Genomic DNA, 287487 nt, shown 5'->3' with positions numbered 1-287487 from the left:
GAGATCCTCACTGGCTTTATGACGGCTTGTTAAACTGTCTTCTCTGGCTTAGAACTGGTGCTGCCAAGCTGTGGGGTGTTAAAGGTTAAGCTTCTGCTCTCTTTCCAGCTCCTCGGATGACTGCCTGGCAGTGGAGGGTGAAATGACCTCATTCATCAGAAGGAAGACACAGAAAGAGGTTCTGAGACAAAAAGGTGATCTGCCAAGGAAAGACAAGGAGTTTTTAAGTTCCAATAAAAGCCAGTAGACACCCTTGGTGAACCCTAATAGGTAATGGTGGTAATTATAGAGTCCTGCTTATCACCCCACATATATGACAAGTGAACCCCAGTTGGCACATTTTCTGAGTCAGCTCCTAAAGATCCTTTAGAGAAATGGGTAGCTTCTCCCACTACAACCTAGGGCTGAGGTGTTATCTCCTCCAACCTGCAATGCACACCACCATTTGGTTCCCAAGCCAGATATGTTTTATAGCTTACAAAACGTGATAAGACTGCCACAGAGTCCAAGTGCTTGAGTCTGTTCTAAGTCCAGAGGCATCTCATACCTTCCGTGTTTCCATCTGGGGCACACAGTGCTTTCTTTGTATGTATTTCCCAGTGAACTTTATCCCAGAGCAGTTTAGAAGCTTCGTATCCTACGAGCTCATAAACAAAGCAATTGTACCTGGACAGCTTTTAAACATAAGACCTCGCCCACTCTCACTGAGTCCAAGACTCAAGGGCTAAGTGTGTTTCCTGCTAGGAGAAGGTTGTTGTGTCCCTGGAGTCTGGGTCACCTCAGTCCTAGGTGTGCACCCCAGGACATGTCCAGAGCTGGATTGGGTGTGACAGGTAAAGAACAGGAAGCACCAGGAGGAACTGGTGGCTAAGAACACTGACTGCTCTTCCAGAGGACCTAGGTTTGTTTCCCAGCACCCATATGATGGTCATAACCCAAGTCTCAGGGGATCTGAAACCCTCTTCTGACCTCTGAGGATACCACACATATACACGGTGCACAGGAAACACACATGAAATCGAAGTAGCTCACATATAAAATAATTTTAAAAACACACACACACACACACAAAGACGTGCCAGGAGCCACACACTTACATAGCTTCTAGGACATAAATGGACAGACATCTTAAATGCCTCAGCTGACTAGGGGGCTGAGGAAACGGGTCAGCTTGTAAAGTACTTGTGCTGCAAACACAGGGATCTGAGTTCAATCCTCAGAGCCCATGTAAAAAGCTACATACAGTAGATATGCTCCTGTAATTCCTGTGCTGGGGAGGAGGGAGGCAGGTGGATCCATGGGGCTTGTGGAGACTTGATAGCATCAGTCTGTCCTATTTAGCTACTTCAGTAAAAGACTCTGTCTCAAAAAATATATATATTAAAAGTTGATATGGGCTAAGAAATGATGCCCAAGGTTGACTTCTTGTATCTTATCTCTTCCCACCTCTCTCTGTCTCTGTCTGTCTGTCTGTCTCTCTCTCTCTTTCTCTCTGTCTCTGTCTGTCTGTCTGTCTGTCTCTCTCTCTCTCTCTCTCTCTCTCTCTCTCACACACACACACACACACGTGTGCACAAAGGAAAATTTTATTTTATGTATTCACCCTTGCTCTCTTCAGAGAGGGGGCATCAGACCCCATTGCAGATGGTTGTGAGCCACCATGTGGTTGCTGGGAATTGAACTCAGGACCTCTGGAAGAGCAGTCAGTGCTCTTAACCACTGAGCTATCTCTCCAGCCCGCAAAGGAAAATTTTTTAACAGCCTTGTGATTTACACAGTTGTAAGGCATGGGATTTTAAGTTTTTCTTACTGTTCTGTTATTCCAGTAATCAGATCTTGGCGTTAGTTACATTTTCTGACACCCTGGAACTTTCAAAATTGCAGAAGGCAACTCCTTTGCTTGATCCATGAGACCTTCAATCAGGGAAATCGATTCATATGAGGTATGTGGAAGTTACTCAAAGGCAGAGAGCAGAGAGGGTTCATCTGCGGAAGACATGGGCCTAGAGCTTTCAGGGCCAGCACCTTGTGGCAGACACTAGACTAAAGACCTAGAAGCCCAAAGGTCCAGATCCTGTTCTGAAAGACACCACAATGTAGGTGCTTGGCTGGAATTCTGGGAGGGCCGGGAGAGGGCGCACCGAGGTCTTACCTCCACCCCCAAGCCTTAGGTGAGGTGGCCTGGTCCATTGGGCCATTGGTCCTCGAGCCTTTTCGAGGGTACACTCCAGCCACCTATCCTTATACTGCTCCAGCCTCGCCCATCAGGGCGTGCTCAGCCACGCTCACCACGAGGAAGACCCTTCCATTCCCTGCCTGCCTCAGGCTGCCCAGACCACTCCATCCTCACTTCAGCACCGCCCATCAGTCTGCTAGACCGCGCCCACCGGTTCAATTCTGCGGGGCCAATCTGGAGGGCACAACTAGAGCCACTTCGTTCACTCCGTCTCATCTTGTTTTGACCACGCCCATCCGCCATCTAGACCACGCCTACCAACCCATTTCGGGAGGGGTAAGAGCGCGTCCCCTCCTCTTGGCTTCTCCCTCCTGTTGGCCTCTCAGCCCCCACCCCCGCTCCACCGCCTCATCTGGGGCCAATCAGTCCTACGCACTGGCCGGGCTTCTGCTCCGCTTAGCAAGCCTCTAGGCCACGCCCACCTAGCTCAACAAGTCGTTTCCCTGTCTTCTCCCCCATTCCCCCCTCGTTGCCCCAACAAATTGTCCCTCCCACCGTGAGGCAGCCCCGCCCACCCCAGTTTCTTCTGCCTAGACCCCGCCCACCTCAGGTGGGGCTGCCCCGCCCTCTGGCCGTTCAGCCCCGCCCACTCCGCCGGCCTCAGGTGGGGCTGCCCGTCCCTTTGCTAGTCCCAGCCGCGGCAGGCTACGTTTACCTCACAGCTTCTCCCAGACCGAAGCGCCACAAAGTTTTGACATTTTGGCAGCGGAGACGCGCACTCGCTCTCTCCCGCTGACAGCTGAGGCGGCGGCCGACTCTCGCGGGCCGCTCAGCCCCAAGTCCTAGGCGCTCCCGCCGCCCGGAGTCCGGCGGCCACGAGGCCCCGCCGCGTCCTCCCGCGCTCGCCCTCCCGGAGGCTGCAGCCATGTCTCGGGGGCCGGAGGAGGTGAACCGGCTCACGGAGAACACGTACCGGGTAAATGTGGGGCTTTGCGGAGCTCGGGACCGGGGAAGGGAGGTCCGGGACCCTGTGGTTCCAGGCTGAGGGCGGAGGCTGGGAGGCCCACAGACTTGGGGACTCCAGGGTTCGAGGCCAGGAACGTGAGCCCCGCCAAGCAGCTGACCATTGTCGCCAGCCGGGTAGGTGGAGATTCTTTTTCACTTTTGAGATAAAGTGGGGGCTTTACACGATAAGGGTCTCTCCCCTTCCCTCTTGGACCCTCGGAGACTCCCAGGGACCTCACATTTCCCGTGTTGGAGGACGGGGATTGGAGACGTGGACGACAATCCGCAGGGTCCCCGAGAGGTTCTTGTCCTCCCCCAGCTTCTCTTTGTGATCAGTGACTCTGCTGGTCTGACCGCTGGGGCTAAGCCCTCCCCAGATCCAAAAGAGAGAGAGAGAGAAAAGAGACAAGCTCGAGTTTCCTCAGAGAAAAGAAAGCGCTCAAGAATGTAGGGGAGAAACTCCTCCGTAATTAGGAATCCATCGCCAGGTGAGCCTGGCTCCCTCAGCTCAGGGAATTTTCTAGACTGCCAGGGAATCTGCTCTTGGGAAGACTTGAAACGCCTTCTCCCTCCTGGACTCTTTTATACAGTAGCTTATAAGTTCGATTTGGCTTTTCTTTTGATTAGTTTTTTGTTTAGCGTTTTGACAGCTTTATACATCTATATACAATTATTATGAACATATATATTTTATTTAATTTTATTATAATTGAGGCGGTTGGACTTTTTCTACGTCGATGATTTGGAGAGGTTATTGGAGTCAGAGAGCACTGAGATTTTAATAAGAATTGACTTAAGCTGACAGAGCGTGTGGTGATTGGTCGCTTAACTTGCATGTTATGTGAGAGAATTTTTCCAGAAACAGACATGGGATTAGTGGCCAGTTTAGTAAGTTTAAGTACTTATAAATGAATTCCATTTGAAATGAGATATGCGTTTAATCATCTGCTATTAATAGAATACAAAACAACTTTTGTTTTAATTCCACTTAGGCCCATTGAACCCCTGAGATTTAAAGTTCTCTAAATTTACTTGGAGTCATGGTTAAAACCCATTCTTTGGTCATTTCTCTAGATTCTTTTTTCCCTAAAATTGAATTGCTACATCTGCACGGTTTGAATTCCTAAAATCAGAGTTTATTGAGTTGCTGGAAAATCACTTTAAAGCAGCATGAAAATATTTTCAGAATCCATTGTAGCTCCAAAATTTATCCACTCCTCCATGTGTGTACTGTAACATTTATTCTAGATAGACAAAAGTAGACTGTATTATTATGATTTTGGAGGCTCACAACTGTGACCAAAACCTTTCTTATTGGTGTGCTTCCTTAATTAAGCGGCAATTTTTGGAAATGTTTAAAGCCTTATATTTGGATTGGCATTGTTCATACTTAAATGATCTGAAGACTGGAGGTGTGGGGTGCTAACAAAGCAAGGAAGTAAAATGCTCCAGGGTGGGGGAGACAAGATACTCAGATGATAGTTAAGGGAAAAGCGTAACTCAGGAATGTAGGTTATTTATTGTAGTTTGTGAGCGGAATCCGAGCATCTGCTTCAGTGGAAAACACAGGCACAGTAAAGTTTCTCAAACACAATTGATTGTTTATCTTGCTGGTCTGGTAAGAAAATGTCAACTTGAGACAAGCAATCAGATGCACTAAGTAAACTGCTTTTTCTCACTTCTGACTGAGAAACCTTTGGTAGGGTGTGGGCAGGCAGATTATAGTACCACAAATATGAACCACCTTGGCATGTCTTGTTACCCACAAAACTGGAGCAAGAGGAAAATTGTTGGTTTTGTTGTTTTGGTTATCCACATTTGTAGGCATAAGGCATAGAAAGTCTTTTGGGAGATGTTTTGTTTTTCTTTATTTAAAGACAGGGAGGGTCTCACTATGTAGCCCTAATTGGCCTGGAATTTGATTATGTAGACCAGGTTGGTCTCGGATTCAGAAGTCCACCTTCCTCTGCCTCCTCCCAAGGGCTGGGGTTAAAGCACTACAACGATTAGCTATTTTGTTGTTTTTGGTTGGTTGGGGTTTTTTTTTTTTCCTTATTCTTTTTTTTTTTTTTTTTTTTTTTTTTGAGACACTCTTGTGTGTGCAGTCTAGGCCAGCTTCCCTGTGAACTCACTCTGTATCTCAGGCTGGCCTCAGCCTCCTGATCTTTCAGCCTCAGCCTCCCCAGTGCTGGGATTGAAAGTGTACACCACCATAGGAGCTCATTTTCAGTTTTGAAAGGTTGTAATAGATTGAAAATCAGAAACCGGTGTGTTATTGGTTTCCATCCCCAAGTGTTGAAACATTTCAAAAGCTTGCTAAATGTCAATTGATTTTAACCAGCATCTTCTTGTTAATATTTTGGAGTCAATTTTTTTTTAATGTGGAGATAATGGGATTTAGAAAAATCACAGCAGTAGACAGGAGATTTCTGTATCTATAAAACAAAGTGAAGGCTGCTAGCCCATAATTTGACTCTAAGGACATGCACACTTAAATTTACATTTATGGGGTGATTGGAAGCCTGAGAGGCCTTTTATTATAATTGAGGCTAAAAACAATCTAAGTGCAATATTGCAAAAATTCTACTGGTAATGTTGGTCAATGGCATTCTATAAAAACAGATTTCTTTGTGTTACCTGGCAATCTACAATATTTTACTAATAGAAACACAACCTAACCAGGTGCATTTACAAAGGCCACCTGCAAATGAGATTTAATGTCTTTCCTCTCTGGGTTTTAGTTGTGTGTGTGTGTGTGTGTGTGTGTGTGTTGTTTTTTAATACTCAAGTATCTCTTAAATAAAGGAATAAATTCTTTAGGGCAATGGAAGATTAGTAAAGCAGTGTGATCCTCTATGCAGTATCAGTTATCCTTAAATATATATTTATACATTGACGTAGTTTTTTTTTTAATGTACTTAAACAAATGATTACTGGATATCCATGCTAACTCCCAGAAGGATGATGTTATGTTTTACTGTTTCATAAACAAATAGCATGATAATGAGCTTAAAAGAAAAAGTACTGTTGATCATTTGAGTTTAGCCAAAGATACCAATCTCCTTCCCATGCATAGCCTATAGTGTGCCCAGAATTTGCCCTCAAAAGCTTTCTTGTGACTTTTGCATGCTTTTCTGATATGAACATGCTTTAGTGGATAAGGGTGAAGTAAAGTTCAAAAACCTTTGCTTAAGAGGAACCACAACCTTCCTAGCAGTTAGGATTTTAAAGTCTTAGGAGATTGAGAAAGAATGGATGTGGTATCACCCAAGGACATCCTACCTGTGTGAATCTTAAGATGAGTGAAGGAGGAACATGATACTCACAAAGGAAAGAGGGAAAGGACCACAGACACAATCTTTATCCAGTGCCAGGAACATAATAAGAGCATTCTATTAAAGAACTAAGGTGCAGTGTGTACACGTTAGAGAAACTATGTATGGGAAAGCTGGAGAGGTGGGTCAGCATTGACTGCTCTTCCAGAGGATTTGAATTCTGTTCCTAGCATTCACAGAGGATGGCTTACAACTGCCAGTATCTCTAGTTCTAGGGAATCTGATGTCTCTGGGATTGAGGGCACCTACGCTCACACACACACAACTTAAGAGAATAAAAAGTAAATGATAACTCTAGGACAAACAAAACCAAATATATAATAGATTTAAAAAAAAAAGAACAGACATTTAGCACCAACTGTAATTTTAAAAGTTCTAAGATTGTAATCCTTTTCAATCGTAACAAAATTATTTATGGTACCATGAAACAATTGAAAGTAGTGTTCGTGTGTGTGCGTGTGTGTGTGTGTACACATGTGTATGTGGTGGAATACAAGGGGCTGCATCAACTGTCTCTCTCTCTCTCTCTCTCTCTCTCTCTCTCTCTCTCTCTCTCTCTTTGTTTTTTTGGTTTTGGTTTTTCAAGACAGGGTTTCTCTGTGTATCCCTGGCTGTTCTGGAACTTACTCTATAGAACAGGCTGGCCTCGAATTCAGAAATCTACCTGCCTCTGCCTCCCAAGTGCTGGGATTAAAGGCGTGCGCCACCACCGCCCGGCAATCAACTGTCTTTCTCAATCACTTCTCACCTTATTTTTGAGACATGATCTCTCGATGAACTTGGAAGTTTATCATATCGGCTAGACTGACTGGCTGACTAGTGAGCCCTAGATACACTCCTGCCTTTGATTTGCCAGTCCTGGGATCTTAGGTACACACTGCCTCCTCTAACTTTTTACATAATTTCTGGAAGTCTAAAGTTATTATGCTTCTAGAAAAACACTATCACCGAGTCATTTCCCACCCTCTCTGACTCAGGAGACAGGGAGGCAAATGGATCTTTGTGAGTTGAAGCCCAGCTTGGTTTGTAAAGTGAGCTCAGGGCAGCCAGGGCAACACAATAAGACCCTGCCTCAAGGGCGGAAATAATACAACAAAATGTTTCACATAAAGCAGTCAGTAAATGTCAGTTTTTCAAGAAGGCCTGCTTATTTAACTCTCTTAAGATTACCAATCTATCTTCCAGCCCCACCTTAAGCTACTTTGCCTTCTCCCCCATAAAATTTACAACTGTAAGATATACCATATGATATGTTTGCTCATTATGTTTGTTCATCTCTCTTTCCTCCCCAATGGGAATGTGAGCTGCTCAAGGTAAATACCTTTGTTTTGTTGTATTTCAAGCACCTAGAACAGTTCCTGGTACGAAGGTGTATTTGTTGAACCACTGCACATTTAATCAATTTAAGTGTTTAATCCTGTGTTCAGATCTCTGCTCCCTCCCTCCCTTAACTACATCTTCCTCCAAAGGTAGATGTGGATTCTTTATTACCATGTTCTGAAGATCTATTTAAATTTTTATTTTCTCTGTGTGAGTGTTTACTTGCTTGTATATATGTGCACCACATGCATCCCTGCATCCCTGGTGTCTTGAGGCTGGAAAAGGGTGTCAGAGCCTCTGGAACTGGAGTTACAAAGCAGTTTTGAGCTATCTTATGGGTGCTTGGAGTTGAGCCCTGCTTGTCTGCAAGGGCAGTGTGTACTCTTAACTGCTGAGCCATCTTCAGCACCATTCATTCATTCATTCATTCATTCATTCATTTAATTTCATATGTATTGCATGGATGACTGTGTGAAGATGTTGGATTAGAGACAGTTGTGAGCGGCCATGTGGGTACTGGGAATTTAACCAGGTCCTTTGAAAGAGCAGCCACTGCTCTTAACCTCAGCCCAGCACCAAACCATTTTAAAATTGAAAAACAGACCTGGAGTCTGAGTGACCATTTACACTCCTAGCCTCTGAATAGTGATTCCGTTTCTGGTGACCAACCAATGTACACAGCAAATACATTTTCATAATTTGGTGATCTAAAAAATGCCCCTGAAATGTTCTCTTGTCTGGAAATTCATCATCATAGACATGTCTTGATCAAACCTTTAAATAAGAAGTCGAGATGCCTTTGTTCTTTTACTGGGCAGAGAGAGCCATCAGGGCATGTGTTTCCTGTTTATCTTCTCAGCTTGAGTTTAATGGGGGTTGCATAAGTGAAAGGGTCAGCCTGGTCTTCAGAGTGGGTAGTCAAATCTGCATGGAAAGCTTAAAGTGCCTTTCTTTATAAGAACCCTTTCTAGCTGAGTGTATTGAACACAGCACTGGGGAGGCAAAGGCAGGAGAATTGCTGTGAGTTAAGAACAGCCTGGGCCACAGAGTAAGACACTACCCCAGAAAAGTAAAAACCAAGTGCTGGAGAGATGGCTCAGCGAGCCATTCAGGTATGAACTGCTCTTCCAGAGTCCATGCTGGGTACTCACAATTGTCTGCAGCTCCAAGGATCCTGTGTCCTCTTCTGGCCTTTTTGGGCACCTGCACCTGCACATACACAGACACATACACACACATGCGTACACACACACACACACACACACGCACACATACACGCACACACATACACACATCCTCACATACACACAAAAACAACTGATCTCTGAAGTGTACTTAGTGTGTTTATTCTGTAGCTCTTTGCACTGTATGGCATTTCTATCTTTTCCTATAACTCTTTTCCTTCGAGTATCCTGAAGGTAAAATGAGATTTGCAGAAGTCTAGACAACTTGTTGTTAATTATCCAATGACTAAAAAGGGGGTGTAAGAACACTGTGCCAGGGAATAGTAGGAAGAGTTGCCAGGTGTCAAATACAGATGGGAACAACCCAATATGGTAAAATAAAAATATAAAGCGAACAGTAGTCTGCTTTTTGCTATTAAAGCACGTTTTTGTTACTAAGGAGTTTAGCATCTATGTTAACATGGCTGTGCAGCATCCTTTAGTGGTGCACTGCAAGGGAAGCTGGGCCTACTTAGACCAATGACACCTTCTGAGTTTCAGTTAGCTTATTAAGTTTGTATTTGTGAACTTTTTCAGTACTTAACATTAACTCTGGCCTTGCACAGACCTGCAAAGGAAACCTAGTGCACATAAAATTGTAAGGACTAGCCGGGCAGTGGTGGCGCACACCTTTAATCCCAGCACTTGGGAGGCAGAGGCAGGCGGGATTCTGAGTTCGAGGCCAGCCTGGTCTACAGAGTGAGTTCCAGGACAGCCAGGGCTACACAGAGAAACCCTGTCTCAAAAAACCAAAAACAAAAAAACAAAAACAACAACAACAACAACAAAAAAAACAACCCAAAATTGTAAGGACTTTCTTTGTTCAGCATTCCATGTGGATATTTATAGTTGCAAAGTAAAAACTACAGTAACATTGACTTAACTTACCTTATAGTGACACAGAGAAATAACATTTATTTGTAAAACTTTTACTGAATTACAGTTTACATAGAGATAGATGTGCTTGACTTGATGTGTGTGTGGTGGGGGGGTTGGGGGGGGGACTAGCTCCCCTTGAAAGAGGAGACAGGTAGGGGAGTAGGGGGTAGAGTTGTGTGGGAGGGAACCTGGGAAGAGAGGGGGCTGGATATTGGGATGTAAAGTGAATGAATAAATAAATAAATAAATGGGAAAATGTGTTTTAGTGTATGTAGCTCACTACATTGTCACAAACTAAACACCATGAAAGCGGCACCCAGATCAAGTAGACTCTGACAAGCCGCACTGAGCTGCCCATGGGCTTCCTTCCTGTCACTATACTAGTGTGGGTACCATTCTTCCAACCTGTAATGGTATTTGCTGTTTTCTCTGCCCCTAACCCAGAGTGGTTATCAGATTCATCCACGTTGGTAGTAACTGTCATTGCTCGTTCTTGTTGCAGATTGATATTTTACCGTCAGGATATATCACAGACATCTGGGTTGTTTTCAAGCTTCTCCAGGATGACACAAGTGATGTCAGGGACACTCTGGTTCCTGACTGCTACTCACAGGCCCTCGTATCTCTTGGGTATGCACACAGGAGTACACTGACTAAGGGTAAAGCACTTGGATCTTGAGATTTAGCAGGAAATACTGAGAGATTTTTCACAGTGGTTGTTCTAGTTGACTGCTCCCAACTTCACTTAAAGCAGCCTATGATATCGTTGTTGCCTTTCTTCACTTTGCTCTCTGATAAGTATGTGTAAATGAAAAATTGATTTTCAATATTTGTGCCAGGCCTGCTGTATGGATCATCAGCCTACAGCCTCCTATGGAACTGGTAGGGGGATGACATTGCCAGAGACAGAATCAGGATCTAGGGATTGTGGGGCTCAGGATGTATTGTTATGGTTTTCACTGTAGTAAAACACTAACTTTATTAGACTCGTCACTGTCATGGCTGAACACATTAAAAAGTTTTATTATGAAAGAGATGTTCAAGACCTAGATGAGTTCTATGTAAATACACTGGAATACTTGGAATAGAATGTAGAGTTACAGTCGATTGGATTTTCTTGCTAATTGAGTTTTAATGAAAGTTCCTTTTTCTTTCTATGTAACCTTTGTTGGAAATGTACAAAATTTATTGCTATAGGCACAGTAAGCTAGTTTTTAAAGGTAGTTTCAGTGAGTTATAGTTTATTCAAGAAATTTCAGGACTGATATCTGCTAAAGGAAATTTTTGTGTCTCTGTCTATCTGATATTCTTTGGGGTGTGGGGGGCAGGTACATACATACTTCTGTGGATGTATCCATAATGTGTATGCATGTATTAGGAGACCATATGTCAACATCAGGTGTCATCCTCAATTACTCTTTGATCTATTTTTTTAGACAGGGTCTCTCACCAAGCCTGGAGCTCATTGACCATGTTAAACCAGCTGACCGATGAGCTCTAGAGACACTCTTGTCCCTGGGTCTCCACCCCTGATCTAGGATTATAGTCCTGGCTGCCATGCTTGCTGTTTACATGGTGCCGAGGATCCCAGCTTGGGTCCTCATGCTTGCTGGGTAGTTACTATATCAACTAAGTTGTCTCTGTAGTCCAGGAAATGTTTTGTTTGATGGTGGTGGTTGTTTGCTTGTTTGTTTGTTTTGAGACAGTCTCACTGTGTAAATTCTAGCTGGCCTAGAATTCACTACGCAGACCAGGCTGGCCTGAGACTCAGAGATTAAAGGTGTGTGCAACCACACCTGGCCAGAAATGTTCTTTTAATTCGTCTTTATCCTGATTGCATTGTAATTGTATATGCTTGAGAGAAAGTCCTGAAAAGTATATTTTTCTGCATTTCCCACAGTGTTTGTATATATTAGTTAAGTTAGGGAATGTTGAAAACAATTTTTCCTCTGATAGCAGAATATTTCCAAGATTTCTATAAAAATCTTAAAAATAAGTCATCTCGAATCTTATAATGCATAGACAATACTAACTCTTGTAGTCAACTATTTCAGTACATAGTTCCATGTAAGTATTTGGTGCTTCATCATTTTGATGACTCCGCAGTATTCTGAAACTCTTCATCACAAGTTATTGATCCAGCCCTGTTGTTAGATATAGATCATTGCCAGGAGGTTGCTATTAAGACATTGCAGTGGGCACGGCTGCAGATAAAGCTTTGCCCCAATCCAGGTTGATTTCTGAAAGTTAAATTCCCAGAAGGGAGCTGTGGGTCTGAGGGTTGCTGCATTTTAAAAAGAAAATATGCCCCAAATAATAATACTGAAATTTGCACTGTGTGAGTGCACCTTACACTGAACTCTCAGCTACAGAGATATTTTAAAACCACTTCCTTTTAAAAAAAAATTCAGAGAGAGATTTCATATATTTGTAACAGAAAAACATATCTATCAACAATGTATAGATTATGGACATTGTCTAGAACAACTGAGATTTCATGTCTACCATTATTAGTGTAATTTATCATTTGGAACTTCTGGGTATTTAACAGAGTAATCACACGGCATTGTGAACGTTCAGACCTGTACCCGTCTGTTCTTATTTTCATCAGCTTTAATTCAATATTTTCTGTTTCTCTGCTTTGATTCTCTTTCTGGTTAGTCACTAGTAACCTTAACTCAGATCTTTGTAGATAAAGGTGAGACTATTGTAAATGAGATGAAATGTTGCAGTTTTCTCTTTCTTTAGGAAAAATGTTGCCAGTATGTTTCCAAAACATGGAGTAAAATAGATGAGCAAACCTTGGAGATCTAAAGGGTTGTTTGCAGCCTGGAGAGCTGCACGGTTGACCCTAACAGCAGGGGGTTGAGATGCCCTCCAGTTTGTTGCTTCAGCTGATTTATTTGGTTCTTTGGAAATTGAAAGTCCTGAAGGGGCAACAATCCCATCACTATAAAACTGTGGTGTGAGAGCTGGAGAGAAGGCTCAGCAGATGGTAGCAACACTGTCCTTACAGAGTCCTTTAGTTCTAGGTTCTTAGCACCCAGGACACAACTGCTTGTAACTCCAGTTCCTGGGGGAGCCAACACCTCTTTTGGCCTCCATAGTCACTGCACTCACAGGTACACCTATGCAGACACACACACACACACACACACACACACACACACACACACACACGTTAAAAAGTAAATGTTTCAGAGGCAGGCGGATTTCTGAGTCCAAGGCCAGCTTGGTCTACAGACTGAGTTCCAGGACAGCCAGGGCTACACAGAGAAACCCTGTCTCAAGAAAAAAAAAAAAAAGTAAATGTTTCATATAAAAACTGTAAATAATCCAGAAAGTATTTCTGTGTGTGTGTGCTTTCATGCATACCTGCGAGAGAAGGTCAAAGGGCAACTTGTGGGGATTGTTTCTTCCACCATGTGGAACTGACTTTGGCTTGGATTAGGGTTAGCAGGCTTAAAGGCAAGGGCCTTTACCCACTGAAGCATTTCCTTGGCCCTAAAGTGATTACTTTTATGTTTCACTAAGAAATAAGCAGAGATGGATATATAGATTACATTTCAATTAAATATATTAAGACTGTGGTAAAACTTAGTACTTGCTACTTGTTTTGCAGGTTAACCTTTAAAGGTAAAGCTTTAAGATTTTTCTCTTAAGTTTCACATATAGAGATGCATTTAAGATGCTTACTAATCTGAAACTACAGTTGCAACAGAAATTAAAACACTGAAAAACATTCAAAGTATCAAGTATTAAAAATCTCAATTCTTGAGATTGTTTTAAGGGTTTTCCTGTTGCCAGCAGTTGATCTCTTTCTAGGTTAAGCTATGTCCTGAACACAGTTTACAGGATAACCTGTAAAAAGCATGTAAAAAGTTCATCTGATTAGAGCACACCACCCAGGGTGATAAGTGTGTAGGTGAGGAGAGATGACAGGTCAGACAACCACTACTCTAAGTGCAGAGCTGACCCTCTGGCTTACTAAGAAAAGTGCAGGCAACAATCCTGTCCCTTTCAGATGCTTATCAGACACTGACTCCTGAAACTGTGGGTAATGGACAGTTCACTTCTGACCAGAAAATATCCTCAAATAACAAACTAGGAAAATAGCCATGATAGTTCCTTTTACTTAAGTTTTGTTGTATGATTTTTTTTAATGAAATTTTGACAGTTGGTCTGGAGGTGTGGCTCACGGTAGAGCATTTGCCTAGCATTCATGAAGTCCTAGAACTAAAAATCATAGGGTCTGGAGAAATGGCTCAATGGGTGAGAGAGTGTGTTGTGAAAGCATGGGGAACTGAGTTCTAATTCCACTCCCTTAGAAACACCGGGGTGTGGCTACACACTTGCCTAGAACAGCAGCACTGTGCAGGGTGGAGGCAGGAGGATGGTAGGAACTGCTGGCCACTAACCTAGGTTCAAGCCTTGTCTCCAGGGAAGAAGACAGTAATAGAACAAAATACCTCATCCTCTCTGGCCCCACAGTGTACTGTACCCCATCCTCTCTCTCTGGCCCCTCAGTGTACAGTACCCCATCCTCTCTGGCCCCACAGTGTACAGTACCCCATCCTCTCTGACCCCACAGTGTACAGTACCTCATCCTCTCTGGCCCCTCAGTGTACAGTACCCCATCCTCTCTGGCCCCTCAGTGTACAGTACCCCATCCTCTCTCTCTGGCCCCTCAGTGTACAATACCCCATCCTCTCTCTCTGGCCCCACAGTGTACAGTACCCCATCCTCTCTCTCTTCCCCCACAGTGTACAGTACCCCATCCTCTCTCTCTTCCCCCACAGTGTACAGTACCCCATCCTCTCTGGCCCAACAGTGTACAGTACCCCATCCTCTCTGACCCCACAGTGTACAGTACCTCATCCTCTCTGGCCCCTCAGTGTACAGCACCCCATCCTCTCTGGCCCCTCAGTGTACAGTACCCCATCCTCTCTGGCCCCTCAGTGTACAGTACCTCATCCTCTCTGGCCCCACAGTGTACTGTACCCCATCCTCTCTCTCTGGCCCCTCAGTGTACAGTACCCCATCCTCTCTGGCCCCTCAGTGTACAGTACCTCATCCTGTCTGGCCCCTCAGTGTACAGTACCCCATCCTCTCTCTCTGGCTCCACAGTGTACTGTATCCCATCCTCCTCTCTGGCCCCTCAGTGTACAGTACCCCATCCTCTCTCTCTGGCCCCTCAGTGTACAGTACCTCATCCTGTCTGGCCCCTCAGTGTACAGTACCCCATCCTCTCTCTCTGGCTTCACAGTGTACTGTATCCCATCCTCTCTCTCTGGCCCCTCAGTGTACAGTACCTCATCCTCTCTCTCTGGCCCCACAGTGTACAGTACCCCATCCTCTCTGGCCCCTCAGTGTACAGTACCCCATCCTCTCTGGCCCCACAGTGTACAGTACCCCATCCTCTCTCTCTGGCCCCTTAGTGTACTGTACCCCATCCTCTCTCTCTTCCCCCACAGTGTACAGTACCCCATCCTCTCTGGCCCCTCAGTGTACAGTACCCCATCCTCTCTCTCTGGCCCCTCAGTGTACAGTACCCCATCCTCTCTCTCTGGCTCCACAGTGTACTGTATCCCATCCTCTTTCTCTGGCCCCTCAGTGTACAGTACCCCATCCTCTCTGGGCCCTCAGTGTACAGTACCTCATCCTCTCTGGCCCCCAGTGTACAGTACCCCATCCTCTCTCTCTGGCCCCTCAGTGTACAGTACCCCATCCTCTCTCTCTGGCCCCACAGTGTACAGTACCCCATCCTCTCTCTTTGGCTCCACAGTGTACAGTACCCCATCCTCTCTGGCCCCGCAGTGTACAGTACCCCATTCTCTCTCTCTCTGGCCCCACAGTGTACAGTACCCCATCCTCTCTCTCTGGCCCCTCAGTGTACAGTACCCCATCCTCTCTGGCCCCACAGTGTACAGTACCCCATCCTCTCTCTCTGGCCCCTCAGTGTACTGTAGTACCCCATCCTCTCTCTCTGGCCTCTCAGTGTACAGTACCCCATCCTCTCTGGCCCCTCAGTGTACAGTACCCCATCCTCTCTGGCCCCACAGTGTACAGTACCCCATCCTCTCTCTCTGGCCCCTCAGTGTACTGTACCCCATCCTCTCTCTCTGGCCTCTCAGTGTACAGTACCCCATCCTCTCTGGCCCCTCAGTGTACAGTACCCCATCCTCTCTCTCTTCCCCCACAGTGTACAGTACCCCACCTCTCTCTCTGGCCCCACAGTGTACAGTACCCCATCCTCTCTGGCCCCACAGTGTACAGTACCCCATCCTCTCTGGCCCCTCAGTGTACAGTACCCCATCCTCTCTCTCTGGCCCCTCAGTGTACAGTACCCCATCCTCTCTCTCTGGCTCCACAGTGTACTGTATCCCATCCTCTCTCTCTGGCCCCTCAGTGTACAGTACCCCATCCTCTCTGGGCCCTCAGTGTACAGTACCTCATCCTCTCTGGCCCCCAGTGTACAGTACCCCATCCTCTCTCTCTGGCCCCTCAGTGTACAGTACCCCATCCTCTCTCTCTGGCCCCACAGTGTACAGTACCCCATCCTCTCTCTTTGGCTCCACAGTGTACAGTACCCCATCCTCTCTGGCCCCGCAGTGTACAGTACCCCATTCTCTCTCTCTGGCCCCACAGTGTACAGTACCCCATCCTCTCTCTGGCCCCTCAGTGTACAGTACCCCATCCTCTCTGGCCCCACAGTGTACAGTACCCCATCCTCTCTCTCTGGCCCCTCAGTGTACTGTACCCCATCCTCTCTCTCTGGCCTCTCAGTGTACAGTACCCCATCCTCTCTGGCCCCTCAGTGTACAGTACCCCATCCTCTCTGGCCCCACAGTGTACAGTACCCCATCCTCTCTCTCTGGCCCCTCAGTGTACTGTACCCCATCCTCTCTCTCTGGCCTCTCAGTGTACAGTACCCCATCCTCTCTGGCCCCTCAGTGTACAGTACCCCATCCTCTCTCTCTTCCCCCACAGTGTACAGTACCCCATCCTCTCTCTCTGGCCCCTTAGTGTACTGTACCCCATCCTCTCTCTCTGGCCTCTCAGTGTACAGTACCCCATCCTCTCTGGCCCCTCAGTGTACAGTACCCCATCCTCTCTGGCCCCACAGTGTACAGTACCGAATCCTCTCTCTCTGGCCCCTCAGTGTACTGTACCCCATCCTCTCTCTCTGGCCTCTCAGTGTACAGTACCCCATCCTCTCTGGCCCCTCAGTGTACAGTACCCCATCCTCTCTGGCCCCACAGTGTACAGTACCCCATCCTCTCTCTCTGGCCCCTCAGTGTACTGTACCCCATCCTCTCTCTCTGGCCTCTCAGTGTACAGTACCCCATCCTCTCTGGCCCCACAGTGTACAGTACCCCATCCTCTCTGACCCCTCAGTGTACAGTACCCCATCCTCTCTGGCCCCACAGTGTACAGTACCCCATCCTCTCTGGCCCCTCAGTGTACAGTACCCCATCCTCTCTGGCCCCACAGTGTACAGTACCCCATCCTCTCTGGCCCCTCAGTGTACAGTACCCTATCCTCTCTCTCTTGCCCCACAGTGTACAGTACCCCATCCTCTCTCTCTGGCCCCACAGTGTACAGTACCTCATCCTCTCTGGCCCCACAGTGTACAGTACCCCATCCTCTCTGGCCCCTCAGTGTACAGTACCCCATCCTCTCTGGCCCCTCAGTGTACAGTACCCCATCCTCTCTGACCCCACAGTGTACAGTACCCCATCCTCTCTGGCCCCTCAGTGTACAGTACCCCATCGTCTCTGGCCCCACAGTGTACAGTACCCCATTCTCTCTCTCTGGCCCCTCAGTGTACTGTACCCCATCCTCTCTCTCTGGCCCCACAGTGTACAGTACCCCATCCTCTCTGGCCCCTCAGTGTACAGTACCCCATCCTCTCTGGCCCCTCAGTGTACAGTACCCCATCCTCTCTGGCCCCACAGTGTACAGTACCCCATCCTCTCTGGCCCCTCAGTGTACAGTACCCCATCCTCTCTCTCTGGCCCCACAGTGTACAGTACCCCATCCTCTCTCTCTGGCCCCACAGTGTACAGTACCTCATCCTCTCTGGCCCCTCAGTGTAGAGTACCCCATCCTCTCTGGCCCCACAGTGTACAGTACCTCATCCTCTCTGGCCCCACAGTGTACAGTACCCCATCCTCTCTCTCTGGCCCCACAGTGTACAGTACCCCATCCTCTCTCTCTGGCCCCACAGTGTACAGTACCCCATCCTCTCTCTCTGACCCCACAGTGTACAGTACCTCATCCTCTCTGGCCCCTCAGTGTACAGTACCCCATCCTCTCCGGCCCCACAGTGTACAGTACCCCATCCTCTCTGGCCCCACAGTGTACAGTACCTCATGCTCTCTGGCCCTTCAGTGTACAGTACCCCATCCTCTCTCTCTGGTCCCACAGTGTATAGTACCCCATCCTCTCTCTCTGGCCCCACAGTGTACAGGCACAAACCAGCTTCCACACAAGTATAAATAAGATAAACACTGGAGCTCAGTACTGGTCACATTCCTGTGACTACAGTTGTCCTGTGCTCATTAACCAAGGGGACTGAGACAGTGGAGGTAGTAAACCACTGCGTTGTTTCAAGCACCTGTTATCTTTTATGCATCTGCCGAGCTTACCACAGCATCCACACTTTGTTCAGCTATTTTCTGAAGTACCACAGATGTGCCCAGGCTCTGTGGTCACCACCAGAAACCACAGTGGAGAATAAATCAGTGTGGTCTGTATAGCTAATGACAGGACAATGGTGCCAGTGTGTCACTCTCCCAGCTCCTACCCTCGGCCTCGGCCTGCCCTCGGCCACCGATGGTTTCTTTGTTCCCAGAGGGTTGCTGCCTTTCTGTTCCCTTCTTTATCTTTTTTTTTTCTTTTCTTTTTTTCTTTCCTCTTTTCACTTTTGCAGTACTAGGGCTAGCATGACAGCCTCCTTCATACTAGGGAGTATTCACTCCTGAGTCACACTCCGGGGTACTCATGACAGCCTCCTCCATACTAGGGAGTATTCACTCCTGAGTCACACTCCAGGGTGCTCTCCTGCTGGAGCTACATTTCAGCCCTCTTTTCACTTTTTCTTTTGAGGCAAGGTCTCACTAAATTGCCTAGGCTGTCCTTGAACTCACGATCCTCTTGCTTCAGCCTTCTGGGTAGCTAGGATCCCAGGCCAAGGCCCAGGCCATTTCTTTTTGTTTCTTTGGACTTTGTTTTGTTTCCGAATAGGACAAAAGGAAATGATGATGTTTGAGAATTTTTTAAAGGCAACTTGTAAGATATTCTTGAGAAGTTGGATATTCAAAGAAGTAGATGAGACACAAAAATTATATACATTAGGGGCTGTAGAGATGGCTCCATGGTTAAAACTACAGAATGCCCTTGCAGAGGACCCAAGTTCAGTTTCCTGCACCCACACTGGTAGCTCACAACCACCTGTAACTCCAGATGCAGGGAATCAAACACCCTCTGATCTTTGTGGTAGTCACATTCACATGCACGAACCCACACTCAGGTACACATGCATACACATACATCTAAAAAAACCATATATTTAAGAGAGATTTTTATTTCTTGTCCTTCAATCTGAGAGTATAAGTAAAGATCATTAAAATTATTTGATTATCAATTTATTTTCCTCTAATTACAGGAGTGCAATTTGAATGTACATTAGAATGATCTGTCTCTTAATAATAATGTTAATTATTATTCCTTTTAATATATTATTTGGGGGTGTATGTATATGCAATGACACACTTTTAGAATTTAGAGGATAATATTCTGGAGTTGGTTCTCTCCTTCTGGCTTGTTGGTCCCAAGGATCAAACTCAGGTTATCAGGGTTATCAGACTTAATAGCAAGCCCCTTTACTGGCTGAGCCATCTCACTGGCCCCCATATATGCCTTTTCTACATAATAAAATCGCATATTTTCAAAATGATATGCAAATAACACTTAAAATATTTTAAATGTATATGCAGTGTGTGTGTGTGCTTATGTATGTACTACATACATACATGAGTCTAGTGTGTACTTGCCACAACACACATATGGAGATCAGAGGACAGCCTCCTGTGTCTGTCCTGACATTTTACCTTGTTTGGGACAGGTCTCTGTTGTTTTGCTGCTGTGTGGGCCTAGAAGCTTCAAGGAATTCTCCTGTCTTTACCTCCTGTAGGAGTACACTGGGATTACAGATGCCCACACTGCATAACCAGCTCTCATGTTGGTTCTGGGGGTTCAGACTCAGGTCATCTTTCTTTAGCCACAAGAACCATCTCCCAGCCCCGTGTTTGCATTTTTTATTTTCTCCCTCTCCATTTGGATTGCCTTGGTATTTTTCATACCCATCTCTCTATGAGGCCATGCATCTAGAAGTCTCTTCATTCATCTTTGTAGATGAATGGACCTAGCATACGGCCAAGCTTGAGGAGGGCTTCTAATACAGGTTACACAATTCCTAGTTTTTAATGGTCTTTTAAATATCTCAATTGGAGAACTTTATGGAGTTGGTAGAATGAAATTTAAGTACTCACACTCTCCAGTTCTTGCCATGATCCATTCGTTTTCATATTTATTTTTATTTCTGGAAAATACCAGAAGCAAAAGTACATTTTCAGATTCTGGTTGAAATGTTACTTCCACATTCAAAGTTGTCTAGTTGACAGTACTGTACTTTATTTAGACTAGGGAGCTTTGCACTCTGATTCTTGCAAACAAAACAAAACCTCTACAAGTCGATCAATAATGGAGACTACTGTTGTAGTTGGGATTTTGCGTAGTTTTTATTTTAGTCATAGATACTACTATTCTTCTCTCTGCAGTTCATACTCTAAAAGTTGGTTGAAGCCTGGAATAGGGTTCCAAAATCCCCTGTCCAGTGGGCCAAATATAGTTATATAGTTATATGTAGTTACATAGCATTATTGAATCTTCTAAACTAAAACTTAGTCTAATCACCTGTACCTGAACCATGGGGAAAGAAGCTTAGAATAATTCTTCCCTGATAACAAATTTTGAACTCTCATGTTTAAAGTAGAATGCAATTTTCTAGACTTTGAAAAAGTCGTCAATCATTTATTTATTCTTTGCTTTACCTCAGATGGCTATGAAGTCAAAATACCCATGCATGCCTCTCCAGTTGCTTTGGTTATTTAATTTTTGTTTTGGAGATGATGCCTCACTAGCCCAGGCTGGCTCTGAACTTTCAATTCTCCTGCCTCAGTCTCCCAAGCTTGTCAATATAACATATACCACCACAGCTGACTATAACATATACCACCACAGCTGACTATAACATATACCACCACAGCTGACTATAACATATACCACCACAGCTGACTATATCCTTCCATAGTTTTTCAATTTTCATTTTTTATGTTTTTCTAGTTGCTCTTGTTTTTCATTTAAATCATATGTGTAAACAGAAGCATGCCACTGTGTGTGCCTGTGTATGCACGTATATGTGTGTGTGTGTGTCTGTGTGTGTGTGTCTGTGTGTCTGTGTGTCTGTGTGTCTGTGTCTATCAAAGGACAACTTCTGGGAGTTGTTTCTCTCCATGTACCATGTGGATCCCAGGAATCAAACTCAGATCTTCAGGTTGTAAGCACCTTTACCTGCTTAGATATCTCTCCAGCCATTTTCTTTGTTTTTAGGCAGGGTCTACTATGTATTCCTAACCCCTGGAACCCACACTATATAGATATGTAGCCTTGAGCTTGCCATGATTCTCTTGCTTCTTTTACTTCTGTAGTGCTGGAATAACAGGTGTGCACCTCCGCATCTCCCATGGCTTTGTTTTTTGAATATTTGAGAACCTGGATTTTATACTAATGCATGCTGATTTGAATGCTCTAAAAAATAATTTTCTTAGCAGCCTTAAAAATTTTACTCAAAAGGCAGGCCAGCCTTCTCATTCCTACTTCTGTGGGGGAGGAGCCTCTTTGCTGGTTTTGTTGGGTTTTAGCTTCAGGCAATTCCTTGTTGCCTGTAGGAATAGGGAATACCTCACAGCAATCTGTTTCTTTATTGTTTATTTAAAGCAGATAGCCCTGGCTGACTTCCTGTACCAAAGGCTAGCCTTGAATTCCAGCTCTTACTGCCTCCACTTCCCAGGTGCTGGAATTAATTATAGGCCTATACCACTACACTTGCGTTCCATGGTTGGGCACAGCATGGTATGCAAGCACTCTACCAACTGAACTATATATACCCATTCCTAAAAGTTGTTTAGACAGTAGAATAGAAGTCCATAGAAAATGGGTCGAACCTGACAATATAGACCTTCTGTTCTGGGTGATCACACTGGCCTCTGATTTCCTGCTTGATTATTGGGAATCACAGAACCTAATAGGTGCTCCCTTAAGTGCCAATAACATTCTTCTACAACCAACAGAGGGCTGTTCCTGTGCTTCACTGTCCCAATAGCTTCTCCCTCAGGCCATGTGGCTGGGGACCTCCCACGTGACCTTTGTAGCCTAAATGAATACTCTGGCAGAAGTAATTCTGTGTAACCAAAACCTGGTTTATGGAAGAAGGGAAAATGACATTGAAGCCATTATGAATGATCAATGGAGGGTTTTCTCTGGGGCTGGATATTTCCAATGGAAAGTCCCTTTATAGAAAGAAGGACATAGTAAGGTTATATTTTCCTGGAAACAAATGTCTGCCAAACACCTTCTCCACCCATAGCTGGAAAGACAGATGCTAATCCAGCAGATCAGTCTCAAAATGGATGTGTTATCATTTTTTGCTAATGGGCCAAATTGATTTTTACTCTGGGAGAGGCAGTTGCTGCAAAGATCGACTTGGGCATAAACACTTTATAGACTAAGAATATTTTCTGCTCATCCTAAACCAATGTTCACTGAGGATAGCGGGTGACCTCATCTTGAGACATTTGAACTGTGGAAATAGCTCAAAAGGCAAGCATGAGAATCTAGGTTTGATTACCAGAACACAATTAAAAGAAAACTCAAGGCATGGTGGCCCACACTTCTAATTCCAGCCCTGGGAAGCAGAGACAGGCAGATCTTGGGTGCTCTCTGACCAGCTGTTTAGCCTGACCATGAGCCCCAGGCTTGTGACAGACTGTTTGAATGAATGAATGAATGAATGAGGTGGACAGCACCTAAGGAATGTTTGAGGTTGTTCTCACGCATATGTGCTCACTCTCCTGTGCTCGCTCGCTCTCTCTCTCTCTCTCTCTCTCTCTCTCTCTCTCTCTCACACACACTGCTCTCTCTCTGTGTTTCTCTCTTACACACACACATCATCTGTCTGTATGTGGACTGTTTACCACAACCAAGGAATAAGCAAATGCATTTCACCACCCATAGCATTTAGGATGTAGAGTGAATCCTTAGCAGCCAAAGTGATTTAACTTTTTTAAGCTGTCAATTTCTTTCATTTTTAATATTTATGCATTAAGGGGTTTGTATGTGCCATGGTGCATATATGGAAGTCAGAGGATAACTCTTAAGGATCATTTCTTACCTTCTACCATGTGGGTTCCAGAGGATTTAATTCAGGTCATCAGGCTGCATGGCAAGTGCCTTACCCTCTGAACTGTCTATCCCCCCATCCCTCAAAGGATTTTTCTGTTTGCTTCTTTTTCACTGTGTCATTTTGTTTAAGCCTTTGTGGAGTTGTAATTTATATAATGTAAAATTGACTCACTTAAAGTGTGCATTCCCTTCATGCCCATTTGCTACCATTCCTTTTTTATTTCTAGTTCTAGGCAACCAACCATGTATTTTTTCTCTATGAGCTGTCTTTTCTGGCCTGGCTTGGGAGTGAACACCTGTAATCCCAGCACTAATCCCTAGAAGCGAAGAGGTTGCAGGTTTGAGGCCATCATGGGAAACATAATGAGATCCAAGCCAGCCTGGGTTCTGTAGTGAGACCTTGTCTTTACTTCATATAGAGTCTCTGATTCTGGTTATTTCATATAAATGGCAATGTCCTCACCTCCTTCTCTTTCTTTCTGGTGCTACAGACTGAATCCAGGGCCTCCATGCTAGACAAACGTTGTACCATGAAGCTAACTCCTCAGCCCAGTATGTGGTGTTTTGTGACTAGCTTCTTTATTGAACATAATAGAATCCATCCATACTGGAGTACGTGTCTTACATAATGCCTTTTAATGGCAAAGTAATGTTGCATCGTATGGAAATACCACGTTTTGTTTTTATAGTCACTAGTTGATGGACATTCGGATGGCTTCTAATAAGGTACTCTTTTTTAAGAGATACATTAATGCCTACATAATAAGGTGATTTAAATGGAAGATAGGAAGGACACAGGGTTTGGAGGGAAACTCTGGTGTTTTCAGATTTTGCAAGCCTCTTAAACCTTAGTAGACAGAGGGCAGAGCCTTGTAACTTTTATGATTCTCTAGTGAAGCTTTTCTTTTGAGTTAATGAAGTTGCAGGCACTGGCCCCATTACCTCATGCTTGGTCTTCATGGCTAATTGGCCCACTGGGCCATCGTGTCTGTAGCAGTGTGCTCAGATGTGTCTGTGGAGCTGAAGGGACGGCAAGCAGCATATCCAGCACGGACACATAAGTCTCTATATTCCAACTTCCAAAACTGCCACCGCATTCACTGTGGGACACTGAAGGTTGACACTGCTCCTGTTCCTGGTGATAGCAATGCAGTGGGGGTTAAAATTAGGTCCTGACCTTAATTAATGTGTGCTTTCAAATAAGGTGACAGGGGAGTAAACAGATAGGTAATATCATGTACGGTAACAGCAAGCACTTAAAGAGAGATCCAGGAACACAGCAAAAGCAGGGAGAGAGGGAGGCTGCAGTTGCCCTGCCTGTGGGAAGAAGAGGGGTGGGAAGAAGAGGGCTGGGGTAGGCGTCTGAGAGCTGAGCTGAGACCCAGTGGGCCTCGTGTCCAGAGCCAGATCCTTCAACTGGGAAGAGCAAGTAGTATTCCCCATGGAGGAATGAATTTGGCTCTTTGAGATTTGTAGCTTATGAAGGACCTGGAACACAGAGGCTGGGGTGGAGTGTGTAGTTCAGTTGCAAGGAATGGCCCAGTTTGAAGTATCTCTTCCTCATACCATGCTGCTAAAAAGACAAAAATCCAACATAAGAACTGAAGATAAATCCATTGAGTTTACCAGGATCTGCCTTATATTGTGTTTTTTCTTCTGAATAGATGTGTTTAGATGAGTAGTCTTGGAGGGGGCGTTGCTTTTGTTTTTTATTTTTGTTTTTGGGTGCTGAGGTTTAAACCCAGAAGCTCGATGCATGTAAGTCAAGCACTCTGCTGAGCTATAACTTCAGCCACTAGGTAGATAGACTTTTAATACCAAAATTAGTAGTAGCTTTTGGTACTTTTGTAGAGGTCTTGCCCTTCACCTATCAAGTAGACAAACAGTATACTAATCAAAAATATAGGCAAAGATGTTTGGAGAAAGTATTGTTTGTGTAGAAAGTTATGGAAGTATAAATTGCTGCAGCCTCTTTCTTCTTTGTATGTAATAAAATCCATCACGCAATCTGTGTCTCAGATATTGTATTTTTAGATAAATTCTTACCTCTCCATATAGAAGGAATGCAGTTTATTACCACATGATTGATGGTTGCACAAGCTTGTAAGAATCAACTGTCTCAGTGGAGAAATAGATGGACAAAACGCGTGTGTTTATATGATGCATATCTATACATTTGTTTGTATGTCTGTTAAAAAGTGCAAAATGGCCGGGCGGTGGTGGCACACGCCTTTAATCCCAGCACTTGGGAGGCAGAAGCAGGCAGGTTTCTGAGTTCAAGGCTAGCCTGGTCTACAAAGTGAGTTTCAGGACAGCCAGGGCTATACAGAGAAACCCTGTCTCGAAAAACAAAACAAAACAAAACAAAACAACAACAAAAAAAAAACAACAAAAAAAGTGCAAAATGCAAAATGTTAACCAGCAGTGGTGGGATGCCTTTAATCCCAGCTCTTGGGAGGCAGAACCAGACAGATTTCTTGAGTTTGAGACCAGCCTCTTGTCTCAAAAAAACAAACAAAAAACGGGAAAAGAAAAGTACAAAATGTTTTAGGAAGTTGGCTTATATGGTTGTGGGAGGTGGTGAGCGAGTGCGGTGTTGGGCTGTTAGGTAACACGGTTCCCAAGTATCTCAGGGACACCTCGGTTTTGTTAAGGCCTTTCAGCTGATTAGATGACATCCACACCCACCCAGATTTGCATTTTCCCTCTCTTAGAAGATATTAACCATTTCTGCAAAAATACTTCTGCGACTAGGTCTCAGAAGCATAACTTTTAATAAAAAGGAAAAGAGAAGAGTGAAATGAATTGGATTATACCACAAATGTTTCTCATTTAAGTATTGTTTCAATATATAAAGCAAAAACATCTTAATCAGGACTAAATGTGTGTGTATATAAAGATATAAAACATAGGTTAGAAAGTCATCAGTAATCTTGATTACAGATTCTCTGAGGACTAGCATGGCGTCATTAGGGTACACAGTGATTTTGTCTGCAGTAGTGTGGGGGCTTTCTGCCAACAGACTGGTGAAGTGCTAGCCTTTAGTTAACGATCCTTGTCAGGACTAAGTGATTGTGAGTTGTTGTTGTTGTTTGTTGTTTGTTGTTGTTGTTGTTGCTCTTCTCCTCCTCCTCCTCCTCTTCCTCCTCCTCCTCTTCCTCTTCCTCATCTTCTCCTATTATGCTTTCTAAAACATGTACTTATCTGTACATGTGTGCACATGTGTGAGACTAGAGGACAACTTGCAGGATTCAGTTCTCTCTTTGTACCCTGTGGGTTCTATAGCTCAAATTCTGGTCAGCCAGCTTGGCAGCAAACAACTCTACCTACTAAGCCATCCTGCTGGCTCCAGATTCTTCTTTTTTCTTTCTCCTTTTGTTCTTTTTTTTTTTTTTTTTAATGGGCAACAAAAATGGGAAGAGATCAGAAATAACTCAAAAGCTATTGGAAGGTTAATTACAGTCACAAAAAATGGGTAGTAAGAATCTAAGAAAATATTTAAAAAAAAAAAAAAAAAAAACCTGTAGCTATTTCCTTAATTTCTCATAATGCAGTGCCCTGACATCAGGAAAGCATTTTTACCCCAATAAAAATGGGATGTGTTTCACAATGCACCCCAAGAAGCTATTGAGGCACCCGGGTGAGTGCAGAAGTTGGTAGTGAGATCTCTTGATGCCCATTGGATGATTACCAAGGTTTAAGATGTAATGCCTCAGAGTTTCTGGATCTCATCTGTAAAATGAGGTAGCTAATAACCAGGAGGTTAGGATCAAACAAGATCCAAGTCAGATGTTAAGCCAGGATCATAACACCATGAGAATTAACAGATATTTCAAATCTAAGCAATTAATAGAAGAACCATACCCTCTCAGCTGAAGAAAGCAGTTAAGAACCCCTTTAATTTTCTTTTCTATGGTTGGCTCCTTCTCTAGATACTTTGTGGTCATGACCTCTCCCATCCTGATAATGACATTTCGATGTAGGAGAGCTGACATATTTGTTTCTGTGTTATGTAAACAGGAATGGCCATCTGTTTGAAGCTCGACCAGTATTTTAGAGCTCTACTCTTGCAGTATTAGTTACAACTGGTTCAGTGTGTACCAAGGATCAAGTATTAGGAAGAGTGTGTAAGAGCTCCCTAGAGCTGGGGTGGGGCTTAGGGGCAGTGTGTTTGACTAGCATGCTTAACGTTCGGGGTTTGATCACAGAACTGCAAAAATGATATGTAATAAAACAATAAATAGAAGTTATGTTAGATTATCACATTCAGTCTTCATATTTATTAGAAAATAAAAATGATCACTGTTTCCACTTGTAAAGCAGACTAAGGCTCACAGAGGTAATGCTAATCACCCAGTTGTTCAAAATGGACCTTGTCTCTGACACTTGCAGTTCCATGGCATGTTACAGATTACAGACAACATGAATTACATATAATGCCATTTGATAAATAATATAATAGCCGGGCAGTGGTGGCACATGCCTTTAATCCCAGCACTTGGGAGGCAGAGGCAGGTGGATTTCTGAGTTTGAGGCCAGCCTGGTCTACAGGGTGAGTTCCAGGACAGCCAGGGCTACAGAAAAACCCTGTCTCGAAAAACAAAACAAAACAAAACAAATAATAATAGATAGCATAGATTTATGGGAACCAAAATGTTTTGTTTGTTCATTTGTTTTGTTGTTTTGTTTTGAAACAGGGTTTCTCTGCATAACTGCCCTTACTGTCCTGAAACACTTGTAGACCAGGCTAGCCTTGGACTCACAGACTTCTCCCTGCCTCTACTTATGCCTCTGCCTCTCAAATGCTGAGAATAAGGGCATGCATCACCAAGCCTAGCAACAGAGAGGATTTTTGAGTTTACATATTTGAATAAAGTTTTTATTTGTTTTGTTTTGCTTTTTGAGACAGGATCTAGCCTGGTCTCCAGCTCTCAAGCTTCCTGCCTCAGCCCCCTATGTGTTGGAATTGCAGGCATGTATCACCAAAGCTAGCTCAAATAAGTATTTCTGGTCTAGCTTAATGCTTACAAAGCCCCATCTCAGTTTTCCAGGTCTCCTTAACCAGCTTGTGTTCCACACCATGACGAGCATGGACAGTGTGACTCTTGTGGCCACCTGCTGGCCCTCAAGCACTTGTCTCTTTGCCAGATTTGCTTCTGATACTTTCCCCAAGGCCAAGGAGGTAATCAAATATTGGCAAGGTCAGGACAGGAGCAGCAGCTTCCAGCACCACTCAAGGAAGGAGGAAGCAAAGCTTTCTTCAAATGACGTCTGTCTCAGTATCCTCAGTTAACTCTTGTCACAGATGTGCCTGCCACACCACCTTAACATTTGTCTCCAGTCATACAAGGGGTTGTATAAAATGACATAAAATTCCAAGCTGTAGAACTTGGCATTTATTTAGAGACTTGTAAATCACTTAAAGATTATTTTCTGTAAATATTACTCACATTTTTGATTGCAAAAGACAAAGTACTAAAATATCAAACAATTTGCCCTTGATTATGTAGAGAACAGTCCTAGAAAAGCCCCCCCCCCGCCCCCACCCTACTCCAGATAGTTTCTCTGTGTAGCCCTGGGTGTCCTAAAACTCACCAGACCTGGCTGGTCTTGAACTCAGAGATCTGCCTACCTCTGCCTCTTGAATGTTGAGATTTAAGGTATGTGTCACTACCATCTGACAATTTTTCTTATTTTTAAGACATACTCTTGCTAAGTTGCTCAGGGTGTCCTTCACCTGCCTGCGCGTAGCTCAGAATGATCTCCTGAGCCTCCTCCTCCCGAGCCTCCTCCTAAGTAGCTGGGCATCACCGCAGTTTGTTTCAAATGGACAACCACTCGTTCTTCAAAGCTACTGAGGGGTTTTTGTTTGATTGGTTTGGGGTGTTTTGGTTTGTTTTGGTTTGGCTTTTTAAATAGAACCAAACCCTCTTCACATCAGATTTATCCCAAGTGGAATTATACTGCTAATACATTAACCTAGACTTTATTTTGTAACAGTAGGTATCCATACTTACTGAATGGAAAAGAAACATTCTAGTGGAAACTGGTTTGGTGATTTATACTAATTGGCAAGTAGTAACTGGTGGATACATACTAAGCTTTTTATTTTTTTTTCCTTTTTTTTCAAACAAAAGTAGTGTTTCTTGGCCCATTTGTATCTTTTCCATCCATTTCATTCTTAAGTCTTCTGTTTTTTCCTGTAAACTAGAAATGGAGTTGGTCTTTCCTGCTAATGACCTCCAGTTGTAGGCAGTGCCATAGCTCAGGTCTTAGCAAACCTGGCCACAGTCCTGGCCTTTGACCCCAATGACTGCCTTCCTTAAACATAGAGCCCATTCAACGTACAAGTGCGTGTGCTGCCTGCTGCTGTAACATCTTCCAGACTTCATAGTACAAAGGCAGTGTTGCTTTTTTGTTCTTCAGTTTAAAAATAACTTGTACCTCAGCTAAAATAACTAGATTCATGGCCAAAAGCCAGTATAGAAATGGATTTTCCATGGTTGAAAGGGGCCAACATTTCTGTAGCTAAACCTAAATATCAGAGAACTAGATGACATGTTGAACTTTTCTAGCTTAAGAACTCTTAGTTTTCTTCAAAGCTGGATGTATAGTCTTAAGTCTCAGTTAAAAATCTATGAATTATTTAGAGAGTGATTCTCATTTCTTGGCCTTTTAGCTAAGACTATGTGTGGATAGTGATTTGTGTATGTTCAATGCTCATCATAAGATGTTAGGGTTATTAGTTCAAGAGTTATCTTTTTTTTTAAAAAATCAAATTATGAGTCAAATGTGGTGATGTACACCTTTAATCCTAGCACTTGAGAGGCAGAGGCAGACAGATCTCTGAGTTCAAGGCTAGCCTGGTTTACATAGTGAGTACCAGGCCAGCCAGGACTACATGATGAGACCCTGTTTTAAAAGAAAAACAAATTAAGAGGCCAGAGGAGATAGCTCATTTGGAAAAGCACTTGCCTACAGCATGAGGAGTTGAGTTTTATCCCCAGCACTGACATAAAAACCTGGGCCTGATTGTGTGTGTTTGTAACACCAGTATTCACCAATTGTCAGAGACGACATGTGGGTGCTTGGGGCTAATAGACAAGCCTTGGGGTCCAGTGAGAGACTCTCAAGAAACAAGGTGATAGCTCTTGAGGAAAGGTACCTAAGTTTGACCCTAGTCTCCACATACATGCACACATACATGCCCTTGCACATACACACATGCCCAGGCAAACACAACCAAATTACGCCTTTCTCTTATTTTATACAAATAATATACTTAGAACAGATCTAGGTTTTTTTTTTTTTTTATTTGTTTTACTTTTATATGACTGCTTGTATGCTATAGGACAGGCTAGCTCTGTGATGGTCTCCTCTAATTTTTACCATATACACCCAGCTTCATAAGAATATTATAGGAACTTTAGTCATGCTGCTTTCAAGGTTGTTTTATTATTCAATTAGGAAATGACTGTTTTCTAATGAGGGTTTTGTTGTTGTTGTTTTGAAAGTCACATATCTCAGGCTGGTTTCAAGTTCCTGTGTAATAAAGAATGGCCTTAAACTTGTGAACTTCTGATCTTCTGCTGCCTCCCAAGTGCTGGGATTACACATTTGCACCAGCATGCCCAGTTTCTGTAGTGCTAAAGATGGAACTCGAGGCTTTATGCTTACTAGACAAATGCTCTACCAAGTAAGCCACATCCCGTGAAATTATTAGGTTTTAAGAATCACTGAGCTCTCCTACATTGTGGACGGGATGGTAGAGTGGCCCAGCTGCTTTGCCTGCAGGCCTGGCAGCATTTCATAAAGTTAAACATACACCTATCCTGTGTATTTATCCAATAGATATAAAAATTTATGCTCATACACAGACCTGTACATAATTGTTCATATCAGCTTAGTTAGAGTAGTTCTAAACCGGCAACAACCTGAATTCATAAATTGGGTAAGCAAAGTGTGATACATCCGTTCCCTGAAGCACAGCTGGCACAAACAGAAAAGAAGAGTGGCTATTAATACACCTGCCATGTTGGATACTTCTTAAAGGCACTGGGCTGCGTGAAAAAGACTATTCTCAAAAGGTCTCATACTGTGTAACTGCATTTACATAACATTCTCATAAGAACAGACTTAGAGTGGTCAGGGTGGGTGGGGAAGGAATGACTAGAAAGGGGCCCAGAGATTTTTGTGCTGATAGGATGGACCTTCTTGAATTATGGTTGAAGTAATGATAGCTGTGCAGATCCATATACAAGATAAAATTTTATGCAGATAGTCTTCTCTCTGAAAGCAATAAGGGATACAAAGATTGGCAAAAATCTGGGACTGGAGAGATGGCTCAGCAGTTAAAAGCTCTTACAAAGCACCCAAGTTTTAGTTCCCAAGCATGTTTGTTAAGTGGCCAATATCAGCCTGTAACTGTAGAACCAGTGCATCTGACGCCAGATGGTCTCTACAGGCACCTGCACTCGTGTGCATAACCCACACACAGACATAGAATTTGCTCTATTTGGGGTTACTATTGCTGTGACAAAACACCATGACCGAAGCAACTTGGGAAAGAAAGAGTTTTCTGTTCATCATTGAAGGATATTAGGACAGGAACTCATACCAGGCAGGAACCTGTAGGCAGGAGCTGACACAGAGGCCATGGAGGAGCACTGCTGACTGGCTTGCTCCTCATGGCTTGCTCCAGCTGCTTTCTTATAGAACTGGGACCACCATCCCAGGGGTCCTACAATGGGCTGGACCCCCCTTCAGCCAATCACTAACTAAGGCAATGCCTTAGAGCAATGGTTCTCAACCTGTGGGTCACGACCCCTTTGGGAGTTGCATATCAGATATTTACATTACAATTCATAACAGTAGCAAAATTACAATTATAAAGTGACTACAAAATAATTTCATGGTTGGAGGTCACCACAACATGAAGAACTGTATTAGAAAGGTTGAGAGCCACTGCCCCAGAGGCTTGACTAAGGCCAGACCTTATGGAAGCATTTTCTTAATTGAGGTTCCTTCCTCTCAGGTAACCTTAGCTTGTGTCAAGTTAAAAAAACAAATCCAGTACATAATTAAAAGGTAAAATATTTTTAATTGCCAAAACCCAAATAAGGTCACTGTCAAAATCCAAGTAAAGTCATAGCCATCCTTGTTGTACAAGTAGCTATTTAATGGATCTGAGAATGTACTCGGATTATAGAAAATGTCTCTGTGGGAGCTAAGGGAAATCACCACATCTAGGAACTGTATGTATGTGTGAGTGTGTGTGATGTGTGAGTATGTGTGTGTGGTATGAGTGTGTGTGTGATTGTGTTTGTGGTATAAGTGTGTGTGGTGTGAGTGTGGTGTGAGTGTGTGTGTGGTGTGTGTGTATGTGTGTGAGTGTGTGTGTGCGAGTGTCTGTATATGTGTATGTGATGTGTGTGTATAAGAGTGTGTGTGCGTGGTGTGAGTATATGTGTGTGGTATGAGTGTGTGGTGTGTGTGTGTGGTGTGAGTGTGTGTGTGGTATGAGTGTATGTGTAGTGTGATTGTGTGTGTGGTATAAGTGTGTGTGGTGTGAGTGTGTGTGGTGTGAGTGTGGTGTGTGTGATTGTGTGTGGTGTGAGTGTATGTGTGTGGTGTGTATGTGTGTGATGTGAGTGTAAGCATATGCATGACATAGAATGTATGAGGTCAGAGGATAACTTTCGATAGTTGTTTATCTTCTTCCACCCTAGTTCTAGGAGTCACACTTAGGGTGTCAGCTTGTACAGCAAATGCCTTTACCTGCTGAGCCATCTCACCAGCATCCATGTGCATAGACATTGTTTTAATAGCTCCTCATGAGGCCTGACCTATTTTAAAATGAAACGCTTAAAGAGGGTTTTAAGAAGAGACTAGAGCAATAGCAGTGTGTCTGCAGATAAACAGTATAGGTGCTGAGGGTTCATCGAAAGATTGGGGGCCAGAAGCTTTGGGGCATTCTTGGCCAGTTGTAGACCTAGGACAGCTGCCTGCTCCAGTGATACAAGGTGGATGGACTTCCAAACAGAGGGATCCTTGTGGCTTTCTTTCCCTCTTTCTGAGAATACACTGACATGATGGCAATATGGAATAACACACACACATATCTATATATAGTGCAGACATTTAAAGGGGGAAACATCTGTTGACAAGAAAAATCTAAAACTTCGGGTAGGATGGCGGGAGATGTAGCTCAGTTGGTAGCGTGCTTGCTTAGCACGGACGAAGCCTTGGGTTCTACCCCTAACAGTACATGAACATCATGATAACATGCACCTGTAATCCCAGCACTTGAAATGCCGAGACAGTGGGATCAGATGAAGTCCAAGGTTTCCCTTGGCTACATAAAGAATTTGAAGCTAGCCTAGGATACATAAGACATGCAAGGGAGGGACAGAAGCAAGGAGACAAGTAAAGAAACATCCTTTGAGTAATAGAGGAGTGGTGGCTGGCTTACATGTGCCCAAGGGATCCATAGAGCTGAGGAAGCCGTTCACCCTAGGACCTCAGCAGCCAGGGCTGGGATGAAGTGTGTGTGCATAGAAGGTGGCTCAGCCACCAGGTTGCCTTCCCTGTCCCAGTCACCACTGAGAATGGATCTCTTCTGCCTACAGAGTAAAGAATTAATCTGAGGACATGTTGGAGCTTGGGTCTTAAACACCAGAGGTAAAAGTGCACAGGGGATCTGGTGGACACTGGTTCAGTTTACTCTGGTTCCAAACCCCCATCCTGATTGACAGAAAAGCTAATCATCTGTTGGATGCTCTCCTCTCCCTTCTACCCGATGATTGGGAATTAGGAATGTCTTTGTAGAAACAATGCCCCTGAGTGCTATCCATAGTCAGGCTCCCCATGGACTTGCTGTCTAGACAATGTGCTTGCAGCCACTAGCAGCAGCTACGTAGCACCCACAGCTCTGCAGCAGCATGAAGGGCTTTACTTGTAAATATGAACTGACTTATTAAAATTAGAGAAGTGTGTGTGTGTGTGTGTGTGTGCCCCACATGTGTACAAGTGCCCACAGAGACCAAAAGAGGGCATCAGATCTCCTAGGACTGGAGTTAGCTACAGTTGTTACCTACCTGGTGTGGGTGCTAGAAACTGATTTGGATACTCTGTAAGAGCAATATATGTTCTTAACCACTGAGCTATCTCTCCAGTACCCAACAACCCCCTTTAAAGATCATCAGAAGTGGCTGAGTATGGTGGCATATGCCTTGAATCCCAGCACAGAGGCAGTCTTATGTACATAATGAGTTGTAGGCCATCCAGGTAACATAGTGAGACCCTGTCTTTTAAATAAATAAATAATTACCAGAAGCCAGGCATGATGCCACACACTTATAATCCCAGCACTCTTGAAACTGGCACAGGATTGTGAGTTTGAAGCCACCCTGAGCTACTTTGAGAGACCTTGTCTCAAACAAAGAAACAGGCTAGAGAGGCTTTGCAATTAAGAGCACTGGCTGCTCTTTTAAGGACTGGAGTTCAGTTCCCAGAACCCACATGGCAGCTCATAACCATCTATCTACAGCTTGTGGGAGTCTAATACCCTCTTCTTGTCTCTGTGGGTACCAGACACCCATGTGGTACAAAGACATACATGCAGCCAAAATACCCATATACATAAAACAATAAGATAGTTTTTAATTGAATAAACAAAACAAATAATAACACCAGAAGTTAGATAAAAGCCTTTATCAGAAGGATAGTTTAAAGAATATATATTTAGGAGATGATGCCATGGGGGACTGGAATAGAATATCAACACTCTAGGGTACTCAGAAGAGAGGACATCACATTCGTAAACAAAGGCTAGAATGGTGATTTGTTTGTTTGTTTGTTTGTTTTTCAAGACAGGGTTTCTCTGTGTAGCCCTGGCTGTCCTGAACTCACTCTGTAGACCAGGCTGGCCTGGAACTCAGAAATCCGCCTGCCTCCGCCTCCCAAGTGCTGCGATTAAGGCGTGTGCCACCACTGCCCAGCTAAAATGGTGATTTTTTTTTTTAAAAGGAAGAGCTAAGAAACTAAAGCACTCACAAAAAATTATACATACATTGTGTGTGTGTGTGTGTGTGTGTGTGTGTGTGTGTGTGTGTGTGTGTGTGTGTGTGATTAAAAACACCAGATAGGATGACACACACCTACCTATAATCCCAGGACATGTCTCAGTCAGGCAAGTGCTCGCTTGCAACCATGGGTACCTGAGTTTGGATCTCCAGTAGCCATAAAGCCCAAGCACAGCTGCAAATGCCTGTATCCCAGTGCACCCCTGGGTCTTGCCGGCCATCTAGTCTAGCTGAATTGGCAAACTCCAAATTCAATAAGAGACCCTGTCTCAAAACTCAAGGTAAGGAACAATAGAGCAAGACACTGGTTATTGACCTCTGGCATCCACACAGGAATGCATTCAAACATCCTAAAGAGTCAGGGGTCAGGGGAGTCAAACAGACAACAAAAAGTTCGTTGACTTCAGTAAACGTGGTACTAGAGAAGTAGAGCAGCATCTCAGACATTCCGAGGAAGACAGGGGGGTATATGATATTGCTCAGCAAAACGGCAAGCAAATGTCAAGGTAAAAGTAGTTCCAGAGGATAGTGAGAAGGCACTTGTCACCCAGCCTGATGACCTGAGTTCAGTCTCCAGGCTCCACATGGTCTCAGGAAGAACTGACTGCCCCCGGTTGCCCTCTGTGTGTTGGTACATTCACACTCCTCTCCCTCCCTCCTGCACACACACAATAATAAATAATTTAGCATTTGTAAGTAGTTTCAGACATTTGGAGGCATGGATACACTTCTCATACATCATTCTTACATCAGTTTTGGAGAATAATCTCCAACAGAAAGGAAGAAGGTGGACGTTGAGAATGGGAGCTCTCAATACAGGTAGCCAGCTAGGAGCATGCAAGGACAGTGGCCTGGCAGCCTTAGGTGGGGCTGAGAGAAAGGACAGAGTCCTTGCAAGGGGAAATGAGAAATAACATTCATATGGCGGTGCTTGATCTGACCCTGCATGGGAAAGGACTTAAGGTAGACATGTAGAAGCAAGGGGGAAGAAGGGCAACCAACCATTAATTCCAGGAAAACCAAAAAGGCTACTAAGAAAGGAAATGTGACCATAAATACTTTCTTTGAATTGTAGTGACCAATATTTACAGTCACAATGAATACCGTTAGGTGACCAGAAAGTTGTCAATCGCCTAGGAAAGAGGAGTGCATAATAGAGAAGCAGGTCCTCCTGAATTACTAGAGGGAGCCAGAAGTTTCTCTCTAAAATTGAAGCTGAGTGAGTGGATAGTCAAAATGGTGGTACTAACAGGGAGAGAACCATATGATTGGAAGGGTCTTTGAGGTAATAGCAAGGGTTAAAATATAAGATGCAGGCTTTCTCATTGTAGTTTTTATCACTATTCAATTACTTACTGTCCGTTGTCATTCATCCTCTATTCCCAGTTACTAATGGAGAGCCTCTTTTTCCTCTGAAGGATGGGTGTAAAGCATCTGATGCATTGAATGTTGGCTTGTTTTCCATCCTTTATCATTTGGTCATCTATATATACTACATACATCGGAGAACTGGTGGGGAGGGCTGAGTGGTCTGTTTAGAATGAATATGAGGTAACTTGTTGGTCCAATATGGAGCAGTCATCTATCGTCACCATATCTTGATGTGTCCTTAGTCATAAAGCGAGCACCCTGGGAATAATCCTGTTGTCTGTACTGTACAGGTTCAGGCAAAATGAAAGCAAGATTGCCCTGAAGTTTCTAAACACTTGATAGCCAGAACATTACCTTAATTATAAATTAAATTGAGGTAGTTGCTCAAACAGACTTTTTCCTAATGTGACAGCCGCAAACAATCTACCTGTACCAGAGAGGGTTATTTGGCCTCCAGGCTCACAGTCCCGTGAGTCCTGGGAGGGATGCGAATGTCTCCTGCTTGCTCCATTTATAGCAGATTCTAGGCAGCCCTTGGGTAACTGAAGATTATATCCACCTTGCTGCCTGTTCCATTGGGTCAGACAATTGAGTTCACTGAGATTTTTACGTCTGCATTATTGTAAGCTGAAGATTTGGCTCAGTTAGCATACATGAAGCCCTAGGTTTGATCCCCAAAACTGTGTGAACCTGTTATTCCAGCACTTGGGAAGTAAAAGCAGGAGGGTCCGAAGTTCAAGGCCATCTTCATATACATAGCAAGTCCCTATGTATATAAGCAAGGCCTGAGACCCTGTCTCAGTAAATAAATAAATAGGCAAGCATCTGAGACTTGGCTATCTATAAATTCTATTATATAGAAATTCTAGACCTCACAGTGACAGAATATCAATATCCCTCCTTGTTTATTAATTTGTTTTGTGTGTTTGTTTATTAATTTGTTTTGTGTGTTTATTTATCAGAATGTTATGGAACAATTCAATCCTGGACTACGAAACTTAATAAACCTAGGAAAAAATTATGAAAAAGCAGTGAATGGTAAGTCTTTTGGTTTTTCTTAATTGATTAATTTAAAGCACATATGAAAATTTTAAAGTTAATATTTTATTTATCTTTAATACCTAACATTGCATTTTTTAAATGTCTGTATATGGAGTTTTTTTATAATTTATCTACAGGATTTTTACAACAGCAGTGCAGGATGGTACTTAGTGTATTGAAGTGAGTGACTTGAGTGATAATGAAGGAACTATAAGTGACATGTTTTAACTTTCAAATTGTGCTTTCTGATACACAAACTTGAGCTTTTATATCATTTTCATGAACTTTTCTAATTTTTAAACAAATTTTTGTGAACTAATAATTTATATGTATACTTAAAATATTTGAATATGGGCAGATGTCATGGCACATGCCTCTAATCCTAGCACTCAGAAGGCAGAGGCAGGTGGATTTCTGTGAGTTCAAGGTCAGCCTTGTCTACATAGTAAGATCCAGATCAGCAAGGGCTACATTGAGAGAAAAACAAACAATAATAACATTTGAACATTAGTGTCCTGCTACATGAGAATCATTCACTTAGCTATCTTTAGAAGAATTTCTGACCTTTGGATAGACTATATTTTCGTTTTATTTTGAGACAGAATCTCACTTTGTAACACAGGCTAGCCAGCTTTGAACTCAGGCAGTCCCTCTTCCCACCCTCCCAAGTGCTAGGATTACAACTGTGAGCCACCGTAACACCTTGCTGATGTGTCATTTTCATAGTAACATGAAAAATAATATTTTTAATCTCAGTGGAAGAACATCTACATTAAAGGTTGGGTTTAGATTCTCATTTCAAAGTAAGTGAGTCATTTCAACTGAATTTGAAGCCAGGCCTAGTGGCATAGACCTACAATTCCAACTACTTGGGAGTCTGAGGTAGAAGGATTACAAGTTCTGTGCTAGTGTCTGCACCTTAGTAAGAACTTGTCTCAGAGACAGTGAGAGCAAGAGGGGAAGGATTGTAAGAAATAGAGAGATGGGAAAAAGGAGAAGGGGAGAGGGGGATCTCAGGTAAGCAGCTAGCTAGCAGGATTGTGTACTGGAGAAGTACTTATATAACATTAATAAGGCCCAATCCCCAACAAAAATAAACTCAACCATTGACATTTGCCTGTCTTTCAGGACCCAGGTTGCTAGCTATCTTGAAAAGGTTCTCACTGAGGAGGCTGATAAACAGCTACTCCTACACTCCCACTGAAACTGAATGCTATTAGAATACATTGATAACTACCCAAAAACGTGGCCTAGGCAAGACAGTGTGCATTGTCTGGGCCCTGAGCAATGGTGACGAAAAACATGGTAGTTGCAGTCACTGGAAAAGTCGATTGCAAGGCTGTGCATTTTTACCTGCAGCTTTCGGTTCCCGGGAAACATAACAGGTCTGATCTTGTCACTCTGCCCAGCAGTGCCTTTACCATTCACAGGCACCTTCCCTTTTTTGAAAGCAACAGGTCAGCCTTATAGCTCTCCTTCCATGATTGCTTAATCACTGGCCACAAAGTCCTTGCTGTCTCCAGTCCTCGTGGGAAAATCACTATAACCTGTAGAACTCTTTCCCCCTTGTGTAACCTGAAAATATCTGAGGCAGTTACAGACTAAGAGAGCTGCTTGCAGCTTAGCCTCCTGTTAACACAACTTCTCCCTTAAGGGCTCTTACCCCTTCACTACCTCCTAAAGATGACTCTGTTCATGATAAGCATCCCCTGAACTTCTGTGGGCCATCTGATAGAGTTTTGGTGATGCTACTGATAATTTTAGCTACATTCATAAAGCCCTTGGTAAGAATTTGGGAGTAAAGTTGAGGAAGTCAACCAGAAGTGCAGTCAACAGATTACAAAAGTGGACTAACATTTGAATGGCTGACAAAGAAATATAGATCATTGTCACAGAGATCTGAGCAGTAGTGATTGGTGTGGACTGGAGCAGGCAAGAGACCTTGCAAGAGCTCGAGCGAACAGATAAGGGATATTAGCAGACAGACACTGCTTTGAGCAGAAAGATGAGCCCTGGGCACCACACTAACCTGGGGAGAAGCTTAGAACAGGTGGGACTGGGCAACGCCAGCTAAGCTATGTGTTGCACTGTGGCACAGGCACCTACTCTTGCACGAAATACTGCAGCATCCCACAGTCTTGATGGCTTAAGACACCACCTTCAGTTTCCCCTGTAAGACAAGATAGCTCTCTGCAGACTCAGGGCTCACTCTGCTTGATTTCCTTTCTCCATCAAGGTCCTTACTATAGCAGCACTTAATGGCCTAGCATTTACTAGGTTCCAGTGCATGCCATGCTTGTTGGTACTGTACTGGCCAGTTCCATGACCAGTGTCCTGGGTAACCACAGATTTGATATCTGAAGGGGTGCAGTTCATTGAAACTATTCAAGCACATGAAATATGGACTTGTGGGAGACCCATGCAGGCTTTAGCAGAATAGGAATCCAATGAAACTGTTTTAAGAAAAAAATTATCAGTGGGGCATAGTGCATGCTTTTAATCCAATCACTTGGAGTGCCCGAGGAAGGTGAAGCTCTGTGAGTTACAAGCCAGCCTGGTCTACATAGTGTGTTCCAGGACAGCCCGAGCTTCATATGAGACCCTGTCTCAAAAACAAGCAAAAAATTTTCCAGTAGAGGTCTGTACTTAGACAACTCTAGCTTGAGGAGATGATTAAACAATCACTAAAATAGAATTTGTAGGTTTCCTTAAACAGTAAGTAATAGAAACTCTCACAAAGTGGGGCAAAGTTATCAAAATACTATTTTATGTTTTATTAGTTCTGGATAACTTGTATAGTCCCCCCACCCCCACCCTTCTCCCTCTTTTCTGGGCCCTGCTCGCTCCAGCCCAACTTGTATAGTTTTAAAGTTAATTTAGCTTTATTATAAAATCAAAGCTATTTTGAAAGAGTGAGGTTACATGGTTTTAAATATAAGTCAATAGTTACTTTTCAAAAATCTCAATTTAGTGTTGGTGTAAAACAGACATTTTAACTGTTATATAATCCTGACGGCAACTCTTCAACTGACATGGTCTTCAGATTATCAGTGCTTTACAGTTTAAACTTTCACTGAACACCATCTACTGAGTTGACGTTTTTGCTGGCAGCACACTTGCTTTTAGGTGGAGTTGCTTTTTCTTCAGTTCCAGCTAAAGCACTATGATTTAGAGCTGAGGAAGTGAAGTACCTCAGCAGGAGATGTGTACACTGTGGCTGACTCACACCGACCTTGGGGACAGTCTGAAATGTCTCTACTCCACTCCCTTTAGCAAAAGGAGCTGATAACATTCCCTTCCCTTGTCTTAACGATGCTTAAAGATAGCCAAGTAAAGACCTGAAAAGCCTATATAAATGCTGTCTGCAATTGTTAAGTACCCTGTAAATTCTCCAGTCTTCTAAAACACTAGGAGACCAGAACATTGCATGTCTGAAACTTGCATGCCAATACAGTAAAAGCCTTAATTTATATTTTTTAAAACTCTATAGTAAATGCTGAAATCAATGAAATTACAGTGGCAGGAATTTGGCCTGTAATACCTTCAGCTACACCTATACATGATAAATCTTTTTCTATACTTCCCCTTAAAGGTTCCCCCTTGAGGTGTGGGGATGTAGCTCAGTGGCAGAGTTCTTCCTGAACATACAGATAGGAGTTGGAGACATGGCTCTGCAGTTGGGTGCACTTGCTGGTTGTGCAAGGGCCCAACCTGAATTTCATTCCCAGCACCATCAGACAGCTCACGACTACATAAAGCTCCAGCTCCAGTGGACCTCATGTCCTCTTCTGGCTTCTGAGGGCTCCTGTATGTACATGTTATGTTCGTACACAGACATACGCATACATACAATTTTTTATCTTAAGTAAGAAAAGCAGAGCCTGGGAAGATGGCTTAGTGAGAAAAGTGCTTATCTCAAGTGTGAGAACCTGAGTTTGCTCTTCAGTACCCATGTAAAAATGTCAGGTGTGGGGGCACAAGCCTATGATTCCAACACTGAAGAGCCAGAGACAGGCAGATCACTGGGGCTCACGGCTCAGGCAGGCTAGCCTACCTGGTGAGCTCCAGGCCAATGGGAGACCCTGTGTCGAAGGAGGTGGAGGTGACCATGATGGCTCCCAAAGCTGTCTTCTCCCTTTCACATATGCATTAATGAGTATATGTAGACACATACATGCAATAAATAACCTATTTCTTAGCCTGGCCTGGTGGCATAGGTTTGTAATCCCAGCTACTTGGGAGGCTAAAGCCACAAGAATTACAAAGCCAAGGCTAGCCTAGAAAAACTTAGTGGAGACTCCATCTCAAAATGAAAAATAAAATAAAAAGACAGAGGATGTAACTCATTAGTAATGCACCTACCTAGTTTGGGTTTTACGTCCAGTACAGGGAGACACTTAAAAAACTGGAACAAAGCCGGGCTGTGGTGGCGCACGCCTGTAATCCCAGCACTTGGGAGACAGAGGCAGGAGGATTTCTGAGTTCAAGGCCAGCCTGGTCTACAAAGTGAGTTCCAGGACAGCCAGGGCTATACAGAGAAACCCTGTCTCGAAAACAAACAACAAAAAAGAATGTAAAATATTAAAAAAACAAAAACAAAAACAAAAATAAAACTGGAACAAAACAGCCTGTGTGTGTCTGACTGCTCTGTGGGCAAAGAGGAGGGGCCAGAAGCCCCTTTACTTCCAAGCTCCTGTGTTCTCCAGAGCTCCAGGAAAACTGGTTTCTGTGTCAGAGTTTAGAGAAGGGTGGAGATTTTTCCTCCAAAATCACACTGGCTTCGGCTGGGTCTTGTTGAAATGCTTGCTGTTCATACACCATTCTCAAGGGTAACTACCTGTAAAGCAGAAGCCAGGCTGCTGTTTGTTCATCCCATGATGACAGAGAACTTTACAGAGTGGACAGCCTTCATCTCCACAGGGGTGCAGACACTGTCCCCATACCTTCAGGGTCCATCTGAAGGAGAAACGATTTTTAAATTTTTAGTTTAGTTATTTTAAATTGTGTGTGTGTGTGTGTGTGAGAGAGAGAGAGAGAGAGAGAGAGAGAGAGAGAGAGAGAGAGAGAGAGAGTGTGTGTGTGTGTAAGGGTGCCCACGAGGCTAGAGACATTGGCTGCCCTGGAGCTTAAGTTACAGAGATTGTGAGCCTCTCAACATGGGTGCTGGGAGCCAAACCTGGGTCCTCTGCAAGAGTAAGGTACAGCCTTACTGCTGAGCCAGCTCTCCATTGAAAAATATTTTGTTATTACAGAAATATATATTTTAGGATGATGAGAACCTAGCTTCTGTTGTAATAAAACCTTTGGTTGTTTCTGCTGGAAGGAAAAGGAAAGAGAGCATTCAGTTATTTTTTTTTTAAGTAAGTTTGTAATTTTCAGTATTTTAAACTTCATAGATTTTTTTTTTTTTTTTTTTTTACCTCAGTGACAAATACGTTGGTTGGTTGTGACTCGGATTGTCTTTTTGTGGTGTTAGGGATATAGTGCACGCTAGGCAAGCAGTCTGCACTGAGCTATGCCCTCAGCCTCTCACCAGGGTGATTCCAGACAAGTATTCCTCAAATCCTCAGCCTGTTTATTTTTATTTTGAGATAGAATCTCCGAGCTCCCCTGGCTAACCTTAAACTCACTCTGTAGACAAACCTGGCTTCTTTTTTTTTTTTTTTTGGTTGTTAGTTTTTTGAGACGATGTTTCTCTGTGTAGCCCTGGCTGTCCTGGAACTTGCTCTGTAGACCAGGCTTGCCTTGAACTCAGAGATCTGCCTGCTTCTACCTCTGCCTCTGGAGTGCTGGCATTTAAGGCATGTGCTAGCCGATACCACCCAGCTCTCTTTTTTTAATAGAAAAATTAAATGTGCTTTCATAATACAGGTTCCTAGACCACAGCACCCAATATTCCTTGAGTAATGACATGGCCGACCTGTAGTCCCAAAATGTGTCTGCTGCCAGTGACCATTTGATATCAGGAACACATGCTTTGGAAAATGGCATCAGAAGCAGGCGAGGCCTTGTGAATGTCACCGAAACAGTCTGGTCTAGAACTTCCTGTAGCCAGGGGCACACTGGGATGTTGAACCTGTCTCACTCCCTCCTTTCCTTGTCTGAGTAATGATTTTATGTATCACATTCCTATCTAGCTATGATCCTGGCAGGAAAAGCCTACTACGACGGAGTGGCCAAGATTGGTGAAATTGCCACTGGGTCTCCTGTGTCAACGGAGCTAGGTGAGCTGACCATCCATTTCTACAAATCTTAACCTGCTGTCCAGGAAGCTGAGCGTGTCAGGTGACTCAGATCAGGAACACAAAAGGGAACTAGTTGGGCACCGTAGTTTTGAGTTCACCTTGGCACATGAAAACGGAGAGTTTTTTGGAAGGAGACCGGGGCTCAGGGGCAAGGTGGAGGCCCCTTCTTGGGCCTCTTAGGAGCTCTGCTCCTGCCTCTGCTGCCTGGGTTCTGGCCTGTCACCTCAGATCCCTGAAGTTCTAGCTTGGAGAACTGTGGCCTACATCTTGCACCAAGGAGGGTGAGACAGGCCAAGTCCTTATGGTGACTCACCTTGTGGAAAATGACTCCTTGACTCCTTCTGCTGTGCCCTTGGCCCCCACTGCTTCCACACTTGCCTTTGGTTGTGATTTTTCCGGTTTTGCTGGTATGAATGGATCCCCTGTGCAGGCAAGGAGGATAGCCACACCCTGGGCAGCCCCTGGGACAGCCAAGGGAAGCTGGGCTTCTATTTACAGAGCTCTGCCACTGCACTGCGGTCATCTCCTGCAGGGCAGGGCCACTTTGCTAATAGACCCACATGCCACTCTCATCTTTAAAGCTTGTGGACTATGTTTTATTGTATAGACGCTAAGACTTCTGCTTTAAGGATTTGGAAAACACAGTGAAGAGCAAGTGTGTGTTTAAAGAGTAACATGTCCATCTCTACTCAGTGTCCAGTAGTCTGAGAAACTCACCAACCACGTTCAAAGGCTGGAACTAGCTAGAGGCTTGATGTTGGTGGCAGGATGTGGGGCAGGCTGGGTTCATGTCCTTTGGCTGCTTTATGCCTAAAATGTTGGTGAAGCAATAGACAAAAGACAGTGTACATCTGCAGTGATGTTATATGGGGACTAGCAACACTGCTGTGTTACATGGAATCAATCGCATGTGGGTTTAGAAACCCCCATTTCATGCTCTGGGGGGGTCTGTGACTTCCCAGTGTCACGGCAACCAGTTGCAGCTCTGAAGCACCATCAGTTTAATGACATGCAGCCAGCCTTACATAGCCAATAGTAATATTTTAGACATTCAGGGTTCTGGAAGCAGCTAAGCTGATAACAGGGTTCCAAAAATAAGATTTAATTAAGAAGAAACCTCCCATTGTGTCAGGCATGAGGAAGAAAAAGGTCTGACCCTCTCATTAACACACATGGCACTCTGACTCACTACCATTCAGCTCTCCGTTTTAATGTTTTATGGGTCTCGCCACTGTTTAAATAAGACTTCTGTTCCACACCTTACTTTATTCAGCTGCAAGTCCATAACATTGAACCAACTATTTCCACAGCAACAGTGTTGTTATAAACACCGCCCCGACACTCCCATTTCAGTGCAGAAGGAGTGAAGTGAAGCTCCTTCCAAGTTTCACTTTGTTTCCAGTTGCTTATGTCCACTGTCTCAGAGGTTTTTACACATTTACTTACTAGTTTTGTTTTGTTTTGTTTTTTTTTAACCCATTTACAGCATTTTCTCTAGGTTAAAAAGTTCACCCCAGTAAGTCTTGCTTTGTGAGACTTAATAATAACTTCCTTTGACTTGCTTAGTTTTTCTTTTGGTACTGCTTAAAATACCTTAGTATATCTACTTAAATTCCCACATGGAAGAATAGCAGTCAAGTCGCATATTTTTAAAAAATAGAAGAGGAAGGAGGAGAAAGAAGGGCTGGGGAAATGTGAATAAGTACTTGGCACACAAGCATTCGGACCCGAGTTCAGATCCCTAGCCCTCATGTAAAAGCAAAGTGTGGCAGCACATGCCTACAGTCCCATCACTAGAGAGACAGAGACAGGAGGCCCTGGGCCTTGGTGATCAGATAATCTCCCTAAATAAGTAAACTCCAGATTCTGTGAGAGACACGGTCTCAAAAATGAGGTGGAAAAGCTAGTTTATTAATAAAGACACATGGCATCGACCTCTGACCTCCGCAGACTTGCACACATGTTCACAGGTACCTTTACACACCCCTCCTCCAAAAGAGAAAAAAAAGAAAAAACAAAGGTAGATTGTTTCCTTCCTTTTCCAATACGTTGTGTGGCTTTGGATACTGGTACTCATAACCTTATGAAGCATAAAGTTTATTTAAGTCTGTCTCAGTTTGGTTTCTAGTTCTGTGATAAAACACCATGACCAAAAAGCAACTTGGGGAGGAAAGAATGTCCTTTGCTTATACTTATCAAGCTCATTATCAAAGGCAGTCAGGGCAGAAACTCAAATGAGGCAGGAACCTGGAGGCAGGAGTTGATGCAGAGCTGCTTACTGGCTTGTTTCTCATGGCTTGCTCAGCCTGATTTCTTATAGTAGCCAGAACCACCAGCCCAGAGATAACACCACCTGCAGTGAGCTGGGCCCTCCCACATTAATTATCAGTGAAAAAAATGTCCCACGGGCCAACCTAGTTGGGGCATTTTCTTAATTGAAGTTCCTTCCTTCTAGACAACTCTAGCCTGTATCAGGTTGACATAAAACTAGCCAGCACAAAGACACACAAAGACAGCATGGTGACACATGCTTGTAATCCGAACCCCTTGGAAGCTAAAGCAGAAGGATCTCAAGGTCAGCCTGGGCCATATAGTGAGGCCACAGGACAACTTGGGCTGGTAAAATGGCTTAGAAGTAAATATGCTTGCTGCTGGCTGACCTGAACCTGAGTTCAATTCCAGGGACCCATTTGATAGAAGGTGAGAACTTTTAACTCCTTCTTAAAATTGTTCTCTGACCTCCACATGTGTCCTATGGTCTTCACACACATTTTATTAATGTATTAGAAACCTTTAAATGAGCCGGACAGTGGTGGTGCACGCTTTTAATCCCAGCACTTGGGAGGCAGAGGCAGTCGGATTTCTGAGTTCGAGGCCAGCCTGGTCTACAGAGTGAGTTCCAGGACAGCCAGGGCTACACAGGGAAACCCTGTCTCGAAAAGCAAAAAAAAAAAAAAAAAAAAAAAAACCTTTAAATGAAGGACTGTGGTACAGCTCAGGGGTGCACTATTTGGCTAGCACACAGAGCCCTGAGTTCCATCCCCACACAGTATAACTGCAGTTAAGACCGTGAATCATTTCCAGTTTTTCATTCAGTGTGTCTTTTGAGTCTATTGGTGAAGATGGGGTGGATTTTTAACTATAGATAGTTTCCATTTAGGCAGTCTCACCTGGCATCTGTCCGTCTGCTGCTGTAGGGATAATTTAATATGCTTTTGCTTAAACATAACAAAATGTCCTGTGATTTAAGCAATAGGCATGTTTATTGTTCCATGTGAGGCCTGTTGAGTCAGTCCTCAGCAAGGATTCAGACTCCATCTCTTGTCTTCATACACATTTTCTCAGGCCACCAAGATAACCACCGGCCTGATGACCACATTTATCTCCTCATTGTCTCCAAATACAGGAAGTAAAATGTCTTCCCAGGTGTGTCCTGTTATAAAGGAGGAACTCTTGCCCAGAAGTTCCAGCACACATCCCTCTATGCTCCATAACCCAGGTTAGGTCACACTCGTCCATGCCTAGCTGCCAGAAAAGATTCCTTGGTGTGGCCAGCCAAGGACTGCAGAGGAGAGGCACAGCTGTTAGGACACAGCCCTGGTATCAGGCATCTCTGGCATTAATGAGCTGGTTTTAATGGTTTGGGGTGAAGGGCGGGACATTACACAAATGTTCCCTACAGACATTTGTGGTGCTTCTGCATTTTGCATGTGTCTCTGATTGGAGTGGCTTCCCCACCCCCCATATGGGCTGGTATGCATTTGCCCAGCATTTGTATACATCAGACCTTGTCACCTGTTCCCACAGGCCCAATGTGCTTCTTTTTCCAGAAGACCGCAGCTGCCTTCCCCAACCAGTCCTGTTTAGAGGCAAGATCTAAGCACAAAGGAAGCAGCACTGGGGACTTTTTGTTTCTTCCGCCCACTGAGTTTTATTGCTCACCTTTGATATCTATGACCATGGACTCCAGGGCATTTCTCCTGGGCCTGCTTCCTCTCCTCTGCTCAGCAGCTGCTTTCTGTGTGATTCCTGCTGCCTTGTGTTGAAAACTAAGGGACTAGAGAAAAATTAAAAACATCTTCTGAAGGCTATGACTGTGTACAGTGCCTACCCTCCCCAAGTTCCTGTGGTCTCTTCTAGTGAGACACTGCCCACTTTTGTCTAGCCCACTTTTTCCAATGAGAAATATAAGACTGTCTCCCTAACTCTGTAGAATAGCCCATCCTAAATAGTTGCTGTGAGCTGGGCCCTGCCCAGCATTTTACACATAGTTACCAAATAGTTCTCACTTTGGGCCTGTGTAGTAGGCATAGGTGCCTTCCATCTCTCACAGGCAAGGTGACTTGTGTCAGATCGCTCAGTTAGTGGGTAGTCTGACTTCAGAATCTGAGTTCTTGACCTTTGCCCTGTCACTGAGGCAAGGGGAAGAGGGCGAACCAGCCGAGGAGCCTCTGAAGCCTCAGCCATAGGGGCCTTTTCAGAAAGGGGATGATCCCAGCACTCAGAGCCTGAGTTCAAGGTTAGCCTGAGCAACACAGTTACACCTTAACTGAAAAGGGAAAGAAGGGGCTGGCAAAATGCACTTACCATCAAACCTGGGGACCTGAGTTTGCTCCCTGGAACCCACATAGTGGAGAGAACCAGTTTCTGGAAATTGTCTTTTGAACACCACATGCATATACACCATGGAAAGTAGTCCATATTCCAACCTCCCAAATGTTTATGTAATTTTAAAATTAAAAAGAGAGAGAAAGTTATTAAAGTTGATATTAGTGGTAGAGCAGGCCTATCCAGTATATTTAATGGTGATCAGTTCCCCTTGAAGATGATGGTATCCCTCAAATCTGTCTGTTTAACAGCAGGAACCAAGAAGTTAGTGATGTGAAAATAACAGATAAATCACAAACACACATGCATGTACACTGTGTCTTTTACTGTCCACCAAATTTGGGTCTCATTAAATCCTCACTAGAATGTATGGAGATGCTTCTCTCCTCCCCCTCCTCCACCTGAGGTCCACACTCATTCCATTCATTCCTGGGCAAAGTTTTTTTAGAGTGATCTGTAGGTGCCTTGTTCCCTTAGGGGTGGCGGCTAGGCTTAAGAACAAACAGTAATTAACCTCCTTTGCAGAGAGAAGTGATAACCCACCTCCATGGTGACCACAAGTCACTCTCCCTAGACATAGGCTTTGTAGCCAAACAAGACAAAGCAAGATTTGAGAAGCCTAAGATCCCCATGGAGGTGGGCAGGTCTACTTGTCTTCATTCCATCCAGCTCTAACCCAGGAAAGAGCCAGGCTACTGTTTGCCATCCTGAGACAGGCTGCCTGTCACTGGAGAGAGCGCCATAGAGGTGGTGGTGTCAGTTTGCTGGGTGCAACAGAGCTTGCAACACTTGGCCTTTGTGAGTGGGTTGGGCAAACCTAAAGGAGGTGAAGGTCATGCTGTGTATGTAGGTTGTCTGAAGAGGAAATGAGATAATGTGCCTCCCAGCTTCTAAAATACCAAAGCCTAGAAAGACACCTCTAGTCCCCTCTTCACTTCACCGACTTCTTGGAAATTAGCAAATACTGCATTCATTCTTTTCATTCATCAAGTAGGTAATGTGGGTTTGAAAGAATATGTTTTTCCACAATGATGCTTGTTTTTTCATGACTCAGTCATTTCATTCTCTCAATCATTTCTTTGGTTTGTTTCATTTCCCGTTCTTTTTCTTTCTTTCTTCTATTGTTCTTTTTCTGATTTCATAGCTGGCACAATTAAAACATCCATTTTAAATGTGTTAATTGCTTCACATGGTAATAATACTAGAACAATAACTGTGCAAATTGAAACCTAGCAGTCATCTTAATATTCAGTGGAGAAAATTGTAATTGTGGGTCCTTTAAAAAGGGTTGGCCGAGTTAGGCAGTGGTGGCACACAGTTTTAATTCCAGCACCTAGGGAGGCAGAGACAGGTGAATCTCTGTGAGTTCAAGGCCAGCCTGGTCTATAGAGCAAGTTCCAGGACATACAGGGTTACACAGAGAAACCCTATCTTGAAAAGCAAAACAAGGAAGCTGGTGAGATGGCTCAGCGGTTGAGAGCACTGATTGCTCTTCCGGAGGTCCTGAGTTCAAATGCCAGAGACCACATGGTGGCTCACAATCACCTGTGGGGGTGTCTGAAGACAGCTACAGTGTACTTACATATAATAAATAAATAATAAAAACCTTTGGGCCGTGCGAGCAGGGCAGAATGAGTGGGAGAAGGGAATGGGGGAAAACCCTTAAAAACAAGAGTCTGGGTTGGGAATGAAGCTTGGTGTTAGAGCCCTTGCCTAGCATGCAAGTTCTAGGTTCCATCCCCACACTGCAACAGGGGAAAGTCTGTTAAAATTCTCATATTACCGAGGTATAATGACACACTTATAATCATTTGGGAGGCTGGAGCAAGAGGACAACATCACCATGCATGTGCACACACGTGAGTGCTGGGGAAAGAGATTAAAATAGAAAAGAAATAAAAACAATAGCCTAATGGAATTGATAAGGCATAGCTCACTGGGCCAGTTGTCCTGCTCACGTTCCACAGACTCTGCATATGCAACCACAGGAACTAGAAGGGGCCCAGATTTATTGGCATAATTGAAGGAAGTGGTTGTGATGAAAGGAGAAAGATGTTTCTGAGAAAATGATGCCAGCAAAATCCCTTCACATGAAAGGAACTCCTCAAGACATCTTGCAACACCACAACCACAAAGGATAGAACGTTAGAGGTGTGAAATACAGTCTTGATCTCTGTCCAGATTACTAGCACAGAGCTGCTGACCTTTGACTCTTGGTATCTGGAGGGATAAGTCTGCATGCTGAGGAACTGACTGACAACCTAGGCACCTGAGGCTCAGGATGGGGCTGTTTGCCAGGGAGTGAGTAAACCAGTCATGGCTTTAGATGCTTCTGTAAGGACTGGGCTGAGGGGAGCTCTAGATAGGTGGATACACATTGGTTCGTGGAGCATAGTGCACGGGGAGAGAATGGAAGCCTGTCGCCATGCTTCCAGATTCTAATATCCTTCCAGAGTCTTTCCGTCTTCCCTCCCTCCCTCCTCTCCTTCCTTCCTCCCTCTCTCTCTTCTTTCCTTCCTTCCTATCTTTCTTCCTTTCTTTTTGTTTTGTTTTGTTTTTTTGAGATAGTTTCTTTGTATGTACCCTTGGCTGTTCTAGAACTCAGATTTGTAGACCAGGCTACCCTTGAATTCAGAGATCCACACACCTGTGCCTCCAGAGCACTAGGATTAAAGGCATGTGCCACCGCCGCCCAGTCAGGACTCCTTTCTAAGGAACCAGTAATGTTTACCTATTCTGAGAGATTCCCATAGGGAAACCCATAAAAGACAAGGTAAGAAACCTAGCTTATAGCTGATGGGTGAAAGTGAGGGATGGTCTATTTTCTATCAGATGTGAATAGGAATGACCTTGGGAGACTGAGCTCTTAGCCAGTGGAATCTATCACTGTCTTCAGATAGATAGTGTCAGAATTGAATTCGAGCCCCTGCACCCCCAGTTGTCATCCAGTGCAGACTGCTTTCTGGGTATGTGTGAACATAGTAACAAAGCATTCTGTGTTTCAAAAATAGAGAGGAATTTGAGTTTGCCCCCTACATTGGGAATTAAACCCACAGCTTTGCATATGTCAGGCAAGTGCTCTACCACTGAGCTACGTTCTCCATTTTTTTCATACATTTCTAAGCAGATCCAAACTAGAGAGGATGTGACAGTTTGTTAAAGCACAGAAAAGATGTTCTAGGTCCATATCTAAAGTTATATGAAAAACCAGCAAGCACTGTTGAAATTATTCTTGAGAAATTACTCTTGTTTGATTTGAGACCGGGTCACATTCTGTAACCCAAGTACATGCCACCATACCTGGTTTACCCTAAAGCATCTTTGAAAAGAGAAGTCAACTGATGTGGTGGAACCCATCACTTAAGTACTCAGAAGACTGAGGCAGGAAGACCACAAGTTTAAAGACCACAAATTTAAGCCCAGCCTGGGCACATGCCTATAATCCCAGCACTTCGGTGGGTTGTGGGGCTGTTGGAGGGGTAGGAAGATCATACCTTCGAGATCATTCTTAGCTATATAATGAGTCTTCAGGCCAGCCTGGAATGCATGAAACTTGGTCTCAAAAAAAGCAATTTATAATATCATACAGATAAACATAAGTGATCCTGTCAGAGGCCTGATAGGAAAAACTGTTTCTTACTGAGTGTCGGGGCTTAACAGACATTAACAACATAATTCCAACAACCACAGCACTCTAAGGAACTCAATCCTTAACCACTTGGTCTTGTTGGGATTCATAGACTCAGAGCTCTATAATGCTATAAACAGCAGGTCAAATGGTCTAATCCACGGTGTTTAACTGTTAAATAACTCACAGGGCCAAATTCATGGCCATAGGCTGCCAGGGTGTGACCTATAGTCACACACATAAAACTATGCCGTGTCCACAGCTCAAGCACATAGAGAGGAAGCTCAGTGTAAGGAGGCTGTCAGGCTTGGCTCTAAAACAAGCAGCACTTATTATTTTAAACTTAGGAAGTACTAAAAAAGTTGAAAGAGAAAACAGAAAATGGCCAGGAGAAAATGTTTTAGAAAACTATTTCAAAGAGCTGCTGAATCACTTTTTTAATCATTTAAGCAGGAAAAAAAAAGTTTGTTTGCATTTATTTATTTAAAAAAAAAACACAAAAACAAACAAAAAACAGCCTTCTGGGAATTTATAAACTTGCTTTGATTTTTTTGGTATCTTACCATTATATAAATTTAGGCAGTGTTATTTTGTTCCAACTTAATAAGCTGTTTCATTATTTTGAGTTATATATTTAATTTCTTTTTACATTTTATTTACTTGTGTACGTGTGTGTGTGTGTGTGTGTGTGTGTGTGTGTGTGTGTGTGTCTGTCTGTCTGTCTGTGTACATGATGGTGCTGGTATGGAGACAGGTCAACCTGAGTCAGTTCTCTCCTTCCACAGGTGTGTTACAGAGGTGTCAGGTTGGTGGCAGGCACCTTTACCCACTAGACCATCTCCCCAGACTCCAGACTAGCATCTTAAGTTGAAAACAAAATAATTCTTTCTGTACCCTAAAAAACTATGGGTTTCCTCCCTTCCTCTATCACTTTCCCTTCCTTTCTTTCGAGTCAGTCTCCTGTAGCCCCAGCTGCCCTCAAGCTCACAGTCTGAACGTCTGACTACTGGAAGTACAGGCAGGTACCACTGTGCCAGTTTGCTTTCTCTTACTGATTGTAGATCGACAGTCTTCAGTAAGAACAGAAAAGGGTATAAAGGAATATTTTAAAGGAAATCTGCAAGGCTAGGAATATGACTCAGGGTGAAATGCTTACTGAGCAAGTGTAAGGGCCTGAGTGCAGATTCCAGCATCTGCATAAAAGCCCTGGCGCTGGAGAATGTGGAGAGTAGGTAAAGACAGAAGGGTCTTGGGGCCTACTAGCCAGTAAGCTCCTGGTTCAGTGAAAGACCTGTCTGGAAAAATGGAGCTGAGTGTGGTGGCACACACCTTTGATCCTAGTACTCAGGAAACAGGAATGGATCTCTGTGAGTTCAAGCCATCCTGGTCTCCATCGTGAGTTCCAGGACAGCCAGGGCTACATAGTGAGACCTGACTCAATAATGTAGAGAGTGATAAAGGAAGACAGTCAGCACCAACCTCTGGCCTCCATGCACACATTTGCACATGGACAGAAGCATACTGATTACAGTAATACATTCCTATGATGTAAATAAAACAATTCAAAGCAGTTTGTGAGCAAGGAAGGCAGAGCCAGACCAGTTAAGTCCAACCCAAGTCACGTGATCATTAGTTACAGTTAAGGCTCCTTTTAAGGAGATTTCCCACAGAAAATAAGAAGCAGTGGGGTGTTCATTGGTTTACCTGACAGCCGGCCAGAGGCCAGGCAGTGTCCTAGCGTGGAATATACATTGACTCTGCAGTCCTTGTGACAACCCTATGAGATGTAGTTAGTAACATTACATCCCTTTCACAGAGGTGGAAGTAGGTTCAAAGAGGCACCTGTCCTTGTCACGTAGCTATTCGTTGACTAGATCTGGGCTATGTGTCCTGTGGTGCCAATTTAATTTTTATACATAAAAAGATACATTTTTTTGACATGCCTTCTTATATGGCAGTCAGATTATCCTGCTAGCATCACTCAGCAGAATAAAAGCTAGTGTTAAACACGCAGGTGCCATAGGGCTAGAAACTGGCTCAGAGGTGAGTGAAGTCTGCATTTTCTGTTTTTCTCAGATACCATTTCATATTAGGCACATTGTATTTACTTTGGAACAATTTACAACATGACTGCTTCTTCTAGCATGTGTGTCACACATGCACACATATGTGTATTGGAAGCCCGAATTCAACTTCAGTTTTCAGGTTCAAGCAGTGTTCCCCTGGAGAATTGTTTTTCCTTTTTGAGACAAGCTAGACTGGCTGGTCATTGAACCCTAGGGTTCTAACTGTCTCCACCTCCCCAGTGCTGGGATTACAAGCACATACCACCATTACCACACCCAGCTTTTTATAATAGGTGCTTGGGTATTGAACTCAAGTCCTTATGCTTGTATGACAGAGCCATCTTGCCAGCCTCTTATCCTAGCTTTTAGGAAAAAAAAATTATTCCCTTTCTAATTTATGTAATGGGGGTGGGGGCACAACACATGTACCATGACATGTGATTGGAGGCAGGGGAATAGTTGATTCACACCTTTTTTCCACATGGGTTCAGATCATTGAAACCTGGGTTGTCAGATGGCTTTATCCACTGAGCCATCTCATCAGCCCTATAATTTTTTCATTACATGATTACAGTTTAGAACAGGGAAGAAAGGCCGGGCAGTGGTGGCGCACACCTTTAATCCCAGCACTTGGGAGGCAGAGGCAGGCGGATTTCTGAGTTCGAGGCCAGCCTGGTCTACAGAGTGAGTTCCAGGACAGCCAGGGCTACACAGAGAAACCCTGTCTCGAAAAAACAAAACAAAACAAAAGTACAGGGAAGAAAAAAAAAACAACCCAAAACCCAAGTTTTTCCTGGAATCTTTTTGCCCTCACAAGTGACTTTACTTTATCTCTGTTTTTCCGTGTCTGTATATAATATGTCTGTTTAGAGCAGGAAAGATCTTACCTGGAGCAATTGTAGAGAAAAAAGAGTTCAGAAATATGTAACTTAGGAGCATCAATGCTTGTCTTACAGCTATCACAGAGGTCTGTGTTTTATAGTCATATTGATATAAATATGCATACATTCCTAAGGGTTTAAATGTTCTGTATTGTAAATTGTTTATTTTGCTGAAGTAACTATGTGTTCACATTCTGTACTGTCACCTCATTCATAAAGACCTCAATTATGAGACATATGTCATTAGCATCATATCCCTTTCACAGATGTGGAAACAGGTTCAAAGAGAGTCACTTGCCCAGGTCACATAGCTACTCATTGCTAGTTGACTAGGTCCCAGGTATATGGCCTATTGTGCCAATTTAATTTTTTTGTACTTATAATTTTAAAATTACCTTTTTAACTTATTAATTGAGGGGGGTTGCAACATATGTACCATGGCATGTGAGGGGAGGCAGAGGGCAACCTGAAGAGTCAATTTCCTCCTTCCTATGTGATCCAGGTAATACACTTGGGTTGTCAGGCTTGGCAGGGGTTGCTTTCTCACTTTGTTAAAACAGTGGGCACATGCAACTTAAAGGCTGAAGGGTTTCCTGAGGCTCACAGGCTCTGGTCCATCGTGTGAGGAGGCTGCAACAGAGGTTATAGCAGTGGGTGGGTGTGACAGAGGTGCTTTCCTCCACGCCTCAGTGGATCAGGAAGCAGGGAGCTGAGTCAGACCTGACAGAGTTACTCCATTCCAGAGCCACCGCAAGAGACCCATTCTACTGGTGAGGCCCCTTATCCAAAAGTTCCCACAATCTTCCAAAACAGCACCCCAGCTAGGGACCATGTGTTCAGATGCACACACCTGTGGGAGATATTTCATGTTTGAGTCATGACAGACCCCAAAGAGGTGAGGTTATGAGATCTTTATTATTTTAGTTTTTATTATTTAATGCTACCTGATTCCTTGGGCACATCCTACATATGAATCTGAAACAACACCTGTTTTTTATTACCACTTCGCCCATCCTTGGAATCTTTGAATTTGGAAGTGTACAGACTGAAAATTATCTTGTTTCAACCCATTTTTCACAGTTCATTGATTTTTTTCTCCTAGAAGAAAATCATGTGTCCAAGCAATTCAAGATAAGGAAAAAAGGACTGTAGAGATAGTTCCACATGTACGAGGACCTACGCTCAGTTCTCAGCACCCAGGTTGAGCAGTTCACAACCACCTACAACTCCAGTTCCAGGGGATCTGATTCCCTCTTTGAACTTATAAGGCATATACACATGTATGTGCATAAACACACACAACTATACACACACACAAATATTAAATATCATTTTAATTTTCAAAAAAAAGGAAGTGAGTAGGTATCCTTGCACTCATGTTGTCAGACTGACTTGGAGCCAAAGCGATGTCCTATCATGTTGGAGGATCAGTGCCAGGGACCCAGGGACTCTGCCTCAGCTGCTAACACCATCCTTGGTGAATAGAGCTTCTTGTACCCTGTTATGAATGAGTGCACATTTCTTAAACTGTTGGCAGCACTGTGTCAGAAAGGGAAGAAGCAGGTTCTATCACACAGGAGAGAGGCACTTGAGAGCACAGCAAAGACAGTGACTCTGCTCAGGAGTACAGGAACAAAAAGGGGCAATGAACAAAATGAAGTCCAGCCTGCTCCAGACATTTCCCAGCATGCAGCAGTACCATGGTAGGGATGGCAGCTCTGGTAGAGAGACCAGGAAGATTCCTTGTTATGTAAGTGGAATACTCTCTGGGTTAGGAAAAGCAAAAACACAGGAAAAGATCCTGGGAAATGCAAACCAAACCACAAGATAACCACTTCACACCCAGCCAAGCAGCTGCAACTAAAAAGACAGCCAAGAACCAGCAAGATGGCTTAGTGAATAAAGTACTTGTCACTAGCCAGACAACCTGTGGACCAATATGGTGGAAGGAGAGAGCTGACTTTCAAAGCTGTCTTCTGACCTCTACATGTGCACCCTAGTTTGTGTACATATATACATACATAAAATATAATAAAATCTAAGGTTTATTTATTTACACAAATTCATGTATATGAATGGCCTGTCTGCTTAATAAGATCCCATTATAGGTAGTTGTGAGCCACCATGTGGTTGCTGGGAATTGACCTCAGGACCTCTGGAAGAGCAGCCAGTATTATTTAACTGCTGAGTCATCTCTCCAGCCCCTAAAATTGTTTTAAAAAGCAGTCAATAACAATATTAGCAAAAAATGTAGCAAGCCAAGCAGCACTTGGGAGGAAGGCTAATCTCTGAGTTTGAGACCATCCTGGTTTACACAGTGAGTTCCATGTCAGCCAGGAAGACCTTCTCTCAAAAAATAAAATGCAGAGAAACTGCAGGCCTCATCTACTGTTGGTAGGGGTGAGATGGAACAGGTACGTTAGAAAGCAGCCTGGGCTCCTTAAATTCTCATGTGACACAACAATGTACTTCTTAGTTGTGTATGAGAAATGAAACGTGTAACCCCACATAATCTTAAACTTGAACATTAATTATAGCTTATAATTAGAAAGTCAATTTATGACCTGTCCCTGTAATGAAGTGTTATTTAGCCATGAAAAAAATGGAGTGCTGATGCACGCTGCTACATAGTTGAGCCTCTAAAACACAGCAAGTCAAAGAAGCTAAATGAAAGGGCCATATAGTGCATGATTCCGTTTATATGGCATATTCAAAAACATTAATAAACACAAAGCAAGCTTTGAAGTTTAAAGGGAAACAGAAGAGGACTGTTTGCCTAGTGAGTAGTGGGATTCTTTGTGTGATTAAAAAAGGCAATGGTTAAAAAAAAAGATTTTTTTAGTAAAAAAAAGATTTTTTTAGTTAAAAAAAGCATTACATATGAATACATATACTAAATGTTACTATTAGCATATAGGGGCACTTTACTGACAGCAACAACAAAAAGTAAGTTGGGCTGGAGAACACTTGTTGCTCCTAGAGAGGACCCAAGTTTAGTTTCTAGGACCCTAATGGTCAGCTCACAACCTCATACAACTCCAGCTGCAGGGGCAGCTGAGATCTCTGGCTTCCACAGGCACCTGCACGCATATGCACAATCCCTCCTCCACAAACGTGTGTGTAATCAAAAAGTTAAAATTGTAAAAGAGCTGGCTACCTCTGCTCGAATCTCAGGAACAGTTGTGAGGCTGGGAGAAGGCGTCCTAGTGATCTGTCAGCAGGAAGTACCAGAAGCATGGAACAGAGGAGAGGTAGCAGTGAGAGCCAGAATCTCACTGTCCCAGTTGGGCTCACTAATGAGCTTTTGGTGAGGCAGGGATGTAAGAAGAGTTACAGATGAACTTAAGAATCCTTGATTGGGCAAGTGAGTTGACGTGGGGTTTTGATCTAATCTAGAAATCTGTTCTCTTTTGAAACCATGGCCATCTTTTACAGCAGACCTAGTCTTCACCTGTATCATGGTAAAGAGATTATGAAAATATAGACATACACAGTTTGATTTGGGATTGGCACTGAGTAAAGGGGTAACAAGGGCTACAGAACTTCATGGAGAACGATGATCTCACATACATGAGGTGGCAGAGAAGCTGCAGTCTGAGCATGGGCTATACGAGAGGTTGGAGAAGCTGTGCTTCCTCTTAGGAACTGAGGCTGTCTTCATTCACCTGGGCTTTGGAGCTTGTGGAGAGGATCATGGTCAATAATGTGCAAAAGAAAAATGGACCCTTGTTTCTTGGTGTGTTGGCATGTGTCATTTCAAATTGAGGAATTAGCATTATTGGCACTGAAGAGTTGGGAGTTATTAGAAACTGAGTCACACTTTAGGAGCATGGGTTCAGAGGTACGGTACAAATTACCGGATGAGCAAGGAGGCACCTTGAATGACAGGCATTTACAACCATGACCTCATAGACCAGCAGTCCATCCCTGTGACTCTGTAGGGCCCCAGGGCTGATGCGTCACTCAGGCACAGCTTCCCCTCTGTCCTGATAAGGTTTGTGGCAGTCATTCATTCATTCATCCATCCATCCTTCCATCCATCCATCCATCCATTTTCTCTCCCTCTTCTCCACTCTCCATCCTCATTCTATTCTCAGTTTGTTTTTGATTGTCTTTTAAAAAAAAAATACACACATGTGCAATGCACACACACATGCACTGGGTGTGGTGATGGGGCATGCCTTTAATCCCAGCACTTGGGAGGCAGAGACAGATGAGTTCAAGGCCAGTCTGATCTACAGAATGAGTCCTAGGACAGCCAGGGCTACCCGGGGGGGAAAAAAAACTGCCTCAAAAAATTAAAACAAACAACAAGAACAACAACAACAAACCCAGAGAAATAGATGGAAGGATGGATGGATGGATGGATGGGATCTAGTGTAGTCCAGAATGACCTCAAACTCTCTATGTAGCTGAGGGTGGCCTTGAACTTCTGATCCTCCTGCTACCCCCTGAGAGCTGACATTACTAGTACATGCCACCATACCTAGTATGCAGTGCTGTCAGTGGAACCTGGAACTTCATATATGCCAGGTAATACTCTACCAAGTGAACTACATTCCCAGCCTCTGGCTGGGTTCTTTGAGCCAGGGTCTTTCTATGAAGTCCAGGCTGGCCTCAGATGTAGCTGAGGATGACCTGGAACTCCTGATCCTCCTGCCTCAACTTCCCAATGCAAAGATTGGTTTATGTGCTGCTGGAGGTTTGATTTAGGACCTCACACGTGCCACGCATCATTCCCCCAACTAAGTTCTAGCCCCAGCGCTTCTCTAACTTTCTGAGCCAGGGTCTTGCTGGCTCTGTAGCTCAGAGTAACCCCAAACTCAAAACCTTTTCTACCTCACTGTCTCCTGAGTTCAGCCTGAACCATCATTTCTTCTTTTGAAGTTTTACTGTATCTAATTAAATATTTTAATTTTATTTCTCTTTTATTCTGTATTCAATCCAGCTTAATTTCTCATTAGAATTAATGCTATATAATTTACAAGTCCTCTGGGATGTCAAAAGCGATATACTTTGATTTTATAATGAAAATTAAAACTTGTATTCCAAAAAAAATCTTATATCGTGACTGAAAAATGAACCTAATAAACATCAAATTTAGTTTTTCTCTTTATTATCTTAAATTGCCTATTTTTACATAATTAAAACCCTTAGATATAAATTATTTTGGCCAGCCCCTCCCCGCTTTGAGATAGGGTCTCATGTACTTAGGTTGTCCTCAGGCTTGCTGTGTAGCCCAGGATGACCTTGAACTTCTGATTTTCCTGCTTCCACCTCCCAAGTGCTTGGATTACAGATGTGCATCCCTATGCCCGTGTGTGTAATTCTGGGGACCTGGGGACCAGACCTAGAGTTTTAGGCAAGCTAGGCATAGGCGTGTAGCCCTACCAACTGAGCCGCAGTCCAAGGTTCCCAGGCTTTGATGGGAGCAGAGATCCATTCTGACTAGTTCTAAAACTTACTTTTAAATGTTCATTAATTATTTTTTGATGCTGGTGCTCGAACCCAGGGCCTCACACCTATACTTGGAGTGACAATTTGTTACTTGTTTTCCTTTGGCCATTACCAGGGATTGAACCAAGGACCTCATACATGCTGGTCAAATGTTCTGCTACTGAGCTATATTCCCCATTGGTGGTATTCATTATTTTGATGGCTGTCTCCATTTCTCTGTAAATTTTCCTCTCTTGGAGCTGGGTGCTGGAGAGGAAGAGAAGCACTGTGGTACTAAGGAAGTTTGGGGCTTTTTGTTCTTGGCTCTCAGAGAAAGCTGAGCAGAGGAAAATTAATTATTGGGTTTTCTAAAAAGCCACATGAAACCCAAATCCCAGTTGATAAGTGATAATGGAAGTATTTTTTTCCTATTTAGTTTTTATTTTGACAGTTGTTTAGATTTCTTTATTTTGCTTTAGGTGTATGAATGTTTTGCCCACATAGACACATGTCTGTGTGCCATGTGCCTATTGGATCCCCTGGAACTGGGGTTATGGATAGTTGTAAGTTCCGAGAATCAAACCTGGGTCCTCTGGGAAGAAGAAGCAATGCTCTTAACCCCCAGTCATCTTTGCAGCTCCTCCTCTCCTATTTAAATGAGTATCTGTTGTCTATAAACCTTGTTCTAGTGTTGAAGATAAATGAATACAACAAAAGTTCTCCTCCCTGGGGATTTTCCAGTGGAGAATAGACACATGGCGTGACATATCAGGTGACAGAGGAGAAGCACTGAGTGGTGGAGGACAGGATGGAGCGCAGTTGCTTTTGCTGGCAGGAGGAACGTACCATGCATATATTGTGAGGCAGATGTCTGGTACAACCATTCCGGTGAAAACCTGCAAGTGTAAAGGTCCTGGGGCTATAACAAGCATAGGGCTCTGTCCTTGGGGAAGCAAGGAAAGTGAAAGGGGGTGAGCACTGTAGATGAAGAAGGTAAGAACATGACCAGGACATGGGGGCTGTGGGCCAGGGACAAACTTGGCCTTTCAACCTGAGTTGGAGGTGTGGGCTCTGAAGGTGATGAGCCTAGAAGTGACATAATCAGACATAGATTTATAAAGGCTTTTCCTGGCTTCTTAATGAAGAATAAACTATAAAAGGTAGAAACAGGGAAGCCTGGTACAAGACTGGTATGCCAGTTCAGGTGGAGCAGGATGGTGGTGGGGTGGAGGAGGAGACACTTGTTTGTTGGTCCACTGAGCACCACGTGAGGAGAACGACTGGGTGCCTGTTACACTGACTGGAGATGTTAAGCCTTCCTCTGAAAACTTGAGTTTGGAGATCATTGTGAACAGGTCCTATAAACAGGGCATCCCTGTCTCACCAGCCCAACAACAGGGATACTAAGCTAGTTCCTGGGTCCTCCCTGGATCATAGATGTGGCCATTCTTGAGGGCCACAATGTGTCACAGTCATTTTTCTTATGGCCTTTCTTATGGCCTTCTCGTTTGATTGTCACTAGGTCCTAGGAGGGGTTTCTGTCAAGTCTCACAGGCTCAGCCTGCTACATAAGACAAGCTATGTATGCCTCTCAACCAAGCCCTGGAGCCCAGTCCTCTCTGAAAGGCCTCCCTCCAGTGAGACTGTAGAACAGCCAGCCACCATGAACCCTGTTTTAGTCTCTCTCTCTCTCTCTCTCTCTCTCTCTCTCTCTCTCTCTCTCTCTCTCTCACACACACACACACACACACACACACACACAAAGAGAGAGAGAGAGAGCCAGGACACTGCTGGCTTCCAGTGGAGCCTTAAAAGGCAGTTCTACCATCTTAGCTTTATCTCCTATGTAGTCCATTCACTCAGCTGAAATAGCTTCAAGGACCAGTACAGTCCTTAGCCTACATGTACCTCTATGATACTGCCCTGCCTTTTATAATTCTATTTCTAGACAAGAATTCAAATGTTCTAGTGTTTTTTTTAATTTTTATTACATTATATTTTTGTACATGTCTCTGCATATACATATATGAGTGTGCCATGGCATGCATGTGGAAATCAGTGGTTCTGTTCCAGTATGTGAGTCTTCACATCACCATGCTTGGTGGCAAGTGCCTATACCCACTGAGCCATCTCATGATCTCAGCAATCCAGAGTGTTCTGGTACTGATGAGACTTCTGCCTACCACATCCTCAGCATCACTTCAGCCTTGTGTACTGCAGTAGTTACTTGTGCATCATGCTGACAGATTCCTAAAACAATGTAAAAAGAAGGAATTACTGACGGGCTCATTTTCAGGAGTGATGGAGTGATAGTCATGAAGGAGAAGGTGTAGAAGAGCAGAATAGGCACCATGGCAGCCAGGAAGCAGAAAAAAAGGGTAGAGGAAACAGCTAGGCCAGGACATACTCCTCAAACACAGTCCCAGGTGCAAGACCTACTTGCATGTGCCTGGGCCCACGTCTTACTTTTCCTACCTCCCAGTAATGCCATCATAGTATGAATTCATCAAGGGATTAATCTGTTGAGTAAGTCAGAGCCTTCCTGATTTAATACTCTCTGGAGATGTCCTTCCAGACACCCAGGGATGAGCTTTCAGTCCAATCAAGTTGACAGTGAAGATGAACAATCACTCATACCCGGTAACGCAAACACGATCCCTGATCCCTTCCCCGGGAACTCTCATAGGTGAGCCAAGGGCACCCAGAAGTCAGGATCCCAGGCTCATGGTCAGAAACAGGCCTCACTCTTAGTATAGACCTTGTGTGATGTTAAGAACACCTTCCATCCTCTCAAAGCTCGGTCAGATCCTTGGGGACTGGAGACATGGCTAACAGTAAGAGTACATGCTACTCCTCCAAAGGACCCAAGTGCTGTTCTAAGCATCCATATTGTCCATCTGTAATTCCTGCTCAAGAGGATCTGATGCCACTGTCTAACCTACACACACACACACACACACACACACACACACACAAAATAAAAACAACACCAGAAATGTGTATAATTCCAGGTGTACCATTAAATCTTGAATGAAAACATCTACAGTTAATTGACTGCATTATCAGAAATGAGCCATTGTCACCTCGTTCATGGTTGGTAGTTGATGACACACCTGTTTTTATTGGTGTGGGCATCACGGTAGATGTATTTCAATAAATAAGGAAAACGAATCATTAATGTTCAATTCTCCTCACTTGAAGTTATTTGTAGAGCACACTAATCTTTTAATGTTGTATTTTACATTAAGATGTAAAGAAAACAATTGTTTATCATTTCTATATGAGAACAAAATTGATAAGTTTCTTCTATATGATATACACTTGATACATTTGAATAAATTAAAAACATTTTTTGGGCCAGCAAGATGACTCAGTGGGTAAAGGCACTTTCCATGCCTGAATTTGATCCCCAAGAACCCATATAAAGGTGGATGAAGAGAACTGACTCCCAAAAGTTATCCTCCAACCCCCATCCATGGCATGCGTACCTACAGATCATATATATACAATAATAATAAAAAAAACCTATACTATAACTATTTTATGTGAAATAAAAAATAGCACATTAGAATTCAACTGGAGGTATTCAGCTGGCAAGGTAGCTCTGTAGATTTGCGTTTGGATCCCCAGAACCCATGTAGGCTGGATATGGTAGTGCTGGACAGAGGCAGAAACAAGAGAGTCCCTGGGAGCCCCAGAGCCAGCAAGTCTGGCATATGCAGAAAGTAGAAAGAGCAGACTCTCAGACAGAGTAAAAAAGTTGAGGCTCAATACTTGAGGTTGTCTCTGGTCTTCACATGTACTTGCTTGCATTCACATGAACATGTCTATAAACACATCATACATAAAAAACATATTTTAAATAAGAAATTCACTTTATTGTAACAGATCTTGTGTTTAGCTTGCTGTACTCATGACAGCAGGTAGGCTGATTGGTTTAATTGTTAATCAAGAATCAGGTGGGAAATAACATTCAATTTGCTTTCATCATCAACTTATCAGGCCAGTGACAGAAATGTCACCTAAACGCTGTATCTCTCCTCTGATTTAAAACTGGCTCCTAATTTTGTCAGTGAGGTCCTAGATAACAGCACTAGATCCTTCATATTCCATTCTATAGACCTGGTGTCGTATTGCTGTCGTGTTCCATACCTCACCGAGACTTAATTTTAAAATACCTCTCCATCCACCTTTATGTGGGTTCTTGGGGATCAAACACAAATAGAGTAACAGTTGGTAACTGTTTTTGTCTTTTTTTTTTTTTCCCCTTTCGGCCTATTTTTTAGTGCTTCAAGCCTTTCGGGATGAGTAGACCTTGAATTGTGTCCATATACCCTCTTTCCCTCATCCAAGCTCAACATTGGTAATCTATCATTCACTAAAGACTTAAGTCTACATTAGGATTCATGCTGCATTCTGTTAAAATAGAGCAAGTGTGTAATGCCCTTCTGTCACTACCCACAAGCCCCTGGCATTGATCTTTTTATTGTCTCTAAAGTTCTTCCTTTCCTAGAGTGTCATGCAGTTGGGATCATAGAATATTTAGGTTTCGTGGTCCTTCATGGAACTGCACAGTTAAGGTTATCCATGCCCAGGTGTTTCCCCTTGGGACTGAGTGACTGATTCAATCCTGACCTTCCACCCTTGCCCCATATCACAAGGAAGTGTTTCGACATGTACCAATAGCCCAGCAGAAGACCAAAAGTGAAAACTCAAAGTACAGTTTCTGTTGAAACACGTTGCACGTTTCTTTCACACGGTTAAAAAACCAGAAGACAGCCGGGTATGGTGACACACACCTTTACTCCCATCGATTGGGAGACAGAAGCAGGCAGAACTGTTAGTTCAAGGCCAACCTGGTCTATAAAGCAAGTTTCCCAACACCTAGGAGGAGGGTGGTTGTTACACAGAGAAACAGAACAAACAAACCAGCAGAAGACAGAGACCATTTCTGTCCAGTAACGGGGGCTTAACAGTTTCTCCTTTCCAACTTGTAGGTACCGTTGTTATGTTTCATTATCCACAAGCTAGAGCCACTCGGTAACTGCTTCTGATAGTATTGTGCAGTCATTTATCGTTTTAACTAGGGACAGTTGGGGGGAGGTTAATTTGAGACAGGGCTTTTTTTGTTGTTGTTGTTGTTGTTGTTTTTAGAATAACAAAAAATATTTTCCTAAAACATAAGATTTACAGAAGTTTCCAGATAAGCCATACAAAATGTCATACAGCCTAGCCATGCTCTCGCTGTTTCTATGGCTTGGGCTTCCTTGGTCTTCCACTGCTCGGCTACATCATTTGCTAGTGGGTCACCTGGATTAGGACCACTTAACAAAGCCTGGATGGATAGCAGAACTGTGCTATCTGCAATGCTGGGGACCATTTATCTTTCAAAATATCTAAACATATTCTTCCCAACTTGTCTATGTTAGGATAATAAACTTTGGTCATGAAACATACTTTAGGTGCTGCTATTGGGTATTCTTCTGGAAGGAAGAGTTCAAGTTTAAAAGTCCCTCCCTTAAATGGGGAATCCTGAGGGCCAGCAATGACCACACAAAAATAACAGGCGTTGCTCTCTCATCTGGTTCTGCCAGCAAACGCTGGGTTTCCTTGATGATCCTGCGGGGCAGTCTGGCCATCTTGTCAGATTCTGAGTTCAGCCTCTGCTCTTGTCCCTAGCTTCACTTGCCTCACCTGAGACAGACTTTTATGTGGAACTGTAGCCCAAGCAAAGGCTTCTTGTCTATGTTAAGCAAGTGCTCAACCTACCAATTGCCAACTGAGCTATATCCTCAGTCCTTTTTGTTATTTTGTCTTTTTTTTTTTTTTTTTTTTTTTCAGAGCTGAGGACCGAACCCAGGGCCTTGCGCTTGCTAGGCAAGCGCTCTACCACTGAGCTAAATCCCCAACCCCTATATCCTCAGTCCTTAAGAATAGTTTTACAAAGCCAGGCATGGCAGACATTTGTGTAATCACAGGCTGAGATAGGAGGGTCATGGATTCGAGGACAGGCTGAACTAAAGAGTGACACCCTGTCTCAAAAAAAAAAATTAAAAAAAAAAGAAGGCAGAAGAAACATTTTATTACCTTTATTCCTTTAATGTTCTCCATTCATTAAGTGTTGTGTTTGTTTTTATTTGTTTATGCAGCTCTGAGTTTCTGGCATAAAATTTGTCTCTGAAAAACCTCTTTTAACATTTTCTGCAGCTGAAGCCTTCTGGTGACAGATGTCTGAAAAAAAAAATCAGCAGGGCACGTGGTACTCTCCTAATCTCAGAGGCAGGTTAGCCTGGTCTACATATCAAGTTCCAGGCCATCTAGGGCACAACAGATGAGGCCCTGTCTCAACACAAACCTGTGCCTTAGCTGGCCTGCTATTTACTTCATAGCACAGCTAGATTTGCATGGCAGTCCTACTTCAAGTATTTTGAATACTGGGATTACTGCTGTGCGGTTATGGGCCACCATGCTGCTTTGCTGTTTTTCCCCTCTTTTGGTGGGTGGAGGGGAGGGACAACAGGTTGTACTGCATAGCTTAGGCTATAGAGAATTTGCAATCTCTTACATCTACCCTGAGTGCTGAGATTGCAGGCTTGCACCACCATGGCCCACTTTACACTCTCTTAAGTGGTTTCTGAGGGGAAGTCTGATTTAATTCTTATCCGGTTCCTCCCCAACCTTGACGTTTCCCACCCAATAGCTTCTTCAAGAATGACTATTTATCTGATATTTTGAAGTTTGCGTATGATATACTGAGTTGCCAGTATGTCAGTGTCTATCCTGGATTCTCGGAGCTTTCTTGGTTTATGAGTGAATATCTGCCATTATTTCCAAACCCGCCAGGTTTGGAAAATAGTTTCCAACACTATTGTTCCTTTCTCTTCCTGGTTTTCCCTTTATAGATGTTACTTGCAGTTCTTGGATATTTTGTTCCTTTTCCCCCTTCTTTTCTTTGTTAGTTTCTGAGGGCTGTAGTAACATATCGTTCCTCAGCTACAGCCAGTCTCTTGAGAAGCCAGAGTGAGGGGCGGTCTTCATGTGTTTCCATCGTCGAGCTGAGTCTGAGAGCATTGCTCATCTGCTCTTTTGTCTCTCAGTCTCCCTGGAGCATCCTTGCATATTAATCATAGCTGGGTTTCTTTGTTTGGATGGTTTTGTTTGGTTGTTTTGTCTTGTTTGAGACGGGGTTTCTCTGTAACTCACTAGAGTCCTGGAACTCACTCTGTAGACCAAGCTGACCTCGAACATCTGCTTCCCGAGTGCTGGGATTAAAGGCAGGTGCTGCCACCACCTGGATGTTTCAGATTCTTAGTCTTTTTGTTTTGGGCTCTGACAGACTCTTACTGTGTGACCCAGGTTAGTCTAGAACTTACTGTGTTGGTCAGGCTGTCTTCAAACTGACAGTCCTTCTGTCTTGCCCTGAATATTAAGATTATTGTGTGTGTTATTACATCCAGCTAAGTTATCAGTCTTGCATTTTCAAAATCTCCACTATATCCGAGTCTGAGTCTGATGTTTGCCTTGTCTCTTCAAATTGTTTTTCCTTAGTATGTCTAATTTGTTAGTGAAATTGAATATAATATACCAGGTAAGAGGAAGATAGTCCTTTGGTGTAAATTCTTTTTTTTTTTTTTTAATCTGACAGGAGTTGGGATATATTTCATGTTGGGTGTAGCTATAACTGTGTCCAAGGCTTTATTTTCCCTCCTCAGTTGTCATTCCTCTTGATGGAGCCAGGCAGCTGTAACCCAGGGCTTTTCCTGGCTCTCTGTTGATGACTTGAGTAATAAAGTCTTGGGAAAGGAAAGCTTCCTTTATCTTCAGTGGGAATCTCAGGTTGTTTTGTGGAAGTTTCAGACAGCCTTGAATTTGACCTTTGGGAGAGCTTCTTAGCCTTTCTTTGCCCTTTATGAGAAAGCTTGAGAGGACCTGAGATTAATTGCTGTTCTCAGGTCAGATAAGGCTTCATTGCTGCAGCTTGTCCTTGAAGGGCAGTCTCTCTGACTGAGCCCAGGACGAGGATGGGGCTCTGGGCTTATTTCACAATGGCTGCCTATCTCTGTTATTGGAAGCCTGAGGGGAATTTTTTTCTATCTTTACAGAAAGCAACCATTGGAACTCTGAAAGGTAAACTCTAGGAAGTAAGGGGGCTCCTTAATTATAGTAAGTAACATTCTAGGTATGCACGGTATTGAGAAGCCTGGCTGGAGCCATTGTATCTTTTTGCAAAAGCTTTGACTGTGCCTGAGGCTTCCTGCTTGAGCTCTATGGGGAATGAGAGTCACAAGCCTTGCTCTTCTCTAGCCTCCACCTTCTTCCTAATGATGATGTGCTCTGCTAATGAGATCAAGGGCAACTTCTGACAGGCTGCAAAGCCTCTTCCCTTCCGGCAGTTTATTCTAAACTTACACAGAAATTAAGTTGCTTTTGTTCTGGTTGGGGTTTGTTTGTTTGTTTGTTTGTTAGAGTATTGTTGTTGTTGAGACAGGGTCTCTCTATATAGCCCTGGCTGTCCTGGAATTTACTACAGAGACCAGGCTATGCTCACAGGATCTTCCTGTCTCTGCCTTCCAAGTGCTGGAATTAAAGGCATGTACTACCAACACCCAGCTATCAAAAAATAACTTTTATTTGTCCAGTGTCTAAAAGACACCTCCAAGAAGAAGAAAAAAAGTCTAGGTTTATAGTTATCTTTTTTTTTTTTTTGAGACACAATTCTATTCTATAACCCAGATTTGCACTAAACTCAAAAATCCTCCTGTCTCAGCCTCCAGAATTCTGGGATTAAGGTGTGAGCAACTCTCCACTCTGACTGCACCCTTTTAAAAGAAATTTTTAGATTATTATTATTAATTATATGTATGTGTGTGAACATGTGAGTGTAGGTACCCACAGTAGTCAGAGACCTCAGATTCCCATGAAGCTGGAGTCACAAGAAGTGGTGGGAACCAAACTCGGGTCCTCTGCAAGAGCAGTAGTTAACCCTTGAGCCATCTCTCCAGCCTCTAGCTGCTGTTTGACTTGAGCAACTATTGACTTTCAGGTCTTTGACTATGTTGATCACTTCCTAAGGAGGAGGTTGCCAGAGATGTAACTTTAAATACAGCATAGGTATCAGCTCACCTACTGGTACACCTCCTTATCCCGCCATTGTCTCCAGCACCCAGCTTTGGACCCCCCAGGACTGGGACAAAATAATCTGCATCCTTTTCCCCTTCCTCTTCTTCTTTCTTCTTCTCCTCCTCTTCTCCCTCCTCCAAAACTAAGTAGGTAAATGAAGGGCCAGTGAGATAGCCCAGTAGGTAAAGGCCTGTAATGCTGACCTAAGTTCAGTCTCCAAAACCCACATAGTAAAACGAGAGAACAAACTCCAACTGAGTCATCTTCTGACCTCCATATGTACTCACACATACCAAGAAAATAAATGTGATTTTTAAATCTGAATATGTAAATACATTTCATTCTGTTAGTATGGTACTGTAAACCTGTTTTATAAATGCTAAGGAGAGGTTGAGTCTGGCCCAGGACCTTGAGGTATTTTAGGTGCCAGATCTTTGTCCCCGCTAGAATACTATCCAAGCCATTTTGTATCTGGTAAGTATCAAATGCAAGCACACTGGTCACTTTCCTCTCATCTGCTTTCTAGTTTATTTGGATTTTTAAAAACATCTCTGTTAACAAGAATCTTAGAGGAAAACTTCCAGGCTATGCAGTAGCTTATTCCTCATCCTAACTTTACATCTGTTAGTGCTTTTTGCACTAACCAATCTTTTCCTGTGATGGCGGCAAAATGGTGACTTCCCAAGTCTGGCAGCCTCCCCTCACTCACTGATTGGTACTCAGCATTTTCCTTTCAGCGGAGCATCCATTGCCCACCCCAACATAATGCCTTGCTGTGCACTCATAGATCCCTAGTTCCTTTAATGATCTATAGTTTATTATGTCTTTCACTGTTTTGATGCTCAGGTTAGAGTACCCCATGTCTGCAAGCTGACTCTGTGACATACCCCTCCTGTCATTTACTTGTTTATTTTGGGGACACTGGCAGGATAATTATATGATGTTACAAGACATTGATTGCAACTGTAGCGCTTCAGTTGGTTAAGTCAAGAATGAGGCCATCTAAGCTGTTACACAGATATGTTGCTATTTTTGAGGTGTTTCTTACTGCTGCTCATTTGGTTGAATTGTTGGTTGGGATTTGGGTTTTGTTTGTTTGGTTGGTTGATTGGTTGGTTTGGTTTGAGGGTTGGTTTTTTTTTTTTTTCAAGACAGTTTCTCAGTGTAGCCTTGGCTGTCCTGGAACTCACGTTGTAGACCAGGCTGGTCTTGAACTCAGATATGCCTGCCTCTCCCTCCCAAGTACTAGGATTAAAGGAGTACTGACCAGAAGAGAGCCACTTGCCTGCCTCCAGGGATGAAGAGCCCTATGCCCTATTTAAAGGCAGTAGGTCATCCCGTGTGTGCTCCTGTGTTTGTGGTTTGGGTGGGTGATGATCTTCAGCACACACCTGCTAGTTCAGCAGTACATCTGTGGGCTTTGCTTTTGCCTTCACTGTACTGATTAATTTTTTATTGCACTTATGTGAAAGTCAAAAGAAAAGCTATAGAAGTTGTTTCTTTCCACCAACTGGACCCCAGGAATTGAACTGTTGTCAGACTTGGCAGCAAGTGCCTTTATCTTCTAAACCCACTTTTTAGTCCCCATTGTAGTTTCTCCTCATCACATTTGCTACCTGCAAAACTGTCAGAAAAACCATCTGAGCAGGTGGATCTCCAAGTCTGAGCCAGCCTATCTACAGATCGAATTTTGGGACAGCCAGGGATACACAGAGAAACCCTGTCTCCAAAAAACAAACAAAAGAAAACTACTCAACAAAAACAAAAACTATACATTTTCCCAGTAACATTTTTGGTCATTTTCACTTTGGTCCACCCAGTGTGACTTCAGGCCAGTAGTAGGTTGGCTTCTACACCGTCATTTTATTATCTGATTCCACTTGTAGTAACACGTAGGAAGTGGCATGTGACTCAGCCATTACTCTGTACTCTCTGGAAATAACAAATGTGTTGTAATTATCTGTGACCAGATATAGATGGAAAGAGCTGGACTTGTTTTCTTTCCTCTCTCTTTCTCTTTTTAAATGTCTGCCTGAATTCAGCATGTGTTTTTTGCTGCCTCTGTCCTTGGCAGGCTCCATCTGGCTCTTCCACGTTCTACTGTGAATTGGTAAAGACTTATCTCACTGAAGTTTATTAATAGACCTGCTGGGTGTGGTGGTGCATGCTTGTAATCCCAGCACTGAGGAGGGAGGCAGAGGAGGACTGTAAGTTTGGAGACAGCCTATATTACAAGACCCTGTGTCAAAGAATAGCTAGAGAGCCTCTAGTGGGAGCTGAGGCTGTAGCTTAGGAGAAGAGTTCTAACAGGCTGGTCTGTGGGCCCCATCTGCAGTACCCACCCAGGGGAAGTCTACAAAAGTATTCAAACAAAAAGTATTTCGCACCAGTTATGTTTTTTTCTAAAGAATTATTTATGTATATATGTGAGTACACTGTAACTGTCCTCAAACACAGCAGAAGAGGGCATCTGATCCCATTACAGATGGTTGTGAGCCTCCATGTGGTTGCTGGGAATTGAACTCTGGACCTCTGGAAGAGCAATCAGTGCTCTTAACCACTGAGCCATCTCTCCAGCCCAGTTATGTTCTTTAAGTCTTATTATTTAACATTTTAAGGTCACATTGCCTACTGGCCACATGCATAGCCTTACATAGTATTGTCTAAAATACATTCCTAAAACCTAGAGTAACACTGCAGTTGGCACTAGTGCTACGAGCACTGCCTTGGTTGAGTTCGGGAATTTGAAATGTGCGCATGTCTTACCTAAATCTCTTTGATTAGCCAGCACTGTGGCTCAGTACAGCGCTTACCTGCATGGGTGAGTACCTCAGTTCCACCTACAGCACTAAGAGAATTTTTTATTTTAACAATGAATTCCCTATTATTGCCCCCCTTAAGAACCTAATTTATTCAGATTGGATCACATGGCTATAATGATATGAATTTCTTTCCGAGATGTTGGCTCCCAACCTGAGAGGAGAAAGGAGAGGGTTGGTGTAGCATGCAGTGCGTGCTTCCTGTCGGGGCATGCACTCCGGTCTACTCTGTCTGAGTCTGGGTTGTGCTTTCTCAGCTCCTCCCTCAGATGTTCTCTGTTCTTTCTCCTCCTCAAATATAATTCATGAGAAAGTTGGTGAGAGCATGAGGCGTAAGACGGCATAGAAGCAGAATGTTTTCAAACCTGAAGTGACACTTGACCAAACGGAGAGTAAACTCCGTGGACTTAACCTAAAGGCAGTTTTGTGTTCATTGCAGGTTGCACAATCACAGCTAAGGTGTGTTTCAGTCAGTTCTTTCAAACCAAGGACTCAGGAGTTACCACTGGGCAGCCAGCTTTGGAATTCCACAGCCCTGAGGGCCAAGACTAACAAAGTCAGGGTTTCCCATCCTACCACTGTGAATGGCCCATTTCACTGGTCCTGTCTGCAGTGGCAGAAACCGCACAGGAGTCTGGACAGTGGGAACCCATGTGAGGTGGGCTGGGCCAGCCAGGCAGAGTACTGGGTAGAGCTGTGCTTAGCACACAGTACAGTGCTCTGAGGTCCACATCTGAGTGGAGCTGCGGAGTTAGAAAGAAATGTGACCACTTTGCTTTCCAACAGAATTCTGATGGTTTCAGCCAAAATATTTTTAGATTTCTTTTTCTAAGAAGATGTGACTTGCCAAGAACTGAGTGCTTAGTTTTCAAATAATTGAAGTTTATTTTATTTGTTTTTTTAATCTCCAACAAGGGATTGTTTATGGTTCAAAATAGCTATAAAAGTAACTCTGAATGTTTCCGTATCTGAAATGAGCTAGTAATGTAGTTATATTCTTGGCGAGACTGCAGACTTCTCTTGTGGAAGAGTCTAGTTTGTTTTTTATACTGACTTTTGGGAATTTTAGATGGCATCATTGGGGTGAGGAGCCAATGAACATGACGGGTTAAGAACACCTGAATCCTTTCTGCCATAGCTCTCCTTCATCTGGCACATTGTCTGACTGAAACACAGTCTTAGGTTCACAGAGCTTAGGGGACAATGTGTGTCCTTGGATCCTGGTGGCCTGTGACTTCTCCAGGTTACGTATGTCTATATAATCGGTTCTTGGAGCCCACCATACCCATGGTTACACAGTATTTGTCTATGGAGACCCTCAACTTATATATAGCTCATGAGTTTCTTTATCTGGGTCACTGGGGAGAACAGGGAGGCTGCCTGTACTTTGCTTTTAGAAAGACCTCTGGCACCATGTAAAGTTGACTCAAAGAGGACATACTCCAGAGAAATGAGAACATGAACCAGACAGGGATGGAGTGGAGGAGACTCTCCTTAGAGACCTAGCCAGCGGGATCTGTGTGTGGACCATCTTCCCACTTCTGTTGAGTGGACTTGGGAAGCATGTGTCTATGAATGACTTCAGTTTGCCCAGCGTGTCATCTTCTCAGGGTAGGACAAGCACAGTTGTGGGTGTGTAGGGTTCATGTTCTTCCTGAAAGGTGGCCCACTTGATGGCACCAGTGCACAGTAAATGACTCTTCATCATGGGCATGACACATAGGTGAGAGGTTTCCTATCATGACTGGCTGGCTGGGGTTAAGAGGGATTAGGAGACATGGTGCCGGTGAGCTCACTCTTACACATAGAACACCCAAGTCTGGGAGCACACTGCATTTCTGAGATGGAAGATGAGGGAGGAGCAGGGCAGCCCGGCAAGTCTGAGAAGCAGATGTCTGCAAATGCTCTTGAAAGTGTGGTTGAGTCATTTGTGCACTGGTGACAGCTGAAGCCATGGCTCTGCACTCATTTTCCTTCCCCTTACTCTGCCAGGACCTTCCTGTCTCAGCCTGTCTCATCCACAGCTGTTCAGCTTGCCATACAAATTCCTTTGGGTCAAGCTACTGACCTATAAAGCAATCCGCCAGTACATTCTGTTGTGGTTTCATATGGCAGTGGCAGCCATTCCAAATGAGTTCCTAGTTTCCTACTTGTATTCATAAGACCTGTGTGGTTTCTGAGGCGGGTAGGTTGCCAGAGAAATTCTTGTCCACCTTTATCAGAGGAAAGTGGTGAAGCTTAAGCACAGACCCCCAACTGTACAAGAGCTGGCCTTGCAAACCAGGTGGTCACTCTGCTGCTGGCTCCTTTGCCCTGGAATAGTCTCTGTTTCAGACTCCATATCATCCCAGGAGATCCAAGGCAGAACATTGTCTCTGCTGCAGTCTCCCTTGGTGCTGGTATTTTCCGAAACAAATACAAGAACTAAAATGAGAGAAAGAAGATGTTTTTTTTCCTGTGGTTATCAGATAATCAGATTACTCTGGGGATTAGATAAAAATAAATTTTCTGTTTCTATAATTAGTTAGTGTGATGAGTGAGTTAATCTTTTATAAGATAATTTCAAAGTTAAATCACAGGGCTGGAGAAATGGCTCAGTGGGTAAGAGTGAATACCAGCACTGTCTTTGCAGAGAGCATGAGTTTTTCTTAGTCCCAACTGTCAGGTGGCTCATCACCACCTGTAACTGCAGACCTGACACCCTCTTCTGACCTTCAGGGGCACACAAATGTGGCACACAGTCACACAAACACATAAACAACCGAAATCTGTCTTGAAAAGTTAAATTGGATAATACAGGATTTGCCTGAGGGAATGTGTAAAACAGAAAGGCCAGGGTGAATCCAGGAACAGAGTAGGCGTTTTTAACGGAAGGAAGTTAGGTCACAGACACCCCTGTGCCTTCTCTGGGGCTCCATCCCACTCTCCACTCGTCTTGGGGTTTAATGTTTGAAGCCCTGAGGACAGCCTTGTACCGCTTGCTTCCACTGTTTTGTTTCTATTTATGCCTTTGCAAAACCAACCTCACAATGGCTTCCCTTATGGTTTTATTCACAGGTCATGTTCTTATAGAGATTTCCAGCACCCACAAGAAACTCAATGAGACTCTCGATGAGAACGTAAGTGGACATTTGTTATCGTTTTAAAAATACTGCCTACAACTCGAATAAGATATGATTTCTAAAAATTTTCATTTTGTCAACAGTTCAAAAAATTCCACAAGGAGATTATCCATGAGCTGGAGAGGAAGACAGAGCTGGATGTGAAGTACATGAACGTGAGTGAGGAGGCTTCTCATCCACCCGGGCCAGCCGGGCCTGAGCACTCGGCCTAGGAGTGAGTGTGTGTGTGTGTGTGTGTGTGTGTGTGTGTGTGTGTGTGTGTGCGCGCGCGCGCGCGTGCACGCGTGTGTGTACATGTGTGTGTGGTGTGTGTGTGCACGTGTGTGTGTGTGCATGAGAGAGACAGACAGACAGACAGACAGACTTAGATGATTCTGGGCATGGGCCCCTAGGCCTGACCTACACTAGGCACTCTATCACAGAGCTACATCGCCAGCCCTTTAGTTTGTTGTGTATTCACCGTAGCACTGACTACCCAGTCTAAAAACCTTTGAGAAAAGAGGGAATTCAAAAGAAAAGACATTGTCCTAGAATTCAAGTTGAATGGAGGGGGTCCTCTGGGGCCTAGATAGGGAAACAGTATGGCGGCACTCTCAAGCCCCAGATGGAGCCAAATGAGTGTGAGGCGTCAAGGTCAGTCAGCCACACACAGTGCAAGTGTGAGCACAGGTGACCCCAAGACGGCTTGTACAGCGCTCAGTGAGACATTGTTTAACTTACAGGCTACTCTTAAAAGATATCAAGCAGAACACAAGAATAAATTAGATTCTTTGGAGAAATCTCAGGCGGAGTTGAAGAAGATCAGAAGAAAAAGTCAAGGTGGACGAAATGCACTCAAATATGAACACAAAGAAATTGAGGTGAGCATGTCAGCAATGTCTTCCTCTGTCAATCATGAATGTGCAGCTTAAGGGGAGGCTCACCTCAGCGCTGAAGTGAAACAAAAGTATCCCAGGCTGAGTGTGGTAGCACATGTCAGTAATCCCAGCTCTCCCAAGGCTGAGTTGAAAGGGCCTTAAATTCTAGGCTAGCCTGTGCTATATAATGAGCCCCTGTCTGTCTCTGTCTCTGTCTCTCTCTCTCTCTCCCCCCCCCCCTCTCTTTTCAAGACAGGGTTTCTCTGTATAGCCCTGGCTGTCCTGGAACTCACTCTGTAGACCAGGCTGGCCTCGAACTCAGAAATCTGCCTGCCTCTGCCTCCTAAGAGCTGGGATTAAAGGCGTGCGCCACCACTGCCCAGTGAGACCCTGTCTTGAAGAAAAGAAAAACAAAGCATACGTAATCTAACTTAGTAATGCAGCATTTTTCAGAGTTAAGGTAATGGCTCATGGTACTTCCTGGCATCTCCCCTTAACTCAGGAAGAAGGGGACCTTTGTGATTAGCATGACTGTCACTCCTGTTTGCTTGCTTGCTTTGCTTGTTTGTTTGAGATAGGGTCTCTGTGTAAACCAGATTAGTCCAGGATTCACAGAGATCTGTCTGCTTCTGCCTCTCAAGTGCTGCTATTAAAGTGTGCACCACCACACAGGGCCTCACTGTCCTCATTTTGCCCCTGGAAGATGAGGCTGAGACTAAGTCCTGACTGGCGCCTGGAACTGTGATCAAGCTTGAAGCTTTCTAAGATGGCTCTAGTCATCCCTAGTGTACAGAGTTATGATGACAGCTGCTCTGTGGCCCTTTCTCTGCCTGAGTCAGCGTCTTAATGGTGGTGGCACCCTCTCAGGCCAGCTTACACGTATGTCGTGCAGTGTTTATCTCCATTTACTGTTCACTCCATAGTAAAGTAAACTGAGTATAAAGGTGGCAGTGGAGAAGTGTCACGCCACGCGGATGGCTCCTGTCATCTTTCTATTGTTTATTTCCACAGTATGTGGAGACTGTTACATCTCGCCAGAGTGAAATCCAGAAGTTCATCGCAGATGGCTGCAAAGAAGCGCTGCTTGAGGAGAAAAGGCGCTTCTGCTTCCTGGTGGACAAGCACTGTAGCTTTGCCAATCACATACACTATTATCACCTGCAGGTGGGTGTGGGGCTCACGCACTAAGTGTGGCAGGCCTTTATCTTGTACTCAAAAGTCTTTGGATGCCTTTCCTTACAGATTAGCACAGTAAAGAGCAATGGGCCCTGACTGAAGGACAGATGGAATGAATGACCAAATATCCATTTAGCATTAATTTACTAATTTATGCATATTTAAAGTCCTTTTTAAAAAACAACAGATTTGGGGCTGCAGTCGTAACTCAGCTTGCCCAGCATGCACTGGGTTTGATCGCTAGCATACCTCATAAATTGGGAATAGTGGTACACACCAGTAATCCCCAGGAAGTGAGGCCAGGAAGGTCAGAAGTTCAAAGTCATCCTAAGCTATATAGTGAGTTTGAGGCCAGCCTGGACTATGTCTCAAAAACAAAAAGACACAATCTAAAAAAGTCAACTTTTGTAGATTCCTGTATATCCTGGGTCTCACTGTCTTGATTAGCCCCAGTCTCTGGTGGTTCTAGATGAACATGGATCTATATAGTGTCACTGGCCGCTCTGCCCAAGGCCACAGACACTCCTCCCATTCACACCCATCAAGATGTTGGGTTGTGTTATTGTTCACTCTTGTTTCCAGTGCTCACTCATGATCACTGCAACCAAGCGCTGGCTTAGTTACTGCCTTCTCACAGATGCGGCTGTTAGAGCCCAGCAACATTTACACAGCATGCTCAATTTCCCTTCCTCTTTTTTTTTTTCCCCTTTCAATTCTCTTGAGTCTTTGTAAGCATCCCAAACTTGCATGATTGAGGTCAAATATTCACTGTTGTTCATAAGCAACCAAAATAGAAGTTCTGCAAGCTAGACCATAAACCAACTCTTTCTCGAGGAGAAAACCCTGCCCTTTTATGTGCATGTGTCACACATTCTGGAAGTTTCATAACTTGAATATGCAGCTTCCTAATTCAGATACTTAAAGGTCTAAATGGTTATAACAAAAAAGAACCGCTGTCTTCAGCTTCTGTCCGCCCTGCTGTAGATGCATCTGTGATGCCCACAGTGCAGTTACACGTCAGAGCACTGCTGAGCACCTATAGAAGCGTGTGTGCTCCCATGCTGAGGGCCTCCTGCCAGCTGTAGAGGGATGCGGCAATGCCTCATCATGTCAGGAGGTAGCCTGGGCTATCTTCGGGAGGCTCTAGTTACTGGCAGTGTCTGTCTTAGATTTACTTGGGTCCCATTAGTACGCTGTGGAGCAGCACAGCCAAACCCCGCTTCTTGTATCAGAGGCATCTCCAGCTCTCTGAGAGCTGCTTTGTGGTCTCCCTTGTTGCTGCTAGAGCATCCAGTCCTTCCTCTAGCCAGTGCTAGCCAGTAGTCCTCAGTCCCTGCTCCCCAGGGTGTCAGGGTTAGCTGTGTGTAAGCTTGAAAAAAATAAATAGCTCTGTTGCCATGCAACGTAGCTTCAGAGAGGAATCCCTGCTTCCTTTTCAAACCAGAGTGCTGCCCTGGAAAAAGTTGAAAGGCTTTGGAGCCTCTGAGAGTCTCACTGTAGGAGCAGAGCCAGGCCATGGGAGTAGGAACAGCCCTCAGCTTCAGCCTCCAGAATGTTCAGTGTCTCAGCTCTTTTCTCTCTTTGTGCTGCCACCTGTCTACCCTTTGTGCTGCCACCTGTCTACAGTGCGAGCCTGTTAAACTGTGACAGGAGCACTCCTAGCGCAGATTCCTACCTGCTCACCCACCCACCTCTCCACCTTGCAGGCTCTTTCCCACAGATGGACTTCCTGGAACAAAGTCTGATTCATTTGCCTAACACTTTCACTCTTGGGCCTCTTACCACAATAGACGAGTTGATTTTAGAAGGACTGGTGGGGAGATGGTGATTGTCATTTCCAGGGACATCTAGAAAATGAAAGACTCATATTGGTTGCTCAGCTCTTTTAGCTTTTGGATGTCTTTATATTTTTGTTTTTGAGATGTACTGAGCAAACACACACGCACGCACACACATACCATGCACTCATTTATGGTCTTGTGTTACCTGGAAGTTCTGTATTCATGCTGAGGAGGCAGATAAGTTCCTTTAGGTCCTGAGCCTGCCTCTTGAGCAACCGAGACACAGTAGGTATTCATAGTTGCTTAAACTGCTTGCGGAGTTAGACGCCGAGCCCCACACCTGGTGGCAGATCAGTGCTGCATCAGTAGAGATGCTCACCGAGGTGGCCTTTACCAGCTCTTCTGACAGTGCACCTTTGTCTTTAATTTTGTTTCTTCTGTATTTATAGTCTGCAGAATTACTTAATTCCAAGCTGCCCCGGTGGCAGGAAACCTGTTGTGATGCCACAAAAGTCCCAGAGAAAATTATGAACATGATAGACGAGATAAAGACGCCCATCTCTACCCCAGTGTCCGGGACACCACAGCCATCACCCATGATCGAGAGAAGCAAGATGGTAGGATCAGTTCCCTTTTTGCACACTTACTAGTTAGTATGTGTTAGTTCAAACTGACTCGGAGGACGAGGACTGACTTCGATAGACACACCATGAGCCCTCCTTTCCCATTCCCAGACCCTGATTCCTAACCTTTACCCCTCTTCCTTTAGAACTAGAATTGACTGTGCAAATGTTTGATGCTCTGCTTGACCGTGTCACTTTTGCTTTAGAAATATCAGTTACTGTACTCCAACATTATAAGTTGATTGCCATTGATGGCACTGTAGAAATCTGAGAGAATAGACTGGAAAGCTCTGGTGCCACCCAGTACCTGGAAGACAGCAGCAGGAGGATCATACATTTGAGGCTGGCCTAGACTACATATTAGACCTTTCTCTAAAGAAGAAAAGAAATGATATGTTTGAGAATTGCTTCAACATAATGCAGGCCTAACTTGCAAATCTGGGTGAGGGGCATGCATGAAACAAGGTCAGCCATAAATTGATTGTCATCAAAGCTATGTGTTAATAGAATGTGTTCAAAATTTCTTCAAAAAATTCTTTCGAGTGAAGACTCTTATAGCCAAGTGATGCTTAAGAGGGAGCCTACCTACACTGATACCCGTAGTTCCAGCACTCAGGAGGCAGAGGCAGGCAGGTCTCTCTGAGTTCGAGTACAGCCTGGTCTACACAGAGAGTTCCAGGCTAGCCAGGTCTACATAGTGAGACTCTTTCTCTAAATGAATACTTTTGAAATATTCACAACTAGGAATGGGGTTTCTGCCATATGGTAAAAAGCATCCTGGAAATCTGTATTATTCTCTCACCATACCAGTCTAATGTTAGACTAATAGAGATTTGTTTCTACAGATTGGGAAAGATTATGACACCCTTTCTAAACACTCACCAAAGATGCCCCCTGCTCCTGCAGTCAAAGCCTATACCAGCCCTTTGATTGATATGTTCAATAACCCAGCCACAGATGTACAGAGCTCAGAAAAAACAAACAACTCCACGGGTAAGAGATTTAGTTTGATTTCTTCTATGGAAGCTTTAAAAAAGTTGATCTTTCTATTTAATTTTTAGAGATTCATTTTTATGTATGTGTGTGTGATATGAATTAAGCTACATGTGTGGTAGTGCTCTCGGGGCCAGGAGAGGTGTTAGATCCCTGGAGATGGAGCTGCAGGTGACTGTGAGCCACTCAGTATGGATGCTGAGAACCAAATCCAGGTCCTTTGCCAAAACAGGAAGTGCTCTTAACCACTGAGCCATCTCTCCAGCTCCCTTCTTACATTTTAAGAAATAATTTGTTAAATAAATTTTTTGATAAATGTATTATGAGGCAGACACACGGATCTAGCAGATAATACAGCCCTGGCTTTGAATAACTTATACCTCAAAGAAATAGTACTGGAGCTGAGAGGGCAGCTCCATAGCGTTTCTAGCATGTGTGAAGCCCTAGGCTCCACTTCCAGTATTTGGGGGCTGTGGGGGTGGGGAGAGTAAGGGAGATGGACCAAATAAGGTCAAGTCTAAGCCACAGACCTTGGGTAGGTGACATGTTTCTGTAGCACTAGTCTGTCTACAGAGTAAATATTTTGTTGAGAAGAATTTTTTTAAGATTTTTTTTTTTTTATCGTGTGTGCTTCTGTGTGGGTATAAGCACTTATGGAGGCCAGAAGAGGGGAAGGATGCCGTGTAACTGGGGTTGGAGGCAGTTGTGAACCACTTGCCATGTGCGCTGGGAACCTAACTCAGATCCTCTGCAAGTATAATACCTGTTCTTAACCACTGAGCCATCACTCCAGCCTGAGAGGTGTTATAATTAAAAATAAACAGGACAGAAGATAATAAATTTGTTTCACACAGCATTCCATATCTGGGAGCTCCTTCAGTAGAAATCTGATGGTAGTCGAGTTGTGCCCTGGAGAGAACCCACAGATTATAGTATTCAGCTGTAGGGGAAGATGAGAGATTGCAGCAAGAGATTTCTATAAAGACAGGCAGAATTGCTCAGCAAGGAAAAACAATAGCTTGTCGTTATTTGCTTTTGAAGAAAGGTAAAATATATAATAACTCCAGTTCCTTCTAATAAAAGCCAAGTGAAAATTTCTTGCAGATTCAGTGTTTGAGGTAATTAGAGGCGTGTTAAAAATAGCAAAATTTGTATTGTATTGTTTATGGAGATGAATAATAAAGCAGGTATTTTAAAGCCCCATGCCAATTTCCCATTTCCTGGAGTAGCACCTATCAGCTGGTGTTTAAGGCGAGAGACCACAGTGGCACAGTGCTCAAGTGTAGGACTGTGGACTCAGCTGCCCCAGTAACTATAGCTGTCATTTGCCAGTTGTGACTTGGACCAGTCTGGGAACCCTGTGGGCTCAGTTTCTGTGTCCGTCAGTATCAGCAGTCATGGAGCCTTCCTCTGGAAGACGGCTGGTGGTGTGCAGCACTGAGGTTCTTGACAAGCAGGTTCCTAATACGTTCTCAACAACGGGAACAGCAGCTCGTGTGTGCATGCTCAGTGAGAAGCCGGAACACCAGCATTTCCAGTTCCCTCCTTTGTCTTGTCACACAAGGGAAAGGCAGGGTCTGGGCTGTTGCCTCAGCTGCCTCTGGGTTCCAAGTGAAAGAGCAGTAAAGTGTGGGCACTTCACCTGCGAAAGAGCTGGCCTGGGTGCCATGGTGCAGGTGAAGCTGGCATGCCATGCTGGCCTTCTCTTATTACAAGTGCTCTTGGCTGCTGGGTTCCTCCGCCCACTGTGAAAGCCTCCAGGCTGAGGCATACCAGTTTCCTCCTCATGGGCAATGTAAAAGGTCTGGAAATAGGCCAAAATTTAAGTTTCCATAAAAGGATTATGTAGGCAAGACACAAACAAGTGGTTTCCTGGGGTTATTCATTCCAACTTGCCCACCAAGCGCTCTCTGAATCACCATCATGGCCTTGCCCACTTCAGCAAACACTGGGGAAGATCCCAGTTTACAGCGATCGGTTTCTGTTGCAACTGGGCTGAACATGATGAAGAAGCAGAAAGTGAAGACCATCTTCCCTCATACTGCTGGCAACAATAAGACCTTACTGAGCTTTGCCCAAGGGGATGTCATCACCCTGCTCATCCCCGAGGAGAAGGATGGCTGGCTCTACGGGGAGCATGACACCACCAAAGCGTGAGTTGGCACCAACCCTTCTACATCAGGTTCAGATGGCCGTCACCTCAGAGAGCTGCCGTCTTTCCTGGAAACTGCAAGTTGTCTGTGGGTGTGGGAACCTTTGTAGCTCTTTATAGCTGGGGCAGCTGCTGTTATTACATCCCAGGCTGGTGTGTGTGTGTGTGTGTGTGTGTGTGTGTATAGGTGAGCTTGGCACAAGAATTATCAAATCATAGTATGTCCCTGCTCACAAAAGGCATAAGTACTGTTTATATTTACTTGTGTGTGTGCTTGCATGTGTGTGTACAGCGTGGATGTGTGTGAGCAGCCTCCAGGGATCTGTTCTCTCCTTCCAGCGTGTCGATGTTCGAGATCATCAAGCTATTGTTGGTGTGTATATGTGTGTCTGTGTGTGTGTGTATGTAGGAGACACCTGAAAAAGCCTCCATTTCACTCAGCCTGTTTGTGAGAGGCTAGCCTACCCCAGCTGTCATCAGGATATCCCCCAGTGTGAGTACTACTGTGTGCCTGCCTCAGGTGTCACAATGGGTCTTTCTTCTTACCTTACCTTTAGGAGGGGCTGGTTCCCATCGTCATATACCAAGTTGCTGGAAGAAAGTATGAAGGAAGCAGTGTCTGTCCCTGCACCGAGGTAGGGCATATGGCCCAGCTGTCCCAGCAACAGAACCGTACTTGACCCTCGTGTCCCAGACACATGAGAGATAGTGCCTCGTATGCAGCCGCCCTGGGACTAACCTCCAGCACTTGGGTGATAGGAGCCAATGGCTGCTCCTCTGTGGTTTCTGTTGTCCATGAGCTTTTCTGACTATCTCCTATGACAAGGCCCAGCCCAGCCCACCAATTCCTCACCCCTCCCTGTCCCCACTGGTTGCACACTTAAGTCCACAGTGCACGGTCTGTGTTCCTTACCAGCAACAGTAGCCATGGGCAGCACTGTGCTGTGATGTTCCCTCACCTGGTGCTGTGTTCCTTTCCTCCCTGTGTCCCTCCCACCCATTGTCCTTTGTGGGTCTGTTTGCTTCACCACACAGACATTGGTGCTTCCCAGGACTCATCCTCAGTCTTCTGCTATGTTTCCTGAGCTAGTTCATCTTTTTTTTTTTTTTTTTCATTTTATTTATTTGTTTTGTGGGAGGAAGCAGGTGCCACAACACATATGTGGAAGTCAGAAGACAACCTGCAGGAATCGGTTCTTCCCTTGCATTATGTGCATCCCAGGGCTATCAGGCTTGGCCCAGGAGCGCTTCTCCACCGAGCAGCTCACCAGCTGCTCTCATTTCCCCATACGTGTAACCATGTAACCGCCAGTGGGCCTGCCAGCGGGCCTCCTTTATCATGGCCACACTGATAATCCCCAGTTCTTCAGTGTAGACTGTGACCATGGAAACAGCCATCCTAGAGATGGAAAGATGGCTCAGAATGCTTGCTGCTGTTGTAGAGGACCCAGGTTCAGTTCTCAGTCATCTCACAACATACATTTAAACATACATTTAAACATACATTTAAAAACTAAAAAGAATAAAAAATAAATTTAAAAAAATTTAAAAAAAAAAAAAAAAAAAAAAAAAAAAAAAAAAAGGACATGATGACACATGCCTTTGATTCTAGCACTTGGGAGGCAGAGGCAGGTGGATCTCTGAGTTCCAGGACAGCCAGGACTACACAGAGAAACCCTGTCTCAAAAGAACAAAGGGGGTGGGGGTGGGGGTGGGGGTAGCACGGTTCCAGTTTAAAACTGAGAAAAATAACTGAAACACAGGAAGGCTTTAAGAACTTGCTTGCCAGGTGTAATAATAGCACATGCCTTTAACCACAGCACTCAAGAAGCAGAGGTGGGCAGATCTCTCTGAGTTCTGGCCAGTCTGGTTTATATAGTGAGCTCTAGGACAGTCAGAGCTACTTAGTGAGATTTCACCAAAGGAAGTCAGGACTGGAACTCAAGCAGGTCAGGAAGCAGGAGCTGATGCAGAGGCCATGGAGGGATGTGACTTACTGCTTTGCTTCCCCTGGCTTGCTCAGCTTGCTCTCTTATAGAACCCAAGACTACCAGCCAGGGATGGCACCACCCACAACGGGCCCTCCCACCCTTGATCACTAATTAAGAGAATGCCTACAGCTGGATCTCATGGAGACATTTTCTCAAATGAAGCTCCTTTCTCTGTGATAACTCCAGCTTGTGTCAAATTGACACAAAACCAGCCAGTACAAATAATAATAATATTAATAATAATAATACAAACAAAAAACCTTGCTCAAGGACATACAGCTAAGAGTACAGAACCAAGACTGGAACTTAGTTATAACCTGTTCAGGCTGAATAGATATCCGGTGTGGATACTTATCGTCTTACGTATTTCTAGCTGCTGCACAATGAACCCTCAGGAATGACATGTCCACGCTGAACTGGTCATCTTTACCATAAACTCCTTCATGCAGGCTATTCTCTGACCTCTGACCCCTCCATGCCATGCTCAGCATCCTTCAGCCCCTCTCCTCAGAAAGTAGCTCCATATGCTCTTCTCTAGTGGACTCTAAAAATGCTGTCATACCAGGAAGGAAAATGGTTCATCTGGGGAGGGATAAAGAGTTGTGTTTTGAGACAGGGTCTCAGTATATAGCTAAAAGATAAATGCAAATGTATGTAAACATACACGTAAGGATGTAAACTACTGTGTATGAATGTAGCACAGCGCTGTCATCCTCTCTCTCAGTTTTTCATGTGTATTGTTTTGATTTCATGTATGTCTGTGAACCACATGCATACACGGTGCCTTCAGAGGGTACAAGAGGGCACTGGATCCTGGAAATGGAGTCACAGATAGTTGGGCATCCCCATCACAAGGATGCTGGGGATCAAGCTGGGGTCCTCTGGAAGAGCTGTTAACTGCTGAGCCATCTCTCCAGCTCCACCTCATTTTTTTCTATCACCCTAGTCCTTGGCCATGGGATGTTGGGGTATCAGGGTCCAGGTGGCATGACCTTGTCTGACTTGGCTCCCTCCCTTTTGGCATTGAGCCCTGCACCAGTGAGAAGCATCAGCACCGTGGATCTGACTGAGAAGAGCAGTGTTGTCATCCCACCTCCCGACTACCTAGAGTGCCTGTCCACGGGAGCCACCTCAGACAAGAGGCCAGATGCTCCCAAGATGCCTTCTACTTCTACCTTCAAAGCCCCAGTGTCCAGACCAGATGCCACATCCACATCTCCTGTGAGTGCTGACTGGAGGGGCAGGCTCTGTTCATGGCTGACAGGGGATGAGGGCCTTGGGTTTTCTTCTTTACAGACACATATTCTCCCCAACTCTAAGCCCTCTTTGCTTTTACTTTATCTTATGTACGAGAGTCAGCACCATTAGTCTGCTGGAGCTTTCCTGTCTCCTTGTGTTTGTCTTAGTTTTTTATTCTTTTAATCCTCTTTCTCTGCATGTTATTCCTTTTCTGTTATTTTCTGAAGAGAGGAGGGACTGAGCTTTAAAAAGCAGACTTTGTGCCAGCCAATGTGCAAAACTACCCCTAAGAAGGGAAGCAGAGAGCTTGGGCTCCTGGTGCATCCTAGCCCTTGTAAATTGAAGGTGGGGTGTCTACAGAGCACAGGGCACCTGTGAGCTCGAGACAAATCAGCGAGGCCCAGGCTTCTTTGGAATTTAGTGATTAGACACAGATAATAAACCAGGATAAAAGCCATGCTAAAAATGGAGGGGCAGGAATAATGAATATGGTGCCATCCTGGGTGGATGTGACAGGTTAGATTTGTTTAAAGTCCAGCGTCCCAAGATGGAGCCCCAAGAAAGGGGAAGACAAGGCCATTCTGAGTGGGGAGGCCTGCAGGGATTCCACTGAGCGTAGCACGCTAGGATGGCCTCCACGCTGACTGGAGAGGAAGGGGCAAGACCTTCAGCCAGAGCTTGTTGAGATGCATTCCTGCATCTAAGAATCATCCCTTCTGTCAAAGACAGTGAGCAGCATATGTGGCTATGGACTCTCTGAAGTGACATTCAAGCTGTGACAGGAAAGAACCATTGTGTAGAAGTCCCGGGAGATGTGTATGAGGCAGAGAGCAGAAAGTTAAACATTGTGTGCAATGTGCACACACAGGGCCTGGACTAGATGACTGGCCACAGGGACTTCCGGGTAGTTCTCTTCAGGGAGGACAGAGAGGAAAAGATAGAGAAAAGGAAGATGGCCGAGGAGTTAGTGCATCCAGGCAAAGGAGCCTGTTGTGCATCCTCAGTGTCCTGTCTGAAAAGATGGAGACAGGAGAATTGCCATGAGTTCAAGACCAACTTGGGATATGTGGTGAGTCTCAGGGCAGCACAGGCTGCAGAGTGAGGCCCTGCCTCAAACAACTGCATGTCACAGCTTCAAGTGGAGCATATAGGGCCATCGTTCGTGTGTGAGCTGAGTCTGTAGTGTTTTCTCTGCTTTAGTTAGACGTTCCGTTTTCTCCTACAGAAATTCAAGTGTAATGCAAATAGAATAATGACCTTACCTCTCTCAGCTGTAACTAACCAGTCACTTACCAACCTGGGTCTTCCCTGATTTTTCCATTCCCAGTTGTTCATAGCTATGCCAGACAATATAAAGACCGAAAAAAGACTCATTTAAAAATTATGGCAGAACCAATATATTTTTAAAACCTGACAATATTTTGTGAACATCACCAACTAATCATTATTCTAATTCCTGATAATGTCTTTAAAATATTGTTTATAAATCAAGATGTAGTGGCATTCACCTGCAATCCTAGCACTCAGGCAGTAGAGTCTGGAAGATCTGAAGTTCAGCGCCATTCTTAATTATATAGCATTTGAAACCAGACTGGACTGGAGACATGAGAAAGGAAAGAGGGAGGGAGGGAAGAAGGGAGGGAGAGAGAGGGGGGAGGGAGGGAGGGAAGGAAGGAGGGAGGGAGGGAGAGAGAAAAAACATTTGTAGTACACCCATTTGAATCTGGATCTTTTAATTAGTCAAGGGGCTCCATGAGTCTTTCTCATTGACAGGTCTCCTTTCTCTTTCCTTGCAATTGGTGGTGGTGGTGTTATTGTTTAGAAAACCAGGTCCTTTGTCCTGGAAGGTGTCACCAGTCTGTGTTGTACTGACTGCATCCCTGCGGTGCCCTTTACTGTGTCCCCTTGCTGTCTTGTGTTTCTGGAGCTCCAACACAGTCAATTTCTCTCTGCTGCTCTATAATCACTTGTCATTGGAGTCAACAGGATTTCTCTTTTTGTGACAGCAACAGTTAATTGACAGTCACCTGGTTGTCTAATGTGTTTTAAGGTTAAAGAATCCTGTCCAAGACAGGTCTGATGGCATACTCCCAGTTACTTGGGCAGCTACAGCAAGAGGACTGATTGCAAGTTGAAGCCCAGCCTAGGCAACTTAGTGAGATTCTTTTTCTCAAATCAAAAGAAAAGGTTAGCGTGTAGCTCAGCGGCAGAGTGCGTTCCAGCACTCATGAGACCCTGAGCTCCACCCACATAACAACCAAGAAACCCCAGCACTTTCTCCATGGAGCAGTTGCAGATGGTTTGCTTGCTTGTTTGGTGTTTTGCTTAAGGTTGACCCCAAAGCTGCGCATGCTCTACCACTGAACTAACTGCCTTGTAGCTTTGGAAAATGTACTTTTCTTCGTATGAGTACTCAAGTCCCACGCCTGCGTGAGCTGGTGCTCATGGAGGCTGGAAGAGCGTGGAGCTTACAGTTGCGAGCTGCCTGATGGTGCTGAGAGCCAAACTCAGGTCCTCTAGAAGAGCAAGTACTCTTCACCTCCGAGCCAGCGCTCAATCCCCCAAAACATGTTTTATCTTCAGTAATCTTGCCACATGGACCAAGGGAGTTGACAGAATAATCCTCACTTCGTAGGATGGACAAATTGACATATTAGTTTTGGGGTTTTTGTTTTGTTTTTTTTTTTTAAGATTTATTTATTTATATGAGTACACTGTAGCTGTCTTCAGACACAGCAGAAGAGGGCATCCGATCCCATTACAGATGGTTGTGAGCCACCATGTGGCTGCTCAGAATTGAACTCAGGACCTCTGGAAGAGCAGTCAGTTCTCTTAACTGCTGAATCATCTCTCCAGCCCTGACAAGTCTAGTTTTAAAAACTAAATATTGATTCAAACAACAGTAACAAAAGGATTCTTAAAAAAAAAAAAAAAAATCTCAGGGTGTGGTGGCGCATGCCTTTGATCCCAGCCCTGGAGAGGCAGACACAGGTGCCTCTCTGTGAGTTTGAGGCCAGTCTGGTTTACAGATCGAGTTCCAGAACAGCCAAAGCTGTTGAGACCATGTCTCAAAAAAAAGAAAAAGTACATAACCAGAGTCACTCTCAGACACACAAAATATAAATATCATCACTAATAATAATAATTTATTCTTCATTTAGCATTTTATAGTTTAAATAAGACCTGGCTTTGTTTTTAAGCCTCTTACTTGCCTAAATCATAAGCTACTATCAATATTGAGAAACTGAGTCAGGATGGTACATGCGCCTATAAGCCCAGCAGTCAGGAGGCTGGGGCAGGATAACTGTTAAGTTTCAGGCCATCTGGACTAGATAGTGAGACTCTGTCTCATAAACTCCACCCCTCCAAAGGAAAAACAAATCAGAGTCTGCCCCCTCTCTGCAGTGTTCCTGGACCCTAGAGGGGATGGCATAATCACCTTGTTTGGGACTGGGCTCACACTGAAGTCCACAGTGGCTACAAAGATCAGTCTTCTGTAAAATCTAAAATGCCTAATAACTACATTCTTATGGAAGGTACACTCCGGGATATAGGAACAGCTCTGTGGGAGAGTACTTACTAACATGCACAAGGTCCTGGGGTCCATCCCAGCCTCTGTAGTTTGCCTAGGATCCTGAAGAGATATTGAAAATAATAATAATAATAGCAATGATAACAATAGCAGTGATCTAGGAGGCTAAGGATATAGCTGAATGGTAGAACAATCAACTAGAATGTAGAAAACCCTGAATTTGACCCCCAGCACCATTCAAAAGAATAAAAAATAAAAGGATGGATTTGGTTTGGGTCCATTTTCTGAAAGCTAGAAAAATGTTAAAAGAAAAGTTTTAGTAATGCTTATATTTCCAGCATATAACTAACATTAATTATGTTTCTTTTGATATGGATTTAGATAAATATAAACAGATGGATGGGTGGGTGGGTGGATGGTTGGTGATTGATATTTTCACCTCCAGTCCTGACCTGACACCCACACACGGACTTAGAGCATTCTCTCCTTCCTCTACCAATTGAGCCGCCATGCCTGGACCCTGCTGTGGGCTGGCCTGGCTGGAGAACTTAAGGTCGACATGGATTGCAGGGCTGTGGGAAACAGAGAACAGAAAGACAGCCACTTCCTAGGTCCTGCAGTGGATTGAGAAATGTCCCTGTAACAGCACAGTGGTTATCAGCACAAGGAGGGGAAGGGAGCCGGGGGCTCTGACTGATAAGGCACATTCCACTGCCTTCCCTGCTTTACCAGGGACCTGATAAGATACTGGACTGCTGTCCTGATCCAGAAGATAATGGAAAACAGCTAGTAAAAAAGTGAAACATCACTAGAAAATAGAGGAGATGTAGCTCAGTTGTTAGAGGTCTTACTTAGCATGAATAAAGCTGTGAGTTCCATCCCGGCACCACAGAAACCTAGCCTAGTGCTACACCAGCACTATGAGCTAAAATGCCAGCACTCAGAGGTGGAGGCAGGAAGATCAGGCTAGCCTTGGTTACATGAGACCCAAACAAACAAGCAAACAAAAAAGCAATCAGCTTTCAAAATCCAAAGGCAGAACTATTGAGAGTCCCTAAGCAGGCTTCTGAGGCTCCTCCCAGTCCCACCAAGGATGTTTACTTGGCCTTATCTTACACGGAGGAGAAATGGACAGTGACCCTGCACAAACGCAGAGGGGCTTCCCGTTAGAGAAGGAGGGTACTTGACGGATGTGTACACCACTGTAACCAATTACAAAAAGAGCAGACCCTTCTTGAATATTTCAGGATCCCAGGCAAACTACAGAGAGAACAGGCGATCTTCCATTGACACTGCTCTGTCATTAGACTACCAGCTCAAATCAGGAGTCCCAGGAGCAGAGACAGGAAACAGCAGAATTAGTGTTGCTTCAAAGAGCAAGCGCGGTGGCCATTTTTGGTTTGGGACTCTCTGGGGTTTTGTTATTGATTTTTTTTTGTTTGTTTGTTTTGTTTTTTTTGAGACAGGGTTTCTCTGTGTAGCCCTGGCTGTCCTGGAACTCACTCTGTAGACCAGGCTGGCCTCGAACTCAGAAATTCGCCTGCCTCTGCCTCCCAAGTGGCTGGGATTAAAGGCATGCGCCACCACCGCCCAGCCATTCAGGTTTTTTTTTTAAGTTTACATTTTTAACAAGTGTTTGTGTGTTTGTATGTGTACCACATGCACACCTGGCACCTGAAGGAAGTCAGGAGAAGGGATTAGATTCCCTAGAATTGGAGTTACAGATGGTTGTGAGATATCATGATGGTCCTGAGAATTGAGGTTGGAACCACTGCAAGAGCAACAAGGGCTCTTAACTACTGGGCCATCCCTCTGGCCCTAGGCTCTAGCCTTGAACTCAGTCTGCCCTGTCTTCAGCTTCCCAGATGCTTTATTACAGACATGTGTCCCTACACCCAGGGAAATGGCCATTCTTTTGAATTTAAGAAAATGTACTGCTATGGAGACAAGAATGGCCTTTAACTCAAAATCTTCCTCCTGTCCTTACCTCCCAAGTGCTGAGATTTCAGGCATATGTCATCATCAGACTGAAATGGCCATCCTTACTAGGTGTTCCAGGTCCCCAGGCTTTCTCAGCAGGACCCAGCCCCCTTGGGTCACACAGCCCTTTAATCCTATGAAAGTGTCTGCCTGAGTCCTAGGAAATGAGTTGTGTTAGGTTAACCTGAAACCGTCTCATATGGGGTCAAGCTCTTGGCCCTGTGCATCCCACAAAGACCTCTGCACAGCAGGAGGAGGACAGTGGAACAGAAAGCAAGTAACCAGTGTATGCAAACATGTACACCAGGTAGTCAGAGTGTCTGCATTCTTGGAGTGAGCAGCATCACAAGAACACCCCCCCCCACACACACACACACACCTATTACCTTATGGACACAGACAACCTCCTGTTGGTGGTCTCCTTTTCCAATCTCAAGGCCTCTGTGCCCTGGTGTTGCAGAGGATACTAGCCCACTCTCCTAATGGCCTGCCTGGCCCCATTTGAGCACCTTGGCTTGGCCTGAATCATCCTATTTTGTTCTGTGTGCTCAGGGACCATCACCTTATTGGCTGCCAGATGATAACACAGGATGGGTAACAGGCCCTGCCTGTTTGCCAAGGTACCCCCAACTGCAGAGAAAGGGAAGTGGGGAGGGCAGGTTTTGGGGCAGCAGTGATTTCTGACCAGGAAGTGGAAGGCATGCCAGCTGAGACTGGCAAAGAATGATGGTGTATTTTGAAGTCACCCTGATAGACAGCACTAGACCTGATGGACAGTCTAGACTGCTGCTTGACCGGTGAGGCAGGGGAGTTACTCCAAAGTAAAGTTACACTTTCAGACCACTGAAAACTCCCAGTGCAGATGTTTTTGGACTTTTTCTGTGGCGTTATATCCTGAAACACCTGTTGGAAGTTGAAAACACCTCGTCACCTAACCTGTGGCCATCCTAGCTTAGTGAGGCATTATACTGCAGAGTGCCAGAAGCTGACTCAGCACCACCATGGAAAAGCACCACTTTTCCATGGGAAAGGATTGTATCATGTATCACCAGTCCAAAAAAGGACCACATCCAAAATCCACAGTAGGGTTTTCCATTGAATGTATCTCTTTCACACTATTGAACACCATCACACCAAACCACCTACGTCAGGGACCTGCCTACACTTCAGTTTCAAGTAAACACTTTATTAAAGAATAACATACAAGTTCATGCACCAAACACAGGTTTTTTTTCATTTTTTAAAAACAAGATCATATAGCTCACACTAGCATAAAATTTGCTGTGCAAGCAAGAATGACTTTGAACTTCTGATCCTCCTGCCTCCACTTCCACAGTGCTGAGATTACAGCTTGATGCCACCATGGCCAGTTTATGAAGTGCTGGGAATGAAACCCAGGGCCTAATGAATACTACCCAGCTGAACTACATCCCTAGAGCTTTAGGAATTGAGTCAGGGTCTCACTATGCGACCCAGGCTGACCTCAAACTCTTCTCCTGTCTTAATTTCCCAAGTGCTGGGCATATGGACATCGGACCAGACCTGGCCTTAAAGTGAATTTTCTTGAAGTGATTGTAGAATCAGCCACAGATTAAGAAGCATCATTCTCAGATACCCAAGACCCCCTGTCTATTCCCCACAGTTATTGTCTCTTCTCTAAGGTCAGGATCCCCATGTCCTGCCACTGAGATCTCACAGGGACAGAATGGATGGAAGTCGAGTGCTAGTTTCCCGTCTGACTTTTGGTTATTTCTGCCTGGGGCTGTAAGAGAGGCTTGTTCAGAGTGTGTCAGTGAGCCGCCTTAAAATGCACTGAGCTTGTGGTTTTAGGAAGGTTGACAGCAGGTGCTGTCAGGTGGAGAGCTTTCTAGTTTCCAGTTGAGGATCTGGTGCTGTCCTCCTAAGGCCACACAGGATAGGTCAGTGTTTGCCCAGAGGAAAACAGAAGGAAGTGATTTCCTATGAGAAGTATCTGCTTACGGTAAGGGAGGCCGCCTGGGGCTGCGAGGCTGCACTTCTGGTCTGACTTCTGGGCACCGAGAGGCTCCTTCCAGACTGAGGCTGTTGCCTGGCTTACTGCTCCAGGCAGTCCAATCATGCCAGCAATTTGAGCAGGCAATCGGCAGGCCAGACCTCCTGATGTTCTTTAAAAGGAAATCATAAATTGGCTCTTAATCATCCCTATCAAATGAAGTTACATCAGAGGTGACTTGTCCAGAGGCCCGCTAAAGAAACTGGGTACCCCGCAGGAAGAGGTCACTTAACACCACTTCAAGCCTGATTAAGATGTGCCAAGCCAGGCAGTCGCTTTGTGCTTGTGATGAGTATACACTAAGTCCTGTGCTAGATGACTGTGCTGACTCTAGGCAACCCAGGGGCTGAGGTCACATCCCAGGTGCCTCCAGCCTGCCTCTGGCAGAGAGAGTGTATCTATCAGGTGAATTCCAGTATTCAGGAGAGGCTGGCCTGTGGGAGCACATGAGGCATATTGCTTTGACTCTACAAGTGCCCAGGACTACTGAGAAACTAGGAAGCTCTCTAGGACTCGGCTTGGCTTGGCTTCGGTGCATTAGATGGTGTTCTTCTGCCCCCTGCTGGGTGGTGCTGAGTCAGTTCCGCGTGCTCAGAGTGATCTCAAAGGGACAACAGGGAAGATTTTAAGACGGTAGGATTTTTAGAATTCCAGAAAGGTGGTACTGACACACCAGTCCCCCAGCCAACAGCCTAGAGGTGTGTTAGAGGGAGTAAGACCTGTGACCTGCTGTGAGGCTCAGTGCTCTGCCACGCACCTGCAGAACTTGGACAGGTCCTCAATTCAGAAGCCCCCACCCCTTGTCGACCCCCCCCCCAGCACTGAACCCAGACAAGCTAGGTTAAGTGCTCTACCAAGCCACGCCCCAGATTACCAGATAGCAGTTAGAGCATCAGTCTCCCAAACTAAGTGACTTTCATTCATGTCATTATTGAGGATGCACTCTAAAAAGGGGTGTGGGGCAGGACCAGTCACTGTTGCAGCACAGCATGGGTCTGAGGCATATCTGCAAGTGTTTCCTTCCACACTATGCTCTGGTGTTGAGTTTAATTCATTAATATCTGAGTTTCTGTGAGCATCCCGGATGTTCCACACTGACCTGTGTGTGAACACTGTTGCCACACTTCAAGGCACCTTGCACTCCACTTTCTGGCATGCAAAGGGCCCTCAAAGTTCTAAAATGTTTTCTCCTTGGCTTATTCTTTTGAAATACTTTAGATATGAGGCAGTCGTCTCAATGTGAGATCACAGGTTGCTTTTAAACATGAATAGCCCTAAATATTTTTATTTATGTGTGTGTGTGCGTGCTTGAATCCAAGTGCAGACTCCAAGATTCAGATCCCCTGGAGCTTGAGTTACAGGTGCTTGTGAGCCTGTATGTAGGTGCTGGGAACTGACCTTGGCAATCTACACCAACAGCATCATTCACTGAGCTGTATCTCCAGCCCCACAGGTGGCTTTAAACTTTGCCTGTCTTTACCTGTGGGTCTTCTAAGAGTGTTCCAATTTCAAGCCTTCCATAATCTTTTGTCTTTTCCAGAGTGATACAAATGGGACCGCAAAGCCGCCATTCCTCAGGTATGTATACTGTGTACAAAGGTCAGTGTAAGGTGGGCCTGCCTGCTAAGGAGGGACAGTAGTACCCCACAGGCCCTTCTCAGAGACGGGGGAGACAGAGGTCACCCTTCCTACCACCACCAGCTTTACACAGTCCAGGAATGGGATGTAGAGGGAAAGAACAGCATGGTTCAGATCTAACCCCTGGCAGAGAGGCCTGTCCCACGGGGCTCCTTCCATCAGACTAAAGCGGCTTCTGTGTGATATGTTTCCTAGTTTGTCGTAGTAAACCGCTGGACACCTCTGTTCAGAACGGGCAGTCCTGGGTGTGTATGCAATATTGAATAAAGGCTTTGCTACACAAGCATAAAAAGGACCTGAGTCCAAACTCCTAACACCCACATCAGAGCACGCATCTGTAACCCCAGCACCAGAGGGGAAGACAGATTCCGGGCACTCAATGCACGAAACCCACAGAAACACTGAATTCCAGTCTCAAAATGCAAGGTGGACTATGAGAGAAAACACCTAAAAGACATCTGGCATGCACACACACCCCATAATACACGCACAACATCTAAGTCCTGCCTGGAGGTTTTTTTTTTGTTTTTTTTTTTTTAAGGGGAGTCTAATATATCTATTTCTGTGCTTTCTTCCCCTTTAGTGGAGAAAACCCCTTTGCCACCGTGAAACTCCGGCCGACAGTGACAAATGACCGATCAGCACCGATCATCCGATGAAGACAGAGGCCAGTGCAGCCTGTATCTCACCTGCAGGGCGATAGGTATACGTTGCTGGACAAGTGCAGGCCCAGTCAAAGCTCGCAAAGAGTGCCTGATTTCAATGAACCCCCATTTGAGCAAATCAATATATTTTCTCAGTTTAATAGAGCTGGGTTTACACATTTTTGTCTTTAAGTTAAATGAGTAGCTTAGTGAATAAATCAATCATGTGAAAAGTTTTCTTTTCTATTCAAAAAAACAGTAAATTTGGTTCAAGTTCTTTTTAATTTTCAAGGAAATAGCCAGAATAAGGGATAGTCGGTGTATGCTTTTGTGCCTGGCTTTCTGTAGCTGAATGCAAGTAAGACCAGAGTTTTATTTTATAAAGCCTGTGTTCTTAAGTAGCATTATGATGTGTTCAAATAAAGAAAATATTATGTAAGTTTGCATCAGAGCATGCAAGTCCAGTAAGAAATGTAAAGTATGAAACTATATTAAATATAATTTTTTAAATGACCTAATTTTGACCTTTTGATTAAACAAGCAGAACTCCAACCTCATTGACAGGCATTGCTGCAGTGCTGAGACAGTTGGCCTGCTTCTTTGGCACTTGTAAAACTATCTCCAGGAGCTACTGAATTCAGTGTTACAAAGGTTGCCAGCAGGGGTCTCAACACATCTAAGGGCTCTGCACAAACCAGGTGACCAAAACCCCATCACCAGGAGGTGACACCTCCTGAAGCTCATTTTTAAATCAGCTACTGGCTGTAAATAGCAATTCTGAAGCCTGGTGGGCAGGAGGGGTGGGCCTGCCATTCCAGCCTAACACTGTCCCACACTTCTGGCTGAGACCAGCATCTGCTCAGGCCACTGCACAGAGCCTGGAGCCAGAGATCAGTCTGCCCCTACCTGCCCAAGATAGGGAACAGAACAGTTACTTGTTGATAGAAGCTTGTTGCTTATCAGTTTCTTAGGTCTCACCAGAGAAATCATTTTTCCCTAAGTTGCAAACTGGTCAGGGTCTGTGTACAGGAAACGCCTTTCCAGCCGGGCCAAGCAGTGGCAGGCTCACATGGGAGGACAAACCTGATGGCCCCATCAAGGGCAACTTAGTGCAGGCCTGTCCATGCCAACACCCTTCCTAGATTACAAAGTCTGGGTCATGCTGTGTAGGGCTGCTGTATCACTGTGTTAGGCAGGTATCCTGGCCTGGTGGGGGAAAGGGCCATAGTTCAAATACAGTCTCTGTTCTCCCTGTGACCAACCTAATGCTTTCAGCAACAGGGAACAAGCCACACGTGGCTTTCAGATATGTAAAGCAGGGGGAGTGGGCTGAGACCTCGAATCCTGGAAGCAATCTGCTGTGGTGTGCCCTCCTAACCCTGGGTCCCCTCACACGACCTTACCTTGACTGCTCCAGCTCTGCAAACACCAAGGTCAACATTTGTTTAATTTTAATAATAAAGAAGATTTGAAACACACGTTCTGAGCTATAAGTGATACCTGAGGACCAGAAGGTGGCTATGGGTTGCCTTTGCATGTGACATTTCCCATGGCAAGACTTCAGAGGGGCAGTGTGCAAAAACACTGGGCAAGCAGAACAAGCTACACAATGGTATGAATCTCATTTATTTAAAACAGTATTTCTCACCATTCTCAAATTGAAGACTGCAAAAAATAGAAGCAGCACGTTATCCTTAGCCTTGGGAGCAGGTCGCTGCCTTCCACCTCTGCATCAGCCCTATGCCAGCCTATCCCTCCGCACTTTACAAAACAGTCCTGAAGCTTAATCAAATAAAACTATTGTACACAACATTTACATTAGAAAAGATAGCTGAATGTAGGAAAACTGGGTGTGTTGTTCCCTTTAAGTAAAGACTGCGCCACAGTTGGGGCATCTTCGCTTCCTCAGTGCAAAGCAGCAGAGGAACCCAAAAGGAAACAGGACGATGGCCAAGAAGATGCCCAGGCAGGTGAAGCAGTATTCCAGGACACCAACCCTGCAGAGAGAGAGGCAACCAAATTAGGACTCCACCCCACCCCAACCTGACAGCCCACAGGATGTCATGGGATGTCACAGAAGGGGACCACACCACCTACAGGCACCTGCCCGACTTGTGGGGGACTGTGCCAGGGAACAGGCAGCCGGCCCCACCTCAGAGCCAGCCTAGGGCTGGAGCGCACAGAACTAGCTGGAACCAGTATAAATTGCCAGTGCTACCAAGGGCATTCTAGGTAAATTCAGGAAAAGGTATCACGTACAGTGAATAGACAAGACCTTTCCATTAGTTACAATTAGTTTCCATTAGTTACACACCCTTACAAAAAGGGATGAAGTGGGCAGGCCGCCAAGTTCAGCCCCTCAACTGGAGCCCACCGATGGAAAGAGAAACCAACTCCACAGAGCTGACCTCTGACTGCCTTCACACACAACAAAACAAGAGTGACCCAAGAATCTATAAAAATTCCTCCAGCTCTGGAAAACAAGACCCTGCAGAAGAAATAAAACCCACTCTAGAGAGCGTGCTGTGCTGGGGACTGAAGCCAGAGCCTCCTGACAGAGGCTAAGTGCTCCGTCCAGAGACCCAGCTTCTCCAGTGCTGAGGAGTTTTAGGTTTCCTTTCTGTCCTCTAAGTGTTTCTCAAAAGAGATCATTTGGTCAGTGTGGAGTTAAGGAAAATAGTCAACCATGTTCACACATGCAGAAGTCACTTGGGAACTTTTAAAGCTTCCTATTAAGTCTACTTCCAACACGCACAGCATGGAACCCAGAGACACAGGGATGTCAAGCGAAGTCAAAGCGTAAATACAAACCCTCTGCCAGAGGTCCTGAGTTCTATTCCCTAATAGTCTCTTCCCCACATGTAACCTCAAAAGTCCCAAAGGTGGGAAGCAAGGCTCTCCTGGAAATGTCTAGACACCGAGCCTCACTTCTACTAAACAGACTCCCACGAACTCCTTCCCAGGCTTCTAGCTCCCAAAGGGAACCCCATCCTGTATTCTAGTCACATGGCCATGGGAAGTGCACACCACTGGGACAGAAAAGAAATCGAGCCAAGCTCAAGATAACAAAATGAAGAGGATGCTGGAGAGACACTGTCAGAGTGACATCTGAGCAGGTCAGCACAGGACAGAGAGCTCAGCAAGGATGTCAAAGGGACCAGTCTGAAGACATGCACAGCAAGCTGCCTGGCTAGCCCTCTGCGTGCTCCCACTGGGTAGGAGGTTTTCCTTTGTACTTCTGGGATTTGAGGGTAAGGGAGCTTACCTGAGGAGTCCCCCCCACCCCCAGCACCCTCTTATCCCTCCCTATGGGTTTACACACTGCAAAGTGACCCTTGAGGCCACACTGGCTGCTCCTTGATTCCACCTCATGGAGAGAGCAGAAAAGTAACAGCTCAGAAAACAAACGCTGAGAGCCATTGAGGCCTCACCAGGTGGAGTGGGCAGGGTCTCAGCTCTGCGACTTCCTAGGGTCATGACAAGTAAACCTGGATATTCTGGATGTTCTTGACAGCTTAGAATATGAGGCAAACTCCATGCCAGGGTCCCCCACCCTCTCAGAAACTGCCAGGAACAGACATAAAACATGAACAGGAAGCCCCAACACTGAGCAGTACCTGAACCCCAACAAGCTCTTTGTGTGAGGAGGCTCTGAACAGGCAGGGAGCTTTCTACCCCACCTGGCACAGGGCTACTAGCACCCATGAGCCACATGAATCAGATGCCTGCATTCCTGTCAGCAAAGCTACCTCCTATGTGATTTGCAGGTTGGGGGAATTAAAATGGGGTCTCTGAAACTCCCTATATAACTGAGGATGACCTTTGAACTTCTGGCCCTCCTGCTTTCTTTCACCTCCCAAGATCTAGGATTATAGACGTGCCACCAAGGCCTGTTCTCTCTGACTCTTACAAAAGTGTCCACTGACTACCACAAGGTCATCACACTTCCTTTGGTCTACCACAGACTGGGCTCCTCCACCCAACTGCAGCTGCAGGGTACACTCTAGCCAGTGGTGAAATCCCAGCTGAAAAGTACCTGAGACTGCTCTCCTGCCTCAGACAGCAGCTGTGCCCAGGCACAGGTGGGCGGGACTTGGGACTAGAACTGTCCAGAGTGGCTGGCAGAAGGCCATGTGATCCTGACCCTGGGCATTTCTTTCTGTCTGGGCTTCATCCTTCCATCTCTCCTAGCACCTTCACAACCGTCCAGTCATGAGGTAAAACTCTGAAACACTGGTCGATATTTCAGTTAGAAAATATACCATGAAAGTTGGGCATAGTGCTGTACACCCGTAACCCCAGCACTCAGGAGGTAAAGGCAGGAGGATCAGAAGTCCAAGGTTATTCTCCGTTATATAACATGTTGGAGGCCAACCTGGGCTACGGGAGACCTTGTCTTAAAAGAAGGTTAGGAAGGGAAAGGAAAAGAAAGAAAATGCCTCACAAAAGCATTGGGTAGTAGGAAGCAAATCTTGTTGACTCGGTCACCAGGAGTTTTGAAGAAAACCAGAGGCCTCAAGACCTTTATTACCTGAAAAGAGCCTAGAAGGTGGCTGGGCACTGTAGGACGATGCCAGGGTGTAGGGGTGGGGTGAGCTGTCCATGTTGCCCTACATCTCAGCCAGGAGTATCCCAGGTATGGGCTACTGCTGTATTTTGGCGCAAGCTTGTTTTGGAGCCCAGGATGGCAGGCCCTCTTCATGCCTCCCTCGTGGCCTGCTCTGCCTGATGCACACAGTTCCCAACAGTAGCCAGGCCAGCATCTGGGCACAAGATCTTCTGTCCCCTTCAACTGTGCTCATAACTTTGAGAGAGCCACAGCAGACTTAGCTGACCTGTTATGACTGGGTGTCCAGGCACTGGGACAACTCAAAGCATTAGTCCCCAGCAAGCTCCACACTTGCTCGGTCAGAGCTCAGAGTTGGGAAGCAAAGCCATCCTCTGCTGACTTGACAGTCACAAGTGGCCAGACCTGGCACTGAGAACCTCCTGCTTCCAAAGGAGCCGTCCCCTCGAGTTCCTTGGGGCTGCTCACCTCTGGGAGGATTAAGAGCCTCTATGCCTCTAGGAAAAGGATGTTCCTTCAATCACACCATGTGGGGAACCAGTCACCTAAGGAGGGTCGGACATCTGACAGCAACCAACAGTCTGTGACTGGAGACCACTAACCCTCATCCCACGAGAACAACTTAACTCAAGCTCTGCACAGGCTTCAATGGACTAGGGGATGGGGAAGAGAGAGACCAGCTCTGAGCATGAGACAGCACGCTCATGCCCTGAACCCACACGCCCACAGGCCTGAAGCTCTGGAAGCAGAACTTTTCCTGAATTTGGAGGAAGCTCAGCCTGGATGCAGTTTGACCTGAACATATCCTAGGGGATTTCTTTGTTGTCTGCTTGTTTTCTGAGACAAGCTCTCTCTACATAGACCTGACTATGTAGACCAGGTGGGCCTTAAACTTACAGATATCCACCTGCCTCTGCCTCCAAAGGGCTGGGATTAAAGGCGTGCACCAGCACCATCCAGCCTATTTATGTCTTAATATATCCACTTAACATGAAGATTCACATCTTGCTGCAGAAATACTAATATTTTAACTTCAGCTCTGCCCCGGATCTCAAAGGGAACATTGGCAAAAGTTTTAGTTTTAAAAGCCAACATCTGACTCCAGAAACACAGTATGGCCTCTAAGCCAACCTATAGTCAGCAAGATGCTACGGGCGGTGCAGTGGGCAGGGCAGCAGCACTGAGTGAAGACCCTACCCCAGAAGAGCTACTGCCTTCCAGCTGGCCTGTCTCTGTCCCCAACGGCCCTACTTTCTCTTCCTCTACAACCTCCAGAAAAGCATAACTCTGCAGGGACAAGTTTCAACTGTTTCAAATGGCTCAGAACTCAAATCTGGGCCTCCTGGGAGCACCTGGATGGCCCCTCCCCCACCCCAACAGGTCACCCAGAAAGGGGAGGAAATGGTAACTAACTTTAAAAACCTTTACTTCTTTAACCTCCCACTGGAGGTTCCATAAACACGACCTCTGTCAGACAGGTTGGCTGCAGGAGGGACAGCAGCGGGCAGAGGGAAGGGAGAGGGACGCTCTGAGCTGCAGGAAGACATGTAATCCTAGAGGGTCCCAAGACAAGTATTCATCCAGGGGCCTATCGACCCTCCTATGTCCTTACAGCACCCCACTCCAGAGGGCCTATCGACCCTCCTATGTCCTTACAGCACCCCACTCCAGAGGCACACCTGGCCCCATGTCCCAGGTGGAGGAGACAGGAGAGGCACCTGAGCCACACAGCTGTGGGAGTGTGGCAGGGATCCAAGCACAATCAGGCTCCCTGGTTCTGGCCCAGACCTCCTGCTGTTCAAGTATTTCTCCCAAGCCTGACCTCCAGGCATAGTCCAGGCCTGGGAATCACCAACAACATCCCCAAGGAAAAGGGATGGGAGGGTTTTCTCCACCAGCTACTGACTGAAGCAAAAGCTTGCAATAGTCTCCACTCCAGAGAGCATCCCCATAGGACAGAGAGTTCAACTCGAAATATCCTGTCACTTGGGCACAGGTCTCAAAGGCAAAACTGTCAGGCACAGCCTCCAGTGTTCACAGTGGGGGAAAAAAAGAGGGCAAGGGCGTGTGCCCTCCAGCTCCAAGACTCAGCCTTGTACCACACTGCCAGAGCTGGGAGGCCCCAGCTAGGACTGGAAGACAAACTGGGCTTCCCCCCTCAGATGGCATGCCTTGACCAGCACACAGCCAGGATTCCAGCCTCCACCTCCTGCCAGGCATGGCCCGCTCCTTCATCTCCTTCCTCAGTCACTGACAGGGCAGAGCAGCCCTTCCCCCACCCACCATTATTAGAAACCTAAAGCTGCCACTACCCCCATCTTCCCCAGACTCTCACCTCAGCCCCAGGCAGCTTTCATAATCAACCTTCACACCAAAGACCCCACTGCATCCAGACCCCACCCACCCTCCCTGGATTTCTTCCCGTCTCTCTGGTCACCTCTGAAACTAACTACCCAGTAACAATAGCAGATAACCCAGCAGTACACGAGGAGCCTGTGCCTGACTGGCTCCGCACTCATAGCCATGCCACTCACCCTGTGCATGCACATTCCACATGTGACCTGTGCTCCCAGGGCACGCTGAGAGGCCTCACCTGCCCCGCATCTGGGGACAACCCACAGCTGTCGGAATGCAAAGACACCTGCCCCAGAGACCCAGGGCCTTCATGGATACAGGATTGCTGCAAGTGGGGCACCAAAGCCTGAGGGGGGGGGGGTCTGAGAGAAGCCCCATCCACTGGGGGTGAGAGAATTGCTTCTTAAAATGTCTATAAAAGGAGACGGAGTCAGGCTGCTTAACTTCGGCTCAGACAGAATGGCAACGTGACAAGCGACACCGGCCTCTTATGCCAAGTCTCACTCAGAGGGAATCACAGACGTGTGACTTGGACAAATTCCTGCCAAGCCACTAGGGAGAGCAGGGACAGGGCCTGGCAGGCTACATCTGGCGGGGAGGAAGCTTGGTCACATGAGAAGTGTCCTCTCTTTCAGCCCTAACATGCCAGACAGGGGCAGACTCAAATGTTTACAGGGGACACCTCTGTCCACCCCAGGAACACACACACTCTTTCTCTAAATCAAAGGCAAACCTGTCCACCCCACCCGTGCTGCCGCTCTCCTGGAGAGGGAGCCCCCCAACATCCTGCTTTTGTGCTTGCTTCTGTAATGCTAAAGATCAGCCTGGAAGCCAGGGGCTCGAAGCAGAGGGTAGTGTGAACAAGCCTGCAGGGAGCCCACGTGTGCATAATAGCCTGGAGGCCGAAGAGTGGACACTACCTTAAGGATCAGATCCCTTAATACCGGATGCCTCCATCCACAGGCAGCACCACAAGAGCCCAAGGCCTTCCTGAGAGGGCTGCGGGCACAGCCTGACCTTGTCCCACATTCGACAGCACTGAAGAGCCCCATGAGCAGAAGCCACACGCCTGCAAAACAACTCACTTCCCAGGGAACAAGTCTCAGAGAAAAGTGTCCCCTACCAACAGTAATCCAGACTGCAACTACACACCACAGCTCTAGGATTGGGTGCCTTGGCTCTCAGACTAGAGCAGCCATACTGCCCTGCTCCCCACCCCCACCCCCAAGTTCAGGGGTCTGACCCAAGAAGAGCCTCCTGGGAGCACCCCTGTCCACTGACTGTGGTACAGCCAAGACCTCGGTGCTGGAAAAGCCAACATGAAACCCTAGTGAGGCTCCTCCCCTGCTACAGCTCTCCTTAAACTTGAGATCACCTAGTACCTGCCCCATCCACAGGGCTCTGAGACTTCCCATCCAGGGACTGACTTCAAGGCCACACAGAGAGGTCTCCCGTTTCCCATACAATCCCCCACTATTCCCCATGGCTCCCTGGAACAGGAGACCCTGACTGATCCCCTTGGCTCAACAAGCTGGGACCACCTCCCAGTCTATGCTCCCTCTTGTCCACCAGGTCTCCCCGGTGTGCCTCAAGCCCTCGGGTGGAACTCCTGCAGAGAACAGCCCCTGGAGGTGGTCAGCAAGGAAGCTATCAGAGAACCAGCCCATCTACAGTTAGAAGCAGCTGATTCCCACTCCTCTCCCCTCCGCCAGCTCCAAAAGTCACTTGGGTCCCTGAACGAAGACTATGAACTAGCCCTCAGCCTTCTTCACCAAACACATGATCAGCTGAGGGTCCAGTGTCTTCCACCCTCAGTCACCTCCTGTGAGGCCACTCGCAAGTTTCCAAAATCATTAACTTCCCTATGGCTCCACTCTGCGCCTCTGAAACACACTTCTGAAATGAAAGCTAAGTCCTAACACGGGTTTCTTAATTCCATCTCAGAGACTTCGAACTTCCCCCTCCCTGACAAAGGCTGAAACCCTGCCCTGCACGAGTCCCCACCTGGCCTATCTGGGTGAGTGGCCAAGCCTACTTGGAAGGGAATCCTCAAAGCCTGTCTACAACGAGCCTGGCTCTCGCCTTACATAAAGTCCTCACAAAGTTTCTGTCCGTTCCAGTTTGAGGATAAAACAACCCCCACAACAAAACCACTCCAGCCCGGAACAAAGAAGCACGGGGTTTCCTCCTGGGCCAGCTAGTGGCCAGGAGTCATTAAGCCCTGGTCTGCAATCTGCACCCTCACAGCCTCTTCGCTGGCCACTTGGATCTCCTAAGTCCTTTGGCATACTGGCCAGCGGCCTCAAGTCCCAATACCTCCTTAAGAAGATCCAACTGGAACAGTACACTTGCGGAAATTGGAGGAAAAACAAAACAAAATAAACCCTGCTTCGCTGCGGATCTCGGTACTAGGGAGGAAAGACCATCAGTCTCCATTGTTAACATTCCTGCGTCCCACGCACTCCGGGTGCCATGCCTCCCAAATGCACTCAACTCCCCACGGAAAAGGGAACCCATCCTTCTGCCGCATAAAGTAAATTCAGAGCCAGGGGTGAGTGACCCCACCTTCTCCCACTGCAGTCCCTCCCATGCGGGACTTCCCTCTAAGACGGGAGCCGGGCTGTGACCCCACCCCATCCCACCCCCGCTGGCCTTTTGCAAGATTCCGGCACGTGCGTTCTCCGCCACCCCCACCCCCCCCCCAAGCTAAAGACTTACCTGCAGACCGGGCAGCCTCCGACCACGACGATGGAGTTGGCAGGATACCGGGTGACCGTTCGACTGTGGATGTTATAGACCCGGGGGTGGCTGGTGGGGATCCCTGCGGGAGCGGAGCGCAGATCAGCACCGGGAGACTCGGCCCTCCTCCTCCTCCTCCTCCTCCTCCTCCTCCTCCTCCTCCTCCTCCTCCCTTCCCTCCCCCTTAGCCCCCCGTCCTCCCCGCCTCCAACTGGGCTGAGCGCGCCTGCGGGTGGGCTCTGGAAGCCAAGTGCAAACCCTCCGACACAAAGTTCATGGCCACAGGGGCAGGGCCTGCCCGGGCAGGGCAGGGCGCTCCGGGCAGCAGCTGCCCCCGGCAGGCCCGCGCCGGGACAGCGCGGGGCTCGGCCAGGAGGCCGCTCGGGACCCCGGCGAGCCGCGGGCCCACCTGTGACGAGGTAGGGGTAGGGCGGCGGCGGGGGCGCGGTGGGGATGGCCCCGTAGCCGTGCGGGCCGCACGCGTAGTCGCCCTGGCCGGCCTCCAGGTTGTAGGCGGGCGGGCGCTCCTGCAACAGGGGCTTGTGGTCCATCGCGGCCCCCGGGGCCGCGCGCCCGCCAGCTCCGGCCCGGCTCGCTTCCTTCGGCCCGGCGGGGATGGCGGCGGTAGCAGCGACGGCCGTGTCCCGGGCAGCTCGGCCCTGTGAGGCGCGCGCCGGGCGGGGCGGGCGCGCCAAGGGTTCCCCGCCCTCCCGCCGGTCACAAGACCGGGGTCACGTGGGCGTGACGGGGCGGGGCTGCGGGCGGGGCTTGGGGAGGGAGTCTTAAAGACGCCTCGGCTGACGCTAGTGGGGTGTTGTCCTCATTCAGTCCCGCCCCACGATGGCTCTTGGACTTCCAGAGAAGTTCTCACACCCTGCCACGGCCGGAGACCCAATAAGATCCTGGCCTTCTTTAGTTTTTGCCTTTTTCTTTAAAAAAAAAAAAAAATAATGTTACATTTATTTGGAGGGGAGGGTGTGTTCATGAGTGGGCATGCATTTGGAAGTCGGGGAATAAATAACTTTCAAGAGTAGGTTCCTGCTTTCCACCATATGGGTCCTGAGATAGATAGGTTCATAGGTTCTGCAGCAGGCGCCTTCACCCCCTGGGCTATCTCCCCGCCGCCTCCGCCGCTTTTTTTTTTTTTTTTTTTTTTTTTAAAACCTGAACTCATATAGCTGGCCTGGAACTCTTAATCCTCTCTCACCTCTGCCTCCTAAACTATGGACTACCTTGCCCCTCCCTGCCCAACCCACAGGGAGGTACCAGGTGACCAGGGAGCCCCTCCCAAGCCACTCCCTGCCGCGTAGCTGCACTGCCCAGACACCCCTGGGTGTAGGAGGGAGCTCATCTGAGTTCAATTGCCCACTACAGCTTATTCCACTACTGAGCGTTTCTCCTTCTCCTCTTTTGATTGTCTTTGTCAGGGGCTGTGGCCACTAATTGGAAATAAGCGCCCTGCTTGGGAGAACCCTAAACTCTAAGCACCTGCTGCCTTCCATCAGGTTGTCTGATGTTTAGCAGCCTGACCTTGTACTTGGTGAGTTTGCAGCGTGGCAATGTGGCTCGCTAGGAGAGGACCATGGCCTGACTCAGGCCCATGCAGTCTCTCTCCATGGCTACAGCCATGCCCCTAGCCGAAGTATCGCCAGGCATAAGCTTGCCTAACACACATGAAGCCATGGGCTCCGTTTCCAACATTCCATAAACAGGTGTGGTAGCACGTGACTGTCACCCCCCAGTGCTTGGAGATGACTCAAGAGGATCAGTTCAGTGATATCCACTACTACACAGCGAGTTCAAGGCCAGCCTGAGCTATGTGAGACCATATCTCCAAAAACCAAGCAAGGAAAAAGAAATAGTGGAACAGTGAGAATCCTTCCCAGCTGTTGCCTGTGTATTTCCAGGGTCTTCCTTTGGTAATGCTTCCCATTTCCTGCCGTGTGTGTGTGTGTGTGTGTGTGTGTGTGTGTGTGTGTGTGTCTGTCTGTCTGTCTGTCTGTCTGTCTGTCTGGGTCTTCTGTAGCCTAGGCCAGCTTGAACTCACCATGTAGCAAAGGATGACCTTGAACTCATGATCTTCCTGTCTCTACTTCCCCAGTACCAGGATTACAGACACACAACACTACCTTTCATTTAACTCTATCCTCTTGCTGAACAGTCTGGGACATTTCATGGTCCAAGGCTCTCAGGTACCAGCACCTGATCTGTGTGCATGGTATGCCCACTCAGGTGCCAGCACCATGGACCACCTTATCTGCGCATGGTGCACCCAGGTTGAAATGAGACAGTCATCTGCTTTTGGAGCTGATGTTGTAAGGAAGCTGGGGTGGAATTGTTAAGAATCGATACTGATACTGTGGGAATGAAGAGGCTCAGGAGAAAGGAGTCAGTGAGGATGGCGGAGCGGTTTAGAGCTGTCTCAGTGTTTCCAGTGGCTACTTTGGAAGGGGACATTTGACCAAAGTCTAAAGAGAGTAGCCATATGCCAGCACTTGGGAGGTTGAGGCAGGAGGTTGAGGCAGGATAAGTTTGAGGATGGATGGATGGATGGATGGATGGATGGATGGATGGACGAACAGGTGGGTGGATGGACAGGTGAGTGGGTAGGTGGGTGGGTGGGTGGAGGAGGGAGGTGCCGCTGGGTTAGTCAGTGAGGATTTGAGTTTGCATCCTAATGCCCACATAAAAGCCAGATAAGGTGATCTGTACCTGTGATCCTAGTGCTGGAGAGGGAGAGAGAGAGAGAGAGAGAGAGAGAGAGAGAGAGAGAGAGAGAGAGAGAGAGAGACTGGCCAACCAGCATGGCTAAAGAATGAGACCCAGGTTTAACCAGAGACCTTGTCTTAAATAGTAAAATGGAGAACCATCAAGGAAGACACGTGACTTTAACCTCTGTCCTCCACACTAAGACACACACACACACACACACACACACACACACACACACATGCACATAAGAGCAAACATGTGCACACATATATACCACATATACACACACAAAAAAAAAAAAAAATAAGAAAATGAACCAGTTGGCCATGAAGAGATGGAAGGAAGAGTTCGGGCTGGCTTGCTTGCTTAAGGTGGACAAAGGACAGATTATCTGTAAAGCAGTAGGATCCAGCCGGGCAGGGAGAGGGATGATGGGTAAGGGGTTAGAGTCTTGTACATAGCAAGAACAGTGTCCGATAGGAGTGGACTGGTCACCTACAGAAGGGAAGCACAATGGTGCTAGGACAGATGTGGCCCCCCCATCCCCTCCTCTCCTCCCTCACCCTCTCCTCCTCCCTCCTTCTAGGTGTGTGTTATATAAGCCGTCTATCCTGAGCTACAAGCCCAGCATGGGAGCTTTGCCCGGGTTGTTGTTAATTTCTTCATGAAATTGGAAACAATGTCAGACGCTGAGTCTGAGCCCAGAAGAGGAAGTGTAGGAAAGAGATGGTTCTGGGACTCCCCCGGAATTGGGGTTTGAGCAAGCAAGAAGAGTTAGAGTATGACCAGGGAGCCCTGTGAGGCAGAAAGAAGGGAGAATGTCCTGAAGACGCCTGCCTTCCCCTTTCAGGCCGAGGCTGATGAAACAGTGGACCTTAAGGAATTGGAATTTCCCAGGAACTCTTGTTCTAAGCCGTTGTGGTTTGAGGGAAAGTGGTCCCTGAATGCTTGAGTACATGGTCCTCAGTTGGAGAACTGTTTGGACAGGATTTAGGAGGTACAGCCTGCTGGAGGTGTGCCATGGGAGGTGGGCTTTGAGGTTTCCCAGTTTCACCACATTCCCAGTTAGCTCTCTCTGCCTCAGCTCTCAGCTACGGCTGCAGCCCGCGCCTGCCTGACTGCGGCCGTGCTTCTGGCCATGATGCTCATGGTCTCGTCTCTCTGAAGATGTAAGCTCCCCATAAACTCTTCTATAGGTCGTGTTAGTGTCTCTTCACAGCAGTAGAAAAGTTAACTTAGACACTGGAGAAAGAGAAGGCTGACTACTCTGGGAGACTTAGGCAGGGCAACCTTCCGGAAGGGAGGAGGAGGGCCTTGGGGTTAAAAGGCCTTATCCAGTTTGTTCTCTCGGTTTCACACTTACCACTAAGGATGAGAACGCTCAGCTTCTTGCTCCAACTGCCATGCTTGCCACCTGCTGCCACACTCCCCTAGCACAATGGGACCCTCTTATCTCTCCTGGAACCATAAGCCTAAATATGTCACCTTCCTTGGTCATGATGTGGTACCTCAGCAACAAACAAGTAACTCATGCCCTTAAGGGAGAGACTCAAGTGTCTTAGTGTTAGCCATAATTATCGTTTGGTTACTCACAGGTTACATCTCAAAGGCTTGCTAAAGATTCTTTCTTCCTTGCCCCCTCCACCTCTCCCTTGTTCCTTTCCTCCCCACTTCTGAGACAAAGTCTTTTGTAGCCAAAAATGACCTTGAACTTCTAATCCTCCTGCCTTCTCCCAAGCGCTGGGCTTACAGCCGAGCACCACCACACAGTTTGTGGTGTTGAAGCCAGGACTCAGGGCTTCATAATGGTGGCAGCCGAACATGCTACCAATTGTGCCATATCCCCACCGAGCTAGTTTTTGATAAGCGATTCCACTGGGTGGCTGTGCAGGTAACTTGCTTGGAGTCAGGCTCTGATAAGGTGAAGCCGGGAAGCCCTGGGGTTGCACAGGGTTTTAGCACACACCTTTTACCGTGGTGGAATTTTTCCTAGAAAATTGCAGGTTACAGCTGAGAAGGCAGAAAGGCCTTAAGGAGACGTAGCTAACTGTGCTGGAATTATTACTTCTTAGCTGGAGAGAGGCTGCACGCAGGTGCCTGGATGAGGGATGGTTTCTGTTCACGTGCCCCCACAATATCCCTGGCTTTGCATCCTGTCTCACTGGAGACCAGAAGTTAAAACTCCAGGTGTGGGCAGGGCCTCATTCCCTCCAGGGCTCTTGGAAACTACCCTTCCTGTCATTCTGGAACTTGGTGACTCCAGATTCATTGGCACACACAACTGAAATGTCTTTAGCCCTCTCCTTGTAACTCTCTAGGTCCCCTCCTCTTACAAGGACACCAGTTATTTTTGCATTTAGGGTTCAAGCTTGATACAGAATGACATTGTCATTTCCACTCATACATTTCCACCCCTTACCCCTCCCACAGTGCACCTTGTGTGGCTGAGATCCAGCTGCCCTGGCTGGCTGGCATGGCTGGAGCCAAGATATTAGAGAGAGAGAGACACTGTGTCCTCCCTTCAACTGTTAGGTTATAGAAACAGTGGTCTCCAGAAAATTGGAATGCCCCACCTCCTCACCTCCCACCCTCACCCCCACCCAGGAGGAGGGAAAAGTGCCAGCCAAAGGGAGAGCTTGTATGAGCAATGTCTGCCCATCCTGCAGAAGAGATGAGAAGCTGGGACAGTGATGGGTCAGTGACAGACGGGGTCATAACTTGACCAGGACAGCTTAGCTATGTAGAACTCTTGACCCCTATTTAAACATAAACCTCAGAAACTGGAGATGCCTCTCTTGAGAGGATCTCTGAGTTCCACTCACATAACATAAAAATTAAATTAAAATGAAAAAAATTAAAACCACGATTATGTCAAGACCCTGAAGGTGGACATCGGGGCCACCAGACACCTTTATTTGTTCCTCTTCTCAGTGAGGCCACATTGAATAAATCTCTTGCCCGCAGTTTACCATCATGCATCTCTTTAATTGGCGTATTTGAGACTGGATGGGAGGGAGATTAGCTCATAGAGGCTTCTTCAACTGTAAAGCCTCCAGGAACAGTAATCTGGGTGTGCTGGGCACTCTCCATAGCATGTCAAATGTTGTATGTGTTCTGGCCTCTTTTCCCATGGAAATAACATCAACACCCCCTAGGTGTTTGCAAAGAAACCTGAGGGCACAGGAATCCTGGCCTTTAGACACCAGGTCTACCACCTGCAGTCCTGAGATTATAGCATGCTGCCCTGCACCAAGTGTGCAAAATGGAAACAGGTAACTGAGGGGTGTGTGTGTGTGTGTGTGTGTGTGTGTGTGTGTGTGTGTGTGATACACTACCAGCCTTCTTCATAGATGGTATTAGCCAAAAATCAGAGAAACAAGTCTAGTCTTTTGACTATTTTGAGGCAGGATCTCACTAAGTAGCCCAGATTGGTCTTAATCTTACAACTCTGTTGTCAAGACAGGCCTTAAACTTGTGATCCTCCTGCCTCAGGCTTCTGAGTGGCTGGGATCTGGTTCTGACCAGTGACTGGTTCTAAGAGAAATACATTCCTAGCAAACGAGACAGAATTTGATTCACTTAGAGCATATCTTCCTTGGACTGGGGATGTCGCATAGGAAGATGGTGGTTGTTTAGCACGCAAGGCCTCACCACCAAAAGAGGAATAAAAATAAAAATAAGGGCTAGAGATGTCAGTCGGCAACGTGCTTTCCTAGCCTGCACAGGGATCTGAGTTGTATCCTCGGCACCTATAAAAACAGAGGTACTGGCAGGCACCCACAATCCTAGCACTCAGGAAGTAGAGAAAGGCAGATCGGAAGTTCACGGTCAACCTCTACTACATCTGGACCTCCTTGGGGGTCACACATCGCTATCCTGCACATCAGGTAGTTATGGTTCATAACAGTAGCAAAATTATACTCATGAGGTAGCAACAAAACAATTTCACGGTTGGGGTCACTGCGACCTGAGGACCTGTATTAAAGGCTCACAGCATTAGGAAGGTTGAGAACCACTGCTCTGCCACACAGTGCTTTGAAGCCAGCCTGGGCTACATGAGAGCCTGCCATTCATAAACAAGTCCTGTGTATATTTTCTGATAATTATAATTCTGTTCTTTATCACCTACCACACATTAAATTTGTTTTTTTTTAAATGTCGCCATTTCTATTAAAATAAGTAACTGCTACTTTGATTTTGACTACAGTATATCAATGTTTCCTAAGGAGGGTACCAGGAGGGGATCTGGTAAGGCAGTTCTCATCCTCCAGACCTTGACAGTCACTGTCACCATCCTCAAATGTACCAGAGGAAGCCGAAACAAAGATCATGCCCTTTTCTTGCAGGCTCTTCAGAAGAGCTGATAACCCATCACGTGGACTTCTTGGCACATACAGGAACTGGGTACCTCACATGGCTGGGATTGTGACCAAAAGTGAAAAAGAAGAAGGAAGCATAATGTCAAAAGCCAGGGCTGGAACCAATTACAAGTGCCTGGCTTGGGGAAGGACATTACCAAATATTTGCTGAATAGCTACTAAATGTTTATCTTAGATAAACGCTTTGGAGTTTTATGGTAAGCCCATTGTGAGCCTTACAATTCTACTGGGCAAATATTTCTAAGTATTTTATAAATTAAGCATATCAGTTTCTACACAACACATAAAAGCATCGCTTTTGCTGAGTCGGATAGTAAATCTTTCATAAGTCATGGGGCCTGGGAGATAACTTAGCGGGTAAAGTGCTGGCCCTGCAAGCATGAGGGGGCCTGCCTTTGCTCCCAGAATACACTTAGAAAAGCCAGGCACAGTGGAGGCCAAGGCTTGTAATCCCAGCACTAGAGAGGTCACTGAGTCTCAGTTTCCAGCCAGCCTAATTTACAAGGCAAGATCCGGGCCAGTAAAGGACCTTGTCAGAAAACACAAGATAGGCAACCTGGAGGAGCAGAACCCACCCAAGGGTAACATCTGGCTACCACATGCTTGCATTCCCATGCACAGCTGCACCCATATACACACATACACAAACACACATATAATCTTTATAAGTCACATGTATACATATTTGTTGAGGTCCGGCCGGTTGCTATGTATTGTAAAGCTAACTTCTGTATTCCCAAAGGTCTAGCTGCCTCAAGAGGAGTGAATTCCCACGTAAGTCAGGTGACATTATGTAACTTTGCCCCGCCCCCAAGCTATTCCTGATTGGTCAACAAAAATACCTAAAGCCTGTAGCTGGGCAGAAGCAAAGGTAGGTATGGGCTTTGGTTCCTGGGTTTGGGGGTCTGAGGCAGAGACCATGAGGAGAGGAGGGAGGGAGAGGATGCAAGAGCAAGGTACCATGGGATAGGTAGATGGGAGTAGGAGCAGCCCAGATGGACCATGGCAAGTGATATCTCAGGGTTACTGGCAGGGAAGCAAACCACATCTGCCCAGCTCAAATGCTTTAAGGGCCTATTCGAAATATAAAGGTTTTGGGTCTTTTGGGAACTAAATGACCTAAAGTGGGGTAGAAACCCCCAAATAATACAACTCATATTCAAATGTACATAATGCTCCCCTCCCCCTTTCTTTATGGGGATTAAATCCGGGGCCTCCATACACGAGGCAAGAACTCTATCAGAGAGCTAGGCCCTAATCTTCCCAGATTTCGTGACTGAAGGACAGAGAGTCCAAGAACATTTCAACCAAACTTAGAGACTGAGGCAGGTAAGGTGGAGGGGAGGGTCCTGGATGGAAGAACAACTGGTTCGGGGTAGGGCTTCCTGTGTAACTGGAGAAGGGAAAGGAGCCTCCTAACCTGGAAAAGTCAAGTAAAGCATCCTTTCAGCCTTGTTACAGGTTCCGGGGGCTGAGACACAAGCATGATGACCTTTTTGAGTTTTACGTCTTTAACACTGCCTGTTAAAACGCCAGGCATGGTAGCACCCACCTGTAATCTCAGGCTCACTGCCAGGCCAGACTAGCTGAACTAGAAAGTTCAAGGCCAGCGAGTGCCTGTCAAAAACCAGAAAACCATGATTCGGGTCTGGAGAGGTGGCTCAGAGGTTGAGAGCACTTGCTGCTCAATCAGGATGGTCAGAGTTTAGATTCTAGTACCCATGTTACTAGCTGGATATCCTCCATACACCTGGAACCCCAGCTCCAAGGGGAGAGGAGAAAGGAGAGCTGGGCTCGCACATTTATCATGGCTACATTGTATCATTAGGGAAAATGGCGTGCAACTTCACAAATCTACCCTGGATTTACAGAAGTCTTTTCCTAGGCATGCCTAGATTACAGCCTGCAATTACAAGGATGTGCACCATGCCTGGCTTTTAACATGTGTTCTAGATATAAAACTCGGCTCATTGTGCTTGTGTGGCAGGTCCTTTAGTGATGAACCTAGGCATGTAAAAACCAGCAGGAGAGGGAGGAGAGGGGCTGGAGAGAGAGCTGAAGAGTACCCAGCTGCAATCCCAGAAGTCCCGAGTCCAATTCCTATCAACCAAATGGTGGCTTACAACCATCTATAATGGGATCTGATGCCCTCTTCTGGCAAATTACAAAAAAAAAAAAAAAAAAAAAAAAAAAAAAAAAACAGTAGAGCACTACCTACAATCCCCCAGTGAGGGGCTGGGGTATGGCTCAATGGTAGAGCCCCTGCCTAGAATTCCCCAGTGAGGGGCTGGTGGTGTGGCTCAGTGGTAGAGCCTCTGCCTAGAATCCCCCAGTGAGGGGCTGGGGTGTGACTCAGTGGTAGAGCTCCTGCCTAGAATCCCCCAGTGAGGGGCTGGGGTGTGACTCAGTGGTAGAGCTCCTGCCTAGAATCCCCCAGTGAGGGGCTGGGAGCATGGCTCAGTGGTAGAGCATCTGCCTAGAATCCCCCAGTGAGGGGCTGGGGTGTGTGGACACAAGTAGGATGTTTGCTCAGCATTTAGTCCCTGGGTTTAATCCAGAGTGCTGCAAGAGGGCTCCTCCTTTCTGTTTAATTTACAGTGTTGGCAGGGAACCAAGTAGAACCTGAGGACACACTAGTGACCAATTACTGATAACTGAGTCTGCTGACAAACATGGATTTTCTTTGTTTGGGGGAAGCATTATGTCTTATTTTATGAAGACATGTGTGGGGTGGCTAATGATCCTTCGCTCAGCCATTTTTTAGTATTGCCAAAGCCAGCCAGAACTAGTCCTCCTCAGAGTCAGGGGATTTGAGACAGTGCTGTCATGGGGCCTTGTCTGTGTGGAACAGGTGAGCTTAGAGAATTGTGAGGAGGGAGTTTTGACACGGAAGGATGCCGTGGGGTCTGGAGAGATGGCTCAGCAGGAAAGAGCTCTTAACTCTACAAGCATGAGGACCTGAGTTCAAATCCCCAGATTCCCACATTAAGTCTGACTTGTTCCTGGCACATGCTTCTAATCACGGCGCTGCGAAGAGCAGAGACAGGAGGATTATTGTGGTGGTCTGAATGAGATATCCTCATAACTTTGAGCATTTAGATACTTGGTCTCCAGTTGGTGGCACTGTCTGGGAAGTGTGGCCTTGCTGAAGGAACTATATCCCTGAGGGCAGGCTATGAGGTTTCCGAGACTCAATTTCCCAGTTCGCTCTCTCTACCTCCTCCTTGTGCTTTGAGATATGAGCTCTTGCTGGTGCTGCTCCCCTGTCTACTGCCCATTGCGACAACGGTTCCCTGTCATCACGGAGTCTTATGCCTCTGGAACCCTAACCCCAAATATGCCCTCCTCTGCAAGCTGCTTTGGATGTGAGGTTTTATCTCTGCAATAGAAAAGTAACCAATCGATCACCACAGCCTGGCTTGCAGGCAACTACCCTGGCCCCAGAGAAGGATAGAGTGGGTCACTCAAAGTCCTCTGGCCTCTGTGGCTGACACACACATGTGCATATTCTACATACACACACATGAGAGGGAGGTGCCATGACAGTCAAAGGTCCCACGACTCTGGTACAAAAAACAACAACAAAATCCCAACTACTTTCCCTGTCCAGTCTCAGGCCTTCTGAGGCTTGTCCCAGGGCCTCCTACCTGCTTCCTGCACTGTAGAGCTCATGACTACTCCCTGTAAGATGCCCAGGAGTGGCCAGAAAGAGTCTGCGGTTGGGCCAGGAAGAGCCCCTCTATGGTCCAGCAGCAGACAGGCAGCAGCCGACATGAAGGAGTGACCCAAAAGGCCAGTGAGGAACAGTCACATCATTGAGAATGCTGGGGGAGGCCAGGCAGGGCCTCGCAGGGGACAGAATGTAGCCTCACAATCCTGCTCTGTGCCAAGGTTCTTAGGTTCTAAGCCTAGGGCTCTGCTCTGTAGGGGGTGACACCAGCTCAAATATTTCATCCCACTGCCAAGAGATGTGATCTAACCCATGATCCAGGAAAGAGGACTGACCGTAGAGCCGCCATGTGACGACAAACTGCCACAGGGCAGTAAACACACGGTCTAGTGTCAGACTTTTGCCCGAGGTCCTAGAAAGGTCAGAGGGAAAGGTAAAAACAGCAACCTCATCCACAAGTAGACAGAAATAGCCCCGAGGTTTCATGAGCTAAATAATATGTAATAATTTCCTGAGGCTGAGCAAGGTGGTGTCTGTCTGTAACTATAGCACACGGGAGGCAGGAGAAAGATGTCAGATTGTAGACTAGCTGAGGCTCTATGAAGAAACTATCTCAGAATAAATACACAAATATATACACTCACACACACACACATACATACACCTCATATACTACACACATACACTCACACAAATACAATCATACACACATACTCAAACATACACTCCACATACTACACACGCATGTACTCACACATATACTACCCACACACATACACTCACAAACATAGTCAACACACCCACATACACACACACAAACACACTCTCAACACATATATTATTACACATGTACACTCACAATACATACACACACACACATACGCACATAACACATATTCACACACCTTCTGAAAGTTTGATAATTGTGTTTATGAAAACATAGTGAGAGAAGGCAGATTGAGAAGAAAGTGAAAGGCTAATTTATCACTGTGCACACACCCCTGTGAACCTTCCAAATATAAAACTCAAATGAAGGGGCGGGCACTGGGGACGTGTCTCAGTGACATCTTCCAAGGTTGGGGTTCCATCCCAAACACCTTGAAAGCCTGACATAGTGGCCGGTGCCTGTAACCCCAGCTTTTGGGGAAGTGAAGGCAGGAGGATCAGAAGTTCAGGGTCATCCAGAGCTGCGTTTTGAGTTAGAGGTCAGTCTGGCCTAAATTAGGCCTTATCTTTAAATGGGGAGTTTGAGGTCAGACAGGACTGAATGAAACCTTCTCTTCAAAGGGAGGAGGCAGATGTTGAAGCTACTTGGAAGGAGCAATCATTTTTTTTAAAAAAGATTTATTTATTTATTTCATGTATGTGAGTACACTGTCGCTGTCTTCAGACACACCAGAAGAGGGCATCGGATCCCATTACAGATGGTTGTGACCCACCATGTGGTTGTTGGGAATTGAACTCAGGACCTCTAGAGGGGCAGTCAGTGCCTTAACCGCTGAGCCGTCTCTCCAGCCCAGGAGCAATCATTTTTATTGGGGGACACCGTACTCAGAGAATAGACAATAGCTTGGGCAAATCTCTCAGGGTGAGGATGGCCCTCCATGGGTGAACTTTTAGCTCCTCTCTGTCTCTAATTTTATCTTTATTTCTTCATTGATGGAGGAAATTTTAGGGGGTGCACTGGAGGCAGACCCTGAAGTCCAGATCCTTCTGTTTCCCCCTTCCAAGTACACTACCATGGCTGAATTATATAAGGTACAGTAGGCAGAAGCCACAGACTTTGTGCATGAGAGCCAAGCACACTACCACTGAGCTGAGCTGCGTTCTCAGGATCCCCTGGAGGTCTCTGCACCTTCACAAACATGTCTACCTTCTTCTGCCTTACAATATGTAGACCTGGTCTCCAGAAGGCTTTGGCTGCACCCGCCTGCACTCACCTTGCTTTGAGGAGGTCATTGACTGTGTTACTTAGTTACTTCTGTAGAGTTGTAACCAAAATAACTGCAAGGCAACTTAAAGGGATGAGTCAGGTCAGAGATATCCGTCTGCATTAGTTACTTTTCTCCATGCTGTTACCAAATGGCTCACAAGAAGCAATTTAAAGACAGGGTGTATGTTCCAGCCAGAAGTGCTAAGATGACAGACAAGGCCTGGGAAGCAGAGACAGTGGGTCACTTTGCCACTACAGTCAGGAGGGGGGAAAGCAGGGAGGGAGGAGAGGGGAATGCTTGTCCTCACTGTCTCTGTTTCATTTCAGGATCCCAGCCCACAGGATAGTACCACCTACATCCCGCCTTGGTCTTCCTCTTTAATCTTTCTGGAAATACCCTCATAGTAACACCCAAAGGAGTGTTTCCATGGAGCATCTAATCCCATCTAATTGAGGATCAAAGGACCAGTGAGATGGCTCAGCGACTCCACTTACTGTCAAGCCTGATGATCTGGGGTTCAATCACTGGGACCCAGTGATGGAAAGAACTAACTCCAGAAGTTGTCCTGTGATGTCTCCACCCCCCAGGGGAAAAAAAAAAACCTTAATTTTATTTATGTAGTACTTATTTATGAATTAATTTTATTTATGTTTTATAAATAAATAAAAATATAAACTATAATTTTTTCCCTTTCCCTTCTCCCTCTTGCTCCAGCCCCACTTACTCTAGCCCTGCTTGCTCCGGCCCAACTATAAATTTATTAATATATTTTGGTTTTTCCAGGGGCTCCTGGGTATAGCCCAGGTGACCAACTAGTTGCCTACCCTGGGTTTGATCCCTATCATTGCATAAGATGGGGAGAGAAGGCCGGGCGGTGGTGGCACACGCCTTTAATCCCAGCACTTGGGAGGCAGAGGCAGGCAGATTTCTGAGTTTGAGGCCAGCCTGGTCAACAGAGTGAGTTCCAGGACAGCCAGGGCTACACAGAGAAACCCTGTCTCGAAAAAACAAAACAAAAAAACAAAACAAAACAAAAAAGATGGGGAGGGATTAGCGATTAGAAGGGGAAGGGTATACACATGTATTATATGCGCAGGGGGAATACAGGAGAAGGATTACCCACAAACCCGATGGAGCTCAGGGGTTATATATCTTTCCTGGATGGGGGGAAGAGAGAGGAAACAGTGTTGAGTCAATGGGCCAGAAGCAAAAAGTAACTTGTAAATGATTTTCCTGAGTGAGTGTGTGTGTGTGTGTGTGTGTGTGTGTGTGTGTGTGTGTGTGTGATAATGGTTAGGTCTCAGGTATTGAGTAATGCTGGGAGAACCAGCTGCCCAGAGTCTGTCTACCTCCATGTTAATAGGTACCTAGTAGGCCATTTATCCCAGGTTTCTGAGACTTAACAAGTACACATGTACACCAGTCATGGGGAAGCCAGAGGACAACCTCAAGTGTCACCCTCAGACAGGCTCTCTCACTGACCTGGAAGTCCCACAGTTCCTCCTCTGTCCACCCGCCCAGCACTGGAATCGTAAGGATGTGGCACCATGCCTAGCTTTTTACATCAGAACTGGGAATCCATAAAGGGTCTTCAGTTTTGTGTATATTTTACCATCTGAGCCATCTCCCCAGCCCTATAAATGGTTTTCTTCGGAGTCTGAATGAGTCTGAGACAGGCATTATCTTGTAAGAATCTGCCTGGGCCTGGCTGTAGCCTTAAGGCCTTTCCTGTAACCAATCAGGAGACTTCAAGAGAGAAGATTGTGTTTGCCTTGACAGGTAGAGAAGAGAAGAGAGAAGAGATGGACAGAGTCCTTCCCTCACCTGCCCAGGAGAAGACGAAGGATCATAAGACAAGAAGAGCTGGGGAGATGGCTCAGTGGGTGAGAGCCCTGGCCTGGCAAACATGGAGACCTGAGGTGAAATCCCTAGTGTCCACATGAGGGGAAAAAGAAAAAGACTAAGTCTGGCCCCAGAGGACTCCAATGCCATGGGGCATGGGATGGCTGACACTTGTTGGCTGTCAGCCTAGCTTTAAGTTCAGCAGGAAACCCTATCTGAAGAGCGTAGGACACAGAGTGATGGAGCCCAACATCCTTCTCCAGCCTCCATGTGCACACATATGTGCACATAACAGAATTCTCGGGGATCTTACCTTCTGAGACCCAACACCAGCACTTACTGAGCACCAAAGATCTCCAAAGGACTATGGCAAAGATAAACATGGTGATACCCGCTTGTGACCCTGGCACTTTAGGGACTGAGGCAGGAGGATATCAAGTTTGAGATCACCTTAGGTTACAGTGCAAGAGTCTTGTCTCCTGTGGACTCAGGCAGTGAAGCGGCACCGAGCTGTCCTGAAATGAACTTTCCTATAGTTTCCCTTATCAGATGATCTTTGCCACCTTGGAGAAAGGGAAGTGATAGAAAGTATAAAATAGAAATTAGGGAACATTCCAGGTGTGGTGGCACACACCTTTAATCCCAGCACTTGGGAAGCCGAGGCAGGCCAATCTACATCTCCGTCAGTTCCAAGACTTACATAGCAAGTTCTAGTAGGGTTACACAGTGGGACCCTGTCTCAGGAAAAAGGAAGGAAGGAGGGAGGGAGGGAGAGAGGGAGGGAAAGAGGGAAGAAGGGAGAGAGGGAGGGAGGCAGGGAGGGAAGGAGGGAAGAAGGGAGAGAGGGAGAGAGGAAGGGAAGGAGGGAGAAAGGGAGAGAGGGAAGGAAAAAAGAAAACAGCAAAAAACAAAAGAAAAAAATTAGGAGAAAATATCTTTCACTCCTAAAACATACACTTGGGGGAGAGGGGGCAGATGCTTGGTCAGAATTGTCTGCCATGCACAGGATCTGAGATTGAGCCCCTGAACTCCAGTGACGGAATGTGCTTGTAATCCCAACACTAGGGAGGGAGAGACAAGTGACCCCCCCACCGGGGCTCCCTGACCATCAGGCTTAGCCTCTGCAGCTGGTTCCAAGCCAGTGAGACACCCTGTCTCCATTCCTGGGGAACAACGGCCTCGGTCGGCTTCCGGCTTCCACATGGACAGGCACATCCATGCACCTGCAGAGGCACACACAAATAAGCCATATGCCGGATAACAATGGAAGGCTCCCACAGAGCACATTAGTCACCTCATGCTATTCCCACAAAATGGCCAAGCAAGGGGCTCAGGCCATGCTGGGCTGCTTCTGTTCTCTAGGCCTAAGGGGAGGGTGTGGCAAAGTAAAGCCACTCACCACAGGAAAGTAGGATACTTCTGACCTCTAGGGACTGAGACATAGTCTTCAAGACAGCGGCGTTGAGTGTTTATTGATCTCACAAAGGGATCAGGGTTCAGTTCTCAGCACCATAATCAGGAGGCTCACAAACACCTTTAACTGCCATTTAAAGGGAACTGACTCCCTCTTCTGGCCTATATAAGTACTGGCATGATGTTTATTTTTTTATTTTTTTTTAAAGACTGATTTATTTTATGCATATGAGTATACTGTAGCTATCTTCAGACACACCAGAAGGGGGCATCAGATCCCATCACAGATGGTTGTGAGCCACCATGTGGTTGCTGGGAATTGAACTCAGGACCTCTGGAAGAGCAATCAGTGCTCTTAACCACTGAGCCATCTCTGCAGCCCTTGCATGATGTTTATATGCATAGTGTATATAAAGTCACCAAGCACACATATGCACGATTAATCTTTTTTAAGACGTATGGTCCTCAGCAAGGCAGAGCTGGCACGTGCCTTTAATACTGATACCCAGGAGGAAGAAGACAACCTGATCTACAGTTGCAGGATGGCCAGGGCTATACAGAGAATTCCTGTCTCAAAAACGCCATCCCCCGAAATGTACATTTGTATTTGCATACGCACATGTATATATATATATATTAATTATGAAACCATCAATGGCTAATTCACTGATTAGGTCAGCACCCTTCTGACCCAATCATTTTTGCCTGAAGCCTCACCCTGAACACCATGTTGAAGACCAAGCCTTCAATATACACAGTCAAAGCCTAACAGGAACTCAGCCATCTTATATTTAAAGCACAGGGGGCAGAGAGATGACAAGTCAGCAAAGTAGTCCCCTTGATAAGAACCTGAGGATGACCCTGATCTTTCTGCCTCTATATCTGTAATTACAGGTGTGGCTCCTGTATTACGCGCTGGAGATTAAGCCTATGCATGGTGGTAAACACTCTAGCAATGGAGACGTCCCCAACTCTTTAGCCCCTAGGAGGAGACTGGGGTAGGGAAGGTAAATCTAGTTTCTGGAACTGGAGAAATGGCTCAGCAGTTAAGAGCACTGGCAGCTCATCCAGAGGATCCAAGTTCAATTCCCATCACCCATATAGCAGTTTACAGCCATCAGTAACACCAGTTCCAGAGGACCCAATGTCCTCTTCTGGCTTCTGTGGGTACTGAATGTACCTGGTGTGCATGGGTACACGGGATAAAAGGGGAGTGGGGACTTCTTCCAGTGACATTTGATGAGCTGTCAGTGAACGGATGGATGGATATGTGTTCTCAGAGAGTGTATGAAGCCCAGTGCCGGACCCTCACCTCCCTCTGCCTCTTCTAGCTGGCTGTTTCTCCTGCATCCATCCTAATACACCAGTGACCTGTGAGAAGGAAAAACTAAGGCAAAAGCAACTTTTTGAGGGTTTTTTTTAAAAATGAATTGGTACGTCAAGAAGGGATTCCTGGACTGGAGAGATGGCTCAGCGGTTAAGAGCACTGACTGCTCTTCCAGAGGTGCTGGGTTCAATTCCCAGCAACCACGTGGTGGCTCACAACCATCTGTAATGGGATCCGATGCCCTCTTCTGATGTGTCTGAAGACAGTGACAGTGTGCTCACATTCATTAAATAAATAAATAAATAAATAAATAAATAAATCTTAAAAAAAAAAAAAAGGATTCCTGCCTAGGATCAAGTGCTTTGGTGGTGACCTTCATCCTTTGGTACCAGGCAGCTGGAACAAAGGGAACGGCCAGTGTCACAGCTAGCTAGTTTCAACCATCGACTTGACACAGACCTAGAGTAAACCTGGCAGAGGGACTTCAGTTGAAGAATTGCTTCCATCAGATTGGCTTGTAGCCTTAACCTATGGGGTATTTTCTTAATTGCTAATTGGGGTAGGAGGGCCTAACCCACCCTGGGTGTTCCCTAGGCTTTGGGGGTCCTGAGCTGTATAAATAGTGAAGCAAGTCAAAAGGAATGAGACGGTATGCAGCATTCCTCCATGGGTTTTGCTCCAAGCTCTTGCCTTAAACCCATGTGTTGGCATCCTTCAGTGATGAACTGGAATCTGTAAGCCAAATAAGCTTTTTCTTCTCTCAAGTTGCTTCTGGTCATGGTGTTCAGCACAGTAACCGCAAAGCAAACTGAGCGAACCAGTCAATGGCTCTGTGTCCTGAGGATGCACACCAAGGCTCCAATCTGCCTTCATCTCTACCTTCTCAGAGCACAAGCTCCTACAGAGCATTCATTCAGAGCCACTGATACTGCAAGGGCAGCCTGGAGGAGGGACTCAGTGGCAGCGCTCTGAGTTAAGAAGATCCAACATGCCGGGCGGTGGTGGCGCACGCCTTTAATCCCAGCACTTGGGAGGCAGAGGCAGGCGGATTTCTGAGTTCAAGGCCAGCCTGGTCTACAGAGTGAGTTCCAGGACAGCCAGGACTACACAGAGAAATTCTGTCTCGAAAAACCAAAAAAAAAAAAAAAAAAGAAGATCCAACATGTGCCGGGCTCGGGGTCTGATCCTTAGGACTGCAAAAAAAGTAAAAGACAGGCAGGGGAGATGGCCCAGTTAGTAATGCACTTGCTGTGCAAGAGTGAGGACTGAACTTCAGTCCCCAGAAGCCACATAAAACCCAGGCATGCCGATGCACTGGGTTTAAGAGAGATGCCATCTTAAAACATAAAGTGATAGTTAACAAAATATTTGGTGTTGATCTCTGGCCTGCACACACACACACATTGAGAGAGAGAGAGAGAGAGAGAGAGAGAGAGAGAGAGAGAGAGAGAGAGAGAGAGAGAGAGAGAGAGAAATGACTCTTGGCCAGATGTGATGGTACACACCTATAGTCTCAGCAGTTAGAAGGCTCAGACAGGAAGAACATCACCACCTTGAGGTCGGCCTAATGTACATAGTGAATTTCATGACAGCCTGGGTTACAGGGTGAGACCTCCTCAGGAGAAGGGAGCTAGAGGCGTGGCTCAGTTTTTAGAGGCCTTGCCTAGTATACATGAAGCCCCAGGATTGCATACCTGTGATCCCCAACACTTGGGAGGTAGAGGCAGGAGGATCAGAGGTCATCCTTGGCTACACAGTGATTTCGGTGTTTATCCTTGAGTTCTACACATACAGACCTGTTATATTTATCAGTGCTCCTTTGTATAGCTTCTCCTTGGGTGGAAGTCCTCCTAGGTCACACACAAGGTTATAGCCATGTTACTCAGTAAAATACTACCCACAAAGATTGCCCTTTCTTACAGAGCCTGGTAGTTTGAATAAGAATGGCTCCTGTAGGCTCATATATTTGAATGCTTAGTCACCAGAGAGTGGCACTATTTGAAAGGATTAGGAAGAGTGCATGGCAGTGTTGGAGGAAGTGTGTCCCTGGGTTTCAAAAGCCCATGCGGAGCTCAGTCTTTCTCTCTCTCTCTACCTACTAATCGGGGTGTAGCCCATAGTTACAGCTCCAGCGCCTGCATTCCCCCAGGAATAAACTAACCCTCTAAAACAGTAAGCAAGCCCCCAATTAAGTGTTTTTTTTTTCTGGTAATAGTTGCCTTGGTCGTGGTGTCTCTTCCCAGCAATAGAACAGTGATTTAGAACGAGACAGGGAGTGACCCAGCTGCATGGTGATAGGGGATCTATTATACCAGACAACTTGCTCCGTCTGTTTGCAAAATCTGGCCTACATTCCAGCATGCCCATTTTGTACATTGTTCTTGGCTCTCAGGGCTGATGGAACGTGCTAATTCAAACGACTAAACTAACGGAAACCTTTAATTTCCCCTGGCTTTCTACTATGGTGCTGCGTAATCACAGATCTACCCCAGCTAAAAGCTGTCACTGTTTAAATCACCCGTGGCTACCAATGAGACTAGATAAAGGTCTATTGTCCTAGTTTCTCTCTTGTTGCTGTGATTTAAAATGAAAAAAAAAAAAAACCTCGACAAAAGCAACTTAAGGGAGAAATGGCTTATTCTGGCTCATTGTTTAAAGTACAGTCCATCATGGTGGGGAAGTCAAGGGGGCAGGAGCTTGGAGCAGCTGCAGGTCACATCATATCCACAATCAGGAAGCAGAGGAGAAAGTATGCTGTTGTTCAGCTCCCTTCCTTCACACAAACAGTCCAGGATCCCGGCCAGGGGATGGCACCACCCACAGTGGGCAGGTCTTCCTACCTGAACACAATCAAAACAATCCCCTACAGACGCAATCAGAAACCTATCTCCTATGCTTAGAGACCCATCAGGAATTCTGGTGATTCTTTATCTGTCAAACTAACAGTTAACACTAACCGCATACCTGTAAAGTCCCCTGTGCTTACTTAGAATTAACAAGAGCTCCAAAACCAAACCCACAGCTTATAGAACAATCTTCTTATAGCACACTGATGGGAGATGAGAAATACCAGCACACAATCTTCTACCCTGTGATTATGTGTACTGGAAACATCTTCTTAAAACCCCTTTCATCCTCACTGACACTGAATTCTTAACTATCCCTATGCTCCTAAGTTACAGAGACAGACCCACAGGTTTATGCCTCACTTAGAGAAGGTTGATCGAGGCTCTAGGACACACAAGCAGGAAGACTTGAATTCAGATCCCCAATACCCACATAAAATATGAATGTGGCAATGTGTCCCTGTAACCCCAGCTCTGAGAAGGCAGAAATAAGAGGATTCTGGGAGCTTGTTGGCCAACCAGCCTAGCAGAATGGCAAGCTCCAGGTTCAATGTCTCAAAAAGTGAGGTGGAGAGCAACAGAGTAAGCTATCCAAAGTTGACCCCTGACCTTCCCTAGCACATCCACCCACATGCAGACATAAGTATACAACACACACACACACACACACACACACACACACACACACACACACTCTATCAATGTAAGTGGCTTACTGAAGCCCCTGGAGATTTCAGGTTAAAACAACTACACACTCAGCTTATGAATGACTATCCCCAGAAAAAATAAGTCAGTAGGTGTAAACAGGACAAACGCTGTAACAACCCTTCTTTGCTTGTGTATTACTATCTGCTATAGTCAGTCCTGAATTCTGTTGTACTTTTTGTAAGATTGTGGGTCTTCCTTCTCCCCAGGGTTGCGGGCCACCAGCCTTCAAGGACAACGGGAGTAGAGTGGCAAGCAGGGCGTGAGTATGGTAGAAGGACTTCCAGAGACAGGAGCAGTGACACAGCTCCACTTTACTCTTCTAGGGACAGGGTGTACAAGGGCTTTTTGGGGCACTGGTGGAAAGGACATATTAATACAGTACCTAGTTATCACACAGGTAGGAAGCCCAGAGCAGGACTTGTGTGCTGAGTTATGCAGCTCTGTACAAGGCCATTCTTCTGATAAGGCCATGCACCTGTGTTCAGGGACGCTCTCCAGACAGTCAGGCAGAGGAAGGGAAGCCCCCCTGACAAAGGCAGTTCTCCATTCTGTGCTGAGCTTGGAGGAGAGCCACCTGGGACTTTGGCCTTAATATCAGGTTTCTCCAACATAAGATCCTACACACACACACACACACACACACACACACACGATCCTATACACTGTGTAACAATTTCTCCTGCCAAAGTAATACCTGGTGGTGACAGAAGTACAGTCACGCTTGCTGGCCAGCCTCTGATGGACACTGAGGCACGGCCTAACACCTGACCTTTGGCTGCCCTGATTCCTCACTGCTCATTATTTGGACTTTGTGTTTCTGGGACAAACATCTGAGGAGAGTAACTTAAAAGGAGGAAATTTTTATTTTGGCTCACTGGTTTGGTGGCTTGGGTCCAAGGTTTGTGGCAGCATCACACTGGTCTGAAGCAAGGCACTGCCTCATGATGGCAGGAGCAAGCTTGCTTCACATCATGGTAGTCAGAAAACAGGAAAATGAGCAGGGTCCAGGGCATGGTGTGCCCTTTAAAAACATGTCTCCAAAAACCTAATCCTCTAAACAAGTCCTACTGCTACCTAGTAGCTTTGCTTCTTAAGAAACTATGCCACAGACCAGCAGTGGTGGTACGCCTTTAATCCCAGCACTTGAGAGAGGCAGGTGGATCTCTGTGACATTGAGGCCAGCCTGGTCTATAGAGTGAGTTCTAGGACAACCAGGGCTACACAGAGAAACCCTGTCTCAAAAAATCAAGAAGAAGAAGGAGGAGGAGGAAGAAGAAGAGGAGGAGGAAGAGGAGGAAGAGGAAGAAGAGAAAGAAGAAGAAGAGGAAGAAGAGGAAGAGGAGGAAGAGGAGGAGGAAGAAGAGGAAGAAGAGAAAGAAGAAGAAGAGGAAGAAGAGGAAGAGGAGGAAGAGGGGAGGAGGAGGAAGAAGAAGAGGAGGAAGAGGAGGAGGAGGAGGAGGAGGAGGAGGAGAAGGAGGAAGAGGAGACACTGTCACTATAAAGCCCAGATTAATCTTAACTCAAGATCCTCCTGCCTCAGCCTCCCCAAGTGCTAAGATTACAGATGCATGCTACCATGCATAGCTTAGAGACTGTAAGAGGCCAGATGTGAAGTTGATGCCTTATGAACCCATCTCTCAATATCGCCACCTGCTGGGAAACATGAACTGAACACATGCACCTTCTTAGAACTTTATATCCCAATGTCAACAGCCCTGGCCTTCAGCTCTCTGGTTAGTCATTTCTTTCCTTCCCCTTTAGAGAAACTTCCTGGAGACGAACCTTCTAGCTCCACAAGCTAAGGAACCTTAAAAAAAAAAAAATCAACACGGGGGCGGGGGGGTGGCATGTTAGCTCCTGCAATTCTACTACTCAGGAGACCAAGGTAGGAAGATTGCCACAAAATCCAGCCTCTGTCAGAGATTTTGTCTTAAGAAAAACAAAACAATCAAGCAAGCTAACCAACTAAACAAACACATGGGCCTGGGGCATGGCTCAATGGTAGAGCTTTCTGTTAAGAACATCAAAGATAGGTCAAGGGGTAGCGCAACCAACCAGCTTACAGGGTGTGAACAGAAGGAAGTAGAAGGGAGGGGTATTGATCCCTTAAATAAAGTTATTTAAGACAACATGGAGGGCTGGAGAGATGGCTCAGGGGTTAAGAGCACTGACTGCTCTTCCAGAGGTTCTGAGTTCAATTCCTAGAAACCACATGGTGGCTCACAACCATCTGTAATGGGATCCGATGCCCTCTTCTGGTGTGTCTGAAGAGAGCAATGGTGTACTCATATATATAAAATAAATAAATAAATAAATATTAAAAAAAAAAAAAAAAAAGACAACGTGGAGGAGAAGGAGCTTTTTCCTTCTGGGACATGGGCTGAGTCAGGAGGTCAGCTGGGTACTTTCTTTCGCCTCTTTGAGCTTAGCGGCTTTCACACCAACATCTGGCTCCCAAGTCTTTACTGGTAAAATTGAGCCTCTGGGATTTTTGTTTTTATTTATTTTATTTTTTTAAATATTATTTATTTATTTATTTATTTATTTATTTATTTATTTATGTGAGTACACTGTAGCTGTCTTCAAACATACCAGAAGAGGACATTGGATCCCATTACAGATGGTTATGAGCCACCATGTGGTTGCTGGGAATTGAACTCAGGACCTCTGGAAGAGCAGTCAGTGCTCTTAACCTCTGAGCCATCTCTCCAGCCCTGGATTTTTGTTTTTAAAACAATGGTTTCTTTAAATCATATCTGGGGACAAAGATTTAGCTCTGTTGGTAATTGGTAGAGAAAACAAAAGCCCAGTTCTGCATAAACACTTGCAATTCCAGCACCCAGGAGGTAGAGGCAGGAGGACCAGAAGCTAACAGTCATCATCAAGCATGGAGTGCATTTTGGGCCAGCCTTGGGCTACATGAAACCATACTTCAAAATCTTGTAGAGAGGGGATCGGGGAGATGGCTCAATCAGTGAAGAACTCACCATGCAAACCTGAAGACCTGAGTTTGATCCCTGGCACTTACATAAAAAGCTGGATCAGGACTGTGATCCAAGCACTAGGAGGCAGCAACTGAGGGATTCGTGAGCCAGCTACTTAGTGTCACACTTCAGATTCATGGAAGGACCATAGCTTAAAAAGAAACCAAAAAAAAAGGAGAGTCAGGGTTTCTATTCCTGCACAAAAATATCATGATCAAGAAGCAAGTTGGGGAGAAAAGGGTTTACTCAGCTTACACTTCCACATTGCTGTTTATCACCAAAGGAAGTCAGGACAGGAACTCATACAGGGCAGGAGGAACTTGGAGGCAGGAGCTGATGCAGAGGTGATAAGTAGAGGGGTGCTACTTACTGGCTTGCTCCCCTGGCTTGCTCAGCTTGCTTTCTTATAGAACCCAAGACTACCAGCCAGGGATGGCACCACCCACAATGGGCCCTCCCACCCTTGATCACTAATTGAGAAAATGTCTTACAGCTGGATCTCATGGAGGCATTTTCCTCAAGGGAGGCTCCTTTCTTTGTGATGACTCCAGCTTGTGTCAGGGTGACACAAAATCAGTCAGTACAGAGAGTAACTGAGGAAAATACCTAATGTCAACCACTGCCACACGCACACACACACATACATGTACATGCGTGTGTGAAGACACAAACAAAACTGCCACACATGCACACACTGCACTCATATATGCACACACAATTTTTTTTTCAGAGTGCTGTTAGGAACTGTAGAGAAACAGTTATTTTCCAGGGTAGAGAGTGGTGAAGGCAAGGCCCTTGCTCTCTCAACTGCTTGTTATATCCAGTCGCTAGAATAAGGACAAAGGTCTGGATACAGGCAAATGACACACTCAAGCCTTTGACTTCAGATCGCCAGTGTATGACAGTGACAAAGGGCGTGGAGGCTCACTGCACTGTGACAGCCTCAGAGTCCAAGTACATGAGCCTGTGGGGGCCTGTCTTACTTAGGGTGTCAATTGCTGTGAAGAGACACCATGGCCATAGGGACTCTTATAAAGGGCTGGCTTACAGCTTCAAAGGTTTAGTCCATTATCATCATGGTGGGAAACATGACAGCACACAAGCAGACATGGTGCAGGAGAAGGAGCTGAGAGGTCTACATCTGGATCTGCAGGGAGCATGAAGTAACTGCCACACTGGGCCTAGCTTGAGCATCTTGAGACCTTAAAGCCCGCCCCTCAGTGACACACTTCCTCCAACAAAGCCACACCCACCCAGAAAGGCCACACCTGTGAGCCCATGGAAGCCATTTTCTTTCAAAGGGCCACAGTGACCACGTCTGGACACATGCATCTTTCTGACATCTCATCCAGTTGCCACTCTTCTATTCTCCAATGTGTCTGTCAAATTTCTTTAAGCTTTTGTTCTTCACAAAAATGGCTACTTTCTTTGCTGATCTCAAGCCTGGCCATTGTACATGACTGCCTCGGGAAGTGTGGAGGATTGGAATGGAGCGTTGTGGACACTCCCCTGCTGGATGGGTGAAGAGATCCAGAACAGATCCTCCTATGCTGGAGTTTAAGGTGAAAAACAAATCACCATTTATGTCAATGAGACTAAGTAAAAACTTGTGCAAGAAGCTGAGGAGATGATACAAGCATTCGGACCTGAGTTTGAATCCCCAGCATCCATGTAAAAACTCAGGTGTGCTGGCCCAGACCTATAATCCTCCTATAAGGGTGGCAGAGACAGGAGGCTCCCCAGAGCTTGCCAGGCAGTCAGTATAGCTGGGTTGGTGAGTTCCAGGTTCACCCAAAGACCTTTGCTAAAAAATATTAAGGTAGAGGGTTGGGAAGATGGCTCAGGGGGTGTCTTATTTAGGGTTCCCACTGCTGAAAAGAGACACCATGAGCAAGGTCATTCTTATAAAGGACAACATTTAATTGGGGCTGGTTTACAAGTTCTGAGGTTCAGTCCATTATCATTATGGCAGCAAGGATGGCAGCATCCAGGCAGGCATGGCGCTGGAGGAGCTGAGAGTTCTACATCTTCATCCAAAGGAAGCCAGGAACAAACTGTCTTTGGGTAGTTAGGATGAGGATCTCAAAGTCTCACCCCCACAGTGACACACTTCCTCCAACAAGACCACACCTACTCCAACAAGGCTACACCTCCTAATAGTGCACACCCTGGGCTAAGCATATTTAAACCACCACAGTGGGTAAAGTGCCTGCCACCACTTTATCATGAGGACAGGAGTCTGAATCTCTAGAAGTGATACTAAAACAAAATCAGATATAGTAACACATGCCTGTAATCTCAGTCCTCTTTAACACAGAAGACAAAGGCAGGCAGAGGCCTGTGAGCTTGAGGAGAGTGCGGTCTGCAAAGCAGGGATTGTGAGAGCCTACCTCAAAAATAAAATAAAGTAAAATAAAAATAAGTTGCTGGAGGACTGCCTTAGTGATTAACAACACTTGTTGTGGACTGGAGAGATGGCTCAGTGTTAAGAGCACTGACTGCTCTTCCAGAGGTCCTGAGTTCAATTCCCAGCATCGACATTGTGACCCACAAACATCTGTAATGGAATTCGATGCCCTCTTCTGGTGTGTCTAAAGACAGTGTACTCACATACATAAAAATGAATAAATAAATCTTTTTTTTAAAAAAAAGAAAAAAAAACCAAAAGAATATTTATTGCTCTTGCGGAAGACCAGGTGTGGTTCCCAGAAGCCATGTGATGGCTTTCTTAGTTACTTTACTATTGTTGTGAAGAAACATCATGACCAAGATACCTTACAAAACATTTAATTTGGGGCTTGCTTACAATTTCAAAAGGTGAGTCCAAGACCTTCACGGTGGGAAGCATGGCCACAGGCAGGCAGGCTTGGCACTAGAGCTGAAGCTAGGGGAACCACATCCTGATCCCACCAGCTGGGGCCTAAGCATTCAAACATACGCACACATGGGGACCATTTTCATTCAAACCACAACAGTGGCTCCCAACCACCTATAACTCCAGGTCTGGGGAATCTGATATATTTTAAGATTTATTTATTTTCTATTTATATGAGTACACTGCAGCTGCCTTCAGACACACACTAGAAGAGTGCATTGGATCCCATTACAGATGGATCCCATGTGGTTGCCGGGAATTGAACTCAGGGCCTCTGGCAGAGCAGTCAGTGCTCTTAATCACTGAGCCATCTCTCCAGCCCCTGATATCTGTTTTTTTTTTTTTTTTTTTTTTATTTCCCAGGGTTTTTTTTTTTTTTTTTTTTTTTTTTTTTTGGAAATTTTTATCAAGCTAGGTGGTGGTGGTGCACACCTTTAATCTCAGCACTAGGAGGCAGAGGCAGGTGGATCTCTGAGTTCAAGGCCATCTTGGCCTTCAGAGTGAGTTCTAGGGCAGCCAGGGCTACACAGAGAAACCCTGGGTCTTGAAAAACAAAAACAAAAAAACAAAAACAAAAACAAAAAAACCCCAAAAAACAAAAACAAAAAACCCAGCAAATAAATAAATAAATGTTATCAAAGAACATTTTTCATAATTTTGATTACATTCTTTCCCCTCCCTGCTAATCTTCATGTTTTTCTTTCTCAAAGTATAAACAAAATTAAAAAATGAAAATCAAAACAAATATAAAATAAGACAAAATGAAACAAAACCCCACAAAAAAGATACAGAGTCCATTTTGTGTTGGCCAGCCACTCCTGTGCATGGGGCCTGCTCTGGAGGGGTGTGGATGACACACCCGGTGGCACTCACCCCACTAGAGAACACTCATTTCCCTGCCAGGCAGGCCCCATTGCAAACAGCTTCTTGGTTAGGGGCAGGACTTTGCATCCCCCTCAGTTTCTCAGACCTCCAGTCACCAGGCACAGGCACACACACACACACACACACACACGCAAAATACATGCGCTTAACATATAAACAATAATTGAAAAATAGTAAAAGTTAAAAATTAGAGTGTAATAGAGAAAGATTTCCGCTGTTGGCAAACCCTGCCCTCACATATGCACGCATACACCACAGACATATAAACACTTGTGCGAAATGGTTATAAAAAACCACAGAAGACATTTCATTCCAATAACTGGTTTATCTGACAAACAACATACAGATGTTTGCGTGTTCTGGTTTTGTCCTAGTGAACTACTAGGGATCAAAGCCAGGGTCCCCACCCCCGACAGACAAGTACTCTACCACTGAGCTCCAGGGAGGTTATCTAGGTAAGTCTGACACAGCTGGAGACACAGTGCTTAGTAGGTGTGCAAGACCTGGATTGAATCCTCAGCAATCCCCAGCCCTGCCAGAAAGGACAAAAAGCAACAAAAGCTATTTCATGAATTACATAGCGTAGTTTTTTGAACACACTGAAAGTTGTCTGTCTTAAGAATCAAACTGCTGTCACCACAGAGCAAGCTTTAGCCCCTAAGTGAAACCACAGAGCTGGGTGGCAAATACTGAATCCACGTACACTGGGGACCTGATCTAAGGATGACTGCAACTTCTATTTGTCTCCTATAGAGTGGTTTCTGTTAGTATCAACCTTTCCTTCTCCTATCTCTGACCTGACCTTAGCAGTTTCCCCCTAACTGCATTAACCATCTTTGTTAACACAGCTCAAACCCTTAGGGCTGCACACCATCTTCCCTGCCTTCTCTCATCCATCTTTCCCACTGCACCTTCTCAGCTCCTGGAGAAAGAATCTCCTGGGCAATTCAAATAAACCCCTGTTGTTCCCATTCCTTCTAGGCTCCGCCCAACAGTTACCTGGCAACAGCCAGGTAGGCCTGGCTTGGTACAAAAGGGGCTGTTTGGCCACTCCTTTCTCTCTTACTCTCTGCCCCTTCTCTCTGACTCTGTTCCCTCCCTGACTCCTCTCCCCCACCCCCTCTTTCTGCCTCTACTCCCTTCTCAACTCCCCTTCCTATGTCTGTAAATTAACTCTATTTGTATGGCTGGTCCCTCAGGGGGAAGGATGTCTCAGCATGGGCCCGCTGAGGCACCCCTCTCACCGCACCATATCTGGCTCTACAAAACATATCCTGGCTCTCTTTTCATAAAACACAACCCGTGCTAATACAGGCCTGGCCTGTCACATGCATGCTTCACTCGAGGGGCTTTGTAATGAGACAGGGAGGCACCATGAGTGACTATCGCTGACTTCCAGGTTAGAGGCCTTATGGCTTTATTATTAATTGTTTTTAGAAAAACAACAAAACCAATCAATCATTTCTTTTCTTTTCCTTTTTCTCCTCTAGGGTGAAACCAGTGATTAGGCCAAAGACCCTGTATACTAGGTTACATCACCAGTCAAAAAATACCACCCTGGGCTGGAGAGATGTCTCAATGGTTAGCACTGACTGCTCTTCCAGAGTTCAATTCCCAGCAACCACATGGTGGCTCACGACCATCTGTAATGGGATCTGATACTCTCTTCTGGTGTGTCTGACAGAGACAGTGTACTCATGAATGTAAAATAAATAAATCTTAAAAAAAAAAAAAAAAAAAAAAGACCACCTTTTAGCTGGGCACACTAAAACCCCAAGGCACAGGTAGGCAAACTCTGGGAGTTTGCAATCAGCTTGGTCTCCAGAGAGTTCCAGCAGTCAGGGCCACATACTGAGAGTCTGTCTCAAAACAAAACTAAAATCACGGCTCCAGTTCCGGGCATTTAGCTCACATTTACATATGTTGATGACCTAGCATCTGTAGGCAGTCTCCATGAGCTTTCCTCCCTGGCAAGGACAGCAGGACACACACACACACTCTTAACTACATTTTTATTTACTATGCATGTGTTTGTGTGTTGTCACATGCATACATCGATGTGTGACAGAGCAGAAGGGTATCATTTGGCTCATACTTCAATAGTGCAGTCCATCCTGGTGGAGAAGGCACAGCTGCTGTCACTTCTGGGAGAGGCTGGCGAGTGTTGTATTTTTTTCTAAAGCATCTCCAGAACTCTTCATTAGGCAATGCACAATGATGGCTGAGTAACCCGAATCTGATTATACAGGATTATACAGAAAAGCTAGGAAGAGAGATGGTGCTAGATCCTACTACCTAACAAGGGCAAGGCCCTGATTCGATCCCCAGCACAGTAAGAAAACCACAGCTTCAGAAGACAACAGCATGCCGGTACCACACACTTTCCATCACACCCAACAACCCCAAGAGGCCCAATGTGATAATGGGTCACTACAACACAGACTCGGAGCCTGAGGAACTCACGGTGTAAGGGACAGAGCTGAGACTCGAACTCCCGGCATCTGGCCAGGGAGAGAACTGATAAGATTAGAATGGAGCAGATTCAAAACATGGAGGGATTTAATACAGAGGATTGGAGCGTGGCTAAAGACACTTGCCGGCAAGCCTGGTGACCTGAGTCTGATCCCTGAAATGCAAGTAAAGGCGGAGAGGGAGAACGGACTTCTACACAAGCACCGTGGAATGTCATGCACGCACTCAATAATAATGACTATAAAATAAAAATGTCGGCTGGGCGGTGGTGGCACACGCCTTTAATCCCAGCACTTGGGAGGCAGAGGCAGGCGGGTTTCTGAGTTCAAGGCCAGCCTGGTCTACAGAGTGAGTTCCAGGACAGCCAGGGCTACACAGAGAAACCCTGTCTCGAAAAACCAAAATAATAATAATAATAATAATAAATAAATAAATAAATAAATATGTCAAAAAATAGCAAAACATCAAATGTCACGATACAGCCTGGAATCTCAGCACTCATGAGGCCTGAGGAAGGAAGGTTGCAAGTTCAAGGCCAACCTGAGCTACTCAGTGAGTTCCATCCCAGCCTGGGCAACTCAGTGAGATCCTGTGTCAAAAAAAAACTCGGGCAAGCCAACAAGATGGCTGAGAGGGTAAAGACCCTCACCCAAGAACCTGAACGTGGGCTCTCTCTTCATGAGAGAATTAAAGAACCAACTCCACTAAGTCGTCCTCTGAGCACGCACACGCGCACACACACACACACACACACACACACACACACACACACACACACTAAATAACTGTTATAAGGAGAAAAAAGGACCCTAAAACTAATGAGACCTGGAGAGATGGCTCAGACATTAAAAAAAAAACCTTGCTCTGCAGTGAGGACTAGAATTCAGATCCAGTGCTTTTTTAACACACCAGGTGTCCCTGCAAATGCCTATAACTCAACCCCAAGGGGGTAGAGGGTTGTTTGCTGGCTTCCAGCCTAATTGAGACAGTGGGTCCTTGGTCCAGGCAAGGACCTTACCACAGAACAGGCAATGTAGCAGCTGAGAGCACCCGATGCCCTCTTCAGGCCTATGTGAGTTGTTTGTTTGTTTGTTTGTTTGTTTGTTTTTCGAGACAGGGTTTCTCTGTATAGCCCTGGCTGTCCTCAAACTCAAATCCACCTGCCTCTGCCTCCCAAGTGCAGGGATTAAAGGTGTGTGCCACCACTGCCCGGTATGAGTTGTATACAGGTACACATACCTCTACATACATACATACACAGAGAGAGAGAGAGAGAGAGAGAGAGAGAGAGAGAGAGAGAGAGAGAGAGAGAGAGAGAGAACACATCTGCATATACTCTCACACATAAATAAACAATTAAATCTAAAAAACACTAATTAAAAAAAAATACAGAATTTACCGGTGAGGTGGCTCAGCAGGTAAAGGCTGCCAAACCCTGGGACCTGGAGGTGGTAGGAGAGAGATCAACTCTAGAAAGCTGTCCTCTAGAAAGCTCTGCACCCACAGCATTGCGCACCTGCACACAGGAACACACTCACATACAAATAAATGTTTTTTAAAAAAAAAGTTAAGAAGGGGCTAGAGAGCCGGGCAGTGGTGGCGCACGTCTTTAATCCCAGCACTTGGGAGGCAGAGGCAGGCGGATTTCTGAGTTCGAGGCCAGCCTGGTCTACAGAGTGAGTTCCAGGTCAGCCAGGACTACACAGAGAAACCTTGTCTCAAATAAATAAATAAATAAATAAATAAATAAATAAATAAAGAAGGGGCTAGAGAGATGGCTCAGCGGTTAAGAGCACTGGCTGCTCTTCCGGAGGATCCAAACACCTGCCTCAATCAATACCCAGCATCCACATGGTATTTCACAACCGTGACTCCAGTTCTAGGGGATTTGACACCCTCACACAAACATGCATGCAGGCAAAATATGGCAAACCTCCCAATACACATAAGAATAAATAAATCTTTTAAAAAGAAATATAGAATTAGAAATGACGACTATCCTTTCTTATGAAGGCTAGAAAGCAGACTCCCGTCTACTAAGGAAAAGCAACTCTGAAAAAACCCGACTGGCCAGGGAGTGGGCCCACCTCACCAGGCTCCACACTGATCTCTTCATCAGTGCCTTCCAATGAGCAAACTGAGGTCAAAGTAGTGTCACAGACAACAAAATCCAGGTCTTCCTAAGACCACGCTAGTGTTTCTACAGTGCAGCTTTCAGCAGCTCCGCGCAGCCCTTTGTGTGCCTCTCAGCCCTGATGCACGGGGTTTTAGGAGGTGCTAGAGTAGTAGAGAGGCTACGGGGGTGGGGTGGGGTAAACGAAAGGACTCTGCGCCGCTAGAAAAAAGCCATCAGCTACTATGGGCACGGACTCTCAGTCACTCAACTTTGGCGTCACCCACACTTTTTCGGGCAACTCCTCATAAACTCACTGAATCCACAGGAAGAATTTTGGTACAATGATTTTGGTTTGTCCTGGGGCTCTTAGGAGGAAGAGGAGGAGGAAGACATTATTTTTAACCTTTCTTCAGGGAAGGAATTCTTGCAACAAAGTGGGACGATATCAGTATATCCACGGATACTCATATTATCACATATCGGCATTAATATTATGCAACATCCATCTCGGTCGCAACCCCAAGAGACTGAGCAATAAATACCCTGACGCCTTGGTACAATCACAACAGTCACGTTTCCCGGACTCCTCCCAAAAAGAGTAAAAGTTCGTACTCAAGGGCTACTTTCTAGTTCCCAGGGACCCATCGAGTCACGTGTCCTCAGCGGGTCCCAGGCTGTGCGCATCCTCACATGCCCGCATTCCTCAGGGCACCGCTTCCTGTGCTCCAACATTCTCCGGCCCGTCCCTCCTCCTCGCCTGAAGCACTCATGTCTATACCGGCCTGCACCGCTCCGGAAGCCGAGTCCTGAGAGAGGAGACGCAACAACCCGCGCCTTCCCTCCTCACTCGCAGAGCGCCGCGGGTTAGTGGGACCCGGGGTGACATCGCGAGTGCGCACGCGCGTCATCCTAGAGTCGGCAAGATTGCCGCTGAGCGCAGCAGTCAATCAGGAGCTCCCAGGCAGTTGCGTCACTCCGAGTCTGGCCAATCAGCGCTGAATTGATTATTGCTTCCGGCCCGCCCTCTCGCCTGAGGCCGGGGGAGGGCCTGACTGTAGCTAAAGCATAGGAGTTCAGAAGCCTCCGCTGGGAACCCGCCCCGCCGGGCGTGGGCCCAGGTAAGTGCGGCACGGTGTCCCCGAAACATCGGTGACAGGGCCGTGGGGACTCCAATCGGGGAGATTGGGGTGGCGCAGAGCAAAGGTGCTCCCGGTTTCCCGATCTCCTCCATTGGTTGCGTTAACTGGGACGATCCAGGCAGAGAGAGGGACTGTACCTGTGTTCTGTGCTGCACACCTGCAGGGCACCGCTCCTACCCCTGCCTTGGAACCCCTAAACGCCTGCTCGTGGACCCGCTTCATAGCACTCCCCCACTGCAGCCTTAGGACCGCAGAGATCTGAAGAACCCGATCGCCGAGCCTGCATGATTTAGAGAAATGGAGCGTCCAGGGGCCTGTCTGTAGCCCTCTCCTTTGACGTTGGGAGCAAATCTGCTTGCTTTAGGATTAGTGTAGGCAGATGGTCACGGCCCTACAGCTCCGACATATGCTCCTGGTGGCAGTGCAGGGACCCACCTGTCGCCCAAGTGCAGGAACTGGATCAAAGCCAGGTCGCTTCTTGCCCGCTGGGGCTGGGCAGACTCTATTTACTCTCCAGGAAGGGCCCCTACTCCCATACAAGCTCTGCTATTTCCTGTCTTCTCTTTTAACCCTAACATCGCCTTGGAGTGGTCCCTGCGCTTGGCAGACAGGAAGCAACTTTAATAGCCAGCGTACATCAGACAGGAGTGAGGGTGTAATAGAAAAACCAGAAGCCTTGCAAGAGGCAGCCCGAAGACAGATTCTGGAGAAGGAAACGTTTTGAGGCTTCCTTGTGCTGTGTTGTGCCCTCAAGGGCATCTACTGCCCACTACTTGCCCTGGGCAGGGTGTCAGCTGCTGCTTCTCCTCCTCCTCTTCCTCTTCTTCCCCCTCCTCCTCCTCCTCATCTTCCTCTTCCTTCTCGGCATTATTATTATTGTTGTTGTTATTTTTTAATTTTTATTTCTTTGTGTGTGCAGATGCACAAGTGGGTGTGGAGGCCAGAAGTCAACCTGCACCATTTACCTTGGTTCTACCTTGGTTTTTTAAAGATGGGATTTCACACTAGCCTGGGGCTCACTGATTAGGCTAGGTTATCTGACTACAGAACCCTGGGGATCCACCTCTTCAACTCTAGGCTTATAAGCAAGTGCCACTGTGGCTCACTTAAAACTATTTTTACATTTAGTGTGTCTGTGTGTGTGTGCCTTGTCTGTGTGCGTGCATGTGTGTTTGCCGTGGCTCACATGTGGAGATCAGAAATCCATTTGCCGGAGTGGATGCTCTCCTTCCATCAGGTGGATCCCAGGGATCAGACTTAGGTTGTTCAGCTCCACAGCCAGTATCTTTACGGAATGAGCCATGTAGCTGACCATGCCCCGCCTCCCAAACATAGACACACTTTTTTTTTTTTTTTTTAACATGGGTTAAACTCGGGTCCTCCTCCTTACAAGGTAAGCACTAAGCCATTTTCCCAGTCCTCTTCGTGGTTTTTTTTGTTTCTGTTTTGAGACACCGGCTCACTATGTAGGCCAGTCCTGCCTGGAGCAATCCTCCTTTAACCCTACAGGTGCTGAGATTACAGGCACGTGCCCCTACATCAGGCTATTTTTTTGGTCTCTGAAAGGATCTGTGAATAAACTGACTCGGAAGGGCAGGTGCTTTTTTGTGATGGCGAGTCTTTTTAACCCAATGACTGAAGGACCACATGACATTTGTTTTTAGAGGTTTGTGGTAAAGCAGAGGTTGCTGCCATGGAGTATGTCCCCTCTATCCCTTCGCTTCTGCGAAACAAAGATGTCTCAGAATCCCCAAATCACAACGCTTCCACGCACCCACTTCAAGAGTCCTGTGACCCAGTGACCCAAGCCAGGTTGCATGGTGATCTCACAGGAAGTGGTGTGTGACAAGTCAGGGGACATCCTGTGGGCCAGAAAGGAGCTGTGGTGGGCCAAGGATGTTTACCCTGGATGGCCTTTAGCTCAGGTGTGACTGGTGCCTGAGTCCCACCTGGAAGGGAGTTTATAAACACAGTGCTTCCACTAACTGCCCAGAAGGTTCAATTATGTCTGAAAGAAAATGACTGCTTAGTCATTTATCGGAAGGAAAGTGTTTCAAATACATGTTTACCTTTTGAGCTCAACAGTCAGGCACAGCTTGACTCAACTGATTGTTCTTACCTGGAACAGTGGCTTGGTTTTGGAGGAGACATTGAGACAGACTCTTACTATATAACCTCTGCTGGCCTTCTATCCCTCCTCTGTTTGCCTCTTTCCTGCTGTGCCTACAGGCATGTGGTGAATGAAACTGAGGGGTAGAAGGAAATCATGACCAGTCCTAGGTATGGTGCAGGAGAAGGTTTATGATAGATCTGTGAAAGAACATAGCCAGAGACATCTGGACGAGTCCGGAGTGGACAGGACCCTGAGCCGTGAGGGGAAGGGAGAGAGGAGATGGGGGATCTGGGTTTAGCAGCCAAGAGGCCCGAAGGTTCAAAGAGGACAAGCAAAATGGTTGGAGTATATAGGAAAGTGTAGGGCAGAGGGTGGGTTATGGCACCAGGAGGGTCCTGTAACATGGAGGGACTGAAGGATGCTGGGAGAACCTGGCAGCCAGTGTTGCTTTGATATCTTAAATAGGCACCTCAGCCATTTGACTCAGGGTTAAAGCCTAATGTTATTTGTTTGTTTGTTTGTTTTTTCAAGACAGGGGTTTTCTCTGTGTAGCCCTGGCTGTCCTGGAACTCACTCAGTAGACCAGGCTGGCCTTGAATTCAGAGATCCGCCTGCCTCTGCCTCCCAAGTGCTGGGATTGTATACACACTCAACAGCACACCACCACTGGACTTATTTTCTTTTTAAAAAATTATTTTTTTAATTTATTTATTAATAGTTTGTGTTTGTGTGTGTAAGTAGGACAACTTTGTAGTGTCGGTTCTCTGCTTTAACCATATGTGGTTTTTAGAGGTTGAACTCAAGTTGCCAGCCTTGTGTGGCAAGTGGCCTTTACCTACTAAGCTATGTTCCCCACCCCTGGCTTGATTTTTCTCCTCAAGAGATGGGAGCCTGGTGAGACTGCAGACAGCCTGTAATCCCAGCACCCGGGAGGCTGAGGCAGAAAGACTGTGGGGTCCAGGCCAGCCTGGACTCAAACAGATACACAGAAACTGAGATGGGGGAGTAATGGTTGTGTCCCAAGAGATTAAGTGACATCAGGGACAGTCCCCGAGACCATGCTGGATGCTGGGCAGTATTTAGTAAGTCCTGGGTCTGTGTTGGCTCACTCAGTGCTTAGGAAGTAGGTCACTATTCCTCTCTGATTGCCACGCTATTCCACACAATCAAGGCAGAGAGAATAGCCAGCTTTGGCGAGGTTAGAAGCACCACCTGGAAGCCCATTGCTCAGGAGGTAGAGTTTGGAGTTCAAGACCATCCTTTGCTACATAGTGAGTCTGAGGCCACCTTGAGTGATGTGCGATGCTGTCTCAGAATAAGACAAAAAACAAAACAAAGCAATAAAGAAAAGAAGTAATGGAGCCTGGCCCCAAACTCTGGTGCTGTGGCCTCTGGCAGCTCTAATACTGTGAATGGAGTAGAGAAGCCTCCAGGCCTGGCCAGAGGAAGCAAGTGCCACTGGGCCCCAGCTAAGGTCTCTAGACAGAGGTACTTTTCAGATGATCCCAGAAAACTAGTATCCTGATTCCTGCTCCCTTCCCCCAAGTGTGTGTGTGTGTGTGTGTGTGTGTGTGTGTGTGTGTGTATATCTGTGTGATAAAGAGAGAGAGGTCCTGCAGTTGAAGAGGTCATTGGTTCTAAGAGAATTCCCACCCACCCCAGCCCCTCCTAAAATCACACCATTCTGTTGGCCAGTCTCCCTCCTAGAGTCGCTCTCTCTATATCAGGTCATGGATGTTTCCTGAAACTTGGCCCTGCCTGCCCCTGCCTTCCTTTCCAGCCTGAGCTCTCCTCTGTGTCTGTCAGACTCCCTGGGTTCCAGGGTTCCAAGAATCGGCTGGTTCTGCCTGGGGCAGATGGCTCTATTTTCAGATCTGTTCCATCTCCAGTCCTCCTTATGCTGTCAGTACCTTCTGGAGCGCCCCCGTGCCTATGGCAGACGGCAAGAGTCGAGCTCCCTGGCACAGTAGCCTTGGGTCCCTAAAGAAACTCAGTTATTTTCCCAGTAGCTTCAGTTCTCAGGCTAGACTCAGACAGGTTTTCATGTAGCCTAGGTGGGCCTTCAGCTCTACCTCCTGAGTGCTGGCATTATAGGCATGAGCCACCACACCTAGTCTGTAGGATGCTGGGGACAGAAACCAGCACATCTTGCATGCTAGGCAGCGCCACATCAACTGAGTGTGGCAGTGCACATCCACAATCCCCGCTCTTGGGAAGTGGGGGCAGGAGGGTCAAAAATCAAGATCACCATAGCTACATAGAAAATTTGAGACCAGCCTGGGATACATCCCTGTAATGAGAGTGAAGAAGAGGCAGAAAAGAAACTTAAACTGGAAGACACACATTGCTTCTGGTTACTATGGTGACTGATTGCTTGGGACCTCATTTTGTCATGTGTGTGTTGATACGGTCACCACACAGGGTTCTTACGATGTCCCTGGTTCAGGGGCTATGACGCTAATACCTTCTTTTATTCCCTTGACTTTCCCCAGCACTGTGGCCATGCCCTCCTCCGTGCTGTGGGCAGTGGACCTCTTTGGGAGAGTGTATACCTTGTCCACGGCCGGTCAGTACTGGGAGCTTTGCAAGGATGTCCAGCTGGAGTTCAAGCGGGTCAGCGCGGCCACCCAGTGTTGCTGGGGCATCGCCTGCGACAACCAGGTCTACTTGTACGTGTGCTCCAGTGATGTACCCATCCGCCACCGAGAGGAGGCTTATGAGAATCAGGTAGTGCTGGTTGTGTGTGTGTGTAATTACTGAGCTGGTCAGCAGTATTAATTACAATATGCTGAGGGGTGAATTAGGGTGCTGGTCTCCCCCATATCCCATAATCTACTTCATCAGTTAAGATCTGAGTTGCCCTGGAAGTAGTAGCACACTCCTGCAATCCCTCTGTGGCAAGACAAGAGAATTATGTGTTCCAGGCCGGTTTGGACTATGTAGCTAGACTTTCCCTCAAAAGGGGGTAGGGGAGTGTCGGAGACCGCTCTGCCAAATGTTGGAACCCGCACTGCCAAAAGCTTGGGGGCCAAAATTGTTAAATCCCGCACTGCCCCAAGCTTTGGGGGCTAAATTGTCCCGGCTCATACTGCTGCTCTGGTCCCGCGGGTCAGGGTTCAGTAAGAGAGAGAGTGAAGGCAGACTCGAATGGAAACCAGACAGAGTGTGATTCAATCCCATTTATTCTTCAGTCTCTCTTCTTCTCTCTTTCAAAGTCCCTTGTTCCTAGTCTGAGTCCCAAGTCTCAAGTTCCTAGTCCCTAGTTCTTAGTCCCTAGTGCCTCCAAGTCCCAAGTTTCCCCAGTCCCTCTTCTGTCTGCCTCTTGCCTTTTATAAATTTGACTTCTCAAGTCATGCCTTTAAGTCACACACACCCAAGGGAAAATCCTGAGTATATAAAACAAGATGTTATCAGAGTGTGCTCAGCTGTTGTAGGCTGTTGAAAACAAGTCTCTTGTCAGGGTATATGGCTCAAGATGGCTGCAAGGATGATAGCTGCCTTCTGTCGGCTCCTCACAGGAGAGGGAAAGAAGAGACTAGGGATTTAGCTCAGTTGGTAGAGTACTTGCCAAGCATGTGTGGTGCCTCTATAATCCCCAGAACTACATTGAATGAGTGACAATAGTACTGCATACTTATAATCCCAGCCCAGGCGATGACAGAGGCTGGAGAATCAGAAGTTCAAGTTCGCCGGGCGGTGGTGGCGCACGCCTTTAATCCCAGCACTTGGGAGGCAGAGGCAGGTGGATTTCTGAGTTCGAGGCCAGCCTGGTCTACAGAGTGAGTTCCAGGACAGCCAGGACTACACAGAGAAACCCTGTCTCGAAAAACCAAAAAAAAAAAAAAAAAAAAAAAAAGAAGAAGTTCAAGTTCATCCACATAGTAGATTCAAGGCTTGCCTGAGCTATATTAATTCCCTACCTTTAAAATAAAAAAAAAATCTAAGTTTTTGGGCCTGGGGGTATGGCTCAGTGGTAGAGTACGTGCCTAGCTTGCATGAAGTTCTGGATCCAGGGTCTTTGTAGCTGGAGTCCTGGTTGTGGCTTTGACCTGGAAAGCTATCTGGGTGCACATGAGGGTTGGCTTTCATGGGTCTCAGAAGCCCAGGATGGAGAGCACCTATCCTGTGTCCTCTAAGCACTGTGGTGGTGGGTGAGTGGGTGCTCCACTCTGTGTGGCCTTGTGGCTTTTCCTGAAGAGTACCGCCCTAGCCTGCACCCCACCTTGGCCTTTCCTTGTCTGCCATCCTGGAGAGGAGCTAGTAGACCACTGAGGCCTGGCGAGGTCTTGTTCTCCTGGGTCCGCTCCCATCTGGCTGACTCCTGAGAGCATCTCTGTGTCCCCTGGCCTCAGCGTTGGAACCCCATGGGAGGCTTCTGTGAGAAGCTCCTGCCAAGTGACCGCTGGCCGTGGAGTGACGTGAGTGGGCTCCAGCATCGGCCGCTGGATGGGGTAGCACTACCTTCACCACACTGGGAATGGGAATCAGACTGGTACGTGGATGAGAATTTTGGAGGGGAGCCCACCGAGAAAGGGGTAGGTGAACTCAGTACCCTCCATGGCTGGCTGTTGGACTCAGCTTGTTCCCCTAGAGCTCCCCTTCCCATTTGGGATTAAATACCATACTTCCCCCTCCTCCCTCCTTCCATTCCCCACCTTCCCAGATCCTCAGATTCCACTTCCTCCCCACCGAGACATATTGAGGCTCCGGCCTTGGTATTTCAGGGGTGGACATACGCTATGGACTTCCCTGCCACCTACACTAGAGACAAGAAATGGAATTCATGCGTGCGAAGGCGCAAGTGGATCCGGTATAGGAGATACAAATCCCGGGACACCTGGGCTAAGGTCTTTGGCCCTAAATATGGCATGGGGGCGGAGCATGGGGTGTAGTATAAGGGGGGGCATGGGCAGGGGCATGGGCGGGGCATGGAGGTCCTTGATAGGAGGCCGGCAAGGACAGGTATCCTTATCCCCTAGGGCAGGTCCCACCCTGGGACCTGACTTGTTTGCTGTCACAGAGCTTTGTAACCAGCCTTACAACTCCCCTCATTTGGGAGATGGCCACATAGGGGCCAAAGTTAGCACGGAACTTGTCCTTTCTTAGGCTTCTCCTCCTTTGCTTAGTGTTGTCCCCATGACCCTACTCCAAAGCAGTGGTTCAGGCCGGGGTCTGATGAAGGGGACAGAACAGAGAGGATCCATGGCCAGATACACAGGCCTGCAGTCTGTGGCTGCCTTCTTCTTGAAGTCAGGCAGCATGGGCCATGCTGAGGGTGGAAGGACTGGAGGGAAGGCAGGCAGGGGAGGGACAGTGATAGTGACAGGGAGGGGCTGTATGGGCCACCAGGTAGTGACAGCCATTGCTTGTTGCCCCTTTGTTTCAGATCCCCTCAAAAGATGACCCCAAGGAACTCCCTGACCCCTTCAATGACCTGTCTGTGGGAGGGTGGGAGATCACAGAGGAACCTGTGGGCCGCCTGTCAGTGTGGGCTGTATCCCTGCAGGGAAAGGTAAGTCCATACCACTACCACCACTACCATTGCCACTACCACCTTGCAAATCTTACCAAGATTTGATATGGTGAAGGAGGCCAGGCACAGTTCAGAGTGGTGGAGGGGTTCCCCAAGGTGGAGGAAGAGAGCTAACTGCCTCCTGTCCCTGGAAATGGGACTTCCTGGGAAAGTTACCAGACTTTCCACAATACCTGCCCTGGATGCTTTGGGTCCTGTCCATCCTTCTAATCCAGTTCAGGCTCACCATCAATGTTGTCTCCTTGGACAGATTCTGAGCCCCCTGCCAGCTCCTTCTTCTGTTTTCTAGGAACACTATGGGTGTGCGAGTGGGTCCATGGCTGATGTGTGGATAGATTGATGGTGTGTGTCTAGATGGATGATGGTGAGTATGTGGATGGGTGGATGGTGTACAGATGTATGGTACGCCGATGTGAACAGATGCCTAGAAGACATAGGCGGGTGGATGGATGGATGGATGGGTGATGGATGGTTGGGTGATGGATGGATGGATGATGGATGGATAGATGGATGATGGATAATGGATGGATGGATGGATGGATGGATGATGGGTGGGTGGTAGGTAAGTAAATGGGTAAGTGATGGATAGATGCATATTTAGAGAGACATCTTTTTCTACAGTTTGTTTAAAAAGTCAAGCTTAGCTGACAACCGGAACAAAGATGGTCCCAAGTCCAGGAGTCTGATGCCTTCTGCATGGCTTTAGCTCTTATTTTATGATTGTCCGGTAATTCCTGCGTTAACCACATTGACCACAAGTCTCCACTGACTTTGGAACAGTCAAAACAGATTATTTTTAGCAGACTTACCTTTGGCCGGGGTCATCTCACTCAGGCTTAGGTTAATCACAGTCCATCCTCTCAGTCTTGCTGGAATGTGGTAGGAAGGATGTAAGAAGGGTGAGAGAGCTAGCCTAAGGCAGTCCGCCTGGATGCCAAGAGAGGGGAGGGGCCACAAGCTGTGTCTGTGCTCCTTGAGTACCAGCTGTGCACCAGTGTTCCCCGCCCCCGCCCCCCCCATCACTGCTGTGATCCAGAAGAGGTGGCTCCAGGACCCTGTGCTCCAGAAAGAAAAGGCTTATTCCCCGTAGCTGCCTAGCTGGTAGGCAGGTCCTGCAGGGCCCATCATAAGGGTAGGTTGGCATGACCAGAAAAGTCCAGGTCCATCGTTTGAAGATGGCTCTCTAGAACCATCCCTCCCTAACCTATGTATGAATGCATGACCATACACAAATATGAACATGTACACACACACAACACAACACACATGCACACACAAAGACTACTTTGAGATTCCATCTCACCAGAGTCAGAATGGCTGTCATCAGGAAGATAGATGTGGGGAAAGACGGATTCTGTTGTTAAGTTGAAACTATTCAGGTTACAGAGCAATAGAAGTGGACATTTAGACATTGGGTTTTCCCCGCTTAAAACCACCAAGACCCTGCCTTCTCTTGTTGACAGGTGTCCTGGGAACACATTGCCACTAGGGGGCACAGGTTTCATGGACGGCCTGAGGGCTGCTGACACGGGAATCTACTTGTTCTTACAGGCAGCTGAAGCAAATAGGTCTGTCTCCCTAGGCTCACCAATACCCAGGCATTTTCTCACCAAGCTGTGTGCGTGATAGAAGGTCTATATAGTGAAGGCATGTGACTGTGTGAGAGATGCCCGTGTGTGAGAGTCAGATTTGCTGATGTGAATACCATGCTTTCTTTCCAACCCTTCTAGGTGTGGTACCGGGAGGATGTCAGCCACCCCAACCCAGAGGGTTCCTCTTGGTCTCTGGTGGATACCCCAGGGGAGGTGGTCCAGATCAGCTGTGGACCCCACGACCTTATATGGGCCACCCTCTGGGAGGGCCAGGCTCTGGTCAGAGAAGGAATCTGCAGGAATAACCCAAAAGGTAGCCAGCCCCCATAATAGGAAGTGGGGTGCTTGCTCTCCAGAATCTAGGCTGATGGAGGCTGCCTGGGTTTCTTTGGGTACTGGCAGGGAGTTCCTGGTCCATAGTGGAGCCTCCTGGGTCTGAAAATGGGATCATGCACGTCTCCGCGGGAGTCAGTGTGGTCTGGGCCATCACGAAGGACCGCAAAGTAAGCATTGGGGGCTGGAGCTGGGTTGGGAAGTGGGTACCGTTTAACACCAAGGGTGTCCTTGTGAGGGTCATCGAAACCCATTAGTGTAAGTCCTGTGAGTTTCTCTTTCTTTGCGAGATGGTGTCCTAATCTTAGTATGTGGCCTTAAACTTCTAACCCTCCTGCTTGGATTATAGGCATATGCCATCATGCCTAGGTGACAAGTGTTGGGGACCAAATCTTGGGCTTCATGTATGCCAAGTAACTCCTCTACCAGCTGAGCCACATCCCCAACCCTACTGAAATCATCCCCTGTCTTCAGGATGTGCCCTCACTCACATCCCTGGACCACCAATGCTCAGCAACCATGTTTATTATTCCATAGGCCAGGCATTTCAGATAATCGGAAGGCAATATGCCAGTAACCTCTGCCAATTAAATGCTTCTCTCCTTTGTCATTTGTATCTTATCCGAGGCAGGTTCAGTCAGGTGAACCAACTTTTATATGCTTTTGTGAGATCTGTCTGTCTGTCTTTCTATCATCTGTCTGTCTGTTGAGGTGCTGAGGGAAGGAAGCTAGGTCCTTGTATATCAGGAGTTCATTCTAACTATATCTAGGGTCCATCCTATCAACCCAGTACCTGAAAAGGGTTTTCTAGAATGAGCCAGTGAGATGGCTCCGTGGGTAGTGTTGCCTGCCAGTAACAATCTGACAACCTGACAGTCATTCGCCTGGGATGCATATGGGGGAAAACCAACTCTCACAGGTTGTCTTCTGACTTCCTCATGCAAGCTCTGGCACATGGCCCCCTGATCCACCCACCCACCCCCAAAACAACATATAAGTAAAAATACAATGAAAAGGTCTTCCTCAGATTGGGAGATGGCTCAGTTGGTAAAACTTTGTCTTGTGATGCCGAGGATCTGACTTCCAGCCCTGGAACAAATGTAAAAGTTCTGGGCATGCCATAATCCCAGTGCTGGGAATGGCCAGATCTTTAGAGGTTGTAGGCTAGCCATCCAAGCAGGTTCTAGGCTAGTGAGAGACTCTAGTGGACACATACATACAGACACACAGACAAACACATACACACACACACACAAACACACACACACACCTCTGTCTCTAAAGGTCTCCAGGGACGCCTGCTTCTTTCTGATTTCCCAGGTGTGGTTCCGGAGGGGTGTCAACTCACACAACCCTTGTGGTACCAGCTGGATCGAGATGGTCGGAGAGATGACCATGGTGAACGTGGGGCTAAATGACCAGGTATATGTTCCCATGGTTCATGGGACTGGGATACAACTTGTCCACCTGCCGTGCCACTGTCCCAGCAGGGCTTATAGATGGGGACAATGAGGACCCTAGGGGGTACACCAGGGGCTGGTATTCCAGAATCCAGGAGCCCCTACTTGGCTCAGTTACTTCACTAAGGACCTTCCAGGCAGAGCTGTCTGTGATGAGGGAGGGTGGGGTATGCATTCTAGCCCCAGGAAGGCATTGTTGAAAATCGTTGTAGGGGAGGGAGGATGGCTAAGTGAGACAACAGGGTGACTTCCTCGTGACTGTATGCTACCATGTTCTTATGGGTATCATCTGTGCAGCTTGAGAGTGTAGACTCTCTAAAACGGAACGAGGTTTGGGTTTAGAGAGATGGCTCAGTGGTTACGATCAATGACTGCTCTTCTAGTAGACCCAAGTTCGAGTCCCAGCACCATGTTGCTCACCACTGTCTGTAACTCCAGTCCTAGGGGACCCAGCTACCTCTTGTGACCTCTGTTGGCTGGGAGAGGGGAGCTGCCTTCTCCTGCCTCGGGTTTCTACAGTCACCTACCATGCCCAGCAGCCAGCCTAGTCCTGACACGCACCCTCAAGCATGCTCCCCTGTCATGATAAGGAGACTTCTACCTGCACTTGCATACCTGTCCTACAGGCCCCGTCCCCCTTTGAGCACTCTTGATCCCTCTGCTCTTCTCCAGTACCCGTGGAAGGGGTAGGAGTCCCCGTGTGTGCCCAGCTACCTCTAAGTAGCGCCTTGTTTGTTCTAGGTCTGGGGCATCAGCTGCGAGGACCGAGCTGTATACTTCCGACAAGGTGTTACTCCCAGTGAGCTCAGTGGGAAGACATGGAAGCCTATCGTCGTGGGCCGAGAAAGTGACCGGTCACACTCCGGAAGCTCATCTAGTCTCCTCAGGTGACACAAGGCAGAGGAGTTAGGTGGGACAGACTGTCTGTGGCCTAATGAGATGCATGCCAATGACCTGTAGAAAATTAGTCTTTTTCAGAGGATTGTAGGTTCCAGACCAGCTGGGACTTCATAGTGAGACTGAGTCCCAACAAAAGCAAAAAAGGGAAGGGAAAAAACTCTGTAGGGAAGCATTCTACAGATAGGATTATCTCTGTTGCTGTGATAAAACACTCTTAACAGAAGCAGTCTGGGGGAGGAAAGGATTTATTTCATCTTGGAGACTGTAGTCCATCATTTAGGGATGTCAAGACCGGAAATTGAAGGCAAGCCTGTTTGTTGATCCTCAATATCACACGACTGGGTGAGGTGGTCCACACCTGTAATCCCAGCATTTGGAAGATGGAGGCAGGAAGGCACTATTAAGAGTTAAGGTCATCCCTGGTTATATATGACTTTGAGACCATGGGATACATGAGACCCTGTCTCAAAAACAAAACAGAAAAGTGCTTTAGTCTAATGTGGTGGTACATGCCCGTAGTCCTGGCACTTGGGATTGCTGTAAATTCAGGAGCAGTCCGGGCTACAGAGTGAGTCCCAATCAAGATGGAATATAGCCTGTCTTTGTACCGTAGGATGGCCTTGAACTCCCACCTCTGCCTCCTCCACACTGAGATGACAGGCGTGCACATCACACCCAGCTTTATGGGGTGCTGAGAATCAAACTCAGGGCTTCTCCCATTCCAGGCAGCCACTTTACCAATTGAGCCACACCCCCAGCCCATCTAAAACAACACCTCAGCCCTTCAGTTTGGGGTGTGATGGGGTCTTTCAGTCCCCACCCGGGAAGCAGAGCCCATGACTGCTGTACAGGGGGCAGTAGAGAAGAGCCCATGAGTCTGTGACATGCTTGAGTTCACACAGTTACAGTGGCCAAACACGTCCTCCACGAGGAAGTGAGAGTTTGTCTTATTTTGTCCTCAGTGCTGGCTGCTTCTTCGGTGACGAGGTGAGAGGCAGTGGTACAGAATCCGCGCCCAGTGATACTGATGTCTCCTCTGAGGTCGAGAGACAGGGCCCTGAACAGCCTCTCCCCAAAGAATCTCTGGACAATTCCGGGAACCTTAAAGGGAACTTGTCCAAGGGCCATGAGACCAGCAGGAACACTGAGAGAACACTGGAGAACGCCTGTCTGGCTGAGGACAAAAAAAGAAAAGAAAAGGCTCCTGAGACCTCTAGTTCTAATGAATGCCATGCCCCAGCCTCCACACCAGCTGAACTGCCCTGGACCAACATTGACCTAAAGGAGCCCAAGAAGGCATCTAACCCACCAGCTGCCGGCTTTTCTGAGACCACGGGCCTCTCCTCCCTGGGGCTCTTCCCGCTGGGCATGGAGGAGCCCTATGGGGCAGACGATCACCCTCTGTGGGCCTGGGTGTCTGGAGGCGGATGTGCAGTGGAGGCGGGATCTGCTCTCAAGTGGTTCACTGTCCAGTCAGGTAAGGGAACTCATGGTGCTGCTATATCCGGCGTGTCCCCGTGGCTGTCTGTGGGTGTGTGGTGCATACGTGAGCAGCAGGCTCACCCCCTGTCTCAAGGCTCTGTGGTGCCCAACAACCTTAACTAAGACCTTGAGCCAGTCTTTGGCTCAAGGGAGGAAGGTTCACAGAACAGTTTATAGGTTGGAACTTTTTAGCAAAAACAGGTAGACTGGGGCCCGGGAGATGTCTCTGTGGATAAAGGGCTTGCTGTGCCACATGAGGACCTGGGTTCTGATCCCCAGCACCCACGTAAAAGTGGGGTATGGCAGTGCATATCCTTAACCCCAGTGCTGGGGGCTCACTGGGCAGGCAGCTAAAATTTTGAGCTTTCGGGCCTAGCAAGAGATCCTGTCTCAAAAAAAAAAAAAAAAAAAAAAAAAAAAAAAAAAAAAAAAAAAGTCACAAAATGACTGAGAAGAGATTTCCCACCGTCTGCACATACCCGAAAAGAAGGAAGGAAAGAAGAATTAAAAACAGGCTGGTTTGGAGATTGTTGCAGTTCCTGTCTCTCTGCTGGGACAGAACACCTGTGGAGAAGCGATTAGGTCAGAGGGCTCCTGTTGGCTTGAAGGTCAGGGGTAGGGTCCATCATGGGGGCAGGGGGTTGCACCACATCTACCGTCAAGAAGCTGGGTGAATGTTGGTACAGCTCACATTCTCCTTATTCAGGGTGGGGCCCCAGCTGGCGGCACGGGGCTGCCCACCTCAGTCAATCCAACCTAGAAACTCCTTCACTGGGTCTAGACCCCGTCAAGTTGACTGTCAGTCGGGCCATCACGGGGATGGGGTGTGGAGACCCACTCCAGCCTCTGTCCAGCTGCAGGCAGGATGGCACCTGGCCTAAGGCTCTGGCCTCTTGCAGGCCTGTCCCCCTCAGTGCAGACGCTGTCCCTGTCCATCACCCCCACCCAGACCGCTGCCTGGAGGAAGCAGATCTTCCAGCAGCTCACAGAGAGGACGAAGCGAGAGCTGGAGAGCTTCAGGCACTATGAGCAGGCCGTGGAGCAGGTAGGCCCGCTTGTCCTTTCTTTGGGGATAGGGTCTCACTGTGCCCCCACGCCAGCCTTCAACTTACTCATAGCCCAGGTTAGCCTGGTCATCCAGCTGCTTCAGCCTCCCGAGTGCTGGGTGGCAGCACTCAGCCTTTCAGCTGGCTGCTGTCCGTTTAGTGATCGCTCTGCCGTATGGCAGCCCTGTGGTGGGGAGGTGGGCAGACACTGGGCCCACATATCCAGGGAGGATCCAAGGAGAAGGAATCTTACTCTTCTATCCTAAAGAACTTTTCTCAGGACCCTGCTACCTTCAGGACACCATGTGGGCCCTGGAATGCAGACTTCTCAAAGAGGGGGAGGAGGGTTTGCACTCGGAAGGGAGGCTAAACATATCGACCCTATGTCCCCACACCTCCATTCCTGTGATAGCCCATCATGACAGTCACCTTGGCCGGGTTTAGACTCGGTGAGTTTGTTGATTGGATTAACTGAATCGGGCATCTTCCAGGAACCTGAATCTTTTTTTATTTTGATGTAGCGGGTCAGGATGGACTGGTACATAGTCACTGCCCTCCCCAAGGGTCACCCTGCATGGCATATCTCATACTCTTGGAGGTGGAGACCCAGCCTTGGATGTCACAGCCAGTCTAGGGAAAGAGAAATTAAATACATCACAAGATTGGTTTTCTTCAGAAGTCTTAGCCTAGGCTGGCCTTCAAGCTATCCTGTGTCACAAGTGGGCCTGTGCATTCAGGCAGCCCGGGATTTTTAAGAGCCAGCTTTGACTCCCTCTCTGACTTTGGGCCAGGTGTGACCCCTTTCTTGAGCCTCAGTTTCCCTATCCAGAACATGGGCTAATGATGTGTACACCCCAAGAAATTGGTAATACAGCTACATCTCTGGCGCCACCTAGTGTCCTGTTGCAGCACTGATGTCATTAATGAAAGACGGGAAGCTGGGAGGATGGAGGACCAGGAGCACAGAGCAGAGGGACAGACCAAGGGCTAGAATAGCTTAGGCTCCAGGAAGGAGCTGCCTGTGACCTTTCCCCTCTGTCCTTGGTTGTCCGTGCTACAGTCAGTGTGGGTGAAGACGGGGGCCCTGCAGTGGTGGTGTGACTGGAAGCCCCACAAGTGGGTGGACGTCCGTGTGGCCCTGGAGCAGTTCACAGGGCACGATGGGGCTCGGGACAGCATCCTCTTCATCTATTATGTGGTCCATGAGGAGAAGAAGGTACAGGGTGGGAGGCACGTGTCCAGGGAGGAGGGGGCATAAGGAACGGTTTCCCAGAGAGGGACACACAGAGTAGGCCCTTGACGTGCTTGCTCCAGAATTTGCCCTAGTCGGCAGAGCCCAGTGTGGGCACGCGTGTAGTAGCCTGTGCTGTGGACTTGCCAGACCATACTCCTCTGAGAGTAACTGCTGCTGCTTCCTCTTCCTCTTCCACTTCTTCTTCTTTTTAAATACCATTGTATATTTTCCTAGTCCTTTTTATTTTGAGACAGAACCTCACTAAGTTAACTAACCTGGTTTGAAACTCACCATGTAGCCCAGGATGGCCTTGAACTCATGTCTTCCTACATCAGTGGTCCAGGTGCTGGGTCACAGGTTTTTTTTTTGTTTGGTTGGTTTGAGTTTTGGGGGATTTGATTTTTTGTTTGTTTTTTTGTTTTGTTTCGTTTTGTTTTCTGAGACAGGGCTTCTCTGTGTAGCTCTGGATGTCCTGGAACTCGCTCTGTAGACCAGGCTGGCCTCGATGGGGGTCACATGTTTGAATCACTCTTGGCCAGTCTTTTGCTTTGGAGAGGAAGCTAGAGACTGGGGAGATGACTCCCGGTCTCACTTGTTGATACGTGCCAGGCCGTCAACATCCAAAAGTGTTTTTGATTTTTAGGAAGGTCAGGTGGGAAACAGGCTCTCGTGTACCACCATGCCTGGCTGCATGCGACCTGGGGCTGGGGTCTGACCTCGGGGCTTCGCACATCCTACACAAGTGCTCCCTGATCTGGGCCCCATCTTCAGCCCCAGAGCATCTGTTCACTGTGTACAGCTTCAGCACTAGACCTGGATCATGGGGCCCAGGGAGGAGCTCTAGCTGAGGGTACCTCGCTCAGGATGTGTACCCCTATCCAAACAGTACCTACACGTGTTCCTGAATGAGGTGACTGTGCTGGTCCCCATGCTTAATGAAGCCAAACACTCCTTTGCCCTCTATACCCCCGAGAGGACGAGACAGAGGTGGCCCGTACGCCTGGCTGCCGCCACAGAGCAAGATATGAATGACTGGGTGAGTGATCGGGGATCCTGAAGGACTTAGTGAGAAAAGACCACCCAAGCCTCAGTCTGCCCGGCAAGTGACCCATGTTGTATACCCATGCCAGCTCGCCCTGCTCAGCCTGTCCTGCTGCGAGAGCCGGAAGGTCCATGGACGCCCGTCCCCGCAGGCCATCTGGTCTGTCACTTGCAAGGGTGACATCTTCGTGAGCGAGCCCAGCCCAGACCTGGAAGCATGTGAGCACCTGCTGCCCTGCGACCAGATGTGAGTCGGCAGATGCCTGGTGCCCCAGCCCCGACTCTAGCCCCGCCCCCAGCCCAGACCCCAGAGCTTGTATTCCTGAAAAGGGATCCCCTTGTGGGACCGGAACCCACACACTGTAGCCTCTCACTGGCTAGCCAAAAAGGCAGTTAGCTGCTTTTCCGGCCCCTGAGACCCACTGGGCCTGTTCAAGGCTGGGCTTGGAGGTCAGCGGTGCCCACCAAACAGCTTTGGAGTAGCCTGGAGTACTTGGAGTGGTGAATGGTATCTAGTCCCACCCCCAAGCGGCTTCGAGGGCCAGATCAGAGAAACCACATCTCCTTCACCAGATCTGAACCTAGGGGCTCAGTCCCTTCCAGTTCTGCTGAGACCCTGTAGTGTGTGTGTGTGTGTGGGGGGGGGGTGCTGGAAGCAGAGAGGAGAGGGGGAGCTTCAAGTGTGTCTTAAGGTGGAAGTCTCGGGAGTGAAGGGGGATGGGTACCCATTGCCTTCAGATATGGGGGATCCTGGAGCTGGAGGTCCTCAGTTGGGGCATTAAAACCATGAGGTGAGGGGAAGCTCAGTAGTTCTGTTAGAGTCTTTGCCTAAAATGTAGGAACGTTGGGTTCATCCCCCAGTACCCTAGAAACTGAGTGAGTTTGAGGACAGCCTGGGATCCATGAGACATGATACAAGAAGTTCTAAAGGGACAGGTAGGAGCTCTGAGGAGGAAGAGGATGGGTGAGGACTCCCAGGGAAGCCCTGGACACCCTTATAAACGATCACAGTCCAGCCCAGAATCACAGACAGAAATGTCCCATGGGTAACCATGTACACTCTCACCTCCTAGTGGCAGAGGCAGAGCCTACAGAAAACCAAAGTCTCCTGCTTAGGAGGCGGCTGTCCCTGGGTAGCCTCCCTGGGATGGTCTGGGAGCCAGCTGGCTACGCTGTCCCTCGCATAGAGGATTAAATGGCATGGTCCCCGCTGTGTGCCCTGACATTTAAGCCTGGCTGCACCTAGCACACTGTGACCTGACTCCACTTCCCAGCTCTGAGAGAGGAGCATTGTGGATTACACTGTTGTCCTGCCCCATGGTCAGCGTGGCCCGGGTGAGGGGGACAATCTCTTAGGGACACCCTGCCTCTTGTAGGCTGCTTCACGTGCTCTCCAGAATTGGTTGACTCAAACAGGAGCCGAGCCGGTTGCCTGTTGTACTGGCTTGGAGCCTGAGACTTGTGGTACTGGGCCACGTGAGGTCTAACTCCAGGATGGGTGATGGGTTGGACAACGGGGCTGAGGAGCTTTTATCGCCCCTGCAGGTTCTGGCGACAGATGGGAGGCCACTTGCGGATCATAGAGGCCAACAGCCGAGGTGTGGTATGGGGCATTGGCTATGACCACACGGCATGGGTATACACAGGCGGCTATGGCGGCGGTTGCTTCCAAGGTGAGGGTGGCTCTGAGCACCTGAGGCTGGCCAGATTAACTCTCAGAACCTCCTGGGTATAACCTCCCCTAATCCCCATCTGGCCACCCTTCCCGGCACCTAGGGCTGCTGTCCCAGCAGGGACACTTAACAGCTGGCTGGCAGGTGACCTTCACCACTGCCAGCCTCCACAGATAGCAGTCCCAGGCCAATCCACAGGGCTTGAGAACCCAGAGAATAGACCTAGCCTCCATAATGCCCTCTGGGATCCCACCAGCAGAACAGAGGAACTCGAAGATTCTGGAACAGCAGCTGTCAGCGTCCTCTAGTTTGTTCAGCACCTCGTTTCATAGTTGAAGCCACGGGGTGCGAAGGTAGCTCTAGAACCCCTGTTCCCTAATTGTGCCAAATCCTAGAATCTTTAGGGAGAGCAAATCATCCCCAACCTTAGGGATCCCCAAGTTTAGGGTGGAAAGTAGAGACAAAAGCAGACTTCAAGGTAGATACTCCGTGCCACAGTCCCAATACAATACCTCATGGTGGGGACACAGCTGGACCTGGAGAACTAAGACCACAGGAACCTTCAGTCTCACAGGCCAAGAGCTTCCCGGACCTTTGTGGCAGGAATCACTTCTGGTCTCTTTTCTGCCTTTGAGGACTTTGAGCCTCTCCGGGGTTATATGTGTGGGCCAAGGTAGCTTTGCAATAAGGTGAGCCGGGCAGGCACCCGCTGGGTATGAGTTAGAAGACAGCAGGCAAAGACAAGGCCTCGATCAGAATGGAGGGTGGCTGGCTGGATCACCTGCCAGGAAGCAGGAGCCGGCAGATCTCTGTGCATTTGAGGTCAGTCTGGGGCATACGGTGAGACCCTGTTGCAGATTGCGCCCGTGGAAGCCATGCAGTCCCAGAGGAGAGAGAAACCTAAGCGAGGCTGGTCCCTCTGAGATCAAAGAACCCATCTCAGCTGCCCTGGCTCGGATCTGCCCTCCCAGTGCGTTTTCTACTGGGCTAAGATGCGTCAGGCAGAAAGGCCAAGTCCCTGGCAGCCTCGGCACTAATATGGCCTGGGTCCCAGCAGCCTCTTGTCCCCCTCACGCCTAGGCCTGGCCAGCAGCACCAGCAACATTTACACACAGTCAGATGTAAAGAGCGTCTACATCTATGAGAACCAGCGTTGGAACCCTGTCACAGGCTATACCAGCAGGTGAGTGGCCTGGGTGTTTGCTGAGGGTACTGTCTGGCCCAGGCCACAGACCTGACAGCAGCCGATGGCAGTGTTCAGCATAGCCTGCAGCTGGTGTCAGGCCTCTAGCCTGGAATAATGGGATTGCATTTGTTTTTTAGAAGTAAGTGTGTGCATGTGCGTGTGCATGTGCCTGTGCATGTGCATGCGGAGGCCAGAGATCAGACGCAGGTATCCTCTGTAACTCCCCAGTGCTGGGATTTCACATGCATACCACCATACCCAGGCTTTTTTTTTTTCCCCTCTAAGATTTATTTTGTTTTTAAGTGTATGTTCACATGTGTGTGCACACATTTGCATATACATGCAGATGTCTGTGGAGGCCAGAAGAGTGTTAGATTCCTGGAGCAGGAGTGGCAGGCAGTCGTGAGCCTCCTAACATGGGTGCTGGGAAGAAAACTCAGTCCCTTAGTGAGAATCATCCAAGCTTAGTCACTGAGCTGTCTCTCAGCCCTGCCCAGCTCTTTCACTTGGGTTCTGTGGGTTGAAGGTTGAAATTGACTCCTCACGCTTGCAAAGCAAGCATTTTATCAAGTGCCTTCTCTCTCCAGACTCTTCTCTTTCTTTTTAAAATTTATTGTTAGATCGTGTCTCCATAAAAAGATCGCTAAGTGGTTAAGAGTGTAAAAATTCCTCTTGCCAAAAACCTGAGTTTGTTTGCCATATCAGCTGCTAACCTGACTCCCTTTGATGCCAGCTCCAGGGCGTCTGACGCCCTCTTCTGGTCTTTGCAGGCACTGCACACATGGCATATTCACACATAGGCATACACACATCCACATACATATCATTTTTTATTAATCTAAGGGTTGAAGAGAGCACAGCTGCTAAGGGTGTATAATGCCCCTATGGGGGACCTGAGTCTGGGTCCTAGCACCTACAGACAGTTCACAACACCCTCCTCTGGACTGCACAGGCATCTACGCTCACATAATGTGCATACACCCCCACCCCACATACCCCCACGCCATCCCCTGTACACACTCAATTAAAAAATGCACTTGTTTGTTTGTTGGAGACAGGGTTTCTCTGTGTAGCCCTGGCTGTTCTGGAGCTCACTCTATAGACCAGGCTGGCCTCAAACTCAGAAATCCTCCTGCCTCTGCCTTCCAAGTGCTGGGATTAAAGGTGTGCACCGTCACTGCCCAGCTAGGAATACATTTTTTAAAAATTTAAAATTGTCCCTAAACCTTTTAAGCTGGGTACCAGGAGTGGCTCCTGTCCTTTCCAGAGGCTGATGCAGGAGGATCTTTGTAAGTTCAAGCCAGCTTGGACCATCTAGTATGTTTCAGGACTATGAAGTGAAAGATTCTCTCTCACGAAACAACAAACCCAAAAATCCTTTGGAGAAATCTTATCAGCAGGCAGTCACAGCTCCCCAGATCACTCTGCTTAGTGATTGTCACATGGAAGCCACCAGAGGCAGCTTATAAATAGTGGGACACCAACATGTCTCCGTAAAACTCCTATGTGGACACTGGAGTTTATAGTCTCAGGGAGCTGTGATTACAAGTGTGTGCCATCACCCAGCTTTTTTTGTACATGCTGGCTGCATTGTTTCTGGGTCTGTGCGGGAGTGTCATGGTGAAACAGTAGAGAAAGGAAGACTGCTCTCCTGGATCCAGGAATCAGAGAGCCAGTGGGGGTAGGGGGGGTGGGCCTCAGCAAGATGTCACCAAGACAAGCATTCCCTCTGACCTCCGTTCTCCTGCCACATTCCCCTCCCTCAATGCTGCCGTCTCCCAGTGGTCAGTTCAGATCTTGAATCCATTGGTGGACTGTCAGAGCCTTCATGGCCTGAATAAGTTCTGGGAATGCTCGAAAGGACAGTTTGGTAATCTCTTAAATGTCTCATTATCTGTTCAAGTTGGCCAAGGATATATAGAGAAACTGTGTCTCAAAGCAAAGCAAGAGGTTAACCATCACTTCCAGCTAAGGTGCCATCTATGGTTACTGGGCGATGGGGCTGCAGCATCCTAGGGGTTGAGACAGCAACTGTTAAGGGAAAGAGCTGACTAGCAGACCACACGGTGAGCCACGGCTTCAGTAGACCGGTTGGTTGCTGTGGCCCAGGCACTGTGGCAACAGGAGATGACTCCAGTTGGTTGGTCTCCCTACCCTGGGGGAATTCTGGTGGCTTGTTCAGGTTCCCAGCCATGTGGTGTGAGCCTGTTGCTCAGAGTGTCAGGGCAGGGTATATTCTGACTCCTCTGCCATCATCCTGTATCTGTTGTCCTACAGGGGTCTGCCCACTGACAGGTACATGTGGAGTGATGTCACAGGGCTACAGGAATGCACCAAGGCTGGCACAAAGCCACCATCCCTGCAGTGGACTTGGGTGAGTCCTGCCTCCCTCCGTGTGTGGGTTTCTACTGGTCTGTGGGACTGAGGGGAGAGGCTCCCCCATTCACACTGAGTCACCCTTCCCCAGGTCTCTGACTGGTATGTGGACTTCAGTGTCCCTGGAGGCACGGACCAGGAAGGATGGCAGTACGCCAGTGATTTCCCTGCGTGAGCATCTCTCCACGCCCTGAGCCTCTGAGTTTGGCCCCAACCTGGCTGATTAGCAGAACCCACCCCAATTTTGTTACCTAAGCTGCTTCAGGCTTGGAGTGGGAGGGACCCTGGGGAGCTCTGCCTATACCCTGGTTGTGGTAGAAAACTTTGTCTCTGCTATACCGGGTCTGAAGGTTCCAACAAGGCCCAATAATGTGATCTTGGCCTAAGAGATTCATGGAGGGATGGAACCCACTGGAGTGTGGGGGATGGGGCAGGGGAGGGCTAAAGCCCAAGCCCTGAAGTGGGGGCGGGCAGTGGGAGGGGCAACAGGAAGGAGAATAGTTCTGCTGAAGGGGCAGCAGGAGTCCTTTAGAGTGAGGCAGAAGGAATCCTGGGAAGTCAGGCAGGCTGAGGCCAGTGGGTACGGGGTGAAATGAGTGGTATCTTAGGCCTGGTAGGTGGCTCAGCTGACAAAAGGCAACTTGCCTTGCAAACATGGGGCCTGGGTATGATCCCTGGAACCTACTCACACACCTGTAACCCCAGCTCTGGGGAGGTGGAGGCAGGAGGATCCCTGGGGCTCACTAGCCAGCTTACTGTGTCTCAGAAGTGGGGTTGGGGTGGGGTAGCAAGTACCTGAGGAAGGACAGCCAAAGCTGTCCTCTGCATACACACACGTGTGTGCACACAGACATGTACAAACACAAGTGGATGGCAAGTCAAAAAGTTGAGACTGGCGGCTCTCACAGAGAGCCTGTGAGGGTGGTTCAGACCCCTCCCAGTGCAGAGGTCCAATCAGAAGACAAATGAACCAGGAGAACCTAAGCCAGGTCCCATCTGGATGGCTTCTGAGCAGACAGAGGGTGAGAGTCCAGGCTATCCCCTGAGGTAACAGGGAGGTCTCTCCGGCCCTCAAGTAGACTGAAGGTTCCCCTTTCCCCAGCACATTCTGATAGTAGCCAGGGAGGGGACAGGCCCTGGGGCCACTGAGCCTGACACACTGATGGCAGCTGCCATGCCCAGGCCTTGGGACCCCTGAAAGCTACATTTCAGCCCCTGACCACATTGGGGCAGCTAAGAGAACTGTATGTAGCCACAGCTACTACTCTGCTTGTGTGACTTGGAGTTGGAGAAAAAAATGTATACAGTGTCACTTTCTAGAATGTTCCACGAAATGAACTTGATTGCACCATTTCTTCCTCTGGCAGCTCTTACCATGGGTACAAAACCATGAAGGATTTTGTCAGGAGAAGGTGCTGGGCCAGGTGAGAGACAGACCCTCAGGGTGGTGGGATCAGGCCTCGTTCCTCAGCTGTGCCCAGGGAAGGGGACATTGGTCTCTCTTGAGCCAGAACTGCTGGCCTCTGACTTAAGTCCCCAGGGAAGAAGCGGGGAGGGAGAAACCAGAGTCAAAGTAAATATCAGGCCAGGAAACGCCTGCGGGCTCCCTGCGCTGTGCTTTCTGAAGTTTGTTCTGAAGAACAAATAAGAGAAATGTCACTGGCTGGACTCTGCCCATAGCTTGGAGGCTGAGCTGGGGGAAGGGCAGCAGGCAGGTAGGAATCCATCATTTCCATCCACTGGGTGCCCTGCTCCTCCCCTGAGTCCAGGAGTCTGCTGTCTACGCCAGCCCTGTCAGGCCATCCATCTCAGCTTCTGCATGCTGGGTGTATCAGCACCAGGTAGTGGTGAGCAGTCCCGAGGCTCCCTGTCACACCTGGACCCTGAACCCAGGCTCCTATTTCCCTGCACAGAAAATGCAAGCTGGTGACCAGCGGGCCATGGCTGGAGGTGGCCCCCATCACCCTCAGCGATGTGTCCATCATCCCAGAGAGTGCAGATGCTGGTGGGAAAGGACACAATATTGCACTGTGGGCCGTCAGTGACAAGGGGGACGTCCTGTGCCGCCTGGGTGTGTCTGAACTCAACCCCGCGGTGAGCACCAACCCTCTGGCCTTTTGGGATTGACCCTGGTTTTGTAGACTCTTCAGGATATCAGGAGTCTTCCTTGAGAGGCACGTGGCTTCAGGTTTCCCCAGACCTGCCCAGAATGGGTCTCATATGTAACCCAAATGAGGCAGGTAGTTCCTAGGACAAGATTGGCACGGAAGGGTGCCATCTCTGTAAGCCTGGGGTTAATGGGGGTGGCATGGGGGTTCTGTAGCACCCTTGATGAAGTGAACATGCTTTTATCTTTTCTTTGAACCTGAGTCCAGGACTTCAACAGTAGGCTATGGTCATACTGTAGTTACAGCTGTGTTAGACTAGGCTAGGCCCTGGATGCCCTCGCCTCTCAGGCAGGCTTTGAGTCTCGGCCTCAGTGGAGAGAGAGGCCAGGTGGTCCCATTGGCCCCTCCACAATCTCCCTCACCCATCCATCTCCAGGGCTCCTCCTGGCTGCATGTTGGCACAGACCAGCCCTTTGCCTCTGTCTCCATTGGAGCCTGCTATCAGGTGTGGGCTGTGGCCAGGGATGGCTCTGCGTTCTACCGGGGCTCTGTGTCTCCCTCCCAGCCAGCTGGTGAGTGGCACCCACACCCCCACTCTGATGGAATATGGGAAGGGGGTTCCTGTTACAATGGTGCCCAGGTCTCTTACTCAGTTCAGAGGGCATCTTCTGGAACACTCCCGGGTGTGAGTTAGGCTCCTCCCCCAGAGGCCAACACATCTACACAGGGACAACCTGGGACATCACCCCTGGGGAGGGCTCTGAGCTGTGGTATCTTGGGGCGTGAGCTGTGCTGGTCTGTTCTTTGCCAGGTTTTGCAGGGAACTGGAGGGCAGGCACTGAGTCCATCTCCTACCCCTGTGCCAGGCTGGGTACTTTCATGTCACATGGATGCAGTGGGCTTAATATCAGAGCCCAGGATGGACTCCTGAAGGACCCTGGGCAAACCTGGGATCCTGGGGGATTGTAGAGCCTGAGGTAGCCATACATGGCCCTCAGCTCATGCACTGAGGCTCCCACCCCCAACCCCCATTGTTCAGCTTGAAGGCTGTGAGGACTCAAGAGTGTTCTAGACGACCTGGTTCTGGGCTCACAGATGTGGGGTCTCCCAGGAACCTCCTGAGCTGACTTTCCCGCCACAGGTGACTGCTGGTACCATATCCCATCTCCTCCCAAGCAGAAGCTGACACAAGTGTCTGTGGGCCAGACATCAGTTTATGCCTTGGATGAAAACGGCAAGTTATTTATTTTGAGTGTCTTCATGGTCACAGGGGAGGATAGGGTCCCATGGATATCCAGTTGGATCATGACCAGGCCACAAGTAGGCTGAGATGTCATTCCTTCTCAAAGCATCCTTTAGAAGTATCCAGACCTTTTTGTGCTGTCTCCCTGGGGATAAGGAACATTAGCTGTTAAGGTCACCCTTCTGCATCGTCTTCACCATGGAGACGGGTCGCTGGAGCTCCTCTCAAGTCTTGACCCTCAGAAGCCAGCCAGGGCCTGGACCAAGACAGAACAACAGAGCCCCTGGGACCTCTACATGAAACCAGAAGCATGAGCTCAGAGCGAGCCTCACTCAGTTTGTAACACCAAGGCTCAGATGCATCTAGAACAGTGGTTCTCAGCCTGTGGGTTGTGACCTCTTTGGTGTCACCTAAGACCATTGGAATTCCCAGATAGTTACATGCTTTATAACAGCAACATTACAGTTATGAAGTAGCAATGAACATTTTATGTCTGGTGGTCACCCCAACTGTATTAAAGGGTCACAGCATCAGGAAGAATGAGAAGCACTGCTCTGGAGAATCATCTAGGAAATTCTACCTGGCCGGGGAACACAGGACCCCATAGGCAGCATGGGGCTGGCTACTGGCCATCTCTGACCCCCGTGTCACTTCACACAGGGCCCTGGCCCATTCCTCTCAGGACTGTACTGATCCTGTCGATGAGATGGAGGCTTGGCGCTGTGGGGACACAGGCCTTTAAACCAAGCTCTTGGGAGGCAGAGGCAGGAAGATCAGATAGATGTTCAGGCCGTCCTAGTTACATAGTAAGTTCAGGGCAAGACTGGAACACCTGAGACCCTGTCTCAAACCTTAAAGACAGGTATGGTGAGGCATGTCTTATAATGTTATACTGGGAAAGCTAAGTCAAAAAGGATCAAGTTTGAAGCTGTCCTGAGCTACTTAGTGAGACCTTGTCTCAGGAAACCCAGAGACGACACCCAGCTCAGTTGGTAGAGAACCCGTCTCAAACACACAAAGCCCTGAGTTCAAGCCCCAGCCATACACGGACTGGGTGTGGTGTGGTATACACACACCTGTAATCTCAGTCCTGGGAGAGAGAGGCACTAGGATCAGGAGTTTAAAACCAGCCTAGGCTGAGACTGAAAAAACAAAACAACAAACCAGTCTTAGAGTCTAGGGTTTTGCCTCCAGATTTGCTTCTCTTTTTATTTGCTTAAAACATTCTTTGTCTTCAGCTTCTGGCTCAGCAGAAAGGCTAGGGACTGTGAGACCCAAAAGGCACAATGGGACGTATATGAAGCCTGCCACACAGACAGACAGGGCTGGCTGTAGCCCAGGCTCCTGGCTGTAGGTCATCCAAGAGCCCTTGGGTGTGGAGGGTTGGAGGGGGAACTGGGGATTGACCCCACAGCATCACACGGTGGGCCAAAAGGACTTCTCTGATGACCTTGGTTGCTTCTTTCCCCAGGGAACCTGTGGTACCGAGCAGGGATCACCCCCAGCTACCCGCAGGGCTCCAACTGGGATCATGTGTCCAACAATGTACGCAGAGTGTCTGTGGGGCCACTGGACCAGGTGAGGTGGAGGAGATCAGGTTACTTGGTTGTGGAAAGAGGGGTTCCCTCTCTGGTCTCTCCCTTGTCCATCCAGCTGCCCCTCTGCAGCTGGGCCAGGAGCTCCAACAAGAGTCTGTTCCAGGTCTGGGTAATTGCCAACAAAGTCCAGGGGAGCCATGGCCTGAGCCGAGGGACGGTGTGTCGTCGCATGGGTGTCCAGCCTCGGGAGCCCAAGGGACAGGGCTGGGACTACGGCATTGGTGTGAGTGCAGTGGCAATCTGGGACTGTTCTATCGCACCGTCTATGCGGGGGCTTGTGGAAGAGCCTTTGGTGGAATATGTAAGCCCTAAGTGACATGGCTTTCTGATTGTAGGGAGGCTGGGACCACATCTCTGTACGGGCCAATGCCACCAGGGTACCTAGGAACATGTCCAGGAATCAGGAGGCCCATGGTCCAGGTCCTGTTTGCTGCTGAGGCCACACCTCACCCGAAGGCAAGGATGGTTTGAGCCTGAAGGACCAGAACTGAGCCTTTCTTGTGCAGTATGGGAGGGCATCACCCAGGGCCCCCCCCACAGGCAGTCAGGTCAGAGTCTGCCATTTCTGCAGCACTGGCAAAAAGCCAGAGATGTGAAGCCGTGGGGGCACCCCCTCCTTGTCCCCTTGTTCTGAGTCTGTGAGGGGTGCTGTAGGAAAGAGCCAAGATAACCACCGTCTGGAGCCTTCAGCCCTGGTCCCTGCCTGCTATACCTCCCATCTTTCTAGGCCAGGAACTCAGAGCCCTCCAGAAATTCTGGCCCTAGAGAGGCAGAGGCAGGGAGGACCATTCCACACCTGGAGACCCCAAATGGCCTCCAGGAGAATGGCTGTGAGGTTCGGGTCTCCAGGCCTCAGTCTGGTCATTCCTCAGCAGGCTTTCCAAATGGAGTTTTACTTCAAGAGTTAAGCAAAGGGCTGGATGCAGGTAGGCCTGGCACTCAGGAGACTGAGGCAGGAGGATCCTGAGTTTGAGACCACCCAGGACTACAAAGCAAGACTGTCACAAAAATAAATATCTAGATAAATAAACCAGGCATGGCAGTGCATGTCTGTACTCCAGAAGACCCTGCCTCAAAAACACAGGTCTTATCCTGGAGTTTGGGGTTCCCTCCTGTGGTGCACTGGAAGGTAGTTTCCTTGTAGAGAATTGTCGTTATGAACTCCAGTTTAGCCCCTCTTTCAGATACGGACGCAGGGCCTCCTTGCACAGCATTGTTTTGCAGGGTGGCCAGGTCTGGGTGGAGGCAGCTTGCACCCTGGATTTGAAGGAAGAAATCTGTGCCCTGTGGATCAGGTTTGGCCTCAACCCCAGGCTGTCTTGTGCTCTACGGCTGTGCAGAAGGTAGCTTGGATGCTAGCCTGCCTGGCGTGGCCTTAGCACTGGCCCACGGTAAACATGTGCCCCTGCAGGTGATGGCTCGCGTTTCAAACACTGGTCAGGAGTGCCAGAGCCAAGCCCTTCTCCACTTATTTTGAGACAGAACAGACCCCTAATTGGTTTGCCCCGGAATCCTCCCCGTGTGATGTCGTAGTCAGGAGGGGTATCCCCAGAAGCTGAGAAGAAACTAATCTGGGGTCCCATCCCGAGGACATGAGTGGTCCTGTGTCCTCCGCATTTCCAGAGGTGGGAGCAGACACACCCACACACAGAGAGGCGTCAGTGTCAATGACAGGATTCCAAGGGGGCCATCCGGGCTTGTCCCCTGCAGTGTGTTCTGCACATGGTTCTCAGCTGAGCACCGCCAGGGTGTCACCATGGAGATGAGTCCTCCCGTCACCATGGAGACGAGTCCTCCCACTGCTGAGCACCAACTGTCCCCTCCTCAGTGACACCAAACTGTCTAGGCTCCCCAGATGTTCTATTTAATAAAAATTTATACCACAGCATGACTGACGGATTTTTATTAGGTATTTGTGTTAGAAAGTCACAGGTGTCCAGGCACCTGTTCCTAGGACCAGAGCACAGTGGCTGAAAAATCTTTTCATTTTAGGACACAGCTGGCAATTTCATTAGTACTCTGGGAACTAGGGGGAAAATAGCCAGTCCAGGTCATTTAAGGAACAAATTTCACCTCAGTGACAGTCAAGGCACAGGCCGTTCTGTTGATCATGGCTTTTCTCTGACAGGTCACATTTCAGGTTTCTCTGCTTGTGCTGATGTGAAGTTGGTGAGATCTGGAGGCCAGGACAAGTCTCTCCTTGTACAGAGGCTCCAGGGTGCTCTTCATAAAGGCCCTGCCTGGTCTCTACACAGAGCCTTAGATCCTAGGTTGAGGGACAGCTCCAGCCCTCTTGCCCAGGGGCTTGAATAAACTCAGCCCCATTACCCAGCAGGACAGAAGGGACCATACTAGGGGTGTAGATTGTTTGGTAGAGTGCTTGCTGAAGGTGCTCCAAGCCCCGGGTTCAATCCCCAGCACTGTCTAAACTGGGTGTAGAAGTCCATACCTCTAGTCAGTCCCAGCACAAGAGATAGAGGCAGAAGTTCATCATCCTTGACCACGTAGTAAGTTAGAGGTCCACCTATGCTCCAGTTCCAAAAATAGAACCCCCTGGGCTGGAGACAGGGAGACAGAGCAACAGGACTTCCTGGTATCACAGACTTGTCTCCTGGCCTCCTAATGGGACTGGAGTCCCTAAAGATCCTTTGTGATGTGCCCAAGGGACATATAGGTCCTGTCTGTCACCAGTAAAGAACTGGACAGCTAGGCCCTGGGAAGCAGGGTGTGCGAACAGCAGCTTGTGGACCAAGAGTCACAAGGCTGTGGTCCTGCCAAACAGCGACCCTAGACAGCCCTGGGCTGCAGCCAGGCGTTAGGGCAGAAGTTTGGCTGGATGGTTTCCTTTTCTCCCTGCGTTTCCAGGCAAGGTTGGACAAAAGAAGCCCAGCTCTGGCCTCGGCTCATATGGAAGCCAGCCACGGGGTTTATACTTGTGTCTGTTGGCAGAGGCCTTTGTGTTCCACTGGGCAGTTCCCCCATAGCAAGGTAGATATCTGGGCTCTGTCTTTCCAACTGGGAGTTGTGCCTGGCCTCCACTCACACTGGCAAATTCCCTGACTATTGGCTTTCCCCAGTAGCCATCCTGAATAATAGATACACGTCGCCCCCCCCCCCCCCCCCCCCCGCCCCAAGTTTCTATCTACCTGACCTACGTACGATCTATGACAGGACTGGAAAGCTATATAAATCAAGTCTCACTGGGATGAGGAGACCAGCAGCTCCAGGCTTAATGTAGCTATTACCTATTTCTTGGGGTGCCAGGGCTCTCTCTCCTACCCTGTGTTCCGTACTTGGGGGCAGAGGAAGGGGCTGAAGCAGCAGGAGGGAGCAAGCACAGGTTCAAAAATCAGCCTGGGCTACATAGTAAGACTCCTGTTACTCTAAAAGTGGGGGTGGGGGGTTTGGGCCCCAAGGAACTCCAGGTCAGTTCTGGGCAGAGAGACAAGGGAGGAAGGAAGGGGCCAAGGACAAGTGACAGCAAAATAGTCTGAACTGAAGCCTGGCAGAGCCAGTGGGGCAGGAACGCCCCGAGGACGGAAGCTGGCCAACCTCTCAGCCCTCCTTATTAATGGGCAGGTTGGGGGAGGGACATGCCTGCCACTCCAGTTTCCAGCTCAGAAAAACACCAAAGGTACTAAGAGCTAAGTCCAAACGACTTGTGAAGAAACCAACACATGGCAACCATATATTAGGGGCCAAACCAAGAAAAGTGTGAAATCCCAAGCATGGGGTACACCCTGTAATGGAGAGGGGCACAGTGGGGAGTCTATAAAAGACCCAGGACAAGTCTCTCCTTATACAGAGGCTCAAGGGTCCTCTTCATAAAGGCCCTGCCTGGTCTCCACACAGGGCCTCAGATCCTAGTTAGATTGTAGTCAGCCACAGTTAGGACACTGCATTTTTTCCAGAAGTATCCACTTTGGGAGAGGGAGAGAGAGAGAGAAGGAGAGAGGGAGGGGTGTTGGCTTTGCTGGCTATTCCCTGAGGGGATTGAGTGGCACTTAGGGTCCAGTTTCCCATAGCCCCACAGTATGGGATGGACCTTCCTTAGGCCCAGCACTCGCAGGGACAGCTGTAAGTCAAGTTTTTCCTGGAGTCATTCCTTAGCCACCACACATAAATTGTAAGGAAGGCGAGAACGCTCCCACCCTGCCCGTCCATCCTGTCGAAGGGCAGCAAGGACGGGGCTTTCCCTGGAGGTTTGGGCCTCAGTATGCCTCGAGGGCCCAGGTCACTCCCTTGTCCCCTGGGTGGCTAGGAAAAAACTTCCACATGTTGGTATCTGAGCTGACTTTCAAGGAAAATGGAGTCACTACAGTCAACCTTGGGCTGGAATTGCAGCTTGGTTGGTAGAGAACTTGTTTAAGCACACACATAGCCCTTAGTTCAGTCCCCAGCGTGGCACCATGTCATGATGTATGCCTGTAATCCCAGCCCTAGAGAAGATGGAGGTGAGAAGGATCACAAGTTCAAGGCCAGCTCGGGCCACGCAAGAGTTTTTATCAACAACAAAATCCCCTCAGGGACCTCAATAGTGTCATTATCAGTCTGGGGCTTATGGCATAGAGGGACCAGAGCTGAGATGAACAGGCCATGTCAGCACTGCCAACCCACCCCGGAGCCCGAAGCAAGTGCTAGCTCCCCTCTCTGAAGCTGTGGATCTGTGTAGAGTACCGCTGCAGGTGGCCTTGGGGCTGGTCCTCGGTGACACCAAGCATGGCCCCAGCCACCTGCTGCTGCTGCTGCTGTTGCTGGTGGTGGTAGTGCTGGTATAGTTTAGGGCCTGGCGCAGGACCTGGTGCCTCCAGCCCTGGGAGGCGGCTGCTGGACATAGTAAGTATGGTGGCGGTCAGAGACTTGATATAGTTCTTGGCCAGTGTGAGGGTTTCAATCTTGGAGAGCTTCTTGTCAGCCCGCACGTGGGGGATGACCTCGCGCAGTGCCTGGAAGGCATTGTTGAGTTTATGCATCCGTTGTCTTTCCCGCTCATTGCTCTCCAGTCGTCTCTGAACGCTGTTCTCCCTGCGGCCGCTGGACCCCTGTCGCCGGCGGCTGACCTCTGCCCGAGCTCCACTTGCACGGGCTGTCCTGCTCCGAAGACCCTTTGTCAGCTCTGACCCCCCTGAGCCTGACTGGGGTCTGTCAGTTGTCTGCTCTCCTGGGTTAGCTTCTGTGTCCTGCATGGGTGTCCGGCGCCGAGGGGGCCGGTTCTTGGTCTTCATAGCTCCAGGCTGGTTTTCCCAGGGGTGGTAGCTGGGAGAGGCCCTTCCAACTGAAATTCAGAACACAGTCCCTCTGCAGTCATTCAGCATGGCCGGCCAGTGGGCATGCGGCATGGCTGTCTCATTGCTTCTTCAGCCAGTGCAGCTGACCACTGGGACACAGTGGACACCTAGGTGCTTCCCATTCACACTGAACCCTGAGTTGACTCACCTGTGCTCTCAAAGCCCTGGCTGAGCTCACACTGACTCGCTAGTCTCTAACCTACTGTCCCTCCTTCCCTCCCTCCCCACTGATCTGGGAACCCTTTTCAGGTCCCCTGCTCCGTACTGTTGCAAGTACCTCCTGAGCCACGGCACCTGACAATTTGTTTAAGCCACCCAGGAACAGGTCCCAACCCTGGCCTATGGGTTCCCCCCCCCACCCCCGACACTGATAACTGTCCCAGACAGGCAGCACCCTTAGACATCATGTTTACAGCTCTCCTGGACTCGACACAGGTCCAGACATTATCAGAAGCAGAACTGCAGGGAGTGCACACAGGACAGCTCACAGGTCAGACTGACAGTTGCCAAGGCCCTGCAGCAGCCCCCAGTTCTACCACGTGGACGGCACCAGCCAGTCTGAGTGGAAGCCACCATCTATATTTCCCCCACAGCTGTTGGCCGTCTGGTCCCGCTTTGGGGTCCCCTCCCAGCAGTCCCATCCAGTTCCCCCAAACCCTTGGTTTACCTGGGGGATCCGAGGCTATACACGCAGAGGCTGCCCACGGGGGACAAGGACACGTCGCTTTAGCCACCACAGGCGGGGCTGCGGGAAGCATGTAAATGAGCTCGCTGGGCGGGGCCAGGGCGGCACCTGCGGCCACGCCCCTCGCTCTGAGGACCGTGCGGACCGCCTCCCCTTTCCTCCCTCTGGGTCTGAGAGCCCGCGGCCTCTCTGGGGACTTGCCGGCGTGGGGGTGGGGGTGGGGGATCCCGGATCGCACCTGGCCAGGACACCTGGCCTTGGGGTTAAGTCTCAGAACAGTCTAGGATAAGCCACCCTGCATAGTTTTACAGGAACCGCAGCCACCTCCCTGAGCAGAGCTGGCAAGACCTCTCCTCCCCTGCCCTGGAGCACCCTAATTTTTCCAGCGGACTCTGCGCGTCCTAACGGCTCCAGTACACGGCGGCGGCTCTCCTTTCCGTCTTCCCTTACTGAAATGGGGAGCGTCAGGGATGCCACCCAGGTCACCAGAGCTCCTAATGGCAGAATGTTACCGTTTTCAAGAGTCAGACAATTGGGAAAACCAACCAACCACACGGCTGCCTATCTGTTGCTAGCTCCTGTCTCGGTTTCCTGAGGTTACAAGGGAATTACAATATAAAAGATTATGGGGCAGTAAGATGCCTGTGGATAGAGTCCTGACACCAAGGCTGAGGAGTCTGGGACTCACAAAGTGGAAGTAGAGAACCAACTCCCCCAGGTTGTCCTCTGACCTCTATGTGAGTGTCATATTGCTCACAGAAAACAGGTTTTCTTTCTAGCCGTTATCTGTCTGTCTATTTTTGGTGTATGTGCATGCACATAGGTCAGAGGACAACTTGCAGGAGTCTGTTCTCACTTCCACCATGTTGTTGTGCCGGGGATGAACTCAAGTCATTAGTTTGACAGCAAATGACTTTACCAGCCGGGCCATTTTGCTAGCTGTAGCACAGGCCCTTGAGCACCTGATCCTCCAGCGTCTCCTCTGCCTCCCAAGTGCAAGAACTGCAACTGGATCATGGCACACTCAACTAAAATGTGCTGAAAATATATATTCTTTAACCCAGTGAGTGCGTACAGATGTGTGTCGGACAGTGTGGTGCTGGAGACCAAACCCAGTGCTTCATGCATGCTCAACTACATCTCTGGCCCTTTTTTCCTTTTAGTGACAGAGACTCCAAAGCCAAGGCTGTCCTGGACTCATGGCAACCCTTCTGCCTCAGCCTCTTGCTGCAGGGATTATTATGAGTCACTATGGTCAACTAATAGTAGCCCCCCCCGCCCCCCGGGCTAACAGGACAAGTCAAAACGCAGCCAGGACTCCGCATAACTCTGGGTGAGTTCTCAGTTCAGCAGGCTTGGGTCTCAGGACTTGTGACACAGCTATGTGGGCCATGGATCTGGTAGAAAGCTGTCACCTCCCTCACATCACTTGGACTTCGGTGAAAGAACTGGAGAGAGGGGGTCAGAACTGAGACAGACCTACACTGTATAGAACTGCTACTGTTTTTTGAGACAGGACCTCATTCGGACCATAACCTAGTTTGGTTTTGGACACATGTCAATCGCCCTGACTTAGCACCCCAGGTGCTGGTATTAAAGGTACACACCATGCCAAGCCCAGTGAAAGGCTGTTTGGTGTGTGCGTGCGAACGTGTGCACCCACGGTGCCAGTGCATATGCACAAGTGTAAGGTGTGAAGGTCAGAGTTCAACATCAACTATTCTTGGGGGCACCATTTTGTTTGGTTGGGGCAGACTCTCTCACCAGCCTGGACCCTGCATAGTATGCGGGACTGGCGAGTGAGCCCCAGGGGTCTCTGCCTCTGCTTCCCTAGAACTGGACAATAAACATACAGGCTCCACTCTACCCGACCTTTTTATTTTTAAACATCATGGGTTTTGAAACTAAACATGCCCGGTCTTGAAAAAAAAAAACCAAAAAAACCAAAAAAAACAAAAAAAGAAGAAAAAAAAAAAAAAAAAAAAAACTGAACATGGGTCTTCTCAGCAAATAAGCCATCTCCCAGCCAGAAAGGTTAGCTGCGACCTCTTGGAGAAGCATTTGAGGCCTGGGCCAAGGCCAATCTCACTAGAACTCCTCAGTAAGTAGAAAGGCTTGGATTAGAACCCACGGTCACACATGCACCAGACTCTACAGTCCCCTGAGAACTATCTTCAGAGACCCACAGCACCAGGCCAAACCCACATACGGTTTAAAAACAAGGAATAAACATAGCAACAGAGATTATTATAAATATATAACTATATTTATTTTGAATATTAAATAGTTTTTAAATTACAAGCAATTTATTGAATCACACTAAGCTTCACTATACAGTAAAAATCTTACAATTTAAAAATGTACACAATTTAAACTCCAAGTTCATTAACTGTTATATTGCCATGAACCCCTTCTGATTGTGTTAAGTACAACCTGGTAGGTAGCAGGCCAAGGGTGTGACTGTCCCACCCCGATCCCTGGCCATGGACAGGGTGAAACAGGGTACATGCACAAGTCCAGTCATCAGGACCCAGCTTCCCTGTGCAGGCTTCAGTAACCAAACACCGTATGCCCGGCCCCTGGGATGGCCGTGGGGATGCAATACTGCCTACGCATCTTAAGAACTTACGTGAAGTTAAATAGACTTTCCTAAAAGTCAAGACTGGGCCCCCCTTTGCTGCTTAAGAAATATCGAGATGTATGTTTGATGTAACTGTGTCTGCTCACTCTTACTAGAAGGTAGCTTCTCTCAAGGTAGGTGCTCTGAAGCACAGAATCTGACACTTGGTCGCACCTGGGTTTTCAGGCTGAGGGGTGGGAGGCTGCCTGTCTGTTTTCCCTGGCCCTGGGGACAGACACGCAGTAGGTCACTAATTCTACAAATGCCCTATGGGAAGTACGAAAAAAAGAGGAAGGTTTTCAAAGGCATTTTACAGCAGGGAGACAGACTTCCTCAGAGAAACCCATCTCTCTTACAAACAGGCCTGTATGTCTCAAAAAAGAAGGGAGGCTGTTTGCCATCGTAACCTTTCAATCGTAACCTTTCGATGAACGGCTTCTGGCCCAGACAGAGTGTGAGTCTCACGAGAAGGGGGAACTACTTTTTCCTGACGTCAGGTCATCTTACAACAAATGGAAGATATCAAGAAGGCCTTGGAGGGCTCATCATCTTCATGAGAGGACTTCAAAGTCAGTTTCCAGTCTGGCAGGTGGAGGACGAGCACGCAAGGGAGGGAGGCAGAAGAAAAAGTCACTGAGCCCGCTGTGAGCCCGCCACAGGCGGCACTGGCTCAGTCTCTGCCTGCATGAGTGACCAGGTTTGGCAAGCCCACCAAGGGCAACCAAGCTATCATTAAAAACCAAAACCAGCTGGGTATGGTGGCAGCATCAGGGGGGCAGAGGCAGGGGGATTTCTGAGTTCGAGGCCAGCCCGGACTACACAGCAAGTTCCAGGACAGCCAGGGCTACACAGAGAAACCCTGTCTTGAAAAACCAAAACCAAAATCTAAACCAAAACAAACCCCACATTGGATGGCAAAGCACATGCTCACAGTTAAAGTCGGGCTGGAGTTTAGTCTACTGAAATGTCTGCATATTGCTTGAGATTCTGGAGATGTGTTGACAAGTGTTATACAAAGTCTTCCCTTCCATGCGACACCACAGAAAGATCCACCCCACCCCACCCCCAACTCAATATATAAAATGCTTTTGTTTTGGCAATTAACCATGAGAGCGATATCAATATAAATATAAACGGGAATTGTACTGTCAAGATCCCCTCAACATGGTGAAAGATGACCAGCCCTCAAATGTCACTAAGTCTATCCCAGGCTGGCTGCGTAAGGAGAATATATATATATATGACTCCACCTGACTGTAATCAGTGAATCTAAACTTCCTAAACCTATAATTTGAAAAAAAAAAATCTTATTATAATTACGTTTCCTTTCTTTCTCAACTAAGACTGGTAGATAGAGGTAAAAATTAAAAAAAAAAAAAAAAAATCAGAAAGTCCACACAGCAAAAACTCAGGACAATTTTGGCAAAATTCCTTTCAAATGCCCCGTTTTTAATATACACGTCACAGATCCAGTGCTTCCTATGGAGTCCAGACATGCTAGGGTCTGCACCAAGTATGGGGAAAGGAGACTCTCTGTTCTCAAACTATTTCTGTTGATCATAAAATTATTGCTTAGTATAAAAAATTCATGGATCGAATCAGAGTTGATAATAAAGGTCATAATTTGCTACGTAAACTCACGCCGACATCCGCACTTGCACTCTGTAGGAGAGCCCAAGTCCCTCTGACTGACTGCACGATGTCCCAGCCAGGGCCTGGAGACTCATTCCATTGTCCCACTGGAGTCTGGAGAGTGGGGACAGCACCAGGAAGTACCTGGCGTGAGGAGCTCACGTGAGGAGAGCCACCCCAGCAGGTGCAGTCCCTGCTCAGCATGGCATCAGCACGCTGCACTGCCAGCCACACTTCCTTTATCAAAGCAGAGGTCGAGTGGGGCAGCAGGGTGAGGCCTCACTCTTGTGTGGGGACAGCAGATTGCTTCCACGATGTACTGAGGCTATGCTGAAGATGGGAGATCCCTTTCAGAACAAGAGGAGAGCTGGGTGCTTGATACAGGACGGGAGGCCATGAGGACTGCTGGGTCCCTGCCCTCCTCCTTGCAGCTACAGGGTGCCGCCTGTCTCCTGGGTGCTAGGGCCTACAAACTGCTCTTCTCACTTGCAGCTCTGTGGGGACCAGTGTCTCAGAGATCCCAGCTGCCTGAGAGAGGCAGCTCCCGCAGGCCGGCCTCTGTGCAGGGGAAGTGGTGCATGGCTTCCCCTCACCAGAAAAGGGCCCTGGGCACTGAGTGCTGGGTGCATCTCCTACAGGTTTTCTGCCAGACAGATTTAAAGCACGAGAGGCAGGGCAGGCTGTTCAGAGCATCCACCCCATACAGAAACGTGCCCGATGCAATCAATGAAACACAGCAGCAGTTTTGGCCGCATCAAAAATATTTCCTCTAAGAACATAAAACACTAACACCCAGAATCAGAACGGCTGGGAAAGAGTCCCTGTGTACGGTCCCCACAGGTCTGAAGACAAAAGAATACTTAAAATATCGAAGTCTTACAGTACCATGCAGAGCAAACACACAAGACAGAAACAAAGGGAAAAAAGAGAGAGAAAGAAAAAAGAAAATCAAACCAGTGGACAGCACCAGCTTGACCTGCCATGTTTTCCTTGGATAATTTAGGATGCTGTACAATATGGGAGCTCAGAACACTCACCCACAGTGCAGTCAAAGAGCAATTAGTGATCTCCTTAAAGATAATAAATATGGCTCACTTATGACCTCCCCTGGTGTGCCCCTCTGCGGCACCCACGCCCTGACTGGAGGCACAGGTGTGGTGAGGCAGACGTCCACACAGGACGCAGACCTATGGCCTGAGGTGCACAGGTCCTCACACTGTGTGCCAGAGCAGTGTGGCAGTGTGGCCACCTCAACAGGATGCCCAGCACGAGCAGGTCTAGTGCAGGAGCAACCCAGGCGAGCACTGGAGAGGAAGCTCTTCCCGGCGTGCCGGTCCCAGTCAGTGCCAGTCAGCATGGAGTCCATGTCGTTGCTCAGGTGGACAAGCAGGAGCGCCGCTGGCTGGAAGAACGTGTCCTCATCCACCTAGTCCTTGTCTCCGTCTTCACTGCTGCCTATTCCCAGACAGAAGCAACATGACAGGGCAGGTCAGTTTTAAGAGTTGACTACCCAGATAGTAACAGCATGAAGGCAACCAGACCAGAATGGCAGGAAAAGGAACAGTAGCTGGTGCCTTCCTGTGCTGCCCTGTCTATCCTGCCTTCCCACAACTTGCAGGGCTCTGCACACACAGCTGCTTGGCTCCCAAAGTGGCTCCATGGTCACACTCAGGGGTACCGAGCTAAACCCGCCTGACCTGTACACCTGCCCCCCAGAGATCCTCAGGTACAGGCATTATCTCAGCGGCACAGGTGAAAACCAAGTAAACAAATAAAAGTGCTTTATATCCTACATTTATTATTTGATCTGTAAACTTCAAATAAAAAAATGTACCTATTAATATTTATCTCCTGATCTTGGTATAGGGAAAGGGGCCCATATGTTCAGGTATTGCTACTTCAAATGGGCCCTGCTGTGAGTTCCCAGCTGGCCCTCCAGTATCACAGGAGACCAAGACTTAATGGCAAAATCAACACTACTGGGGAAGAGCCGGAGAGCCTGGGCTCAGGTCCAAACCACAGGTTAAGCATGCGTAGAGCAGGTGCCTGTGCAGGGTACTCCTCTGGGACTGATGTGTAACCTGAGGAAGTGGGGCTGGCAGCAAAGGGGGGGAAAAGAAAAGACATGGCAGAGCCTGCTCTGGGACCTCCAGGCTCTCCAGGGCCAGTCCAGCAGGGCTAGACAGAAATGGGCACTGGGAGTGAGTCCAGTGTGGGAAGTGTGGCCACGTATGCACTGTCTGGGACTGTGAGAGATGCACCAGGCCTGTTATTTCAGCTGCTTGGGAACTGGAGGCAGAAGGCTTGAAAGTCCGAGGCCAAACTAAACTACAAGAGTGAGTTCAAGGACAGACAGGGCAACTTAGTGGAACTTTTTCTCATAAACAAAACAAAAAGTAAAAGACTTGGAGATAGAGCTTAATGATAAAGCAGTAAGGCAGTGGTAGAGCCCCTGCTTAGAATCCCCCAGTGAGGGGCTGGGGTGTGGCTCAGTGGCAGAGCCCCTGCCTAGAATCCCCCAGTGAGGGGCTGGAGTGTGGCTCAGTGGTAGAGCCCCTGCCTAGAATCCCCCAGTGAGGGGCTGGAGTGTGGCTCAGTGGTAGAGCCCCTGCCTAGAATCCCCCAGTGAGGGGCTGTGCTCAACGGTAGACTGAGAATTTTCCAACAGATTTATAATCTACTTGGACTAAAATAGCACCAGACCATCACCCTTCGGGTCTAGGGTAAAAGAGTGCTCCCGGCTGAAAGCCACCATGCCTCAGCCGTGGCCCCAGCCCTAGCACACGCAGGGCCCTCTCACCTCCTTGTTCAATGTCTGAGTCCGTGAGGTGTGTGAGAGAGAAGCTGGCAATGTTGGCAGGAGAGATGGAGAACCGGGAGCAGGGGGACACATGTGGCCAGCTCTGCTCCGTGCTCCTGGCCGGTGGAGGAGGAGAAAAGTACTTGGAGGTCTGTAGAGAAGGCTTGGAACCCAGAAGGCTTGTTGTTTTTGACATGAAAGGATCTGGGGAGAAGTCATCATCCCATTCGAAGCCTCCACCTGCAGTGAGAACAGCACCCTGTTATCTTTACATTATCAATTCTTGATAAGGAGAGGGAGCCCAGGGCATACAAAGCTGCCAACAGATGGCAGAGCAGAAACACACAGGAGTGTGAGTCTTCACGCGTCATTTAAAAACCAGTGATGCCCGTCTCCAGTACTGCACCATGACTGGGCATGGCAGCGCGTGTCTTTAGTCCCTAGCACTTGGAAGACAGACAGGAATCTCTCAGAAGTTTCAGGTCAACCTGGTCTACATAGTCAAACTGTTTCAAAGACAAGCAAAACAAACAAACCCCAGCACAATGACTTTGCAACTGACCAACAGCACAAATACCTTCTTCATCCGTGGAACTTTCGGAGTTCATACACCTGCCTAGGTAGGGTGAACCTGAGGATGCTGCTGGGCTGCTGGGCCCAGGGCCGTGTGCTTCTCCTCCGCAGTGCCCCAGCTCTTTGGTGGGGGTTTCCTGAAAAGCCAAACAAATATTGCAGTCAGCCTGTTTCCTGGAGCCCACATGTCCACTACACCCTGGGCTGACAGGATGAGGTATGCTAAAAAGTCATTAACTTTCCCAGTGGAAGGCAGCGCCAGATCCCCTGGATTTAGAGTTACAGATAATGATGAGCTGCCAATGGGTGCTAGGACTCAGGTCCTCTGCCAAGTCAACCACTCTTATTAACCCATGAACCATTTCTTCAGCCCCCATCTCTACTACCCTTTTGAGGCAGGGTCTCACTGTGTAGACCAGGCTGGTCTCTTATCTGCCTGCCTCCTGAATGATGGGACTACAGGCCTGTGCCACCACATAAGACAAGGTCCTGCAGTATAAGGTCCCTCACACAAGGCATGTGAGACCATCCTGAGACCTCTGAGAAGGAAATGAACAGGCTGACACAGGAGGGAAGAGTCCTAGATTTCTCTCGTCAGTGGTACCAAAGCTGCACCTAGCCAGGTGTTGAGGAGTTCCTGGGCCTACCCTTGAACTGACCACAAACAATGCACCAAAGCTGTGGAAACACTATGGGATGCAGGACGCCACTGAGACCAGCATGGCCGGTGGGTCCATGAGCAGGCCCGACCAGAAAGAGGAACTAGGACTGATACCGAAGCTCACAGGGGCCGAGCTGTGGCCTGAAGTCAGCTGTGAAAGCTTAAGAGAACCGTACACTTTCCAACCTGAGAAGACAGACCCCCGTGGCACAATGGGAAGACACAAAGTCTAAAGTGACCCAGACTTTAAGGAGCCAGAACAACCTCAGCACACAGAAGAAATTGTCCACACAGGTGTCAAAGGTCACAAGTACTGGGATAATCTGAAGAGTTTAAACAGTGGGGCCAAATGCAGACAAGAAAGAGCTGTCAAGTCAGGCTCCACAGTCAGAGAAAATGCCCCTCAGGAGTAAGCGTCATAGAGGGCAGAGGAGGCTGAGAGAAGCTGAGTGAGCTTCCCCGAGCAGGACACGCAGACAGCAACCTGGAACACCAATGCTGGAGACAGCCGTCAGTTACCTTAAGTTCTTTTCTTTCTTCTTACAAAAGCTGACCATACTGCCTTTATGTGTTTATTTATTTACTCTGTGGGGAATGCGAGCAGCACATGCCGTGGCATACACGTGGAGGTCAGCAGGCTTGGAAGTGACTTTTTAGCCACTGAGCTATCTTGCTAGCCCTGGTTACTTTCCCTCACCCATATGAGTGTGTGGATGCGTGTGTGCCTGCCCATTGAGACAGGGTGGCACAAAACCCAGGCTTGCCTCCAACTAGCTATGTAGCCAGGATGACCTTGAGGTTCGATCCTCCAGTCTCTACTTCCTAAGTGCTGGGATTACAGATATGTTCCACCATGCCCATGTGAAGGGCTGCTGGGTATTTATGAATGCTAAGCAAGCACTCTACCAACTAAGATTCACTCCTAGCTCATGATCATGAAGTTCTTAAAATGTTTGATGATTGCACAAATTTGTTTTGAGAGGGTCACGATGATTAGGATTAACTCAAGGTCTCAAACATGCTAGGCAAGTGTTCTGCCACTGAGCTGCAACCCCTGACAATGAGCTCTCTCCTCTCCTCTCCTCCACTCCTCTCCTCTCCTCCACTCCCCTCCCCTCCCACCTCCCCCAAGATAGGGTTTCTCTGTGTAGCCCTCTCTGTCCTGGAACTCAAGCTGTAGACCAGGCTGACCTTGAACTCACAGAGATCCACCAGCCTTTGTCTCCCACGTGCTGGGTTAAAGGTGTGTGCCACCACTGTCCTGCCAGATGGGGCTTTTCAATGGATGAAGATATAAACGTACACAACCAAGTCATGGATGAGTGGCACCAGGCAGCACCCAGAAGAACATCTCCTACACTCTGGATGAAGTGCTGAAATACTGCTTTGAAGCTGACCCCAAAGGTGGTATACATGTTGAAAACCCTGGAACAGCCTCCTCCAAAGTGTAACACACTAAACCCAGAACAGAGCACACAGTGCTGACAGCAGTGTTCCAGAGGAAAGGAAGAGGCTGACGCACAAGAGCAGAAGCAAACAACACACCTAAGCCCAAGCACGCCACTGAAAACAGATGGTTTAGTTCATGAAGTACCTGCTGTGCAAGCCAGACGATGTGTTGGATCTGGATACCCATGTGTGCCAGGCCAAGGCACAAGCACCATAATCTCAGTGCTCATCTCACTCTCCCCATAATAGAATCAGACTACAAGTCCACACTAGAAAGAAACAAGAAAATGCCCAACTAGAGCTAGCCAGTTAGCTCCGGAGGGAGAGGCGCCCATTGCCAAAGCCTGAATTCTAGCTCTGGGACCCACAAGTTGTCCTCTGACCTCCACATGTGCCCATGGCATTTGCACATCTACACATACACACACTGCAAAAACAGATGAGTACGTGGGAAAATGGGGGATATACCCCATGGGTAATGGTGCTTGCCACCAAGCCCAATGATCTGAGTTGGATTCTCAGGACTCACAGGGTAGAGAAATGACTCCTCAACTTATTCTCTGACCCCCACATATACACTGTGGCACGAGCGCATACACACTGAATAAAAACGCAATAAATAAAATAAATGCATTAACCATAAAGAAAAGAAAAATCTAACTCTCTGAAATTAAATAATATACATATAAGGTTTTAATGGGTCAAAAAGAAGTCTTATGGAAATCTAGAAAATAATCTGAGATGAATGAAAATAGAAATACAGCATATTTAAAATCTTCGGGAAGGAGCTACAGGAGCAACAAGGAAATTCTCACCATTAAAGGCTAATAGAAAAGTCTCAAGTCCCAGAATCTAGGAGAAGGGCTGGAGAGATGGCTCGGCAGTTAAGAGCGCTGGCTGCTCTTCCAGAGGTCCTGGATTTGATTCCTAGCACCCACATGACAACGGCTTACAACTATCTCTAACTCCAGCTCCAGAGGATCTGACGCCCTCTTCTGGCCTCCCTGGGCACTGCATGCATGTAGTGGACAGACATACATGCAGGCAAAACACCTATCCTCACTTATTAAAAAAAAATTAGGAGAAAAAAACCCAACCCAATGTGAGTAGAAGGAAGTACTAAAGATGAAGGAGACAGCAATGAAATTGAAGAGAGAAAAAAGGTCCAGGAAACTGAAAGCCATTCTTTGGAGAGGCTCACAAATCTTTGTCTCTTACTTCCCTACTCATCATCCAGCCACTGTCCTAACAGCTCAGCCAAGGACAACACCAAACAGCAAAGGAAACAAAGAAAGCCAAGGCCCAAACCAACTCTACAAACAGGAGAGGCAGGCTCGCTTCTGCTCCTAGGAGCCACCCCGGCTGGTTCTGGAGGTCAGCCTTGGGTAGAGCTCTGGCAGCAGCTGGAGGTGGGCAGGCAGCTGGCTCGCCCACCCACACGTCAGGCTCAGCCCAGGCAGCTACTTTTTTCTTTCACTCAATCCCAAGCAGCAATAAAGAGGCTGTTTGTTGTTCACTTTGGTTTCATGCTGCTGGCTGAACACCCTCCATAGCTGAGCTGTGACCCCAGCCCTGAGAAATGTGGTGAGAAAGTGACTGGAGGCCAGCATCCCAGGGACGAGGGGGAACAGTGCTGGAAGCCCCCACCACAGGACCCTGAGAAGGTGCTTCCCAGAGGCCAAAATGAAGCCAAGCACTTGGCTCTGAGAACTAAGCAAAAAAAGAGGGCAAGCACTGTCAGAGACAGCAAAGATCCCGGGCCTTCTGGCATATGGTGGGGCGCATTCTCAGGCCCATGACCTGAGAGCTTAATCAGAATCTAACTGATTCAAGAAGCAAATTCAGGGGCAGCATGTGATGGTTAACACCTTCAACCCCAGCACTCAGGAGCTCAAGGCAGCAGGACCAACAGTTCAAGAACAGCCTGGGCTACAAGAGAGTTCAAAGTGCATTTGAACTACATACCTGCTTCAAAAACAAAGACTAGGCATGTATGGCAGTGACAGTGCACTACTACCCCAAGGCCCTGGGTCCCATTAACATCCATATAAACCAGTAAATCAAAGCTTACGAAGACCAGAAAGCACAGAACATGGAGGAAGGAAGGAAAGAAGGAAGAGGCTAGGGAGATGATTCCATTGGGAAAATGCTTGCCACGAAAGCCTGAGGACCCAGGTTCAAGCCCCCAACAGCCATATAAAAAGCTGGGGCTGGGGACATGGTTTACCACTGGCTGTTCTTTCAGAAGATCTGGATTTGATACCCAGCATACACACGGTAGCTCAGAACCATCTGTAACTCCAGTTCTAGGGGAGCCCTCTTGTGACCTCTTAGGGAACCAGGCATGCAAGTGGTACACATTCTTTTTTTTTTTTAATGTATATGTGTACTTAAAGCCGTGAGATCTAGGTTTAGTAAGATACCCAAAAAATAAGATGGACAACAATTGGAAGACACGTGACAGTGACCTCTGACCTCCACATGTAAGAAGGTGTGTGTGTTGAGAGAGAGAGAGCGCTCCAGTTGTAAGTTGTTCCATTTTCAGGAAGCCTGTCTAACCAGCAAGCAGAGCAGAGCACACACTAAGCCACCCAGTGTCAGTACTGAAGGGCTGTCCTGCTGCGCACATGTCACACTCTTCATACACGCCCCAAAGGGGATGCTGCTGGCCACCGTGTCTCCAGAGCTGCCTGCCAGCACTAGGCCTGCACCCAAGAGTTACATATTACTGTCAATTGTCAGATTCTAAAATCTGGTCAACTAATTTCAGCAGAACTCTATGAGAGATCCAAGAATGCCCAGGGCTTCATCCCTTAACTACATGCTAATATCCATCACAAAGCCAGGCATGGTGGACACCTTTAGACTCATCACTCAAGAGGCAGAGGAAGGTGGATCTCTGAGTTCAAGGCCAGCTTGATCTACAGAGTGACTTCTTGGACAATCAGAGCTACACACACACAGAGAAACCTTGGCTCAGAAAATCAACCAAACAACCACAAGTTCCCATGACACTGCTGATGCCCTCCATCCGAGAAAGCTTTGCTTGTCCTGAGCTCATGCGTTCGCCAAGGGCTACAGCAGCCAAAGACTGCTTGCTTTGCTCTCACTGCCTGCCGTGAACATGTTAACTTGGAGCCCAGTCATGTCCCAGGTGGCAGTCATTATGAAAAAGGCTACTTCTAAGGCTTAGCATCTTAGTACAGGTTTCTCATCAGGGAAGACACTGCTTCGTGGGAAAGGTGATGCAGGTGGTTTGGATTTCCAAGGAAAAGCTGGCATGAAGAACAATGGACCACAAGGATGGTGTCTTGGAGTCAGAAATTAAAAAATTTGGGGGGCTGAAAAGATGGGTCATTGGGTAAAACACTTGCCAAGCAAGCATGAGGATTGGAGTTTGAGTCCCCAGCACCCATGTAAATGCAGAGAAGCACCCACCAGTTATCTCAGGGCACAAAAGGTAGAGATGGAACCCCCAGAGCAAGCTGGCTGAGACGAGCCGAATCAGCGAGTTTGGGGTGTGAGAGAACCTGCCTCTCTATATAATGTGGGAAGTGAACAAAGAAGATACTCAGCACCAACCTGTCCCCCCACATAGAAGCAAACGTGCATGCACACACATGCAAATACGCATACATGCACACCACACACAAACAGAAACAAAATTCTGCAAAACCAAATCAGACCACAGTTAGCTTCACACCTTTTTGAAATTCTCTACAATATAGAGGTCAGAGATACCTGGTCAAAGAGATAAACGGTGACATCATCAAAAAATGTCACTGCCTTCTTTTCCTTCTTCCATTCATCCGGCAGCTGCTCAATGGCCTTGGCGGCCGAGGGTTTCAGCAAACTCCGAAGGTGCCTACCATCATCATTACTGACGATAATGGGCACAGGGTGCTCGGTGTCATCTTCTGACTCAGAGCTTAGGCTGTGCAAGTTGAAGGCCCGCAGGTCCTCGTCCGAGTCGTCACTGTTCTCATCTTCCTCATCTGCATCCATCCCATCCTCCGAGAGGTCCAGCATCCCAGACACACAAAGTTTGCCCAGGTATTTCCCTTCAATGTCTGGCTCCTTCAGCTTGGGGCCCTCCAAGTGGCTGGGCAAAGATTTATCCAGTGTGGAACTCGTGTATGCAAGGAGTTCATTGGTGTTGGTGCCTGTGGAGGCCAGGGTGCATGGGCGATCTTCCTGTGTCTCCAGGTCATCGCAGCTGCTAAGTTCTGAATTCAACAAACTCAAGGGGCTGCCGGCCTCATCATCCACAGGATATGCCTCTCTGGAAGCATCAGCTGGTGTGGGCTGCAAGGTTTCTTGAAGTTCTGAGTGACAAGAATTCTGCAAAGCAGACACCTGACTTTGATCTGGCTTGTTCTGTGGGGCTTCCAGGCAGCTTTCTCTGACATCAGAACTTTCTTCTGGAACAACCGGCTCAGGTGGGGATTGGCCCTTTACCAATGCCAGGGCATTCGGAGATGTACCTGGGACCTCCTCAGGCTTTTTGTCTGGCTCTGAGTCATTGTCTGAGAAGTATGCAGAGTCTCGGTATGAACTCTGGGTGCCAAGCGTGAAGCTCTGAGGAGGACCTTCAGCACCCCTGTGGCCATCTCCTGCATCCGAGATGACGATGACTGGGTTGGGAGGCAAACTGCTGTGGCCACTGTCACCCGCTGCAGCTGTGTCTGAGTCAGCAGTGCCCTCAGGAGCAGGGTGTAGGGTCCACTCAGGAGACTCCAGGTTCTCTGTCTCATAGCCGCTGTCTGCCGGCTTATCGGGGGGCAACAGTTTCTGAGGGGTGTGGGAGCCTAGGGACTCTAGCAATGCTTCATGGACATCCACTGAATCCAGGGAGTCTGGCGTCTCCACAGACTTCTCTGAGGTGGGGATGGGTGTTGACAAACTGTCTTCTAAGAGGCTATCTTGGCTGGTGGAGTCTGAGGAGAGGGCAGATGCCAAGGTCACATCCTTTGGGGTAGCCTTATAATTAAGCTGATTGAAAGTCTCCACAGTTTCCGAGTTTTTCTCAAGTAAGCTGCCACTAAGAGGGTCTTCTGAAAATGGCTGATTTTGTAAATCCTGTCTCAATTCTGGAAGACATCTCTCCATGCTACCCTGACCAGTAATATCATTCACAAGGATGGGGTCTCTTTTGGTTAGATTCAAGGCCTCCTTGCTTTGGCAAGTGACGTCTGGGGGTCCATCACCCCCATCAAGGGTTTTGGCATCGGTAGCAGGAATTTCAACTGGGCCAGTCACAGGGTCGGGTCTTAGATCCAAGCAGATGGAGTTCTCAGGGACTGTGACATCTATAAAGGAGTTGGTTTCTCCTGGCCTCAGAACTGAGTCTGGGAGGCCATTAGGAGATCCTTCTTCTGTGAGTGAGGCCAGAGGTACCTGCACTTCTGGGGAGGCCTGTGGTGAGGTGCCACCCCGAAGCATGGCACCTGTGCCTTCATTCTGTCCACTCCTGTTTTCCTGTGACAAAGTCAAGTCTAGTGTATTTTCCAGGAATTCAATTTCAGAACTTATGGAACCTCGTCGTGGTGAATCTAATGGTGCTGAGGTAAAACCTGCATTCCTAAGTTCTGTTTGAAGATCGTTCACCTGCTCCTTGCCAGGCAGTGAGCCTTTCAGTAGATTTTTCTCCTGAAGAAATAAAAAGTTTTCTGACAGTTCTTGGACACTCAGTGGATCAAAGTGATCTTGGTGCAGAAGACTTTCTGATAAGCACAGAGGGTCCTGGTCCAAAAGCTTATGGGCCTTTTCTTTGTCAGACTGGCAGGTGTCTTTGGGGTCATCCAGGCTTGAACTCAAGATGGCTGGCTTAAAGTCAGTTTGAACTCCATTTAGTTCCATTAGATCAATTATTTTTTGGTGACTGGGCAGGTCATCTGCTTTGTCAAGGTCACTGACTATGTTGAAAGGGCTCCCAGGGATGCTGGCAGCACGAGAGTCTTCAGCAAAGCTGGCTTCTTTGGGGTGAGTACTGCTCTGGAAGAAATCTTCTTCTGTACTGGGTTCCTCAGACACAAGGTTCTTAAGGGCTGTAAGATGGGGTGCCTCAGCTCCAACCCTTTCTGGATTATCCACCTCAGTTGTGAGCAGTGCAGGTGGATAATCCAGTCCCAAATTGCTACTGCTTTTCTCTTCCAACTGGATGTAATAGTCACTTCCAACAGAGAGGTTATGTGCATCAAAGACGGGAACCACCCCAGGGGCCCTCAGGGGCACCTCCTGGCCACTGTCATCTTGCTTGCCAGGGCCAGGATCTGAAAGTGAATTCTCAAACGCTTCGACGGGGAAGAACATACTGGAATAAGACAAGGCTTCGTCTGGGTGGCTCCGGCCTTGCTCATCAAAATGGTCATGCTTGGCAGCCTCCCACACGTACTCAAAGCTCAGGCCCTGACTGGTCTCCGTCACTGTGAGCACCTCCTCCATCTCCCGACCCAGCCGGTCTCTGGCAAAGTGGTCAAGGATGGGGAAGGCAGCGCTGCTTGATGCGTCCCTGCTGTTGGTGTCAGGCTTGAGAGCAGTCCACTGCTGTTCAAAGTCAACCTCTGAGTCCCGCTGGCTCTGCAGCCGCAGGTACGTGAGCAGGCGGTGCACATCTTCTGCGGCTGGCCTCTTGTCAGGAGACAGCCAGCAGAACTGTAACACTTCATACCTAAGAGGCACACAGGGGAAGTTAATGAAGAGGGACAGACTGACTTCAAGTAAGAAATAACCTTCCTTCAAAGCCAACTCAACATGCCCTTCTCCCTAAGATTTCTACACCCTGAGCCACACCAGCCACAGTTAAGGGCTTAACTCAGAGTGAATTACGGCACAAGAGGAAGGCAAAGAACACATGAAGACCCCTCCCCCGCCCCCCAGGACATTTTATAGTATTCAGGTGTAGATTCTGCCACATCATGTCTTCTCCCAGTTTTCTTCTAATGGTTTTCCCCTTAAAAAAAGTAATTTTTTGGGTTGCTGTTCTAAATTGTTATTGTTAATGTTTTGATAGCATTCTAAAAACATGCAGAAAACTTTTTTTTCTAAAATTCCACTTTTGCTCTTGTTTGGATATGTCTATTTTTAATATTTTCATTACCATATATTAATTATGTATGATAATGGGTTTCACGATGACATTTGTATACAGGCACATACTATATTAGGATCAAATTCACATACCTGCTCCTTCCCTTGTCCCCTTCCAATGCTTCCCAACTAGCCTCCCTTCTATTTTCATTTGTGGGAGTATATATGCCCCTCCCCCTCTCACCAATCCTATATGTGTACAAATATTCAAGGAGGGCGGGGGCATGAGCACCCCTTTCTCACCAATCCTATGTGTGTACAAATATTCAAGGAGGGCGGGGGCATGAGCACCCCTTTCTTCCATGGCCAGGTGCTGACAAGCCCCATCATGTGGATCACTGATGCCGAAATGGCTCTTTCTGCCACATTTGCTCCTTTTCTTCTTTTTCTAAATATTTATTTTTTTAGTCAGGAGTGGGATATACCATGGCACTTGTGTGGTCGGAGGTCCCTGTGGAGGAGCTGGCTCTCTCCTTCACCGTGTGGTGCTGGGAATCAAATGCAGGTTGTTGGGCTTGGAAGGAAGCATTTTTACCCACTGAGCCATCCTGGCAGCCCCACAGTCTCCTCTTCACAACTATTTAGCAGGGGATGGATTTCTCAGAGCACAAGGGATCTTGTGTTTCCATCAAACACCAGGGATGGAAGCCAGAAACTTGTAAGTGCTAGGCCAGAGCTCTTCACGGGGCTATTTCTGCAGAACTACACTTAGTTTTGTTTTTTCTTTTTAATTATTATTATTTTAAAGATATTATTTTTAATTGTGTGTGTACATGAAAGTGTAGGTGTCAATAAGATAGGCTAATGCTGAGATGATACTTCTAAAATTAGTCATAAATAAGGTAAAAATGACTACATTTCAGAATATCTACTGTCTAAAAATAAGGGTCATATGAACGTGTGTGTGTGTGTGTGTGTCTGTGTGTGGTGTGCATGTGTCACTGAACCTGGAGTTTATTGATTCAGTGAGGCTGACCCAGCTAGACCATCCAGCCTCAGAAATATTCCTGTTTCCACCTCTCCAGTACTGAGATGACAGGTACACACTGCCACACTCAGCTTTTACACATGCGCTGGGGGTATGAACTCAGTCCTCCTGTTACGAGCCCTCTCCTTCCCCAGTATTCTGTTTTTGAAGATTACAAAGCTACCAACCATCTATCCGAATAAGGCTGCTCCAGCTGGGGCTTCGGGAGTTTCATGTCCCTCTCTCTAATGACTTGATTGAGGACATCCAGGTCAGAAAGGTTGGCATAAGGCTGAGCTGCACTGCTGAAGAGCTCCCACAGTGTCACACCCAGGGACCTGTGGAGAAAAGAAGACCATGCTGAGTCTCTGACAATGTGTTTGCAGTAACAGCAATTGAATGGAGAAGGTAATATTGAAGTGGTTATTTATTAGTAAGAACAGGATAAAAACCACTCTTAAATAATCAACATCCCAGTGGGGGAAACATTGTTATTTCTCTTAAAATGAGGGTGACCAGAGGCCTTCTTGTTTTACTTCATCACGAAGACAGAGTGTAATAATAAAATCACAGGAACTAAGCAGTATGGTTGCTTGTGACTTTAAAACCTTAAATCAGTTGAAAGATTGATGGGATGTGTTAAAACTCAGGAAAAGAAATCAACAATATAAACATTCTGACTTCCAAGTGGGGAATTTACTGAATAATGATAAACATAAACCTTTACATGAGCAAACATCTCTTCCCACTTAGGCCGGTCGCCTGCTGCTTGGGTCACTCCTCAGCACTCCAAGCTAGTGGCAGCCATCTAGTGTGAGAAGAGGCCTCAGGTTGGTGTCCCCAAAGGTGGACAACCTATCTCATGGTCTATCCAATTAGCTCTGCTGTTGACCCGAGACAAGGTCTCACTGTGTAGACTAAGCTGAAATAGAACTCACCACATAGACCAGACTGGTTTTTAAGTCACAGTGGTCCTCCTGCCTCAGTCAGCCAAGTACTGGGATTACAAATGTGTGATGCAGTACCTATCCTATCCCTGCCCCTGCAGCTTGTCCTTGTACCCCAGAGTTCTGTCCTCCCTGACAAGGCCTACTCAAGGAAGTACTTTTCCTTTCCTTCACAGTCTCTCATTCTTTCTACCATCCACTGTCGATAGAAATGCCTTATCTACTGGGACCTCGTCGGGGAGCCACGATTATCACCTAGAAGTTTAAACTTTTAAAAACTGTATGTGCATGGGCATTTTGCCTGTACGCACGTCTGTGCACCACTTGCATGCTGGTGCTCTAAGAGTCAGAGGAGGGTATCAGATCCTTGAAAATGGAGTGAGTTACAGACGGAGTGTGAGCTGTCGTCCTGGTGCTGTGAGCCCAACACAGGCCCTCTGCAGGAGCAGCCATCTCTACTCTCTCGGAGTAACTTTAAACAACAAAGTGCGACTTAGGATCCCTTGCACCCTTTTTCCCTTTTTTTCTGAGTCAGGGGCTCACTGTGTAGCCCAGGCTGGCCTAGATCTTAATGTAAGCTAGGCTAGCCACAAACTCACAAAGATTTGCATGCCTCTGTTTCCCAGTGCTGGAATTAAGAATGTGTGCCCATTTCTAACATTCAGTGACAGAGCCAGGTTTGACCTGGGAAAGTGGAGTTTTTCCAAAGCTCCCTATGATTTACAAATCTCTTCCAGATTCAGGTGTGGAGTTAAGAGACTGCCTAATGCCCACCGGGAAGCTGTGAGCAGCTGCAGCACCGAGAGGCTTCAGTTGCTGCTGTGCAACCTGGTGTTCAATTTCCTGATGCTACTTTTATAAGAGTGAGCAGAGCCAGCATATTCCACATCCACAGAGGTCACTTCTACAGGGAGGAAGAGGAGTCCTCACACTAGCCCAGACAGCATCAACTTCTCCTTCCTGGTAAAGAACCATCAAGGGTGGACAACCAAATTAAGTACAAAGATGTTTAAGACACTGTCCAGTGACTTTGGAGGTGCCCGTTTTATTGAAGAAAATCCATGTGAGATGCTGAAACCAAAAGGTTTGCCAGATGACAGAATTTAGCCTGTCCCCATCTCAGGTTTCCACAGTCCTCACTTGCCTTGATTCTTTCCCTCTTCTAGAAAGACATTCTCAGACCAAAGCCCCTGGGCCCCTGCCACCCCCACACGCTTCAGAGGACGGGAAGGAGACACAAGGTCCCCAGCTCTTTAGGCCCCAAGTTCTGTTCTTTTGGGAAGAAATGTGTCCTGCTGCTGCTGGGCTCTCCCCACCTCCACTCTCAGGTCTGTATATGGTCCCCCATCCACCCTGGCATGAGCAGTATGGCGGAGCCTGGCACTGCTGCCAGCAACTGTTCCGATGGTCCGGAACAGGGCCAATTCTGCCTTGGGGAACACAGGCTCCGTTTTCATGTCAATCACCCTGCTAAGTGCAATAACAATGCCAGTCAAGCATAAAAAACATCTTGAAGAATCCAGGGTGGGTAAGAAGGCAGGAACTTCCAGGGTGAAGCTGGAATTTTGAGAACTGAGACGACAAAAGCCACCTTTGAGTCCTGGGGTGTATGTGCAGGCACTTGGGTTTCTCTGTATGGATTCTAGGCTCAGTGAGCCATCTCACAGAAGGATTCTGCTTCAGGGCAGGTAATAAGCCAGTTCCTCAAAGGCAAGTTGCCAGACAGGGAGAGAGGAGGACAACTAATGGGGCTGACTTACAGAGTTGGTCTTGAGTAATCCTCACTAGCTCAGTGAAAACGTTGCTGCAGTGCTCTGCTAGAGCAGCGTCCTGTATGTGGCAAGACACCCAGGTCCCCAACAGGTCAAATACAGGTCTTCTATGGAGGAGTCTGTCTCAGTCTAGATGGCTGTGGATTCTCACCATAAGAAAGACCAGAGGCAACAATGTACCATTCAGAAGTGGAAGGACCAAAGTATTACTTACTGCAGTGGTCTGACACAGATCACAATTCAATTGTGTAAAACAAACAAAAACCAAACAAGCAAAAAACACTGATAATTTTTTAAAAACAAAAACTATAAAAACTTAACAGAAAGATTTAACAGAATAGACATAGCTGAAAAGAGAATCTTAAAAACAGAGAATTAGTGCGGGGAGCACATGTTCTAGAATAGAAAGGGTGGGATACAGGGGAGGAAGTAAGAGACACAACTGCTCATGTTAAATTAGCCTTCCCAAAGGAGAGAAAATGAACAGAGGCAATATTTAAAGAAAAAGAGCTAGGAATTTTCTAGAAGCAATGCATTTATCAACCTAGAGATTTAGAAAGCCAAATAAATAACAAGCAGGGGTAGGTGCATACAACCCACACCCACACAATTCACACCCATACAACCCACACCCACACAATTCACACCCATACAACCCACACCCACACAATTCACACCCATACAACCCATACCCACACAATTCACACCCATACAACCCATACCCACACAATTCACACCCATACAACCCACACCCACACAATTCACACCCATACAACCCACACCCACACAATTCACACCCATACAACCCACACCCACACAATTCACACCCATACAACCCACACCCACACAATTCACACCCATACAACCCACACCCACACAATTCACACCCATACAACCCATACCCACACAATTCACACCCATACAACCCACACCCACACAATTCACACTCATACAACCCAACCCACACCCATACAACCCACACTCCTACAACCCACACCCATACAATTCATACCCATGCAATTCACAGTGGCACACATCACAGGAAAAAAATAGAAGAGAGAAAAAAATCAGAAGTATCTTAAGCCGGTAGGAGAGAAAATGTCACGTCACCTTCAAAGAGCTTAGGCAGACTGACAGCTGACTTCACTAAGCAACAGTGGAAGCCAGGGGACAGCAGAATGACATCTTCAACACGCTGAGAGGAAATACTTGGCATCACATAAAAATGCATTTGAGGGGTGAGAACCAAACAGGCCAAGTGTATGTAGACCACAGAAAACACAGTCTGGTAGCAGCAGGCCTCACCAGGAAGGACATACTTTAAGTCTGAGCATAACCCCAGAGCAAGGTCTGAGATCAAAACCCAAAAAGAACAAAAGAAGCATGAGAAAAACAGTTTGTATGTGGATAAATCTAAATGAATACCGATGTTAAAAAGTAACATGTTAGCCTGGTGGAAGCCAGCCTGGTCTACAGATTGAGTTCTAGGAGCCAGGGCTATACAATAGCACATAATTATGTGTGTATGCATGTGTACATGTGCACAAGCGTGTGTGTGTGTTACATAGCTAAAAAGAAAAAAAGAAGTGAGGTGTTCCAAGCTCCTGTACTAGTCAAGAAAGAGGGAGAAGAAATGAAGGAAGATTAAGGTGTGTAAAAAGTTCACTCATATTGTCATTTCTAAGATAATGGGTAAGAGCATGGGCATAGAATGCATAGCTTCTAAATAAAGAGAGAGAGAGAAAAAAAACAGCTAAAAAAGAAAATCGATCCAAAGGAAGGCAAGAAAAGGAAAACCAAAAATAAACAGGAAAATACCTGATACCCAAAATAAAGGTATCATTAAGAAAACCAATGACACTGTCAAGTCAAAGACTTAGATACATCATCATTTTAGCGTCTTTTGAAATGACCCCTAAAAATCAGTCTTATATGACAGTCCAAACCTCAAAGCTTTTCCATTCGCTTGTGTAAACATTAAGCACCTACTGTATTCCAGGCCACGTAGGTACAAAATGAACAACAGATGTAGTTCTTGTTCTTAGTAGAGGCAAATGGGTAGAAGCAGCAGCAGTAACTCCTATACGACTGTTACCACTGCTATGGCACATGGCGTGTCTTTCTGCCTCCTACATCCTAACAGAATTACTTTTATACTCAAAGAGAGGGGAGTCGGGCCCTTGCTAAGAAAACCAAATAAACTGGCATGCCATATACCTACCAGATATTACTGTATTTAGTCTGATCTGCAGTCAAGAGTCTGTCTTGAAAGCTGGTCACTAATTCTGGAGCAGTCCATCTCAAGGGGAAAATTTTTTTGTCGTCTGTCTCAATGTAATCCTCCTGTATGGTCACAAGCACAGTGTTCAGGGGACTCCATGTGAGGGAGCTTGAGAGCTTAAGAGCAAAACATTCCCAATGAGCACGCACCCAACCACAAAATACAGCACAGGGAAATGGGAAGGAGGCGTACAAAGAGACTTCTGGATGGAAGATGGACAGGAGGTATTCCCCTGAGGTCTGAAGGCTGTGTGAATGGGTCTCTAAGGCACAGCGCTTTCTCAGTCCCCTTTAGCACAGGCTGGCCATCTGCACTGAGGGCTGTGCTGGTTACTACAGCTGACGATACAGGTCCACCTCCCACCACTTACCAGCAGCAAAGTGATGGTGAGCTACAGACACTAGAAGCCTCGTCCTTAGCTGGACGTAAGGGCTGCACAAAGCCCTCACTGCTCTGAGGGGCTAGAAAGGTAATGCTGGCAACGACTTCACAGCAAACAGTAAGTGCTTCAGAAACTACAGTCAGTGCTTGGACAGGAAACCAAACTAAATTTGCATGTTTTGAAAGCATTACACCTCTGGTCTCACAGGAACCCACTGAATGACAGATAAATGTTATCTTTATGTTGCTGCATAGAAAACGATGAGTATTGCAGCAATATCTTTTGTTTTTTAAAGATACAACTCATTTAAGTATATGAATACTTTGTCTGAATGCATGTATATACACCATGAATGTGCTCAAAGCCTAAGAAGGAGGTCATAAGAGGGTATCAGGTGCTCTGGGACTGGAGTTACATACTGTTGTGCACTTCCACGTGGGTTCTGGGAACTGAACCCGTGTCCTACAGCAAAAGCAGCACACGTGCTAACTACTGAGCCATCCATTTCTCCAGCCCCAGCAATGTCTCTGCCCATATCCCAGGAGAGCTCAGCAAACACACAGATGAAATCTACTGATTTGCTTTCTTTTTTTGTTTGTTTGTTTGTTTTTTTTTTTCGAGACAGGGTTTCTCTGTGTAGCCCTGGCTGTCTTCAAACTCAGAAATCCGCCTGCCTCTGCGTCCCAAGTGCTGGGATTACAGGCGTGCGACACCACTGCCCGGCCTGATTTGCTTTCTTTAGGGGTATATTTAACAATTAAAAAAAAAAAAAAAAAAAAAAAAAAAAAAAAAAAAAAAAAAGCAAACCCATGAATATCAACCTTAGCATAGCTGTGCTTCAGCGCTCCTGACTGTAGTGAGAAACATCTGCAGACAGGCATGCTTGCTCTACAAATAGTAATTAGCATTTTGCCCACATGCTGATTATAAACTTTGTTACATAGGGTCAGTGAAGCGGTTCAACAGGTAAAGATGCTTGTTTCTAAGCCTTAGAACTTGCGTTCTGGCCTGGGGACCCACACAGTAGAGAGAGAACTGACTTCTTACAAGTTGTCTTCTGACTTCCTCATGCATGTCCTTGGCATGTATGTGTCCACAAACATACATATCCGCATAAAGTAAATAAGTATGCAATTAAAATATTTTAATATTGATATTTTTTTATATATTATTCAGGCAAACTGAATCCATTACACTGAATTACAAATGTCTGTAAAATGAACAGAATCTTTACAAAGCTGTCACAAAACCTTAGGCACAAAGCTACTGACTTTGACAAATCAGAAGCCAATGGTACCATAAAAGGACTGGGATAGACCTGTTCGAGAGAGGCCATGTCATAAAGACTAAGACTTTCAGCCCTCTATAAACACAGGTAGTGTTTTCAACCCGACTCCTGACTGGCAGTAAGCTGGTTAAGAAGACAGTAGGCAGAATTTGCTTACCTTGTATCTGCTGAAGCCTATTCCATAGTCGCCCACTTTGACATTTAAGTCGGAGGTAAGATAACAATTCCGCAGGGCCAGATCACTGCAAACAGAAGGAGTAAGGCCAGCGTAAGAACAAGCAGGATCCACTGCCAGGATCTCGCTACACAGAACTGTTGCACATCAGAGGCTTCATTCAGAAACCAGGTATGCCTTCAGCTATCTGCTTGTAGTTAGTGTCTCAATTTTTTTTCATAGTTTAAGAGCTAAATTCCATGTTCCTAACCACATTTTAGGCACCTAACTAGGATCACTGGTTAAGTAAGGAATATACCTACACCATGACTTGAATCACACTATTTAAAGAATAATTCAGAAAGAACTTTAAACTATTGAAATTGGTGGGTCTGGAGAGATGGCTCAGCAGTTAAAAGCACTAGCTCTTCCAGAGGACCCAGGTTCAATTCCTATGTAGCATTTCACATCTGTCTGTAACTCCAATTCCAGAGGATCTGGCACCAGCACACACACATACATGCAGACAAAACATCAATGCAAGCGTGTGTGCACACGCATGCGCATGTGTGCGCAAACATACACACACAAATAGATGATATATATTTAAAAACCCACATGTGCACACGCACACACACACACACACACACACACACACACACACACACAGATGATAGATATTTTTTAAAAAACACTGAAATTGCCTGAATTTTCTTTACAGTCTGACTTTAGAAACAGTCTCCTCAATGTATTAATGAAGAAAGGTACCAAAGGTCCAAAAGCCATTCTGTGAGCCCCACTTGCCCTCACTTTTCAAAGACATGCAAAGACAGACGCTCTCCAAGAAACTCTCCTCTTCCCACTCTACCTTCCCAGGGAAGGACAATTTGTAGACAAGATTCACTTTGTGCTTTCCTTGTAATCATAAGATTCTGCCTTCGACTCCCAGAGCCCATATAAGAAAGCTGGACATGGTGGTGCACACTCAAAAACCCCAAGGATGGAGATACAGACACAGGAGGCCAGCCTAGCCTACTTGGTGAGTTCCAAGCTAGCAAAAGACATTGTCTCAAAAATAAAATGGTCAGGAAAAACAATTTAAGAGTGTCTTCTGGTGTACACACGCATATCAAACAAAAGGAATACTTTAATAAGTGAACAAAATTCCTCCGTTTTTGTTTTTCAAAAAATCTTAAAATATTTATTTTATTTTAAAATTATGTGTATGTGTGTCTATCTCTGTGTGGGTTTGTGCACATGAGTTTAGATGCTCAGAGGCCGGAAGCAGGTGTTAGATCCCCTAGAGCTGCAGTTACAGGTGGTTGTAAGCTGCCCAATGTGGCCACAAAGCCCTCGATACCCAGGTGTTTGCCTAAGAAAGTTCCCCTAAGTGACTCAGTTTTCTTATGTCTTAGCTGAAGAAAGAAACAGCACCCACCAATGATCCCAGCATCTGAAAGTGACTCTGCTAGTAGGTGAAATGTTCTCATGCTCACACAGCAATAGCTACAGGGGCAGCAATGGTGGCTGCAACACTCTACCTTGCATGTGTTAGGTCTCAATGGGCATGCTGAGTACAATACTGACTCAGCTATACTGATGGCTTTCCAGGCTGTTTACATGGGGTGATTTGCATGGTGCTCCGTCAAAGCCTTCTAAGCCTGTGGTAGCATGTGGGGAAAACCTGGACACTGTCTGACTTTGCTGTTGTTAACAATATAGAATCTTCCTATTTTTTAAAAACTTGTTTTAGTGAGTGTGCACAGAAATGGTGATTACAGGGGCATAATAAAGAATGAAAACATTAGAGTGCGATCTAGATTCAAAGTAATGCTTCAGTTGGCCCCCAAATGCTAGTGCTACGTATGCTCTGCACCTGTCAATGTGCAACGCTACGGAACAGAAAAAACACAAGCGCTAACGTGCAACCTGACGTCAAGGCTGCTCCGGACAGGAAACGCAAATGCAGCCAGCATTCTCCTTCAAGCTGAAAAACAGGTCTGGTGATGAAGCTGCCCGAGCTCCAGCCCTGCTGGCTCCTGGAAGGCACTGGCTGGTCACCATACTTGGAAGCAGGCCCAAGGGTTCCAAGTCACATCTCCTCACCATTTGTTTTTAAGTTGGGGAGCTGCACATCACAGCCTGCCCATCTGTGGAAGGACTCTCTAGTGCAAATGGCTCAAAGTGATCAAGTCCCAAATTAACCCATGCCAAGTTTCTACCTACAGGAAGCCAAGCAACCAAGTTCCTCAGAGAGAGTGTGACGACAGGAAGCCAGGTGCCTAAGAGCCACTGAATACTTTTCCGGAAGCTTGGCTCATGTTATCATATTCAATCTTGCTTCTGGGTAAAACAGATCCCCGATTCTACAGAAGAAATAAGCTCAGAGGGATCAAAGGAGACTCACAATGGTAAAGCTGGTGAGGGGAGAATTAACCCCAGTTGATCCTCTCTGTTCCCCTTCATTGTCTGCCTGCAATAGCCACAACATCAAGGTTCATAAAGGCTGGTTCATCATGCTGTGGAACCCAGATGTGCAGGCAGCAGATTATCTCAAGGAGACTGGTGTATGTGGGAGGGGGTCGGGGGACACCACATATGATAACACCATACACACACTCTCACACGCACACACTCGGTGGCTTTTTCCCTTATCTTTCAGCTACTTGTTGGGCTCTGGGAATGCAGAATTCTTCCACTGTGTAATTCTGACTAGACACAGAAGACAGTGCCTATGAACTGTCTGTGACAGCTGGCTGGACTTTTGGGAACCGTTGATGGGGTAGAACAAGGCCCCCTGGGTGGAATTTTCCTTGGGCTGGTCAGGCACAAGGCTGAGCTGGACAGTCAGGCCTCTGTGGGTCTCTACTGGCTCCAGCTTACTGTTCCACTGTACACAACTGCAAAACAAGATGAAATGCTCAGATAAGCAGTTTCTGGGTACTGGATACCAGCCTGCCCAGGGTTCTGAGTCTGGAGGATTATGATAGCAGAGGGAAGTACCACCCTCAGGGTCATATTCCAGCTCAGAGCCTAAGCCTAGCGAATGGAACCTCCTAGTAGTGGACCCCAAGACACAGAGCCTGAACCTGAATACACAGGGAAGGGAGATGCTTTGACAATGCCTAAAACCAAGCTAGGCTGGGGGCATGGCTCAGTTAGAGTCCCTACCTAGGATCCCTCAGTGAGGGGCTGGAGATACAGCTTACGAGTACACATGAAGCCCCGAATTCCATCCTCAGCACTGACAAAACACAAAATGAGCCCGACTGTAGGAAGCAGTGGTCAGCGGTTATACTTTGCCATTCCAAGATGGCGCTGGCCTCGTGTCTTCCCTGTAGTAAACAATTAACTGCGCAGCTGCAAAGGCAGAAGGCCCGCCAAAGTCACTGGCCAATCCCGAGGTGTAATATTGGGTGGTGAGCAAACAGCCAATCAGAAGTGAATACGTCACTCTAGGGTGTATTTAAGCTAGGCCTCTTCCTGTCTAAAGCTCTTCCACGTCCTTTCGCGTTTTCCACGTTTGCTGATACAGAGTAAAGGCTCGTTTTGCAGTAACTACCCGAATTGCGTCTCTCGTGTTTCTCTCCCACGGGCGAGGGGGGACACGGGAGGTGTGCGCAACAACTGGAGCCGAAACCCTGGAGTTTCAAGGCAACGCGGAGGCCCCCAAGTTTTGGGGCGGGTTAAAAGACTGAAGGATTCGAGGTACACCTTTGGAAGATATGCCTGGGGTGGCGTTTGTGGCAAGCGGATTTAAACTCACCGCTGCCGCTCCACTAGCTAGCCTCTTGCTTGCATTACATTTGTTTTTAACTTATGTGCGTTGTGAGAAAGAGGGCCACTCTAGCATACCAGAACCAGGGTGTGTTAGCCGGCATCAAGCCATGGAGCTTGGAAAAGAGAAACAGGCAAAAAGGCCTGGTCATAGGATAGAGTACTTAAGAGGAACAAGGGCTACTGCGGAGTCCATTAAGCTTAAGGGGAGAGTGGAGGTCAAAAGGACCCCCCTGTACTTCATTAAGGAGCCTGACTCCATAGAACTGGGCAGCTCCGAGGAAGAAAGCATAGAGCAGGCGGCAGCTGCCTATACAAAAAACAACCGTGCTGAGATAAGACTAAGAAAGCTAGCTCACTCGGGCTGGAGGGTCCCCTGCCGTGCTTCTCGGCTCGGGCTGTGGGAACAGAGACACTACGACGGGGCCTGGGTCAGACCGGTTGCAGAAGCGCTCTGCTATCTGTGGCGGCTTGCAACAAGGCAGAGCCAGAACAAGGGAGCGTGGCGCGAAAGACAGGCAGAGGAGAGAGACAGTTTGCTCTGTGAAACGGCATACCGCTGGCAGACACACGGGGAGTGCCCCGCGAGCTCAGAGCAAACAATGGCAGTGATAGAACAGATGATCTTTGAAAATGCCACAGCTAAATGCCGTACAGCCATTGTCCCTCATAAGAACAAGAGGCTACAAGATTGGCTAAGGGCCTGCTGTGGCCCGGGAAGAGAAGCTGTTTGTGCTTATTCCACAGGTGAAAACAATTCAATTTGGGTCCCTACTCGGCTGGTGCAGATTGTGAAGAATGAAGATAGGTTGCAAGATTACAGCTCTTGAGTCTCCTGATACTGAAGTTCCATTTGGCGATAAGTATACCACTGTGGGCCATAGTCAGATCTTGAACTGTTCTCTTGCCAGTACATTCAAATGCTGAAGTACTGTCCATTGTTTAAAGCTATTGAATGTTACTTGGTTGCCCTGGCCTCAGGCGCATCTGCCGAAAGCCTAGGTCATAAATGCTACAAGTTTTCCATTAGATTTTACACTTGGTTTTGTGGCAGCAAACTTTATAACATAAAGGTAATCCACTTGGTGTTGATCTGAGAGAAAATAGATTGCTTACATCGTTAAAGATTGGTTTTTTGATTTGCCTATGTTCTAGAGAAAAGATAAAACATGTGTCTTTTAAGGTTTACAGTTTAAATTTAAGGTTCAAAGCTAAAACCAAACCCGCACAATTCGGCATAAGCCAAGCCTCAGAGAGCAGGCAGAGGGAGGTTAAGTGCATTTACATTTGAATTAAGACAATGCAGACTGCCTGTAGAAGCTCAAGTGTTAAGCATTCCCTTTTGTTCTGGGTCTTTAGACCAGGCCCTAGAAATGTGCTTAAGGGAATTCGTCTTTTGTCCTCATTGTTTCTTGTGAGAGGAGGGGTAAACCTAAGAACCAAAGACTTTACAACAGTCTGTGGGCTAAGAGTTATGATTATGCTACAGAGATTAAAATTATTCCTGCTTCCCTCCATGAGTATAGCTGTGCCTGCTGATAGAGTATGGTTCAGGTTGTTTTAATTCCTTTGTATTCAGAGTTGTTAAAAATGAGATGCTTTGGATTCCTCTAATATTGTAGCAATTATTAGAGATTAAGATTGGCTTTTATCCGATATTCTCATTGGACTAAAAAGATTGGTTATTAAATTAATCCAAAATAAAGTTCAAATTTAAGATTTATACAGCCTAACTTGCCTACTTCAGCTGCCATTTCAGTAAATGCTTATATAAAAGATGTTTTATACTATCCCTTTACATTTCTGGTAAAGGTGAAAGGTTTACAGTTAGTAAATTTATTCATAATTTTTAAGAGCCCATGAAGTGATATTTGTTAAAGATAATTGCTTCAGAAAATGGTTAATTGTTTTACATTTTATATATATAAATATTGTTGCTGCTTTAATACAAAAAATTAAGAGGTTAAATCTTTTGGTGTGTATTATTCATTGTGTGATACTTTATTAGTGGATTTCTCTAAAGAAGTATTTTCTCCAATATAACGAGCTTTAAAAATTTTAGAGTACATGTTACTCCAAAAAAGGATTCAAAGACAGTGTCTTTTTAATATTTGAGACAAGTTGGGCTAGAAAGAAGGCTAGATTTACAATTTAAAATATAAAGGCTGAATTCCCAGCAACCACATGGTGGCTCACAACCATTTGTGGTGGGGATCTAACGCCATCTTCTGGCTGGTGAGTGTACATACAAAAAGAAAATGGTTTACTTTTAATCTTGATTTGCTCTTAGTGATTTTTAAAAGCTGTTAAGAGATATTATTTGGCTAAAACCTCATCTTAAGCTTACCATAGGAGGATTTAAACCTCTGTTTAATGTTTTCAAAGGGATGCAAGTCCTAAACTAAATCATATGTGTATTTTCTTGAGTTTATCCTGCTTCAACACAATTAAATTATGTGTTGTAGCCACTGTTTAGAATGTTAAAAAAGGGTATATCTGCCTTCGTCTTGTTGAATGATATATTTCATGAAGTGCAGAATGTTTCGGCTACATGATCTAATATCTTTAGCCATTTGAATAACATTAAAATTAATAAGGTGTTTAAGAATGCATCTGCACAACCGGTGTCGGTGTGTGTAGACCCTCCATTTTTCTTTATGTTATCCAACCTTCAGAATAATTCTGATACCTTAGATTGTAAGAATGTTACATGCCTTTTTAGCACAATGCTGGAATGGATCACTAGACCTAGCCTTGGTTGTGCATGTGCCTACCTTTGTGCCCATCCCAGTACATCATTATGGAGACTTAAAATAGACTTTGGTCAATCAGAGAGTTGATTGGCTCCAAGCCCATGTGGAGCAGCTCACGGATGTGGTTCAAATGAGCTGCGTGTCAGCAACCCCACATCCAGGTATTACACCTCTGAGATTTGTGAATGATACATTTATTTAAAGCCATAATCTTTCTGCTTATTTAAAGGAGAATTGGACTGGGGAGCTAGACCTGGTGCAACAGCAATTGCAAATCCGGATTTCGAGCCTTGATGGAGTGTGGATGGACCCCGTTACCCCTGGCGATTTTACTTCTTGAATTTCTTCTGTCTTTTCTTTCTTTCTTTCTAAAGAGTGGGGATAGGCCTGTTTGATGCAGCCCTATGTTGTGGATTAGTGTTCATAATGGTTGGTCTGTAAGCTCAGAGCCCAACAAAAACGTGACATGGCCGCTTTAGGCCAAGCACTCGCAGCCTTGAAGCAAGCATCTCTCCCTGAAATTTGACTATCTAGGCTGAGAAAGTAGCCGATGACTGAGACCCTCAGTCGATGCACCCCAAGGGTTCAGCCCATTGCACTGGGTCGATGAGAGGTCTAAGTCCAGGCAGCCCTTGCCTAAATAGCTGTGGTACCTGAATAGTAGGTTGACAGCCCTTGCACTCCTGGGAGCTATACTCCATTACACAGGGACGGGTGTCAATTCCTCTTTACATCCCCTTAGCCCTTGCACCCAGAGGACTTGTTTCCATCGCACCTGGAAGGGTAAGGGAGAATCTTTGGGCTATAAGCTCTTGATCGCTTATTCCCCCAAGATGGAGTTTGCTTGATCGGGCTTGAGTTCGAATCTTGATTGGTACTGCGTTTAATAGGCAAAAGGCTGTTTCATTTTAATAATTTAAACAGGGAGAGATGTAGGAAGCCGTGGTTAGCGGTTATATGTTTGCCATTCCAAGATGGCGCTGGCCTCGTGCCTTCCCTGTAGTAAACAATTAACTGCGCAGCTGCAAAGGCAGAAGGCCCGCCAAAGTCACTGGCCAATCCCGAGGCGTAATATTGGGTGGTGAGCAAACAGCCAATCAGAAGTGAATACGTCACTCTAGGGTGTATTTAAGCTAGGCCTCTTCCTGTCTAAAGCTCTTCCACGTCCTTTCGCGTTTTCCATGTTTGCTGATACAGAGTAAAGCCTCGTTTTGCAGTAACTACCCGAATACTGTCTCTCGTGTCCTTTTTCTCGGGCGAAGGGGACTCGAGAGGTGTGCGGAAGACCCAACCAAAGCAAAACAAACAAAAACCAAATCAAAAATGTTACTTGAAACCAAGGCCAAGCTGAGTTGTCAAGTAACTAGGTCTAGGGCAAGGCCTTGATAGTTCTTACTACCAAATGTGTCCTAGAATTACTTGGGGACTCTACTTCCCTATTTACTAATAAAACACAGCAGGCAGCAGATCTGAGGTAGGCTAAGAATGGACATATTCCAGGAGCCAGTGCATGTCTGAGAAGCCTCCCTCCCTGGAATGTGAGCTGCGACTCCACTTCTGAGAGGGACCATGAGGTTTCTGGCCGATACCCTCAGGTTCCTGTACCTAGGACCTACACCATAACCAGATACCTTTGCTAAGAGTAAAACACAATGTCACCAGGATTAACTACCCACAAGGCAACCTTCCCAGATCTAAGTCTGTACTAGAGGCCACACTGGATCTGGATCAAAAAAAAAAAGCTGGTATATTTTCTGTGTGCACATTTGTAATCAGTGGCCCAAGTGATAGTTAAGAAGGGAACTAGCACTTTCTACCTGGAATGCTAATTTTCTCAAGTGGCCTGCCCTGGGGTAGCTTTGAAAAATGCATCATTTTTTTCTACAGAGGGCCACAGACACAGGCATACCAGTAGATGGTGTGTGGCTTGATTTATTGAATCTCATGTGGCCTAGAATAGCCTCAGACTCTATATAGCTAAGGATGACCTTGAACTTCTGGTCTAATCTGCCTCCACCTCCCAAATCTCGGAATCCCAGGTATCCATACCTGCTTTTGGGGGCGGGGGGGGGGGAAGGGGGGCTTGGGATAGATCCAGGGCCTGGAGAATGCTAGGCCAGTATTCTATCACCTGAGCTACACAGAGATGCTACATTAATTGTGCAGCAAGGGTGCTGGGTTCTTTCTGTGCCCTCCTGAAATGCAAAATTGTTGCTGGTGGTGGTGTTCTCTCTCTCTCTCTCTCTCTCTCTCTCTCTCTCTCTCTCTCTCTCTCTCTCTCTCTCCTTTCCTTCTTTCTTTCTTTCTTTGGAGGCAGTTTTACAGTCTTCCTCCTTTCCCTCTATCCTACCAGGCAGCACAAATTAACAAACTGGTAGGTACAGTCTTTCTACATAATGTTCAGACCAAAACAAATATACGAAGAGCACACACTGTTATGACTACTAAACTGCACCTTAATACGTAAGATACCGACACACAGAATTCTCTCCTGCTACCTAGCCCAGTCATCCTAAGCCACAGCTATACAAGAGTCAACAGCACAGACAGTTGAAGCTTATACTGGTTCCCTCGTGAGCTTCTCCCATTTGCTACCCTTTCAGGTAATACTGGGGTGATTATTTTGTTTATCTGTTTCAGGCAGTCTTACTACATAGTCCAAGCTAGTCTTGAACTTGCAATTCTCTTGCCTTGGCCTCCTTACCACTGGCTACACCGGGCTTTGTTTCTTTTCAAGAATCTTTTTTAGCAAGCTTGGTGGTAGTGACAAATGCCTTTAATCCCAGCATTCAGGAGGCAGAGGCGGGGAGATCTCTGAGTTTGAGGCCAGTCTGGTCGTTTCAGGACAGCCAAGGCTACACAGAGAAATCCTATCTTTAAAAAACAAAAACAACAACAAAAAACCAACAAAACAAACAAACAAAAAGCCCCAAACTCCAAAACTAACGACAATAAAAAATTCTTTCTAGCTTAGTGTGGTCCTTTAATCTCAGCCCTCGGGAGGCAGAGATGGATGGTCTCTATGAGCTCCAGGCCACTCAGGGCTAACACAGTAAGACCCTGTCTTTAAAAAGAGAAGGAAGGCCGGGCGGTGGTGGCTCACGCCTTTAATCCCAGCACTTGGGAGGCAGAGGCAGGCGGATTTCTGAGTTCAAGGCCAGCCTGGTCTACAGAGTGAGTTCCAGGACAGCCAGGGCTACACAGAGAAACCCTGTCTCGAAAAACCAAAGAGAGAGAGAGAGAGAGAGAGAGAGAGAGAGAGAGAGAGAGAGAGAGAGAGAGAGAGAAAAGGAGTAGTAAAAAACAGAACACCCAGGCACGCACAGAAAAGGCTCCTGCCCTCACCTCCTGGGTCTGTGCTCCCGCTGGCCATCAGCCGGCTTCTCGTCAGTGTGAGCACAAACACTATTCACTCAGTGACCTGACAGTACCTATTGCTCAGGAGACCTTGAAAGCAGGGGATACTAGGCTTTGTTTGGGACACCTGTGGAATGGTAACAGCAACATGTGCTGTTCACATGGCCTTCAAGAATGCTGTGTGTATGACCTCGGAGGTGCAGGCTGCCTGAGACCCTGCGATAAGGCTCTCTTTAAACATTATGTAAAAACAAATTTTAACTAGGGTGATTTACTAGACCAGCTTCTAACATAAGAACAACTTTGGGTTAGACAGGTGGACGGGTCTATTTCAACCAAATCCTCTGAGTCAACCAATCCTCTAAACCTCAATTTTAAAATAAGGCCATATGGAAGGCCACCTACGCAAGAAGAATTTAAAGAACAGAAGTCTGCCCCACATGAGACTTGATATCAAGGAGCATTTGTATGTGTGTGCGCACGTGTGTGCAGTGTGTATGGACACCTGAGCATGCAGGTATGCACATGTGCATGTGGAGGTCAGAGGACCTCAGGTTCAGCTCCTCAGACACAGTCTGACAAGGCCACTGCCCCCAGTCACTGCCATTCCCTGTCCCTCAGTAAGCTAGGTGAGCTGGGTATTCAGCCCTAGGTTTCCATCTCTCTGTCTACCCAGCACTGTGATTACAAGCTTACAATGCCACACTGGATTGGGGCTGGAAAGATGGCTCAGTAGTTAAAAAGTTCTGTGGCTACTGCAGAAGACCTGGGTTCCTTCCCAGCATCTACATGGCGGCTCACAACTACCTGTAACTTAAGTTCCAGAGAATCCAATGTCCTCTCTGGTCTCTAAGGCCAATGCGTAAGTATGGCCTTACAGGCAAACACTCATATACATAAAAACCAAGACAGATATACATTTTGGACAATAAATTAAATAAATAAAAAAGGAGGGGTCAAACTCTGGCCCTGTAAGTTCTTTACCAGCTACGCTAGCACACACCCAGACCGAAGGAGCTACTTTAAAAAGTTCAATGTAACAGCTGCCAATGGTTCCAAGGTTCTTCTGTACCTTGGGCTTTGTGCTTGGATATCGTCCAAACCATGTGATTTATCTTTATTTGTTTTTAGGACTCTAAGGCTTTGCCTTCAGGAAGCATGGGAAAACACTCTGTCATCTTTAAGAGCACAGTGGAGAACAACCCTTATACACACTTTCCAGTTGCCTCTGGGAACTTCATGTTGTGATTTTGATGGGAGACTTAAAAATTTATGTTCTAATTATGTTTGTGTGTGTGTGTGTGTGTGTGTGTGTGTGTGTGTCGGCCTAGTGCTGGAGTCACACACAGGTGTGAGCTGCCTGGGACGTGTACTGCTAACTGGGTCCTCTGCAGGAGCAGTGTGAACTGGAGCCACTTCTCTAGCCCAAGACTTGTTTTTGAAAATGTCACAGACATCTCTTCAACACAGGTATGCCTTTTCAAATCTTTGGGTTATTAAGAGATACCCGAGTTGTTTAAAGTCAACTAAAGAGCACTTGCTATGCAAACATGAGGAATGAAATTATGACCTCATTCCCAGTGTCCCGCTCATGCCTGCAACCCCACCTGAGGTGAGGCAGAGACAGAGGGTCACCGGGGATCAGTGACTTCCAGCTTAGTTGAGAAAATGCCAGCTAGGAAGAGCTCCTGCCTCAAAGGTAATTCTCACTGAAGACAGAGTGAGAAAGAAAGCTATCTGACTCCCTCTTTTGGCTGGTGTTCCTGACTCTGTGTACACACAACTAATTCTATTCTGAAAAATTAGAACTTGAAAGCCTGAAGTCTAAAGGAAGCTTTTTTCCATTCATGGAGCAGACTACACAGTACAATGTGCAGGCACCAAGGGAGGCCCTAATCACATGCTCACACAGCCCCCAGCTGCCTGCATCCTGGTGTACAAAATGGAGAAGGCCCCTTCAGACCTGGCACTCTTAAGCTGATCTGCTAGCTGGCCAGAAACTAAAGCCACCACCTACAAGGAGATGCTGTTGTCTATTGCACCTCTTCCTCGGGGTTATAGCATAGGAGAAGATCCCAGGATAAAGCTTACTGAATAGAAGCACCGAGCCAGAGGTCAGGAGAAGCAGGTACATTCCCTCCCTACCCCGAGGCCTGTACACTTCCTATATGGCTACACATTCCTCAGGTATTCCCCAGACTTCAGGCTACATTCATTCCATTCCTTGGCACTGGTTTAACTGCAGCCCAACTCTGTCTTCACCTCTATGTCTAAAGCAGAGCGCCTACAACCTGATCTCTGGTTTCCTCCTTCCTTCTTCCACTCTTCCTGCCTTTGGCTTTTGTGTTGGTGTTTTTGAATTAGGGTCTCATTCATGCATCCCAAGCTGTACTTAAATGCAACTTTGCGGTTGAGGATTTCTTTAAACTTCTTTTTGATCTTCCTGCCTCCTACCACTATGCCCAGTTTACAAAGACCAGAGCTTCAGGCATGTTAGCAGTCTACTAACTAAGCTACAGCCTTAGAGGTGAGGTGAGGTGAGGACTGGCTCCCCAGCCCTCTTTCCAACCCTGACAACCTCCCTAGATAGCAGCACCAGCAATGACAGACCTACCTGTGCAGGAAGTGCAGCTTGTGCATGGCTGCCAGCCCTGCGGCAATCTCACACGCCATCCTCTGCAGCAGCATGGTCTGTGAATCGCCCCGCACATGTTCTTGCTCATTGTGCAGGTAAGCCTTCAGGTCACCCTGTACAAGACAAGTACGGGAGTGTCAAGTGTGGCACCTACACAAGCGCTGCAGTCGATCTCAACTATTAAGAACTATTAAGAAGGATACAGAACAAAGCAGTGACTGAAATACAATCTGACAATAACACACAATTAAACTCAGTATAGTACAGATGTCTAGAAACCTTTAGGTAATGAAACAGTGATATGGAGAGTTTAAAAAAAAAAAAAAAAAAAAAAAAAAAAAAGGTGCCATTCACAGCACCTAACTTCCATTTCCAGGACACACATGGCCAGTGAGTACTTTATCTCAAGACTCCATAGCCACTGTTTATGTACATGAGTAAGCCATGGAGAAGAGACTGCAAAAAGACAACAGTAGTGGGGAAAGCCACTGAGTGCCGGTGTCAGGCTCAGGTCTCACTCAGCTTCCTTTCCCAGGGACTAATATGGAAAAGAACATTCCAGCCACCTGTAAACACCAATTCAATTCAAAAAGCCTGGTAGAGTATGCAGCCTGAACAGGGAAAGGAACAAATCCCAGTCAAGACACACAGGCATCCAGCTCCCTGGCTACTCCCCATGACGGCTCTGAGCTTCCTGTCTAAGAGGATCCATAGACATCTCTCTGCTTGGGGAGTACAGTTGAGGAAATAATGTTATAGTCTCCTTACACAAGAATAGATATTTACTTATTTGATCTAATCCAAATAAAAGCTTTCTAGAGAGAGGAATGTGTACACACATGTTCATGATTGTGTATTTGGAGGCCAGAGGTCAATCCTGGCACCTTCTTTAATCACTCTTCACCTTAGTTTTTGAGACAGTGTCTCCTATTGGCCTGGAATTTGCTTAGTAGGCCTGACTGGCTGACCGGCTAATTCCAGGGACCCTTCTGTCTGTCTCTCTAGGGCTAGGATTACAAACACACATAGACAGACACAGACAGACAGACAGACAGACAGACAGACAGACAGACAGACAGACAGAAAGACACAAACACACAAAGGCTCTGGCTCTTTTTTATGTGAGTTTTTGGTGACTGAACTCATATTTATTTGGTAAACATTTTACCAACTGAGCCATCTCCCTAGGCCCCAAATTGAAGATTTTTTTTTGATGTGATATTAAGGTAGAAAGTAGTAATTCAAGATCTTACAGCTTAAAATTCAACTCAAAAAGAAACTCAGAGGGTGAAAGATGTTGACAACTTCAGTAAGTTTACTGAAGTTGGCAAATTTGTCAGATTCCTTCCAGGATCAAATTTCCAACTGTAATATTTCTCCACAGGCAGCCATCCATCCACGTTAAGCCCTTAGAACACGATAATGCAGTGTCTAGGTCCCACCCAAGACCTGCTCTGGTTTCTATTCCTCTCTTTAACGATCACAGCACACACAAAACCATTTCTGTTGATAACAGTGATTTTTTTGTTTGTTTGTTTGTTTTTGTTTTTTTGAGACAGGGTTTCTCTGTATAGCCTTGGCTATCCTGGAACTCACTCTGTAGACCAGGTTGGCCTCAAACTCAGAAATCCGCCTGTCTCTGCCTCCCAAGTGTTGGGATTAAAGGTGTGCACCAACACTGCCTGGCAGTGATTATTTTTTAATTAATCTTATTTTGGTTTTTTTTTTTGAGACAAGAGTATAACTAAGTAATGCAGGCTAGTCAAAAATCCTCATCCCATCCTTCCAAGTATTAGGATTGCCATTTGTGCTTTTCAGCACTGTGTAAAACACAGGATGCTTTTGTATCATTTACCCATGGTGCATATTTCTTACAACTTCAGGTATCTGGCAGATACAGAACCAAGGCTTAGAAGAGTCAAGAAATTTGCTCAAGAGCCAGCTGTGACAATGGCTGTCTCTGCTACCTAAAAGGTGGAGGCAGGAGGATGAGGAATTCAAGGTCATCCTTGGCTATAAAGTGACTCTGAAGCCAACCTGGAACACAAGAGACCTCATCCAAAAGAGAAAGGAAATGTAAAAAAGTCTGTCTTAATAAACCATGCTTATCTTGTCAGTTTACTGACTCGTAAGACAGAGACACACACTCTGGGAACTGAACCCAGGCCACGCACAGCTGGCAAGTGGCCTCCCATTCACCTCCATCCCCAGCCCTTTGCTGGCCTCTTATCATGAGGCAAGGTCTCATTGTGTTGCCCAGGCTGGGTCTGAATTTGTGATCCTCCTGACTCAGTTTCTTTCTTTCTTTTTTTTTTAATGTGTAAAATGGAAGGATTTTATTGTATGATACCAGATAAGAAACATGAGTCAGTACTGCTCATTCACATATTCATTTTGAATTAAAGGAAGATGGTTTTGACCGCATTTTCTAATATAATTTGCAGTGATTAGAATTAGCATGTTCTCTTAAACTTAGTTTATTCACTGGAACTAGCTCTGTAAAAGCTTACAAGCTTTCCAGTCATCCCCATCTCTGCTGTTACATCTGCCTCCCTCCATCACCACACTGGATTCCTCTCATCTTCCACATCATTTCCAGGGGAGTCTCGAGGCAAGCATGTCTGTCCATTCCCTTGAAAGAATATGGACAAGCCCAACTCCAACTCCATTTTGTCCTCTTGAAATGTGTTTCATTGTAGCAGAATAAGTAAAAGTACTAGTAGGATTCTGAGGACCTAAATTCTGGTTTTCTTGCATCATAAACTACATACACATCCATTGTATGCTCTGTAGACACCCATTTTAACTACAAGACTTTGGATTTGCCTGGTCTTTTGTCATTTATCTTCACTGTTTTCCTGGAATTTACATAAGGCAGAGTTATATAGTTTTACAGAAACTCAATTTCAGAGAGGTCAAACAATATGGTTTAACATGCCAGAATGAGCCAAACTCATATTACCTCATCTGAGATTCCATTACTGGAATGTGTCATGCTCCAGAGTTTAAGTGAATGACTCGGTGACTTTCTAGGCCCCTTTGGGGATTTATTTTATACTTCTACTGGCTATTTTTTCTTCTAGAATGAAAACAGGTATACACATTTGGTAATCAAATTGGATCCTCTTATTTTTAGCTGTTCATTCATCTGTCTCTCATTTCTAAATTTAAAGGAAATTATTTGTCCAAATAGTTTTAAGTATTGCCTCTCAGAAAATTTTCCTGTTACCTATTTCTATTTGTCAAAGGAGAGACAGCAAGCAAGTCACAGACACCACTAATTCTTCTAAAAAGTTATTTCATATTTAAAACCAACTTAAAACATTAAAAAAAACCCTCAGGGATTTTTATTCTCTAGAGTATTAATATATATTTTGATTCCTCTGCACTCCGTTTCCTCTTTCTGTATTTGGGAAATACAGTCCCTGTGTCTCGCTGCTGATTATCTATCCCTAACACAATGACAGTCTTACAGGAGTCTGGGGGCTCTTGCTTTCAACATCTCCTACAAAGAACAAAACAACCTCAACTGGAAAGTGAAACTTACTACTGAGTCATCAGACCACATGATCAATACTGCTGAAACAGACCCAGGAACTACATACATAAGTTAAAACAATATATGGACAACCCTGCAGAGGTCAAAGAGCTCCCGACGTTATGGCCCTCAACTCACAGTGACCTGTATAACTTAATACATGAAAAACAAGGACACGGAGCTTGGGAGCGCACACAGGAAACTGTTTTGTGATTTTCTTCATTTTGACTGTATTGCTTTCCTGTCTTTAGGAGGAAAGACTTTGACTTCAAAAGTAACAAAATATTTGAGAAGAGAATTTACATCCTTCAGTTCTAAATGGTATTCTTGGGCGAGTCTCTCAGCAGTCCATGTTTCTGGAGAGAGTTTATGTTACTGAGAAGGGTCAATGCCTCCACAACAGTAATCTTGCCTTTGGGAATGTCCATGATATTCTTATCCAGGTGATCTCCGACCGGCAGTCTGAACTCCTGTGGTCCTTGCAGTGGTTCAACATCTTTTACGGGCAAGGAAGGCACCGGATCTTTGGAGTCGACATATACATCTCTTAGTAATGACAGCAGCCTGTTATCTTTTCTAGAAACTTCTTTGATTTCTGGATTCTGACTCGGGTGCTGCGCAGGAGGCCGCGGGTGCCACGGAGGGCTTCCTCTTGCAGATCTCTGATCCGCTGGCTTCTCCATGTTGAAGTTCCTGAAGGCACGGGTCACGTGAGCCCCCATCTCTACATCATGATGCCCTTAGTTCACTACACACGTGGGGAGACCCCTGATTCAGTTTCTTAAGTAGCTGAGATTACAGGACTATGTCAACAGGGCTCAGTGAGTAGACATGAAAATTACTACTGTCTGTTATTTAAAGAAAAATTAAGAAATCACCAAGAACCTCAATGTGTTTTGAATTAAAATGAAATTCTCTTTATTCAGGCTTTAAATTTTTCAAGTAAACCCAAGAAAGACAATTTTCTGACACTAGATGGCGACAGGAAGCTACACTCAGCAGTCCAGAGAGAAGTGCCTTGAAAGGACTATATAGATGTGGGCCACTTACAACCCTCCTAAATTTCAACACAAAAGGTCAGTGGTGCTGCGTGCAGCATTTTGGCAGATCACTAAGCATAGTGAATTAATTTTTAATACATTTTAACTTAATTTAATGTTAACTACTTAATGTAATGGAAACAGTAAATATCTTTATATTGGAAATTCTGGTCATTTGTATGTCTAATATGTTTAAAGAACTTTGTTTAGTTTTGAGATAGGCTCTTAGATAACCCAGGCTAGCCTCAAACTCAAGTAAGAATGATCCTGAATTTCCCTTACTTCATGAATGAAGTATGACCCCAGTATGTCCCATCATGAAATGCACAGCCCCAGTTGAAGCTCCCTCGGGCTTGTATCTGGATGCAATTCTAACATCCCCTGCCTCTTGCTTGTGAGTTATCTGCCTGTAGCCTTTAAACCCCTCTCCTCAGCAGTCCTCCTCTTCTCAGCTCTACTACATACACAGCTTTCAGGAAAAGCAACAAAAGCTAGGAGCGCATGGCTCCACCTCGTCCCAGTCTGCTCTTGCTACCACCATTTCTGTCTTCCTTGCTGAGTAGGCTCCTGTCACATGCCTGGTCTGTCCTGGCTGCACCCTCTGGCATCTTCCCTTGAGTGAGCCGCTGTGCACCCACTACTCAGCTGCATCTATTGAATCCCCACCCCCACAACTAGCAGTTCTGCCAAGAAACAGGCTCCCCTCCCCCCACCTCTTGGTCTCATTCTTCCTTCAAACTCAGCTTCTTGGGACAGCATGATGGCTCAACACCCAGCCTGACAATCTAAGCTCCATCCTCATACCCAATGTGGTGGAAAGAACCAACTCCAAGTGGGTCCCCAGGGCCCAACTTAGCCAACTACCTTAGTGTTCTTTTGCCAGCTGGTTCTGAGCACCACAATCTCCAGTGTGTCATGTCACTGAGTTCCTGGTGGTCCTTCCCTGGTCCATTCTCCTCTCACTTATCTGTATCCACTTCACAGCCACATATGCTGTGTAAGGTTTGGTCTCAATGTCTATTGTAACATTAAGTATGGGTCCCCAAGTCCTAGAATGTGCAGCAGACACAAGTGACCCTGCCCCCAAGGTACTTCTGATTGGTAAATAATGATGCCACTAACAGCTAATAGCTGGTTTGAAGATAGAGAGGTGGGATTTAGGTTTTCCTGGCTTGGGGTCTGATGAGAACTACAAGGGAAGAAAGCACAGGAGGAAGAGAAGTCACCATGGGTTAGCTGAGTCATGAAAACATGGTCCTGAGGGCTGGCCGATTGGAGTTACGAACTGCCCAGATGAAACATAGTAACATAATAAGTAATAATTCAGGTAATCGATAGGAAAGTAGATTCTAATGCCATAGAGGGTAGATATCTACCCAGCTCTTGTGCCGTTTAAGGTTTATTGTAAATATAAAGGTTATATGTGTCTTTTATCTGGAAATTAAATGGTCAAAGACAGGGTAGAAACCCAGGACTGGGATTAAAAATTTCTACAGCAACCCTCTCACTGCTCTGTATGCACTCCACAGCCACATGTGCTGTGCTGGTACCCCTCCTGACACCTTGTGCTTTTTTCTCCTAGGATGTCTAAGAGGTAGCTCCAGCCCAACGCATATCGCATATCTAGAACAAAACGGCCAATCTGTAACAATGTAAAATATGGCATCACCATTTTTCAGCAAATCAGACAAAAATCAGAGATGCCATTAGTAAATCCTGTCTTTAAACCCATCTCCAAGCTATGTATCTCCGGGTCTTACTGGTTTTCAAAGGAAAGCCTTAGCCAGAATTTTTGGAAGGCCACTGCTGACATGTTGTCTAAAGCGTATCCCGTATTTGCCTTTGTCTGAGCACCAAGCTGATATTTTTGTTGTTGTTGTTCTTTTTAGGGCTGGGAGTTGAACACAGGACTTATTCACGCTAAGTAAGTGTTCTACCTCTGAGCTACATCCCCAGCCCCTCAATGGTTGATTCTTGGCAAGTGCTAATCTTGGCCCTAGCCTTTAAAAAAAAATATATTATTATTTTATGTGTAATGCATGTTTTGCCTTCATGTATGTTTGTGCACTGCATGTGGAGGTCAGAAAAGGGAAATGGAGTTACAGAGGCTGTGAGCTGTCATGGGTGCTGGGAATTAAACCCTGGTCTTCTTAAAAGGCAGCAAGTGTTCTTAATTGTTTAACAATCTTTCCAACCCCTAGTTATAACCTTTTAAGTTCATCACTTAAAACATAAGCCATGTTGTGACCCCACCCCCACCCCAAAACACACTGTTGTTTGCAGACAATCTTTTTCTTTGTTTATTCTACTATAAGCAAGCTGTGAACACAGCTAGGTTTTCACCTGTTCCCTACTGTGTCCTAAACCTCACAACAATACCGGACACACAGTATGCCTGCTGGGCAAGAGAAGGGAGAACATGTTTGGAGAAGCTCCAAATGCTGTGCCTCAAGTTCATGGCAGGTCAGTCACATTCCCAGGCCATTCCATGCCAGTATTTCATTAATAGACTAATAATAATGAACTTAGGAGTAAATCTGTAATTTCATATTTTTATTGGACTTATAAATTTATTTTATGACCTTATTACTTTGTATATAAAACATAGCCAAAGAGAGCTACCATGGGAAATATTTTTCTTTTTCTTTTTCCACAGTCTTACTCTGTAACACAGTCAGGCCTGGAAGTCCCTGTGTGGGGAAGTCGGCAGCCTCTTGGCTCAGCCTGCTGAGTACCAAGAACACAGGCAGCAGGAACTAGATGCTGAGGGCAGAAGGTGAGGGTTCAAGTCTCAAACCACAGCACAAGCAGAGAAAGCACACTGGGAATGGTGCAGGCTTTTTACTCTCAAAGCCCACCTCTAATGGCCAACTTCCTCCAGGAAGGCCACAATCATCCTCACAACAGTGCCACTAGCTACAGGACAAACACCCAAGTGACTCTAGGAAACACCCTGGATGGTCCCAATCCCATCTGAGTTTTCTTCCTGGAAGGTCCACCATGTAGGTAAGTGCTACTGACTTTACTTCTAGCAGAGGCTCTGCATCACTGTGAAGCACACTTAATGTGGCTATTCACTCTGTGAATTTCACTTCTAGGCCAGGCTTCCCTTAGGATCCTAGTCTGAATTTCTACACTGCTCTGGGGTGTGGCTCAGTGGCAGATCTTTTGCCTAGCATGTTCAAGATCGCTGCTTGCATCCCTAGTATAGCAAACATTGAAGGGGAAAAAGTGGAACTGACAAGATGGCTTATTGGGTAAAGGTGCTTGACACCAAGCCCGAGGGTCTGAGTTTGATTCTTGGAACTCCATGGTGGAAGGCTAGCATCAACTCCTGAAAGTTGTCCTCCAATTTCCACTTGTGCTGTAACATGTGCATAACCCCAAACACATACCACACGCATGCGCGCAGAGAGCTGCAGGCACACTGGGCAGGGCAGGCCTAGCATCTCGCAATTCCCTGCATGCTGAGCACAGCTCTCAGGGTTCCACATACATTCAGTACACTTTTCTTAGATGAGCAATCCTCCACTGAAACCCTTTCACTGCCTTGGAATCCCAAGAAAGCCTTGTGAATACACTATGGCAAGTTACAGAAAACCCTGTAGTCATCTCTCAAATTGTGTCTCAAGTATGCCTACCGCCAAGCATTATAAACTGGTCACAGCAGAGTTGTCACATGCTTTCAGAAGAGTTCCAAGTGTTCCAAAGTCAGGCTGGTAACTGTATATGGATTGAGTGCAAAACCATTCTCACTTGTCTGGGCAGATGAGCACGGGTGTCCTCCTTCCAGGGCTTGTGCCCTAAGAGCAGATAGAGACAGACAGCCCTTTGTAGCTGCAGTGACTTAGGAGCAGGTTTGGGACCAGAGGGTGGCTCCTGCCTTTGGATTACTTTCCTCCTCAAAGAATGGCCTGTTTCCAGGAAGGCCATATAGTTCCAGAAAGAGGCTCCATGTACACCTGAGGAGGCCTGGTGGCCCCAGGGGACGTCCCTGTAGTCTGTGCAGGTGGGCACCATTTTTAGCTCCCTAGGCTGAAGCCACCTGATTTCTCCTACAGTGCAGTCTCTGCATGAACTGAGCTTAGGGTAGCCAGACCTCAGGATCCAGGGAGGGCCCAGTCTTTTCTGCTGAAGAATCAACCTGTGAAGTTTTCTAGGCTCAGAAGAGTGAGCCCAAAGCTGGCCCACAGGGACAAATGTGGCTTTTACCCTAATGGGAAGTTGGACACCATAACTTAACAGCCTTAACAGGTGTGGGACTAACCACTCCAAGGGATGATGGAGCTTTCCTTAGGTGTCAGCTCCTGCCTTCCAGCTTGTTTGAGACAAGATCTCTTGCATAGCTTCGCCTTGGTTCTTCATGTGCCTACAGCAAACTCTTTTACCTACTAAACCATTTCCTGAGCCCTGGAGAAGGAGGCTTCTGATGAGTGGGCCTGACCTCTAGAATGCAGGTCAGGTGTTCTTTACTGGCTCTCAACTCACCAGTCTTGTTAGTCACACACAGCTAGAAGAAATGGAAGCTAAATTCAAACTGATAGGGGAAACTGAAGCAAGATCAATCAAAAATCCAAAAGAAGGGGCTGGAGAGATGGCTCAGAAGTTAAGGCACTCCCTGCCCTTTAAGGACTTGAGCTCCAGCCGGGCGGTGGTGGCGCACGCCTTTAATCCCAGCACTTGGGAGGCAGAGGCAGGCGGATTTCTGAGTTCGAGGCCAGCCTGGTCTACAGAGTGAGTTCCAGGACAGCCAGGACTACACAGAGAAACCCTGTCTTGAAAAACAAAACAAACAAACAAACAAACAAACAAACAAAAAAAGGACTTGAGCTCCTTCCCCAGCACCCACTGAGGATCACAGACATTGATAATTCCAGTTCCAGGGGATATATGCTCTCTTCTGGCCCTCTGTGGGCACTAGACATACATGTGGTGGAAAGACATCTATAAACAAAAGCAAACCAGCCATTTACATAGTATAAAGTTCGGAGGTGGGGTAGAAAAAGAATAATCTAAAGGAAGGTAGAAAGAAATTTCCAAATAGTAAAGTAACTAGGACAACTGTACTGGACGAATGACCTGGATTAGAACTGCAGGTTAGCAAGCATTAACAAGGACTATCTGCGAGAGACTTAAAGAAGAGAAGAATGAATGGGTTACACCTGCCCAAAAGAAGAACTATAGAGTTGAACAAAGATATAGACTAACCCAAAAGGCCATAAAACACACATGAAATAATGTCAGAATACCTGCTGGTGCTTGTGTGTGTGTATGGGAATGTGTGTGTGCGTGCATGTGCCACCATTTACAGAGACAAAACAAACAAAAAGACAACTGCAACCCAGACAGCTGTGCACTGACTCAACACTCAACGGTATGCAGGTGAATTGTCCTTGCTGCTACAAGCCAAACCACAGGGATCTAGGGTCAAACTAGGATGGGGTCCAACTAAGGCCACTACCAAACGTACTGACTGACTGTGCTTCAGACTTAAGCACCTCTACCAAAGAGAGAAGTGTCTAAAGGACAGGAGTTAACAATGCTGAATGTACAATGTGGCCTTCTTCCTTTTTCAGCACCACAATGCTATCCCAGAGAACTGGGGATTTATTTGGGGCACTCCTACTACTTCTCTGAACACAGCCAAGGAAGTTTTAACGTTCTGAAAAAGGAGACAATGCAGGGAAACCAATTAAAATTTAGCAAATTCAATTATATTCTTACCACTGTTTTGGGGAAATAAAAATTATTATGTGCTAGAAGCAGGCTTAAAATGTGAAATATTCTGCACTGGAGAAAAGATTTTTTTTTTCCAAAAATTCACATAGAAATTGTTATTAAAAGTATTCCTATACCTCCATGAAGGAAAATCTTTCCAACTATCACTCCTCATAGGCCACACGCTTAGAAGAAGAACATAAATACCTTTTGTGAGACAGCCTCTGGCAGCTCAGTTGACCTCAGGCTCACTGTGACCTTCGACTCCTGCTTATCTAATTTAACAATATAAATGTACACATCCACCATTTTCAAAATCAGAAAGGGGCTGGGGAGACAGGTTTGAGGATCAAGTGTGAGGACGAGTTTGGATCCCCATTACCCACATAAATACTGAGTGGACGTGGCAGCCTGCCTGTAACTGTAGTGTGTGGAAGGTGGAGACAGCAAATCTCTGGGGCAAGACAGCCAGCTAGATTACCTCACTGTGAGAGCTCTGGACTCAGCAAAAGACCCTGCCTCAAGGAGTAAGGAAGACAACTGGCATCACCTCAGGCCTCCACATGCACCTGCACATGTGTGCCCAACATATACCAACAGGCATACACATATACACACATACAAAGGCAAAACACAAAAACAATCATCTGAATGGTTAGTGATATTCTGTTGCTTAAAGTTTTCATGAGTTACCTTTGCAGGAGAAAAAACATTTCAAAATGCCTGGTTGGTGTGAAGAGCCTGGGGTCTTGGGAAGGGCAGGTGCACCCATGCTCTACCTCACCCATGTGTGTGCTACCTAGTATATCCCCAAACTCCACTAGACTTCTTTCCATCACGTAGACAAGACTGACAAGATTTAAAAGCTAAATCAGAGCCAAGCGGATCTCTGTGAGTTCAAGGCCAGTCTCATCTACAGAGAGAGTTCCAAGCAGCAAGTGCTACAGAAAAACTGTGTCTCAAACAAACAAAACAACAACAGATGTAAACCAGGGCTCTGTAAGACTCAACACAGAAATATTAAACAGATCAGCTTGGGGTCTGGGTACAGTGAACACTTGAAAAGTAACAGAGGAAATGAATCAGTTAACATGTCACAAAGTTTTCCAATAGGCAGCCATTAAAGCCAGCACCAATCCACCATGTCTGTCAAAAACACTTGCAAATAACCCTCCAACACTTCAGCTTGAATCTCTACTAAAACTTACCAGGTCGCAGAACTCAAACACCAGAAGGTAGGGAATGGCTTCCACATACTGCCCGACACACTGGAGGACATTCGGATGCTGGAGAATGCTGGTAAAAATAAAAGTCACAGTGCTGTCCATCACGACTGTCTCCATAAGAGCACAGCAAACTGACAGGGTCACATCACAGCCGGGGATGGTGGCCAAATCTTTAAATTGCAGCACTCTTCAAGGAGGCAGAGTTCAGGGCCAGCAAGGACTACAAAATGAGGTGCTTTCCCAGGGCCTCCTGCACACTAGGCAAGCACTCTCTACTGAACTACACTCCTTGCCCAAAGGGACTATTGCACATTGATCTTGTATCTTGCAACCTTGCTGGGCTTATCTGTCCTAGATTTTTTTTAATAGATTATTTGGGACTTTCCACAGAACCCTGTATTTTCCCTATCGTATCTATCAAGTGTGCTGCACATGCTCAGTGAAGTGTCTGTGATGGCTGGTTTAAAATCCTTGACAGATAGCTCTAGTATCTTTGTCACCTCAGTGCTATTGTCTTTTCTTATTCAAGCTGAGTTCTTAACTGACATGAGGCCACTTTGGGTCTAATGGGAATGGTTTTCTGGCAGAAGTCCCAAAGTAGCTTTCTGCTTTAATTTCCAGAACCAAGGACTGTACGCAGAACACACACACAAAAGCATACTTACTAGTAAGGCTCCCCACTTTTCAGGAAAGCACCTTGTTCCTTCGGGCTTGCACTGACTTTTAACTCCTTCACTATGACTCTTGCGACACTGGTGCCTGTGTAAGTCTCTCCCAGGAGGACCTAGAAGCAAACATCGGTTTTCCTTGTCACTTCTTTCAAAATGATGGAGAAGCATGTTGCATTTAGTAGGAAACAGAGGGAAAGAAAACTAGTAACAGCTAGCCAGACTGCTACTCTGCAGGCCAAATCAGAGCTGAGGAAACTCTCACACTTCCATGGGTAGGAAAGAGTATGAATAGAACCCCACACTATGGAGCTGGGATAGAAAGGCACAGAGGTCACAAAAGGCTAGCCTGGGCTATACAGAGACATCCTGTTGAAATAATGGGAAGGGGGGGATAAAGAAAGGAAAGGAAGAGGGATTGAAGAGGAAGAAATGAAGAAATGGAGGAAGGACTGTAATAAAAAAAACTTTTAAAAATTCACTGGATAGTAAAACATTTATGTTCTCTATCTTTTCTACTTACTTGGAAATTTCTTCATGGAAAAGAACCATGATACAACAGCAGAGAGATCTGTGAGTTCCATTCAAATATCTCAAGTGCTCCTCAAGGGCACTTCACGAAAACAGCCAACATGCAATCACACAGAAACGGAAAGATCCATGGTGTGCTGATGACGTCAGGCCTTTCTGACTGATTCCAAAACTTCAGCAAAACACACAGAAGAGCACCCCTCCCCTGAGGTCAAAAGATGAGATGAGCTATGTCCTAAGAACTTGCTTCAAGGAAACAGTTAAATATAGGACAGTGCAAAAGCATTTCCAAACACAGTTCTCCTTGCACTAAAGCAAAATAAAGGATGACTTAACTAGGAAATGAACAGAATTGAATGATTTCCTTTTGAAACATTTGTTAAACAGTGAGAAGACTTGGGTGGTAAAGCATGAGGACCTGAGTTCAAACCCTTGTACACAGCACACACACAGATCGTTTCGATATTGGTATAAGGTATAAGGTAGACTAATTTTAATACAAAAGATAAGAATAAAAACCTCAGCAAAATGTATTTACCAGGTGTCTAAGGGCAGAACAGTGAAGAGAATAATAAATTCTGAGTATTAACAAAATCATAGTCATTGCTCTAATTAACCAGCCTGTATGTATATAATAAGCACCAATTCTCCAAATGGAGGAAGAGTGGTGGCCTACTGCATCTACCTGACTCAGCTTCTCTACCACTGCTACTAACATTCTTGGTATGCAGTGTCTGCACACACCAGACAGCCTTGACCACCTCATGCTTTTTAAGATTTATTATTTTGTGTATGTGTGTTGTGTGTAGAGTGTGAGTGTGTGTGGGGGGGGGGGGAGGGGAGGGGAAACACACGTACACATATGCACATACATAGGCATGCATATCACAGCACTTTAAAGGTAGGGGAACAACCTGTGGTAGTCAGCTTTCTCGTACCCTGAAGGTTCCAAAAACTAAACACAGATCATTGGGTTCAATGCCAAGCAATCTTATCTGCTGAGCCAAACCAATGGATTTCTTTAAAAAATGTGTACATTTATGAGACTGCACTATGTGTGTGGAGTGTATGGACTGCACGCGCCTGTGGAGGGGCAGAAGCTGGGAGGGCCTTCACTAGGCTCTCCAGCTTACTTCTTCAAGGCACCATCTATCCGTGAACCTAGAGCTAGCATTTTTCAGGTAGGCTGGCAGCCAGCAAGACCCTCCCCATTTGGTGCTGGGGTTACAAGTGTATATTGACCATGTCTGCCATGTTACAGCATGCTATGAATTGACTCTCTGGTCCTCCTGCTTATGCAGCAAGCACTCTTACTGGCAGAACACTCCTCCAACCTCAGAGCTTTGCACTCTTTCATCTCACCTGTAAACATCTTTCCTACAATCCCAGCAACTACTGATCTAGACCTTTCTGATAAATACCTTACATTCCAAACCTCTGAGCACCAACCCCTAAGCTGGCCCACTTTCCCCAGCGGTTCTCACACCTTCTATTCAAGCTTCCACACTTTCTGTTCCCTTCTGGAGAGAACTGGCTCTCCAGTGAGATAACACCCATGGGTGCATCTGACACTGACCATCTGCTTCTGCTTCAATGCAAGAAAGATACTGCCTCTGCTTCTAAGACCAAATTTTCAAATGTGCTATGGCCCCTGACTCCTTGCTTACCAGGACTTTGTTCTCACAACTGCTCCCTTCTCTCCTGCACCCTGATACAGAAACAGGCTGAAGCTGCTTCTTACACTACAAAATAAAACGTGTCGAGGTTCACCCCTTCTTATGCTAGCACTTGGGAAGCTGAGATAGAAAGATAGGGAGGTCAGACACATAGCAAGACTCTGTCTAAAAATATATTATATATATATATATATATATATATATATATATATATATATATATAGTATATATATATAGTATATAAAAAGGGGAAAGATCACGATGCTTCAGCCCTAGAGACAGAATGATGGACAGCTAAGGAGTGTTCAGTGGGAGCAGTCTTCTGCAGTAAGAGCACACGGTCACCCCACACGGTTACTTGTACATGGACCGATGCTTGCACAAGCTCCAACCAATTCCTCTGCTTTCATCTTAGCATTCTGCAATGAAACTGCCAGACAGATCCTTTGAATAGGATATGGCTTAACCTCCCGAAGAACTCAAGGTCAAAGCCTTTGGATGTACTCAATGTTAGTATTTCCAACCTAAACTAGTTTAAGTGCTATAAGGGGAAGAGAGAGAGGGGAAAGGAGAGACAGAAGAAAATAAATAATTAAACTTGAAGAAGATAAAAGGCTTCCAAAATATCCATGCCTTTCCTTACTAGTTTTTAAGCTAATGATCACAAAAAAAAATTTGGAAAGATTTCTGCTAAAATGTAACTGTAAATGTTTGTATTCCCCCATCATTCATTACATGCTGACAACTAACCACCATGGTACACGTCAGGAGGCGGGGCCTTCAGAACTTTTAAAAGGGCTCCAAGCCAGTCACAATAATGTACATATGCAGCCCCAGCTACTTGAAAAATGAAGCAGAAGGGTCACTGAGCCTAGGAGTACAGGGCAACCTGGCCGATAAAAGGAGTCTCAATCCACACAATCCCTGCCTGGCCATCTCTTTAAAAAAAAATAAAACCACCATAACAACAAAAACCCCAACACAAGAACCAACAGGGCACTCCTTTAATCCCAGCACTTGGGAGGCAGAGGCAGGCAAATCTTTATGAGTTTGAGGCTAGCCTGGTCTATACTGTGAGTTCCAGAATAGCCATGGCTACACAGAGAAACTCTGCCTCAAAAAACAAACAAACAAACAAACAAACAAAAACAAAACAGATAAGAGATCTCAGAAAGCATTCATCTACGTCCATCCTGCCATACGAGAAAATGACCAAAAGTGTCATCTATAGACCTTTACCAGTCACCCATCCAACTGGTAGTCTCCAGAGCTACAAGAAATAAATTTTTGCTGCTTAAAGCTACATAGTTTATGTTAATTTAGTATAGCAGCCTAAACAAAATAAGACAACCTCCTAGAAAGTGATGTGCCCAGCACAGCTGAGCTCACACCACCTCACAGTCACAAGGGGTAATGAGAAAGTTGTACTAACACTATACAGCATCACAAGTCCCATTCATAGTTAGCCTTAAAACATAAACTTTATAATCAAGAAGGGAAAAGAGTAAAGGCCACTTTACCTTTCCAAACCAGCCATTCCCAATCTCCTGTATGTAGTTTAGACTGTGGCGGGCAACTTGAGACTTCAAACCTTCTGGGAGAAAGAAGAGAGAACATTAAAAATGTAAGCATCTAGGGAGGACAGCAATAGTCAGGGGGTCAGGTTTCCCAGACTTGGGAAGACTAAGGCAGGAGAATCATGAGCTTGAGGTCAGCTTGATAAACTCTGCCTCTCCACTGAGAGATGATAAATTCTGTCTCAAAACAACAGCAATAACAACAACAACACAAGTATTTAACTAAAGTAAAATAAACAAGGACTGGAGAGATGGCTCAGTGCTTAAGAGGGTGTACTGCTCTCCGGAGGACCCAGATTCAATCCCAGCACCCACATCAAGTTGCTCACAACCGTGTGCAGTTCCATTTCCAGGGGATACAATGCTCTCTTCTGGCCTCTGTGGTACTCCCATACAAGTGGGGGCAGGCACACAAGTGGTGAGCGAACACACATGCACACAAATAATGAAAATAAATATTTAAACTATATGCCAAATACATAACCTATAAAGTAAAAATACTGACATAGTTTCGTATTTGTGCTATGAAAAGGGAACACAAACCCATAAGCATCTCTTTCAAAGTAATGGCAGAGTTCCAAGTTTAAATGCTAATTATATGGTTTTAATATCTTACTTTAATATCTTATACTGTTGGTTTTGTTTCCTTTGTCACAGGGACACTATCAAGTGGACCAATATAGGCAAAAAAGAGAAGAAAGGGGAAAAAGAAAGAAAGGAAGGCAGGGAGGAAGGGAGGGATGGGAGAGAGAGGCAGAAAGAGAAAGAGAAAGGGGGGGGGCAGAGGGAGGGAGGGAGGGAGGGAGGGAGGGAGGGAGGGAGGGAGGGAAAAAATGGCTGCTATGGCTACAGGATATGCATCTCCATATCCAAAATTTCAGTAAACTGCAAGTATCATCAGACTGAGAACACACAAGACCCTAACAGTCACACTGGAGAGCCAGAGATCCTGGGAGGGCAGAGCTGACTCACTGTATACAGAGGACCCTAAATAAAAGTAAGACCAGTTAGTCATCAGAAACGGAAGCCAGAAGGCAGTGGGCTCCCAGGATAAAATGCTGGGAGAAGAAGACCTTCCAACCAAGAATGCTATATCTGGCAAAATCACATTTCAAAAATGAAGACCTCTCAGATAAGCAATGCTGGAGTTTGCTGCCAATATGCCTGCCCTGAAATAAATGCTAAAGGACATTTATTTATTCCCCTGGGTATGAGATGGAAGGACAGACAACTCAGAACTGTATGAAGAATATACATCCCCACAAGCACAACCTAAGAGTTAAGTACAAACCACTATCACTGTATTACTGAAACACAGTTCCTCTTCTTTATTTCCTATGTGATTTAAAATATGAATGCTTTCAAAGTTATAAATCTATGGTAACTGCCATACAATGTATAAAGATGTAACAAATTTGTGACAAATTTTATTTGCTTTTAAGGCACTCTGATGTACCCTAGGCTGGCCTTCAACTCTGTAGCCAAGGATTCCCTTGGCTTCATTTTCATTCCTCTTTCTCTATCTCTGCAATGCTGAGCTTATAGGCATGCATGACAACTCAGTTTTGTGGTTTTACGAGGTGATGGGGGTTGATTTGGATGCTCACAAATGCTGGGCAAGCAATCTACCCACTGAGCTACCTTCCCAGTCCAATCTGTAACAACTTTAAGTTGTACACTGAAGCTGCCATTAATTTAAGCTCAGTTATTGTAAATGTAGGATGTTCATTGCAATCTTCATTGTAATCACATCAAACAAACAAACTCAAAAACAAAGAAAGGGGCTGGAGAGATAGCTCAGTGGCTAAGAGTGTTTGCTGCTCCTCCAGAGGACATGGGTTCTACTCCCAGCACCTACACGAGTGTCTTCAGTCTGAACTCTAGCTCTAGGGGATCTGATTCCTCAGTCCTCCACTGGCACCGACACTCACATGCACATAATCATATCCAAACACACACGTATACATAACTAAAAATAAAATAGATAAATTTTTTCAAAAAAATATTACATGTTAAGATTTAAAAAGCAATCCAAACAAATGTGGTAAATGTTTTTTTAAAAAATAGATGTCCAAGTTGACAAGATGGCTCACTGGATAAAGGTACCTATTTGCCAAACCTAATAATCAAAAGATCAATTCCCAGAACCCACATGGTAGAAGCAATGAACAAATTCCCACAAGCTGTCCTTGGATCTCCACATATGCATCATGCCACACATATATACACACATACATACACACACATATACATATAAAAAGAAAACAAATATATAAATGTGATTTCAGTGCCATGACTGGGCTGCAGAGATGGCTCTGTGGTTAAGAGCACTTACTACTCTTCCTAAGGACTCACACAGGTTTGGTTCCCAGCACACATACAGGAAGGCTTCCCTTCTAACTGCCTGTAACTCCAATTCTAGAAGCTTCTGATGGCCTCTGTGGATATCTGCACCTACATGAAACACATCCAGACAAACAGGTATGCACACACATACCAATTTAAAATATTAATTAATTAATATTTAAAAGAATTAATTAATATTTTAAATTGGTAAGCAAGATTACTCCCAGTTAAGAGCACTCACTGTTACAGAGATGACAGTCCTTAACTCTAGTTCCAGGGAATCCAGCATCTTCTGAATTCCATGGGCAGCAGGCACCCATGGAGTGCACATACGCAAGCTCATAGGAAAACACTCAACATACATAACTAAAAATAACAGAATCTTGAAAACAAAAGTTTTAGGGTGCCAATACAATTCAACGGGAACCAGGGTCTTCAGACACTGCTCATGGGGCAGCTGAGTAACCACATGGGAAAAGAATTAAACTAAAATCTTATCCTTGGGTTGGGAACATACCTAAGTCGGCTCAAGGCTTGGCTTGGAGTGCTCAAAGTCTCAGGTTCCTACCCCATAAAATCAGACATGGTGGCACACACTTGTGATCCTAGCACTTGGGAGAAAGGTGGAACCAGGATCACCAATAGTTCAAGAATTGTTGAAAGGCTACATGAGACTATAGCTTAAAAAACAGTAACAGCAACAAACAAACAAACAAACAAACAAACAAACAAACAAAAAACCGCCTTAACCTATATTGTGTAAAAAATTAACTAAAAACAGATTAGAAAGGCCAGAATAATGACTTAGTGGGGAAAGGTGCCTGCTAACAATGCCCAGAACCTGCCTGAGTGAACCAACTCCCACAAGTTGTCCTCTGACGTGTAACATGCACATACATGCTTCTCTCTCCCTGCATGCACATGAGCATGCACGCGCACGCACATACACACTCGCACACGTGTACACACCCACACACGCATGCACGCACAAATAAAATGGGAGAAAAGGAGTGGGAAGAATGGAGGTGGAAGTCAATCAACAAAGCTGAGCTTCCCTGAGGATTCAGGTTCAGTTCCCAGCACCAGCATGGCAGCTCACAACCATTTGTAACTCTAGTTCCTGAGGAATGACATCCTCGTCTGACTGCAGAGATCAGCAGGCACACCTATGGTACACACACATACACTTAAAAAATAAATAAATCTTTTAAAGTAGAGCTCAGATCTGAGAGCTGCATTTACAGAAGAGGCAGGGAGGTTAAATGTTCCAGATCTTGGATCTGGCAATGGTTTTTAAGAAACAAGCCGGGTAATGATGGCCCACACATTTAATCCTAGTAGAGGCAGGTGGATTTTTATGAGTTCGAGGTCAGCCTGGTCTACAGAGTGACTTCCAGAACAGCCAAGGCTACACGGAGAAACCCTGTCTCAAAACTAACAAACAAACAAAGCATTACTTTGGGGGCTGGAGAGATGGCTCAGCAGTTAAGAGCACTGACTGCTCTTCCAGAGGTCCTGAGTTCAATTCCCAACAACCACATGGTGGCTCACAACCATCTGTAATGTGATCTGATGCCCTCTTCTGGTGTGTCTGAAGACAGCCACAGTGTATTCATATACGTAAAATAAATAAGTAAATATTTATTTTTTTTAAAAAAAGAAACAAATGCACACACAGTGGAAGGGGAAAAATAAATAAATGGGATTTTATGGAAGTTAAAAAAAATTAATGTGTCAAAGGAAACTTTAGAGAATGAGAAAAAAAAAAAAAAAAGCCTACTGAGTGTAATACCAGTCAGTCTGAGCAAATCACATGCTCCAGTTAGGCTATTATAGTGGAAACGGTGGCACTGGGACAGAGCAGACTCATTAGCTAACAAAAGAGAGCAGAAAGCCTACACACCAGACCCACAAAGCTCTAGCAGTACCAGAGAATGAATGAAAATGAAAGGATCCAGAGAGCTACCAAGACCAGACCAGACCTGAGACCAGACCTGTACTCCCACAGGCTTAACTTCGAAGCAAAAGCCTTGAAAAAAAAAAAAAAAGGCTATGGGCGTGGTTCAAAGATAAAAGCACTTGCCTACTACATGAACTCTGGTTTCAATCAGCACCACAAAAGAAGCTGTCACCATAATGAATAGTTTTAATTTTTAAAGATTTATTTGATGTGTATAAGTGTTTTGCCTACATATGTACACCATATGCATGCATGGTACCCACAAAGGCTAGAAGAGCGAAGTAGAGATCCTGGAACAAGAGTTACAGATGGTTGTGACCCACCATGTGGGTGCTGGGAACCAAAAGAGCAGCCAGTGCTCTTAACTCCTGAACTATCTCTCTAGCCCATGAAAATTTTAAAGTGAAATTCTGATAGCAAGTCCTTAAGACACAAGATGTCTAGATACTAGATATATCCTGATTTCTTAAAGGGGGAGGGAGGCTATTGTCCTTTATTAAATTCAAGAGAGCCTTTTATTAAAGTCAGGATGGCACTAAGAGATAGAAGGACCAAGAGTACAAGGCCAGCCCAGACTTCCTGACACCCTGTCTTAAAAAACTAAATGTAGTATCTAGAAAGATGGTTAAAGCGGTCAAAGTGCCTGCTACTCAAGCATGAAGAACTGAGTTCAGATCCCCAACATCTAGATAAGTAAGGTGTAGCAATGTGTACCTGTAATCCCAAGCGGGGAGGCAGAGACAGGAATAAGGGGACGGACAGACAGACAGACACACACACACACTCATCCCCACTAAAAACCCAAAACAACAAGCTCTAAATGTTTACATCAATTAATGAAAATAAACCATGTTCGTTAAAATCCTTTTCCTCTATGTGTAGATTTTTAGTGAAACACTTTGACATCCTTCATTGTATTTTATTTTAGCAACTACCATGGAGATTATAATTAACATTCTAAGTTTATAACAACGTAATATCAATTCATACCACCTTGGCTTCATAAGCAATAGCATACAAATACCTGTCTGACTAGCTGACATATAAACTGTACAACTCTTGAAGAAGAGTAAGCCAGCAACACCCATCAAAAGTGTAAGCACAGATATTGGGTCACTTCTACAAATTCCTAGTTTAAATTTTCATTTGTTTACCTGCTTATTGTGGGAGTGAGTGGGAGGTTTGTGCATACCACAGTAAGCACAGAGAGGCCAGAGGACAATGAGTCCACTCTTTCCTTCTACCATGTTGGTTCCGAGAGCTGAGCTCAGGTTGTCTGTCCATCAAGTACCTTTACACACTGAACCATGTTGCCTGCCACCTGCTTTATTTAGTGCTTAATCATGAGTGTATGGGAGTCGGCCTCAGAGGCCGTAACTATCATATCAGATGTCCCCCTGACATCTAGGTGCCAGGAACCAAACTCAGGTCCTCTGCAAGAGCAGCAAGTGTTCTTAACCACTGAGCCATCTCTCTGGCCATGCAGAGCTTTACTTTTTTTTTAAAAATAGTTGTAGAATAAAAACAATAAAAATATCTACCAACTGGAGACTGACTGGTCAGATAAGCTATGCTGAGTATACAAATGCAAGTGCAATGACCCGATGATCAAGAATCAACTACATGTCTTTATTGATAAGGAAAGATCTTCAGTGCATACTGGTGTGACGGCTAATCTTTGCTGTCAAACTGACTGGCTTTGGAATCACCTAGGAGACACATATCTAGGTATGTCTACAACTGCATTTCCAAAACAGTTTAGCTGAAGAGAGAAAACGCACCCTGAATATGGGCTGGATCCTTGACTGAATTAAAAGCAAACAGTGAGCTGAGTACCAGTATTCATCACTCCGCTTTCTGACTTGGGATGACACGTGACCAGCTGCCATCTCCTGATGCTATCTATGCCTTCCTACCATAAAGGACTAAACCCTCAAACTGTGATCCCAAATAACCCTTCTTTTCTTAAACTGCCTTTGTCAGCTACTTTGTCAGAGTAACCAGAAAGCAACCAATCCAATGGGCAAGTCTGTAAGCTGTACAGTGTGGGCCGGGGGACATGGCTGAGTCAGTGAGAGCACTTGCTGCACAAGCATGGCGACTTGACTCCAAATCCCAGCACTTACAGAGTCTAGTGCTGCAGAGACAAGAACAACAGGAATAGTAGGGTTTGCTGGTGTCAGCTCCTCTCCAGCTTCACTAAGAGACCGGCTCAAGGGAATAAGTAAAGACTGATACAGCATGACACTTGACATTCTCCTCTGCCCCATACATGTATAGATCTGTGCATTGAGCACATGTGTGCGTGCACTCACACACTCTGACAGGGCACAATACCAAGCAGTATATTATGATAACTGAATAAAGAAGGCAGGATTATACAAAAAGGGCTAAGCCAGAAACCACTGCAACTCCCCAATTTGCTAATAAGAACCTAAAACTGCTCTACAAAAATAGCCTTCTAAAAAGGAAACAAAATCTTTAGATTGTAAAGTGGGATTCTAGGTTTTGTATTAAGAAATTCTAGAGAAGCCGGGCGGTGGTGGCGCACGCCTTTAATCCCAGCACTTGGGAGGCAGAGGCAGGTGGATTTCTGAGTTCCAGGACAGCCTGGTCTACAGAGTTGAGTTCCAGGACAGCCAGGGCTACACAGAGAAACCCTGTCTCAAAAAAAAAAAAAAAGAAATTCTAGAGAAGCTAGTTATGGTGTCACATGCCTAGAATCCCAGCATGTAGAAGGTTAAGGCAGAAGGACCACAAGCTAGAGACCAGCCTGAGCTACATAGTGAGATCTTGTTACCTACTCCCCAACCCCTGAAAAAGTAAAAACTTCTGAAAAAATATATAAGAAACAAAGAAGAACATTTCATTACAAATACTTTTCTGTGCTTTGATTTCAGGACCAAGAGTATGTATTTTGTGTTTACATGGCCACTTGTGGTGGTGTGCGCTTTAATTCCAGCACTCAGGAGGCAGAGGCAGGCTGATCTCTTCAAGTTCCAGGCCAGCCTGGCCTACACAGTGACGTCCAGACCAGCCATAGCTAAATCATTAGATGTCTGTCCCCACCAAAAAATTTTTTAACAAGTACACACACACACACACACACACACACACACACACACATATCCCCACCCCCACCCCAAAGGGAAAAGGAGGGTAGAGCTTCTAAACTTGCTTGTGACCACACTTTCACACTTCAAAGGATCTCTTACAATCAGACATAGTTCCCTTACAAAACACACAAGAGCCCTCTGTCAGTATTTCCTGTAACTCAGCAACCCCCAGTAACACTTCTGTCTGCACTGCCTAAGGATAAGCTACTAGAAGCTGGCCTGCGGGTGAAGATAAAGGACTTCAACACTCAGATGTGATCACTGGAAGCTCCCTTCTCTAGCTGTGCTGACAGTGAGGGGCCTGGGAGAGCCTGGGTCCCTTCTCACTCTCCACAAACTACTCAGGGACCCTCTTTCCTCCTCTTCTTCTTCCTCTTCCTCCTCCTCCTCTTCCTCCTCCTCACGTTATCATCTTGCACAAAGCAGGTATTCCGTCAGCTAGTGATGTTCTCTCAGTGCACATGTATGAACACTTCAACTTCATCCCATACTGTCTTGCACATCTTAGCTTCCTTGTTCCAGGGACACAGCACTTCCTTCTTGTTACACATGCGTGCACATCTGGGCAAGTGCATGAGTGTGAGAGTGGAAGCCAAAGAACAACCTTCAGTATTACTCTTTAGGTTCTTGTTTTCTGAGTCTCACTGAGCTGAAGCTCACCAAGCAGGCCAGGCTGACCTGACAGGCCAGTGAGCCCCAGGGATCTGCCTGTCTTGAGCCTCCCCAGTGGTGGGATTACAAATGTGCACCATGCCCAGCCTCTGCACTTGAGTTCTGGGGTTCAAATGCAGGTCCTCAAACACTTTACCAGCTAAGTCATCTGCCCAACCCCATGTCACTCTTTAATTTCTTTTTTGTTTTGTTTTTTGATATACAGTTTCTCTGTGTAGCCCTGGCTGTCCTGGAACTAGCTCTGGAGACCAGGCTGTCCTTAAACTCACAGAGATCCACCTGCTTGTGCCTTCTGAGTGCTGGGATTAAAGACATGTGCCACCACCACATGGCTACTCTTTAATTTCTTAAACATTTGTGTGAACTGTTTAATGTACTTTACAAATATTTTTGCTACCATGTCTAACTGGTATATAGCATAATGTTTTAATAAAGAGTATTTTATGAATCAGATTTGGCAATTTTTTTTTATGTCATCTAGATTTAGTGTCAAGGATGGCAAGTTCTTTTCTATCCCAGAATGATAAAAATATTTGAATATTCTAAGTAGAGAAGCTAAAAATGATCCCTTCCTATGTACTGATACACTTGAAGGGGAGCTGTATGGAGTGTGGGTCTGTATTTCTGTGTGCCTGAAGCCATGGCACGAGTCTTCCTCTGTTGTTCTCCATCTCATTTTTTGAGACAATCTCTCAGTGAATTCAGGGCCATCAGTTTGACATCTTGCCTGGCCTTTTACATGTGAGTGACAGAAGCAACCTCAGGTCCTCATGCTTGTGCAGCAGTGAGCCATCTCCCCAGCTACAAGAAGGACTTCAAGGAGGCTTCAAGACAGAAAAAGGATAGCTGCCTGGCTCCCTGTAGTTGCTTTCATGCCCACCTCTGTTAGTGCTTCTGTCCCAAGAGACCTGTCTAAGTGATGCTTCTGCGTGCGGCTGAAGTAAAGCCTGAAGTAAAGCCAAGCAGAATGCCTCTCCTAGGTGGTTTCTTGGTCCCAGAAGAGTGAAGCTACAAAGATAGGGATCTGAAATTCTCGGCAATCACTCTACTCCAAGGAGAGAATGGCCTGAGAGATGAGGCTGACATGGAAGGCCTGTAAAAAGATGATTGAACTTGGGGGCCCTGGATCAAGCTATTTCCAAGGTCACCTCTACCATTTTCCCTTTCATAATCTGGTCTCTCTCCCACCAGTGCTCATCCAGACCATCTACTGCTGAAGTTAAGATGGCCCAAGAGCTAGGCAGAAGAAGTAAACAATGACATCAACAGGCTGAAGCCTTTCCATTTATGCATTATTACAAAGATTCACTAGACTCCTTTTAAACACTATTTTGATTGAAGCCTATCCTTAAGTATTATTATTTACAGAAATTAAAGCTAAAATATACTATATGTCATTTGAAAGTTGTTTTGGATTTATTTATGTGTTTTGCTTGCATGTACCACAAGGATGCCTGGTGGCTCCAGATGTCCAAAGAGGACATTGGATCCTCTGCAAACCTCCACTCTTATTGTTTGAAATAGGCTATGTCACTGGACCTGAAGCCCACTTATTTGGCTAGACTGGATGAGCAGCAAGCTCCAAGAATTCACCTGTCACTATCCAGCCCCAGCCCCAGGGTGACAGAAGAAAACTGCCATGCTGGCTTTTTTATACGTGCTGTGGAGCATGCATTTCTGCACAGTAAGCATTTTACTCACTGAGCCATCTCCCCTGAGTATGTTTATCTTCTCTTTGTAACTCACTGTGTAGATCAAGCTGCCCTTGAACTCACAGAGACTCTCCTGCCTCTATCTGTAGAGGGCTGGTATTAAGCACGTATGTCAGCAGCTCAGTCTGGCTTACTTCTTCTTTCAGTCATCACACGCTGGAGAGACTGGAATGAGAATGGTCCCCACAGGCTCATGTTTCAATGCTTGATCTACAGCTGGTGAACTGGTGTGGGAACAATTAGGAGGTGTGGCCTTGTTGAAGTGGCCGTGTGACTTGAGGTGAGCTTTGAGGTTTCAAAAGCCTACATGAGGCCCAGGGTCTCTCCTCTCTCTGCTTCCAACTTTCTTTCCAATTAAGATATAACCTCTTAGCTACCACTCCTGTTTGCTGCCCCATTTCTCACCTTCTTAAACTGTAAGCCAGCCCCAATTAAATGCTTTTTTTAAAATGCCTTGGTCACGGTGTGGTGTCTTTTCACAAGAGAACAGTAACTCAGTCACATACCTACAGAAGGATAAGCCAGGGTTTATACTGCCCTCAACATATCCCACAGCACAATGGCTATTATAAAAGCCAGGTTAGTACCTGCAAAGACTTAAACAGCCTTCCTTTTGGAAGTCTTGGAAAACTCTACTTCTTGACCCATAGTTATAATGGGAAACAGAATTCATCAAACTACTATATCTAAAAAGTCTTAATGAAAAACCAGTCCAATTAACATATCTCAATATACCTCAGCCAGGTAGCAAACCCTACTCACCATGTCTCGAGCTAGAGAAACCAGTCTACCAGAGACAGCACGTGAGCCTTTTTGTTTTTTACATTTTTTTATGGTCTTAAGATATTTATTGCCATGGTAAAAACTAGAGGAAGCTATCCCCCCTACATTTTTAAGAGAGTTTTGGGTAGCCCAGGTTGACCCCAAACTCTCCATCTTCCTGCTCCCACTTCCCAAGTGCCAGGACTACAGGCATGTGCTGTAGCACCCAGCTTATACAGTGCTGGGAGAGAAGACAGCATTTTGTGTGCTGGGCAAGCACTCTAACAACTGAGCTATACCTCAACCCCAGGAAGTCTCTCTGAGCCTTCCACTTCAATGCTTCAGGAAGAACTGTTCCATTCTTTTTTTTTTTTTTTTTTTTTTAAATACTTATTTATATATTTTATATAAGAGTGCTCTATCTGCATGTATGCTTGCATGACAGAAGAGGGCATCAGATCCCAGCATAGATGTTTGTGAGCCTCCATGCATTTGCTGGGAATTGAACTCAGAACCTCTGGAAGAGCAGCCAATGCTCGTAAACGCTGAGCCATCTCCAGCCAGAATTGTTTTATTCTTACACTAGACTTTAGGAGCCAGAGAAGGACAGAAAGACTCTGCAGGGTGAGCCTGAGCCTGACTATCATGATGCAGCATCTGCAGGAGTAGGAGGCAAACAGACAAGTAGAGGAAGAAACAGGCGTCCAGCATGCTGTGACTGCAGCCCGGCTCCCACATACTCGATGCTTGAAAACAGTTCATGGATGGCTGACCAAGGACAGTAGGTCTTACCCACAGAAGACTGGAACTGGGATGGAGCTGGAAGTGAAATGTTTGGCACTGAGAGTGTGAAGACCTCTGCTGGGGACTGGACAGAGGGGGTGTCTTCTGCTGGTGGGGTGAAGTCTATCTCATCATCAAAATTATCTTCAAATTCCTGCAATCAAAAGAAGCACATATGGAAAGCCGACTGTTAGTGCTGAAACAAGGAGCTTCATATTCACTTCATATTCATCTTCACTTCTAGTAAAAGGCTCAAGTATCTGTGCTGACTCCAAACAGCAGAGTAAATAAGATGCTTTCTTTTTTTGTATGTTGCTTTGTTTTTGAATCTGGTCTCCCATATCCCAGGCTATCCCAGAGCTCCTGATCCCAAGGTTCCCACTGTTCCCACTCCCCATGGGCTAGGACATCAGACATGCACCATCATATCTGGAATGAGAATAAGTAAGATTTTAAAGTAAGCAATGAATATCTTTTGTAACTTTTAAAAAAGATTTATCTATTTTTTATTTATATACTCATATAAATGAGTAAATATTTTTATTTATATATACTCATATAAATATGAGTACACTGCAGCTGTCTTCAGACACACCAGTAGAGGGCATCGGATCCCATTACAGATGCCTGTGAGCTACCGTGTGTTTGCTGGGAATTGAACTCAGGACATCTGGAAGAGCAACCAGTGCTCTCTAACTCCTTTTGTAATTTTTTAAACTGACAGCTCAGAGTTAAAAACAAAAATTTCTAAAATGCCCACAGAACTCAATAGAGAGATTAAATAATTCTTTCAAAAATCATTACTTACCTTCACAAATCTTTTTGCATACTGGGTCAAAGTTAATTTTATTTTGAAATTTCTAAGTGCACTTATAACTACAATATGATTTCTATTGAAATAAAGAGCTTAACAAGCCAGTATTCAAGGGTCTGGAGGTGGCTCGGCGGCTAAGGGTCACTAGTGTTCTTGCAGAGGGCCTGGGTTTGATTCTCATTAATAGCTGACTTTTCTTATGTGTTTGTGCACATACTCACATATACAGAGTTAAAAATAATAAAGGTATTCTGCTTTAAAAAAAGAAACTATGCCAGGAACTGAGTATGGTAGCACGTGCCTTACAATCCCAGCTACTCAGGAGGCCTTGGTAGAAGTTCAAGGTCAGCCTGGTCAACTCAGTGAGAATAACGTCTCAAAAATAAATAAATACAATACAGTAAAAAGAGGCTGGGCAGGAACTCAGGCACTAACCTAGCACACAGCAGAATTTGGGCTCCATCCCAGCACCACAGAACAAAGCCACCGCACTTATCACGTTGTGGGAATCTTCAATGACATGATAGGCAGATGCTATCCTGACTCTCCCTATCCTCACTCCTGTGAGCTGGGTGTCCTCTGGGGGCCCAGATGGACAAAAGATTAACAAGCCATTCCTTCCTCTACCCCTCGAACTCCAGGATAGACAGAGAACGGATTCATGAACAAAGTCCTCCATGTTTCTGCCATCACCCTTCTTTTCACTTTCCTATGCAGCCATAGTCCCTTAGAGCCCCGCCCACTAACAGGAAACTCCACAGATAGCAATGGGAGATTTCTGACATTTAGGTTTCTGCATATATGTGAGCAGACATTCTCAGGCATTACTGCTATTTGCATGCAAGGAAAGGAGGTTCTGAAAGCTGTATCTGTGAAGGTTGGCACTGGGTGGGATGGACAGCACTGGCTGGGCAGAGCCAGCCTCAGTGCAGGGTGACACTGGCTCAAAAGGGAAATGACGATGAGTATGGTAGAGTTTGGTAGGTTACAGCACTTGGGAAGTGGAGAAAAAAGTACAAGAAGGCCAAAACTACTAGGGGCTTTGTGAGACTTTGAGGAAGGAAGGAAGGAAGGAAGGAAGGAAGGAAGGAAGGAAGGAAGGAAGGAAAAAAAAAAAAAAAACAGAGGGAAAAAAATTTCCATGTTTGTGTCTATGGCAATGGGCCAGAGTACAACTTTGGGTCTTGGACCTGCCACCCATTGTATCAGACAGGGTTTGTGTTTTCCTCCACCGCATATGCTAGGCTAGCTGGCCCTCTAGCTTCTGGGAAACTTCCTGCCTCCCGTCTCCCCATAGGGCACTGGGATTACAGATAACAGTGCTCCTGTAGCTGACTTTACACAAGTTCCAGGGTGTGGACTCAAGTCCTCATGCTTACACAGCAACTACCCACTGAACAATCTTCCTAGCTCCCAGCTGACATTCTTTTTACAGTCACCAAGCCTCTCTTGTTAAAAGGACTTCATCTATCATCCCTTAAAAATGTCACTTCCGAGGCCAGCCTGGTCTACAGAGTGAGTTCCAGGACAGCCAGAGCTATACAGAGAAACCCTGTCTCGAAAAACAAAACAAAAAAACAAACAAACAAACAAACAAAAAAACCAACAACAACAACAACAAAAAATCTGTTAAAAATGTCACTTCAAAGCCTGGTCTACAGGGTGAGTTCCAGGACAGCCAGGGCTACACAGAGAAACCCTGTCTCAAAAAACCAAAAAAAAAAAAAAAAAAAAGTCACTTCAAACGTGGCAGCAATTATGACATACCAGTAGATATGCCAGTAGATAATTCTATAAAGATTCAAGGAGATGACACTGTGTAGTAAAATAATAATAACAACAATGATAATAGTGATAGGAGGAGAAAAAAAAAAAGAAAAAGGAGAAGAGGAAGAAGAGGGAGGAAGAAGAGGGAGGAAGAAGAGGAGGAGGAGGAAGAGAAAGAGAAGGAGAAGAAGACAACAACAAAATACTGAGCTAAGGCACCTGGCTTCCTGATTCATATACTGTCTCACTTGGAGCCAGTCAATCAAGAAACTGCAGAGCTCTAAATCCAAAGGAAAGCAACCAACATATCATTACTGTCAATAACTCTCATCCAGTCAGAGTCTAAAGCTGGAGAGCTCAGCACAGTACAGCCCCTGCATCAGTCAGGGGCAACTGCACAGTGATGCACAATCCCAGACTCTGAGCTGTAGCACAATTGGCTCCCTTGTGGATACTCACATTCAACAACCCAGATCAATCTAAGACAAGGATGAGGTATCTGGAAACATGAGCAGAGGCTAGACTTTGGTATCAACAACCCCATCAGACTTTTATCTCTGTCCCCAAGTGGCCAGGTTTCTGTGCAAAGTCCTTTGGCAAGACTGATGGCCACGGGTTTTAGATTCTCTGTTTATTGTTGTGCTCCCAACAGGGAAGTCAGGAAGTTCCCACAGAAGTGTGTGCATCCATGTGAGCCTTGGGGGCAGTGTTGATGCATAAAGCCCACAGGTGCCCATAGGCCACCACTGCCTGTTGCCTGGGCCGAGAATTCCCTCAGATCTCCCCTGCATTTAGCTTTCTGTGCAGGGCAGAGTGTTGAGCTAGGAAGACAATGTACTTCCCCATCTCCTCAGAGACAACACAGACCCCAAGTGAAGAGAACACACAATAAAAATGGCATGAGAGGGTCTGAGGAGTTAGAGATGGTGCTTGTGTCAAGGTGTTTTGAGACAGGCTGTCCTTCAACTAGCAATCCTCCCCCCTCAGCCTCCCATGTGGGGCGATCACTTGTGCAGCCATTATACCCAGCTAATGAACTTTAAACAAATGTTGGGGGACCTAATGTGTTAACAGATGGGCAGTAATTTCTAGAGATACCTCAACTGGTTTGCTGGTACATCCCATCCATCTGCCTGTTGCCAGATCCTCTTACACTGACTGACTGTAGGTAGGAAATGGTCTATGTAGCAAGTGTTATTCTCTTTAGGGAATTAAAGTTTAGAGACAAACTTGAGGTTTCTGGTGCCCTTCCTCTTATAAAAAACAGTGAGGAAATCCCTTTGCTTTGGTGAAGTAATGATGACAAATGTACCAGCCTACAGACAGAAGCCAAAACCTGCCTGGTCTTCTGTGCAGACCATAAACAAGTGAACTCAATCACCAAAAACTGTTCCTTATTTAAGCAAAAATGTAAGACACACTATCAGTAAGTGCTTACTGTCAGAGAGGCTCCAAGGGGGCTGGAGAGAAGCTCAGTTGGTAAACTCTTTGTCGTACAAGCATGAGAACCTGGGTTCAATACCCAAAACCCATATAAAAAGTCAGGCATGGTGATGCACACCTGTAACCGCATTGCTGGGGAGGTTTAAAGAGGTGGGTTCCTGGGAGTCACTGGCTGATCAGCATAGCCTTGTCCATGAGCTCCAGTCCCAGTGAGAGACCCAGTCTCAAGAAAACAACTTGGGATGCCTCCTAAAAAACAACCTATAAGGTTGACCTCTGGCCTCTATATGTACACACACAGGAGAATATTTGCACATACACATGCATATGTACACACGGGACTCCCTAAGGCAAGGCTGCAAACGACAGCTGATGGGCCAATTCCAAGCTGCCTACTTTTGTCAATCAAATTGGCACACAGAGAGCATCTGTTATTGACACAGCATGACAATGGCAGGGTGGAAGGTGAGAAAGCTATGACAGAGACTGTGTGGCCCACAATGTTTTGTTACACACAAGAAAAAGCCTGTTGACCCTTGATCCCAAGAGAATGTGATCCACAAAAATGCTACTGATAGATGTATCAGAAGGTGTTTTAGGGCTAGGGAAATGGCTCAGTCAGTAAATTAATTATGTGACTTGTACACATGAGGAGGACCTGAGTTCACACTCCAGAACACATGTAAAAATGCTGGATGTGGTTGCAAGGCCCAGCACTAGGGAGGTAAAGAAAGAAGGATCCCTGAGGTTGGAGAGCCTACTCAGCAAACTGCAGACCAGTGAAAACCCGTCTCAAAAGAGTGTTACTAAAGTCGGCATCTGAGGCTGTAGTCTGGCTTCCATATCTACTCCTATGTGCACACGTTCACACACACATACCCACACTCACTTTAAAAACCAGCAGATGGTTTTAAATGTCCATGCCATCTGTGCTCACCTTAAAGTCTATTTCTGGGTCCTTACAGCAGGAAACACAGTTTGCAATTAACACTATCAGTATCATTAAACTGCACACCGACAGGATCACAAACAAGGAGGGAACTTCTACAACAGGTACTTCCCCTGAAAAAAACAAAAATTATGTTAAAAACACGTAATTCTCAAGTCAACTTTAATTAACTGAACCAACATTCTGGATATGAATGGGTCTGAGGACTCACAAAAAAAATATTGCTTAACCACTCTTAACCAAGCCAATTTTGTACTTTTTAGCAACAGCAGACTTAGAGAGGCACTGCAGAGAAAGAAGTTCCCAGGCCTTTCACTGAGATCCACCAATGCTCAGATCTTACATTTGTGTGGTGCTTTCTCAGTGTGAGCGCGAGACTGGTGCACAGGCTGAGCTGAGCCTCAGGCTGCCCTTGAATAGTCTTCCCTCCAATTTCTGACAGTTTCTCAGTCTTCCAGACACGTTTGGAGAGTGCTAATAAGTTATATGTGGTATGTCCTTCAACTTGGGTGGCCTGATGTTCCCAAGAGTGATTACAGATATTTGGGAAAAATCTAGAAGAGAGATATTTAGGAAGAATCTCAAACAGTTCAAACAGTTCAAGAGGGAACTCCATGGCTCCTGCATTTGTAATATATCAGAGGCACATTGACTTGTTCCTGGTGGAGTGAACTCTGTCTGATCATGTGATCCAAAAGGTCTTGTCACCATCACATCATCGAGGCTCCATGCCTTATGAGTAGATCCAAAGCCCAGTGCATATCCACTGATGAAAATCTGAGAGGCCGGAAATGACCTGCCAATAGGGACTAAGTTCCTTTTCAATAACCAAAGTCAGTTTATAAAAACAACACTGATGTCCCATCCTTACCAGGAGATGCTGAGGAGCTGGCTGAAGACTTCAGGGAATCTGTGTATCAGCCATGGTTTGTCAAGAATCTACTAAAAAGGTTGGAGGACAGCTCAGTGGTTAAGGACACACCAGCTTCTCTTTCAGAAGAACTGGATTTGATTCCTAGATTCTAATGGAGGCTCACACCCACCCATAACTCCAGTTCTAGGAGAATCCTGAGAGCACTGCATCCACACGGTATACACATCTACATGCAGGCAAAACATCTATACAAATAAAATAAAAACATTTTTTTTTCCCAAACAGGATTTTATTTTGGCCTGGAACTCACTGTAAACCAGCCAGACTAACTTCAAACTCCCTGAAATATATCAGCCTACTGAGTACCAAGACTAAAGGAACATCCTGCCTAGCAATCCACCTTACTTTTTGACACAAAGTCTCTCTGAACCTGGATCCCACTAAGTTCTGGAATGGCTGGTCAGCAAGCCCCATTGATGCACCTGATCTGCCATCCCAGCACTGAGACTGCATCTGTGTACCACTGCAGCTGACATTTGTACACAGGTGCCGTGGGTCAAACTTAGGTCTTCACACTCAGGAAGCATTTCACTGACTGAGCCATCTCCCCATGCCCACCATTGATTATTCAATTTTAATAATCCCACTTGGATTCACATAATAAAGATCAAATGTGACCCTAGAGAACTGTATAACCAAGTGCTTTCATATCCAATATGTCAGATTTTACTGATTCTAAAAACATGGTTTGTACATTACTTTTTTTCCATGTATATGCACGTGCAGGTTCTTGAACACATGAGGCTATGCTCCTGGAAGCCAGAGGCCAATGTCAGCAACCATCCTCAACCATTTTTGCACTTTATCCTTTCACAGGAGCTCTCAATCAAACCCAGAGCTCACTGTTACTGACGCGACAGTAACCCCTGCGCCATCCATCCCGATTATTGTCATGCCCACCCCTGGTGTTCACATGGATTCAGGATATCCGAACTCCGGGCCTCTTTCAAAGTATCAAGTGCTTTGGTTGCTGGACCATCTTCCTGCTCCCTCCCCTTTTTGTCTAGACAGGATCTTGTTATATAATCTAGGCTGACCCCAAGCTTGCAATCCTCCGTCCTCAGTGTTAGGATTATAGATGTGGACCATTATGTCCACCTTGCCGCTACATTTTAACTTCTCTGAATATTGAGGGCATAACACTTAAACCAAGCTGATTTAACTGGCAGCATTCTTTGCTAATGGTACAAAAGGAAAGGTATAGCTTATAATTGATTGACTGTAACTGAGATTTGATAAAATGCAGCATTATTTCATCTGATTGGCACAACACCTGATGTAACTGGACCAGCTCCACATCATAGATAAGGAAAACTGATATTCCCAGAGCCTGTGGTGGGAAAGCAGCTCTGGAGGCCAAGTATTAGAAACACATCCCCACTAGGCAACATGGCTTTAAAGCCTCCGTGTGGTTAACCTTTTCATTCTTTTGTCTTAGTATATAGCCCTGGCTGGCCTGGAGCTCACATAGCTCCACCTGCCTCTGTGTGAGACTCAGGCGTGTCACCACACCTAGCCCCATATTTACCATTTATACTTACGAAAGCCTCGTGTACTTTACCCTGTGCTTACCGCTGCCTGGAAGGGCAGTGTGGGCATCTAAGCCCCTTCTCTAGACTCTACAAAGGTAGTGTTGCCTTTCCTCTCTTTTACTGTAATTGTTTCATTTTCTTTTTGTTTTGTTTTTTGTTTTTTTGTTTTTTCGAGACAGGGTTTCTCTGTGTAGTCCTGGCCTGTCCTGGAACTCACTCTGTAGACCAGGCTGGCCTCAAACTCAGAAATCCGCCTGCCTCTGCCTCCCAAGTGCTGGGATTAAAGGCGTGCGCCACCACTGCCCTGCGTTTGTTTAATTTTCAAGCACTAACCTATTTCTTATAAAAATGGACCACAGGGCTGCCTGAAGGCTGCCCAATGATCTGATTCACAAACTGGTCTTCTGTGAGTCATTAGGCTGGCGTGAAAAGACAGACTCATGTTAACAACGAGTCCTGCAAGCTCAGCCCTACCTTCTTATGCACTTTGTTTTCCTTCACCTCCCCATCCCCACTTCCACCCAGCTTTTGGGGTGTGTGTGTGTGTGTGTGTGTGTGTGTGTGTGTGTGTGTGTGTGTGTGTTCACGACAACGGGTGCACAAATGTATGCCAGTGTACATATAGGTGTGCATGTAGGAGGACAATGTCAGATGGTGGTGGTCGTCAGATCTCTCACTGTCCTAGAACTTCATCAAGCAGGCCAGGCTACCTTGCCAAGGGCTCCAGGAATACAGTCTCCAGCTCTCAACTTACCAGTGCTGGGACTACAGTGGTGCACTGCTGTACATCACTTTTTTTGTAGATTCTCGGGGTCTCTGGCCTTCCCTCTTCACATTGGTGAAGAAAATGCTCCCATAAAATGAGGAAATGAAGCCACAGACTAGAAGGTGAGCTGGGTTTGCTCAAACCACAGAAAGGAAGTAAATTCTAGAAGCAGGAACCACAACTGAAATCCCCAGCCCTGTGGTTAAACCAGAAACCCAGCCTCAGAAAGGCTCCTGGCTGCAACTGGACACTATGAGCCAGTCTCTCTTTAACAGGCTCTGGCTACAGCATTCAGAAATGCACAAGACAAAGCAATCATCTGCTACAGAAAAACATCCTCAGTGACACTGTCACCGAGCCCTCAGACAGCTCCCCAGGCCCCACAGAGGAGGAAGAGGCTTGGGGCACTTAATGTGCTTCTCTGAGACACTATTTAAAAACACCTGCATCCCAAGAGCACATTCCACTGCATTTTGATTCCAGTTTTCAGAGCCCTCTAATAGCTATCTAGTACCCGACTTACTAAGCAGAAAACTTGGGGAACTCTACGAGGTAGGCAGGTACATGCTATTTGCTTTAGAGACAGGTAATTTGGAAAGGGCGGTAATTTCCCAGTAATGACTCATGGTGGGTCAGGAGCTGCTAGCTGCCTATTAATTTAGCCATTATAAATCCAGCCAATTATCTGATCATGGTCCCCAGAACCTCCAATGAAACCTGTGTGCACCTGTAATTAACTAGAGACTCGCCTGGTAAAAAGAAATTGATGACCAATGTTCAAATCCCCTGGGGCTCACACACCATTGATACTCATTCCCTCCCTCCCTCTCCACTCATGCTCGTGAGCGGTATCCCTCCCCTCTCCCTTCTCAGCTGCCGTGTTTGTATAAGGAGAATTTCCTCCTGTTTGCCAGGTGGTTAACTGGTAGCTAGAGTTAAAGAAGGGCAGGCTAGATGATGAGAGAATGTCTGTTTACCACCCAGGAAGGGCATCAACAACAGTCAAACAAATTATTCCACCCAAGTCCAGCTTGAGGAACCAATGAATGGAATGTCTTTAAAACAAACCACAGTTGATTGTGTATAAACAATGTGTGTAGGGGAGTGCACCTATGGAGGGCAGAGAATAACTTCCTGGAGTAAGTTCTCCACACCCTTACATGGGTCCTGCGATGGAACTGCTGTCACTGGGCTTTTGCAGCAAGCAGTTTACCTGCTGAGCCATCTTGAAGGCCCCCATTGAGTTTCTCAGGGATTATTTTCACAGGTATGGGTAACTCACATCTGCCTCACCAAAAAGCCCACACTGGCATGAGTGACTCCTCACAGAAGCTCTTCACTACCCTAAAACTCTTAACAGGCACATCCAAGACCCACACCTTGCCTAACGCGAAAGTCACAAGCTTTATTAAAATATTATGAGACCTAATTTTTTAAATACACTGTTATTGTGTATCTCTCTGCGTGGAGCTCTTCTGGGAGTTGGTTCTCTGTTTCCACTGTGGGTTCTAGGGTTTAGAGTTGTATGGCAAATGCCCCCTTACCCCCTGAGCCATCTCACCAGCCTATACTAAAAGATTTTTTTTATACGTTTATTTTGTTTGACTTTTTTTTGTACAGTTCTTAAGTGTAAGCTTTGTAGATGACAGCACCTTACCTCTCACTAAACTGAGCACATGTGTGGGCTAGAGCCTCCAAAGAGAACATGTGCAGCTAGGGTGAGAGGAGACTGGGGTCTAAGGTGAGGTCTGCAGGCCTTCCTCCATGTTCTCCAAGAGAATGTTAATAGTGAGTTTTCTGTAGCTCATCCCAGAGGCTCTGATTTAGGACAGCAATGGCCTTGTCATGCGCAGAAGACAGCGTTCCAACACAGACAGCTCAATTTGCCTTTACCGTTTGCTTTCCAAAATGAGCTGGTTAGCTAGCATTCTCTAGTGGTTACCAGGTTAGGAGGGCTACTGCTGCTCTTGGTTATGAACTAGTGGGCTTAAACTGCCCGGGATGTTCAGTCCACTGTAGTTTTCTTTTCCTTCTTCCCTCTCTTTTTTTGAGACAGAGTGTTGCTACATAGCCCTGGCTATCCTGGAACTAGATATATAGACCAGGATGGCTTTGAACTTGGAGAGATTTTCGTATGTGTGCCTACCAAGTGCCAGGATTAAAGTAGTGAGCCACCAAGCCTGACTTATTATTATTGTTCTTATATTATTAATTATAATTATATTATTCTTTTTTTTTGTTTTTTTCGAGACAGGATATTAATTATTCTTAATGATGCTACACTATTCCTCAGGTCAGCAGGTGCTCTACACAAGTCTGCTCCCCAGCCCTGTGCCAAGATTCCAGCAGCCTCGGATTGCTATTTTCTGCAATGTTCCAGGCTCACCTTTTAAATAGTTGCTGCTTCAGACGTCTGGCAAATCAGTTCTACAAGAGCCAATTGCCTGTTTATTTAATACTACAGCCTAGGGGCTGGATATGTAACTCAATAATGACATGCTAGCCTATGTTGGCTTAGCATGTATGAGTCCCTGGATTTGTGGTGGTGGTAGCAGTAATAATAAAGACACCTTTCCCCCACCCACCCACCCCCGCCTTGGGCAACTGACCTGCTTATTACTTATTCATTACTGACATTACAACTACTGTAGACAAAACTTTGCTACTGCTTTGTTGGTTTTAGAATGGTCCTTTCACAATGTGGGTCCTGGGCACTGAGCTCAGGTTGTCAGAGTTGATAATACACCCCCATATATACTATTAAACTAGTGTTTTAGTCTGCTAGGACTAGAGCAATGAAGAATCACAAGCTGGGTGGCCGAAACAATCAGAAAGCATTACTTCCCAAGTTCCAAGCTCATGACCAACATGTTGGCAGGACAGTCAAAAGGTCTTGTCCTACATCCTCAGACTTCCATCACCTTTGCAGCCTAGACTGTTGCCAAGCTTCCCTTGCTCTTCATTTGAGAGCCATGGGGTCCTCCCTCTGACCAGACCAATCTTCTTTTATTGCTTTATACTCTATCTACCAGGAAACTACCACTGACACCCACCTCACCTCGCAATCCCTTGCCCATCAGTGGGAATAATCCCTAAGGTCCCAAGTTAAGGATCTGCCTTTGGACACCCAATTGCACTTCCTCATCACAGAACTGATCACACTATCTTAAATGCCCCTAGCTAAATGTGGTCAGAGATATAGTATAAGTTTACATATAATCTACCACTGATTCCTTAGGTCCTAGTAAAAAGACTGTCTAAAAAAATAAGGTGCATGGCTCTTGAGGAACAATACTTAAGACTGACCTCTGGCATCCACATACAAGCATACATGTGCACCTGCAAAGACATGCACACATATGCATGTACACATACAAACATACACACACAAGGGGGGAGGAGGTCTCAGAGGATACTTCTATTACAGAATAACCTTTACTGATATGCTAAAATAAAATCCCACAGACTGAGGGGCTTCAGCAACATGATCACCTTACTGTTCTGCATGCTGAAGTTCAAGCTCAAGGCTGAACAAGCAGCAGGTCGGCTTCTCTTGCAACCTCTAGCCTTCTCCTTGCAGATGCTGTCCACTCACTACATCCTCCCATGGTCTTCTGTATGCATGTCACTGCTGTCTCCTTGACCTAACTTCCTCTTCTTGTGGACAGTAGTCAGGCTGCATTAAGAGCCTGCCATGATGACCTCATTTGAACTTAGTCCCCTCTTCAAAGGCCCATACTCCAAGCACAATCAGTCTTAGGTGCTGGTGTGGCGTGAACAATTCATATCCACAATACTGAAATTGGGGGTGGGTGCATGTAAGTGCATATTCAGGAATATATAGGCACATGTGTGTATGCAACTGCAACTGCACCTACACACGGGCACATGTGGAGAGGCCGGAGAACAACTGCAGCTGTCACTCCTCAGGTGCCACCCACCTTGTTTTTTGAGACAAGGTCCTCACTGCCCTGGAACTTGTCAAGTAGACTGGGCTGGCCAAGAAGTTACAGAGCTCTATGTATCTCCACCTCTCTAGTGCTGGGATTACAAGCATGCCCTGCCCTACCATGTCCAGTTTTTCTTACATGGGTTCTGAGGACAGAGTTACCACCCCAGCCCCAATGTTGTTGCTGCTTTGTTTTTGTTTTTGTATTGAGGCAGAACCTTGCCATGTAGCTTTGGCTAGCTTTAAAGTTAGAGTAATTCTCCTGTCCCAACTGCTGGGACATCATGTGAAGTCGGTCACATGTTCAATTTAAAAACTAACTTAAGCCGGGTGGTATTGGCACATGCCTTTAATCTCAGAACATGGGACGCCGATGTAGGCAAATCTCTGAATTCAAGGCCAGCCTGGTCTACACAGTGAGTGTCAGAACAGCCAAGGCTACACAGTAAAACCTTGTCTCAAAAAAAGAAAGAAAAAAAAAAACACACAAAACAAAACCCAGCTAACTTAAGATGGCCATGCTCCTGGAGGAGGCCATCCTAGAGATCCAGGCCACCTTCCACTCTGTCTCCCCAGGACCCAGGGGCTTGCTGTGTTCAGACTCCCTGACCAGCAAAGTACAAAACAAACACAGCAAGCAAAGCTCCAGGGAGGCACGCTTTCTACAGTGCATCCACTTCCTGCTTTCCCAGACCCTCTCACCTTGTGAAGTTATAGCACACAAAACAAACATGTGCCTGTGTGATAACTGAGACATGGCTGGTCTGACAAAGGAGACCTGAAGCCAAGCATCAGCAATCTTCCAAACTTGTCCTGCCAGAAAGCCCACCTCTGAAATACAGAGTTTTAGCTTTTCTTTTTGAGGTTTGGAAGAAATTTTTTTCTAATTACGTATATTAGGAGGAGGGGTATATGCACACAAGTGCAAGTACCTGTGGAATAACTGGATCCCCTGAGCTGGAGATACAGGCAGATGTGAACCACCCAATGTGGGTCCTCTGGAAGAGCAGGAAGCACCATTAACCCCTGAGACATCGCTTCAGCCCTGCTTTTCTTTTTAAGCAGGTTAGAACCAAAAAACCATCTTTCTCTTCCAACACCCCAATGTGCAGCTCTGCATCCCAGAGATATGTAACTTGAGTCACCCTCACACTGTTTAAGGGGAATCGTGAACAATCACTATGGTTCCCACAGTTCTGTTTTACACATTAAAATTGCAAACCCATCTATCATAAAAGCCTTTTACACATAGAACCTTCAGTCACTAATGTTTTCTGTGTGTCTACTATAACAACACACCCTTTATACTAGCACTAAACAATCTAGACTCTCCCCACTGGGTTCTATATTAGAAAGAGGAGGAAACAAAAACAGCACTAAATACACTCAGCCACACGCTGAGGGCCAGTGGATGAATCAAAGAGTCCACAAAAACCCTGGGCAGAAGACCAGCGGCCTAGGACCACAGATCACCCATGCTCTAACCGTGCTAATCACAGCAGCAAAATGGGTGGTCACTGTTTAGTAATCATCAAGGCCAACCGACTGTTCCTGCTCTGACAGAAGGATGACATACTTTGAGGGCTGACTGAATACCTGCGAATGACATCATTTTATATGAAACTGCTGGTTTCTCTCAAACTACCCCATTAAAATCTGCTGCCAAAACATCAAGTTACCCCCTACTTCTAGAACACTACCAGGGGATGTGGACTACACAGAAGAACTGTATAGTGGCCTAGTCTGGTCAAAAGGGTAGCAGGTCTCTTAGACTGCTATGCCCTGACCCTCCATTGTCACTCAGAAGTGACAAGATGGATATTCCAATAACAACAATTTCCTTTTTCTCTTTGGGATAGAATGTCACTATGAAGCCCAGGCTATAGGTATGTACCACCATGCTAAGCCTACAGCTTACCATCCTGAGTAGACAGACAGGTAAGTGAATCATAGCAAAGCACAAAGGGTGAGACACACCATGGAATAGTAAAGCAAGGACCAAGACACTATTATTTTATAGGGAATGACTGAGGAACATACAGTCTGCGTGCATACACAGGCCATGAGCATGCGCGCCGCACACGTGCATCATGCTGTGAGAGGATAACTTATACAAGGAGAGTCTCTTCTTCTATCATGTGGGTCCAGGAATTGAACTCAGACCCTCAGGCCAGTCAGCAGGCACAGTTGACCATTGAGTCATCTCATTAGCCCCAACCTAGTCTCTTGTGACAGAGTCTCTCAGAGCTTGCTAATTACATTAGGCTACTTCCAGACATCTGCCTGTCTCTGCCTTGCCAGTGCTGGGGTTACAAGCATGCTCTGCCATGTTCAGCTTTTTACATGGATTCTGGAGATCAAAACTCAGGTCCTCATAACTGTGTAGCAAGCCAGAACTGACTGACTGAACGCCCCAGCCCCAGGAAATGTATATTTGATATTAGGATAATCTACACAGGAAACAATGGTGACTTGGTCCTCGAGGGTTATGAAATAGCAGTACTTAAACAGCACTTGCTACAAGGCAAACACTACACTCATGCAACCCTACAACAACCCTGAAGATAGGTAGCCATTTTCAAATGAAAACCTGAGGGAGACAGAGTAATGTGTAGTCACAGTCATAGCTCAGTGCCCTATCAGCACTCTCTGACGGGATGGGACAGGGTGAAAGCAGCGGTGGCAGGCTGTTGGGGGACGTGAGGCAGAGAATAAAGGGAGAAAGTCAGGGAGATCTCAGTTTAGTGTTCTAATCTCTTGCTCAGGAGTAAATATCATCTGACATTTGAGAAAACCCCTTAGGCAAAGACATCAACCTACACAGCAGATAGAAACAGAATGTAAGGTGTGGCTGTGGAAAGCAACCAACCACAATCAATATTTCCAGAATATATGTGAAGACACATACTCAAAGAAGTCCCTATATCAAAGGTAGGGGAGCCAGTGTACACCTTTAATCCCAGTATAGGAGAAGCTGAGGCAGGAGAATTCTAAGAATAGCTAGCCTGAGCCATATAGGCAAACCAAGTCTCGTTAATTCATTTTTAAAAAGGAGACGAGCCAGTGTCTTGGTTAGGGTTTCCAGTGCAGTGAACAGACACTATGCCCAAGGCAACTCATAAAGGACATTAGGTTGGGGCTGGCTTCCAGGTTCATTATCATCATAGTGAGAAGCATGGCATCAAGCAGAGTTCTATGCCTTGATCTGAAAGCACCCAGGAAGAGAACATGTCACACAGACCATATTTGAGCATATATATGAGACTTCAAAGCCTCGCCTCTATAGTGACACACTTCCTCTAACAAGCCCACGCCTCCTCCAATAAGGCCGTTCCTCCTAATAGTGCCACTTGCCATGGGCCAAGTATATTCAAACCACCACAGCCAGGTACATATGTGCAGGTACATATGGTACAGTGTGTCCCAGTAGTCCCGGCTATTTAGGAGGCTGAGGCAGGAGAATTTCCTGAGCCTTGAGTTCAAGAATAGCCTAAGCTCCATTCCTGAATGAATGCATGAATGAATGAAGAACTTGCTAGAAATTAAATGTGATAGAAAAGATTTTTTTAAAAAGGCTCATACACAACAGAACAAAAGGACAAAAAGGTCAATAGAAATGTGTATGTGGTAAACAAATATGAGAATTTCCCAGAACCAAAGCAAAGAACTCAAGATTCAAAAGGCTAGATGAATATTCATGTTAATGAAGGGAATGGACAGGGTGGCTACCCCTTAGGCTGATATGTTCCAACACCTGGTTCTAGCTGCTGATGCTGTTCTGAAACAAGAAGCCTACCAGGCAGACAGGAGCCTCTGAAAGTAGATCCTGAGGCCAGCAGCCTGGCCCTGTTTGAAATTCCAGTCTACTTTCCTGATCTGCCAAGATGGGAGGCTCCTGGTACACATACTGCCTGCATGAATTCCACCACAATTTCCCTAACAGGACAGAGGGAAACTGTGAGCCTGAATAAGTCCTTAGGCTGTTTCAATCTGGTATTTTGTCATCGTGATAAAACAATACATCAAGAGAGAAAAGACTACACAGGAGAAGAATGGGTCAGACTACCTCAGAGCTCTCAGTGGAACACGCAGGTAGCCAGAGTGCCACTACTCCAAGCACAGACCAGAGGATCCTGGGGATGCAGGACAGCGGGAGGAGTGAAGAATGGATAAATGGTGACTACATAAAAACTAAAACATGGCAGCAAAGGGAAAGTAAAAGTTGCCACAGGGTCTTACTGCTGCGATCAGCTGTGTGTATAAACGATTAGGGGCCAGGAGTCAATCAGTGAGTAGGTCCTCACCAAGCCCGACTTCATGAGGATGTTTGTGTATGTGCTTTGAACGTGTGGATGTAACAGGTGTGCTCACTCTGTGTGAGAGCCAAAGGCCAAAATGGAGAAGCCTTCCCTGACTGTTCTGCACCTTATTTTCTGAGAGGTTCTCTCACTGAGCCTGGTGCTCACTGACTCTGGGACTGCTGTCTCCATGCCCCCTTTGCCCACTCCCAAACTCTGATCCCCAGCTCCTCCAGATGCATTTTTAACATCTGCTTTGCACCTGGGGAAGATAAACCAAATACTTGCCAATGAACATTACTCTTGGGACCCACTGTAGTCAGCAGATTCTTAAAAGGGCCCCCACAAAAGCCTGGAGGTCTGTGGTGTTTAAAGGATTTTTGTGTTTACAAATGAACAGTTACAAGTTTATAATTATGTTTCTTAAAAGGCAGAAACACTGCCCCTTTTAATTAACTAGTGCAACTTTATTTCAAAGGTGGAAACTAGAGTAGTTCTCTTAGGGAGCTGGGAAAGTGGCTCAGTTGGTAGTATTTGCCTAGCACCCATGTTCTATGCTGGGTTCTATCCCCAGTACTGCATCATCCTCAGCTACATACAGAATTCAAGGCCAGCATGGGCTACTATTTTGGCGGGAGGGAGCTAGAGAGATGGCTTAAATGGTTGAGATGAGAGAGTGTGCTGCTTTTGTAGAGCACCCCTTGGTTCCCAGCACCCATGTTTGGCAATTTAGATGCCTGAAGCTCCAGCTCCAGGTAAACCAACACCCCTGACTTCACAATTCCACAAGCACAGGTGCATGCATACATGTTCGTGTTCTCTCTCCCTCCGCCACCCCTCCCCTGACACTTTGGGGCTGTCTCCCAGAGGTCTCTGAGCTTGGTTCCAAGCACCCCACAGTGGATAGCTCACAACCAACTATAGCTGCAGTCTCAGGGGATCTAGCACTCTCTTCTGGCCTCTGAAGGCGTACACACACACACACACACACACACACACACAGCATATACTCACAAACACTTATAAAAATAAAAACTAAAAATAAAAGTTTGTTCTTTTAGTAATCTAATTTCCTGATTTTTTTAATATTGCTTTTCTTTAACTATCTGAAATTTTGATAAGCTAGTAGTGGTTGTGTGTCCCTTTAAATCCCAGCACTCAGGAGACAGATCTTTTTAACTTTGAGGACAGCATGGTGTATACAGTGAGCTCCAGGCCACCCAGAGAAATACAGTAAAATATCGAGAGAGACAGAGAAAGGAGGTAGGGAGGGAAGGAGGGAGTAGGTAAGTACAATAGCTTTAAAAATTCACTTCAATGCTTTTGGGTAACAACTAAAGCCAATGCTGGAGGTAGTGACTGGTGTTACTGCTCAAAACACAAGGCAGTTCTCCCTAGCAAACAGGGTAGTCTTGAGTGTCAAGAGTCACGCAAGGGCCGAATTTGCAACTTCAGCCCTTGGTTTACTATCTATAAGCTGAAATCTCAGTTCTAAAGTTCTATAGGTGAAGAACTTAAAACTTCAAACCTTTCTCAGTCCTCCGAGTACTTAAGGTTCATATTAGTTATGGGATCTTTGGATACATTTTCTTTTGTTTTTGTATAAGTACATGTTCATGTGTGTGCAGGTACACATGGAGTTCAGAAGCCGATGTGAGGTGTCCTCCTCAATCGTTTTCCCACCTTATTTTTAGAGATACTCTTTCACTAAGCCTAGACCATTAAGCTAGGCAAACTAGACAGGGACCTCCAGGACTATTCCTTCTCAGCCCTGATTGGCCAGCAATCTCTAGGACTCCTCCTTCTCAGCCATGACTGGCCAGAAACCTCCAAGACTCCGCCTATCTCAGCCCAGACTGGCCAGCGAACCCCAAGACTCCTCCTATCTCAGCCCAGACTGGCCAGCCAGCGATCTCTAGGACTCCGCCTATCTCAGCACTGAGTATCATTTGATGTTGACTTTTCAGGTGGCATCTGAAGATCAAGCTCAGGTCACCATGAAATCTTTTTTGGAGCCATCTCCCATCTCCTTAAGTTTTATTTTCTGCAAAGAAAACTGAGCTGATTACAGATTTCTGGATAGGCCTGCTGCAATGGTCCTTGGGTAGTATTTCCAGGAGGCTATTTTGGTAGGTTTGTTATTTTTTTCAGTGCCTCACTAGCAATCAGCATCTGGGTGTTGGCTTTAATAACAGTCTGAGATAAAAGTCAAGTGGGGCTCTGCCGGTAACTGACAGGCTGCATCTCTGGAGAGAACAGTTGCTGCCTAAGAGAGCCAAACTACAGAGGGGAATTCTGGGCAGAAAACAGAGAGGAAGAGAATTTCCTTTCTAAAGCAGCACGGGTTGGATTTATTGAGCTTCCTGAAGAAAAATCTGCAATTTGTACAGTACTTTGTTTAGCACCTTTTTCTTTTAGACAGGATCTGAGGTTGGCCTGGAACTGCTGGGCTTAAGCTACTCTACTATTTCAGCCTTCTGAGGACCGGGGCTGTGGCTTTTGTGGCTCATCTGTGAGATGACCAACAGTTCACAACACCTCAGTTTTGTAATAAAAAGCTGAAGGCTGCCCACTATAGTAATACATGCCTATAATCCTAGCACTCAGAAGACAAAACAGTAGGATCAATGCAAGTTTGAGGCCAGCCTGTTCTACATGGTGAGCTCCAGGATAGCCTAGAATACATTCAGACTGTTTCAAATAAAATAAAATATCTTGCCCTATCAAAACTTACTATAGATGTTTATAGGTAAATACTCTAATTCAAGGTACATATTTTGCTTTAAAAATGTGTAAGCCTATGACATTCTTTTAATGACATCCAACTAATTACACAATCATCTGCTTTCAGCTCATGAGAATACTTTGCACAGGGTTGGGGAGACAGTTTAGTGGTTAAAGCTCATACTGGTCTTGCAAAGGGACCAGTGGGAGTTTGATTCCTAGTTCTCACACCAACTGGTTCACAACCATCTATAATTCCAACTCCAAGGGATCCCAAGTCGCTTCCCTCCTTGGATACCTGCACTCATGTACATATACACCTACACCTACACAAATACACACATGCTGGTAATTTAAAAACAACAAACAACTTGAGACCCATCCCATGGGCAAGCACCAATCCCTGACTCTATTACTAATACTGTTTGTTGTGCTTGCAGACAGGGGTCTAGCGCGTTGTCCTTTTAGAGGCGCCACCCAGCAGCTGACTCAGACAGATGCAGAGACCTACAGCCAGACAGTGAATGAAGCTTGGGAACTCTTATGGAAGAATAGGAGGGGATAGGAACTCCACAGAAAGACCAACAGAATCTGGACCCTTAGAGCTCTCAGAGACAGAACCATCAAGCAAAGAACATACACGGGCTGGACCTAGGCCTCTCTGCATGTATGTAGCAGATGTGCAGCTTAGTCTTCATGTGGGTCCTGAACAACTGGGGGCAGCGGGGAATGCTATCCCAAAAGCTGTTCCTGTATGTGGGATATGTTCTTCTAGCTGGGCTGCCTTTTCTGGACTCAGTGGGAGAGGAGGTGCCTAGAGAGTTCCAAGCCAATAAGACCCTGTCTAAGAAGGGGGGGTGGGGTACAGGAAGTGGGAGGAAATGGGGGGAACAGGAAGATGAGGAAGAAAAGAAAAGAATAAAAAACAAACATAAAACCTTTAGGCTGTCCCAAAATAAGTTATCTTAGAAAAACCATAAAGAAGCCAGCTGGGGTAGTGCACGCCTTTAATCCCAACATCTGAGGTAACGACAGGGGAACCTCTGAGTGTAAGACCAGCCTGGTCTCCCAGAGACAGTTCCAGGTGGCCAGAGCTATACAGAGAAACCTTGTCTTAAAGAGAGGAGGGGGAGGGGAGGGAGGGAGAGACAGACAGACAGACAGACAGACAGACAGACACACACACACACACACACACACACACACTCACAGAGGAGGGCAGACAAAGGAAAAAGATCATAAAGACACCTACCATCCTGAGCTGAGGGTTTGAGTTCCATCCACAGAACCCACATGGTAGAAGAAATATTTGAAATTTGTCCTCTGACACATGCTCCATAGCACCAGCAGGGCTCATGCTCACCTTCTCTCTCTCTCTCTCTCTCTCTCTCTCTCTCTCTCTCTCTCTCTCTCTCTCTCTCTCATGCGCTCTCTCTCTCTCTCTCTCTCTCTCTCTCTCTCTCACACACACACACACACACACACACAGAGGAATGCATGTACCTAAAAATAAAAACAAAATCTTAAAAAAAAAAAAAAAAAAATTTTAGAGATACTTGTCCTCACGAAGATGTGGAACATAAATGAACTCTACACAAAGTAAATGTGGACTGTGCTCTTAGGAGGGTGGTGGGAAAGTACCACCACAGGAAGGCGGTCAGTGACGGTCACACGGGAAGTATGTGGCACCATGAGCATGCCACTTTAATCTGTGATCTTCCTCCTATCCATAATCAAGCCAAGATGGTACAGTGAGCCTGAAACCTTAGCATGTGGAACATGAAGGCAGAAGGACCAAAAGTGCAGAGATCCAGAAGCTCGGGGTCACCCTACGATGACCTTGAGACCCTTTCTCATAAAAACAGAAGAATCAGACAAACAAGTTGCAGAGCATCTTACAAAATACCTGTCCTAATGCATAGGACAACTGTCAAGGCTGTCAGAAACAAATAAGACATATGTAACTGGGTGGCACAGAACTTGCCTAGTGTATGCGAGGAAGGTCCTGTGTTCAATCTTAGGGGGGTGGTTATCCTGGAGGACTTGGAAAAGGATCTCAGGGAATAATAAGAAGCTTGAATTAAATACAAACCTTACTTATACTAAACCACTAGCACTGGTTCCTGGTTGTTACAAATCTAGTAATTAATGTTAGCAGTACAAATGCACTAAGGTGCTAATGATAAGAAAAAGTGGAGAGGGCTCTTTATTCTTCCCTGTTCCAAAGAGAGCTGCGTCTCCTCATGAAGTGCCAGCCTTGTCCCTTAAACATGATGGTGAAGGTCGGAGTGAACGGATTTGGCTGTATTGGGCACCTGGTTACCAGGGTTGCCAGCTCATCTGGCAAAGTAGAGATTGTTGCCATTTATGGTCCCTTCATTGACCTCAACTACAAGGTCTACATGTTCCAATGACTCTACCCATGGCAAGTTCAACAGCACAGTCATGGCTAAGAACAGGAAGACCATCACCATCTTCCAGGAGTAAGATCCCACTAATATCAAATGCTGTGATGCTGGTGCTGAGTATGTTGTGGAGTCTACTGACATCTTCACCATGATGGCCAACGGGGTCATCATCTCCTCCCTTTCTGCCAATGCCCCCTTGTTTGTGATGGTATGAACCACAAGAAGTATGACAGCCCCCTGGCCAAGGTCATCCATGACAAGTCTGGCGTTGTGGAAGGACTTGTGACCACAGCCCATGCCATCACTGCCACTCAGAAGACTGCGGACGGTCCCTCTGGAAAGATATGCTATGAGGGCCGTGGGGTTTCCCAGAACATCATCCCTGTATCCACTGGTGCTGCCAAGGCTGTGGACAAAGTCATCCCAGAGCTGAATGGGAAGCTCACTGGCATGGCCTTCTGTGTTCCTACCCCAATGTGTCCAGGGTGGATCTGACATACCACCTGGAGAAAGCTGCCAAGGATGATGACATCCATATGGTGGTAAAGCAGGCATCTTAGGGCCCACTAAAAGACATACTGAGCTACACTGAAGACCAGGCTGTCCCGCGTCTGTGACTTCAACAGTGACTCCACTCTTCCACCTTTGATGCTGGGGCTGGCATTGCTCTCAATGACAAGTCTGTAACTTCATTTCCTAGTATGACAATGAGTACAGCTACGGCAACATAGTGGTGGAACTTATGGCCTACATGCCCTCATAGGTGTAAGAAGCCCTGGGCTACCTACCCCAGCCAGGATGTGAGAGCAAGAAAGAGACCCTCAGCTACTGAGGAGTCCCTGTCCCAACTTAGTTCCTGGCACTGAGCATCTCAGACCCCACAATAACAGGAGGGCCTCAGGAGCCCTACTCTCTTGAATATCATTAATAATGTTCACTGCGCCCACTTTAAAAAAAAAAAAAAAGAAAAAGTGGAGAGTAGGATACCTCAGTAGCATACACATGGGTCCAGGGTCCAGGGTCCATCCTTAGCACTTGAACACCAACCAACCAACCACACAAGCCTGCCTCTCTCTCTCTCTCTCTCTCTCTCTCTCTCTCTCTCTCTCTCTCTGGTTTTTTCGAGACAGGGTTTCTCTGTGTAGTCCTGGCTGTCCTGGAACTCACTCTGTAGACCAGGCTGGCCTTGAACTCAGAAATCCACCTGCCTCTGCCTCCCAAGTGCTGGGATTAAAGGCGTGCACCACCACCCAGCAAGCCCTTCTCATAATCCATATGCTTTAAAAAAAAAATAACAGAAGCTCGGTGACATAGTATTCAATTCGATTGTAATCCTAGCACTGAGGCAGGGGAAACAGGCAGTAGATGAGGCTTGCTGTCCAGTCAGCTTAGCCCACATGCCAATTCCAGGCCAACTAGAGACCCTGTCACAAGTGAAAAAGAGAGATGGTGCCTGAGAAACATCTGAGGCTGTCCTCTGGCCTGCACATGCAAACACTTAACACATATGTTCATATACTTGCACACAAATGTATTCTCATACACATCAACAGTGCACATATACACAAAGCAAAAAACAAAACACCATACTATAAATGCCCTCATTCCAGTTAATGGCTGCATAAAAATCAAGTATGCAAAAGAGTAAGATTCTGACTTCTACCACTTCCTATTATATGCAAACCCTGCATCGTGGTTTGGTGAATTGTGGGTTATCTTCATCATCCTCACCTACACGTTGGACTCAGCATCTACAACCTGTGACATGTCGTGCAAAGCACTAGAAATACAACATTATTGTATTGCCAGCCAACTGCAAGGACTTACCAATGCAAGAGTCTTTGCTACACTGTTTGATCACACAGCCTACTAGTAAACTTTCCTTACTGCCTTCCATTGCATTTATAGTATTTCAGTGTACAATTTATTTACTTTAAAATGTTTTGATGTACAAATGTGATCTATACCTTCAAGTGTCACTTAAAATTTAAAAGGAAAAAAAAAATCAAAACCTGGGACAGCATCCTTGGAAGATCCTTCTTACTGGACGAGTCTGTCCCTTTGTGTGCCACATGTACATGTGTGTTTCTGCTTTCAATAAAATTTGGTTGAGTGCTAAGAGAAATAATCAAAACCTAAGTTGCAATGTCTTCAACCAGCAACCTGTTACTGGGGTAGGAATCTCTAAGACCTGGACCAGAGCAAAGGATTTAGAAGGAAGTGGGATCTATCAAGAGACTTAAAAAGGAAGATGAGAATTTGTACAGAGTATTTCGTAAACTAAAAGCAGGTCAACTGGGCTCTTAAGAAAGTGCTGGGGAGGTGGCTCGGTTGGTAAAGTACTTATTGCATAAGTATGAGGACCTGAGCTTGACCCTCAGCATTCATGCAAACCAGCCAGGCACTCACAATACCAGCACCAGGGAGGCCCCTGGGGCTTGCTGGCCAGCCAGCCTACTTGGCAAACTCCAGGCCAGGAAAGATCATGTCTCAAACAAGGTGGACAGCTCCTGAGGAACAAACTGGAGTTTGACCCCTGCTTACACACTTGCACATACACACACACACACACACACACACACACACATGTACACATGCATGCGCGTGCACACAGGGGGAGATAGAGATGGAGCAATCATCAGCTACAGAAGGTGTTGGAGACAGGAAGAGTGTGTAGCACACCAAATGGGTATCTAGCAAATTGAGGCTAGATACAAGGAGCCAGGAGCTACTGTAGCCACAATACACAGTCCTGGCGAGTTTGTTTTAATTGACGGTAACTTGGGCTTTTTAAAATATTAAAACAAACAAACATTATATAGCAAAATGCAGAATCCACCAGACTGTCAAAACTGAAATGTCATGCATTCCCCCACTCCAGCCAAGGCCCAGGAGGATCCATGAGTGTCCAGAGGAGGATGAATGGACACATTCAGGTGGGATGGAAATGAGAGAAGCCCACCATCCTGTTAGATCTGAGGCCCCATTGACACTACTCTCGTTTCCCAATTGGGTCACAATAAAATAAAATTGAGATTTGAGACTGCCGCACTGTGCTAACCTCTGCCAAGAAAAAAAAATTTTTTTAAATACTGAGGTTATTTTTCTGATTTTTTTTTTTTTTTTTTTTTTTTTTTTTTTTTTTTTGGCAAATAACTGTAATGCCAAGGCACAGTTCCAAGTGAATCACCTACCACAATTTTAAAATACATTATTGCAATATTTTTGTCCTGCCAACACACTGATTTTTACCATATTTCGCTGGCTTTTTGGTTTTTTGTTTCTCTTTCTCCTTTATAGTCCTAGGGACTGAACTCAGGGTCTTAAACTCTACCAATGAGCTGTACAATTCCAGCCCTTAGTTCTGAGATAGGAGTCTTATTATGTAACATAGGCTGTCTGGACCTGTCTGTGTAACCCAGGCTAGACTTTAATTCCTGATCCTATGCTTCAACCTCCTGAGTAGTAAAATGATAGGTGTGTACCACTAGTCTGGCTGACTAGTTTTGTTCTCCTCAATTTTTTAAGATTTATTTTTAGTTAGGTATAGGAGTGTGGGTCTGCATGTGGGTATATGTGTCTAAGTGCAGGTGCCACAAGAGGCCAGAGGTACCAATTTCCTTGGAGCTGGAGTTAAGAGACAAGTTGTGAGCCACCTGATATGGATGCTGGGCACTGAACTCGGGTTCTCTAGAAGTATAGCAAGTACTGACTTATGCCCTAGTTTGCTCTTAAAATGGTATCTTCAATTGAAGATGCAAAGAAAAGTTGAAAGTTACAGCCTAAATAGGAAGTATATTCCAGACCAGAAGCTTCCTCTCAGACCATGTCCTTCTTTACAACCAGGTCAGCAACTTTTGTTATACTTATTTATTTTTTTAATTTTACAGGAAGGAAGAAATGCAAGTTTTGAAAGTCAACTTGTGGGAATTTTGTTGTCTACTCTCATCACATGGGTCCTGGAGATTGATCTTGGGTTGGTAGGCTTGGTGGTAGGCACCTTTAACCACTGATCCATCTTGCTGGCCCACAGAGAAAAGCATTGCCTGTAAACTGTAAAGATGGATGGTTTGAGAGAGAGTGAAGTCCATCTCCCAACAGGTATTTAAAATGGGAAACATCAGCCCTGGGCTGGTTATCCCCCAGCTTGGTTTAGGCATGTATCCTCTGGGGATGCTTCATGAAAATATGCAACTATGTTTTTGATTGAGGAAATTTAGATTGTTCATGGTTCCTTTAAGTAAATTAAAACCAGCAATTGTTCACTTGCAAGAGCTTTAGTCATCATGGAGTTTAAAAACAGGTTTATTACATAAAAGTAGACTAATTTAGATCATCCTAACAATTTCTAGCATGGTTCCCCAACAGAATATCTATGCCAGCTCATATCACCTGCAAAAGCCTATCAGATTGATTTTTCCCCCTGCAAGGTCTCCAGCCACCATATAGCAAGGTATTTTGAGCAACAGACTTTTCAAATCCAGTAAAAATAGATATTCCATGTTATACAACAAGCACTTAAGAGGTTCTCCTTTGGCTGGGAATGTAGCTCAGTTGGCAAAGCACTTGCTTAGCACTCGTCAAGCCTTACATCTGGTCCCCAGCACCATGTAAAACGGACCATGGTGGAACATACCTCCAATCCCAGGAGGCTGAGGCAGGAGGATCAAAAGTTCAAGGTCATCCTCACTATAGAGCAAGTTTGAGATTTGTTTCTTTGAAGCTATATCATTTGTGATTAGCCAACCCACCCAATTTACAAAGAGCCTTGCGGCAGTGAAGAAGGCTGCATTACCAAGTACACGCTACAGCAGACATAAGCACACCATCATGAGGATACCCACCCACCCCTCCAACAACCATTTGCATAGGGTTTATTATTGTTTATTTTATGGTTTATTTTAAAGATTTATTTTGCTTTATATGTATGCGTACTATGTGCCTAAAGAAGCCAGAAGAGGAGGCTGGATCCCATGGAACCAGAGTTCCAGACGGTTGTGAGCTGCCACCTGGGTGCTAGGAACCGAATCTTCTACAAGAGCTAACAAGACTCTCAACAGCTGAGACATCTCTCTAGATCCCACCTGTTTTTGTTTGCTGAGTTCTGAGGAGCTAAGAGACAGCAGATAACTGGCCCAAGATTTCTTTCTCTTTGTCTTTACAGTACTGAAAATTGAACCTAGGGTCTCCTGCACACTTAGGCAAATACCACAAAGCCATATCCCCAACTCTACCTAGCCCTTTCTATTTTTGAAACAGGGCCTCACTATGTGACCCTGGCTGGTCTGGAACTCACTGCACAGACCATGGTAGCCTTGAACTCAGAGAGATCAGGCCTGCCTCTGAGTGCTGAAATTAAATGTGTGTATATCACACCAGGCTCCCAGTTCTTATTTTTCTTTTTCCAATTTTGAGACTGGTTCTTAAGTTGCTCAGGTTGGCCTTGAACCTAGGTTCTCCCTACCTCAGCTCCTCTCTGACCTGACATGAAAGCTAATGAAACAGAAGAGTAAGACCTCATGCCCAGGTCCAACTGAAAGCCCAGGCTCTCCCTAGAACATCATGTTCCCTTCACAATTGCTTCAAAAATCTTATTCTCAATTGGACTGAAAGGTTCAATTTTGGTGGTGTATGTGTTGTGGGGGGCAGGGGTGAGTGTGTGAGTGTGTGTGTGTGTGTGTGTGTGTGTGTGTGTTTCATGACAGGGTTTCTCTGTGTAGCCCTGCCTATCCTGGGACTCTGTAGACCACAATGGCCTAAAATTCAGAAACGTGCCTGCCTCTGCCTCTCCCTCTCAGTGCTGGGATTAAAGGCCACCCTGGCCTGGGCCAGAAAGACTTTTTTGAGGACTCCTTTATTTTAACTGTTTCAGAACCTGGATATTCCATTTTTTTTTACATGACAATGTCCTTTTTTTATTGTATGTACAGCTGTTATCAAAGTGACACAGCCCACAGGGGACAGAGAGGGCCCAAGGACTCTCCAAATTCAAGTGCATGAACAGTCAGCACACTGATAACAGCAAGCTCTAAGGATCTGGTAACCTCACTGCTGATCAGCTACAAAACTGGATAGAGTTTTAATTATGGTGCAGTGAAGCATATTTGATGACACAAAAATGTCACCAAGTGAAAGCAATTAGAGCAATCCCAACCTGAATCTATTTGCAAGCCCTAAAAATCTATCTACATGAGAAGACTATTGAAAAATATTTCTCAGAAGCTATGAAAATTAATCACAAAAACTCCAATTTTGGAAAGCAATCCCTTGACTGTAGGAAACTTGTTAGAGATACAAGTCTGTTTGCCACATCTAAACTGAGAGCCCCAGATTCATAAGCTACGTTGAATCAGCAGCCGAGCCCCACCAGCTCGGTGAGGGACCTTATCTGGAACTGCTAAAAGCTTCCTCTGTACTCTGTGACCTAATATGCCGCAGAACAACAGAAGCGGGTTTCCCTCTCTCACCACTATCCTAATACGAACAAGACAGTGTGGCTCAGAGTATACGCAGTCACATATACCAACCACTATAGGATCTTTCTTTTCTTCCCGTTCAGATTTGTGCTACAAATCCATGGACTCTTACAAGAGGTACGTACGTGTTTCCTAAGATCTGATGACCATACAGAAAAGAACCTAACTATCTATCACCTTAGTTTGGTCACTTAGCAGTGTTTGTGAAAACTGGATTTTCTCCCTTTCCCTAAGCTTCCAAGTAAGACCCAGCAAGTTCTCAGTATCCATAACAAGGGCTCATATAGTGACAACGGGGATCTTCAGGAAAAGGGACTCAGACATGAGGCAGATAAAAGGGCATCCTTCAGACATAAAGTGGCCCACAATATAGTTCAACAACAACAAAATGTTTTGTGAGACACCATACACAGTGCACCCCTGTAATCTCAGCACTCCATGTGCTGAGGCAGGAGGATCCTGATTTGGTGGACAGCAAGATTCTGTGTCAAAAAATAAAAGGGGGAGGGGCCTAACAACAACCTTCCATGGACATGGCAACCCACATATTCACATAGTTTTACTATAAGTCAATGAGTAAACACCTTTCAACTTCCAATCCTAAAAATGACTCTGAACTACAAGGGCATCTTACATAACTTAATTTCAATTTTAAAGTTATGTATGAATAAAGATGCCCTAATGAAGTCTATTACTTTTTATATAACCTAAAAAAGTTCATTCAAGAAATAAAGGGCTGGAGATACAGAGATGACTCAGCAGTATGAGCACAAAATGGTCTTACAGAGGACCTGGGTTCGATTCCTAGCACCCACATGGCTATTCACAATCATCTATAACTCCAGTTCCAGAGGATCGAACACCCTCTTCTGGCCTCCCCAGACCCCAAACACCCATGTGGTTCACAGACATACAGGCAAACACCCATACACATAAACAAACAAACAAACAAACAAACAAAAACAAATAAAAAGAACTTTAGTCATAGTCCCCCTGTTTCTCATGCAAACAGGCAAACACAAGATAAAGCTTCAGGTGTCTGTTGTTTTGTAATTTGTGACAGAGTCTCAATATGAGGAAGTGGCTGGCCTGGAACTCACTATGTGTAACATCACTACATAGGCTGGCCCTGATTCCTGCATTGAGTGTCCTGCCTCTACCTCTGGAGTGTTCGGATAAAAGGTATGCACCACCAGACTTGGCATAAATTATATTCCCCCAGCACACACACACCTAACCTATTTCTGAGAAGTCTGCTTTCTCAAAGGCACCATTAAACAGTCTGACCTTTACAAAGAATAAGAACAAGGAGGCTGTCTTAGGTAGTATTGCTGCAACAAAACACTATGGCCAAAAAGCACGCTGGGGAGGCAAGGGTTTATTCTATTCAGCTGACACTTCGCTGCTCTTCATAACTGAAGGAGGTCAGGACAGGAACTCACACAGGGCAGGATCCCCAAGACAAGAAAGAGTTAATGCCAAGGCCATGGGGGATGCTGCTTGCCAGCTTGCTTACCCTGGCTTGCTCAGCCTGCTTTTTTTTTTTTTTTTTTTTAAATAGAACTCAGGACCACCAGCCCAGGGATAGCACCAACCACAATGATCACTAACTGAGAAAATGCCTTAGAATTGGATCTCATGGAAGCATTTCCTCAACTGAGGCTCCTTCCTCTTTGATGACTCTGTTTGTGTTGAGTTGACACAAAACCAGCCCATACAGAGGGCAAAAGGTTCCATGCAATGGGCCCACCCTTACTTGGGAACACTGGCCTTGTTTTGTACAGGCTCTAGATCATCAGACGCCCCAGTTATGTTTTCAATGCATAGCTGCTCTTTTATCGACCATATATATTCACGATAGAGCCTTCGTTTTTAACGTTTTTAACCAGTGAGCTCAATAAATGCGATCAACACAAAAGTTGTTTACCCTTGATGAAAAGAAAAATCTATCTCCACAGCTGAGTGTTGAGCATGTGTGAGATCCTGTGTTCAAGCAGGAGGAGGGGAGAAGGGGGAGAGAGAAGAAGAGGGAGAGAGGGAGGGGGGTTCGAGAAATCTATCCCAGTTGTAGTATCAATAAGCTATTTGGACAGAGAAACAATCCCATACATCTATGTTTGACATTTAATAATGCATCATTTACACACAGTTTATATGGCTCCCTCCAAGGCTCAAAATAGGAAAGAAAAATGAGCAAAAGTTGATACAAAATCACGTGGGCTTCACTTATGTCAAAACCTTATGCCAAAATCATGTGGGCTTCACTTATGTTAAAACCTTATGCCAAAATCCCATGGGTTTAGGTTTTTCAGGTTGCTTTGTATTACAAGATCTCAACGAAACTCAGACCTCAATGAAACTCAGACCTCAATGAAACTCAGACCTCTGAGATTTCAGCCTGTATAGAATGGTGTGGCAATAGAATAAAATGAGGGACAAAGACAGACAGGCAGATACACTTTCACAAATATATGTATTATGTTAAAGTGCATAAAAATTGATAGGCACAGGAACTTCTGGAAGTTTCTGGAATCCCCTTGTCACATACACTCTATCCACTGTGCTACCTAGTGTTAATTTTCTATTTAAATGTCAATACCCTTACATAGCAACATCACTACCTTTCTATATAATCTTTCCCAGCTTCCCTGGTATTTTCTGCAATGTCCATCCTGGTTGACTATGGACTTCTGCCGACATTCTGTTATCTTATCCATTGACTCAGAACACTGAAGTTACCAAAAAGACTTGATTCCAAGGCAACAGTACAAACACAGTGTTACATTCTACAGTACAATCACACCACTTACTGCTCAACTGAAGGGCATTCAATGGCATATAACCTATAGTGTAGCCCTGGAATCCACTACGCCTCCTTCATGGTAGATTTGTTTGAAACACCCATATTGACGGAGGCAGTTCCACGTTTAAACCTTGACCTCAGGTGCATTTCACAGACAGTTAAGACTTGAAGTGAACTGGGAGGTGGGTGGAATCACAAGACAAGGTGAATCTAAGACCTGAGTTTGAATCTAACTACAACTTAGCTGTGTCACCTTGAGTATATCTTTTGATTGCCAGGGTTCCAGCATCCTCAAAGCAAAAGATGAAAAAATTGGACTGAATTATCCTTATGGTTTCTTCCAACCTCTAAAGTTCTTTAAAATGTCAATACCTCCCTCTCCGTTGAAAAAATAAGCCGTAATGATGGAAAGTTAGCCTCGATTTGTTTTTTCCTTAAAATTTCTGAGATAGTTTCTTTGGCTGAAGTTTTATTTATAAACTCCAAATTAAAACTATATGCAGAAAATATAGAAGGGCTGAGAGCTTGAAAAGATAATCAATCACTCACTGATATCGCTAAAATAAACAGTTCAATTACCCTCAGGCCGAATTTGTCAATGGTTACTCAAAAGCTGCTACTCCAGCCACCCGGTTCCTAAAAACAAAAATATGTATCGTTGTTTCTTTCTCATCCCCAGAGAGTCATTCCGAAAAATAAATAGATAAATAAACTAATAACCCAACAACCACAGCATCTAAAATCAATTTCCAACTTTAGAACAAGTTTCAGTGAGCCAAGGAAACTGCACAGCTTCCGGGAGTCCTTGGTTTCATTTAAGGAATGACAAGAGATAAGAAACGGTTCTTATTATAAGACGTGAGAAAAGCCACAAGAGGCAGGTGACATCTGGAAAAAAAGGAAGAAGTGTCGAGAACAGAAGCTGGAGGGACCTTCAGGGCAACAAGTTTAGAGTCCGGGTAAAGAGTCCCCCAGGGATGTAGGGGAATCCGTCGCTGCCACCTCACCCCGTCGTCTTCCCCAACCCCCACCGCGTCGCCGCGCCCCCGCCCCCCATCCCACGCCCCTGCGGCAAGAAATCTCCCTAGGATCGCTCGCACCCCGCGGCCTCCTGCCCTCGGCAGGCCTCCGATCTGTCGCAGAGGTGGCCCAACCCCTCAAGCCCGCCGACCTCGCCGCCGCCCCGCAAAACGCAGCGGCCCCGCAGCCCTCCGGATCCGCTCACCTGCACCTGTTTGCGGAAGTGGCGCGGCCCGGGCACTGCCGACGGTCAGGAGCAGGAGCAGCAGCAGCATCGGCGGCGGCGACGGCGACGACGCCGGCGGCCCCGGCATCTCGTCCACCGCGCGGTCCCCCACGGGGCGGGCTCTCGGGTCGCCGCCTTCAGTCAGTCAGTCAGTCAGTCAGCCCTCCGCGCCGCCTCAGCGACACCGGCGCCGGCTGCTTCGGGACACACGTCTCTTTAGCCAAACGTCAACCTTGTTCCCGGTCTGCATCCGCCGCTCTGGCCGCAGAGCTAGCATCATCCTTCCCGCCCGTCTGCGCCGCCGCCGCCCCTCAACAGCAGCAACGGCACCCAGCCTGCGGAGCCGCGGGCCCAGGCAGCCGCGCTCCCGCCGCCATGATGGGCTGCGTCATGTGACGTAGAGCGGAGGCGGGATGCCGTGACGGACACCTGGATCAGCCAATCGTCAATCCATACTGACTCCGGGAGCCCCGCCCCCTCAGCCATAGGCGGCAAGGTGGAGACCGGTGCGCCCCCTGCAGACAGAGGAACGAGGCGTGGGTAGCAGGTAACACCGACAATTATTTTAGGAAGCTATAAAAAAGACCATAATAACCCACATAATTCAATCTGGGACTTTTTTCTATCTTTTTCCTTCTTTTTATTTTTCTTTTTTTATTTTTTACCATCATGGTTCTCGGTATTTTATCCCCAGTTTTACTTAAATTTATTTTTACTAATCAGAACTTTCTTAACCTCTTCATCTTAGGTTGACCAGATCAGATCAGCTTCTGAGGAACTTTGAACTTTTTAAAATTTCAATTGATCAAGCACAGAAAGCACAGAATGTTTCTGACTTCACTCACTGACGTAGCAGAGAGCTCAAGCTGGCCCTTCTGCCAAGACAGCCCTTCCTGTCCCCTCTTGTTCAGCTGGCAGATGCTCTTCCTTTCATTCGTCAAGACACACCTGGAATATGACTTCATCGATGGCTTCTCCCCAATCCCACAAATAACTGAGCATCCACAGCCCCGCCCCAGCCCAGCCCTGGGCCTACTGTCATGTTTTATTGTTCCTGTGACTGCAAACTCCTTGAGGACAGCAGCCCTGTCTGAGTCACCTTGAAGCTCCTGCTGGCTTAATGTGAAGTAGGTGTCCTCTATAGGAACTGTGCTAGGTGTTGGGGATGGGTGTGGGGATGGCCTCCAGGTGGGGTAGAAGATGTCTCAAACACAATGGAGAGATATCTTGCCTTCCAAGCATGAGGACCTGGATTTGATTCCCAGAACCCCACATTAAAAAAAAAAAAAAAAAAAAAAAAAAAAAATCTATCCTTAGTGGTCAACACTTGCTGAAGAGGCAGAAAAAGATGGATCCTAGGGCTTGCTGACAAGCCAGACAAACTTTCGAGGCAAGTTTCAGGCCAATAAGAGACCCTGCCTCAAAACCAAAAAATGGACCCTGAGCCTGAGGAAAGACACTCTTTTGTTTTTGGTTTGGTTTGGTTTGGTTTGGTTTGGTTTGGTTTTTTTGGTTTTTTGAGACAGGGTCTCTCTGTATAGCCCTGGCTGTCCTGGAACTCACTCTGTAGACCAGGCTGGCCTCAAACTCAGAAATCCACCTGCCTCTGCCTCCCAAGTGTGGAAAGACACTCTTATGGCCTTCACAACTACTGGGGCGGGGGGGGGGGGGGAGGGAATGGAGCGGGGGAGGGTGGAGAAAATACACACACATATACAAATTACATGCAAACTCAAACAACACACATATACAAATCCATGCACACACAAAAGAAATGGAGAAAGTGCTTGGCAGTAACACAGCCCATCTTCCATGGGGTTGGGGAGACCACCTTTGCTGACTCTGGTGGTCCAATTTATGAATGAAAACAACCGAGAAACTGGTTTGCATCTTATCAGGTGGGACTTTAACAACTTGCAAACACAGAGCTTCCCCTGGTTTCCAAACTCCCTCCAAATAAGCCATTGTAAATACTAACTGTCCGAGGTGCTAACTCAGCACAGGGCGCACAGGGGAATGTCTGTTGTTGATTGAGGCAAGCCACACTAAAAACCTGAGGAAACCGGTAGCTGGCCTGTGACACTGAGCTCAACTCTGCCTCTTTCTGCTAATCCTTCTGTGGAGAAGGGAAGGAAGGCAAAGGTCTAGAAGGGAGGTACAATTGCCCTGTTGTGCGTTGACTTCCATCCGGAAGCTCAACCCGATGCATTCAAGGAAGCCGGGAATTCATGCTCCAACCTGACAAGAGGCTTTGTGGAGAGCAGAGCTGGCTCAGTGAAAGCCCTTCCTCATAATCCTCCTGGTAATTAATCATAATTAAGATGCATCCCAACAAGGAGTCATTCTGTGATCACAAAGCAGGTTTTGTTATTATTTGAGTAAGCCCCAAAGCTGAAACACACACAAACACACAACTGTTTTTCCCCTTCCATGGAGAATGGGTTAAGGTACGCATTCCTCAGAGGCTGTCTAATGGAAACCTTTACGCCTGCCCCCACCTCGACTTTCTACCTTTGCCCAGTAGTACTTGCCTCAAAGACTTCTAGTTAGAGATTCTACAAGACAAACAAAGACATGTGGGGTTGGTGAAGTTTCACCTCAAAGAGTCAGGAAACAAAAGAGAAGTCAGCTTTTAGCTTAAGTTAAGATGAGATTCCCTGAGATCAGAATCAATGATAACTCAGTGTTTCTGGCACACGGTTTACACGTATCTGAAGCCTTTTGCAAGTTTTCCTCTATGCCAGGCCATCCTTCAGAACACCCTACCTGCTGGCATCGTGTGTCCTGCCAGCCAGCCTTGCTCAGTCCTGCTAGAGGCTTGTACACTGGAGGATATGAAGTCTGTTTAGTACAGGATGAGTTACAGCTATGGAGAAGTGGTGACCTATGAGCACCCTAAAGGTTTTCAGAGCTCACCTCTGACCACATCCAGGAGGATCCTGATGAAAGTCGTTGGTAAAATCTTTAGGAATTTTGTGGGCCAGTAGTTAAACATAGCCATATTTCTTCCTTCCTTTCTTTCTTTACTCCTTTTTTTCTTCCTTCCTTTCTTTCTTTTTTAAAAATATTTACTTATTTTATGTGTGTGAGTACACTGTAGCTGTCTTCAGACACACCAGAAGAGGGCATCGGATCCCATTACAGTTGGTTGTGAGCCACCATGTGGTTGCTGGGAATTGAACTCAGGACCTCTGGAAGAGCAGTCAGTGCTCTTAACCGCTGAACCATCTCTCCAGTCCCACAGCCATCTTTCTAATAAAGAAAAAAAGAAAGGAAAAAAATATTTTGTGAATTTTATTTTGTTTTGCTTGCTTGTATGCCTGTATATATGTTTGCGCTGTGCCCTTGGAGACTGGAAGAAGGCATTTAATCCACTGGAGACAGAGTTACAGGCAGTTCTGAGTGGCCCAAATGGGTTCTGGAAACTGAACCCCAGTCCTTTGCAAGAACAACAAATGCTCTTAATTGCTCAGCCATTCTCTCCAGCCCTCTCCTCCTCCTCTTGCTCTTCCTCCTCCCCTTCTTTCTTCCATTTGAGACAGAGTGTCATGTAGCATAGGCTGCTGGCTCTGACCTCAGTACGTAGCAAAGGATGACTTTGAATTTCTGATACCCCTATTTCTTCCTCCTAAGTGGTTGGATTACAGACATGTGTCACTAAGCCTGGTGTCTGTGATATATGGGGTTCAAGTCCAGTGCTTCATAAATGTTAGGTCTGCACTTTACCAACTGAGCTTTATCTCCAGCCCTCTGAACACAGTAAAATGGAATCATAGATGTAGTGGAACACATCTGGAATCCCAGCACTTGGGAGGTAGTCACTAGGGATCAGAGGCATCCAAAGATAGCTGGGGTTTTATGAAAACCTTGCCTGAAACAACTAAAGCCTCCAGCCTGGCAGTAGTGGTGCACGCCTTTAGTCCCAGCACTTGGGAGGCAGAGGCAGGTAGATCTCTGAGCTCAAGGCAGATCTGAGTTACACAGAGGAGCCCTGTCTCAAAAAAGAAAAAAAGAAAGAAAGAAAGAAAGAAAGAAAGAAAGAAAGAAAGAAAGAAAGAAAGAGAGAAAGAGAAAAACTAAGCCAGGCAGTGGTGGTGCACGCCTTCAATCCCAGCACTTGGGAGGCAGAGGCAGGTGGATTTCTGAGTTCGAGGCCAGCCTGGTCTACAGAGTGAGTTCCAGGACAGCCAGGACTACACAGAGAAACCCTGTCTCGAATAAAACAAACAAAAAGAAAGAAAGGAAGAAAGGAAGGAAGAAAGAAAGAAAGAAAGAAAGACAGACAGACTAAAGACAACAGAGGAAGTGTTTCTAGAGTGGAAAACAACACAACACTATGAAAACAGTGGCTGAGCAGGGAAAGCACATGCTGTGACTGTGACATGGAAAGGTCCCCGTGTCTTGCGTGGTAGAAGAAAACTGACTTGAATAAACTGTCCTCAGATCCCCCACATGTGCTGTAGCGTGTGCTACCCTCCCTCCACATACACTGTTGAGACCTCCTCTCACCCTCCCCATATAGCTGTAGCCATTTTGTTCCATGCCCACCAGCTATTTCATACCATTGCTGTAATATGCCTGCCAGTCATTGACACTGAAAGATAACTTGACTCAGAACAGGGTCATGCTGACCACATACCCTGTTATGCTCTGTATGTGCTGAGGTTTGCTAATCGTAAGACATCACACAACTATAAGCTTCTCATAGGACCCATCAAATTAGAGGTCAATATAAACTGTTATGTCTAAAGTGGCTTGAGTCAGAGCTAACCACCGAGCAGCACTGCCAGCATCTGTGGCTTTTGGGGCTTTCGCTTTTATAAGCTGGCCCTGAGAAATGTCCAGGGCACAGCTTTGAGCTCTCAAGCCTGAGCTGTTGCCCTGGTCTGTCAGTCTTTAGATGTGTGGTCAACAAACCATCCATGTCTGACTGAGACTGGTGTCCGTGTGGTTTGTGGGGCAACTCCTGGACCCCAACATATACAATAAAATAACAAGAACAAAACTTTTAGTAGTCAAAATGAGCTTCTTCAAAACTCTAGAAATTGTTCAGTTGTTTACAACAATACATCTTGGTTAAGAAGACAATGGTGCTGAGGTTGTACCAATGGTTAAGAAGACAAATGGTGCTGGCAGTTTACCCAGCATGCACAAAGCCCTGGGGTCCATCCTCAGTGGTACATAGAACTGGTGATGATGTACACACCTGTAATCTCAGAACTCAGGAAGTGGGGCCAGCCTGGACTACATAGAAAAACCCTGTCTTCAAAACACCAACAAAATAACTGAACAAATACAAGATATACGATAGTAGGGTACTGACAGGCAGAGCCAGACCACATGTACCTCTCTGTACCACATGTGTACAAGACCCAAGGAGGCCAAAAGAGAGCGCTGGATCCCCTGGAGCTGGACTTACAGGTGACTATCAGCCAATATATGGGTGCTGGGAATTGAACCCAGACCTCTGAAGAACAGCCAGTGCTCTCGGCCTCTAAACTGCTTCTCCAGCACCACCTCCATAGGGTTTTTATGACTGTCCCTTGCTTCTCTATCTTGAATCCTTCTTGCTGTTGGAGTACTTTAATTGAGCTTCAGGCATATTGGGAGATCAAGTAGGTTAAAGTTCACCACAATCCCTAGTTCTCTGCCAGTCTCATCCTGCTTGGTATTTAGCTGGCTCTTTTGGCATGCTTTGCTGGCTGTCCAGCCAAATGTGTCTCTGTGAAAACCTTGCCTTCTGCATCCTGTCTAAGGCTTGTGACTCAAGGGCAGATCATCATGTGTCTTTCAGAGCCCTGAGCCACTTCCCACTTGGAAGGTGGGGGAGAAACTCAGGATAACAGAGTTTATGTCTAATAAATTAACACTTTTAATATACAAAATTTTTACTCTGATATGATGCTCTCCATAAGATAATCAGAAGATTTATAAAAAGTCCACAACAGACAGTAACATTCAAGAATAGAAAAATCACTTTAAAATCATACTAAGGAACAGATTCCGACCCCCGCCTCCACCCCCGCCCCCAACCCTACCCCTGCCTCCATCCCCACCCCCGCCCCCACTTCTCCCTCCAAGCTCATCCTCATGTATCCCTTCCTTTGGAGGTAAGCTTTATTTAACTATGACTTTAGGATCATTTTTGATGTGTCAGACTGCTCTAAGCACTTTATACGTAACCACTCTTTAATCTTTATCTAATTTTAGAATATTTTCATCACCCACAAAAGAAATCCTGGAGCTGGTGAGATAGCTCGGCAGGTAAAAGGCGCTTGCTGCTGAGACTGACAACCTGAGTTCAATCCCCAGGACCCCTGTGATAGAAGGAGAGAACCAATTCCCAAAGGTAGTCCTGTGACCGCCAACAGAGCACCATGCCACTGAGTGTGCATGTGCACCCATACACAAATAAAGAAAGCAGTAAGAGAAATCTTGTACCCATGCCCAGCCCTTCCTCATTCTCCCAGCCCTAGATAACCCCTAAATTACTTCCTGTTTCTGTGGGGGTTTGCCCATTCTAGATTTTAGATATAAATAAAGCCATATATTATGTGGTTTTCCTTTTTGTTTGTGTGTTTGTTTTTGTTTTGTCAAAACAAAGTTTCTCTGTGTAGCCCTGCCTGTCCTAGAACTTCCTCTGTAGACCAGACTGGCCTTGAACTCAGAGATCTACCTGCCTCTCTGCCCCTGCCCCTGCCCCTGCCCCTGCCCCTGCCCCTGCCCCTGCCCCTGCCCCTGCCCCTGCCCCTGCCCCTGCCCCTGCCTCCTGAGTGCTGGGACTAAAGGTGTGTGCCACCACTGCCCACCACTTGCTTTCTTTTTTTTGTAAATGACTTAATTGCTAGTTCCATTTTGCAAATGATACAGAAACAGAGAAGCTAAATGCTTTGGCCAAAGTAAGCAGCAAGCATAAGATGTAGGTTCCTAGGACTCTGCTGCATTTTACAGTAATGAATGATTACTGGGGTGAGTGACATGGCTCAGCAGGTAAAGGTGCTCACCACCAAGCCTAAGGACCTGAGTTCAATCCCCAGGATCCTTATGATGAAAATAAAAATCCCAACTCCCCTAAATGGTCCTTTGACCTCCACGTATGCACCATGGCATGCCCCTGCCCACAAAAAAATAAGCAAATAAATAAACATTTTAAGTGAATAGTCAAAAGTAGACAAACATGAGGTTGAAGAGATGGCTCAGAGGTTAAGAGGCTTTTCTTGTAGAAGACTCAGGTTTGGTTCCTAGAAACCATAGGGCAGCTCTCAACCATCTGACACTCCAGTTACAAGCGATCTGGTAGCCCTTTTCTGGCCTCTGAGAGCACCAGGCACACATGGGTTATCCAAACATACATGCAGGTAAACACTATGAAATAAAAATAAATAATTTTTTTGGAAGTATAGACAGCTAGGTATAATGGTTCATGCCTGTAATTCCAGAACTGAGTTGAAGCTAGCTTAGGCATTCTCTCTTTCTCTTTCTCTTTCTCTCTCTCTCTCTTTCTCTTTCTCTTTCTCTTTCTCTTTCTCTTTCTCTTTCTCTTTCTCTTTCTCTCTCTTTCAAGACCAAAACCAAGAGAACAAAAAATCTACATATTGCAGCTCTTTTGTAAAACTAAGACACAGGCCAAGCTGTTCCATCTATGCCTCTCTGGTAAGAGACTAGGTAAGTGTGCACTATGGTGATATATACTTTTAATCTCAGCACCCCAGAGGCAGAAGCAGGCGGATCTCTGTGAGTTTGAAACCAGCCTAATCTACATAGCAACATCCAGGTCAGCTAGGGCGATACAGTGAAACCCTATCTACAAAGAGAAGATTGGATGGGAGAGAAGAGGAGAGATTAGCTTAGAATTTTGCCTTCAGGCGGGGTCAGGGGTGATGGCGGATGGAGATAGTTTTCCCCAAGAAGTAGTTGCTCAATAAACTTCATCTGATTCCAAAGATAGAATCTCTTTTTGTATTTTAAATTTCTTTTGGCCTGTCTAGTAGATGGATTCTTTCCTACGTTGAGAAATTCCTATGATTTTTTTTTTCTTAATCTATGTGTGTGCATGTGAGTGTTCTTGGATGGAAGTGACATGTGTGAATACACATGTGCACACATGCCATAGCCTGCATTTGAAGGTCAGAGGGCAACTTTGGATGTCAGTCCTTGTTTTCCACTTTGAGACAGCCCTCATGTTAATTTTTTGTTCTGTGTACTCTGGGTAGATTGGCCTGGGGGATTCTCCTGTCTCTGCCTCCTATCACTCAGTGATAAGGCATCTGTTTTCACCTGGGTGTTGCAGATCTAAACTCACACAGCAAGCAGTTTACTCACCACACCAACTCCTTAATCCCCACAATACAATTTTGGTCTTACAAAGGCTAGGGGACACACATACCCTTTGTACTCCCAGCCTGGGCTCAGGTAGCCCGGGTGGTCCAAGGTGTCATACTTACACACATGTTCCAACTGCCCAGCCCTCTTGGATGTTACTGTGTCCAGAGTCCCATTCCTGTCTCTCCTGCATCCAACCTCAAGAGTCTCCAAGAGCTTATAATCATCTCTCAGTTGAATTCCTGCAAAGACTCTGGGTCTCGCCTTCACATGCATGCAACCTGCACTGGACTAGGCTTTCCAGAGGAACACTGCGGCAACACCACTTGACATCCTTCTCAGTCAGACATTTCTGAATCGTCAGCTACACGTGTACCCTCACAAGATCCTGGGCACCAGCACAACTGTGTGCCAGGCAACCTTCCCTGGTGCTCAAGGAAGGCTTCTCTGAGAAGGTGACATTTGAGCAGCCATCCCAAAGAGAGATAAGAGCTGGATAAAACAAAGGAAGGAGACACAGAGAGCTCCAGATGTATGAAAGGTCTGTCTCCCCTGCATTGAGACAGGGTTTCTCTGTGTAGCCCCGGCTGTCCTGGAACTCGCTCCATAGACTGGGATGGTCTCAAACTTAAGAGATCTGTCTGCCTCTGTCTCCAGTGTACTGGGATTAAAGGTGTGCACCACCAAGGCCTGGCTGTGTGCAGGTCTTAATACTGTTTTTGTCTGTGGTGAGTCAAAGAGGAGACTGATTCTTGGCTAGGCAGACCTGAAGCAGATAAGTTTTGATGGGGAAAAGGAAGACGGGATGTAAAATGCTGGAACTTGGGTATATAGTGAACCAGAGTCAGACACTAAGTCTTGTATAGTCATCTCTTAGAATGACTTGGGGTGATGTAGAGTCAGGCCCTGACTCTTCCTACTTGTCCCCACAGGACATAAAGGTACTATTTTCTACTTTCAGACCCAGGGCTCAAGTATACTCTGGGAGTCCTGCCTTTTCTAAGATCCCTTGAAGCCACAACAGTCAGTCACAATGCTCTGATCCCTGTTTTAATTGTTAGTTTCTCTGGGCCATGGGCTTTTCTTGCAAAGCTGTGTTGATTTTTTTTTTCCTAGTCAGTTCACAATTATTCAACAAGCCCCTCATGTGGCTGCAGTGTGTTAGGCACATTCCAGACAGGGAGGTGAAAAAGATAAGGTCCCTACTTATGACAGGCCGAGCACAGGCTATATGGGAAACCCAACCCACCAGTCACAGGGCCTTTGCCCCAAGCCCATAAAACCAGGCTGACACTGGGTGTCACCGCCTCTGGTTTGGTTCCCACAGAGGCAAGTAGGCAACTGGGTCAGACTGGGAAGGGCAGATGCAAGCTGACATGTAGGCAGATGGGGCAAGGCTCATGCCTGTGCCACTAGGTACCTGCCGTGTCACCCTCTGGCCCCTGCCCAGCCCTGGACCAGTAGGTATTTCAGGAAGTGGAAACTGAACCTATAAGCAAAGCAAGACCTAGAGAGACAGGATCTAGAGTCTTATGTGGTCCACTCCTGGAGAATTTGAGACAAAAGAAATACATCGTGGGATATATGAGGGACATGAAAAGGACCATTCTGTACTAGGGTATGGTTTAGTGGTAGAAGTCTTGTCTAGAATCCCCAGTAAGGGGGTGTGAGTATGTAGAATGCTTTCATAATGTTTAGGCCTGGCCCCCTAGCATAGCTGCAGCCATTTTGTTCCATGCCCACCAGCTATTTCATACCATTGCTGTAATATGCCTGCCAGTCATTGACACTGAAAGATAACTTGACTCAGAACAGGGTCATGCTGACCACATACCCTGTTATGCTCTGTATGTGCTGAGGTTTGCTAATTATAAGACATCACACAACTATAAGTTTCTCATAGGACCCATCAAATTAGAGGTCAATATGAACTGTTATGTCTAAAGTGGCTTGAGTCAGAGCTAACCACCGAGCAGCACTGCCAGCATCTGTGGCTTTTGGGGCTTTCACTTTTATAAGCTGGCCCTGAGAAATGTCCAGGGCACAGCTTTGAGCTCTCAAGCCTGAGCTGTTGCCCTGGTCTGTCAGTCTTTAGATGTGTGGTCAACAAACCATCTGTCTGAGATTGGTGTTTATGTGGTTTGCAATGCAGTTCAGTGGTAGGGTAGAACCTGTGCCTTGAATCCTCTAATGAGGAGCTAGGGGCATGGCCCCCAGAGAAAGCGTTTGCCTAGAATCCCCTGGTGAGGGTCCATTTGAGTCTCCTTGTTTCATTTGTCAGACATTTAACAGGGTCTTGCTGTATAGCCAAGGCTAGCTTCAAACTGGACGTTCGTTCTCCCAAGTGGTAGGATTGCAGGCATTCACCGTCACACTCAGCCTACACCTGATCCTCTGGCTTGTCCTACAGTGCCACCCTCTCTCACCCACGAGTTGCCACGGTAGTCTTAAGGAAGCCTATGAACTTTGGGGGTGGGGTGGGATGTCTTAGGAAAGGAAAGATGTTCTGCTGTCCTCACAACATGGAGTGGCCTGCCTTAAGAAGTGAGGAAATGACTGTGACCTGCCTGCTGGAGTCGAAGCTCAAAAGAACTAACAATAGCTTTGCAGCCACTGTCAGGGCTGCCTGTGGCTCCTCTTTTGGGCTCAGAGCCCAGCAGGAAGCTGTGTCTCATCAGCAGCTCTCATCCCTTGTGGCTGGGGCTAAAGGTGACTTTAGGATAAGGAAGTTCAAGGTGACTTCCTGTACCTCTCATGGCCCCACCTGTTTGTGTCCAAAGGTATTTATTAAGGTAGTTCCTGCATCTGCTAACAGGCTGGGCCGGAATGTGTGGTTCTTTCTGTAATGGACTTTCAATGCACTTATTATTTAATAGCACAAGGAGGTGTGGCTATTTCTTCTTATTATTAGAAATAGGTGCTTTGCTTCGATTTTCTCTTCAGTACAGGGGGAGGGCAGGGATAAAACCCTGAGCACTGTAATCCGCTAGACCCTGGCTTTACCTTTCAGCCAGGCCCTCAGCCTTGCCCTGGGGAATTCTAGGCAAGGGCTCCATCACAGAGCCCAGGCCAGAAGTGGGATTTCCTCCTCTCCTTGTCCATTCTTGGTTTTAGCCTTTGTTTGTTTTTGAGACAGGGTCTCACTATGTGGCCCTGGCTGCCCTTGGGAATGGTCTCAAACTTCCAGAGATCCACTTGTCTCTGCCTCCCAAGTACTGGGATTGAAGGTGTGATCCACCACATCACACTGGGTTGCCTTTTGGATTCCCCACGCAAGTTCATATTTTTCTCAGGATGCTCCAATACCTGAGTGTCCCAGGAGCCTCGCAAGCATGTCCTGTGTTACGTCATCACTCGACCAAAGAAACCCTCGGAGGTTGGAGCTGTGCCCATTTTCTAGATGCAGGGACTAAGGAATCATCCCAGAAAATGATGCCTTTTAGGTCAGTGTCTGACATACAGGAAGGAAGGGTTCCTGGGAAGGCTGACCTTCTATGGTGACTTGAGCTTTGAGCTCTGGCTGTCTCCCTACACTGTTTCTGCCTGGGGCAGGCAGCAGGGGCAGGGATTGTCTCTGCCCAACTTGCTCACCCCCCCCCACCCTCGCCCTTTCCCTATCCCCACCCATCCCCCACCCCCATGCAGGGTTAGAGCTCAGTGTACCCAGGCAGGTTGGTGGACACTTTGAGGATAGACTGGGCAAAGGTGACAGGAACATCAGAACCTAAACTTAGCCAGATTCCCAACTCATTTATTCCCATTTGTTCTCCAGGAAAGTGTCAGGTAACAAATGGTGAGGTATAGTTGCAGCCCACAGATCTTGCTCACCACTCCTAAATTCCTTTAAGAATGACCTTTTATGAGCTGGGAAGATAAGCCAGTGGATAAAGAACCTTATGCATAAACATTCAGGCCTGAGTTCAGATCCCCAGTACCTGTGTTAAAACCAGGTGTGGCAGTGCATGTGATCTGTAATCTCAGCACCAGGAGACAGAGATAAAAAAAATCCCTGGGGCTTTCTGGCCAGGCAGTCTAAGACTAGTAAGTAAGCACTCGGTCCCATTGAGAGACCCTGTCTCAAAACCTAAGGTTAAAGGAGGGCTGGAGAGATATCTCTGCAGTTAAGAGTACTTATTATTCTTGTAAAGGACTGAGGTTTGGTTACTAGTACCCACAGAACAGCTCATACCCATCAGTAACTATAGTTCCAGGGGATCTGACACTCTCTTCCGAGTTTGACTGGTATGGTGGTTTGAACAGTGATAGGTTATTTCTCTACCACAGGTGAAATGAGCCATATCAAGCCAAATTAATTTATATTAAAGGCAGATTTATTGGGAATCTGCTCTCAGATGAATTCACTGGCCCCAAGGATTGAGACCAGAGGAGTCACCATGGAGAGAGATGGAGAAGGGAAGAGAAAGAGAAAGGGCACATGCGCAGAGAGAAGAGAAGGGGAGGGAGAAGAGGAGGAGGAAGAGAGAGCAGGAGAGACCAAAATGTCTGGATTATATTAGGGAAGAGACTGTTGGTGAAGGGCAGCCCATCCTGGGCTGGAAGGTTGGGGGTTGGGGACAGGGTAGGCCAAGTGAGGGCTGTTGGGAGGACCTAGAGACCAGGTCTGTTTTGATATGTACAATATGCACCTCAGTGAAAAACCTAACCAACAGGTTTGGTCTCCATAGATTCACCTGTTTGAATGCCTGGCCAATGGGGAGTGGCACAATTAGGAGGTGCCACTAAAAGGTTAGTGGCCTTTTTGGAGGAGGTGTAGCTTTGTTGGAGGAAGTGTGTCACTGTGGGGGTGGGCTTTGAGGTTTCCTATGTTCAAGCTCTGCCCATCATAGAACAATCTCCTCCTTGCTGCCTGAATGCTGCCATGCTTCTTCCCACCATGATGATAATGGACTAAACCTCTGAAACTGTAAGCCAGCCCCACTTAAATGGTTTTTTTTTTGTTTTGTTTTTTGTTTTTTTAAAATAAGAGTTGCTGTTGTCACGGTGTCTCTTCACAACGATGAAACCCTAACTAAGACAAAGGGCATCAGGTATTCATGTTATAATGTGAAAATAAAATTTGAAAGCAGCGTTGAAACAATAACAAAAAATTCATGGTCAGCAAAGACCACCAACAATTTGTTAAATTTAGTCATAATAAAATATTAAGTCCCTGCAGGGGAAGGGTGACCAAAAATAAAGGCATGCAAGGGCGTGCCCAGACAAAGCCAAACAAGCCCAAGTGAGTAATGGACAATCTGGTGTTTACTTCTCTCTCCCTCCCTTTCTGGGAGGTCCGAGGTTCTGCAAGTTCTTCCAGTTCTGCAAGTCGCTGATGTTTGAAATATCCAATCATGTGTAACCGCGCAAAAGTGCAACCAATCATATGTAACCGCTCCAAATTTTCCCACTCTCCCCAACCCCTACCCATAAATATCCCAAGTTTCCTGGGTTTCAGGTCGGAACCTCTATCTCCTGTGTGAGATATGTTCCGGCCTGAGGGCCCTCGTCATTAAACCTCCTCTGCAAGTGCATCAAGAAGGTCTCTCGTGTGTCCTTGGGTTCGTGCAGGTCCGGACTTGGGTGAGGGTCCCCTTTTGGGGTCTTTCAATACACGTATCTACATGCAGTCTTTAAAATGATTACAAAAGCATTTAAATACACAGTTAAAAAATGTAAATACATTTAAACATTTATACACCCATTAAAAAAACTAAGGTAGACAGCAATTGAGGAAGACTCTCAACACCTACCTCTGGCTCTCGTTCAGGCACACATATAAAACACAGGCATACACTTGTGACATTCCTCTATGCGACAGTTGAAAAGTGGAAACCGTAAACTGAACGCGATGGCCCACACCTGTCATCCCAGCACTCAGGAGGTGAGAACAAGAAGATTGCAAAGCTCAAGGCTAGCCTTTGCTACATAGCAAATTCAAGGTTAGTTTAGGCTACATAGGGCCCTTAAACAAAACGTCACAACACAGAAAAGAAGAATCATGTAGATATGACATATGACCAGTCAAGGAATGACTACTCAACAGGAGAAAATGCCTTACCATGTTAAGTAAAATACAGCAGGAGCCCATACGCATATGCATATTCATGTCCACATCATCCATATTCATGAAGACTGGAAGGCAGTTAACAAAACAGTGTTTGGTTTGGTTCTTTTCCTAAACAGTAGAACTATGGGTGTTTCTTTTCTATTTTGTCTTCATTTTTTTCATTCTTTTATTAGTGAACCTGGATTATTCTATAGGCCAAAAGGAAAGTTTCTGTACAGGTGTGTGTATATGAGTGGAAGTATGTTTTATGACCTATTTCATTTTTAATTAAGTGTGTGTGTGTGCGCGTGCGTGCATGCGGGCATGCGTGCGGGCGTGTGTGTGCATGTGTGTGTGTATGTGCACATGAGTGCAGATACCCATCAAGTCCAGAAGAGGTCATCAGATCCCCTGGAACTTTAGGGCTGTTGAGAGCTGCCTGCCATGGGTGCTGGGAACAGAACAGTGGTCTTCTGCAAGAGCAAGACATGCTCTTTACTGAGAAAAGAACCTCTCTAGCCCCTTCATTCTGTTTCTAAGCTGGTTGACTCTACAGAAGAGGTTTGTTTTCCATTCTCTCCTCCCCTTGCAAGAACAGAAGCTTTGTCACCAACATGCTGTCAGGACTAGAAAACTCAGATTCTTAAAAGTATGCTTTTGATCACAAAAAAAAAAAAAAAAAAAAAAAAAAAAAAAAACAAAAAAAAAAAACCAATCCAGATGGCAGCTAGGCAATATTATTCATTTTTACCACTCTAGTCATGGCCAGGCCAGGCCATATTTTCTTTCACGTCTTGATCCCAGCCGCCTGATTATTCACTGCTGTTCACAAGAACTCACTTGCTAGATCTGCTGCCTCTTGGGAAGTGTTAAAAAAAAAATAAAGTGCCATTTTTAGAGAGATAATTGAATTGGCTGAGGGAGGCAGGGGTGTTTTATTTTGGGTGGGAATGGTTAGCTTGAAACTCTTAGTTTCACTTGAAGGATTGTTAGAGTTTGCTCACCTTTCATAGCATCTCAGTTTCATTATTTCAATATTATTTCTGAACAAGGAATAGATGCCCAGAGGAGAGAATCTACATGTCCTATTTTTATTTGAGTCTCTGTGGGTGCATGCGAGTCTGTCTCACAAGGAATCAGCAGCTACCACAGGGGTGGCTTCTTTGGAGATAAGAAGTCTATTTTGAGTCCAGTGACACACACTTGAAATCCCAGACGTTTGGAGGCTGAAGGAAGAGAGGATTACACATTCAAGAGCAAGCCAGCTTGGGCTATACTCCCATCTGAAAAAAAAATGGAAACAAACAAACAAACACACCATAGAGCACCCACCTAGCATGTATGATAACTTTCATTTGATCACCAACACCATGAAAAAGAAAAATGAATGAAAGAGGAAGAGATGAAGGAAGAAAGCAAGCAGGCAGGAATGAGTGGAGGGAAGAAAGGAAAGAATGAGGAAGCAGGGAGGAAAGGGAAGAGAATAGAAAGAGAGAGAGAGAAGGCAGGAGGGAAGGAAGGAGAGAGGAGGACCAGAAGAGAAAGGAAGGAAAAACAGAAGCAGAAGGAGGAGGAGGGAGGAAGGGGGAGGAAGGAAGAAGGGAAGAAGGAAAAAAAAGGAGAAAGAGAGGAGGGAGGGGAAGAGGGAGAATAAATCTACACAATTTTGGAGTACCTAACAAGTCAGGGACAATAGCTGGAGGGTGGTGGTGGGGAAATCTAGGTCTCCAGACCTAATCACTCAGCTCACTCACATCCACAGAGCAGTCATGGCTCTTTCATAGCAGAAGAGTCAGGGACAGAGTTTGTTATTTTTCTTCGTATCGATTATAATTATCAGTGAACTTGCTGAAGAGATGAGATGTTTGGGCAATGTGTACCTTGGCTTGAAGCCTGCTAATAAGATCTAGCTTAACTTAGAAAACATGAGGGCTCTGAGCAAACACATTTTGTTATTATTGTTGTTGCTGCTGTTGTTGTTATACTATATCATTTCCTCAAAATTGTCTGTGTGTATGTGTGTGTGTGTGTGTGTGTGTGCATGTCTGTGTGGGGGTGGGGTGGGGTGTGTGTGCACATGCATGCATGTGCTGTAGCCCCTGTTTGCATCTCACCCTTCACCTTGTTGAGGAAGGATCTTTCTTGTAGTTTCTGCAGCTCTATACCGCAGAGTAGGGTATTCATAAGCTTCCAGGTGATTCTGCCTCCGCCTAGCATCTCCATAGGAATGCAAGGATGACAGACACAATTGTGTGGATTTAGTTTTAATTGTTTTTGTTCTTGTTGTTAATTTGGTTTTGATGCAAGTTCTGGAGATCAAACTCAGGCTTTCAAAGCTAAATCCTTTGAGCCATCTCCATACCCTGAGATGGTTTGAATGAGAGTGGCCCCAATAGGCTCATATATTTGCATGCTTAGTTTCTATTTGAGAACTGTTTGGGAAAGATTAGGAGGTGTGGCCTAGTTTGAGCAGTTGTGTTGTTGAGCCTGGGCTTTGGGGTTTCAAAAGCGCTGGGCAGGCAGTGATTCTCTCTCTGCCTGCTGCCTACAGATGAGGATGTAAACCTCTTTGCTACTTCTCCAACAGCATGCCTGCCTGTGTGCTGCCATGTTCCCCATCATAATTATAATAGACTAGCCCTCTGAAACCATAAGCAAGTCTTCTCAGCAATAAAACAGCTCCCTCACCCCTCAAAACAGGATTTTTATGTTTACACTAGACTGGTCTCACCCTCAAAGCAATCCTCCTGCTTCAGCCTCCCTAATACTGGGATTACAGACACGAGACACAACACCTTGCTATTGTCAGTCTTTCCAAGGCTGAATAATATTCCATTAGATGTGCATGGCATGTTTTATCTATCTATTCATCTAACCATGAACTTCTGTAGCATTTCCACCTTTTGGCTCTTGTATAGCGTTCTCCTATAAGCATCCATGTGCAAAATATCACAGCAACAGAATCCAAACCAGAACCATGTATCTGCGGGTAGATGTGTGCATGTGAGAGTACAAGGTCATGTAGCAACACATGTATGTGTGGTGCATGTCTATGTGTTTTTATGTTTGTAGTGACCAGAAGTTAGAATTGGGTGTTGTTTATTGAGAGCTGTTCACCTTGGTTTTTTATTTTTATTCATTTATTTTTATTTTTTATTTGTCATTTGTTTGTTTGTTTGAGACAGTTTTATTGTTAGCTTAGACTGGCCTTGAATTCATATTATAGCCCAGGCTGGCTTTAACTCATATATTTTTTTTTTTTTTTTTTTGTCCCAGCCTCCCATGATCTGGGATTACAGGCATGTGTCACCACACCGGGTCATAAAAATATGTCTAAGACAACCTCAATGGCTTCCTTTTCTTCCATTTGTTCTTGTTCCCTCTCTTCCTCTTCCTCCTCCTCCTTTTCCTCTTCCTCCTCCTCCTTTTCCTCTTCCTCCTCCTCCTTTTCCTCTTCTTCCTCCTCCTCCTCCTCCTCCTCCTCCTCCTCCTCCTCCTCCTCCTCCTCCTCCTCCTCTTCTTCTTCTTCTTCTTCTTCTTCTTCTTCTTCTTCTTCTTTGAATAATGTTGAGGATTGAACCTAGGGCTTCACACAGGCTTGGCAAGTGCTCTGTCACTGACTTACAGTCCTGGTTCTCACCTTGTTTTTTTGAGATAAGGTCTCTCAGTAGCTGGGACCCCACAAAATTGGCTAAGCTGGCTGAGTGGTGAGTTTCATGGATCCCTATATGTGCACCTCCCAGGCCATGACAGGCCCACTCCACCACACCCAGCTCTTTTTACATGAGTTCTAGGAATCAAACTCAGTTTCTAGCACTTGTAAGGCAGGCACTTTCCCAACTGAGCTCTCCAGCTCCAAACACACATTTTAACAACAATAGAAACTAGGCTATTAGGAAAAATCCCATGACTCTTAATTCTTAGCAAGGAAATCTGTCTCCAGGAGGTACCCCTAGAAAGCTTAAAAACACAACAGGGGTGGGCAAGATGACTCAGTGAGTAATCAAGCCCAACAATCTGAGTTCAATTCCTAGGACTCATATGGTAAAAGGAGAGAATCAATTTCCAAAGAGTCATACTCTGACCGCCCCCCACAAGATAGATGATAGATAGATAGATAGATAGATAGATAGATAGATAAATGTTATTATAGTATTACAAAAACAGCAAC

At 46.2% G+C, this 287487-nt stretch overlaps 5 protein-coding genes, 4 long non-coding RNA genes and 2 pseudogenes across 14 annotated transcripts; 5 read left to right on the top strand and 6 right to left on the bottom strand.

Annotated features, from left to right (window-relative positions):
• The first annotated feature begins 2836 nt into the window (after positions 1-2836).
• On the top strand, positions 2837-97036 carry Baiap2l1 (BAR/IMD domain containing adaptor protein 2 like 1). Its single transcript, XM_076923635.1, has 14 exons — positions 2837-3152; positions 37882-37957; positions 44098-44184; positions 75821-75882; positions 75969-76040; positions 76608-76745; positions 77754-77906; positions 80149-80316; positions 81168-81315; positions 83258-83468; positions 84025-84102; positions 86487-86679; positions 95782-95819; positions 96463-97036. The coding sequence occupies exons 1-14, from the start codon at positions 3102-3104 to the stop codon at positions 96536-96538; spliced, it is 1551 nt and encodes a 516-aa protein (XP_076779750.1). The 5' UTR covers positions 2837-3101; the 3' UTR covers positions 96539-97036.
• LOC143437501 (ubiquitin-conjugating enzyme E2 N pseudogene) lies at positions 60306-69382 on the bottom strand (annotated as a pseudogene).
• LOC143438103 (uncharacterized) lies at positions 72296-80153 on the bottom strand. Its single transcript, XR_013107166.1, has 3 exons — positions 79905-80153; positions 79701-79765; positions 72296-75187 (listed from the first exon to the last, which is right to left on the bottom strand). It is a non-coding gene; the product is annotated as an uncharacterized LOC143438103 (long non-coding RNA).
• Positions 97037-98126: 1090 nt separating the features above from the next.
• Positions 98127-117049, bottom strand: Bri3 (brain protein I3). 2 transcript variants are annotated; one of them, XM_076923638.1, is made up of 3 exons: positions 116923-117049; positions 106164-106266; positions 98127-98520 (listed from the first exon to the last, which is right to left on the bottom strand). In XM_076923638.1, the coding sequence occupies exons 1-3, from the start codon at positions 117047-117049 to the stop codon at positions 98388-98390; spliced, it is 363 nt and encodes a 120-aa protein (XP_076779753.1). In that variant the 3' UTR covers positions 98127-98387. The 2 variants fall into 2 exon arrangements, with proteins under 2 accessions (XP_076779753.1, XP_076779752.1); XM_076923637.1 differs by lacking the exon at positions 116923-117049 and adding an exon at positions 106594-106890.
• LOC143438101 (uncharacterized) lies at positions 106992-119560 on the top strand. 3 transcript variants are annotated; one of them, XR_013107163.1, is made up of 5 exons: positions 106992-107724; positions 107897-108053; positions 113243-113472; positions 114018-118703; positions 119206-119560. It is a non-coding gene; the product is annotated as an uncharacterized LOC143438101 (long non-coding RNA). The 3 variants fall into 3 exon arrangements; XR_013107162.1 differs by having other exon boundaries at positions 107897-108103; XR_013107164.1 differs by lacking the exon at positions 107897-108053.
• A 15274-nt stretch (positions 119561-134834) lies between these two features.
• Positions 134835-135502, top strand: LOC143438102 (uncharacterized). The gene is made up of 2 exons (XR_013107165.1): positions 134835-135158; positions 135250-135502. It is a non-coding gene; the product is annotated as an uncharacterized LOC143438102 (long non-coding RNA).
• Positions 135503-139325: 3823 nt separating this feature from the next.
• Positions 139326-168289, top strand: Tecpr1 (tectonin beta-propeller repeat containing 1). Of its 2 annotated transcripts, XM_076923633.1 has the most exons (25): positions 139327-139465; positions 144092-144326; positions 145952-146134; positions 146324-146446; positions 146986-147111; positions 148863-149037; positions 149127-149227; positions 150378-150479; positions 151259-151404; positions 152380-152894; positions 153799-153944; positions 155006-155161; positions 156066-156215; positions 156310-156467; positions 157766-157893; positions 158974-159076; positions 161357-161453; positions 161547-161626; positions 162823-162879; positions 163369-163549; positions 164000-164135; positions 164705-164797; positions 166278-166384; positions 166508-166627; positions 166740-168289. In XM_076923633.1, the coding sequence occupies exons 2-25, from the start codon at positions 144102-144104 to the stop codon at positions 166839-166841; spliced, it is 3510 nt and encodes a 1169-aa protein (XP_076779748.1). In that variant the 5' UTR covers positions 139327-139465; positions 144092-144101; the 3' UTR covers positions 166842-168289. The 2 variants fall into 2 exon arrangements, with proteins under 2 accessions (XP_076779749.1, XP_076779748.1); XM_076923634.1 differs by lacking the exons at positions 164000-164135; positions 166508-166627; positions 166740-168289 and having other exon boundaries at positions 139326-139465.
• Positions 168290-168292: 3 nt separating this feature from the next.
• Positions 168293-172447, bottom strand: Bhlha15 (basic helix-loop-helix family member a15). Its single transcript, XM_076923636.1, has 2 exons — positions 172360-172447; positions 168293-171679 (listed from the first exon to the last, which is right to left on the bottom strand). The coding sequence occupies exon 2, from the start codon at positions 171627-171629 to the stop codon at positions 171042-171044; it is 588 nt and encodes a 195-aa protein (XP_076779751.1). The 5' UTR covers positions 171630-171679; positions 172360-172447; the 3' UTR covers positions 168293-171041.
• Positions 172448-174621: 2174 nt separating this feature from the next.
• Positions 174622-269306, bottom strand: Lmtk2 (lemur tyrosine kinase 2). Of its 2 annotated transcripts, none has more exons than XM_076923631.1 (14): positions 268928-269306; positions 241801-241925; positions 236849-236993; positions 225432-225505; positions 221702-221820; positions 221019-221106; positions 209494-209627; positions 196996-197080; positions 195109-195230; positions 190357-190506; positions 185854-188782; positions 180007-180139; positions 179430-179669; positions 174622-178084 (listed from the first exon to the last, which is right to left on the bottom strand). In XM_076923631.1, exons 1-14 carry the CDS (start codon positions 269034-269036, stop codon positions 178056-178058), a joined length of 4482 nt encoding a protein of 1493 aa, XP_076779746.1. In that variant the 5' UTR covers positions 269037-269306; the 3' UTR covers positions 174622-178055. The 2 variants fall into 2 exon arrangements, with proteins under 2 accessions (XP_076779746.1, XP_076779747.1); XM_076923632.1 differs by having other exon boundaries at positions 225432-225502.
• On the bottom strand, positions 213269-214327 carry LOC143437487 (NADH dehydrogenase [ubiquinone] 1 alpha subcomplex assembly factor 4 pseudogene; annotated as a pseudogene).
• A 14-nt stretch (positions 269307-269320) lies between the features above and the next one.
• LOC143438096 (uncharacterized) lies at positions 269321-275438 on the top strand. The gene is made up of 3 exons (XR_013107159.1): positions 269321-269495; positions 269697-270075; positions 275159-275438. It is a non-coding gene; the product is annotated as an uncharacterized LOC143438096 (long non-coding RNA).
• The last annotated feature ends 12049 nt before the right edge of the window (positions 275439-287487 follow it).

Source organism: Arvicanthis niloticus, chromosome 24 (assembly GCF_011762505.2).
Source record: "Arvicanthis niloticus isolate mArvNil1 chromosome 24, mArvNil1.pat.X, whole genome shotgun sequence".
In the NCBI taxonomy this organism is placed as follows: domain Eukaryota; kingdom Metazoa; phylum Chordata; class Mammalia; order Rodentia; family Muridae; genus Arvicanthis; species Arvicanthis niloticus.
The sequence above is the reverse complement of the archived record's forward strand: the minus strand, read 5'-3'. Positions and strand labels throughout refer to the sequence as shown.

What these genes read in the sequence shown, in the direction of transcription:
- Baiap2l1 (XM_076923635.1), top strand. Translation starts at nt 3,102, where the DNA reads ATGTCTCGGGGGCCGGAGGAGGTGAACCGGCTCACGGAGAACACGTAC. An exon ending in TACACTATTATCACCTGCAG is followed by an intron (nt 77,907 to 80,148) that starts GTGGGTGTGGGG and finishes CTGTATTTATAG; the next exon opens with TCTGCAGAATTACTTAATTC. An exon ending in ATGCCACATCCACATCTCCT is followed by an intron (nt 86,680 to 95,781) that starts GTGAGTGCTGAC and finishes TGTCTTTTCCAG; the next exon opens with AGTGATACAAATGGGACCGC.
- Bri3 (XM_076923637.1), bottom strand. Translation starts at nt 106,735, where the DNA reads ATGGACCACAAGCCCCTGTTGCAGGAGCGCCCGCCCGCCTACAACCTG. An exon ending in CTACCCCTACCTCGTCACAG is followed by an intron (nt 106,267 to 106,593) that starts GTGGGCCCGCGG and finishes CCGCTCCCGCAG; the next exon opens with GGATCCCCACCAGCCACCCC. An exon ending in GGAGGCTGCCCGGTCTGCAG is followed by an intron (nt 98,521 to 106,163) that starts GTAAGTCTTTAG and finishes CTCTCTCTGCAG; the next exon opens with GGTTGGTGTCCTGGAATACT.
- Tecpr1 (XM_076923633.1), top strand. Translation starts at nt 144,102, where the DNA reads ATGCCCTCCTCCGTGCTGTGGGCAGTGGACCTCTTTGGGAGAGTGTAT. An exon ending in GGGAGCCCACCGAGAAAGGG is followed by an intron (nt 146,135 to 146,323) that starts GTAGGTGAACTC and finishes TTGGTATTTCAG; the next exon opens with GGGTGGACATACGCTATGGA. An exon ending in AGCAAGATATGAATGACTGG is followed by an intron (nt 156,216 to 156,309) that starts GTGAGTGATCGG and finishes TACCCATGCCAG; the next exon opens with CTCGCCCTGCTCAGCCTGTC.
- Bhlha15 (XM_076923636.1), bottom strand. Translation starts at nt 171,629, where the DNA reads ATGAAGACCAAGAACCGGCCCCCTCGGCGCCGGACACCCATGCAGGAC.
- Lmtk2 (XM_076923631.1), bottom strand. Translation starts at nt 269,036, where the DNA reads ATGCCGGGGCCGCCGGCGTCGTCGCCGTCGCCGCCGCCGATGCTGCTG. An exon ending in ACTTCCGCAAACAGGTGCAG is followed by an intron (nt 241,926 to 268,927) that starts GTGAGCGGATCC and finishes TGTTTTTTTCAG; the next exon opens with GGGAAGTACCTGTTGTAGAA. An exon ending in ACTAAATACAGTAATATCTG is followed by an intron (nt 190,507 to 195,108) that starts GTAGGTATATGG and finishes TTTTCTCCACAG; the next exon opens with GTCCCTGGGTGTGACACTGT.